General features: G+C 46.4%; 1 protein-coding gene and 1 pseudogene across 1 annotated transcript; both read right to left on the bottom strand.

Moving 5' to 3' along the window:
• Nucleotides 1-52,996: 52,996 nt before the first annotated feature.
• LOC146032651 (C-type lectin domain family 2 member B-like) lies at nucleotides 52,997-244,702 on the bottom strand. Its single transcript, XM_083158506.1, has 6 exons — nucleotides 244,519-244,702; nucleotides 200,786-200,866; nucleotides 171,202-171,255; nucleotides 110,814-110,965; nucleotides 68,049-68,155; nucleotides 52,997-53,198 (listed from the first exon to the last, which is right to left on the bottom strand). The coding sequence occupies exons 1-6, from the start codon at nucleotides 244,598-244,600 to the stop codon at nucleotides 53,093-53,095; spliced, it is 582 nt and encodes a 193-aa protein (XP_083014632.1). The 5' UTR covers nucleotides 244,601-244,702; the 3' UTR covers nucleotides 52,997-53,092.
• On the bottom strand, nucleotides 209,981-210,097 carry LOC146039877 (5S ribosomal RNA; annotated as a pseudogene).
• Nucleotides 244,703-288,358: the final 43,656 nt, after the last annotated feature.

Below are 288,358 nucleotides of genomic sequence, written 5' to 3'. Positions count from 1 at the left end.
ATGGTTCTTTTATGTTTAAAAATTCAAATTCTTTTTTAGAAATGACATTCATAGTGAGGGCTTCATTAGTAAGGTCTAATAAGTTCTTACTTATACGTATAGTGGGGTCACTTTTTAATTTTTTATAAGTGTTATCTTTGGTGAGTTGTCTAGTAATTTCTTCCAAGTAAAGTTCTTTCTTCATGACAACTACACCACCCCCCTTATCGGCGGGTTTGATTATTACCGATTTGTCCTCTTTAAGAATTTCTAAAGCTTCGAACTCCTTTTTGGTTAAATTACATTTTTTACCATACTTGGAGTCACCTTTGGTTAAAATTTTATCAATTTCATCAGTAACCACTTTATTAAAACAATCTAAAAAACTACCCCTGCAGTGCGTTGGGTAAAAAGTGGACAAAGGTTTAAAAGGTGTTGAAACACTTGATGAAGTAGCAGCATCCATATTATCTCTTGTTTCAAAGAAACGCTTAATGGTCAGCTTGCGAATAAATTTCTGAATATCAAGAAATAAATCAAAACTGTTGGGTTTGCATGTAGGGGCAAATTTCAATCCTTTTTGAAGGATTTTAATCTCCAAATCTGTCAGGTCACGACCAGACAGATTGAAGATTTTTCCTTCATGCGAGCTTTCGCTCGTTTTAGTTGTAGGGGTGTCTTTTTTCTTTTTATTCTTTTTGTTGTAATTCTTTTTAACTCCTCCCCTCTTTCCCCTTTTCCTGGGTTTATTGATTTTTGCAGTGGTGTTTGTAATTACTATCTTCTCCACTGGTTCTGTCGGCCCCTCTCTAAAAAAGGAGTGGTTTCCCCATTTGTATGTTCTTCATACCTATCAAGGGCTGAGTAACGATTGGTATCCTCTATGTTAAAGTCATCTCTAAAATCATTTCTTTGGCGATAGGTTCGCCTTGGTGTTTCCCATTGTTCGTGGTTGTTAGTGGGTCTATTTTTATACCATGTCTTGTTTGGTCTATAGTTACGTTTCACATTATATTGTGGTTTAGAGTAATTTGCATTTTTTTCCCATACAGGTAATTGCATCCTTTCCTCCAATTTAGTGTTATAATGTTTTTTTCGCCAGATTGGTGCTTTTTTGTATGGAGTGAAGGTTTTGTTAGCTCTGGGAATTTTATTGGACTCTGTAGCTGATGGTCTGGTGGGTTCCATATCTTTACTAGGGTTACTATCCCTAAGGAATTTTTTTCCTTTTCTCTCTCTTAATTCCCTGGTATTCTTCCCTATTTTATCTAAGAGGGACTCTTCATACAACCCAAAATCCTCAATCTCTTTAAAAGGTTTGACTGATTCTTGTAGGTTCACAATCTCTTCATTGAGGAGTTTTAGTGTTTTGGTCCGTTCCTTAATGATGAGATCGATAAGGGAGTATGAGCAGGTGTCTAAGATAGTGTTCCACTCATTAATGAATGATGTATCCGTAGAGTTGAAGGAAGGGGGTTTTGATATTTTTAGACCCTTGGGGATAATTTTTGAGGCCAGGTAGTGTTCAAGGGTAACTACCTCCCACCAGAGTTTATTTTCCCTCAACATTACTGATTCCAATTTAAAGAATACAGATCCCAGATTCTCATCACTTATATTTATATTAACATCCTGTGATGAGAAAGTGTTCTTGACCAATTGATTTCTAATGTCTCTGAATGAGAACATGTCTGCTGCACTTATCACACAGGTATTGAATGAAAATGACAATTAGCAAAAAAGTGTACTAGGTGATTCAGTGCGCACAACAGAAAATCCCAAAGCAGCTTAATAACAGTTTATAGGTGTCATTCAACAACACCTAAGCATAGAGTACAAGTGAAGAGGTGGAAAAACTGTTATATTAGCGCTAAAGGTGTTCCCAAAAACGAATCCTTAATGTGACAGTCACAGAGTGATGGGTTAATGTCACCAAAGTATGTCCCCTGTAGGGATTCCGGAATTATAATCCTCCAATGATTGTACTCTCCCGAGGTAGATCAACATATGAAGGAAACAGAAATAGTGGAATAGTGCATAACGTTTAAAACAGGGTAAATTTTAATACAAGTTTGCACTTACAATTGAGTAGATAAAAAAGGCATGTAACAGTTGCGCTCGAGGCACACTGTGTTGTAGGAACAGTCCAGGGTTCAGTCAAATCCCAAGCAGTCTCCGGATACTGAGAGGGGTCAGAGCCGTGGGTCCCGTCAATGCCGTCAGAGCGGTGATGTTTACAAGGTAAGACACGCCAAATGCATTTCGGACCGCCAGGTCCTTCTTCAGCAGCGTGTCTAAGTGTCTAACCTTACTTCCTTATATACGGTGGCTGTACTAGGACAAATGTCCGCCTTCCGGCGTATTACAAATGGCTGTGCGTTCCACCGTTAGCAGTTCTGTGCGTTCCATATACGCAACAAGGTTTGTTTAGTCCCACCTTACAGAGCGATCATAATGGCTGTGCGTTCCACCCTTATTAATCTGTGCGTTCCAAGAGCGTACAGATGTAAGTAGATACGGCACTGATTCATATATACTAGTTGATACAACGTATTGAGTCCTGTTCTTTAACATATAAAACGAGATAAAAAATCACTTTATGGACATAAAAACAAGTGAGAGAGATGGTCAGGGTATACCTGTCTAAAAATTGTGCAAAATAGAGCAATATAAAATAGCATACAAGTGAAGTGAATAAACCAATAAATAAATAGCAGCAATAGGGATGAATAATAGCAGCAAATAATTTGTAGCAGCAATAAAGATCCAGGTAGCAGCAATTAGGACAAAAAATGTTTTAGTTCAAACTCACCGTTTAACCCCTCGGGAACGAGGGTTTTCAAACGGTGAATCCACTTCATTTCTGACTGTGCCAATCTTTTATCTAGGTCCCTGGTGCGCCATTTAGGGGTAATGAGTTGAATTCCCCAAAAGTTTATTAGTTTACATTCATTAGATTGGTGGATTTTTAAAAAATGATCAGATAATGTGTGTGTGGTTAGGCCTTTTCGTATATTATATACGTGTTCTGCTAGTCTCACCTTCAAGGGGCGACTAGTTCGGCCCACATAGAACAGATGACATGAACATTCTAATACGTATATGATATTTTTCGAATGACATGTTATAAATTCATTTATCTTATATTTTTTGTTTTTCACTTCAAAATCGACTTTTTTCCGTTGTGTGCTTTTAACAGATTTGCACATAAGACATTCCCCACAACTATGAAAGCCTTTTGTCCTGACACTTTGTCTTGGGCCAACATCGATAGTGCTTTTGACTAGGTGGTTTCTAAGGGATGGGGCTCTTCTATAGATGAATATTGGTTTCTCTGGAATTATTTTTCCTAGAACAGGATCCTGTCTGATAAGGTGCCAATTATTTCTAAAAACGGTTTCTATTTTTGAATGAAATCTGTTGAATTGGGAGATGAAAGCCCATTGGAATTCATTGTCTGTTGTGTCAGCGGGTTCTTTCTCTTTTAACAGATCACTTCTTTCAATGGCTTCAATTTTGATTCTCGCTAAATTTAGGTTTTCAGAAGGGTAACCTTTGGCTGTTAATCTCTCGGATACCTCTTCAATTTGCTGATGGCAAATTTCTGGGTTAGAACAATTTCTCTTAATTCTTGTAAATTGGCCATACGGTATTCCCTTAAGCCAGCTATTGTGATGTTGGCTAGATATCTCAATGAATAACGTAATGACTGCCATAGGAAAGGAGTGAATTAAACATCCAAGGCTGTGTGTACACTATGGAGCATGTGACTCGGAGCCAATAGGAAAACAGGGGAGGGCAGAGTTAGCTTGGATAATAGAGGCAGGGAAGGAGGAGTCTTCCTCTTTTCCCTGTGGAATTTCTGGTGAGTGGAAGCTTTGTTTTCCCCCTCCCTGGCCCTGCTGTAGATTAGAGCCCTAGGCTTTGTTTCTAGACTTTGAACTAAAGCATTGTTAGACTGTTTAGTTAACCTTTCAGGGTAAGGGTTAAACACTGTCTTTTATCAGAGCATATTGTACAGAGCAGATTACAATAAGGATTAGTGGTATCATTGTTTGTGCTTACCTAGAACGTAGTTAAAGGTTAATTCCTTAGTTTGTTGTGCCCTCCTGCGCCCCTGCACAATGGCATCCACCCGCCCGCAGCGCATGTCCCGGCCGCCCGCACGATTTGCGGATGAGACCCAAAACCACCCACATGCCGCCATCCAGCGGCCCCCTCCTCGTACCGCTGGGATACGTGCGGTAACATCAGACACAGTAGCGGGATCGCTGCATCACCGCTCCGTGTCTCCCCCTGCGCCCGCTCCAAGTCCGGATAGGGGGAGAGCCGCAGCCGCCAGCCAGCGTCCCCCTCCTCGTGCCGCTAGAAGCCGTGCGGTTACAGCAGACACGGCAGCGGCGTCACAGCGTCACCGCTCCAGGTCTTCCCCGGCCCCCGCTCCAAGCCCGGATCGCGGGAGAGCTGGGGATAAGCACCTCGGCCGCACAGGACAAAGGAGAGTAGCTCCAAGCGTCACTACCGCTCGAGCAGCTCCGGCGGCGGCGGCAAGGGGGAGGGGGTCTTACAGAGCCAGGCGCGGCGCAGGAGCTAGGGATTTAGCGCATAACGGAGCTAGGTCAGCTCATGCGCCAGGACATGGACCCCAATCAGCACGGCAAAACGGGAGAGCGGAGGCCTGGATGCGGGGGGCAGCGGGGGGTCGGCACAATAGACAAGGCAGAGGAGAGGAGGCACAGGGTAGCCCACTAGAGGGCGCTAGGAGAACAAAGCGGTATCATACACACAGTGATGCAGAAGCACGTAGCAGGAGCAGGGAATGGAGGTCAGGGGAACAATTCAGGGCAGCCTCTTCCAGGTCTGCCAGTGACTCCGGACCAGCCTCGCCTCCCCGCACGTTCGATCCCTCCATGTTATCCACTTTCTTTAGTACAATGGCAGGGGCACTAGCACCACTCATGGAGGGGTCAAGCGTGCCGATGGACGCACGGAGGCAAAACGGGGAGAAAACTCCCCGCACAGGGCGCCCAAGCCAGGTCAGCCTGGAAGGGACAACACCACAGGGGAGGAGGTCAGTGGGCCATGCTTCCAGGTCAATACACAACAGGGGACCGGCACGCCCGCCCTCCGGGGAACACTTAATTATCTCCACAGATGGACAATCGACAGAGGACGCTGAGCAGGGTGCGCAGAGCAGCGTGGAAGAACGCGATGGGTCGGAGGACGCATGGTCTGAGCAGCTAAGCGCAGCAGGTGAGCGTTATGCAAGTTCTAAAACGTGGGCTAGTGGTAGTTCATCCACTGAGAGCCGTTCTTCATCTTCCTCATCTTCTTCCTCAGGCGGGTCCAAATCAGGTAGTACTGCCAGGGCCCGTAAACGCGCAGCAAAATACGCTAAGAGAGAAGCGAATAGGCAGGACAGGCACAAAAAACGCAAAAGGTCAGCTCTGTCACGCAGGGAGAGAAAAAGGCGTAATCAACCGGGGGTGGTCCACTGCGACTACACCGCAGTTTCACGGGGTGTGAGGGAAAGCTGCAGAATAAAAATCGAGAAAGGCGATTATGTCGACTTTTTCAGCCTTACAGAGGAATCCAAGCAAGGGCTTAAGGCAGCAAAGGCAAAAGGGGAAGAAGGGTTAGAGGCATTCAGAACCTACCAAAATTGGTTTGCTGGATATTTTGTCTTTGCGGCCTGTTATTTAGAGGACAGGCCTGAAGAACACATGAATGTCATCCGCTACGGCCACATGATACTTGACATGCTAATAAAATATGGGGGTGTGGAATGGCGCAAATATGACGAACAGTTCCGCCGTAAGCAGGACTGTCTGTATGTCATGGATCTGGGCTGTAAGGATGTCGAAATATGGATGAACTTAGCCAAGGCGCAGCAGGCGGTTTCAGACCCCCCCAGGGCGGCCGCGTTAGCAGGTACACACACAGCAGGGGCACAGCAGCGACAGTGGGGAGGTCCAGCACCTACACGCCGTGTCCCGCAAGGGGGGGGGCCATCAGGACCCGGGGGATCAGGACCCGGGTCACAAAAAGGTAAATGTTACGCCTTTAACGGGTCAACATGCCTTATGGGTCAAAGGTGTCGTTTTCGGCACGCGTGCACACACTGCAACGGCAATCACCCGGCCCACAGCTGCTTTCGGAACGGCCGCCAGCAGCCAGGAACGAAAGCAGCCGCTCCTGTCAAAAACCCAGCCCCTGGTCGGTAGAGCACACACGCCGGTACGGTTGTCAGCCATGGCCGGTTGGCTGCAGCGGTACCCTAACAGGGAGGTGGCCGGTTTTTTACAGACAGGTTTTAGCCAGGGTTTCAGCCTGCCCATACAGGGGGAGGTAAGGGGGGGCCCTTATCGAAACCTCCAGTCAGCCCACAACTTCCCCACGATACTTAGGGAAAAGGTAGAAAAGGAGATCAAGTTAGGCAGGATGGTCGGCCCTTTTTCGGAGCCACCGATGGCAAACATGGTAATTTCCCCAGTAGGGGTGGTACCGAAAAAGGACCCTGGGAAATTCAGGCTGATACAGCATTTATCTTACCCATTCGGCCTCTCCGTCAACGACGCCATCCCCATGGAACAATGCTCAGTGACATATCAGTCATTCGACGATGCAGTGTCCATGGTAAGGTCGTTCGGCGTGGGGGCTCTCATGGGTAAGATCGATGTAGAATCAGCATTCCGCCTACTTCCCCTCCACCCAGATGCTTTTAGGTGGATGGGTTTCCGCATTGGAAGCGAATACTTTATTGACAAGTGTTTGCCAATGGGATGTTCGGCATCATGTGCATACTTCGAGAAGTTTAGCACATTCTTACACTGGTGCGTGGAGGAGGCCACAGGAATGCGCGGGATCGCGCATTACCTGGATGACTTCCTCTGCGTCGGACCATCAGGCTCCAACCAATGTTCGCACCTACTGTCCAATATCCGTTCCCTCTTCCAACAATTCGGCGTGCCGATAGCAGAAGAGAAAACGGAGGGCCCTGTCACATGTTTGTCATTTCTGGGGATCCAGATCGACACAGTGAGGGGTTACTGCCGGCTGCCACCGGACAAAGTGGCCAAGCTGGGGGACAGTATAGCATTATGCCTAACATCCCATAAGATCACACTGCGTCAGGCACAGTCGCTGTTAGGACAACTAAACTTCGCATGCAGGGTCATACCAATGGGTCGCCTATTCTGCAGGAAGCTTGAGCGGGCCACAGCGGGGATTGCCAGAGCACACCACTTCGTTCGCTTGTCCGCCGAAATCCGGCGAGACCTGGCAGTATGGGCCTCCTTTCTGGAGGAGTTTAACGGCGTGCGGATCTGGCTTGCCCCCGCTGTGGACAACTCAACCCTGCAGCTCTACACAGATGCAGCTGGATCAACAGGTTTTGGTTGTTACCTGGAGGGGCAGTGGTGCGCGACCGCCTGGCCCCGTCAGTGGGGCCAAGACGGGTGGACCAGGGACATGCTACTCCTGGAGCTGTTCCCCATAATGGTTGCAATGGAAATTTGGGGGGAACAGCTGCGGGACCACAGCTTGCTATTTTGGTGTGACAATTACAGCACGGTGCACGCTATCAATAACCAGAAGGCAAAATCCATCATGGTGCTGCGCATACTGGCGCAACTATCGCTACAGTGCTTGCGTTTTAACATCCTGTTCAGGGCACGACACGTGCCAGGGGTGGAGAACGAAATTGCAGACGCACTGTCAAGGTTTCAATGGGAAAGGTTTCGCAAACTGGCACCCGAAGCTAACATTGTTGGGGTCCCTTGCCCCTCTTATGTTTGGCAGATAGTCGAGCCGGCCTGGAGGGGCTAGCGCAACTCGCAGTAGCGCCGGGTACACTCAAGACATATCGCCAAGCATGGAGAGAGTGGAAATCATTCGCGGGAAGGGCAGGGCACTCAGGTATGCGTAGAGAAAATCTTATGTTATCTTTCATTTGGCGCCTGCACAGCTCAGGTAGGTCCAGGTCGGTGGCGCAGCGCTATTTAGCAGGCATATCCTTCTTTGCGAAGCTAAAGGGGCAAGACGATGTCACTAAGGGTTTTCTGATAAGTAAAGCCATGAAGGGGTGGGCGCGGGCAACGCCAGTTAGTCAGGATGCCCGCCGCCCAATAGATTGCTCCCTCCTGCAAAGGATATTGGGGGAATTAAAGCAGTATGCAGAGTCCGCATTTGAGACGCTGCTTTTCCGCCTGGCTTTCTCTATGGCCTTCCATGGGGCATTCCGCGTGTCTGAGCTGGTCGCCCCATCCAAAACACGGAATTCCAACTTGCTGCAATCAGATGTGCGATTAGACAGCGGGTCTCTATGGTGCAGAATAAGGAGGTCCAAGACGGACCAAGAGGGGAAAGGGAAGTGGATAGCCCTGGGCCCCGCCTCATCGGGGCGTGTGTGTCCAGTAACATTAGCATACCAATACGCGACAGTCAGACCAGAGGGGGGAGGATCCTACCTACTGCACTACGGGAGTTCACCACTAACCAGGTACCAATTCAACTGGATGTTGCGGAAAACGCTGAAGGGTTTAGGCCTCTCCCCAGGGGAATTCGGAACCCACTCTTTCAGAATAGGGGCCGCTACAACAGCAGCTGGGGCAGGACGAACGCCGGAGGAAATTAGGACACTGGGCCGATGGCGTTCCACCAGTTACAAAAAATACATCCGCCCTCACCTACTGCCATGAGGGCAGTGCGCCCGCACAATTGCGCTAGCGCTGGGTAGATGTTTGTGTGTCATTTGTGCCCATCCTACTCGGGGATTAACTACGCTCTGTTGTTGGGCAGAGCGTCCGGAGTTTTCACGCTTTTTTACCTGAACTGACGGACAGAATTCTATAGTCAATTGTCCCTCAGCAGGTCCAGACGTTTTTGTCCTCCGGCCGAGTAATCCCCATTCCCCAAAACCCTTCCCCCTTTGTGTCAGAAATGGGCGTTCTATTGGTACTTTACCAAATTATATGCTACCAAAATTGGGCATCATAAAATTTTATTTTCTTTGGCAGATCCTCCTAAAATATGCTAACATATCACGGCCCTACAAACCAGTGCACAATTCTGGTACCTAGCGCAGTAGGGACGCTGCGGGTCCTGACCGGTAAGTGGTCAGTTGGCCATGGGCACAGCATGGAAGCTGGGGGCCCACGACCTGGAGTGGTCTAATGCATATTAGCACAGCAGGGAAGCTGCGGGCCCTGACCTGTAAGTGGTCAGTTGGCCATTGGGCACAGCAGGGAAGCTGTGGGCCCATGACCCTGAGTGGTCTGATGCATATTAGCGCAGCAGGGAAGCTGCGGGACCTGACCTGTAAGTGGTCAAGCCCATTGGGCACAGCATGGAAGCTGTGGGCCCATGACCTTGAGTGGTCTGATGCATGTTAGCGCAGCAGGGAAGCTGCGGGCCCTGACCTAGAAGGGGTCAGTTGGCCAAGGGCACAGCATGGAAGCTGCGGGCCCTGACCTCGAGTGGTCTGATCCACACTAGCGCAGCAGGGAAGCTGCAGGCCCTGACCTGGAGCGGTCCGGTGGCCTTTCCCGGTTGGAATCCCCCATGTAAGGAAAGGGAGGCTCATAGGGAAGGAGGATCTATTTCTAGGAGCGGCCTTAGGGTGCTCTAGTCTGGTGGCGGGGCGGGGGTGTCCTGGGACCAGGACCCCCGCTTTGGCGGGAAAGAACGGCAGATTAATTGATTTAGGCCTTCAGTAAGCGATGTTTATACATCACATCGGTTGTTCTCGGTGCGCTCACCTCCATTGACTATAGGCCTGCGCTAGATCTCCCGCTCGGGGGGCAGCGAGACCACCCAGTCGGGTGGCAGTCAATGGAGTAGGTGGAGCCATACCGCTTGTGTAGGGAATACGTCATTACATACGTCAGTCGTGGGGTGGAGCTTAGATCACTAGCCGTTCTTTCTGGGCCACCATTTAATTAAGGAATTCTAATACAAGCAATTAGCTTAAAGTGTTTTCAATAAATTCAGCTAACAATTTCTGCCAAACCCAAGTCTCCGAGTCGTTATTTCAGGTTTATATAAGTAAGTGTTGAAATACGAAAATGTATACATGCACAAGGTCACACATCAGCTGCTAGGATGTTTAGAATAACGTAATGACTGCCATAGGAAAGGAGTGAATTAAACATCCAAGGCTGTGTGTACACTATGGAGCATGTGACTCGGAGCCAATAGGAAAACAGGGGAGGGCAGAGTTAGCTTGGATAATAGAGGCAGGGAAGGAGGAGTCTTCCTCTTTTCCCTGTGGAATTTCCCACCCTACCCGCCCTATTACGATTTAGTAAGGGGGGGATAAAGGGGGGCTGTAAACGCGTTGGCTGAAAGGCGGGAAAGAACGGCAGATTAATTGATTTAGGCCTTCAGTAAGCGATGTTTATACATCACATCGGTTGTTCTCGGTGCGCTCACCTCCATTGACTATAGGCCTGCGCTAGATCTCCCGCTCGGGGGGCAGCGAGACCACCCAGTCGGGTGGCAGTCAATGGAGTAGGTGGAGCCATACCGCTTGTGTAGGGAATACGTCATTACATACGTCAGTCGTGGGGTGGAGCTTAGATCACTAGCCGTTCTTTCTGGGCCACCATTTAATTAAGGAATTCTAATACAAGCAATTAGCTTAAAGTGTTTTCAATAAATTCAGCTAACAATTTCTGCCAAACCCAAGTCTCCGAGTCGTTATTTCAGGTTTATATAAGTAAGTGTTGAAATACGAAAATGTATACATGCACAAGGTCACACATCAGCTGCTAGGATGTTTAATACCCGTTTGAGTCTGTGGGTTTCCTAAATGTTTTTGTGTTGACCTTTCCATTTTCAATATATATGGTCAGGTCTAAAAATGAAATTTCAACAGGACTGGTGTTAAAAGTCAAATTAATAGAAAACTCATTACAATTAAGATCATTACAAAAATTTAAAAGGCTCTCCTGACCATCTCTCCATACAAACAGAATGTCATCAATAAAACGCTGCCAGAGCACCAAGCCCGCCCCCAGGACGCCGCCCCTCCATATCCCATGGTATTCCCAATAGGACATGAACAGGTTGGCATAACTAGGGGCGAACCTGGTGCCCATGGCAGTCCCAACGCACTGCAGGTAAAAACTTCCATCATGATAAAAGTAATTGTTTGATAGAATAAAATCAATACTTTTTAAAATGAAGTTTTTCAAATCCGTGTTCAGTGAGGACATATTTAAAAAGAAGGAAACAGCTTGCATGCCTTGATCTTTCTTAATAATCGTGTATAATGTACTAACATCGGCACTGCAGAGAATGTCTCCTTCCTGCCACTCGTAATCAGTTAGATTTCTAAGTAGATTGCCGGTGTCCTTTAAGTATGCTTTAGTTTGGGATACAAGTGGTTGTAAAAAATAATCCACATATGCAGAGAGGTTACTTGTTAAACTATTACAGCCTGATATAATAGGCCTCCCTGGGGGATTACTAGCATCTTTATGAACCTTAGGGAGTATATAAAGGGATGGAATCGATGGTTCTTTTATGTTTAAAAATTCAAATTCTTTTTTAGAAATGACATTCATAGTGAGGGCTTCATTAGTAAGGTCTAATAAGTTCTTACTTATACGTATAGTGGGGTCACTTTTTAATTTTTTATAAGTGTTATCTTTGGTGAGTTGTCTAGTAATTTCTTCCAAGTAAAGTTCTTTCTTCATGACAACTACACCACCCCCCTTATCGGCGGGTTTGATTATTACCGATTTGGGTACTCTTTACCTAGAAGGGCGCCCGTCGCGGGCATCGCGGGTACATTTATGTATGGCCGCGACGCGACCGACGCGATGCCCGCGATTTCCCATTGAAACCAATGTTAAACATGGAAATCGTGTCGGTCGCGTCGCGGCCGGCCATAAATGTACCCGCGATGCCCGCGACGCGATGCTCACGATTTCCCATAGGAATCAATGTTAAAAGGCGCGATGGACCCGATTTTACTGTTAAATGGCTCAATCCACCCTATTTGGCCATAGGAATCAATGTTAAATGGGCCACAGAGCCCATTAACCCTTAAATGCCCCCCCCCCAATTTTTAACGCCACCCCACGATCCACGCGAACCCGAAGCGTGGCGAGCGCAGCGAGCCCGCGAGGGGCGGCGGTACGCGTCCTCCGACCTTTTCATGCCCTACTATCCACTAGGGCGTGGTGTGAGAATATAATAGTGTGGCGAGCGCCACGGACACCTGTGAAGCCCGCGAGGGGACGCGTCTACCTGTGAAGGTATCCGCGTCCCCTCGCGGGGCTCGCTGCGCTCGCCACGCTTCGGGCTAGGTGGCTCGCTGCGCTCGCCACACTATTATATTCTCACACCATGCCCTAGTGGATAGTAGGGCATGAAAAGGTCGGAGGACGCGTACCGCCGCCCCTCGCGGGCTCGCTGCGCTCGCCACGCTTCGGGTTCACGTGGATCGTGGGGTGGCGTTAAAAATTGTGGGGGACATTGAAGGGTTAATGGGCTCTGTGGCCCATTTAACATTGATTTCTATGGCCAAATCGGGTCCATTGAGGCATTTAACAGTCAAATCGCGGTCAATCAGCCTGATTTACCCGCGATGACCGCGATGACCGCGATTTTTACCCCCGATCACCGCGATAAAATCAATACTTTTTAAAATGAAGTTTTTCAAATCCGTGTTCAGTGAGGACATATTTAAAAAGAAGGAAACAGCTTGCATGCCTTGATCTTTCTTAAAAAAAAACAGGAAAAGGGGAAAGAGGGGAGGAGTTAAAAAGAATTACAACAAAAAGAATAAAAAGAAAAAAGACACCCCTACAACTAAAACGAGCGAAAGCTCGCATGAAGGAAAAATCTTCAATCTGTCTGGTCGTGATCTGACAGATTTGGAGATTAAAATCCTTCAAAAAGGATTGAAATTTGCCCCTACATGCAAACCCAACAGTTTTGATTTATTTCTTGATATTCAGAAATTTATTCGCAAGCTGACCATTAAGCGTTTCTTTGAAACAAGAGATAATATGGATGCTGCTACTTCATCAAGTGTTTCAACACCTTTTAAACCTTCGTCCACTTTTTACCCAACGCACTGTAGGGGTAGTTTTTTAGATTGTTTTAATAAAGTGGTTACTGATGAAATTGATAAAATTTTAACCAAAGGTGACTCCAAGTATGGTAAAAAATGTAATTTAACCAAAAAGGAGTTCGAAGCTTTAGAAATTCTTAAAGAGGACAAATCGGTAATAATCAAACCCGCCGATAAGGGGGGTGGTGTAGTTGTCATGAAGAAAGAACTTTACTTGGAAGAAATTACTAGACAACTCACCAAAGATAACACTTATAAAAAATTAAAAAGTGACCCCACTATACGTATAAGTAAGAACTTATTAGACCTTACTAATGAAGCCCTCACTATGAATGTCATTTCTAAAAAAGAATTTGAATTTTTAAACATAAAAGAACCATCGATTCCATCCCTTTATATACTCCCTAAGGTTCATAAAGATGCTAGTAATCCCCCAGGGAGGCCTATTATATCAGGCTGTAATAGTTTAACAAGTAACCTCTCTGCATATGTGGATTATTTTTTACAACCACTTGTATCCCAAACTAAAGCATACTTAAAGGACACCGGCAATCTACTTAGAAATCTAACTGATTACGAGTGGCAGGAAGGAGACATTCTCTGCAGTGCCGATGTTAGTACATTATACACGATTATTAAGAAAGATCAAGGCATGCAAGCTGTTTCCTTCTTTTTAAATATGTCCTCACTGAACACGGATTTGAAAAACTTCATTTTAAAAAGTATTGATTTTATTCTATCAAACAATTACTTTTATCATGATGGAAGTTTTTACCTGCAGTGCGTTGGGACTGCCATGGGCACCAGGTTCGCCCCTAGTTATGCCAACCTGTTCATGTCCTATTGGGAATACCATGGGATATGGAGGGGCGGCGTCCTGGGGGCGGGCTTGGTGCTCTGGCAGCGTTTTATTGATGACATTCTGTTTGTATGGAGAGATGGTCAGGAGAGCCTTTTAAATTTTTGTAATGATCTTAATTGTAATGAGTTTTCTATTAATTTGACTTTTAACACCAGTCCTGTTGAAATTTCATTTTTAGACCTGACCATATATATTGAAAATGGAAAGGTCAACACAAAAACATTTAGGAAACCCACAGACTCAAACGGGTATATTGAGATATCTAGCCAACATCACAATAGCTGGCTTAAGGGAATACCGTATGGCCAATTTACAAGAATTAAGAGAAATTGTTCTAACCCAGAAATTTGCCATCAGCAAATTGAAGAGGTATCCGAGAGATTAACAGCCAAAGGTTACCCTTCTGAAAACCTAAATTTAGCGAGAATCAAAATTGAAGCCATTGAAAGAAGTGATCTGTTAAAAGAGAAAGAACCCGCTGACACAACAGACAATAAATTCCAATGGGCTTTCATCTCCCAATTCAACAGATTTAATTTAAAAATAGAAACCGTTTTTAGAAATAATTGGCACCTTATCAGACAGGATCCTGTTCTAGGAAAAATAATTCCAGAGAAACCAATATTCATCTATAGAAGAGCCCCATCCCTTAGAAACCACCTAGTCAAAAGCACTATCGATGTTGGCCCAAGACAAAGTGTCAGGACAAAAGGCTTTCATCGATGTGGGGAATGTCTTATGTGCAAATCTGTTAAAAGCACACAACGGAAAAAAGTCGATTTTGAAGTGAAAAACAAAAAATATAAGATAAATGAATTTATAACATGTCATTCGAAAAATATCATATACTTATTAGAATGTTCATGTCATCTGTTCTATGTGGGCCGAACTAGTTGCCCCTTGAAGGTGAGACTAGCAGAACACGTATATAATATACGAAAAGGCCTAACCACACACACATTATCTGATCATTTTTTAAAAATCCACCAATCTAATGAATGTAAACTAATAAACTTTTGGGGAATTCAACTCATTACCCCTAAATGGCGCACCAGGGACCTAGATAAAAGATTGGCACAGTCAGAAATGAAGTGGATTCACCGTTTGAAAACCCTCGTTCCCGAGGGGTTAAACGGTGAGTTTGAACTAAAACATTTTTTGTCCTAATTGCTGCTACCTGGATCTTTATTGCTGCTACAAATTATTTGCTGCTATTATTCATCCCTATTGCTGCTATTTATTTATTGGTTTATTCACTTCACTTGTATGCTATTTTATATTGCTCTATTTTGCACAATTTTTAGACAGGTATACCCTGACCATCTCTCTCACTTGTTTTTATGTCCATAAAGTGATTTTTTATCTCGTTTTATATGTTAAAGAACGGGACTCAATACGTTGTATCAACTAGTATATATGAATCAGTGCCGTATCTACTTACATCTGTACGCTCTTGGAACGCACAGATTAATAAGGGTGGAACGCACAGCCATTATGATCGCTCTGTAAGGTGGGACTAAACAAACCTTGTTGCGTATATGGAACGCACAGAACTGCTAACGGTGGAACGCACAGCCATTTGTAATACGCCGGAAGGCGGACATTTGTCCTAGTACAGCCACCGTATATAAGGAAGTAAGGTTAGACACTTAGACACGCTGCTGAAGAAGGACCTGGCGGTCCGAAATGCATTTGGCGTGTCTTACCTTGTAAACATCACCGCTCCGACGCCATTGACGGGACCCACGGCTCTGACCCCTCTCAGTATCCGGAGACTGCTTGGGATTTGACTGAACCCTGGACTGTTCCTACAACACAGTGTGCCTCGAGCGCAACTGTTACATGCCTTTTTTATCTACTCAATTGTAAGTGCAAACTTGTATTAAAATTTACCCTGTTTTAAACGTTATGCACTATTCCACTATTTCTGTTTCCTTCATATGTTGATCTACCTCGGGAGAGTACAATCATTGGAGGATTATAATTCCGGAATCCCTACAGGGGACATACTTTGGTGACATTAACCCATCACTCTGTGACTGTCACATTAAGGATTCGTTTTTGGGAACACCTTTAGCGCTAATATAACAGTTTTTCCACCTCTTCACTTGTACTCTATGCTTAGGTGTTGTTGAATGACACCTATAAACTGTTATTAAGCTGCTTTGGGATTTTCTGTTGTGCGCACTGAATCACCTAGTACACTTTTTTGCTAATGAGCATGTAATACCACATGGCAATGAGCACGGAACCCCTAGCAAGGAGCATGGAACCCCTGGCAATGAGCATGTAGGTAACCAGCACTTATGTAGCATAATGTTTAATTGGCATTATGGTGTTTGGCATAACACATAATGGAAATTATGGTGTGTGGCTTACCATGTAATGGGCAGTATGGTGTGTGGCTTAACATGTAATGGGCATTATGGTGTAAATTTTTAATGCGCACCCTGTTTGTGAAGTATATTGTGAATTTAGTCTCAATCCGTTTGGTATACTGTGTATTTTGGCTCAGTCAGGGTGATGCTTACCCCCACTTTCCTATCTTGACCGTTCTTTGGCCACCATTTAATAAGCCTTTAATAAGTTGTCAAAAATAATTTGACATTGACATTCAAGTTTTGAAAGGCCAGCGCTTGTGTCCGTGTCGTTACCTTAGTCTTAAGTATTAATTAAGTTAGAGTTGATTTATGATTGAAGTTTATAAAGTGTTGGGCATAAGGATACCCAATGGTGAGCTCAATAAGACACTGGAAATAAATAATAACAGTGCAGACGTGTTCTGTTCTGGTTGTGTTACCGCTCCCAGGTGACCTCATATTCCGCATGCACAATGTTAGGGCCACAGGCAGGAGCCGGCCGATGGATTGCGTTACAGTCATGTGGAAAGTTGTGTGTCCATATATTCACCATTGGGACACATGAAGCCACATACTGTGACCAGGATCTAGCAGCTGGTGGCCCTGCCATGTACGTGACTATTTAGTGTCAGTATTTTATGAGATACGCCTCGCCATATTTTGGGGATCGGGCATGATCTATATGGTGTCAGAAGAGTGTCAGCGATGGGTCAAGGTGTACATTGTTTTGCCCCTGCCTGGTGCAGAGGTGATGGACAACAGCATAGACACAACCCGACCCCCTGTCCTGGCCTCCCTGTTGGATCTGCTGAGGCTGGCACGTGCCCCCTGTCCTGACCCCCTATTCTGGCCTCCCTGTGGGATCTGCGGAGGCTGGCACGTACCCCCTGCCCTGGCCTCCCTGTGGGATCTGCGGAGGCTGGCACGTGCCCCCTGTCCTGGCCTCCCTGTTGGATCTGCGGAGGCTGGCACGTGCCCCCTGTCCTGGCCTCCCTGTGGGATCTGCGGAGGCTGGCACGTGCCCCCTGTCCTGACCCCCTATTCTGGCCTCCCTGTGGGATCTGCGGAGGCTGGCACGTGCCCCCTGTCCTGGCCTCCCTGTGGGATCTGCGGAGGCTGGCACGTGCCCCCTGTCCTGGCCTCCCTGTTGGATCTGTGGAGGCTGGCACGTGCCCCCTGTCCTGGCCTCCCTGTGGGATCTGCGGAGGCTGGCACGTGCCCCCTGTCCTGGCCTCCCTGTTGGATCTGCGGAGGCTGGCACGTGCCCCCTGTCCTGGCCTCCCTGTGGGATCTGCGGAGGCTGGCACGTGCCCCCTGTCCTGACCCCCTATTCTGGCCTCCCTGTGGGATCTGCGGAGGCTGGCACGTGCCCCCTGTCCTGGCCTCCCTGTGGGATCTGCGGAGGCTGGCACGTGCCCCCTGTCCTGGCCTCCCTGTTGGATCTGTGGAGGCTGGCACGTGCCCCCTGTCCTGGCCTCCCTGTGGGATCTGCGGAGGCTGGCACGTGCCCCCTGTCCTGGCCTCCCTGTGGGATCTGCGGAGGCTGGCACGTGCCCCCTGTCCTCCCTGTGGGATCTGCGGAGGCTGGCACGTGCCCCCTGTCCTGGCCTCCCTGTTGGATCTGCAGAGGCTGGCACGTGCCCCCTGTCCTGGCCTCCCTGTGGGATCTGCGGAGGCTGGCACGTGCCCCCTGTCCTGGCCTCCCTGTGGGATCTGCGGAGGCTGGCACGTGCCCCCTGTCCTGGCCTCCCTGTGGGATCTGCTGAGGCTGGCACGTGCCCCCTGTCCTGGCCTCCCTGTTGGATCTGCAGAGGCTGGCACGTGCCCCCTGTCCTGGCCTCCCTGTGGGATCTGCGGAGGCTGGCACTTGCCCCCTGTCCTGGCATCCCTGTTGGATCTGCAGAGGCTGGCACGTGCCCCCTGTCCAGACCCCCTGTCCTGGTCTCCCTGTGGGATCTGCGGAGGCTGGCATGTGCCCTCTGTCCTGGCCTCCCTGTGGAATCTGCGGAGGCTAGAACGGGCCCCCTGTCCTGGCCTCCCTGTGGGATCTGCGGAGGCTGGCACGTGCCCCCTGTCCTGGCCTCCCTGTGGGATCTGCAGAGGCTGGCACGTGCCCCCTGTCCTGGCCTCCCTGTGGGATCTGCGGAGGCTGGCACGTGCCCCCTGTCCTGGCCTCCCTGTTGGATCTGCGGAGGCTGGCACTTGCCCCCTGTCCTGGCATCCCTGTTGGATCTGCAGAGGCTGGCACGTGCCCCCTGTCCTGGCCTCCCTGTGGGATCTGCTGAGGCTGGCACGTGCCCCCTGTCCTGGCCTCCTTGTGGGATCTGCGGAGGCTGGCACGTGCCCCCTGTCCAGACCCCCTGTCCTGGTCTCCCTGTGGGATCTGCGGAGGCTTGCACGTGCCCTCTGTCCTGGCCTCCCTGTGGGATCTGCGGAGGCTAGAACGGGCCCCCTGTCCTGGCCTCCCTGTGGGATCTGCGGAGGCTAGCACGTGCCCCCTGTCCTGGCCTCCCTGTGGGATCTGCGGAGGCTGGCACGTGCCCCCTGTCCTGGCCTCCCTGTTGGATCTGTGGAGGCTGGCACGTGCCCCCTGTTCTGGCCTCCCTGTGGGATCTGCGGATGCTGGCACGTGCCCCCTGTCCTGGCCTCCCTGTTGGATCTGCAGAGGCTGGCACGTGCCCCCTGTCCTGGTCTCCCTGTGGGATCTGCGGAGGCTGGCACTTGCCCCCTGTCCTGGCATCCCTGTGGGATCTGCGGAGGCTGGCACGTGCCCCCTGTCCTGGCCTCCCTGTGGGATCTGCGGAGGCTGGCACGTGCCCCCTGTCCTGGCCTCCCTGTTGGATCTGTGGAGGCTGGCACGTGCCCCCTGTCCTGGCCTCCCTGTGGGATCTGCGGAGGCTGGCACGTGCCCCCTGTCCTGGCCTCCCTGTGGGATCTGCGGAGGCTGGCACGTGCCCCCTGTCCTCCCTGTGGGATCTGCGGAGGCTGGCACGTGCCCCCTGTCCTGGCCTCCCTGTTGGATCTGCAGAGGCTGGCACGTGCCCCCTGTCCTGTCCTCCCTGTGGGATCTGCGGAGGCTGGCACGTGCCCCCTGTCCTGGCCTCCCTGTGGGATCTGCGGAGGCTGGCACATGCCCCCTGTCCTGGCCTCCCTGTGGGATCTGCGGAGGCTGGCACGTGCCCCCTGTCCTGGCCTCCCTGTTGGATCTGCAGAGGCTGGCACGTGCCCCCTGTCCTGGCCTCCCTGTAAGATCTGCGGAGGCTGGCACTTGCCCCCTGTCCTGGCATCCCTGTTGGATCTGCAGAGGCTGGCACGTGCCCCCTGTCCAGACCCCCTGTCCTGGTCTCCCTGTGGAATCTGCAGAGGCTGGCACATGCCCTCTGTCCTGGCCTCCCTGTGGGATCTGCGGAGGCTAGAACGGGCCCCCTGTCCTGGCCTCCCTGTGGGATCTGCGGAGGCTGGCACGTGCCCCCTGTCCTGGCCTCCCTGTTGGATCTGCAGAGGCTGGCACGTGCCCCCTGTCCTGGCCTCCCTGTGGGATCTGCGGAGGCTGGCACTTGCCCCCTGTCCTGGCATCCCTGTTGGATCTGCAGAGGCTGGCACGTGCCCCCTGTACTGGCCTCCCTGTGGGATCTGCTGAGGCTGGCACGTGCCCCCTGTCCTGGCCTCCCTGTGGGATCTGCGGAGGCTGGCACGTGCCCCCTGTCCAGACCCCCTGTCCTGGTCTCCCTGTGGGATCTGCGGAGGCTGGCACGTGCCCTCTGTCCTGGCCTCCCTGTGGGATCTGCGGAGGCTAGAACGGGCCCCCTGTCCTGGCCTCCCTGTGGGATCTGCGGAGGCTTGCACGTGCCCCCTGTCCTGGCCTCCCTGTGGGATCTGCAGAGGCTGGCATGTGCCCCCTGTCATGGCCTCCCTGTGGGATCTGCGGAGGCTGGCACGTGCCCCCTGTCCTGGCCTCCCTGTTGGATCTGCAGAGGCTGGCACGTGCCCCTGTCCTGGCCTCCCTGTGGGATCTGCAGAGGCTGGCACTTGCCCCCTGTCCTGGCCTCCCTGTGGGATCTGCGGAGGCTGGCACGTGCCCCCTGTCCTGGCCTCCCTGTGGGATCTGCGGAGGCTGGCACGTGCCCCCTGTCCTGGCCTCCCTGTTGGATCTGTGGAGGCTGGCACGTGCCCCCTGTTCTGGCCTCCCTGTGGGATCTGCGGAGGCTGGCACGTGCCCCCTGTCCTGGCCTCCCTGTTGGATCTGCAGAGGCTGGCACGTGCCCCCTGTCCTGGCCTCCCTGTGGGATCTGCGGAGGCTGGCACTTTCCCCCTGTCCTGGCATCCCTGTTGGATCTGCAGAGGCTGGCACGTGCCCCCTGTCCTGGCCTCCCTGTGAGATCTGCTGAGGCTGGCACGTGCCCCCTGTCCTGGCCTCCCTGTGGGATCTGCGGAGGCTGGCACGTGCCCCCTGTCCAGACCCCCTGTCCTGGTCTCCCTGTGGGATCTGCGGAGGCTGGCACGTGCCCTCTGTCCTGGCCTCCCTGTGGGATCTGCGGAGGCTAGAATGGGCCCCCTGTCCTTGCCTCCCTGTGGGATCTGCGGAGGCTGGCACGTGCCCCCTTTCCTGGCCTCCCTGTTGGATCTGCAGAGGCTGGCACGTGCCCCCTGTCCTGGCCTCCCTGTGGGATCTGCGGAGGCTGGCACTTGCCCCCTGTCCTGGCATCCCTGTTGGATCTGCAGAGGCTGGCACGTGCCCCCTGTCCTGGCCTCCCTGTGGGATCTGCTGAGGCTGGCACGTGCCCCCTGTCCTGGCCTCCCTGTGGGATCTGCGGAGGCTGGCACGTGCCCCCTGTCCAGACCCCCTGTCCTGGTCTCCCTGTGGGATCTGCTGAGGCTGGCACGTGCCCCCTGTCCTGGCCTCCCTGTGGGATCTGCGGAGGCTGGCACGTGCCCCCTGTCCAGACCCCCTGTCCTGGTCTCCCTGTGGGATCTGCGGAGGCTGGCACGAGCCCCCTGTCCTGGCCTCCCTGTGGGATCTGCTGAGGCTGGCACGTGCCCCCTGTCCTGGCCTCCCTGTGGGATCTGCGGAGGCTAGAACGTGCCCCCTGTCCTGGCCTCCCCGTGGGATCTGCGGAGGCTGGCACGTGCCCCCTGTCCTGGCCTCCCTGTGGGATCTGCGGAGGCTGGCACGTGCCCCCTGTCCTGGCCTCCCTGTGGGATCTGCGGAGGCTGGCACGTGCCCCCTGTCCTGATCCCCTGTCCTGGTCTCCCTGTGGGATCTGCGGAGGCTGGCACGTGCCCCCTGTCCTGGCCTCCCTGTGGGATCTGCGGAGGCTAGCACGTGCCCCCTGTCCTGGCCTCCCTGTGGGATCTGCGGAGGCTGGCACGTGCCCCCTGTCCTGGCCTCCCTGTTGGATCTGCGGAGGCTGGCACGTGCCCCCTGTCCTGGCCTCCCTGTGGGATCTGCGGAGGCTGGCACGTGCCCCCTGTCCTGGTCTCCCTGTGGGATCTGCGGAGGCTGGCACGTGCCCCCTATCCTGGCCTCCCTGTGGGATCTGCGGAGGCTGGCACGTGCCCCCTGTCCTGGCCTCCCTGTGGGATCTGCGGAGGCTGGCACGTGCCCCCTGTCCTCCCTGTTGGATCTGCAGAGGCTGGCACGTGCCCCCTGTCCTGGCCTCCCTGTGGGATCTGCGGAGGCTAGCACGGGCCCCCTGTCCTGGCCTCCCTGTGGGATCTGCGGAGGCTAGCACGTGCCCCCTGTCCTGGCCTCCCTGTGGGATCTGCGGAGGCTGGCACGTGCCCCTAGTCCTGGCCTCCCTGTGGGATCAGCGGAGACTAGCACGGGCCCCCTGTCCTGGCCTCCCTGTGGGATCTGCGGAGGCTGGCACGGGCCCCCTGTCCTGGCCTCCCTGTGGGATCTGTGGAGGCTAGCACGGGCCCCCTGTCCTGGCCTCCCTGTGGGATCTGCGGAGGCTGGCATTAATATACCTTGGTGGGCAGGGGGACCAGTAATATATACATTGCTGGTATGTGCCAGCAATGTATATATTACCGGCTAATCAATAAAGATTGTGCTGCTGCGGGCAGGGGAACCAGAACCCGGGTGGGCGGCATTTTCTCCCTGCTCCGTGAATATACAGAGCAGGGGGAGAGAGAAGGGGAGTAGGAGCTGCTGCAGGCAGCGGGAGTCGGGGAGGGAGAAGGGGACCAGGAGGTGCTGCTGCTGTGGATCGGGGTGGGCTGACGGCGGTGGCTTTTACCTCCCTGCTCTGTCCTGCAGGTTCCCCACATGCGCCCCTATCCTGCAGGTTCCCCACACGCTCCCTATTCCTCAGGATCCCGCACGCACCGCTATCCAGCAGGTTACCCGCATGCACCTCTGTCCCACAGAATCCCAGCACGCGCCCCCCTGCAGGATCCCGGGACACACCCCTTTCCCACAGGATCCCCAGACACACCCCTTTCCCACAGGATCCCCGGACACACCCCTTTCCCACAGGATCCCCAGACACACCCCTTTCCCACAGGATCCCCAAACGTGCCCCTGTCCCGCAGGTTTCTCACATGCACCGTTATCCCACAGGTTCCCCGCATCAATATCCTGCCGGTTCCCCACACACACCCCTGTCCCGCAGGTCTCCCACACGTGCCCCTATCCCATAGGTTCCCCGCAAGCTTCCTATCCCGCAGGTTCCCTGCACGCAACGCTATTTCGCAGGTCCCCCACATGCACCGATATCCCGCAGGATCCCCGCACGCACCCTATCCTGCAGGGTCACCGCACATGCAGCTATCCCGCAGGCCCCCAGCACACGTCCCTATGCCGCAGATCCCCCGCAGACACCACTATCCCGCAGGGTCACTGCACGCGCCGCTATCCCGCAGGTACCCCGCATGAACCGTTATCCCACAGGATCCCCACACGCACCCCTATCCAGCAGGTTCCCTGCACACACCAATATCCCACAGGTTCCCCGTAAGCACCGATATCCCGCAGGTTCCCCACACGCACCGCTATCCAGCAGGTTCCCTGCACACACCCCTGTCCCACAGAATACCAGCACGCACCCCTGTCCCGCAGTTTCCCCGCACGCACCCCTGTACAGCAGGAACCCCACACGTGCCCCTATCCCACAGGGGGCCTGTGCACCGCTCTCCCGCAGGTTCCTTGCATGCTCTGTCCCCCGCACGTGCCTCTATTCCGCAGGTCCCCCACATGCTCCCCTGTCCCGCAGGATCCCGAACACACCGCTATCCAGCAGGTTCCCTGCACGCACACCTGTCCCGCAGGACCCCCACACGCACCGCTCTCCCGCAGGTTCCCCGCACTCACCCCTGTCCAGCAGGAACCCCACACGCGCCCCTATCCAACAGGCCCCCCACATGCACCACTCTCCCGCAGGTTCCTTGCATTCTCTGTCCCCCGCACGTGCCTCTATTTCGCAGGTCCCCCACATGCTCCCCTGTCCCGCAGGATCCCGAACACACCGCTATCCAGCAGGTTCCCTGCACGCACACCTGTCCCGCCGGAACACAGCACGCGCCCCTGTCCCGCAGGATCCACACACGCACCCCTGCCAGGGCCGGCTCTACCATTAGGCAGCTTTAGGCAGCTGCCTAGGGCGCCAGGACCTGGGGGGCGCCACCAAGTCTGCCTATCAAAAAATGAAAGATGTCCATGAGGATCCTTGTTGTACTTAACCCCTTCCCGACATTTGACGTACATTTATGTCATGGCCGGGATGTACTTCCCGACGCATGGCATAAATGTACGTCATGGCTTTAAACTGTCACCGCGTCTATAGACGCGGTGACAGTTTAAACATGTCTGCTGTCCCTGACAGCAGACATGTCCCTGCATGCCCAGGGGGCGTGGCGATGCCTCCCCCCGTCGGCGATCGCTGTGATTGGCTGTTCAAATGTGAACAGCCAATTACAGCGTTTTCTGTGTACCGGCGAATAACGTTCGCCGGTGACACAGGGATCGGTGGTGATTGGTGCTGTAAAGTACAGCACCAATCACCACGGGGTGTAAGGGTGACACTGGTGTCACCCCACCTCACCCCACCCGCCCCAAAGGCCGTGATTGGTTCGTCGGACCGACGGGCCAATCACAGCCATGGAGGGTGATTTAAACTAACGGTGACTGCACTGCAGACGCCATTCCGGTCTGGAATTGCGTGCAGTGCGGTCACCGTGTCTATCTGCCGTGATATACTGACCTGATCCTTGCAAATACTTACCTGATCACCTGATCACTGCTTGTAGCGTGCTGGATGCTTCCTGGATCTGACTTCTTGTGACTTCCTGTGTTGTGCTGCTGCTGCTGCAGTGTGATAGAGTTATAGATAGAGAGAGATAGAGAGAGATAGAGAGAGATAGTGACAGAGAGTGCTATATTTTGTGTCTGCTGCCCCCCCCCCCCCCCCCCCCTGTTGTGCTGATCAGTATATCTGTGCTGATCAGCAACTTTTTGGGGGTGCTGTTTTTTTTTTATATATATATATATACAGCTGTGCTGCGTGTGCAACTGACTGCTGCCCCCCCTTTTGTGCTTATCAGTATAAATTAACTGATCAGCAACTTTTTGGGGGTGCAGTGCTGCTGCTGCAGTGTCATAGAGTGATAGATAGTGAGAGATAGAGAGATAGAGAGAGATAGTGACAGAGAGTGATAGAGAGTGCTATATTTTGTGTCTGCTACCCCCCCTTTTGTGCTGATCAGTATATCTGTGCTGAACAGCAACTTTTTAGGGGTGCAGGGTTTTTTTTTTATATATATAACTGTCAGTGCTGCTGCTGCAGTGTCATAGAGTGATAGATAGTGATAGATAGTGAGAGATAGAGAGAGATAGAGAGAGATAGTGACAGAGAGTGATAGAGAGTGCTATATTTTGTGTCTGCTGCCCCCCCCTTTTGTGCTGATCACTATATCTGAGGTGATCAGCAACTTTTTGGGGGTGCAGGGTTTTTTTTTTTATATATACCTGTCAGTTGCTGCCAGTTGCACTGTCAGTTGCACCAAAGGTTGTGCACCTGCTGCCCCTCACTGGTAATCAGTGTCGCATCACTGATCACCTTTTTTTTTTTTTTGAGGGTGCTGTGGGGTCTTTTTTTAATTTTTTTTTTTACACACACTGTGATTTTGTGGGTGTCCTGTGGCCACTGTGCGCTGATCAGTGACGTACATCACTGATCAGCTTTTTCGGCACAGGGTTGATCTATTTTTTTTTTTTTTTTATCAAATTCCTGTTGCCTTTGAGCGCTGTTCAGTGACGGACGTTACTGACCAACATCTGTGCTTAATTTTTGGCGCAGGACCTTTTTTTTTTTTTTTTTTCTGCACTACATACACACTACACACTACATACCCCCCGGGTTGAAATAAAGTTTGTACCCCCCCTACACTATACACGTGTTGAAACATTTCACTACCAGAAACACAAAAATAAAAATGGCATCCCAAATGTCATCCCGGTCATCCAGAAGAATGTATTCAGCGGAGGAGGCATATGCCATGCTTGCCTCTGACTCTGACACAGCCAGTGAGGCAAGCGGGGAATTTGAAGGATTCATCTTAAGCTCCTCTTCCTCCTCTTGTGATGAGGGACCCCCTCAAAGACGCCCCCGTAGAGCAGCTGAGACCCCCCCCCCAATAATTGATCTCGTATGGACCCCACCACCAGACAATTTTGAGCCCCAGGTTCCTGAGTTTTTGGCCATCCCAGGAATCCAATTTGATTCCACAGGTCTCAGAGAAATTGACTTTTTCAAATTATTTTTCTCTGATGATTTTATAAATTTAATGGTGGACCAAACTAATTTATATGCCCAGCAGTTTATTGCTCAAAACCCCACGTCATCATTTGCTAGGTGGACCCCTGTAGATGCAGTAGAGATGATGACGTTTTGGGGTCTGGTGTTTCATATGGATGTGAGGTTATCAAACTGATCGTAAGACTGTAATTATGATATTTTATTAGGTGTAGTAATTAATGTACTATTTTAGTCCGTCTGTACCCTCTTGTTCTCCATATATGTCTATATTCCCCCTATATGTGTGTGTAGTTCCAGATCATATATTATTAGGCTGTATAATCCCACCAGAAATGTAATGTCTGTATTTCCCAGGACTTTATTCATGTAAGCATTATACCATTGATACCATTTGCCCGTGCCCTTACTTGGTCATACAGGAAAAGGGTTATCATAAACTGTCCTCCCAAAAGGCAATCTCCACAGGGGGTGATCCAATTACCCTGCTATTGTGCTGCTATTTACAGGAAAGAGATAGCAGAGGAACCATCTCCACAGGGGGGTTTACAATTCTTTGTAAACCTCTGGGCAATACCAGACTTAGTGGAACCGGGCACCACAGGGGGTGATCAAATTCCCCTGCTATCAACAGGAAGGTTGTCCACAGGGGGTGACCACCACACAACGTAATCAGCTGGTTATTGTTCGTTGTATTGACACTGCTCTGCATATCGCTGACCACTTCCAGACTTTCTGGAACCGACCCAGCAGGGGGGCTGCAGCAGATGGCCAGCTGGATATTACCTGGGGGGATGTGTCTGACTCTGGGGTCCACCAATCCGAACCAAGTACCGGCCCACTGGCAGTTTAAGCCCCGTGGGAAATTGGAAGTTTTTAAAATGACTGGCACACAAGCCAGGAGAGGAAATTGATGGACGGTCCTGGACTAAGAGGTTATGCTCTGTCTAGGTATCGTGTGGATTTATATGCTATCACTGCTGTGTGGAATAAGTGATAGTTTTGTGCTTTGGACTGTGATGCTACAAGGACTTTGCTACCCGGATGTTTTTATGCTACCATCTGAATCTTTTTCCGGTCTTTATCTACTTTCGTGTGCTGTGATAAAAATAAACCATATTTTGGTTTCATCTGCTCGGTGTCTGAGTGATTGAGGAACCCCGTATCTTCACATTTGGCGGCAGCGGTGGGATCATTCAGACACCAACCATCGAGCACAGAAAGCACAGAGAACAGAGGATCAGGCCATATGTAAGGAAACGGAAAATGCAATAAGGTGATGTTCAGCAAGTGAGCAGGTGTCAGTCCTGTGAAAGGGAAAATGTTTCCAAGGAAAGAAAATCGATGCCTCAAGACCCCTGCAGCAGAGGAGCTCAGGGACGGAGGCTCTTCAGTGTATCGGCAGGCTGGGAAGCCGGATCTGTTATTTATTGTCAGAAAAATGCAGTATATCTGGGAGTACTGGGAAGAAGCTCAGCAGATGATCAGCGGGTGGAGAGTATCCAGCATACAGGACAAGTTGTGTTACCTGGGGGATGCATTCCTGCACTGTAAAGGTGAGGCCACCTCGTGGAATCTGCTGGGGGAGCCGGAGTTTGTAGAATTCACAGAGGAAGTGATTGCTACAGTTACCCAGATGCTACAAAGAGGACAATATTCTGAGGCTGAAGGACAAGTCCAGAATAAATTGATGCCCCAGATAGAACCAGAGGAAGGGTCTAGAAGGGGGCTACTGCAATCTGGGCAGACAACCGAGGGGTCTGACACAGAATTATTTGTTACCACAAGAGAAGGGCCTTTGTCAGGGGGGCCCCTAACTGCCCTTGAAGAAATGAGTATGGAGGAGCTGATAGCAGAATGTCAGCTGCGAGGTATACCCATCCAATCCTGCACTCGCGGGGAAATCCTTCAGCAGATCCTTCACGATCAGGGAGATCCTACTAATGCATTTGCTGATTATCGGGCATGTATCCTCCATTTCGGTGCACAGCTGAGTGTGTGGGAACAATTGCAGTGTCTTGAGGAGTGCTTCGTGGTGGCAGAGGAAGAGGCGATTGATCACGGGCTCCTGGATACCCCAGCATGGCAAGACCAGTGTCGCAGGGGGCGTGATGAAAGGCACCGTTTGCAACTGCTTCACCCCCATCCTAGGGAGGAAGCTGCTCAGTGTTCTCTGCAGGGGGAGGTTATCCCCAACGTGAAGGAAGTGAGGCCTCTGAGCCAGGCACCCCGGGAGGAGCTGCACTACTGCTTCCCTTTTGCTGAGGTGGGAGATGCAGAATTATTAACCTGCTGCCAGGGGATCTATGAGGACTGCGTCCAGGAGGAGATCACCGTGGTTAGAGGAGTATCTGACAACATCCAGGCCACAAGCATACCAGTCGCAGATGATGTCGTGCTTCAGGCTGCCCAGCATATTCAGCTGGGGAAGGTGGTTATCCTGGAGACTGAGGACTGCGCAGAGGAAGCGACAGGTGAGACCCAGGCTTTTGAGGGGGTAGTACTGGCCGTGGACCAGCTTGCCCTGCAGCCACCAGCGGAATTGTTCCTGATGGAGGGTTCCTTCTCCGCCCTGGGCATTCAGACCAAATACCATAGTGAAAATTGCCATGCCCCTAGTTTGGGTTTGAGGGAGGAAGGATGTGACAGAGTGGCGGAAGTGCCAGGGCCAGAGCTCCGATATTGGGCTGCCGTTTGGCAGATGTTCCTTGGGCAAGAGGGGGAAACTGCTCCCTGCCACATTGTGCCAGAGGCAAAAGTATTAGTACACCCTATAGGTGTACCCAGTGTAAAAGGTTACAATTTTGCAGAGGGGGGGTACCCAGCATCTGAAGAGGAGGAATTGCTAACTCACTTGTTAGTTAACATGCATAACTTATATTGTGATATTGCCCTTGCTGATTCTGCAAACCAGCCGCCTCTTCAAAGATGGGTTTGGTATGATGTCACTCTGTGGGACTCAGGTGGTAGATCCAAACCTCAGATTCTCTGCTCTGCATCCCACTACAGGTTGTTATTGGTTCCAGAACAACTTGGGACAGGAACTAAAATAGTAGGGGAAGGAATGTGAGGTTATCAAACTGATTGTAAGACTGTAATTATGATATTTTATTAGGTGTAGTAATTAATGTACTCTTTTAGTCCGTCTGTACCCTCTTGTTCTCCATATTCCCCCTATATGTGTGTGTAGTTCCAGATCATATATTATTAGGCTGTATAATCCCACCAGAAATGTAATGTCTGTATTTCCCAGGACTTTATTCATGTAAGCATTATACCATTGATACCATTTGCCCGTGCCCTTACTTGGTCATACAGGAAAAGGGTTATCATAAACTGTCCTCCCAAAAGGCAATCTCCACAGGGGGTGATCCAATTACCCTGCTATTGTGCTGCTATTTACAGGAAAGAGATAGCAGAGGAACCATCTCCACAGGGGGGTTTACAATTCTTTGTAAACCTCTGGGCTCTAGCAGACTTTGTGGAACCGGGCACCGCAGGGGGTGATCGAATCCCCCTACTATCAACAGGAAGGTTGTCCACAGGGGGTGATCAGCCCATAATGTAATCAGCCGATTATTGTTCCTGCTATTTACATGAGGGTGATAGCTGAAGGACAATCACCACAGGGGGTGATCAAATTCCCCTGCTATCAACAGGAAGGTTGTCCACAGGGGGTGACCACCACACAACGTAATCAGCTGGTTATTGTTCGTTGTATTGACACTGCTCTGCATATCGCTGACCACTTCCAGACTTTCTGGAACCGACCCAGCAGGGGGGCTGCAGCAGATGGCCAGCTGGATATTACCTGGGGGGATGTGTCTGACTCTGGGGTCCACCAATCCGAACCAAGTACCGGCCCACTGGCAGTTTAAGCCCCGTGGGAAATTGGAAGTTTTTAAAATGACTGGCACACAAGCCAGGAGAGGAAATTGATGGACTGTCCTGGACTAAGAGGTTATGCTCTGTCTAGGTATCGTGTGGACTTATATGCTATCACTGCTGTGTGGAATAAGTGATAGTTTTGTGCTTTGGACTGTGATGCTACAAGGACTTTGCTATTCGGATGTTTTTATGCTACCATCTGAATCTTTTTCCTGTCTTCATCTACTTTCGTGTGCTGTGATAAAAATAAACCATATTTTGGTTTCATCTGCTCGGTGTCTGAGTGATTGAGGAACCCCGTATCTTCACAATGGACATAGTAAAAAAGCCAGAAATTAGGCAATATTGGAGTACAGATGTTCTGTACAGCACCCCACTTTACCGTATGGCCATGACCCGGACTCGTTTTGAGCTAATCCTTAAATTTTTGCATTACAACGATAATGCACAGTGCCCACCCAGAGATGATCCCACCTTTGACCGGCTATTCAAAGTCAGGCCGGTCATTGATCATTTCAGTGCCAAATTTGCAGAGATGTACATCCCAGATAAATTCATTTGCATAGACGAGTCCCTTATACATTTTAAAGGAAGGGTTAAATTCCGCCAGTACCTTCCCAGTAAGAGGGCAAGGTATGGCATAAAAATGTATAAGCTGTGTGAAAGCACCTCAGGGTACACTCACAGGTTTAGGGTATATGAAGGGAAGGATTCAAGAATTGAACCGCCAGAATGCCCCCCCTCCCTCGTAGGTGTTAGTGGAAAAATTGTCTAGGATTTAGTGCACCCCTTCCTGGATAAAGGTTATCACCTCTATGTGGATAACTTTTACACTAGCATCCCCCTGTTTAAGGCCCTTGGTTCAAGAGGTACAGCAGCTTGCGGTACTGTGCGCAAGAACCAAAGAGGCCTCCCAAAAACGCACATTGCCCAAGTAATGAGAAGGGGTGAAAGCAGGGCACAATCCACTGAAAATATGTTGTTGGTCAAATATAAGGACAAGAGGGATGTCCTTATACTGACAACAATTCACGGAGACAGTACCACCTCCGTCCCTGTACGAGGTACCAGTACCCACACCTCAAAACCTAATTGTATCCTGGATTACAATAAGTACATGGGCGGAGTGGATCTTTCAGATCAGGTACTGAAGCCGTACAGTGCCCTGCGGAAAACAAAAATCTGGTACAAGAAGCTGGCCGTGTATATCATCCAGATGGCACTGTATAACGCTTACGTGCTATTCCGTTCTACCAGCCAGAGGGGGACATTTATGCACTTTCAAGAGGAAGTCATAAAGGGCCTAATATTTGGGAACCAGCAGGCAGAGGGCCCCAGTACTTCTAGTACTGGCCCCCGTATTGTACCAGGGCAGCATTTTCCTGATAAAATCCCCTCCACTGGAAAAAAGGGCAGGACACAAAAAAGGTGCAAAGTTTGCTATAAAAAGGGAATAAGAAAGCAAACTATTTTCCAGTGTGAAACTTGCCCCGACAAACCCGGCCTATGTATAAAGGAGTGTTTTAAAATATACCACACATCTATGGATTATTAGGTTCATCATTTCACCGTGCTTCGGGGGTCTTGCTAATGCCACATAGCACCCACCATTCATTCCACCAGAATCTGAGCCGCAAAATCCAAAAATCACTCCTTCCCTTCTGAGTCCTGCCATGCACCCAACTGGTATTTTTTGGTCACATGTGAGGCATTGCCGTACTCGGGAGAAATTGGGGCACAGATTTTGGGGTGCTTTTTCTCCTTCATACCTTATGAAAATGAAAAATTTTGAGCCAGAACTGCATTTTTGTGTAAAAAAATGTAATTTTTCATTTGCACAGCCCAGTTGTATCAAAATTGGTGAAACCCCTGGGGGTTTGAAATGTACACTATACCCCTAGATGAATTCCCTGAGGGGTGTAGTTTGCAAAATGGGGTCACTTGTGGTGGGGTTCCACTGTATTGGTGCTTTGGGGGCAGGGCCGGTGCAAGGTTTCTCAGCACCCTAGGCAAATATTCTGCAAGCCGCCCCCCCCCCCCCTTCAAACAACACTAATATATATATATATATATTCTGGATTGGCACCGGGTCATTACAGGCGACATCCACAGGAGTGCCGGGCATCTGGAATCACTATATATATATATATACACACACACACACAGAAATATGCAGTGTATAGTGTATGTGATTTATAGATGTGGCCATCTTTAGGCAGCCAACACCTCTGAGGCACTAGAAAGGTGCAGCTGCTGAAGAAAAAAACTTTGCAGGGACCCTCCGTGACCAAAACATATCCCACCTTCAACACATAGCTGCCCGGGACATCACCGTTGCCACCAGCAACCCTCCCATTTCTGAACACTGCCACTACAGACACTACTGTTAGCACACACCACGTTCCTACTAATGCCTCCGCAGACATCTCTACCAGCACCCCCTTCCCCCAAACACTGCTCCTGCCAATAGCACCCCCGTCTATTGGCGGTGCTGTCGGCGGTGCTGTCTGCGGTGATGTGCACTTGTCCAGGCAGGGTTGATATTGGTAGGAGCGGTGTTTAGTACAGCGTAACTAATCATTTGGATTCCCCCAGGCAAAAAGTTTCTGTCAAACATCGTTATGCCCATTACAGAATGTTACACACCTTAATGTCCGTAACACAATATGTCACACACAGTATATTGCGCCATTGCACATTATACCACACTCCACAATGCTAATTACACATTACAGTATGTCACACATGGTAATGCCCAGTATATAGTGCCTGGTGTTCATTATGCCGACGCTGGCATTCTGACTGCTGTCAGAACACTGTTAATAATACAAGAAGGGGAGGTTGGACCTGTGGATGGAGAAATAACAGGAGAGGGTAACCAGGTAACCCATGTGGGGGTCATTGGTTGCGCAGATGTGCTGTTAGGTGAGAAAGAGCATTAGAGGGCAACGCAGTGTGTGTGTAGGGGGGTATGGAGCGGTTAGGAGACAAAACATATCATGGTAGCCAGTGGGGGGAGATAGGAGTTGTGAGGGGAGAGAGAGAGAGAGAGAGAATGAGGGGGGTAGCCTGTGGTAAGGGGGGGTTGGAGCTGTGAAGGGGAGGCAGGAGAGGGTAGCCTGTGTAGGGGATGGGAGGGGGAGTTGCTGGTGCCACAAATGGGGGGGAGGGGTGGTTTGGAGAGTTGAGGGGAGAGAGAGCATGAGGGGGTAACCTGTGGGGGGCTGTGTGGGGTAGAAGGGGCGTGGGTTCAACGAATGGGGGGGTTTAGAGCTGTAAGGGGAGAGAGAACATGAGGGGGGTAGACTGTGTGGGGGAGGGGGGGGTCGTGGGTGCCGCGAATGGGGGAGGGGGGGTTGAGTTTGGGAGGAGACAGCATGAGGGGGGTAGCCTGTTTGGGGGAGAGGGTAGCTTGTGTGAGGGAGGGGGGGGTCGGGTGCCGCGAATGGGGGGAGGGGGGGTTGAGGTCGTGAGGAGAGAGAGAGAGCATGAGGGGGTAGCTTGTGTGGGGGAGGGGGGGTCGCGGGTGCCGCGAATGGGGGGAGGGGGGGTCGCGGGTGCCGCGAATGGGGGGAGGGGGGTTGAGGTAGTGAGGAGAGAGAGAGCATGAGGGGGTAGCTTGTGTGGGGGAGGGGGGGTCGCGGGTGCCGCGAATGGGGGGAGGGGGGGTCGCGGGTGCCGCGAATGGGGGGAGGGGGGGGTTGAGGTCGTGAGGAGAGAGAGAGCATGAGGGGGTAGCTTGTGTGGGGGAGGGGAGTCGCGGGTGCCGCAAATGGGGGGAGGGGGGGTCGCGGGTGCCGCGAATGGGGGGAGGGGGGCCCCATCATAGGAATAGGAAGGATCAAGGATGTATGTTAGATAGGGATGGGGGGGGTTCCTGCCAGGGCCTGGTGGCTGAATACCAGCAAGGGATGGGTGCAGCAAGTTTAAAACGGGCAGGCTAGAGCGGGGGAGGGAGGGCACAAATCACTCACCGAGTAGCTGAGTGCTAGAAGTTGGCAGCTGCAGCTTCGCTTCCTTCCTCCTACTCTCCTCTGCGTAGCTTTCCTGCTGCTGCTGCTCCTCCTGCAGCTCACTACCGCCCTCCAGTGGCCGGCGCCCTAGGCAAATGCCTAAACCTGCCTAGTGGTGGCGCCGGCCCTGTTTGGGGGTCTTTCTAATGCGACATAGCACCCACCAACATTCCACCAGAATCTGTGCTGCAAAATCCAAATATCACTCCTTCCCTTCTGAGTCCTGCCATTTTTTGGTCACACATGAAGCATTGCCGTACTCGGGAGAAATTGGGGCACAGATTTTGGGGTGCTTTGTCTCCTTCATTCCTTGTGAAAATGCAAAAATTTTGAGCCAGAACTGCATTTTTGTGTAAAAAATTTAATTTTTCATTTTCACTGCCCAGTTGTACCACAATTGGTGAAACCCCTGGGGGTTTGAAATGTACATTATACCCCTAGATGAATTCCCAGAGGGGTGTAGTTTGCAAAATGGGGTCACTTGTGGGGGGCTTCCACTGTATTGGTGCTTTGGGGGTCTTGCTAATGCGACATAGCACCCACCAAAATTCCACCAGAATCTGAGCTGCAAAATACAAAAATCACTCCTTCCCTTCTGAGTCCTGCCATGCACCCAAATGGTATTTTTTGGTCACATGTGAGGCATTGCCGTACTCGGGAGAAATTGGGGCACAGATTTTGGGGTGCTTTGTCTCCTTCATTCCTTATGAAAATGAAAAATTTTGAGCCAGAACTGCATTTTTGTGTAAAAAAATGTAATTTTTCATTTGCACAGCCCAGTTGTATCAAAATTGGTGAAACCCCTGGGGGTTTGAAATGTACACTATACCCCTAGATGAATTCCCTGAGGGGTGTAGTTTGCAAAATGGGGTCACTTGTGGGGGGCTTCCACTGTATTGGTGCTTCGGGGGTCTTGCTAATGCGACATAGCACCCACCAAAATTCCACCAGAATCTGAGCTGCAAAATACAAAAATCACTCCTTCCCTTCTGAGCACATTAGGGCCACATATAGGATATTTATGAAAACAAAAGAATTGGGGGAATCAATTTTTAGTCACATTTCTCTAGTAAAATCTACTGTGTTCCTTAGAAAAATGTATTAAAATTTCACCTACACTTTGTTTTAATTCCTGTAAAACACCTAAAGGGTTAACAAACTTCCAAAATGCTGTTTTGAATACTGTGAGGGGTGCAGTTTATGGGGGTGTCTCACATACAAGTCCCTCAAAGTCACATCAGAACTGAACTGGTCCCTAAAAAAATCAGTGTTTGAAATTTTCTTGAAAATTTGAGAATTTGCTATTCATATTTTAAGCCTCCTAGTGTCCAAAAAAATTAAAAGGAAGTTGAAATAATGATGGAAACATAAAGTAGACATATGGTCTATGTTAGTTATTAACTATTTTGAGTGGTATGATTATTTGTCTCACAAGCAGAAAATTTAACATTTTGCAAATTGCTAAATTTTCCATTTTTTTTACGACATTTTGGTATTTTTCACAAAAAAACACAGACTGTATCGACCCAAATTTACCACTAATTTGAAGTACAATGTGTCACAAGAAAACAATCTCAAAATCACTGGGATAAGTAAAAGCAAAAAAAAAGTTATCCCCTCTTAAGTGATACATGTCAGATTTGAAAAAAAGGGCTCTGTCAGGAAGGCAAAAACTGGCTGTGTCAGGAAGGGGTTAATGCAGACGGCTGCTCTGGATCTTCTAATGCTGTGTACACACAGGGGCGATAGGGGCTGAAATTGCTGGGCCAGTGATTGGAGTGTGCACCAGCGATAGATCGCCGGGTGCGCGCTCCCGTTTTCAGCCCCTGAATGGTCGCTGGTCGGAGGAACATGCTCCTCCGACCAGCGACTTCCCCGGCCTCTTCACCCAGCAGTGTTCAAATTTTCATCTGTGACCATCTCTGGACTTGCCCACAATTCTCTGGGGGCTGGGAGGACCACCTGATTTTTGGGAGCCTCCATGCCATTCTGGAATATTAGGAAAATATGCCTTAAGGGGTTATAAAGTGGGTATTGGTGTCTGTATGGGGAGGGGGAGGGGAGGGCAGTAGGTTGAAGTTTTGCCTAGGGTGCTGAGAAGCCTTACACCGGCCCTGACCCCTGTCCACAGGTTCCCTGAACGCATCCCTGTCCCACAGGAACCCCACACACGCCCCTATCCCACAGGTTCCCCACATGCTCCTCTGTCCCGCACGATCCAGTACACACCACTATCCAGCAGGTTCCCTGCATGCACCCCTGTCCCGCAGAACCCCACACGCTCCCCTATCCCGCAGGACCCCCACACGCCCCTATCCCGCAGGACCCCCACACGCCCCTATCCCGCAGGTTCCCCGCACTTTCCGTCCCCTGCACGTGTCCCTATTCCGCAGGTCCCCCACATGCTCCTCTGTCCCGCACGATCCAGTACACACCACTATCCAGCAGGTTCCCTGCATGCACCCCTGTCCCGCAGAATCCCAGCATGCACCCCTGTCCCGCAGAATCCCAGCATGCACCCCTGTCCCGCAGGTTCCCCGCACGCACCCCTGTCCAGCAGGAACCCCACACGCGCCCCTGTCCCACAGGCCCCCCACATGCACCGCTGTCCCACAGGTCCCCCACATGCTCCCCTGTCCCGCAGATTCCCTGCATGCACCCCTGTCCAGCAGGAACCCCACACGCCCCTATCCCACAGGCACCGCTCTCCCTCAGGTTCACCGCATGCTCCGTCCCCCGCACGTGCCCCTATTTCGCAGGTCCCCCACATGCTCCCCCTATCCCGCAGGATCCCGAATGCACTGCTATCCAGCAGGTTCCCCGCAGGCACCCCTGTCCCGCAGGATCCCAGCACGCACCCCTGTCCCGCAGGATCCCAGCACGCACCCCTGTCCTGCAGGATCCCCGCAAGTGCCCCTGTCCCACAGGCCCCCCACATGCACCGCTATCCCGCAGGTTCCCCGCATGCTCCTCGTCCCGCAGGATCCCAAATGCACCCCTGTTCTGCAGGATCCCCGCACGCACCCCTGTCCCACAGGTTTCTCGCACACCCCGCTATCCCGCAGAATCCCCACACGCACCGCTCTCCAGCAGGTTCAGTGGTGCATGCAGGGGGGTTTCCGAGTACTGCTGTGGAGACGTGATTAAATCATTGAAATGTCAGGGACGCGGTCCCATCCCCTTCCTCTCCTTTCCCACGAGTGGGGCGGTGCACTGCAGCAGATAGCCGGGCTGCTCTGTTTGTTAGTATGAGGAGAAGCAGAACTTCTGGCGATGGATACGTTTGTCTAGAACCGCTCTTTTGGAGAACGCAGGCATTGCTGCCAATCACCGGTAAATGTGCTGGTGGAGGAGGGATAATCGCTCACTGTGCTGGCCGGGTTGAGCTAGTAGTTTATACCCATCCACCACTGCTCTCTTGATGTCGTCTCCCCTTTTGCTGGCCAGTCTTCTGTCAAGTCCCCCCTAAGTGGCAGGTGGATCCTGGCTTTACTGTGGGCGCATAGGCAGCACATGTGTTTCCTCACTGGGGGCCTCAGGCGATCGCTACTTTGGAGCTCCTGAGGTACTTGTCCACTCCCCACTATTAGATGAAAGAGAGGGCAGGGAGTGGAGATAAGGTAAGCATCACTGCTGCTCTTAAATGGGCACAGTCTCTGGGGAGGGGGGGGGGGGGTAGTTATCACCACTACTCACCTAACGTTATTAATTGTGGATGCATACCCTCCAACTGTACCGTTTTTTTCATGGTCTGTACCGGCAAAAACCAAAGTGTACCGATGTACCGATTTTCCGTCTTCCAGCCTGGTTCCAGGCAGTGCTCCTTCTTTAAAGAACCTGCGCTATTATTTAATGTGATAATTTACCCTGCGACTGTATAGTGCTCTGCAGACTACCTGTTTGCAGTTCGCACTGCCGGGTGCCTGGAAGCGGGACATACAGTAGGCATGGAGTGCAGCGGCGGGGGGTGAGCCGGGATGGCCCCCCCACCGCAGCCTGCCAGCATCTGCAACGTAGAGGAAGCATTGCCCTGCTGTTCTCAGGTAGTGGTGGCAGACAGGCTCTGGTGACCCAATAGGAGCTGGACTGCATAGACCATTTACGTAGACTGCTATAAGCTTTGGCCACTCCCTCTTTCCCGATGACCACGCCCCCTTTTCAATTGTGTACCGGTTTCTACCCTCCAAATGTTGGAGGGTATGTGGATGTCAGTGTGGATTCGTGATCACAGACCCGGTCACCCATTTGTGTGTCCTTCTGTCACACTCACGGGGTAAACCAGAAAAGTATGCGGTACTTATGTAATATCTGGGCGCCCGATTTTTTCATCGCATACAATATAGTTCAATTCATGCGATGCGATTTTTCATTGTATAGTCACCCATGGGTGATGTCATACCCCCACTATCCAACTACGCATGGAGTTGAATTTATATAGTGTGGCGAGCGCAGCGAGGGCCTTGTTATCTACAATAGTCCAGTTACCAGAATAAACTCTACACAGAGAGGGCCGCGTTATCTACAATAGTCCAGTCACCAGAATAAACTCTACACAGAGAGGGCCGCGTTATCTACAATAGTCCAGTCACCAAAATAAACTCTACACAGAGAGGGCCGCGTTATCTACAATAGTCCAGTTACCAGAATATACTCTACACAGAGAGGGCCGCGTTATCTACAATAGTCCAGTGACCAGAATAAACTCTACACAGAGAGGGCCGCGTTATCTACTATAGTCCAGTGACCAGAATAAACTCTACACAGAGAGGGCCGCGTTATCTACAATAGTCCAGTGACCAGAATAAACTCTACACAGAGAGGGCCGCGTTATCTACAATAGTCCAGTCACCAAAATAAACTCTACACAGAGAGGGCCGCGTTATCTACAATAGTCCAGTTACCAGAATAAACTCTACACAGAGAGGGCCGCGTTATCTACAATAGTACAGTTACCAGAATAAACTCTACACAGAGAGGGCCGCGTTATCTACAATAGTACAGTTACCAGAATAAACTCTACACAGAGAGGGCCGCGTTATCTACAATAGTCCAGTTACCAGAATAAACTCTACACAGAGAGGGCCGCGTTATCTACAGTAGCCCAGTTACCAGAATATACTCTACACAGAGAGGGCCGCGTTATCTACAATAGTCCAGTCACCAAAATAAACTCTACACAGAGAGGGCCGCGTTATCTACAATAGTCCAGTTACCAGAATAAACTCTACACAGAGAGGGCCGCGTTATCTACAATAGTCCAGTTACCAGAATAAACTCTACACAGAGAGGGCCGCGTTATCTACAATAGTCCAGTTACCAGAATAAACTCTACACAGAGAGCGCCGCGTTATCTACAATAGTCCAGTTACCAGAATAAACTCTACACAGAGAGGGCCGCGTTATCTACAATAGTCCAGTTACCAGAATAAACTCTACACAGAGAGGGCCGCGTTATCTACAATAGTCCAGTCACCAGAATAAACTCTACACAGAGAGGGCCGCGTTATCTACAATAGTCCAGTCACCAAAATAAACTCTACACAGAGAGGGCCGCGTTATCTACAATAGTCCAGTTACCAGAATATACTCTACACAGAGAGGGCCGCGTTATCTACAATAGTCCAGTGACCAGAATAAACTCTACACAGAGAGGGCCGCGTTATCTACTATAGTCCAGTGACCAGAATAAACTCTACACAGAGAGGGCCGCGTTATCTACAATAGTCCAGTGACCAGAATAAACTCTACACAGAGAGGGCCGCGTTATCTACAATAGTCCAGTCACCAAAATAAACTCTACACAGAGAGGGCCGCGTTATCTACAATAGTCCAGTTACCAGAATAAACTCTACACAGAGAGGGCCGCGTTATCTACAATAGTACAGTTACCAGAATAAACTCTACACAGAGAGGGCCGCGTTATCTACAATAGTACAGTTACCAGAATAAACTCTACACAGAGAGGGCCGCGTTATCTACAATAGTCCAGTTACCAGAATAAACTCTACACAGAGAGGGCCGCGTTATCTACAGTAGCCCAGTTACCAGAATATACTCTACACAGAGAGGGCCGCGTTATCTACAATAGTCCAGTTACCAGAATAAACTCTACACAGAGAGGGCCGCGTTATCTACAATAGTCCAGTTACCAGAATAAACTCTACACAGAGAGGGCCGCGTTATCTACAATAGTCCACTTACCAAAATAAACTCTACACAGAGAGGGCCGCGTTATCTACAATAGTCCACTCACCAAAATAAACTCTACACAGAGAGGGCCGCGTTATCTACAATAGTCCAGTTACCAGAATAAACTCTACACAGAGAGGGCCGCGTTATCTACAATAGTCCAGTTACCAGAATAAACTCTACACAGAGAGGGCCGCGTTATCTACAATAGTCCACTCACCAAAATAAACTCTACACAGAGAGGGCCGCGTTATCTACAATAGTCCAGTTACCAGAATAAACTCTACACAGAGAGGGCCGCGTTATCTACAGTAGTCCAGTTACCAGAATAAACTCTACACAGAGAGGGCCGCGTTATCTACAATAGTCCAGTCACCAAAATAAACTCTACACAGAGAGGGCCGCGTTATCTACAATAGTCCAGTTACCAGAATAAACTCTACACAGAGAGGGCCGCGTTATCTACAATAGTCCAGTTACCAGAATAAACTCTACACAGAGAGGGCCGCATTATCTACAATAGTCCAGTTACCAGAATAAACTCTACACAGAGAGGGCCGCGTTATCTACAATAGTCCACTTACCAAAATAAACTCTACACAGAGAGGGCCGCGTTATCTACAATAGTCCACTCACCAAAATAAACTCTACACAGAGAGGGCCGCGTTATCTACAATAGTCCAGTTACCAGAATAAACTCTACACAGAGAGGGCCGCGTTATCTACAGTAGTCCAGTTACCAGAATAAACTCTACACAGAGAGGGCCGCGTTATCTACAATAGTCCACTCACCAAAATAAACTCTACACAGAGAGGGCCGCGTTATCTACAATAGTCCAGTTACCAGAATAAACTCTACACAGAGAGGGCCGCGTTATCTACAATAGTCCAGTTACCAGAATAAACTCTACACAGAGAGGGCCGCGTTATCTACAATAGTACAGTTACCAGAATAAACTCTACATGAGGGCCGCGTTATCTACAATAGTACAGTTACCAGAATAAACTCTACACAGAGAGGGCCGCGTTATCTACAATAGTCCAGTTACCAGAATAAACTCTACACAGAGAGGGCCGCGTTATCTACAGTAGCCCAGTGACCAGAATAAACTCTACACAGAGAGGGCCGCGTTATCTACAATAGTCCAGTGACCAGAATAAACTCTACACAGAGAGGGCCGCGTTATCTACAATAGTCCAGTGACCAGAATAAACTCTACACAGAGAGGGCCGCGTTATCTACAGTAGTCCAGTGACCAGAATAAACTCTACACAGAGAGGGCCGCGTTATCTACAGTAGTCCAGTTACCAGAATAAACTCTACACAGAGAGGGCCGCGTTATCTACAGTAGTCCAGTCATCAGAATAAACTCTACACAGAGAGGGCCGCGTTATCTACAGTAGTCCAGTTACCAGAATAAACTCTACACAGAGAGGGCCGCGTTATCTACAACAGTCCAGTTACCAGAATAAACTCTACACAGAGAGGGCCGCGTTATCTACAACAGTCCAGTTACCAGAATAAACTCTACACAGAGAGGGCCGCGTTATCTACAACAGTCCAGTTACCAGAATAAACTCTACACAGAGAGGGCTGCGTTATCTACAACAGTCCAGTTACCAGAATAAACTCTACACAGAGAGGGCTGCGTTATCTACAACAGTCCTGTTACCAGAATAAACTCTACACAGAGAGGGCCGCGTTATCTACAACAGTCCAGTTACCAGAATAAACTCTACACAGAGAGGGCCGCGTTATCAACAGTAGTCCAGTAACCAGAATAAACTCTACACAGAGAGGGCCGCGTTATCTACAACAGTCCAGTTACCAGAATAAACTCTACACAGAGAGGGCCGCGTTATCTACACTAGTCCAGTTACCAGAATAAACTCTACACAGAGAGGGCCGCGTTATCTACAATAGTCCAGTTACCAGAATAAACTCTACACAGAGAGGGCCGCGTTATCTACAGTAGTCCAGTTACCAGAATTAACTCTACACAGAGAGGGCCGCGTTATCTACAACAGTCCAGTTACCAGATTAAACTCTACACAGAGAGGGCCCGCGTTATCTACAGTAGTCCAGTTACCAGAATAAACTCTACACAGAGAGGGCCGCGTTATCTACAACAGTCCAGTTACCAGAATAAACTGTACACAGAGAGGGCCGCGTTATCTACACTAGTCCAGTTACCAGAATAAACTCTACACAGAGAGGGCCGCGTTATCTACAGTAGTCCAGTTACCAGAATAAACTCTACACAGAGAAGGCCGCGTTATCTACAGTAGTCCAGTTACCAGAATAAACTCTACACAGAGAGGGCCGCGTTATCTACAACAGTCCAGTTACCAGAATAAACTCTACACAGAGAGGGCCGCGTTATCTACAACAGTCCAGTTACCAGAATAAACTCTACACAGAGAGGGCTGCGTTATCTACAACAGTCCTGTTACCAGAATAAACTCTACACAGAGAGGGCCGCGTTATCTACAACAGTCCGGTTACCAGAATAAACTCTACACAGAGAGGGCTGCGTTATCTACAACAGTCCAGTTACCAGAATAAACTCTACACAGAGAGGGCCGCGTTATCTACAGTAGTCCAGTTACCAGAATAAACTCTACACAGAGAGGGCCGCGTTATCTACAGTAGTCCAGTTTCCTGAATAAACTCTACACAGAGAGGGCCGCGTTATCTACAGTAGTCCAGTTACCAGAATAAACTCTACACAGAGAGGGCCGCGTTATCTACAATAGTCCAGTTACCAAAATAAACTCTACACAGAGAGGGCCGCGTTATCTACAATAGTCCTGTCACCAGAATAAACTCTACACAGAGAGGGCCGCGTTATCTACAGTAGTCCAGTCACCAGAATAAACTCTACACAGAGAGGGCCGCGTTATCTACAGTAGTCCAGTCACCAGAATAAACTCTACACAGAGAGGGCCGCGTTATCTACAGTAGTCCAGTTACCAGAATAAACTCTACACAGAGAGTCCCGCATTATCTACAACAGTCCAGTTACCAGAATAAACTCTACACAGAGAGGGCCGCGATATCTACAACAGTTCAGTTACCAGAATAAACTCTACACAGAGAGGGCCGCGTTATCTACAATAGTCCAGTTACCAGAATAAACTCTACACAGAGAGGGCCGCGTTATCTACAATAGTCCAGTTACCAGAATAAACTCTACACAGAGAGGGCCGCGTTATCTACAACAGTCCAGTTACCAGAATAAACTTTACACAGAGAGGGCCGCGTTATCTACAGTAGTCCAGTTACCAGAATAAACTCTACACAGTGAGGGCCGCGTTATCTACAATAGTCCAGTTACCAGAATAAACTCACATCAGAACTGAACTGGTCCCTAAAAAAATCAGTGTTTGAAATTTTCTTGAAAATTTGAGAATTTGCTATTCATATTTTAAGCCTCCTAGTGTCCAAAAAAATTAAAAGGAAGTTGAAATAATGATGGAAACATAAAGTAGACATATGGTCTATGTTAGTTATTAACTATTTTGAGTGGTATGATTATTTGTCTCACAAGCAGAAAATTTAACATTTTGCAAATTGCTAAATTTTCCATTTTTTTTACGACATTTTGGTATTTTTCACAAAAAAACACAGACTGTATCGACCCAAATTTACCACTAATTTGAAGTACAATGTGTCACGAGAAAACAATCTCAAAATCACTGGGATAAGTAAAAGCAAAAAAAAAGTTATCCCCACTTAAGTGATACATGTCAGATTTGAAAAAAAGGGCTCTGTCAGGAAGGCAAAAACTGGCTGTGTCAGGAAGGGGTTAATGCAGACGGCTGCTCTGGATCTTCTAATGCTGTGTACACACAGGGGCGATAGGGGCTGAAATTGCTGGGCCAGTGATTGGAGTGTGCACCAGCGATAGATCGCCGGGTGCGCGCTCCCGTTTTCAGCCCCTGAATGGTCGCTGGTCGGAGGAACATGCTCCTCCGACCAGCGACTTCCCCAGCCTCTTCACCCAGCAGTGTTCAAATTTTAATCTGTGACCATCTCTGGACTTGCCCACAATTCTCTGGGGGCTGGGAGGACCACCTGATTTTTGGGAGCCTCCATGCCATTCTGGAATATTAGGAAAATATGCCTTAAGGGGTTATAAAGTGGGTATTGGTGTCTGTATGGGGAGGGGGAGGGGAGGGCAGTAGGTTGAAGTTTTGCCTAGGGTGCTGAGAAGCCTTACACCGGCCCTGACCCCTGTCCACAGGTTCCCTGAACGCATCCCTGTCCCACAGGAACCCCACACACGCCCCTATCCCGCAGGTTCCCCACATGCTCCTCTGTCCCGCACGATCCAGTACACACCACTATCCAGCAGGTTCCCTGCATGCACCCCTGTCCCGCAGAACCCCACACGCTCCCCTATCCCGCAGGACCCCCACACGCCCCTATCCCGCAGGACCCCCACACGCCCCTATCCCGCAGGTTCCCCGCACTTTCCGTCCCCTGCACGTGTCCCTATTCCGCAGGTCCCCCACATGCTCCTCTGTCCCGCACGATCCAGTACACACCACTATCCAGCAGGTTCCCTGCATGCACCCCTGTCCCGCAGAATCCCAGCATGCACCCCTGTCCCGCAGAATCCCAGCATGCACCTCTGTCCCGCAGGTTCCCCGCACGCACCCCTGTCCAGCAGGAACCCCACACGCGCCCCTGTCCCACAGGCCCCCCACATGCACCGCTGTCCCACAGGTCCCCCACATGCTCCCCTGTCCCGCAGATTCCCTGCATGCACCCCTGTCCAGCAGGAACCCCACACGCCCCTATCCCACAGGCACCGCTCTCCCTCAGGTTCACTGCATGCTCCGTCCCCCGCACGTGCCCCTATTTCGCAGGTCCCCCACATGCTCCCCTGTCCCGCAGAATCCCAGCATGCACCCCTGTCCCGCAGGTTCCCCGCATGCACCGCTGTCCAGCAGGAACCCCACACGCGCCCCTGTCCCACAGGCCCCCCACATGCACCGCTGTCCCACAGGTCCCCCACATGCTCCCCTGTCCCGCAGATTCCCTGCATGCACCCCTGTCCCGCAGATTCCCTGCATGCACCCCTGTCCAGCAGGAACCCCACACGCCCCTATCCCACAGGCACCGCTCTCCCTCAGGTTCACCGCATGCTCCGTCCCCCGCACGTGCCCCTATTTCGCAGGTCCCCCACATGCTCCCCCTATCCCGCAGGATCCCGAATGCACTGCTATCCAGCAGGTTCCCCGCAGGCACCCCTGTCCCGCAGGATCCCAGCACGCACCCCTGTCCCGCAGGATCCCAGCACGCACCCCTGTCCTGCAGGATCCCCGCAAGTGCCCCTGTCCCACAGGCCCCCCACATGCACCGCTATCCCGCAGGTTCCCCGCATGCTCCTCATCCCGCAGGATCCCAAATGCACCCCTGTTCTGCATGTGGAAGTCTAGTTACACACACGCCATTTTAGGATAGTATGGCCGCCATTTTGGTTCGCAGAGTTGCGCAAATAAAGTTTCCATACCCGAGTATGTGTGACAAAGTGGACCAGAAGAGTAGCCATACTATCACACATAAATTCATAATAACATACTTACACTAAATGAAATATAGTTAAAGGTTTAGAACGCCACACATAGCTTAGTTAGCCCTGCACGCATCTGTCTGTATCATGTTTAGTACCGTTCCGTTCCGTTCATTATGCGCAGTATTCCGGTCATTGCGAATATTTCGCAATATACACGGCCCGATAGTTATGGACATAATCCATATTCCAGAGACAGTTTCTGTTGAAAGTATGTAACAAAGGAACCTGGATGAAACTGGTTCTTATCACTGCTGACGCCGAAACCATCAAACAAAGGACTCTTAAAGTTCACTCCCCTGCACCTAGTCAAACCAGTTGTATCATCTTACCCCCAATCACAGTGGACCTGACATACGATCTCTGACCAATGGAAATGGCCTTTGACCTCCCCCTTCTGACCCTATAAGATAGGCAACCCAGAGCAGTCACAGTCACTTCGGCACATCTACCTTTCCCTGACTTTCCACCGGACTATAGTTCATCCCTGAACGATAGTGAGCTCTGACCGGACTGCGCTTCGCATATTTGATGATACGGTAACGGTTGCATTAACGGTATTTATTCATATTGTATTGTTGGCTGATTGTGTCTTGTATCTGTATTCTTTCCCCCTAGCAGAGCCTGTTTAGTATTCATTGTTAGTATATTGTATCACTTGTTATACCTGCTTATTCTTATTTTTGTAACCCCCTTTTGTCCATTAGGGACTTAAATACAACCTTTTTACGGAGTTCTTATCTCCTTATTTCTATACAGTGGTCATGTCTGTTATTCGCATAATAGCGATAAGGTATATTACGGACACTGTCCTGTAAGGTATATTCGCAGATTAGAGACAAAGTACTGCGAAGGAATCTCTGATTAAGGTATTGGTTCTTGGTGTACATAATACAATAAAAGGTACGCTACGCTGCGCTACGTTTTGTTCGCACGTAGTTAGGTATAAAGGGTACGTTGGTTGCGGACTTATTACGTAACCTGCGCTTTTCACTTATTGTCTCTCTGGTCATATTTATCGCCATTAACATGCAGGATCCCCTCACGCACCCCTGTCCCACAGGTTTCTCGCACACCCCGCTATCCCGCAGAATCCCCACACGCACCGCTCTCCAGCAGGTTCAGTGGTGCATGCAGGGGGGTTTCCGAGTACTGCTGTGGAGACGTGATTAAATCATTGAAATGTCAGGGACGCGGTCCCATCCCCTTCCTCTCCTTTCCCACGAGTGGGGCGGTGCACTGCAGCAGATAGCCGGGCTGCTCTGTTTGTTAGTATGAGGAGAAGCAGAACTTCTGGCGATGGATACGTTTGTCTAGAACCGCTCTTTTGGAGAACGCAGGCATTGCTGCCAATCACCGGTAAATGTGCTGGTGGAGGAGGGATAATCGCTGACTGTGCTGGCCGGGTTGAGCTAGTAGTTTATACCCATCCACCACTGCTCTCTTGATGTCATCTCCCCTTTTGCTGGCCAGTCTTCTGTCAAGTCCCCCCTGAGTGGCAGGTGGATCCTGGCTTTACTGTGGGCGCATAGGCAGCACATGTGTTTCCTCACTGGGGGCCTCAGGCGATCGCTACTTTGGAGCTCCTGAGGTACTTGTCCACTCCCCACTATTAGATGAAAGAGAGGGCAGGGAGTGGAGATAAGGTAAGCATCACTGCTGCTCTCAAATGGGAACAGTCTCTGGGGAGGGGGGGGGGGGGGGTAGTTATCACCACTACTCACCTAACGTTATTAATTGTGGATGCATACCCTCCAACTGTACCGTTTTTTTCATGGTCTGTACCGGCAAAAACCAAAGTGTACCGATGTACCGATTTTCCGTCTTCCAGCCTGGTTCCAGGCAGTGCTCCTTCTTTAAAGAACCTGCGCTATTATTTAATGTGATAATTTACCATGCGACTGTATAGTGCTCTGCAGACTACCTGTTTGCAGTTCGCACTGCCGGGTGCCTGGAAGCGGGACATACAGTAGGCAGGGAGTGCAGCGGCGGGGGGTGAGCCGGGATGGCCCCCCCACCGCAGCCTGCCAGCATCTGCAACGTAGAGGAAGCATTGCCCTGCTGTTCTCAGGTAGTGGTGGCAGACAGGCTCTGGTGACCCAATAGGAGCTGGACTGCATAGACCATTTACGTAGACTGCTATAAGCTTTGGCCACTCCCTCTTTCCCGATGACCACGCCCCCTTTTCAATTGTGTACCGGTTTATACCCTCCAAATGTTGGAGGGTATGTGGATGTCAGTGTGGATTCGTGATCACAGACCCGTCACCCATTTGTGTGTCCTTCTGTCACACTCACGGGGTAATCCAGAAAAGTATGCGGTACTTATGTAATATCTGGGCGCCCGATTTTTTCATCGCATACAATATAGTTCAATTCATGCGATTATAGTACAATTCATGCGATGCGATTTTTCATTGTATAGTCACCCATGGGTGATGTCATACCCCCACTATCCAACTACGCATGGAGTTGAATTTATATAGTGTGGCGAGCGCAGCGAGGGCCTTGTTATCTACAATAGTCCAGTTACCAGAATAAACTCTACACAGAGAGGGCCGCGTTATCTACAATAGTCCAGTTACCAGAATAAACTCTACACAGAGAGGGCCGCGTTATCTACAATAGTCCAGTCACCAAAATAAACTCTACACAGAGAGGGCCGCGTTATCTACAATAGTCCAGTTACCAGAATAAACTCTACACAGAGAGGGCCGCGTTATCTACAATAGTCCAGTTACCAGAATAAACTCTACACAGAGAGGGCCGCGTTATCTACAATAGTCCAGTTACCAGAATAAACTCTACACAGAGAGGGCCGCGTTATCTACAATAGTCCAGTTACCAGAATAAACTCTACACAGAGAGGGCCGCGTTATCTACAATAGTCCAGTTACCAGAATAAACTCTACACAGAGAGGGCCGCGTTATCTACAATAGTCCACTCACCAAAATAAACTCTACACAGAGAGGGCCGCGTTATCTACAGTAGTCCAGTTTCCAGAATAAACTCTACACAGAGAGGGCCGTGTTATCTACAGTAGTCCAGTTACCAGAATAAACTCTACACAGAGAGGGCAGCGTTATCTACAGTAGTCCAGTTACCAGAATAAACTCTACACAGAGAGGGCCGCGTTATCTACAATAGTCCAGTTACCAGAATAAACTCTACACAGAGAGGGCCGCGTTATCTACAATAGTCCAGTTACCAGAATAAACTCTACACAGAGAAGGCCGCGTTATCTACAATAGTCCACTCACCAAAATAAACTCTACACAGAGAGGGCCGCGTTATCTACAATAGTCCAGTTACCAGAATAAACTCTACACAGAGAGGGCCGCGTTATCTACAACAGTCCAGTTACCAGAATAAACTCTACACAGAGAGGGCCGCGTTATCTACAACAGTCCAGTTACCAGAATAAACTCTACACAGAGAGGGCCGCGTTATCTACAGTAGTCCAGTTACCAGAAAAAACTTTACACAGAGAGGGCCGCGTTATCTACAATAGTCCAGTTACCAGAATAAACTCTACACAGAGAGGGCCGCGTTATCTACAATAGTCCAGTTACCCGAATAAACTCTACACAGAGAGGGCCGCGTTATCTACAATAGTCCAGTTACCAGAATAAACTCTACACAGAGAGGGCCGCGTTATCTACAATAGTCCAGTTACCAGAATAAACTCTACACAGAGAGGGCCGCGTTATCTACAATAGTCCAGTTACCAGAATAAACTCTACACAGAGAGGGCCGCATTATCTACAATAGTCCAGTTACCAGAATAAACTCTACACAGAGAGGGCCGCGTTATCTACAATAGTCCAGTTACCAGAATAAACTCTACACAGAGAGGGCCGCGTTATCTACAATAGTCCACTCACCAAAATAAACTCTACACAGAGAGGGCCGCGTTATCTACAGTAGTCCAGTTACCAGAATAAACTCTACACAGAGAGGGCCGCGTTATCTACAATAGTCCACTCACCAAAATAAACTCTACACAGAGAGGGCCGCGTTATCTACAGTAGTCCAGTTACCAGAATAAACTCTACACAGAGAGGGCCGCGTTATCTACAACAGTCCAGTTACCAGAATAAACTCTACACAGAGAGGGCCGCGTTATCTACAACAGTCCAGTTACCAGAATAAACTCTACACAGAGAGGGCCGCGTTATCTACAACAGTCCAGTTACCAGAATAAACTCTACACAGAGAGGGCCGCGTTATCTACAGTAGTCCAGTTACCAGAATAAACTCTACACAGAGAGGGCCGCGTTATCTACAGTAGTCCAGTTACCAGAATAAACTCTACACAGAGAGGGCCGCGTTATCTACAGTAGTCCAGTTACCAGAATAAACTCTACACAGAGAGGGCCGCGTTATCTACAGTAGTCCAGTCATCAGAATAAACTCTACACAGAGAGGGCCGCGTTATCTACAATAGTCCAGTTACCAGAATAAACTCTACACAGAGAGGGCCGTGTTATCTACAATAGTCCAGTTACCAGAATAAACTCTACACAGAGAGGGCCGCGTTATCTACAATAGTCTAGTTACCAGAATAAACTCTACACAGAGAGGGCCGCGTTATCTACAATAGTCCAGTTACCAGAATAAACTCTACACAGAGAGGGCCGCGTTATCTACAATAGTCCAGTTACCAGAATAAACTCTACACAGAGAGGGCCGCGTTATCTACAATAGTCCAGTTACCAGAATAAACTCTACACAGAGAGGGCCGCGTTATCTACAATAGTCCAGTTACCAGAATAAACTCTACACAGAGAGGGCCGCGTTATCTACAATAGTCCACTCACCAAAATAAACTCTACACAGAGAGGGCCGCGTTATCTACAGTAGTCCAGTTACCAGAATAAACTCTACACAGAGAGGGCCGTGTTATCTACAGTAGTCCAGTTACCAGAATAAACTCTACACAGAGAGGGCCGCGTTATCTACAGTAGACCAGTTACCAGAATAAACTCTACACAGAGAGGGCCGCGTTATCTACAGTAGTCCAGTTACCAGAATAAACTCTACACAGAGAGGGCCGCGTTATCTACAGTAGTCCAGTTACCAGAATGAACTCTACACAGAGAGGGCCGCGTTATCTACAGTAGTCCAGTTACTAGAATAAACTCTACACAGAGAGGGCCGCGTTATCTACAGTAGTCCAGTCATCAGAATAAACTCTACACAGAGAGGGCCGCGTTATCTACAGTACTCCAGTTACCAGAATAAACTCTACACAGAGAGGGCCGCGTTATCTACAGTAGTCCAGTTACCAGAATAAACTCTACACAGAGAGGGCCGCGTTATCTACAATAGTCCAGTTACCAGAATAAACTCTACACAGAGAGGGCCGCGTTATCTACAACAGTCCAGTTACCAGAATGAACTCTACACAGAGAGGGCCGCGTTATCTACAACAGTCCAGTTACCAGAATAAACTCTACACAGAGAGGGCCGCGTTATCTACAACAGTCTAGTTACCAGAATAAACTCTACACAGAGAGGGCTGCGTTATCTACAACAGTCCTGTTACCAGAATAAACTCTACACAGAGAGGGCCGCGTTATCTACAACAGTCCAGTTACCAGAATAAACTCTACACAGAGAGGGCCGCGTTATCTACAGTAGTCCAGTAACCAGAATAAACTCTACACAGAGAGGGCCGCGTTATCTACAATAGTCCAGTTACCAGAATAAACTCTACACAGAGAGGGCCGCGTTATCTACAGTAGTCCAGTTACCAGAATGAACTCTACACAGAGAGGGCCGCGTTATCTACAACAGTCCAGTTACCAGAATGAACTCTACACAGAGAGGGCCGCGTTATCTACAACAGTCCAGTTACCAGATTAAACTCTACACAGAGAGGGCCGCGTTATCTACAGTAGTCCAGTTACCAGAATAAACTCTACACAGAGAGGGCCGCGTTATCTACAGTAGTCCAGTTACCAGAATAAACTCTACACAGAGAGGGCCGCGTTATCTACAGTAGTCCAGTTACCAGAATAAACTCTACACAGAGAGGGCCGCATTATCTACAGTAGTCCAGTCATCAGAATAAACTCTACACAGAGAGGGCCGCGTTATCTACAGTAGTCCAGTTACCAGAATAAACTCTACACAGAGAGGGCCGCGTTATCTACAACAGTCCAGTTACCAGATTAAACTCTACACAGAGAGGGCCGCGTTATCTACAGTAGTCCAGTTACCAGAATAAACTCTACACAGAGAGGGCCGCGTTATCTACAGTAGTCCAGTTACCAGAATAAACTCTACACAGAGAGGGCCGCGTTATCTACAGTAGTCCAGTTACCAGAATGAACTCTACACAGGGAGGGCCGCGTTATCTACAACAGACAGTTACCAGAATAAACTCTACACAGAGAGGGCCGCGTTATCTACAGTAGTCCAGTTACCAGAATGAACTCTACACAGAGAGGGCCGCGTTATCTACAACAGACAGTTACCAGATTAAACTCTACACAGAGAGGGCCGCGTTATCTACAGTAGTCCAGTTACCAGAATAAACTCTACACAGAGAGGGCCGCGTTATCTACAGTAGTCCAGTTACCAGAATAAACTCTACACAGAGAGGGCCGTGTTATCTTCAGTAGTCCAGTCATCAGAATAAACTCTACACAGAGAGGGCCGCGTTATCTACAGTAGTCCAGTTACCAGAATAAACTCTACACAGAGAGGGCCGCGTTATCTACAACAGTCCAGTTACCAGAATAAAATCTACACAGAGAGGGCCGCGTTATCTACAACAGTCCAGTTACCAGAATAAACTCTACACAGAGAGGGCTGCGTTATCTACAACAGTCCGGTTACCAGAATAAACTCTACACAGAGAGGGCCGCGTTATCTACAGTTGTGAGTGTTACTGTAAGGGGAGATACCCCGACTAAATTGAATTGACTATTATTTTAGTAGCGTTAACATTATATTGATAGAGTGACTGAAACATAAAAACAGGATTACAGGAGGGGAACGGCCCTCTTTCTCTCCTCTCTTGTCATTTCATATTTTCTAACAAGACAAGTACAACGAGGAATCACACCAGGACTCATCGCAAGATACAGGGGAGTACCAGCCTCTTTTTCTATTTTTGAGCGCCCTTATTCATATTTCAAAACTATTTTCCCCAAATACTGTCCATTGCAGGGAGACTAGGTGGTCTCCTTTTGTTTTGAAACGAATATAGGCAGCTTAAAGCACAGATCAATTTTAACCCGACACACAAAATACGGGATCTGGTCACCGAGCGAAAACGTTTAATATGTGGTAAGAAGCGGAAACAGGTCAGACATGATCAGTAATTATCCCCCCGGGTCCGTCCTGTGCCGCCGTCAGTCCTGAGCACAGTTACATCAGGTCTCTCTCACAGATCCAGTGCAGCTCCGTGTAACAGCTCTCCAGCGACAGGTCACGTCCTATCTTGGCGCATGTTCCCGTCCCTTTACTGACAGTCCTAAGAGAAAAATGATAATTAGGTAACAGTCCATGTTCCTCTCATTCCCTGCAGGATGTACAGGTGAGGCCGCCATCAGAGATATCCACTGCTCCTACTTATACTAACCTATATGCTTGCTGTGATGAGTGGGCGTGGCAGGTCATGTTGGGGGCATGGCCTAGGGAGAGTGATGCAGGTTAGGGGCAGAGTGCAGTCATGTCCACAACATTGTGATATCGGGCCACAGGGGCAAACGCAGGATTTTCATAAGGGGGTTTCCAGAGGGGCGGAGCAAAGCACGGAGATGGACACAGGTGACCCAGTATATGCCGGGTCAGTTAAAGTATTATAGATAGACCAAATGTATATAAATAATAATAATTTAAAAAAATAATATATATATATATTGTAGGGGCTCTGCACTCACTAAGTTAACTGATAGGCTGCAGGCTTAAATGCATTGATCAATTTCAGGTCTGAAAATCGCACGTTTGCAGGAAAGCGCAAATAAAAAATAAAAAAACGAGCGCGGGGTCCCCCGCCAGAGCATAACCAGCCCCGGGCTCATTGAGCCGGTGCTGGTGACATAAAATCACGGTCCCCGACAAATAGGGGTCTCCTTGATTTAATGAAACCAGCACCAGGCTCAAGGTCCGGCGCTGGTTCCCGAAATACGGGGGACAAAATGACTAGGGGTCCCCCGTATTTTAAGAACCAGCACCAGACCCAACCAGCCAGCAGGGTAATGCCACAGCCGGGGGACACTTATTATATAAGGTCCCGCGGCCAAAGCATTATCCCCGTGGCTGGTCAGCATGGGCAGGGGTCCTGGGGAAGTGGGGACCCCCCCAATGAAGGGGTCCCCCCCCTCCAGGACTTACCAGCCCATGCTGAAAGTCCGGGGCTGTCCCCGATGCCCCTGGGCGGTGGGCATCGGGCTGATGTAAAGTGTAAAAAAAAGATTAAAAACTATTGTTTTCTACTGTAGAACTATGAGTCCCAGTAAGCCTACCCCACATGCTGGGACTTGGAGAACCACAAGTCCCAGCATGCGGGGCATTAAAGGGCCCTCTGGCACTTGTAGTTCTACAGTACAAAAAATAGTTAAATAAAACACACTGACACCCTGAAAAATAAAAGTTTAATACATACATAACACACACATACTGATACTTACCTACCTTGAGCCCGTAGGTCGGTTCCTGGATCCTGGGTCCTGGGTCCGAGAAAGTCGGCTCCTGATTGGCCGCTAGGCGGCCAATAGAATCATCCGGAGGAAAGGCACGGAAGATGAAACATCTCTGTGCCTCTCCAGTCCGTGAGCGGGTACCAGCCGGGAGCAGCGCGTCTGCCGGAGAGGATGCCGATGTCGTCGCCGGGGACCAGGTAAGTAGGATTTCCTTCCTTAGGAACCCCTTCGGATCCTGGACCCCGGAGACATCAGCCCTGGAGCCTAGGACCCCGGACCAGCCCCGGAACCAGGACCAAGGCCCCGGAACCGGACTCTTCTGTCCTGGAGCCCCGGACCCCGGACCCAGGATCCAGGGACCGACCTACGGGCTCAAGTTAGGTAAGTATCAGTATGTGTGTATGTATTAAACTTTTATTTTTCAGGGTGTCAGTGTGTTTTATTTAACTATTTTTTGTACTGTAGAACTACAAGTGCCAGCGGGCCCTTTAATGCCCCGCATGCTGGGACTTGTGGTTCTCCAAGTCCCAGCATGCGGGGTAGGCTTGCTGGGATTTATAGTTCTACAGTAGAAAACAATAGTTTTAATCTTTTTTTTACACTTTACATCAGCCCGATGCCCACCGCCCAGGGGCATCGGGGACAGCCCCGGACTTTCAGCATGGGCTGGTAAGTCCTGGAGGGGGGGACCCCTTCATTGGGGGGGTCCCCACTTCCCCAGGACCCCTGCCCATGCTGACCAGCCTGGGGGATAATGCTTTGGCCGCGGGACCTTATATAATAAGTGTCCCCCGGCTGTGGCATTACCCTGCTGGCTGGTTGGGTCTGGTGCTGGTTCTTAAAATACGGGGGACCCCTAGTCATTTTGTCCCCCGTATTTCGGGAACCAGCGCCGGACCTTTTTTTTACACTTTGCATCAGCCCGATGCCCACCGCCCAATGGCATCGGGGACAGCCCCGGACTTTCAGCATGGGCTGGTAAGTCCTGGAGGGGGGGACCCCTTCATTGGGGGGGTCCCCACTTCCCCAGGACCCCTGCCCATGCTGAAAGTCCACAACATTGTGATATCGGGCCACAGGGGCAAACGCAGGATTTTCATAAGGGGGTTTCCAGAGGGGCGGAGCAAAGCACGGAGATGGACACAGGTGACCCAGTATATGCCGGGTCAGTTAAAGTATTATAGATAGACCAAATGTATATAAATAATAATAATTTAAAAAAATAATATATATATATATATATATATTGTAGGGGCTCTGCACTCACTAAGTTAACTGATAGGCTGCAGGCTTAAATGCATTGATCAATTTCAGGTCTGAAAATCGCACGTTTGCAGGAAATCGCAATTTAAAATAAAAAAAAAACCAGCGCGGGGTTCCCCCGCCAGAGCATAACCAGCCCCGGGCTCATTGAGCCGGTGCTGGTGACATAAAATCACGGTCCCCGACAAATAGGGGTCTCCTTGATTTAATGAAACCAGCACCAGGCTCAAGGTCCGGCGCTGGTTCCCGAAATACGGGGGACAAAATGACTAGGGGTCCCCCGTATTTTAAGAACCAGCACCAGACCCAACCAGCCAGCAGGGTAATGCCACAGCCGGGGGACACTTATTATATAAGGTCCCGCGGCCAAAGCATTATCCCCCTGGCTGGTCAGCATGGGCAGGGGTCCTGGGGAAGTGGGGACCCCCCAATGAAGGGGTCCCCCCCCTCCAGGACTTACCAGCCCATGCTGAAAGTCCGGGGCTGTCCCCGATGCCCCTGGGCGGTGGGCATCGGGCTGATGTAAAGTGTAAAAAAAAGATTAAAAACTATTGTTTTCTACTGTAGAACTATGAGTCCCAGTAAGCCTACCCCGCATGCTGGGACTTGGAGAACCACAAGTCCCAGCATGCGGGGCATTAAAGGGCCCTCTGGCACTTGTAGTTCTACAGTACAAAAAATAGTTAAATAAAACACACTGACACCCTGAAAAATAAAAGTTTAAGACATACATAACACACACATACTGATACTTACCTACCTTGAGCCCGTAGGTCGGTCCCTGGATCCTGGGTCCTGGGTCCGAGAAAGTCGGCTCCTGATTGGCCGCTAGGCGGCCAATAGAATCATCCGGAGGAAAGGCGTGGAAGATTAAACATCTCTGCGCCTCTCCAGTCCGTGAGCGGGTACCAGCCGGGAGCAGCGCGTCTGCCGGAGAGGATGCCGAGGTCGTCGCCGGGGACCAGGTGAGTAGGATTTCCTTCCTTAGGAACCCCTTTTGGACTACTTCGGATCCTGGACCCCGGAGACATCAGCCCTGGAGCCTAGGACCCCGGACCAGCCCCGGAACCAGGACCAAGGCCCCGGAACCGGACTCTTCTGTCCTGGAGCCCCGGACCCAGAATCCAGGGACCGACCTACGGGCTCAAGTTAGGTAAGTATCAGTATGTGTGTATGTATTAAACTTTTATTTTTCAGGGTGTCAGTGTGTTTTATTTAACTATTTTTTGTACTGTAGAACTACAAGTGCCAGCGGGCCCTTTAATGCCCCGCATGCTGGGACTTGTGGTTCTCCAAGTCCCAGCATGCGGGGTAGGTTTGCTGGGATTTATAGTTCTACAGTAGAAAACAATAGTTTTAATCTTTTTTTTACACTTTGCATCAGCCCGATGCCCACCGCCCAATGGCATCGGGGACAGCCCCGGACTTTCAGCATGGGCTGGTAAGTCCTGGAGGGGGGGACCCCTTCATTGGGGGGGTCCCCACTTCCCCAGGACCCCTGCCCATGCTGACCAGCCACGGGGATAATGCTTTGGCCGCGGGACCTTATATAATAAGTGTCCCCCGGCTGTGGCATTACCCTGCTGGCTGGTTGGGTCTGGTGCTGGTTCTTAAAATACGGGAGACCCCTAGTCATTTTGTCCCCCGTATTTCGGGAACCAGCACCGGACCTTGAGCCTGGTGCTGGTTTCATTAAATCAAGGGGACCCCAATTTGTCGGGGACCGTGATTTTATGTCACCAGCACCAGCTCAATGAGCCCGGGGCTGGTTATGCTCTGGCGGGGGACCCCGCGCTGTTTTTTTTTTTTTTTTCACTGTTTAACCATTTTTTTCCACCAGAACCCTGCTCAGATCGCAATGATCTATGCAGGGTTCTGGCTAATTCGCCCATCAGAACCTGGTCTGATTTTTGGGCGAATTATAGACACATTTTATACAAATAGCATACCATTAAATATGCGATTTGTATACTTTTAAATGTGAAAACATCTGGATGCGATGTGCTGCGAAAAGCAGCCATCGCATTTCCAGTGTGTCCAATTTGTTAGCCAAAATCGCACTTTTTTCACATTTTCGCAGCTCATTAAATATGCGAAAATGGAAAAACATGTGATTTCGGCCGTTTTTGTGAAAAAAATCGCAAAAAATAAAAAACCGCATATCATAAAATGTCACCCTAAGTCTCCACTATTTATTAATATCAGTTAAGTTAGTGAGTGCAGAGCCCCTACAATTTCTGTTTAAAAAAAATGTGGTCACAAGCCAAAGGGCACCCCAAAACTAGGAAAGGTGAGTGCCGATGTTTAGTGTATACATATATATACATACATACAGGGGCGTCAACAGCAGTGTAGACCCCATGGGCATAGCAATGTATTGGGGCTCCTACCGATCCTCCAGCGGTAGGGGTGGGGGAAGCTTTGATGTCCTGCGGGTGGTAGGGGGTATTGCATCAACCGCTCAGCATGTAGGGCCTGGATCAGTAATTTCCACTAATTACCCCTTTACTGCACAGATGGTGGGAGATGGGGTGGTAGAAGGGGGCATTGGGCTGAATGAAGGGGCCCTGATACATAACTTCCAGGGTGGTAGAGGATGTTTAATATGCAGAGGAGGGGTGTATAGTGGAGTGGGCTTATTATTCATAAATGTCTAGTGGGAGGACAGCTTGCTTGACTGCAGATATCTCCAGTTTCCAGAAATAGATTTCTTAGATTTTAATGGAATTAAAAACTAGAGAATCCCACCTACCAAATGGTATTGGGGACTAGGGGATCAGAATTCAGGAGACAGAGCAATCTGCCAACGAGTATATAAAACTACATACCAGGTGTGTGGAGCTGGAGCAGTAACCAGCTGCTGGAAGGCTGATGTCTCTGGTTCTGGGAACAGTAGAGACAAGCTACTAGTGTCCATCAAAGGGGGAGAGTCCCAGCTTTTGGAATATACCCTCCGAAAAACTCTTAGTCAGACAGAACCTGAAATATCTGGCTGGGAAGAGTAATTAACAGGCTTGGATGGGGACCACTGCTTTGAAGTCAGATATCTCCGGTTCCCAAGGGCCGATTTTTAAAATTCTTGTACCCATGGAAAGAGGGGACCCTCAGCTTTCATGCTCCTGGGGGGTTTCTCGGTACTCAGAAACCCCCCCTGCATGCGCTACTGGGCCATGCTGTGAATCACCATAAATTGCATCATCTCTGCACCCCCCAGGGGTGTGGCGATGATAGGACATGCTTACTGGGAGAGCCACCTGATTTTCTAGAGCCTCCCAGCCATGCCAAGACAGTAGGCAAGCATGCCCCTGCTCCTGATTGCCTGCCTATATTCAGAAGGGAACGAGAGGGATCAAGGGAGGAGGGAAGGGTGCCTGCTTACAGGCTCTGTGTGAGCCCCCTCATTTCCATCAGGGCTGTAGAATCTGGCTGATGGCTTTGCACAGGACTCTGAGAGCCTGGTGAATGCACCTTGTTCCTGGAGACATCTCTTCTGCATATATACAGGTCTCCGAGAACATGGTGGCTATGCCTTGTTCCCAGGGACATCACTCCTGCCCGTGTGCAGTGCTACAGGAACATGTCAGTTGTGAATTGTTCCTGGGGATAGCTCTACTGCACATGTGCAGAACTCTGGGAAATTGTTTCTGGGAACATCTCAATCACGTCCGGGAACATGGAAAGTTTGCCTTGTTCCCAGGAACATCTCTCCTTTGCATGAACAGGACTCTGGGAACATGGCGGCAGTGCTTGCTCCTGGGGACATCTCTCCTGCACAGGACTGCACACAGCCACCATGTTCCTGGAGACATCTCTCCTGCTCATGCACAGACAGGACTCCAAACAGCCGCCATGTTCCTGGAGACATCTCTCCTGTACATGCACAGGACTCCACACAGCCGCCATGTTCCTGGAGACATCTCTCCTGTACACAGGGCTATTTTTGTGCAGGCTCTATTCTAGTTCACTCTTTCTGACAAAATATTTCTTAGATGGACAAAACCATGTGCACTGCAGGTGAGGCAGGTGTAAAACCCCACCCAAATCTAATTCTCTCTGCACAAGTTACATCTGCCCCACCTGCAGTGCACATGTTTTTGTCCATCTAAGAAATATTTTGTCAGAAAGAGTGAACAAGAATAAGGGCCACAGTTCCTGCTGGAGCCTGCACAAAAATAGCCCTGCCTGTACATGCACAGGACTGCACACAGCCACCATGTTCCTGGAGACATCCCTCCTGCACTTGCACAGGACTGCACATAGCCACCATGTTCCTGGAAACATCCACATCTCTCCTGCTCATGCACAGAGAGAACTCCACACAGCCGCCATGTTCCTGGAGACATAGAAACATAGAATTTGACGGCAGATAAGAACTACTTGGCCCATCTAGTCTGCCCCTTTTTTAAACATGTTACCTCAAACCATATTTGATCCTTTTTTTTGTAAGGATATCTCTCCTGTACATGCACAGGACTCCACACAGCCGCCATGTTCCTGGAGACATCTCTCCTGCTCATGCACTGGACTCCACACAGCCGCCATGTTCCTGGAGACATCTCTCCTGCACATTCACACGTCTTCACATAGCTGCCATGTTCCCGGGGACATCTCTCCTGCACATGCACAGGACTCCACACAGCCGCCATGTTCCTGGAGACATCTCTCCTGTACATGCACAGGACTGCACATAGCCGCCATGTTCCTGGAGACATCTCTCCTGCTCATGCACAGGACTCCACATAGTCGCCATGTTCCTGGACACATCTCTCCTGCACATGCACAGGAGTCCACACAGCCGCCATCTTCCTGGGGAAATCTCTCCTGCACATGCACAGGACTCCACACAGCCACCATGTTCCCGGACACATCTCTCCTGCACAGGACTCCACATAGCCGCCATATTCCTGGGGACATCTCTCCTGCACAGGACTCCACATAGCTGCCATGTTCCTGCACATGCACAGGACTCCACACAGCCGCCATGTTCCTGCACATGCACAGGACTCCACACAGCCGCCATGTTCCTGGAGACATCTCTCCTGCTCATGCACAGGACTCCACACAGCCGCCATGTTCCTGCACATGCACAGGACTCCACACAGCCGCCATGTTCCTGGAGACATCTCTCCTGCTCATGCACAGGACTCCACACAGTTGCCATGTTCCCGGGGACATCTCTCCTGCACATGCGCAGGACTCCACATAGCCGCCATGTTCCTGGACACACAGGGGCGGGCTGGGCCGGGGGGCAGAGTGCCATATGCCCCCCGGGCCGCTTACCCACCCACTGGCTGCGGGCCGTGCTGCGGCTGGATCAGCTTCTCCAGCCCTCCTGCACTGGCCGCGGCTTACAGAACACGGCCGCGGCTACAGGAAAATGGCCGCCGGCCCCCTGCACTGAGGACATGTTCTCAGTGCAGGAGGCCGGTGGCCATTTTCCTGTAGCCGCGGCCGTGTTCTGGAAGCCGCGGCCAGCGCAGGAGGGCTGGAGAAGCTGATCCAGCCGCAGCACGGCCCGCAGCTACCGAGTGGGTAAGCGCTCTCCCCCCCCCCCTCCCTCACCCCAGCATATGTGTTTCTGTCACTGTGGGGGCATATCTGGCACTGTGTGGGGGCATATCTGGCACTGTGTGGGGGCATATCTGGCACTGTGTGGGGGCATATGTGTATCTGGCACTGTGGGGGGCATATCTGGCACTGTGGGGGCATATATGTATTTGGCACTGTGGGGGCATATGTGTATCTGGCACAGTGGGGCATATGTGTATTTGGCACTGTGGGGGCATATGTGTATCTGGCACTGTGGGGGCATATGTGTATTTGGCACTGTGGGGGCATATGTGTATCTGGCACTGTGGGGCATATGTGTATTTGGCACTGTGGGGGCATATCTGGCACTGTGGGGGCATATGTGTATCTGGCACTGTGGGGGCATATGTGTATCTGGCACTGTGGGGACATATGTGTATCTGGCACTGTGGGGGCATATGTGTCTGGCACTGTGGGGGCATATGTGTATTTGGCACTGTGGGGGCATATGTGTCTCTGGCACTGTGGGGGCATATGTGTCTCTGCCACTGTGGGGGCATATCTGGCACTGTGGGGGCATATGTGTCTTTGGCACTGTGGGGGAATATGTGTCTCTGGCACTGAGGGGGCATATGTGTCTCTGGCACTGTGGGGGCATATCTGGCACTGTGGGGGCATATGTGTCTTTGGCACTGTGGGGGAATATGTGTCTCTGGCACTGTGGGGGCATATGTGTCTCTGGCACTGTGGGGGCATATGTGTCTCTGGCACTGTGGGGGCATATGTGTCTCTGGCACTGTGGGGGCATATGTGTCTCTGGCACTCTGGGGGCATATGTGTCTCTGGCACTCTGGGGGCATATCTGGCACTGTGGAGGAATATGCGTATTTGGCACTGTGGCAGAATATCTGGCACTGTGGCGGCATTTGTGTCTGGCACTGTGGGGGCATATGTGTATTTGGTACTGTGGCGGAATATCTTGCACTGTGGGGGCATATCTGGCACTGTGGACATCACATTGTGCGGTGTAATGGGCATCATGGTATGGGGCGTAATGGACATTACGGTGTGGGGAGCATTGGGTAATTGCCATCACAGTATGGGGTGTAATGGGCATCAAGGTGTGCAGCATAATGTGTAATTAGCATCACAGTGTGCGGTGTATTGAGTAATTAGCATCGCAGTGTTGGGCGTAATGTGTAACTGGCATCATGGTGTTCAGCATAATGTGTAATTGGCATTACAATGTGGCTTTATGTGTAATGGGTATTACAAGGTTCGCTAAAATGTGCAATCTGCAGGTACACAATACAATCATGGTACAGGCAACGCCCCTTATGATAGGCCACGCCCCTAATTTTTCGGCGCGCCTACGGCGCGCAAAAGCATTCCTTCCGGCGGTGACTTGGCTGATTATGGGCCAGTGCTCTGGACTTGCCCCCTAGGCTAAAAGTTGCCAGCCAGCCCCTGTGGACACATCTCTCCTGCACATGCACAGGAGTCCACACAGCCACCATGTTCCCGGACACATCTCGCCTGCACAGGACTCCAAATAGCCGCCATGTTCCTGGGGACATCTCTCCTGCTCATGCACAGGACTCCACATAGCTGCCATGTTCCTGCACATGCACAGGACTCCACATAGCCGCCATGTTCCTGGAGACATCTCTCCTGCTCATGCACAGGACTGCACATAGCTGCCATGTTCCTGCACATGCACAGGACTCCACACAGCCGCCATGTTCCTGGAGACATCTCTCCTGCTCATGCACAGGACTGCACATAGCTGCCATGTTCCTGCACATGCACAGGACTCCACACAGCCGCCATGTTCCTGGAGACATCTCTCCTGCTCATGCACAGGACTCCACATAGCCACCATGTTCCCAGACAAATCTCTCCTGCACATTCACACGTCTCCACATAGCTGCCATGTTCCCGGGGACATCTCTCCTGCACATGCACAGGACTCCACATAGCCGCCATGTTCCTGGAGACATCTCTCCTGCACATGCACAGGACTCCACATAGCCGCCATGTTCCTGCACATGCACAGGACTCCACATAGCCGCCATGTTCCTGGAGACATCTCTCCTGCTCATGCATAGGACTGCACATAGCTGCCATGTTCCTGCACATGCACAGGACTCCACACAGCCGCCATGTTCCTGGAGACATCTCTCCTACTCATGCACAGGACTCCACATAGCCGCCATGTTCCTGGAGACATCTCTCCTGCTCATGCACAGGTCTGCACATAGCTGCCATGTTCCTTCACATGCACAGGACTCCACACAGCCGCCATGTTCCTGAAGACATCTCTCCTGCTCATGCACAGGACTTCACATAGCTGCCATGTTCCCGGGGACATCTCTCCTGCACATGCACAGGACTCCACATAGCCGCCATGTTCCTGGAGACATCTCTCCTGCACATGTGCAGGACTCCACATAGCCGCCATGTTCATGGACACATCTCTCCTGCACATGCACAGGAGTCCACACAGCCACCGTCTTCCTGGGGAAATCTCTCCTGCACATGCACAGGACTCCACACAGCCACCATGTTCCCGGACACATCTCTCCTGCACAGGACTTCACATAGCCGCCATGTTCCTGGGGACATCTCTCCTGCACATGCGCAGGACTCCACATAGCTGCCATGTTTCTGGGGACATCTCTCCTGCACATGACTACACAAAGCTGCCATGTTCCTGAGGACATCTCTCCTGCACAGGACTACACATAGCCGCCATGTTCCTGGGGACATCTCTCCTGCACATGCACAGGACTCAACATAGCCGCCATGTTCCTGGGGACATCTCTCCTGCACATGCGCAGGATTACACATAGCTGCCATGTTCCTGGGGACATCTCTCCTGCACAGGACTACACATAGCTGTCATGTTCCTGGGGACATCTCTCCTGCACAGGACTCCACATAGCTGCCATGTTCCTGAGGACATCTCTCCTGCACAAGCACAGGACTCCACATAGCTGCCATGTTCCTGAGGACATCTCTCCTGCACATGCACAGGACTCCACATAGCTGCCATGTTCCTGGGGACATCTCTCCTGCACAGGACTACACATAGCTGCCATGTTCCTGAGGACATCTCTCCTGCACAGGACTCCACATAGCCGCCATGTTCCTGGGGACATCTCTCCTGCACATGCACAGGGCTCAACATAGCCGCCATGTTCCTGGGGACATCTCTCCTGCACATGCACAGGACTTCACATAGCTGCCATGTTCCCGGACACATCTCTCCTGCACAGGACTCCACATAGCTGCCATGTTCCTGGGGACATCTCTCCTGCACAGGACTACACATAGCTGCCATGTTCCTGAGGACATCTCTCCTGCACAAGCGCAGGACTCCACATAGCCGCCATGTTCCTGGGGACATCTCTCCTGCACAGGACTCCACATAGCTGCCATGTTCCTGGGGACATCTCTCCTGCACAGGACTACACATAGCTGCCATGTTCCTGAGGACATCTCTCCTGCACAAGCACAGGACTCCACATAGCTGCCATGTTCCCAGTGGTGTAGCTAGGTGCCACGGTGCCCGGAGCCAGGGCATGTTTTGCGCCCCCCTCCCAATTTGTAGTAGACGGGGCTCCTGCACTGCGAAACGGGGACGCAGCCTAACATTATACCACACACCGTAATGCCCATTGCACATTTTAGCGAACTTTGTAATACCCATTACACAAAGCCACATGCAGTGGCGTAACTATATATATTGCGCCCCCCCGCCAAATTTTTTCGGCCCCCCCCCCCCTTCGGCGCGCGCCCCCCCCCGATATCCATTCCCATACCTGTCGCGCTGCTGCCCGGCCGCATCTGCGTCACTGTCCTGTCACTCGCTCCCGGCGCCGGCTCCTGCTGATAATGATAAGTGACTCTTAGAAAATGGCTGCCAAAACTGTCTGCAATACGGGGGCAGCCATTTTCTAAGTGTCACTTTTCATTATCAGCAGGAGCCGGCGCCGGGAGCGAGTGACGGGCAGTGACCACAGATGCGGCCGGGCAGCAGCGCAGCGGGTAACTATAGCACCGCAGCCCCCCAGGCGCCCATAGTTACTCTGCGCCTCCCCGCCATGGCGGGGGCTGCGGTAGCTTAGTTACGCCAGTGGCCACATGCCTTAATGCCACTTACACATAAGGCCAAACACGATGCCCATTACATACTATATAACAAACCGTAATGCCCATTACACATAAGGTCACACATTATGCCCATTACATACTATATAACAAACCATAATGCCCATTACTTACTCTATAACAAAGCGTAATGCCCATTACACATAAGGCCACACATTATGCCCATTACATACTATATAACAAAGAGTAATGCCGTAATCCCTGGCAATGAGCACATAACCCATGGCAATGAGCACGTAACCCAGGAAAATATCAAATCACGGCACCCGGAGGATAAGATGATGGAGCTGGACCTGAAAGCGGATCCGTACAGCCCCATAGCTGGCACCTCAGACTCCGGAAGCAGCAGCATGTGCCAGCCTTCAGCCCCCCCCCCCCCAGATGTGGGTGCCAGCTGGGTCATGAGTCTGCCCATCAGCACATGCCATTGCTTCTAGTATTCTTTCAACATACACAAGCACCTTCCACCACATGCCTGTACAAACCAAGGCCGGAACACCACATCAGAATGCTGCCACTACTACTCCCTGCCACGATAACACACAGAACATACTAAAACACATAATGCAGCACACTTTGCCAATGTAATTGCTTTTACAGCTTTATTTGCAATGTGCTATTATACATCTCGTGTACAGTTATAGCATTTTACTTATGTATAAACAACTAATACCTTGGGCAACTTTAATGCAATGAGTGGGGGGGGGGGGATGGGTGGAATTAGAGGGGAGAGACATGAGACAGTGGGAGATGGAGTGAAAGAAAGAAAAGGTATGGGGGGTGGAAGTAGGGTTAGAGAGGAGAATCAAGGCAAGGGAGGGGGCAAAGTTTGAAAGGGTTTTCATGCATCCCTTTGTCGCAACCTCCTCCCCCCACCCGCTATAGCAGGTATTTCTCTCACCTCCGCGGCAATGTTGGGTCTCCTGTGCCATACCCTCCAACTATACCGATTTAGCCGGTACAGTACCGGTTTTTAACGGTCTGTACCGGCTAAATAAAAGTGTACCGAATGTACCGTTTTTTTTATATCACGCTCCTGTTCGGATGCGCCTGCATCCGTCACGAAGGTAAACAGTTACAGAACAGCCGATTCCGATTCATATACACCGGCATTACTGAAGAGGTGGCGCCGGGAGAAGAGGGGCTGGCTGCAGAACTAGGCTTGCACTGCGGCCAATCACAACGCAGGGGGGCGGGAGGCGGTGCCGGCTAAGGTAACGTGAAGGTAGAGACTAGATCCCCTTCAGTTACAGTTACTGCCTTATGATATAGCACTTGTGACGTAATGTTGGTACGCCTGGAGAAAAGGAACTAGACACTACCGTAACGTGAACCGGACCAGCACACAGCTCTCTGTCTGTATAAGTAGATGGAGATCTCTGCAGCAGATGTAACTACCCCACCTTGGCATCTTACTACCAGCAGACTTTGGCAAGCAGTGAATAGTTCTTGTAGAGTGTAGGACTGCAAGTCTCAGCAAGCGGTGTGGCACAGCATGCTGGAGCATGTAGTGCAGCTGGGAAGCCTCAGCCACAGGTTGGCCCCTGCGTCCCCGACTGTATTGTCCGCATCACACAAAGGATGCAGGGAGGGGGCACGAAGGGGGAGCAGCAGCCGGAGGAGGGGGCACGAAATGCAGGAGCCCACTAACTCCCAGAAGTTGTGGTGGTCCCCGGGACCAGGGGGAGCCCCCCACCCACAGATAACCCCAACACCCCGCTGTAACTTCATCTGAGCAACCGCACCCGGTCCCTTGTGCAGTGTAGTTCTCTCCCCAGTTGGGTGTCTTCCCCCATTAGTTGAATTAAAAAAAAAAAAAAAAAAGCCTAGTACACATTCGGAAAGGGGCCACGCCCCCTTTTACATGCCCATTTGTCAATGACCACGCCCCCTTCCGAATGTGTACCGATTTCTGCCCTTCAGATGTTGGAGGGTATGCTGTGCCCCAGTGTCGGCTTCTGCTGCGGCTGGCCTCCTGTGCACGCCTTATGCAGCGGTGGATCACATGGGTCCCAGCTCCAGCAGCGGCAGCCTCCTGTGCCCTGCTTTAAGCAGCAGTGGGTCACATAGGTCTCGGCTCCTTCCTCCTGTGCCTGGCTCCAGCAGCAGCGAGTCGCATGCACCGGGGTGCCAGCGGCTGGTTTCCTTGGTCTCGCTTCCTGCCATTCAAATAAATTCCTTTCCCGGCAGCTCAACACAGCCGCACATGGCGATCAGTATGAAATCTGTTGCATTGGCGCAGCAGATGGGAGATGAACATCCGATATGTGGCAGGTGGTGGGGGGCCTGGGGGTACATATTTAATCCTACCCTGGCTGTGCACACTGCACTAATTACCGGGAGTGGGGAGCCGAGCAGTAGGGGAGCATAATGGATAGCCGAGCATGCTCTGCAGGAGGCCGGGGACACTCTGCAGAGGGCTGGGCAGCTGGGGATCTCAGTGGATGTCCGCACCACAACGGCTGCTGCCTCTGGGAGCTGGGAAGGGAGCCAGCAAGCAGGGCGGGGAAGCCGGCGGTGCACGGCTCCGGCGCCAATTGATATCTCCGCCGGCTCCGCCCTCCCTACGCCTCTGCATGTTCCTGAGGACATCTCTCCTGCACATGCACAAGACTCACCTGCTGCACCAATGTCAGTTACGCCTCTAACATGAGTTATGGGGATCTCAGGATTTGGGGTGATTAGTGTGACCTCACAGCTGTAGAAGAACTTACGCATTGCTGCCATCGGCCCATATTCCTGTCCACATCTTCCCTTGGTAATGGGTTCCTTCAGCAGTTAATCCAATCCAGAATTCCTGTGCTGTGATAGTCACCAGTTTCTGTGGTAATACACAATATAGATGCTAGCATTAGTCTGAGCGCCAAGTAGGATGAGGATACCAAATGCCTGGTCTCCGAATGAACTACAATAGCAAATTAGCTGCTACACCTGCCCTAATATCCTATATAACACAAGGCCAACACTGCTCCTCACCTTGTGGGCACCGATGGCCACTAGATTGCGCCCGATGGAACAATTCAAGTGTTGCTCCATTCGGGTGCATACAGCCCTCTGCACTATTCATTCACAGTGTGCCTTACTTACCTACCCTCCCGCAATGGCCCGGGTGGGTCCCGAAAATTGTCTCCTCCTCGTGGCCCCCCTCCCTCTGCCGATCAAATACCAGCATTTGCTGCTCTTTCAGGAGGAGGCGTGGCTAAAATGATGCAAATCACGTCATTTAGTACCACCCCTACCCGAAGAGCCACAAAAAGTGGGTTTCCTGTGATGTGGGTGGGGCTTAATGGGGTCGGGGTTAATAATGGTAAGCTGCGCCCCTGGTAAAAGCCTCTCCCGGAGAGAAGACTCAAGGTAGGCAAGTATACAGTATACTTTCCTGCATAACCTAGTCCTGAGCCTGCACCATATCCGCCTGATTACATCCTGCCATCAGGCCACCTCCCACGTGCTGCACATCATGTCATCTGTCTGTCGCCCCTTTCCCACTAGATTGTAAGCTCCTCTGCCCTCTGCTTCTCACATGTTGCTTACAGCTCTCTCACTCAGCGGCCATCTTTGCCCGCACACTCTCCTGCTGATAACGGCTCATCTCCTGCCTCTGGCCGCAAGCCACTAGTAGTACGAGGACCACTCCCTCGCTACTAACATCTAAGCTGTAGTGTGTATTGTATTGTGGTGCTTCTTGTTACTGTAATAAGTTATGTCTCCCTGTACCATTCTATCGTATGCCCTCTGTACTGCGCTGCAAAAACACTTATGGTGACATAAATAAAATGCAATAATATTATAACATGGGCAAAACTTTTTACCGGCTGGAGCTGAACGTTTCTGACTTTTAGTGACCTCTGACCTATTACATTGGGCGATGTTGTAATATTTATGATTTTTGTGGAAAAATCAGACATTCCGCAAAATCAGAACAAAATTGACTCCCATCTCATCCCGGACCAGGACTCTACATGTAATACTTAGTACGTCCTTATACTGTCATATACATGGACTGTTATACAGGTAATACTTAGTACGTCCTTATACTGTTATATACACGGACTGTTATACAGGTAATACTTAGTACGTCCTTATACTGTTATATACATGGACTGTGATACAGGTAATACTTAGTACGTCCTTATACTGTTATATACATGGACTGTTATACAGGTAATACTTAGTACGTTCTTATACTGTCATATACATGGACTGTTATACAGGTAATACTTAGTACGTCCTTATACTGTTATATACATGGACTGTTATACAGGTAATACTTAGTACGTGCTTATACTGTTATATACATGGACTGTTATACAGGTAATACTTAGTACGTCCTTATACTGTTATATACATGGACTGTTATACAGGTAATACTTAGTACGTCCTTATACTGTTATATACATGGACTGTTATACAGGTAATACTCAGTACGTCCTTATACTGTTATATACATGGACTGTTATACAGGTAATACTTAGTACGTCCTTATACTGTCATATACATGGACTGTTATACAGGTAATAGTTAGTACGTCCTTATACTGTCATATACATGGACTGTGATACAGGTAATACTTAGTACGTCCTTATACTGTGATATACATGGACTGTTATACAGGTAATACTTAGTACGTCCTTATACTGTCATATACATGGACTGTTATACAGGTAATACTTAGTACGTCCTTATACTGTTATATACATGGACTGTTATACAGGTAATACTTAGTACGTCCTTATACTGTTATATACATGGACTGTTATACAGGTAATACTTAGTACGTCCTTATACTGTCATATACATGACTGTGATACAGGTAATACTTAGTACGTCCTTATACTGTTATATACATGGACTGTGATACAGGTAATACTTAGTACGTCCTTATACTGTCATATACATGGACTGTGATACAGGTAATACTTAGTACGTCCTTATACTGTTATATACATGGACTGTTATACATGTAATACTTAGTACGTCCTTATACCGTTATATACATGGACTGTTATACAGGTAATACTTAGTACGTCCTTATACTGTTATATACATGGACTGTTATACAGGTAATACTTAGTACGTCCTTATACTGTCATATACATGACTGTGATACAGGTAATACTTAGTACGTCCTTATACTGTTATATACATGGACTGTGATACAGGTAATACTTAGTACGTCCTTATACTGTTATATACATGGACTGTTATACATGTAATACTTAGTACGTCCTTATACTGTTATATACATGGACTGTTATACATGTAATACTTAGTACGTCCTTATACCGTTATATACATGGACTGTTATACAGGTAATACTTAGTACGTCCTTATACCGTTATATACATGGACTGTTATACAGGTAATACTTAGTACGTCCTTATACTGTCATATACATGACTGTGATACAGGTAATACTTAGTACGTCCTTATACTGTTATATACATGGACTGTGATACAGGTAATACTTAGTACGTCCTTATACTGTTATATACATGGACTGTTATACATGTAATACTTAGTACGTCCTTATACCGTTATATACATGGACTGTTATACAGGTAATACTTAGTACGTCCTTATACTGTTATATACATGGACTGTTATACAGGTAATACTTAGTACGTCCTTATACTGTTATATACATGGACTGTTATACAGGTAATACTTAGTACGTCCTTATACTGTTATATACATGGACTGTTATACAGGTAATACTTAGTACGTCCTTATACTGTCATATACATGACTGTGATACAGGTAATACTTAGTACGTCCTTATACTGTTATATACATGGACTGTTATACAGGTAATACTTAGTACGTCCTTATACTGTTATATACACGGACTGTTATACAGGTAATACTTAGTACGTCCTTATACTGTTATATACATGGACTGTGATACAGGTAATACTTAGGACGTCCTTATACTGTGATATACATGGACTGTTATACAGGTAATACTTAGTACGTCCTTATACTGTCATATACATGGACTGTTATACAGGTAATACTTAGTACGTTCTTATACTGTCATATACATGGACTGTTATACAGGTAATACTTAGTACGTCCTTATACTGTCATATACATGGACTGTTATACATGTAATACTTAGTACATCCTTATACTGTTATATACATGGACTGTTATACAGGTAATACTTAGTACGTCCTTATACTGTTATATACATGGACTGTGATACAGGTAATACTTAGTACGTCCTTATACTGTTATATACATGGACTGTTATACAGGTAATACTTAGTACGTCCTTATACTGTTATATACACGGACTGTTATACAGGTAATACTTAGTACGTCCTTATACTGTTATATACATGGACTGTGATACAGGTAATACTTAGGACGTCCTTATACTGTGATATACATGGACTGTTATACAGGTAATACTTAGTACGTCCTTATACTGTTATATACATGGACTGTTATACATGTAATACTTAGTACGTCCTTATACTGTCATATACATGGACTGTTATACAGGTAATACTTAGTACGTCCTTATACTGTTATATACATGGACTGTTATACAGGTAATACTTAGTACGTCCTTATACTGTTATATACATGGACTGTTATACAGGTAATACTTAGTACGTCCTTATACTGTTATATACATGGACTGTTATACAGGTAATACTTAGTACGTCCTTATACTGTTATATACATGGACTGTTATACAGGTAATACTTAGTACGTCCTTATACTGTTATATACATGGACTGTTATACAGGTAATACTTAGTACGTCCTTATACCGTTATATACATGGACTGTTATACATGTAATACTTAGTACGTCCTTATACTGTTATATACATGGACTGTTATACAGGTAATACTTAGTACGTCCTTATACCGTTATATACATGGACTGTTATACATGTAATACTTAGTACGTCCTTATACTGTGATATACATGGACTGTGATACAGGTAATACTTAGTATGTCCTTATACTGTTATATACATGGACTGTTATACAGGTAATACTTAGTACGTCCTTATACTGTTATATACATGGACTGTTATACAGGTAATACTCAGTACGTCCTTATACTGTTATATACATGGACTGTTATACAGGTAATACTTAGTACGTCCTTATACTGTTATATACATGGACTGTTATACAGGTAATACTTAGTACGTGCTTATACTGTTATATACATGGACTGTTATACAGGTAATACTTAGTATGTCCTTATACTGTTATATACATGGACTGTTATACAGGTAATACTCAGTACGTCCTTATACTGTTATATACATGGACTGTTATACAGGTAATACTCAGTACGTCCTTATACTGTTATATACATGGACTGTGATACAGGTAATACTTAGTACGTCCTTATACTGTTATATACATGGACTGTGATACAGGTAATACTTAGTACGTCCTTATACCGTTATATACATGGACTGTTATACAGGTAATACTTAGTACGTCCTTATACTGTTATATACATGGACTGTTATACAGGTAATACTTAGTACGTCCTTATACTGTTATATACATGGACTGTTATACAGGTAATACTTAGTACGTCCTTATACTGTTATATACATGGACTGTTATACAGGTAATACTTAGTACGTCCTTATACTGTCATATACATGACTGTGATACAGGTAATACTTAGTACGTCCTTATACTGTTATATACATGGACTGTTATACAGGTAATACTTAGTACGTCCTTATACTGTTATATACACGGACTGTTATACAGGTAATACTTAGTACGTCCTTATACTGTTATATACATGGACTGTGATACAGGTAATACTTAGGACGTCCTTATACTGTGATATACATGGACTGTTATACAGGTAATACTTAGTACGTCCTTATACTGTCATATACATGGACTGTTATACAGGTAATACTTAGTACGTTCTTATACTGTCATATACATGGACTGTTATACAGGTAATACTTAGTACGTCCTTATACTGTCATATACATGGACTGTTATACATGTAATACTTAGTACATCCTTATACTGTTATATACATGGACTGTTATACAGGTAATACTTAGTACGTCCTTATACTGTTATATACATGGACTGTGATACAGGTAATACTTAGTACGTCCTTATACTGTTATATACATGGACTGTTATACAGGTAATACTTAGTACGTCCTTATACTGTTATATACACGGACTGTTATACAGGTAATACTTAGTACGTCCTTATACTGTTATATACATGGACTGTGATACAGGTAATACTTAGGACGTCCTTATACTGTGATATACATGGACTGTTATACAGGTAATACTTAGTACGTCCTTATACTGTTATATACATGGACTGTTATACATGTAATACTTAGTACGTCCTTATACTGTCATATACATGGACTGTTATACAGGTAATACTTAGTACGTCCTTATACTGTTATATACATGGACTGTTATACAGGTAATACTTAGTACGTCCTTATACTGTTATATACATGGACTGTTATACAGGTAATACTTAGTACGTCCTTATACTGTTATATACATGGACTGTTATACAGGTAATACTTAGTACGTCCTTATACTGTTATATACATGGACTGTTATACAGGTAATACTTAGTACGTCCTTATACTGTTATATACATGGACTGTTATACAGGTAATACTTAGTACGTCCTTATACCGTTATATACATGGACTGTTATACATGTAATACTTAGTACGTCCTTATACTGTTATATACATGGACTGTTATACAGGTAATACTTAGTACGTCCTTATACCGTTATATACATGGACTGTTATACATGTAATACTTAGTACGTCCTTATACTGTGATATACATGGACTGTGATACAGGTAATACTTAGTATGTCCTTATACTGTTATATACATGGACTGTTATACAGGTAATACTTAGTACGTCCTTATACTGTTATATACATGGACTGTTATACAGGTAATACTCAGTACGTCCTTATACTGTTATATACATGGACTGTTATACAGGTAATACTTAGTACGTCCTTATACTGTTATATACATGGACTGTTATACAGGTAATACTTAGTACGTGCTTATACTGTTATATACATGGACTGTTATACAGGTAATACTTAGTATGTCCTTATACTGTTATATACATGGACTGTTATACAGGTAATACTCAGTACGTCCTTATACTGTTATATACATGGACTGTTATACAGGTAATACTCAGTACGTCCTTATACTGTTATATACATGGACTGTGATACAGGTAATACTTAGTACGTCCTTATACTGTTATATACATGGACTGTGATACAGGTAATACTTAGTACGTCCTTATACTGTTATATACATGGACTGTTATACAGGTAATACTTAGTACGTCCTTATACTGTTATATACATGGACTGTTATACAGGTAATACTTAGTACGTCCTTATACTGTTATATACATGGACTGTTATACAGGTAATACTTAGTACGTCCTTATACTGTTATATACATGGACTGTTATACAGGTAATACTTAGTACGTGCTTATACTGTTATATACATGGACTGTTATACAGGTAATACTTAGTACGTCCTTATACTGTTATATACATGGACTGTTATACAGGTAATACCTAGTAAGTCCTTATACTGTTATATACATGGACTGTTATACAGGTAATACTTAGTACGTCCTTATACTGTCATATACATGGACTGTTATACAGGTAATACTTAGTACGTTCTTATACTGTCATATACATGGACTGTTATACAGGTAATACTTAGTACGTCCTTATACTGTTATATACATGGACTGTTATACAGGTAATACTTAGTACGTCGTTATACTGTGATATACATGGACTGTTATACATGTAAAACTTAGTACGTCCTTATACTGTCATATACATGGACTGTGATACAGGTAATACTTAGTACGTCCTTATACTGTTATATACATGGACTGTGATACAGGTAATACTTAGTACGTCCTTATACTGTTATATACATGGACTGTTATACAGGTAATACTTAGTACGTCCTTATACTGTTATATACATGGACTGTTATACAGGTAATACTTAGTACGTCCTTATACTGTTATATACATGGACTGTTATACAGGTAATACTTAGTACGTCCTTATACTGTTATATACATGGACTGTTATACAGGTAATACTTAGTACGTCCTTATACTGTGATATACATGACTGTGATACAGGTAATACTTAGTACGTCCTTATACTGTTATATACATGGACTGTTATACAGGTAATACTTAGTATGTCCTTATACTGTCATATACATGGACTGTTATACAGGTAATACTTAGTACGTTCTTATACTGTTATATACATGGACGGTTATACAGGTAATACTTAGTACGTCCTTATACTGTTATATACATGGACTGTTATACAGGTAATACTTAGTACGTCCTTATACTGTTATATACATGACTGTGATACAGGTAATACTTAGTACGTCCTTATACTGTTATATACATGGACTGTTATACAGGTAATACTTAGTACGTCCTTATACTGTCATATACATGGACTGTTATACAGGTAATACTTAGTACGTTCTTATACTGTTATATACATGGACGGTGATACAGGTAATACTTAGTACATCCTTATACTGTTATATACATGGACTGTTATACAGGTAATACTTAGTACGTCCTTATACTGTTATATACATGGACGGTGATACAGGTAATACTTAGTACGTCCTTATACTGTTATATACATGGACTGTTATACAGGTAATACTTAGTACGTCCTTATACTGGTATATACATGGACTGTTATACAGGTAATACTTAGTACGTCCTTATACTGTTATATAATTGGACTGTTATACAGGTAATACTTAGTACGTCCTTATACTGTTATATACATGGACGGTGATACAGGTAATACTTAGTACGTCCTTATACTGTTATATACATGGACTGTTATACAGGTAATACTTAGTACGTCCTTATACTGTTATATACATGGACTGTGATACAGGTAATACTCAGTACGTCCTTATACTGTCATATACATGGACTGTTATACAGGTAATACTTAGTACGTCCTTATACTGTTATATACATGGACTGTTATACAGGTAATACTTAGTACGTCCTTATACTGTCATATACATGGACTGTTATACAGGTAATACTTAGTACGTCCTTATACTGTCATATACTTAGACTGTTATACAGGTAATACTTAGTACGTCCTTATACTGTTATATACATGGACTGTTATACAGGTAATACTTAGTACGTCCTTGTACTGTTATATACATGGACTGTTATACAGGTAATACTTAGTACGTCCTTATACTTTTATATACATGGACTGTTATACAGGTAATACTTAGTACGTCCTTATACTGTGATATACATGGACTGTTATACAGGTTATACTTAGTACCTCCTTATACTGTTATATACATGGACTATGATACAGGTAATACTTAGTACGTCCTTATACTGTTATATACATGGACTGTTATACAGGTAATACTTAGTACGTCCTTATACTGTGATATACATCGACTGTTATACAGGTAATACTTAGTACGTCCTTATACTGTGATATACATCGACTGTTATACACGTAATACTTAGTACGTCCTTATACTGTTATATACATGGACTGTTATACAGGTAATACTTAGTACGTCCTTATACTGTTATATACATGGACTGTTATACAGGTAATACTTAGTACGTCCTTATACTGTCATATACATGGACTGTTATACAGGTAATACTAAGTACCTCCTTATACTGTTATATACCTGGACTGTTATACAGGTAATACTTAGTACGTCCTTATACTGTTATATACCTGGACTGTTATACAGGTAATACTTAGTACGTCCTTATACTGTTATATACATGGACTGTTATACAGGTAATACTTAGTACGTCCTTATACTGTCATATACATGGACTGTTATACAGGTAATACTAAGTACCTCCTTATACTGTTATATACATGGACTGTTATACAGGTAATACTTAGTACGTCCTTATACTGTCATATACATGGACTGTTATACAGGTAATACTAAGTACCTCCTTATACTGTTATATACATGGACTGTTATACAGGTAATACTTAGTACGTCCTTATACTGTCATATACATGGACTGTTATACAGGTAATACTAAGTACCTCCTTATACTGTTATATACATGGACTGTTATACAGGTAATACTTAGTACGTTCTTATACTGTCATATACATGGACTGTTATACAGGTAATACTTAGTACGTCCTTATACTGTTATATACATGGACTGTTATACAGGTAATACTTAGTACGTCCTTATACTGTGATATACATGGACTGTTATACATGTAATACTTAGTACGTCCTTATACTGTTATATACATGGACTGTTATACAGGTAATACTTAGTACGTCCTTATACTGTTATATACATGGACTGTTATACAGGTAATACTTAGTACGTCCTTATACTGTTATATACATGGACTGTTATACAGGTAATACTTAGTACGTCCTTATACTGTTATATACATGGACTGTTATACAGGTAATACTTAGTACGTCCTTATACTGTTATATACATGGACTGTTATACAGGTAATACTCAGTACGTCCTTATACTGTTATATACATGGACTGTGATACAGGTAATACTTAGTACGTCCTTATACTGTTATATACATGGACTGTTATACAGGTAATACTTAGTACCTCCTTATACTGTTATATACATGGACTGTGATACAGGTAATACTTAGTACGTCCTTATACTGTGATATACATGGACTGTTATATAGGTAATACTTAGTACGTCCTTATACTGTCATATACATGGACTGTGATACAGGTAATACTTAGTACGTCCTTATACTGTCATATACATGGACTGTTATACAGGTAATACTTAGTAGTCCTTATACTGTTATATACATGGACTGTTATACAGGTAATACTTAGTACGTCCTTATACTGTTATATACATGGACTGTTATACAGGTAATACTTAGTACGTCCTTATACTGTTATATACATAGACGGTGATACAGGTAATACTTAGTACGTCCTTATACTGTTATATACATGGACTGTTATACAGGTAATACTTAGTACGTCCTTATACTGTTATATACATGGACGGTGATACAGGTAATACTTAGTACGTCCTTATACTGTTATATACATGGACTGTTATACAGGTAATACTTAGTACGTCCTTATACTGTTATATACATGGACTGTGATACAGGTAATACTCAGTACGTCCTTATACTGTCATATACATGGACTGTTATACAGGTAATACTTAGTACGTCCTTATACTGTTATATACATGGACTGTTATACAGGTAATACTTAGTACGTCCTTATACTGTCATATACATGGACTATTATACAGGTAATACTTAGTACGTCCTTATACTGTCATATACATAGACTGTTATACAGGTAATACTTAGTACGTCCTTATACTGTTATATACATGGACTGTTATACAGGTAATACTTAGTACGTCCTTATACTGTCATATACATAGACTGTTATACAGGTAATACTTAGTACGTCCTTATACTGTTATATACATGGACTGTTATACAGGTAATACTTAGTACGTCCTTATACTGGTATATACATGGACTGTTATACAGGTAATACTTAGTACGTCCTTATACTGTCATATACATGGACTGTTATACAGGTAATACTTAGTACGTCCTTATACTGTTATATACATGGACTGTTATACATGTAATACTTAGTACGTCCTTATACTGTTATATACATGGACTGTTATACAGGTAATACTTAGTACGTCTTTATACTGTTATATACATGGACTGTTATACAGGTAATACTTAGTATGTCCTTATACTGTTATATACATGGACTGTTATACAGGTAATACTAAGTACCTCCTTATACTGTTATATACATGGACTGTTATACAGGTAATACTTAGTACGTCCTTATACTGTCATATACATGGACTGTTATACAGGTAATACTTAGTACGTCCTTATACTGTCATATACATGGACTGTTATACAGGTAATACTTAGTACGTCCTTATACTGGTATATACATGGACTGTTATACAGGTAATACTTAGTACGTCCTTATACTGGTATATACATGGACTGTTATACAGGTAATACTTAGTACGTCCTTATACTGTCATATACATGGACTGTTATACAGGTAATACTTAGTACGTCCTTATACTGTTATATACATGGACTGTTATACATGTAATACTTAGTACGTCCTTATACTGTTATATACATGGACTGTTATACAGGTAATACTTAGTACGTCCTTATACTGTTATATACATGGACTGTTATACAGGTAATACTTAGTATGTCCTTATACTGTTATATACATGGACTGTTATACAGGTAATACTAAGTACCTCCTTATACTGTTATATACATGGACTGTTATACAGGTAATACTTAGTACGTCCTTATACTGTCATATACATGGACTGTTATACAGGTAATACTTAGTACGTCCTTATACTGTTATATACATGGACTGTTATACATGTAATACTTAGTACGTCCTTATACTGTTATATACATGGACTGTTATACAGGTAATACTTAGTACGTCCTTATACTGTTATATACATGGACTGTTATACAGGTAATACTTAGTACGTCCTTATACTGTTATATACATGGACTGTTATACAGGTAATACTTAGTATGTCCTTATACTGTCATATACATGGACTGTTATACAGGTAATACTTAGTACGTCATTATACTGTTATATACATGGACTGTTATACAGGTAATACTTAGGGCCTTATACTGTTATATACATGGACTGTTATACAGGTAATACTTAGTACGTCCTTATACTGTTATATACATGGACTGTTATACATGTAATACTTAGTACGTCCTTATACTGTTATATACATGGACTGTTATACAGGTAATACTTAGTACGTCCTTATACTGTTATATCCATGGACTGTTATACAGGTAATACTTAGTACGTCCTTATACTGTTATATACATGGACTGTTATACAGGTAATACTCAGTACGTCCTTATACTGTTATATACATGGACTGTTATACAGGTAATACTTAGTACGTCCTTATACTGTTATATACATGGACTGTTATACAGGTAATACGTAGTACGTCCTTATACTGTTATATACATGGACTGTTATACAGGTAATACTTAGTACGTCCTTATAGTGTTATATACATGGACTGTTATACAGGTAATACTTAGTACGTCCTTATAGTGTTATATACATGGACTGTTATACAGGTAATACTTAGTACGTCCTTATACTGTTATATACATGGACTGTTATACAGGTAATACTTAGTACCTCCTTATACTGTTATATACATGGACTGTTATACAGGTAATACTTAGTACGTCCTTATACTGTTATATCCATGGACTGTTATACAGGTAATACTTAGTACGTCCTTATACTGTTATATACATGGACTGTTATACAGGTAATACTTAGTACGTCCTTATACTGTTATATACATGGACTGTTATACAGGTAATACGTAGTACGTCCTTATACTGTTATATACATGGACTGTTATACAGGTAATACTTAGTACGTCCTTATACTGGTATATACATGGACTGTTATACAGGTAATACTTAGTACGTCCTTATACTGTTATATACATGGACGGTGATACAGGTAATACTTAGTACGTCCTTATACTGTTATATACATGGACTGTTATACAGGTAATACTTAGTACGTCCTTATACTGGTATATACATGGACTGTTATACAGGTAATACTTAGTACGTCCTTATACTGTTATATAATTGGACTGTTATACAGGTAATACTTAGTACGTCCTTATACTGTTATATACATGGACGGTGATACAGGTAATACTTAGTACGTCCTTATACTGTTATATACATGGACTGTTATACAGGTAATACTTAGCACGTCCTTATACTGTTATATACATGGACGGTGATACAGGTAATACTTAGTACGTCCTTATACTGTTATATACATGGACTGTTATACAGGTAATACTTAGTACGTCCTTATACTGTTATATACATGGACTGTGATACAGGTAATACTCAGTACGTCCTTATACTGTCATATACATGGACTGTTATACAGGTAATACTTAGTACGTCCTTATACTGTTATATACATGGACTGTTATACAGGTAATACTTAGTACGTCCTTATACTGTCATATACATGGACTGTTATACAGGTAATACTTAGTACGTCCTTATACTGTCATATACATAGACTGTTATACAGGTAATACTTAGTACGTCCTTATACTGTTATATACATGGACTGTTATACAGGTAATACTTAGTACGTCCTTGTACTGTTATATACATGGACTGTTATACAGGTAATACTTAGTACGTCCTTATACTTTTATATACATGGACTGTTATACAGGTAATACTTAGTACGTCCTTATACTGTGATATACATGGACTGTGATACAGGTAATACTTAGTACGTCCTTATACTGTTATATACATGGACTGTTATACAGGTAATACTTAGTACGTCCTTATACTGTTATATACATGGGCTGTTATACAGGTAATACTTAGTACGTCCTTATACTGTTATATACATGGACTGTTATACAGGTAATACTAAGTACCTCCTTATACTGTTATATACATGGACTGTGATACAGGTAATACTTAGTACGTCCTTATACTGTTATATACATGGACTGTTATACAGGTAATACTTAGTACGTCCTTATACTGTTATATACATGGACTGTTATACAGGTAATACTTAGTACGTCCTTATACTGTTATATACATGGACTGTTATACAGGTAATACTAAGTACCTCCTTATACTGTTATATACATGGACTGTTATACAGGTAATACTTAGTACGTCCTTATACTGTTATATACATGGACTGTTATACAGGTAATACTTAGTACGTCCTTATACTGTTATATACATGGACTGTTATACAGGTAATACTTAGTACGTCCTTATACTGTCATATACATGGACTGTGATACAGGTAATACTTAGTACGTCCTTATACTGTTATATACATGGACTGTTATACAGGTAATACTTAGTACAACCTTATACTGTTATATACATGGACTGTTATACAGGTAATACTTAGTACGTCCTTATACTGTTATATACATGGACTGTTATACAGGTAATACTTAGTACGTCCTTATACTGTCATATACATGGACTGTGATACAGGTAATACTTAGTACGTCCTTATACTGTTATATACATGGACTGTTATACAGGTAATACTTAGTACGTCCTTATACTGTCATATACATGGACTGTGATACAGGTAATACTTAGTACGTCCTTATACTGTTATATACATGGACTGTTATACAGGTAATACTTAGTACAACCTTATACTGTTATATACATGGACTGTTATACAGGTAATACTTAGTACGTCCTTATACTGTTATATACATGGACTGTGATACAGGTAATAATTAGTACGTCCTTATACTGTGATATACATGGACTGTTATACAGGTTATACTTAGTACCTCCTTATACTGTTATATACATGGACTATGATACAGGTAATACTTAGTACGTCCTTATACTGTTATATACATGGACTGTTATACAGGTAATACTTAGTACGTCCTTATACTGTGATATACATCGACTGTTATACAGGTAATACTTAGTACCTCCTTATACTGTTATATACATGGACTGTTATACAGGTAATACTTAGTACCTCCTTATACTGTGATATACATGGACTGTTATACATGTAATACTTAGTACGTCCTTATACTGTGATATACATCGACTGTTATCTACGTAATACTTAGTACGTCCTTATACTGTTATATACATGGACTGTTATACAGGTAATACTTAGTACGTCCTTATACTGTTATATACATGGACTGTTATACAGGTAATACTTAGTACCTCCTTATACTGTGATATACATGGACTGTTATACAGGTAATACTTAGTACGTCCTTATACTGTGATATACATCGACTGTTATCTACGTAATACTTAGTACGTCCTTATACTGTTATATACATGGACTGTTATACAGGTAATACTTAGTACGTCCTTATACTGTTATATACATGGACTGTTATACAGGTAATACTTAGTACGTCCTTATACTGTCATATACATGGACTGTTATACAGGTAATACTAAGTACCTCCTTATACTGTTATATACCTGGACTGTTATACAGGTAATACTTAGTACGTCCTTATACTGTTATATACCTGGACTGTTATACAGGTAATACTTAGTACGTCCTTATACTGTTATATACATGGACTGTTATACAGGTAATACTTAGTACGTCCTTATACTGTCATATACATGGACTGTTATACAGGTAATACTAAGTACCTCCTTATACTGTTATATACATGGACTGTTATACAGGTAATACTTAGTACGTCCTTATACTGTCATATACATGGACTGTTATACAGGTAATACTAAGTACCTCCTTATACTGTTATATACATGGACTGTTATACAGGTAATACTTAGTACGTTCTTATACTGTCATATACATGGACTGTTATACAGGTAATACTTAGTACGTCCTTATACTGTTATATACATGGACTGTTATACAGGTAATACTTAGTACGTCCTTATACTGTGATATACATGGACTGTTATACATGTAATACTTAGTACGTCCTTATACTGTTATATACATGGACTGTTATACAGGTAATACTTAGTACGTCCTTATACTGTTATATACATGGACTGTTATACAGGTAATACTTAGTACGTCCTTATACTGTTATATACATGGACTGTTATACAGGTAATACTTAGTACGTCCTTATACTGTTATATACATGGACTGTTATACAGGTAATACTTAGTACGTCCTTATACTGTTATATACATGGACTGTTATACAGGTAATACTTAGTACCTCCTTATACTGTTATATACATGGACTGTGATACAGGTAATACTTAGTACGTCCTTATACTGTGATATACATGGACTGTTATATAGGTAATACTTAGTACGTCCTTATACTGTCATATACATGGACTGTGATACAGGTAATACTTAGTACCTCCTTATACTGTTATATACATGGACTGTGATACAGGTAATACTTAGTACGTCCTTATACTGTGATATACATGGACTGTTATATAGGTAATACTTAGTACGTCCTTATACTGTCATATACATGGACTGTGATACAGGTAATACTTAGTACGTCCTTATACTGTCATATACATGGACTGTTATACAGGTAATACTTAGTAGTCCTTATACTGTTATATACATGGACTGTTATACAGGTAATACTTAGTACGTCCTTATACTGTTATATACATGGACTGTTATACAGCTAATACTTAGTACGTCCTTATACTGTTATATACATGGACGGTGATACAGGTAATACTTAGTACGTCTTTATACTGTTATATACATGGACTGTTATACAGGTAATACTTAGTACGTCCTTATACTGTTATATACATGGACGGTGATACAGGTAATACTTAGTACGTCCTTATACTGTTATATACATGGACTGTTATACAGGTAATACTTAGTACGTCCTTATACTGTTATATACATGGACTGTGATACAGGTAATACTCAGTACGTCCTTATACTGTCATAAACATGGACTGTTATACAGGTAATACTTAGTACGTCCTTATACTGTTATATACATGGACTGTTATACAGGTAATACTTAGTACGTCCTTATACTGTCATATACATGGACTGTTATACAGGTAATACTTAGTACGTCCTTATACTGTCATATACATGGACTGTTATACAGGTAATACTTAGTACGTCCTTATACTGTTATATACATGGACTGTTATACAGGTAATACTTAGTACGTCCTTATACTGTCATATACATAGACTGTTATACAGGTAATACTTAGTACGTCCTTATACTGTCATATACATGGACTGTTATACAGGTAATACTTAGTACGTCCTTATACTGTTATATACATGGACTGTTATACAGGTAATACTTAGTACGTCCTTATACTGTTATATACATGGACTGTTATACAGGTAATACTTAGTACGTCCTTATACTGTTATATACATGGACTGTTATACAGGTAATACTTAGTACGTCCTTATACTGTTATATACATGGACTGTGATACAGGTAATACTTAGTACGTCCTTATACTGGTATATACATGGACTGTTATACAGGTAATACTTAGTACGTCCTTATACTGTCATATACATGGACTGTTATACAGGTAATACTTAGTTCGTCCTTATACTGTTATATACATGGACTGTTATACATGTAATACTTAGTACGTCCTTATACTGTTATATACATGGACTGTTATACAGGTAATACTTAGTACGTCCTTATACTGTTATATACATGGACTGTTATACAGGTAATGCTTAGTACGTCCTTATACTGTTATATACATGGACTGTTATACAGGTAATACTTAGTACGTCCTTATACTGTTATATACACTGACTGTTATACAGGTAATACTTAGTACGTCCTTATACTGTCATATACATGGACTGTTATACAGGTAATACTTAGTACGTCCTTATACTGTGATATACATGGACTGTTATACAGGTAATACTTAGTAAGTCCTTATACTGTGATATACATGGACTGTTATACAGGTAATACTTAGTACGTCCTTATACTGTTATATACATGGACTGTTATACAGGTAATACTTAGTACGTCCTTATACTGTGATATACATGGACTGTTATACAGGTAATACTTAGTAAGTCCTTATACTGTTATATACATGGACTGTTATACAGGTAATACTTAGTACGTCCTTATACTGTTATATACATGGACTGTGATACAGGTAATACTTAGTACCTCCTTATACTGTTATATACATGGACTGTGATACAGGTAATACTTAGTACCTCCTTATACTGTTATATACATGGACTGTTATACAGGTAATACTTAGTATGTCCTTATACTGTTATATACATGGACTGTTATACAGGTAATACTAAGTACCTCCTTATACTGTTATATACATGGACTGTTATACAGGTAATACTTAGTACGTCCTTATACTGTCATATACATGGACTGTTATACAGGTAATACTTAGTACGTCCTTATACTGTCATATACATGGACTGTTATACAGGTAATACTTAGTACGTCCTTATACTGTTATATACATGGACTGTTATACAGGTAATACTTAGTACCTCCTTATACTGTTATATACATGGACTGTTATACAGGTAATACTTAGTAGTCCTTATACTGTTATATACATGGACTGTTATACAGGTAATACTTAGTACGTCCATATACTGTGATATACATGGACTGTTATACAGGTTATACTTAGTACCTCTTTATACTGTTATATACATGGACTGTGATACAGGTAATACTTAGTACGTCCTTATACTGTTATATACATGGACTGTTATACAGGTAATACTTAGTACGTCCTTATACTGTGATATACATCGACTGTTATACAGGTAATACTTAGTACGTCCTTATACTGTGATATACATCGACTGTTATACAGGTAATACTTAGTACGTCCTTATACTGTTATATACATGGACTGTTATACAGGTAATACTTAGTACGTCCTTATATTGTTATATACATGGACTGTTATACAGGTAATACTTAGTACGTCCTTATACTGTCATATACATGGACTGTTATACAGGTAATACTAAGTACCTCCTTATACTGTTATATACCTGGACTGTTATACAGGTAATACTTAGTACGTCCTTATACTGTTATATACCTGGACTGTTATACAGGTAATACTTAGTACGTCCTTATACTGTTATATACATGGACTGTTATACAGGTAATACTTAGTACGTCCTTATACTGTCATATACATGGACTGTTATACAGGTAATACTAAGTACCTCCTTATACTGTTATATACATGGACTGTTATACAGGTAATACTTAGTACGTCCTTATACTGTCATATACATGGACTGTTATACAGGTAATACTAAGTACCTCCTTATACTGTTATATACATGGACTGTTATACAGGTAATACTTAGTACGTTCTTATACTGTCATATACATGGACTGTTATACAGGTAATACTTAGTACGTCCTTATACTGTTATATACATGGACTGTTATACAGGTAATACTTAGTACGTCCTTATACTGTGATATACATGGACTGTTATACATGTAATACTTAGTACGTCCTTATACTGTTATATACATGGACTGTTATACAGGTAATACTTAGTACGTCCTTATACTGTTATATACATGGACTGTTATACAGGTAATACTTAGTACGTCCTTATACTGTTATATACATGGACTGTTATACAGGTAATACTTAGTACGTCCTTATACTGTTATATACATGGACTGTTATACAGGTAATACTTAGTACGTCCTTATACTGTTATATACATGGACTGTTATACAGGTAATACTTAGTATGTCCTTATACTGTCATATACATGGACTGTTATACAGGTAATACTTAGTACGTCATTATACTGTTATATACATGGACTGTTATACAGGTAATACTTAGGGCCTTATACTGTTATATACATGGACTGTTATACAGGTAATACTTAGTACGTCCTTATACTGTTATATACATGGACTGTTATACATATAATACTTAGTACGTCCTTATACTGTTATATACATGGACTGTTATACAGGTAATACTTAGTACGTCCTTATACTGTTATATCCATGGACTGTTATACAGGTAATACTCAGTACGTCCTTATACTGTTATATACATGGACTGTTATACAGGTAATACTCAGTACGTCCTTATACTGTTATATACATGGACTGTTATACAGGTAATACTTAGTACGTCCTTATACTGTTATATACATGGACTGTTATACAGGTAATACGTAGTACGTCCTTATACTGTTATATACATGGACTGTTATACAGGTAATACTTAGTACGTCCTTATACTGTTATATACATGGACTGTTATACAGGTAATACTTAGTACGTCCTTATAGTGTTATATACATGGACTGTTATACAGGTAATACTTAGTACGTCCTTATACTGTTATATACATGGACTGTTATGCAGGTAATACTTAGTACCTCCTTATACTGTTATATACATGGACTGTTATGCAGGTAATACTTAGTACGTCCTTATACTGTTATATCCATGGACTGTTATACAGGTAATACTTAGTACGTCCTTATACTGTTATATACATGGACTGTTATACAGGTAATACTCAGTACGTCCTTATACTGTTATATACATGGACTGTTATACAGGTAATACTTAGTACGTCCTTATACTGTTATATACATGGACTGTTATACAGGTAATACGTAGTACGTCCTTATACTGTTATATACATGGACTGTTATACAGGTAATACTTAGTACGTCCTTATACTGTTATATACATAGACTGTTATACAGGTAATACTTAGTACGTCCTTATACTGTGATATACATGGACTGTGATACAGGTAATACTTAGTACGTCCTTATACTGTTATATACATGGACTGTTATACAGGTAATACTTAGTACGTCCTTATACTGTTATATACATGGACTGTTATACAGGTAATACTTAGTACGTCCTTATACTGTTATATACATGGACTGTGATACAGGTAATACTTAGTACGTCCTTATAGTGTTATATACATGGAATGTTATACAGGTAATACTTAGTACGTCCTTATACTGTTATATACATGGACTGTTATACAGGTAATACTTAGTACGTCCTTATACTGTTATAGACATGGACTGTTATACAGGTAATACTTAGTACGTCCTTATACTGTCATATACATGGACTGTTATACAGGTAATACTTAGTACATCCTTATACTGTTATATACATGGACTGTTATACATGTAATACTTAGTACGTCCTTATACCGTTATATACATGGACTGTTATACAGGTAATACTTAGTACGTCCTTATACTGTTATATACATGGACTGTTATACAGGTAATACTTAGTACGTCCTTATACTGTTATATACATGGACTGTTATACAGGTAATACTTAGTACGTCCTTATACTGTTATATACATGGACTGTTATACAGGTAATACTTAGTACGTCCTTATACTGTCATATACATGACTGTGATACAGGTAATACTTAGTACGTCCTTATACTGTTATATACATGGACTGTTATACAGGTAATACTTAGTACGTCCTTATACTGTTATATACATGGACTGTTATACAGGTAATACTTAGTACGTCCTTATACTGTTATATACATGGACTGTGATACAGGTAATACTTAGTACGTCCTTATAGTGTTATATACATGGAATGTTATACAGGTAATACTTAGTACGTCCTTATACTGTTATATACATGGACTGTTATACAGGTAATACTTAGTACGTCCTTATACTGTTATAGACATGGACTGTTATACAGGTAATACTTAGTACGTCCTTATACTGTCATATACATGGACTGTTATACAGGTAATACTTAGTACGTCCTTATACTGTTATATACATGGACTGTTATACATGTAATACTTAGTACGTCCTTATACCGTTATATACATGGACTGTTATACAGGTAATACTTAGTACGTCCTTATACTGTTATATACATGGACTGTTATACAGGTAATACTTAGTACGTCCTTATACTGTTATATACATGGACTGTTATACAGGTAATACTTAGTACGTCCTTATACTGTTATATACATGGACTGTTATACAGGTAATACTTAGTACGTCCTTATACTGTCATATACATGACTGTGATACAGGTAATACTTAGTACGTCCTTATACTGTTATATACATGGACTGTTATACAGGTAATACTTAGTACGTCCTTATACTGTTATATACACGGACTGTTATACAGGTAATACTTAGTACGTCCTTATACTGTTATATACATGGACTGTGATACAGGTAATACTTAGGACGTCCTTATACTGTGATATACATGGACTGTTATACAGGTAATACTTAGTACGTCCTTATACTGTCATATACATGGACTGTTATACAGGTAATACTTAGTACGTTCTTATACTGTCATATACATGGACTGTTATACAGGTAATACTTAGTACGTTCTTATACTGTCATATACATGGACTGTTATACAGGTAATACTTAGTACGTCCTTATACTGTCATATACATGGACTGTTATACATGTAATACTTAGTACATCCTTATACTGTTATATACATGGACTGTTATACAGGTAATACTTAGTACGTCCTTATACTGTTATATACATGGACTGTGATACAGGTAATACTTAGTACGTCCTTATACTGTTATATACATGGACTGTTATACAGGTAATACTTAGTACGTCCTTATACTGTTATATACACGGACTGTTATACAGGTAATACTTAGTACGTCCTTATACTGTTATATACATGGACTGTTATACAGGTAATACTTAGTACGTGCTTATACTGTTATATACATGGACTGTTATACAGGTAATACTTAGTACGTCCTTATACTGTTATATACATGGACTGTTATACAGGTAATACTCAGTACGTCCTTATACTGTTATATACATGGACTGTTATACAGGTAATACTTAGTACGTCCTTATACTGTTATATACATGGACTGTTATACAGGTAATACTTAGTACCTCCTTATACTGTTATATACATGGACTGTTATACAGGTAATACTTAGTAGTCCTTATACTGTTATATACATGGACTGTTATACAGGTAATACTTAGTACGTCCATATACTGTGATATACATGGACTGTTATACAGGTTATACTTAGTACCTCTTTATACTGTTATATACATGGACTGTGATACAGGTAATACTTAGTACGTCCTTATACTGTTATATACATGGACTGTTATACAGGTAATACTTAGTACGTCCTTATACTGTGATATACATCGACTGTTATACAGGTAATACTTAGTACGTCCTTATACTGTGATATACATCGACTGTTATACAGGTAATACTTAGTACGTCCTTATACTGTTATATACATGGACTGTTATACAGGTAATACTTAGTACGTCCTTATATTGTTATATACATGGACTGTTATACAGGTAATACTTAGTACGTCCTTATACTGTCATATACATGGACTGTTATACAGGTAATACTAAGTACCTCCTTATACTGTTATATACCTGGACTGTTATACAGGTAATACTTAGTACGTCCTTATACTGTTATATACCTGGACTGTTATACAGGTAATACTTAGTACGTCCTTATACTGTTATATACATGGACTGTTATACAGGTAATACTTAGTACGTCCTTATACTGTCATATACATGGACTGTTATACAGGTAATACTAAGTACCTCCTTATACTGTTATATACATGGACTGTTATACAGGTAATACTTAGTACGTCCTTATACTGTCATATACATGGACTGTTATACAGGTAATACTAAGTACCTCCTTATACTGTTATATACATGGACTGTTATACAGGTAATACTTAGTACGTTCTTATACTGTCATATACATGGACTGTTATACAGGTAATACTTAGTACGTCCTTATACTGTTATATACATGGACTGTTATACAGGTAATACTTAGTACGTCCTTATACTGTGATATACATGGACTGTTATACATGTAATACTTAGTACGTCCTTATACTGTTATATACATGGACTGTTATACAGGTAATACTTAGTACGTCCTTATACTGTTATATACATGGACTGTTATACAGGTAATACTTAGTACGTCCTTATACTGTTATATACATGGACTGTTATACAGGTAATACTTAGTACGTCCTTATACTGTTATATACATGGACTGTTATACAGGTAATACTTAGTACGTCCTTATACTGTTATATACATGGACTGTTATACAGGTAATACTTAGTATGTCCTTATACTGTCATATACATGGACTGTTATACAGGTAATACTTAGTACGTCATTATACTGTTATATACATGGACTGTTATACAGGTAATACTTAGGGCCTTATACTGTTATATACATGGACTGTTATACAGGTAATACTTAGTACGTCCTTATACTGTTATATACATGGACTGTTATACATATAATACTTAGTACGTCCTTATACTGTTATATACATGGACTGTTATACAGGTAATACTTAGTACGTCCTTATACTGTTATATCCATGGACTGTTATACAGGTAATACTCAGTACGTCCTTATACTGTTATATACATGGACTGTTATACAGGTAATACTCAGTACGTCCTTATACTGTTATATACATGGACTGTTATACAGGTAATACTTAGTACGTCCTTATACTGTTATATACATGGACTGTTATACAGGTAATACGTAGTACGTCCTTATACTGTTATATACATGGACTGTTATACAGGTAATACTTAGTACGTCCTTATACTGTTATATACATGGACTGTTATACAGGTAATACTTAGTACGTCCTTATAGTGTTATATACATGGACTGTTATACAGGTAATACTTAGTACGTCCTTATACTGTTATATACATGGACTGTTATGCAGGTAATACTTAGTACCTCCTTATACTGTTATATACATGGACTGTTATGCAGGTAATACTTAGTACGTCCTTATACTGTTATATCCATGGACTGTTATACAGGTAATACTTAGTACGTCCTTATACTGTTATATACATGGACTGTTATACAGGTAATACTCAGTACGTCCTTATACTGTTATATACATGGACTGTTATACAGGTAATACTTAGTACGTCCTTATACTGTTATATACATGGACTGTTATACAGGTAATACGTAGTACGTCCTTATACTGTTATATACATGGACTGTTATACAGGTAATACTTAGTACGTCCTTATACTGTTATATACATAGACTGTTATACAGGTAATACTTAGTACGTCCTTATACTGTGATATACATGGACTGTGATACAGGTAATACTTAGTACGTCCTTATACTGTTATATACATGGACTGTTATACAGGTAATACTTAGTACGTCCTTATACTGTTATATACATGGACTGTTATACAGGTAATACTTAGTACGTCCTTATACTGTTATATACATGGACTGTGATACAGGTAATACTTAGTACGTCCTTATAGTGTTATATACATGGAATGTTATACAGGTAATACTTAGTACGTCCTTATACTGTTATATACATGGACTGTTATACAGGTAATACTTAGTACGTCCTTATACTGTTATAGACATGGACTGTTATACAGGTAATACTTAGTACGTCCTTATACTGTCATATACATGGACTGTTATACAGGTAATACTTAGTACATCCTTATACTGTTATATACATGGACTGTTATACATGTAATACTTAGTACGTCCTTATACCGTTATATACATGGACTGTTATACAGGTAATACTTAGTACGTCCTTATACTGTTATATACATGGACTGTTATACAGGTAATACTTAGTACGTCCTTATACTGTTATATACATGGACTGTTATACAGGTAATACTTAGTACGTCCTTATACTGTTATATACATGGACTGTTATACAGGTAATACTTAGTACGTCCTTATACTGTCATAAAAATGACTGTGATACAGGTAATACTTAGTACGTCCTTATACTGTTATATACATGGACTGTTATACAGGTAATACTTAGTACGTCCTTATACTGTTATATACATGGACTGTTATACAGGTAATACTTAGTACGTCCTTATACTGTTATATACATGGACTGTGATACAGGTAATACTTAGTACGTCCTTATAGTGTTATATACATGGAATGTTATACAGGTAATACTTAGTACGTCCTTATACTGTTATATACATGGACTGTTATACAGGTAATACTTAGTACGTCCTTATACTGTTATAGACATGGACTGTTATACAGGTAATACTTAGTACGTCCTTATACTGTCATATACATGGACTGTTATACAGGTAATACTTAGTACGTCCTTATACTGTTATATACATGGACTGTTATACATGTAATACTTAGTACGTCCTTATACCGTTATATACATGGACTGTTATACAGGTAATACTTAGTACGTCCTTATACTGTTATATACATGGACTGTTATACAGGTAATACTTAGTACGTCCTTATACTGTTATATACATGGACTGTTATACAGGTAATACTTAGTACGTCCTTATACTGTTATATACATGGACTGTTATACAGGTAATACTTAGTACGTCCTTATACTGTCATATACATGACTGTGATACAGGTAATACTTAGTACGTCCTTATACTGTTATATACATGGACTGTTATACAGGTAATACTTAGTACGTCCTTATACTGTTATATACACGGACTGTTATACAGGTAATACTTAGTACGTCCTTATACTGTTATATACATGGACTGTGATACAGGTAATACTTAGGACGTCCTTATACTGTGATATACATGGACTGTTATACAGGTAATACTTAGTACGTCCTTATACTGTCATATACATGGACTGTTATACAGGTAATACTTAGTACGTTCTTATACTGTCATATACATGGACTGTTATACAGGTAATACTTAGTACGTTCTTATACTGTCATATACATGGACTGTTATACAGGTAATACTTAGTACGTCCTTATACTGTCATATACATGGACTGTTATACATGTAATACTTAGTACATCCTTATACTGTTATATACATGGACTGTTATACAGGTAATACTTAGTACGTCCTTATACTGTTATATACATGGACTGTGATACAGGTAATACTTAGTACGTCCTTATACTGTTATATACATGGACTGTTATACAGGTAATACTTAGTACGTCCTTATACTGTTATATACACGGACTGTTATACAGGTAATACTTAGTACGTCCTTATACTGTTATATACATGGACTGTTATACAGGTAATACTTAGTACGTGCTTATACTGTTATATACATGGACTGTTATACAGGTAATACTTAGTACGTCCTTATACTGTTATATACATGGACTGTTATACAGGTAATACTCAGTACGTCCTTATACTGTTATATACATGGACTGTTATACAGGTAATACTCAGTACGTCCTTATACTGTTATATACATGGACTGTGATACAGGTAATACTTAGTACGTCCTTATACTGTTATATACATGGACTGTGATACAGGTAATACTTAGTACGTCCTTATACTGTTATATACATGGACTGTTATACAGGTAATACTTAGTACGTCCTTATACTGTTATATACATGGACTGTTATACAGGTAATACTTAGTACGTCCTTATACTGTTATATACATGGACTGTTATACAGGTAATACTTAGTACGTCCTTATACTGTTATATACATGGACTGTTACACAGGTAATACTTAGTACGTCCTTATACTGTTATATACATGGACTGTTATACAGGTAATACTTAGTACGTGCTTATACTGTTATATACATGGACTGTTATACAGGTAATACTTAGTACGTCCTTATACTGTTATATACATGGACTGTTATACAGGTAATACCTAGTAAGTCCTTATACTGTTATATACATGGACTGTTATACAGGTAATACTTAGTACGTCCTTATACTGTCATATACATGGACTGTTATACAGGTAATACTTAGTACGTTCTTATACTGTCATATACATGGACTGTTATACAGGTAATACTTAGTACGTCGTTATACTGTGATATACATGGACTGTTATACATGTAAAACTTAGTACGTCCTTATACTGTCATATACATGGACTGTGATACAGGTAATACTTAGTACGTCCTTATACTGTTATATACATGGACTGTGATACAGGTAATACTTAGTACGTCCTTATACTGTTATATACATGGACTGTTATACAGGTAATACTTAGTACGTCCTTATACTGTTATATACATGACTGTGATACAGGTAATACTTAGTACGTCCTTATACTGTTATATACATGGACTGTTATACAGGTAATACTTAGTATGTCCTTATACTGTCATATACATGGACTGTTATACAGGTAATACTTAGTACGTTCTTATACTGTTATATACATGGACGGTTATACAGGTAATACTTAGTACGTCCTTATACTGTTATATACATGGACTGTTATACAGGTAATACTTAGTACGTCCTTATACTGTTATATACATGACTGTGATACAGGTAATACTTAGTACGTCCTTATACTGTTATATACATGGACTGTTATACAGGTAATACTTAGTACGTCCTTATACTGTCATATACATGGACTGTTATACAGGTAATACTTAGTACGTCCTTATACTGTTATATACATGGACTGTTATACAGGTAATACTTAGTACGTCCTTATACTGTTATATACATGGACTGTGATACAGGTAATACTTAGTACGTCCTATACTGTTATATACATGGACTGTGATACAGGTAATACTTAGTACGTCCTTATACTGTTATATACATGGACTGTGATACAGGTAATACTTAGTACGTCCTATACTGTTATATACATGGACTGTGATACAGGTAATACTTAGTACGTCCTTATACTGTTATATACATGGACTGTGATACAGGTAATACTTAGTACGTCCTTATACTGTTATATACATGAACTGTTATACAGGTAATACTTAGTACGTCCTTATACTGTTATATACATGGACTGTTATACAGGTAATACTCAGTACGTCCTTATACTGTTATATACATGGACTGTGATACAGGTAATACTTAGTACGTCCTTATACTGTTATATACATGGACTGTTATACAGGTAATACTTAGTACCTCCTTATACTGTTATATACATGGACTGTGATACAGGTAATACTTAGTACGTCCTTATACTGTGATATACATGGACTGTTATATAGGTAATACTTAGTACGTCCTTATACTGTCATATACATGGACTGTGATACAGGTAATACTTAGTACGTCCTTATACTGTCATATACATGGACTGTTATACAGGTAATACTTAGTAGTCCTTATACTGTTATATACATGGACTGTTATACAGGTAATACTTAGTACGTCCTTATACTGTTATATACATGGACTGTTATACAGGTAATACTTAGTACGTCCTTATACTGTTATATACATAGACGGTGATACAGGTAATACTTAGTACGTCCTTATACTGTTATATACATGGACTGTTATACAGGTAATACTTAGTACGTCCTTATACTGTTATATACATGGACGGTGATACAGGTAATACTTAGTACGTCCTTATACTGTTATATACATGGACTGTTATACAGGTAATACTTAGTACGTCCTTATACTGTTATATACATGGACTGTGATACAGGTAATACTCAGTACGTCCTTATACTGTCATATACATGGACTGTTATACAGGTAATACTTAGTACGTCCTTATACTGTTATATACATGGACTGTTATACAGGTAATACTTAGTACGTCCTTATACTGTCATATACATGGACTGTTATACAGGTAATACTTAGTACGTCCTTATACTGTCATATACATAGACTGTTATACAGGTAATACTTAGTACGTCCTTATACTGTTATATACATGGACTGTTATACAGGTAATACTTAGTACGTCCTTATACTGTCATATACATAGACTGTTATACAGGTAATACTTAGTACGTCCTTATACTGTTATATACATGGACTGTTATACAGGTAATACTTAGTACGTCCTTATACTGTTATATACATGGACTGTTATACAGGTAATACTTAGTACGTCCTTATACTGTTATATACATGGACTGTTATACAGGTAATACTTAGTACGTCCTTATACTGGTATATACATGGACTGTTATACAGGTAATACTTAGTACGTCCTTATACTGTCATATACATGGACTGTTATACAGGTAATACTTAGTACGTCCTTATACTGTTATATACATGGACTGTTATACATGTAATACTTAGTACGTCCTTATACTGTTATATACATGGACTGTTATACAGGTAATACTTAGTACGTCCTTATACTGTTATATACATGGACTGTTATACAGGTAATACTTAGTATGTCCTTATACTGTTATATACATGGACTGTTATACAGGTAATACTAAGTACCTCCTTATACTGTTATATACATGGACTGTTATACAGGTAATACTTAGTACGTCCTTATACTGTCATATACATGGACTGTTATACAGGTAATACTTAGTACGTCCTTATACTGTCATATACATGGACTGTTATACAGGTAATACTTAGTACGTCCTTATACTGGTATATACATGGACTGTTATACAGGTAATACTTAGTACGTCCTTATACTGGTATATACATGGACTGTTATACAGGTAATACTTAGTACGTCCTTATACTGTCATATACATGGACTGTTATACAGGTAATACTTAGTACGTCCTTATACTGTTATATACATGGACTGTTATACATGTAATACTTAGTACGTCCTTATACTGTTATATACATGGACTGTTATACAGGTAATACTTAGTACGTCCTTATACTGTTATATACATGGACTGTTATACAGGTAATACTTAGTATGTCCTTATACTGTTATATACATGGACTGTTATACAGGTAATACTAAGTACCTCCTTATACTGTTATATACATGGACTGTTATACAGGTAATACTTAGTACGTCCTTATACTGTCATATACATGGACTGTTATACAGGTAATACTTAGTACGTCCTTATACTGTTATATACATGGACTGTTATACATGTAATACTTAGTACGTCCTTATACTGTTATATACATGGACTGTTATACAGGTAATACTTAGTACGTCCTTATACTGTTATATACATGGACTGTTATACAGGTAATACTTAGTACGTCCTTATACTGTTATATACATGGACTGTTATACAGGTAATACTTAGTATGTCCTTATACTGTCATATACATGGACTGTTATACAGGTAATACTTAGTACGTCATTATACTGTTATATACATGGACTGTTATACAGGTAATACTTAGGGCCTTATACTGTTATATACATGGACTGTTATACAGGTAATACTTAGTACGTCCTTATACTGTTATATACATGGACTGTTATACATGTAATACTTAGTACGTCCTTATACTGTTATATACATGGACTGTTATACAGGTAATACTTAGTACGTCCTTATACTGTTATATCCATGGACTGTTATACAGGTAATACTTAGTACGTCCTTATACTGTTATATACATGGACTGTTATACAGGTAATACTCAGTACGTCCTTATACTGTTATATACATGGACTGTTATACAGGTAATACTTAGTACGTCCTTATACTGTTATATACATGGACTGTTATACAGGTAATACGTAGTACGTCCTTATACTGTTATATACATGGACTGTTATACAGGTAATACTTAGTACGTCCTTATAGTGTTATATACATGGACTGTTATACAGGTAATACTTAGTACGTCCTTATAGTGTTATATACATGGACTGTTATACAGGTAATACTTAGTACGTCCTTATACTGTTATATACATGGACTGTAATACAGGTAATACTTAGTACCTCCTTATACTGTTATATACATGGACTGTTATACAGGTAATACTTAGTACGTCCTTATACTGTTATATCCATGGACTGTTATACAGGTAATACTTAGTACGTCCTTATACTGTTATATACATGGACTGTTATACAGGTAATACTTAGTACGTCCTTATACTGTTATATACATGGACTGTTATACAGGTAATACGTAGTACGTCCTTATACTGTTATATACATGGACTGTTATACAGGTAATACTTAGTACGTCCTTATACTGTTATATACATGGACTGTTATACAGGTAATACTTAGTACGTCCTTATACTGGTATATACATGGACTGTTATACAGGTAATACTTAGTACGTCCTTATACTGTTATATACATGGACGGTGATACAGGTAATACTTAGTACGTCCTTATACTGTTATATACATGGACTGTTATACAGGTAATACTTAGTACGTCCTTATACTGGTATATACATGGACTGTTATACAGGTAATACTTAGTACGTCCTTATACTGTTATATAATTGGACTGTTATACAGGTAATACTTAGTACGTCCTTATACTGTTATATACATGGACGGTGATACAGGTAATACTTAGTACGTCCTTATACTGTTATATACATGGACTGTTATACAGGTAATACTTAGCACGTCCTTATACTGTTATATACATGGACGGTGATACAGGTAATACTTAGTACGTCCTTATACTGTTATATACATGGACTGTTATACAGGTAATACTTAGTACGTCCTTATACTGTTATATACATGGACTGTGATACAGGTAATACTCAGTACGTCCTTATACTGTCATATACATGGACTGTTATACAGGTAATACTTAGTACGTCCTTATACTGTTATATACATGGACTGTTATACAGGTAATACTAAGTACGTCCTTATACTGTCATATACATGGACTGTTATACAGGTAATACTTAGTACGTCCTTATACTGTCATATACATAGACTGTTATACAGGTAATACTTAGTACGTCCTTATACTGTTATATACATGGACTGTTATACAGGTAATACTTAGTACGTCCTTGTACTGTTATATACATGGACTGTTATACAGGTAATACTTAGTACGTCCTTATACTTTTATATACATGGACTGTTATACAGGTAATACTTAGTACGTCCTTATACTGTGATATACATGGACTGTGATACAGGTAATACTTAGTACGTCCTTATACTGTTATATACATGGGCTGTTATACAGGTAATACTTAGTACGTCCTTATACTGTTATATACATGGACTGTTATACAGGTAATACTAAGTACCTCCTTATACTGTTATATACATGGACTGTGATACAGGTAATACTTAGTACGTCCTTATACTGTTATATACATGGACTGTTATACAGGTAATACTTAGTACGTCCTTATACTGTTATATACATGGACTGTTATACAGGTAATACTTAGTACGTCCTTATACTGTTATATACATGGACTGTTATACAGGTAATACTAAGTACCTCCTTATACTGTTATATACATGGACTGTTATACAGGTAATACTTAGTACGTCCTTATACTGTCATATACATGGACTGTGATACAGGTAATACTTAGTATGTCCTTATACTGTTATATACATGGACTGTTATACAGGTAATACTTAGTACGTCCTTATACTGTCATATACATGGACTGTGATACAGGTAATACTTAGTACGTCCTTATACTGTTATATACATGGACTGTTATACAGGTAATACTTAGTACAACCTTATACTGTTATATACATGGACTGTTATACAGGTAATACTTAGTACGTCCTTATACTGTTATATACATGGACTGTGATACAGGTAATAATTAGTACGTCCTTATACTGTGATATACATGGACTGTTATACAGGTTATACTTAGTACCTCCTTATACTGTTATATACATGGACTATGATACAGGTAATACTTAGTACGTCCTTATACTGTTATATACATGGACTGTTATACAGGTAATACTTAGTACGTCCTTATACTGTGATATACATCGACTGTTATACAGGTAATACTTAGTACGTCCTTATACTGTGATATACATCGACTGTTATCTACGTAATACTTAGTACGTCCTTATACTGTTATATACATGGACTGTTATACAGGTAATACTTAGTACGTCCTTATACTGTTATATACATGGACTGTTATACAGGTAATACTTAGTACGTCCTTATACTGTCATATACATGGACTGTTATACAGGTAATACTAAGTACCTCCTTATACTGTTATATACCTGGACTGTTATACAGGTAATACTTAGTACGTCCTTATACTGTTATATACCTGGACTGTTATACAGGTAATACTTAGTACGTCCTTATACTGTTATATACATGGACTGTTATACAGGTAATACTTAGTACGTCCTTATACTGTCATATACATGGACTGTTATACAGGTAATACTAAGTACCTCCTTATACTTTTATATACATGGACTGTTATACAGGTAATACTTAGTACGTCCTTATACTGTCATATACATGGACTGTTATACAGGTAATACTAAGTACCTCCTTATACTGTTATATACATGGACTGTTATACAGGTAATACTTAGTACGTTCTTATACTGTCATATACATGGACTGTTATACAGGTAATACTTAGTACGTCCTTATACTGTTATATACATGGACTGTTATACAGGTAATACTTAGTACGTCCTTATACTGTGATATACATGGACTGTTATACATGTAATACTTAGTACGTCCTTATACTGTTATATACATGGACTGTTATACAGGTAATACTTAGTACGTCCTTATACTGTTATATACATGGACTGTTATACAGGTAATACTTAGTACGTCCTTATACTGTTATATACATGGACTGTTATACAGGTAATACTTAGTACGTCCCTATACTGTTATATACATGGACTGTTATACAGGTAATACTTAGTACGTCCTTATACTGTTATATACATGGACTGTTATACAGGTAATACTCAGTACGTCCTTATACTGTTATATACATGGACTGTGATACAGGTAATACTTAGTACGTCCTTATACTGTTATATACATGGACTGTTATACAGGTAATACTTAGTACCTCCTTATACTGTTATATACATGGACTGTGATACAGGTAATACTTAGTACGTCCTTATACTGTGATATACATGGACTGTTATATAGGTAATACTTAGTACGTCCTTATACTGTCATATACATGGACTGTGATACAGGTAATACTTAGTACGTCCTTATACTGTCATATACATGGACTGTTATACAGGTAATACTTAGTAGTCCTTATACTGTTATATACATGGACTGTTATACAGGTAATACTTAGTACGTCCTTATACTGTTATATACATGGACTGTTATACAGGTAATACTTAGTACGTCCTTATACTGTTATATACATGGACGGTGATACAGGTAATACTTAGTACGTCTTTATACTGTTATATACATGGACTGTTATACAGGTAATACTTAGTACGTCCTTATACTGTTATATACATGGACGGTGATACAGGTAATACTTAGTACGTCCTTATACTGTTATATACATGGACTGTTATACAGGTAATACTTAGTACGTCCTTATACTGTTATATACATGAACTGTGATACAGGTAATACTCAGTACGTCCTTATACTGTCATATACATGGACTGTTATACAGGTAATACTTAGTACGTCCTTATACTGTTATATACATGGACTGTTATACAGGTAATACTTAGTACGTCCTTATACTGTCATATACATGGACTGTTATACAGGTAATACTTAGTACGTCCTTATACTGTCATATACATAGACTGTTATACAGGTAATACTTAGTACGTCCTTATACTGTTATATACATGGACTGTTATACAGGTAATACTTAGTACGTCCTTATACTGTCATATACATAGACTGTTATACAGGTAATACTTAGTACGTCCTTATACTGTCATATACATGGACTGTTATACAGGTAATACTTAGTACGTCCTTATACTGTTATATACATGGACTGTTATACAGGTAATACTTAGTACGTCCTTATACTGTTATATACATGGACTGTTATACAGGTAATACTTAGTACGTCCTTATACTGGTATATACATGGACTGTTATACAGGTAATACTTAGTACGTCCTTATACTGTCATATACATGGACTGTTATACAGGTAATACTTAGTACGTCCTTATACTGTTATATACATGGACTGTTATACATGTAATACTTAGTACGTCCTTATACTGTTATATACATGGACTGTTACACAGGTAATACTTAGTACGTCCTTATACTGTTATATACATGGACTGTTATACAGGTAATACTTAGTATGTCCTTATACTGTTATATACATGGACTGTTATACAGGTAATACTAAGTACCTCCTTATACTGTTATATACATGGACTGTTATACAGGTAATACTTAGTACGTCCTTATACTGTCATATACATGGACTGTTATACAGGTAATACTTAGTACGTCCTTATACTGTCATATACATGGACTGTTATACAGGTAATACTTAGTACGTCCTTATACTGTTATATACATGGACTGTTATACAGGTAATACTTAGTACCTCCTTATACTGTTATATACATGGACTGTTATACAGGTAATACTTAGTAGTCCTTATACTGTTATATACATGGACTGTTATACAGGTAATACTTAGTACGTCCATATACTGTGATATACATGGACTGTTATACAGGTTATACTTAGTACCTCCTTATACTGTTATATACATGGACTGTGATACAGGTAATACTTAGTACGTCCTTATACTGTTATATACATGGACTGTTATACAGGTAATACTTAGTACGTCCTTATACTGTGATATACATCGACTGTTATACAGGTAATACTTAGTACGTCCTTATACTGTGATATACATCGACTGTTATACAGGTAATACTTAGTACGTCCTTATACTGTTATATACATGGACTGTTATACAGGTAATACTTAGTACGTCCTTATATTGTTATATACATGGACTGTTATACAGGTAATACTTAGTACGTCCTTATACTGTCATATACATGGACTGTTATACAGGTAATACTAAGTACCTCCTTATACTGTTATATACCTGGACTGTTATACAGGTAATACTTAGTACGTCCTTATACTGTTATATACCTGGACTGTTATACAGGTAATACTTAGTACGTCCTTATACTGTTATATACATGGACTGTTATACAGGTAATACTTAGTACGTCCTTATACTGTCATATACATGGACTGTTATACAGGTAATACTAAGTACCTCCTTATACTGTTATATACATGGACTGTTATACAGGTAATACTTAGTACGTCCTTATACTGTCATATACATGGACTGTTATACAGGTAATACTAAGTACCTCCTTATACTGTTATATACATGGACTGTTATACAGGTAATACTTAGTACGTTCTTATACTGTCATATACATGGACTGTTATACAGGTAATACTTAGTACGTCCTTATACTGTTATATACATGGACTGTTATACAGGTAATACTTAGTACGTCCTTATACTGTGATATACATGGACTGTTATACATGTAATACTTAGTACGTCCTTATACTGTTATATACATGGACTGTTATACAGGTAATACTTAGTACGTCCTTATACTGTTATATACATGGACTGTTATACAGGTAATACTTAGTACGTCCTTATACTGTTATATACATGGACTGTTATACAGGTAATACTTAGTACGTCCTTATACTGTTATATACATGGACTGTTATACAGGTAATACTTAGTACGTCCTTATACTGTTATATACATGGACGGTTATACAGGTAATACTTAGTATGTCCTTATACTGTCATATACATGGACTGTTATACAGGTAATACTTAGTACGTCATTATACTGTTATATACATGGACTGTTATACAGGTAATACTTAGGGCCTTATACTGTTATATACATGGACTGTTATACAGGTAATACTTAGTACGTCCTTATACTGTTATATACATGGACTGTTATACATGTAATACTTAGTACGTCCTTATACTGTTATATACATGGACTGTTATACAGGTAATACTTAGTACGTCCTTATACTGTTATATCCATGGACTGTTATACAGGTAATACTTAGTACGTCCTTATACTGTTATATACATGGACTGTTATACAGGTAATACTCAGTACGTCCTTATACTGTTATATACATGGACTGTTATACATGTAATACTTAGTACGTCCTTATACTGTTATATACATGGACTGTTATACAGGTAATACGTAGTACGTCCTTATACTGTTATATACATGGACTGTTATACAGGTAATACTTAGTCCGTCCTTATACTGTTATATACATGGACTGTTATACAGGTAATACTTAGTACGTCCTTATAGTGTTATATACATGGACTGTTATACAGGTAATACTTAGTACGTCCTTATACTGTTATATACATGGACTGTTATACAGGTAATACTTAGTACCTCCTTATACTGTTATATACATGGACTGTTATACAGGTAATACTTAGTACGTCCTTATACTGTTATATCCATGGACTGTTATACAGGTAATACTCAGTACGTCCTTATACTGTTATATACATGGACTGTTATACAGGTAATACTCAGTACGTCCTTATACTGTTATATACATGGACTGTTATACAGGTAATACTTAGTACGTCCTTATACTGTTATATACATGGACTGTTATACAGGTAATACGTAGTACGTCCTTATACTGTTATATACATGGACTGTTATACAGGTAATACTTAGTACGTCCTTATACTGTTATATACATGGACTGTTATACAGGTAATACTTAGTACGTCCTTATACTGTGATATACATGGACTGTGATACAGGTAATACTTAGTACGTCCTTATACTGTTATATACATGGACTGTTATACAGGTAATACTTAGTACGTCCTTATACTGTTATATACATGGACTGTTATACAGGTAATACTTAGTACGTCCTTATACTGTTATATACATGGACTGTGATACAGGTAATACTTAGTACGTCCTTATAGTGTTATATACATGGAATGTTATACAGGTAATACTTAGTACGTCCTTATACTGTTATATACATGGACTGTTATACAGGTAATACTTAGTACGTCCTTATACTGTTATAGACATGGACTGTTATACAGGTAATACTTAGTACGTCCTTATACTGTTATATACATGGACTGTTATACAGGTAATACTTAGTACGTCCTTATACTGTTATATACATGACTGTGATACAGGTAATACTTAGTACGTCCTTATACTGTTATATACATGGACTGTTATACAGGTAATACTTAGTACGTCCTTATACTGTTATATACATGGACTGTTATACAGGTAATACTTAGTACGTCCTTATACTGTTATATACATGGACTGTTATACAGGTAATACTTAGTACGTCCTTATACTGTTATATACATGGACTGTTATACAGGTAATACTCAGTACGTCCTTATACTGTTATATACATGGACTGTTATACATGTAATACTTAGTACGTCCTTATACTGTTATATACATGGACTGTTATACAGGTAATACGTAGTACGTCCTTATACTGTTATATACATGGACTGTTATACAGGTAATACTTAGTCCGTCCTTATACTGTTATATACATGGACTGTTATACAGGTAATACTTAGTACGTCCTTATAGTGTTATATACATGGACTGTTATACAGGTAATACTTAGTACGTCCTTATACTGTTATATACATGGACTGTTATACAGGTAATACTTAGTACCTCCTTATACTGTTATATACATGGACTGTTATACAGGTAATACTTAGTACGTCCTTATACTGTTATATCCATGGACTGTTATACAGGTAATACTCAGTACGTCCTTATACTGTTATATACATGGACTGTTATACAGGTAATACTCAGTACGTCCTTATACTGTTATATACATGGACTGTTATACAGGTAATACTTAGTACGTCCTTATACTGTTATATACATGGACTGTTATACAGGTAATACGTAGTACGTCCTTATACTGTTATATACATGGACTGTTATACAGGTAATACTTAGTACGTCCTTATACTGTTATATACATGGACTGTTATACAGGTAATACTTAGTACGTCCTTATACTGTGATATACATGGACTGTGATACAGGTAATACTTAGTACGTCCTTATACTGTTATATACATGGACTGTTATACAGGTAATACTTAGTACGTCCTTATACTGTTATATACATGGACTGTTATACAGGTAATACTTAGTACGTCCTTATACTGTTATATACATGGACTGTGATACAGGTAATACTTAGTACGTCCTTATAGTGTTATATACATGGAATGTTATACAGGTAATACTTAGTACGTCCTTATACTGTTATATACATGGACTGTTATACAGGTAATACTTAGTACGTCCTTATACTGTTATAGACATGGACTGTTATACAGGTAATACTTAGTACGTCCTTATACTGTTATATACATGGACTGTTATACAGGTAATACTTAGTACGTCCTTATACTGTTATATACATGACTGTGATACAGGTAATACTTAGTACGTCCTTATACTGTTATATACATGGACTGTTATACAGGTAATACTTAGTACGTCCTTATACTGTTATATACATGGACTGTTATACAGGTAATACTTAGTACGTCCTTATACTGTTATATACATGGACTGTGATACAGGTAATACTTAGTACGTCCTTATACTGTTATATACATGGACTGTTATACAGGTAATACTTAGTACGTCCTTATACTGTTATATACATGGACTGTTATACAGGTAATACTTAGTACGTGCTTATACTGTTATATACATGGACTGTTATACAGGTAATACTCAGTACGTCCTTATACTGTTATATACATGGACTGTTATACAGGTAATACTTAGTACGTCCTTATACTGTTATATACATGGACTGTTATACAGGTAATACTTAGTACGTCCTTATACTGTTATATACATGGACTGTTATACAGGTAATACTTAGTACGTCCTTATACTGTTATATACATGGACTGTGATACAGGTAATACTTAGTACGTCCTTATACTGTTATATACATGGACTGTTATACAGGTAATACTTAGTACGTCCTTATACTGTTATATACATGGACTGTTATACAGGTAATACTTAGTACGTCCTTATACGGTTATATACATGGACTGTTATACAGGTAATACTTAGTACGTCCTTATACTGTTATATACCTGGACTGTTATACAGGTAATACTTAGTACGTCCTTATACTGTTATATACATGGACTGTGATACAGGTAATACTTAGTACGTCCTTATACTGTTATATACACGGACTGTGATACAGGTAATACTTAGTACGTCCTTATACTGTTATATACACGGACTGTTATACAGGTAATACTTAGTACGTCCTTATACCGTTATATACATGGACTGTTATACAGGTAATACTTAGTACGTCCTTATACTGTTATATACATGGACTGTTATACAGGTAATACTTAGTACGTCCTTATACTGTGATATACATGGACTGTTATACAGGTAATACTTAGTACGTCCTTATACTGTTATATACATGGACTGTGATACAGGTAATACTTAGTACGTCCTTATACTGTTATATACATGGACTGTTATACAGGTAATACTTAGTACGTCCTTATACCGTTATATACATGGACTGTTATACAGGTAATACTTAGTACGTCCTTATACTGTTATATACATGGACTGTTATACAGGTAATACTTAGTACGTCCTTATACTGTGATATACATGGACTGTTATACAGGTAATACTTAGTACGTCCTTATACTGTTATATACATGGACTGTGATACAGGTAATACTTAGTACGTCCTTATACTGTTATATACATGGACTGTTATACAGGTAATACTTAGTACGTCCTTATACTGTTATATACATGGACTGTGATACAGGTAATACTTAGTACGTCCTTATACTGTTATATACATGGACTGTTATACAGGTAATACTTAGTACGTCCTTATACTGTTATAGACATGGACTGTTATACAGGTAATACTTAGTACGTCCTTATACTGTCATATACCTGGACTGTTATACAGGTAATACTTAGTACGTCCTTATACTGTTATATACATGGACTGTTATACAGGTAATACTAAGTACGTCCTTATACTGTTATATACATGGACTGTTATACAGGTAATACTTAGTACGTCCTTATACTGGTATATACATGGACTGTTATACAGGTAATACTTAGTACGTCCTTATACTGTTATATACATGGACTGTTATACAGGTTATACTTAGTACGTCCTTATACTGTTATATACATGGACTGTTATACAGGTAATACTTAGTACGTCCTTATACTGTTATATACATGGACTGTTATACAGGTAATACTTAGTACGTCCTTATACTGTTATATACATGGACTGTTATACAGGTAATAGTTAGTACGTCCTTATACTGTCATATACATGGACTGTGATACAGGTAATACTTAGTACGTCCTTATACTGTGATATACATGGACTGTTATACAGGTAATACTTAGTACGTCCTTATACTGTCATATACATGGACTGTTATACAGGTAATACTTAGTACGTCCTTATACTGTTATATACATGGACTGTTATACAGGTAATAGTTAGTACGTCCTTATACTGTCATATACATGGACTGTGATACAGGTAATACTTAGTACCTCCTTATACTGTTATATACATTGACTGTGATACAGGTACTGAGGTACTGTACAGTATAATTCATAAACTGGAAAGTTTTGGCACAGTCTCTTTATATTACAAATCCCCTTGGATGGCGCAATGTGAGAATAGACGTTACATAGCAGTGCTCTGCCCCCCGATGTCAGACCCCAGTGACCCCAGACTCACCAGTATGACCCCCTCCTTCACCATGGCCAGCCGGGATCTGCCCTCCGTACAGTTTCTCTCGCTGTCCTTGTGGTTTTTCTTGTTTTCGGAGAAGAAATAACATTTCTTATCAACAAGGATCCAGTTATCCGGACATGGGGAAAAGCCGCCTCCTGTAACATAGTACATAGGAGATGATCACTACAGTCACACAGATATAACAGGGTACATGTAAGATCCCCCGAATGTACGCATGTTTGGGGTTTGCCCCAGTCTGTACCAGGAATTCATCCGATCTCTGCTCGTGGTGTCGCGTCTGAGCCACGTTAAGAGCGCACTTCTGTGATTGTTGTAACTCCTCTCTGGGAGGACTTGCTGGAAGGATCCTGAAAATTGGGCATCTGGAAAGGTGGGCATGTGCCCCGCACCCCCTAGGATTCATGCTGATTTGTGTTATTGTGGCCACACCCCCACTGTACAATGCCTGTAATACTGGAGATGGGCAGTGTGGCGTGGCCCCTGATGTGCAGTCACATGTGATATCCCCACTGCACCACCTTCTTATGTTACTCTTACTATGGATTTTAATGTTTCAAAATCCAGGTTAAACCTTTCACCCACACATATTAATCACAATACTGTGGATAGTGTGAGCGGATCACCCCTCCCCCCCCCCCCCCCCCGGAAAACAGGGGTATTTCCCCATATGGTGTAGAGCATCATTACAGAGTTTCTCCAGACACCATCAGAAAACCCAGCAGCAGCTTATTTATTTATTTTACTCACTAGGCCGCTGGAACCATCAGGGTCGGAATCGTCCGTGGCATTTTAAGCAGACAGGTCCAATTGCTTGTGATGTCCATTTATAATATTGTGGCACACTTATGGGGCAGTGTAGGAACTGGCGAATCTAGAAATATGGTAATGGGGGGTCCCAGATCTAACTACTGCAGCAGGCAGGACCCTTGCGTGGCAAGGCCGCATGTTGAAAAAAGGGGGTGTGGCCTCATGGAAAGGAAGTGTGGCATCAAAAAGGAGGCCTTACCCATTACACATTAGGGAACACACCGTAATGAGATACACACAGTAATACCCATTACTTGTAAGGCTACACAATCTGTTATGCCCATTACACATGGTGGCACACAACAAGGGCCCTTATTCTGGTTGGTGCGGTCGAGCCGCATATGCGGCTCCGACCGCACCAGACGAATCCCCGCCCACCCTACGGATCGCCACGGCCGTCCGTACACGGACGGCTGGCGATCCGCATAAAAATGGTGGAGGCTACGCCTCCACCATGGTGGGAGCTGCCCCCTGCATTCGATGGTCGTCGACCATCGAAGGCAGGTCCGCACGCCACGGCAGCTCCCGCAAGCTGAGACCACACGGACAATCGTCCGTGTGGTAGCTTGTATGGGGGCTGAAAGCTGACATCCGGCGACGTCAGCTTTCCGCCCCCATGAGTTGCGTCATGCCCTCATTAGCATGCGTACGCCCCGCGTTTGCATGGGAACGCCCATGAAACGCGGGGCGTATACATAGGGAAATGAGGGCATGAAGCCCCTCACTCCCCTATACGCCCCCTTTGCGGCGTAGTAAATTTATGTGCGGCGAATTCGCCTGCACATGCGCAGATTGACCTCTGCGCATGTGCAGACGGAAAACATCGGCGGTACGGCCGCACGCGGGCCGTACCGCTCGAATCTGAATAAGGGCCATAGTTATTTAAAAGTTGGTTTCAATGTTGTTGGTAGCCTATGGGTTGAGCATAGGGGCGTAAGCTCAGGAGAGGGGTATATAGGCAGGTACTGACAGAAAGTACTTCCTTTTGCAGAAGTTATTTTAGCTCCCTGGCAGACTCAGTGGCTCCAGACTAAGTGCATCATCTGTATCCCCTCACCACCAATTGCTGTGCATATACACTTGCCACCTGCCTTGAATAATGTCCTATCCCCGCCGTTCTGCTCGCCCCCGCCATCTTATGGATGGCTACTCCCCTCTCTTTTATATCTGATGGATGCCCCCAGCCCCTGGTGTGCCCCCTCCATTGCCCCCCTCTGCCCCCATGCCGCCAGCCCCTCCTGCGGCTGCCCAGGTGGGCGTACTGTCACTCCGCTCTCTCCTGGCTCCCCCGTCGATGTCCGTGGCCCCTCCCCTGTATCCGAGGAGAAAAACTAGAGTCAGTAAGAAATGGGCTGGGTGGCTTTAGTGCGGCATTATGCCCTTACATTCTATTAACACTTTTTCCACACTAACACTATCTCTCTCATTTTAATTACATTTCATTTTTTATTTTATCTCTCTCTCTCTCTCTCTATATATATATATATATATATATATATATATATATATATATATATATATATATATGTACTAGGTGATTCATCGCGCCCTACAGGCGCTCTTCACACCGTCGTAAGGGGCTGCGTCCCCTTAATTTGTGAACTTTTGTATTGTGAGAAATATGGTTAGAATTGTATGAAAGATGCCCTGTATTGCAACTTGAGTTATAGGTGAAATGTGTTAAATAGAGAGCATATGATGTGGAAGGGGTGTGTATTGTTTTGTTTAATTAAAAAGCGGTTACAGAGTAAAATGTACATTGCTAGTGTGGAGGGTACAGTGACATTTGTGGGTTGTGGGGGGGGGGGGGCTGTGTGTGCATGTTGTTTAGGTGTGTGTGTGCAATAGTGTCACGGACCCACCGGTCGCCTGCTCCGATACGTCAATCTGAGCAGCTCCGGCCGTGACTGGGGTTCACTTAGGACACTCGGGTCCTTTCCTTGAGGTACACTGCCACAGCCAAACCTGCTTTTAGCGCTTGAAACTGCGCAAGGGGCAGCTTGGCTCGCACCTGACCGCACAATACAATATACAAATGGTAACATGCTGGAGCGTTCTCTTCTGAGGCTAATGAGTCTTAAGAACACAGAACGAGGACTGAGAATATGTATTATTTATTCCTAGAAATACTACAGAGCTTTAGAAAATAGTTACAAGATTTTACAATGATTTTAAAAGTACACACACAATTAAATGCAATTTCAGAAATAAAATAAAAAGAGAAATGACAGAACGGTATCTTACACCTAAGTACCAATCCTGACGTGGGGGGGTTCTCCACAAGAAATCTCTGGTCGCTTACAGCCTGTTTGCTAGACCCCCAGGTAGTGACAATGACTATCCCAAGGTACAGAGGTTTTATCTGCAGCCTCCCTCATCCCTCCCACCCTTGGGATTTTTAACCATTCCCTTGCTGAGCCTAGTGAAAGTCCCTAGATATAGGATCTTTCCCAGGAAGAATTTGTCCCTGCTTTGAAGTAGATTTTATACATTCCTCAAGTGATAAGAGGTAATTTAGTGGAGGACCAGAGCAATTTTGGCCTGTTGGCTGGACACTATTGCTCTCCCCCCCAATCTGGTTTATGAGGGGAAAGAGGGTTTTGTGGGGGGGGTGACCAGTCGCACAGAAATTATCCAAAATTTATTTCAGAATGGCCCCCTAATGTGTATGGGTGATTATTTTATCATATAATGGTAAGGGGTGTGCTACCACTGGACATGAAAATGTTGCAAAGAAGAAAAGGAGAAAGAATGTCTCGGTGTGGTGCACCTTATGGCTAACAGATAAAATGTAACTTTTAATTATAGATTATTGGGGGGGCGTGGCCAAGCCGGAGACCAGGTCGGACGCACCTAGCCTGGGCTCCAGCAAATCCCTCCGGTAAGGTGGTCTTACCTCCTCCCCTGCCTCTCCCTGCCGCAACGATCAGCAGCAGGGAGCCTCTCAGGTCCGCTGCTGCAGCCCGCTCACCTCGCTGCGGCGTCCGCCGGCCGGGGCCTACATCGCGGCCGGAGCCGCGGCCTCAATTTCTGGCCGTCGCGGCCGTGCACGACCTCCTGCGTCCGCCCAGCCAGTCCTGGCCGGAGAGCCGGGTGCTCTGCTCCCCCCCCCGGACACCTGCTGAGCCGCATATCGCAGCCCGCAGAGCAGCAGGTCTCTCTGTGGGCTACATACAATCGCGGCCTGACACTAGGCCGAAGCCGTGGCCTGGAGTGGGGCCCGGACCCCGGCCCTGTGGCACAGGCGGCGCGGAGCCCTACACTACCAGTACCCCATTTGGAGGGGAACCCCGGACAAGGACCCCAGGGAGTGTCTGAAACACTCCAGACGCCCAAAAGCCTTCTCCTGCCCCCGGGTGAGCCTGAGCACAGTACCTGCAGGGAGAGAATCCCTCCCTGCCTGGATCAGAAGCCATCTTGGGATCCCTATGCTGCCTGAGTAAGGTAACACTGCTATACACAGTGACTTTGCAAACTTTGCCTGTACCTTCCCCTGATTCATGCTCTCACTGGGGCCTGGAGAGTTTGCCCTTGCTGACATAAAGACCCTGTAGCCTCCAAAATGCTGCTTTAATCTATATCCCTTTAACTCCCCACCACCACAGCTGATACACATCAACCCGCTCCATCATTTCTCTCCTTGCTCATCTCTGCTCCCGACGGTGCTCCCTGCTACCCTGATGCCTCCGAAACGGCCTAAAACCCCGGCGGCAGTGCCGCCAGTAAGCCTGTTCAAGACTGCATCCAAATCTCCCAGCATGGCAGGCCGCCCTGGACAACCCCCTCAGCCGCATCCTAGTACCCCAGTCACTGCCGGGACCCCTTCCACACCCTCGGCCGACACTTCCCTAGATGAGCCCATCACTGTCCGCAAGATGTTGCAACTACTAGGCGACCTTAAGAAGGACATTACTGCTGACATAACGTCATCTATACGGGAACTGAAAGAGGATGTACATGAGCTAGGCGACCGCACAGACCACCTTGAGGCGAAGATGGGAGAGATGGTGACCTCCCATAACGACCTGATATCCGCCCACGATGCGACTCAATCAGAACTAGCCATGCTCCGTGATAAGCTGGCGGATATCGAAGACAGGGACAGGCGTAATAACATAAAGATCCGTGGGATCCCAGAAAGGATCCGCCCATCTGAGCTTGAGAACTTCGCCAGGGACCTGTTCCAAAGATTACTCCCGGACCTTCCGTCCTCCCAACTTCTAATCGATCGCATACATCGTCTGCCCAAACCACGCAACGCCCCGGATGACTCCCCGAGAGACACCATCTTAAGGCTTCACTACTTTCAGACCAAAGAACGCCTTCTAAGAGCCTCACGGGACCCCGATCTTCTCTCCTCGGTCCTGGACCCACTGCAGCTATATGGAGACCTCTCCGCAACTACCCTGCAAAAACGCAGATCTTTCTCGGCCCTCACTACAGCCCTACGCCAAGCTTCCATCCCATACAAGTGGGGCTTCCCTTTTAAGCTAATAGTCACCAAAGATGGATCGACGGCTGTGCTACGCTCTCTAGATGAAGGCCTGAAAATGCTAGATCTATGGCAAATCCCGTATTCTTCTGACCCTCCGAAGTCTGCATCTTCGCTCAGACAAGATTGGTCCAAAACCCCTAAACAATGACCCTCTAGAAACGTCAAGGTTACATCTAGACCCGACAGCTACCAGTGGTTTTACAGTGGTTCACCCACTCTGCCGCCCAGCTGCTGACACTCGCCGTCTGTGTTGAATTGAGACCACGTAACTATGTTTTTCTTTTCACTATTACTCAGTATGGGTGTGTTGACATTCCTTTTTTCAATTTTTCCTTTTTTTGCAAATGCTATGTTTTCATAATAACTTTCATGCTCAGGACAGCTACCCCATTATTCTGCACTACTGAGTGACTTATGACACCCCCGTCCCCCCTGGGCGGTATGCCATATTGCACTTGTTGTCACATGGGCATTCCTATACTGACGTTCCATTGGGCATATACTTATACTTTTTATTGTGTTTTTTTCTTGACATGTGTATCTTTGTTAAAGTTTAATTTTTTTTTTTTTCTTCTTTTTTCAATGTTCCCGGTGGTGGGGAACAATGCCGCTACCCCCACAATTTTCGCCACACTGTTTTGTGGCCTACATGACTCTCAGGCTAGAGTCATTTCCGTTTGTTTTTTTTCTTTTTTTCCCTCCCCCATGCCTCCCAGTTCCCTCCTCTCCCACACAGGGTATTTACCTTATCTTTGCTTAAATGTCAATGATGTTTGGTCACACTTGCACCAATTCCCCCCTATTACTTAATCATGCCGCAGTTTATGTCTATTAATGCTAAAGGATTGAACTCCCCCCAAAAAAGGAGGACTGCCCTTCGCTATTTTCATTCCCACAGAGTTGATATAGTAGCATTCCAGGAGACCCACTTTGCCTCTTCATCCCCCCCATCCCTGGCCGATCACCATTATCCGACAGGTTTCTTTGCTAATGGCCCTACTAAGAAAGGAGGTGTTGCTATCCTTATAAACCGTCACTGTGACTTTATCTCCTCCTCCCAAACTGCTGACCCTCTAAGAAGATATATTACACTGACTGGAACACTAGATGGCAAGTCGGTCACTATAGCTTCTGTATATGCACCAAACACAGGCCAGCTTCGCTTTCTCAGGAAATTCCTCAACGCTGTCCAAAAAACAGCTGCAGGCCAGGTAATCATCCTCGGTGACTGCAACTTAGTACTAGACCCCAAAATGGACAGAACCGACCCTGTCGGTCAAGCCCACTCTTCACACTCACTACACACCTCTAAGGCCTTTGGGCTCCTATTATTGGAATTCGGTATGTTTGACGCCTGGCGAGCCTTACACCCCACGACGAGAGATTACACTTTCCACTCCCGGGTCCACCACTCATACTCCAGAATAGATTATATGTTTTTAGACAAATGGTCCTTACAACAAATTCGCAAAGCCAATATCCTCCCTATAACTTGGTCAGATCACGCCCCCCTTGTTGCAACATGGGACCTTACCCATAAAATCCCAGCCACTAGACCCTGGAGATTTAATAATTTCCTATTGTCTTCAGTGGCAGCTACACAAACAATTCAAGACTCTTTGACTGACTTCCTCAAACATAACGACCCTGATGATACCTCCCCTATTAACTTTTGGTGTGCCCTTAAGGCAGTAATACGTGGGACTGTCATTCAAATATCCTCCAGACTTAAGCGTCAGGAAAGGACGACTCAGAAATCCTTGGAGGATCAAATTCTTACATTAGAAGGTAGACATAAATTAGATCCCAATAACTCCTCCCTTTTCCAAGATTTAGTGAAGCTCAGAACTGAATTGGAGGTCTACACGCTACGCAAGGTTAACGCAAATATTGCCAGACTGAACCAAAGATTTTATGTAGAAGGAAACAGGGCATCCCGACTTCTAGCTAGGAAACTGAAAGGCAAACAAATAAGGGCTTCAACTAAAACTCTATATAACACTGCCGGTGCCAAACTTAATAATCCACTGGATATTTCCAACGCCTTCGCAGAGTACTATGCCCGTCTCTACAATCTAGTTGAGGATGACAGTGTCCCCCAGCCCTCCCCAGAGTCCATATTGGCCTTCCTCTCTAATATATCCCTCCCTACTCTCTCAGCCCAATCCCTCGACTCTCTAAATGCCCCCTGGACGGAGGAAGAAGTTCGTACCGCTATTAAATCACTAAAAAAAGACAAAGCTCCCGGCCCAGACGGCTTCTCAAATAATTACTACACTGCTTTTCAATCTACCCTTGCCCCAGTGCTCTTGCGTGTCTTCGAGTCTGGGACTTCACTAGGTGCGTTCCCCTCAGAAATGCTTGAGGCCCGTATTATCACCATATTAAAACCAAATAAAGACCCTTCATATCCCCAAAATTACCGGCCCATAGCTCTGCTGAACACCGATATTAAACTATACGCCAAACTTATTGTAAACAGATTGAACCCTCTGCTCCCTAGCTTAATTCACACAGACCAAGTTGGTTTTGTTCCAGGCCGTCAAGGACCAGATAATGCACGGAGAGCTTTGGCTGTGTTAGAACATTATATCCGCTCTGGTTCCTCCCTGGTAACACTCTCCCTAGACGCCGAGAAAGCCTTTGATAGGATCCATTGGGGCTACATGAAGGCAGTCTTACTTAAGTATGGTTTCTCAGGCCGTTTTCTCCACGCTATTTTATCTCTCTACTCATCCCCCAGTGCCCGAGTCTCTAGTAATGGTTTCCTATCCTCCCCATTCCGAATTAGCAACGGCACCAGACAAGGTTGTCCCCTCTCCCCCTTAGTGTTTGTTTTAGCGACAGAACCCCTTGCTGAACATATCCGTACCTCCCCTCTCCTTACTGGCCCAATCATTAATGGTTCACACCATAGAATTTGTCTGTTCGCGGACGATGTCCTACTCTTTCTGACAGACCCGGTGTCATCCCTCCCAGAGTTGCACAACATTCTCCGGAACTACTCATCGGCCTCGCTTTATAAATTAAACACTACTAAAACTGAAGTCCTACCACTGAACATTCCACCTAATTATAGATTATTAAAAGGCTGCGAAATATAAAAACAAAAAGTACATAAATGACACGGACAGTGCAATTAAAAAGGAAATAATCCTCACACCGTGAGGCTCCCAGAGTCTATGTCCCTTCTTTTTAATCAGAATTCAATGTAGTGCTTTGATACATATATTGCAGTGTTGTATGTTTAGAACCACAAGTAACAAAAGTGTTTATACATTGCAACAGTATCCAGATGTCCCACAATTAGAGGAGAATTCTCCTGTCAATTCAGTGAGGCCAATAAGTATACTGGACAGTCTGGTATTACTGTCTCGGTGCCCGACAGCTCCTATACGTGTAGGCAGTAAGGTAGCCGTCTACACTGGGCGCATAAGCGGCATGTGTATGCCCCGTCCTCCCTATGGCTGTGGGAACAGCGCGTGGGGTAGGGTCGGCGGTTAGCAGCAGCCGCGGCTAACTGTGGTGGAGTGACAGCGGTATTGTGTAGCCGCTTCACTCCTAGTAAGTCGTCTGCCTGCAAGTGATCACCGCGCGGTGTTCAGTATGAGACACCGCGTCTCAGGCTAGCAGGGAGAGCCGGCACCGGGAACGCAACACTAAGCTAATACAGATCAAAAATCACATTTCACATTTCAAAGGGAGAGGGAAGGCTGGGAGCACACACGAGGTGTGACAGGTCTGCGTACGCTTCGCAGAAAGCTTCAAAGGACCAACCAGGTTAACATCCGGAGGCTCCTTAAATACCTATATCTAATGCATATTCATGGTATGTAAATTTGGAGGAGGTGGCTCTGGCCGTCAGCCTATGTTGGGGCTGAGAGTAGGTGTGACAGTTTTTCAGATGCCAATATGCATTGTATAGAAGAATCAGGTATAGGGCTGCCACATTTAACGATGATGTTAATAGCAGTGGTTAGATAATTGATGTTTTAATCATAAGTGTCAGCTATTGTGTGCTCCCAGCCTTCCCTCTCCCTTTGAAATGTGATTTTTGATTTGTATTAGCTTAGTGTTGCGTTCCCGGTGCCGGCTCTCCCTGCTAGCCTGAGACGCGGTGTCTCATACTGAACACCGCGCGGTGATCACTTGCAGGCAGACGGCTTACTAGGAGTGAAGCGGCTACACAATACCGCTGTCACTCCACCACAGTTAGCCGCGGCTGCTGCTAACCGCCGACCCTACCCCACGCGCTGTTCCCACAGCCATAGGGAGGACGGGGCATACACATGCCGCTTATGCGCCCAGTGTAGACGGCTACCTTACTGCCTACACGTATAGGAGCTGTCGGGCACCGAGACAGTAATACCAGACTGTCCAGTATACTTATTGGCCTCACTGAATTGACAGGAGAATTCTCCTCTAATTGTGGGACATCTGGATACTGTTGCAATGTATAAACACTTTTGTTACTTGTGGTTCTAAACATACAACACTGCAATATATGTATCAAAGCACTACATTGAATTCTGATTAAAAAGAAGGGACATAGACTCTGGGAGCCTCACGGTGTGAGGATTATTTCCTTTTTAATTGCACTGTCCGTGTCATTTATGTACTTTTTGTTTTTATATTTCGCAGCCTTTTAATAATCTATAATTAAAAGTTACATTTTATCTTTTAGCCATAAGGTGCACCACACCGAGACATTCTTTCTCCTTTTCTTGGTTTATGAGGGGTCTCAGATCTTATCTTACATCCTAACTCCAGAGGAGTCCACAGATGTCAACCAGAGGGAATACATGCCTCAAACTCAAACCAGGGTCACCTACAGTTTACCCACATAATAAAAGACATGTCCTGATTCCAATACTCACAGGAGACATAACTTTACAACAATATCAGACATACATTGATCGATCAGATAATCATAACAGGAGGCATACGTTAATTTGATCGATCACCTGATCTGATCGTTACAAATAGTATAGTAGGGTGTTTTTGAGTCAGCGGCTCCCCACTGGCGGAGGTCACGCCACAGGAAAACAGGAGGCTGGGTAGTGATAGGGGTGTGTGGGCATAAGGGGGACTAAAGAGGACGGTTGGGGGACAGAGTGCAGCTTCTGCCAGTGGGTGAGAGTCCAGCGTGGCAGTACAGGAGTACAGGACGGTGGCCCTGAGTCAGTGTCTCCTCCTACTCCAACACTCAGTGACCATCTTTGTCCGAATACTCATCTCCATCATTGGCATCTAGCCTCTAGTTGTATGTTGATTGAGTCCTCACTACTTATATCCAAGCTGTAATGTGTATTGAACTGTGGTGCTCTTTATTTGTACTGTATTTTTGTTATTTATTCAATGTTATGCCAAGCTTTGTCTCCATGTATTGTTCCTTTGTACGGCGCTGCGAAACACTTGTGGCGCCTTATAAATAAAATTATAATAAATTATAATAATACTGGGTGGGAGTTAGGGTGCATGAGAGCAGGAGGCTGGGCTATGAGGCATGATAGGGGTATGTGCGCAACACAGCGTCAGCGACTCCCCAGTGGTGGAAGTTATGGTTCAGGAGAGCAGGAAGCTGGGTAGTGATAGGGGTGTGTGGGCATACGGGGGACTAAAGAGGGGAGCAGGGGTGCCGTGAATTGTGGGAGGGGCGCGGGGGGTGCCGTGAATCGAGGGAGGGGGCAGAATTGCGGGAGGGGGGGCGCAGGTGTCAGTGAATCTCAGGAGGGGGTCCGCAAAGCGCAGGAGTGGGGCGTGAATCGCGCAAGGGGGGGTTGCGAATTGCGGGAGGGGGGTGGCGGGGGTGCCGTGAATTGCAGGAGGGGGGGTCGCGGGGGTTGGGGGTTGCGTGCCGCAAATCACGGGATGGGGGGAGCGGGGGATTGCAGCGAATTGCAGGAGGGGGGTCGCGGGGGCAGGGGGGTTGCCGCGAATCGCAGGAGGGAGGGCGCGGGGGTTGCCGCGAATCGCGGGAGGGGTGGGTCGCGGGGTTGCCGCGAATCGTGGGAGGGGGGGTTGGCGGCGAATCGTGGGAGGGGGGGTCACATGGTGGGGTGGTGCCGCGAATCACGGGAGGGGGTGGTCGCAGGGGGGGTGCCGTGAATCGCGGGAGGGGTCGCGCGGGGGGGGGGGGTGCCGCGAATTGCCACAAGAAAAAATCAACACAGAAAGGTCAACACATGTAAGTGTTGACATAAGTGTTGCATTTCATTGGTGTCCATGTCGACACATGAGAATGAATATGAGAACATTAAAAAAATGGGGGGGGGTTGCCACGAATCGCGGGAGGGGGGGTCGCGGGGGGGTGTGTGTTTTGCCGAGAATCGCGGGAGGGGGGGTCGCCGCGAATCGTGAGAGGGGGTGCAAAACGTGGGTGGGGCGGCGGGGGGCGCTCACCTGGTGCAGTGTCTTTGCTGGGCAACATGGGGAGGCAGAGGATGTCTGGCACTGTGGGCTCACTGGGCTGGTTCTCTGTCATGTGAGTCAGTCACATACCTCCCAACATGCCCCTCTCCAGGAGGGACACATTGCTCTGTTTCTGGACTTCCCTCATAATGTATGATTGCCATCACCTGTTTCACACATGGTATTAATTGATTAGAAAGGTGCTTCAACACAGGTGCTGGCAATCATTAATTAATTAAGGGAGAAGTCCAGAAAAAGAGCAATGTGTCCCTCCTGTTATACACACACTCACACACTTTGAGTGATAGATGTAGCCAAATATATAAGAGATATATATATAGCTTTGGCTTCCTATCACTAATTTTTATTAACACTATAGTATCTCACTAGCTTATGATAGTTTTTGGGGTGCCACACCCTGCACCTAGATATAGCGCTAGGGACCCCAATATACAGAGAAGCCTTGACATGGCTTGGGGGCAGGGCCGGTGCAAGGTTACTTGGCACCCTAGGCAAAAATTCTGCCTACTTTTCCCCCTCCCCCCCAATGCCACCCTAACAAAAGTGTAAGAGGTAAATATATCTAGGAATAGAAGGAGATTGCGGCACTCAGGGCTTGAAATAAATACAATATACAGCCAGTATATGTTGACGTTTCAACCCTTTTATTAGGGCTTTTTTCAAAACAGCTTGCAAAAAGCCCTAATAAAAGGGCTGAAATGTCAACATATAACATATACTGGCTGTAAATTGTATTTGTTTCAAGTCCCGCGATCTCCTGCTATCCTGTATTGGTCCATTGGCGCTGGACATCGTTGAGGGCACATGGCATATTGGCAGCACACACACACTTAAAAATTAATATATCAAAAATGCCACTGACCATATTAAGTGTGTGTTGGGGGAGTTTGCTCAGAAGACCAGCTGGGGGGGCGCCACCCGACGGTCAGATCCACGGGCGGGCAGGCTCCGGGGAAGGGGGAGGGAGGGTGCATGTGCTGATTGCCGCTGATGACCAGCAAGGGGGGGGTGTCGCTGAGCAGCATGGATTGTGCGGGCGCCTCCCGCCAATCAGATCCACGGGCGGGTGAGCGGCGGGTTGCTGACAAGGGCGAGGGAGTACGGGCTGGCTCACCTACTAGGATGAATGGCTGCTGTGCTGGTACTTGTCAGCCTCCGACTCCAACTGGTGGCTGTAGCTCAGTACTGCCCTCCAGTGGCCGGCGCCCTAGGCAAATGCCTAATGCTGCCTAGTGGTGGCGCCGGCCCTGCTTGGGGGCATAATATACACCTGTGCAGGTATATGTAAAAAATATCTCTGAATTCTATTATCATGTAGTGTTCAAGATTGGTTACTAATACCATTCAGTGTGCCGGGGGAACCAATGTCTTGTTTTACTTACTAAGTATTAACCCCTCCCTTGCATGCACCTGAATGGTATTACTGAACTAATTTGAGCATCTACCACTATCTGTCAGTAAGAAATCAGTAGCGCATCAAGACCACTACCAAACCTTAACAGAAGAAAATAAAAATAAGCGTAAACTGAAATGCTTGCTGGCTAATGCAAGAAGCTTACCAGGAAAAATCGGGGAACTGGAAACTGTGGCCACAAGGGACAATTATGATATAATTGGTATTACAGAAACATGGTGTAATGAGTCGCACAATTGGGCATTAAACATGGAGGGATATACTCTCTTCAAAAAAGACAGAGAAAATAGAAGGGGCAAGGGTGTGTGCCTATATGTAAAAAATAACTTAACACCGTGTGAGAAGGAAAGGAGATCAGGTATAGAGGAAGATAACATGGAGGCCGTGTGGGCAAAGATAACTGATAATAACATAAAACCTGATAATAAAATTTTAATAGGGGTATGCTACAGACCACCTGTCACAACCACCATGGCAGTTACCTTCGCTCCCAGTGCTGTTCCTGACCTACAGTGCCCTGGCGCTATGTCCTCCACCTTGGCGCTCACCTCCGCTCCTGGTCCCGGCCCGCTCTGTCATCCACCATGGCGCCTGTTCCTTCTCTGGGTGTCAGTTCTGGCCTGCAGTGTCCTGTCGTCCTGGCTCCGGGCGGCGTTTGGCGGGATCCGCCGGGATGGCGTCCACGTCCTCCTAGGCCTCAGGTTAGGAAGCACCGGCGCCTCCGCGTTGTATTCCTCGCCGGCTGAATAGTGTCGCCCTACAGGCGGCGGCCATCTTGTTGGTTCCTGGAACCTATGCCTAGCAGCACTAGCCGTGATGTCACTCTCCCGGCCAATCATTTCACAGCTCAGCTCTTAAATACTGACAAGCCGGGCCAGACCGGCAGTCAGTACAATGTTGTCCTACAGAAAGCAGCTCGCTGCGCTTCTCCTGACAATTCCTGCAGCTACTCCCAGCTACAGCCTGACTCCCAGTCTTTCGTGTGAAGCCGTCCTACCTTGCTACTCTTGCTGGTCGTCCACTGCATATTTTCCAAGTACTACCATGGACTCTCCATTGCCGCCTATACTGATTAGTATGGACATTAAGGCTAACACCCCAAAGGTGTGATCCTGATTCGTCACGTCCCGACGGTTATCATCCGTGGCCCAGTATCCCTGGTTCTCTGCAGCCACGAGCTCACTCAGCAATACCTCCATTCTCACTGGCTTCATCATCTTCAGTTCCTTCATCCTTATCTTCAATCATATCATCATTGTTTCATCACCATCATTATTGTGTGTCAGAATCTTTCCATTAAAAGTTTTAACTTTAATCATTGGTCTCATCCTGATCCATGCACCAGCCCTACATCAAAGCACCCAGCCTCCACTACACTCCGGCTGGTCCTTCACCAGATTCACGGAACGTGACAGTTTGTACTGACTCAATGGATCCAGCATCAGTACAGGAGTGAGGGTCTGCTCCGGTTCAACAACTAGCGGCCCATTTGGATCAACAGGGGGTCGCCCAGGAGCAAGTCATCCGTGCCCTGCAAGAACTGTCAAAATGGCTGGATACAATTCAAACCACCATGCAGAAGGGCCAAGCATCACCAGTCGCACCGGTGCAGCCAGCAAGGCCAGTGTCTCCGACGACCGCTAATACAGCTCATCTTCAACTCACCACTCCAGCTAAATTAGATGGCAATCCAAAAAATTGTAGAGGTTTCATTAATCAGTGCAAAATCCATTTAGAACTCCAATCCTCATACTTTCCTACTGATCGCACGAAAGTGGCATACGTGATATCCCTTCTCTCCGGTCCCGCTCTAAATTGGGCATCTCCGTTGTGGGAAAAAATAGATCCACTCTTGATTGATTATCAATGCTTCATTTCCACCTTCAAAATAATTTTCGATGAAACCGGCTGGGTAGGCTCTGCTGCGACTGAGATCCTTCACCTACATCAAGGAAGTAGAACGGTGGGACAGTATTTAGTTCAATTCAAGATTCTGGCGGCCGAATTGGCTTGGAACGAGGAATCCTTCCTCAAGGCCTTCATGAACGGGCTTCCTGATAAAATCAAAGACGAGTTTGCGGCTAGAGATCTATCTTCTAGACTAGAAGACTTGATATCCCTCTGTAATAAAATTGGCTTACGGCTCCGAGAGAGGGCTCAGGAGAAGGGTCGAGCTACTACCAGTCCTTCTTTTAGTGCTCCCAAACCACCACCTCCACCATCGGAGGAACCCATGCAAGTTGACTCTCGATGAACACAAGCGTCGACGTATCAAGCATCTCTGCCTCTACTGTGCTGATCCTAACCATAGTGTCGGTTCTTGTCCCAAGAAGCCGGGAAACGCCAGAACCTAACCTGTGATGGAGAGGGCAGGTTAGGGGTTGTAGTCACCTCTCCAAACAATAAAGACTGTATCCTCCAGGTGTCTCTGCAAGTCAAACATCAGTTCAGACAACTGCCTGCTCTCCTAGATTCTGGGGCGGCAGAAAGCTTCATCACTACCGCTGTTGTCAAGCGTTGGCACCTCCCCACTGTTCCTCTCCATCACCCTGTCTACCTCACAGCTGTCGACGGTAGCCTTATTCTGGGAGAGACAGTTACCCTCTAGACTCAGCCATTGATCCTTCAGATTGGACTTCTGCATTCTGAGAAAATTCAGCTCTTTGTTATTCCCAAATCCTCCTACCCAATAGTACTTGGCCTCCCTTGGCTACAAGCCCATAATCCCAGAATCGATTGGGTAACTTCCCAGATCCAAGCCTGGGGTGCAACGTGCACCAAGTCATGCCTCAAGTCAGTGGCACCGACACGCCAGCTTTACCTTCAAGTTCTTGAGGGGCTACCCCCTCAGTATAGAATAAGTTTGGTTCAGTGCTGCGCTCTGCCCTTTATTATGGTTGAAATATAGGAATAAATAAAGAATAAATTGTGGGTGTTATTTAAATAAAAATAAGCTTTACTGATAGTAATACAAATAATTAGTGTTTGTGAACACTGCTAATGATCAATATAATGAGTTAATTAATCAATCAATCAGGGATCAGAACAAAAATAAATAAATAAACAAACCAAACCAAAAAACCAAAACCTAAATAAAGTAAATAAATGAAATAAAAATCAAAAACTCTGTATTTATACGGAATCCACTTTCTGTGGTGTCCTGTTTGTAAAACTCTGTGTGTTCTCCGCACAAACTCGGCAACACAGAACAAGAAAACTGAACAAAAATAAACCAAAACAAAAAACAAAACCAAAGTCCTCAATACTGATGTGCATGCACGATAACAGTGGCTAGAGTGAGCCTGGTTGCTCCTGGCCCGACTCTGCTTATATCAATAATGTCTCACAAGTCTCAGTGTGTCAAAAAACGGCGTCCCGTTAGATGACAATATATGGGGGGGTGTGCGCACAGTCCTTAACGGTGATTCTTCAGGTACCTCTTTAGCATTGGTGGTCAGTGGCGCCCGGTTTTCGGGGGAAAGTAGTCGCTTGCTGGTGCAGGTTGCCCGGACTTCTGGAGACTCTTACAGTGGGACCCCGAGCCCCGAGTGCAAGCGATCCCACTGTAAGAGTCTCCAGAAGTCCGGGCAACCTGCACCAGCAGGCGACTACTTTCCCCCGAAAACCGGGCGCCACTGACCACCAATGCTAAAGAGGTACCTGAAGAATCACCGTTAAGGACTGTGCGCACACCCCCCCATATATTGTCATCTAACGGGACGCCGTTTTTTGACACACTGAGACTTGTGAGACATTATTGATATAAGCAGAGTCGGGCCAGGAGCAACCAGGCTCACTCTAGCCACTGTTATCGTGCATGCACATCAGTATTGAGGACTTTGGTTTTGTTTTTTGTTTTGGTTTATTTTTGTTCAGTTTTCTTGTTCTGTGTTGCCGAGTTTGTGCGGAGAACACACAGAGTTTTACAAACAGGACACCACAGAAAGTGGATTCCGTATAAATACAGAGTTTTTGATTTTTATTTCATTTATTTACTTTATTTTGGTTTTGGTTTTTTGGTTTGGTTTGTTTATTTATTTATTTTTGTTCTGATCCCTGATTGATTGATTAATTAACTCATTATATTGATCATTAGCAGTGTTCACAAACACTAATTATTTGTATTACTATCAGTAAAGCTTATTTTTATTTAAATAACACCCACGATTTATTCTTTATTTATTCCTATATTTCAACCATAATAAAGGGCAGAGCGCAGCACTGAACCAAACTTATTCTATATTCAAACCCAGCGGACTAGTCATCCGTAAGTGCGGCAGCTAGCCCTAATATTCAGTGCGCAGGTACAACCCCCTCAGTATGAAGAATTCTCTGATGTCTTCTGCAAAATTGCTACAGAAAAGCTGCCTCCACATCGTCCTTGGGATTGTCCTATTGAATTAATTCATGGAAAAACTTCCCCTCGGGGACGTACCTATCCATTGTCTTTACCTGAAACACAGGCCATGTCCGAATATATACAAGAAAACTTATCGTTATGGCCCTGCATCGATTATCGAGGACTGAATGAGATCACTGTCAAAAATCGTTATCCGCTGCTTCTCATCACAGAACTTTTTGACCGAATCAAAGGTGCTACCATTTTTTCCAAACTAGACCTCCGGGGCGCCTACAACCTCATTCGTATTCGTAAAGGAGATGAGTGGAAGACCGCTTTTAATACCAGAGATGGACACTACGAATATCTCGTCATGCCATTCGGCCTGAGTAGTAGTAGTAGTAGTACGTTTATTTATAAGGCGCCGCAAAGTGTCCGCAGCGCCGTACATAGCAAACAAAAAAACAAATTACAAGGTAACGTACAGGGTGTGTTGAAAGATACAGTATAAATAGGGGTATAGCTGGTAGAACTAAAATCAGCATCAGTTCAGAAGTAGGTGTCAAAATTGTCAAGGAGACTGAAGATGAAGTAGAGGAAGGGAAGAACAGGAGCACAGGTGAGGTAATGAGGTAGGGTGAGTACGTGAGGAAGGAGGGCCCTGCTCATAAGAGTTAACATACTAAAAATAGGTGGGTGGACGAACGAAATACAATAGGATAAGTAGGAACGGAGGGGAACGGAGGCAGGATAGGAGGATCAAAAGAGGTTAGGAGGAGGGATAGGCTAGTCGAAAAAAGTGGGTTTTGAGGGAGCGCTTGAAGGAGGTAAGGGAATCAGATAGCCTGATGGGTGGCGGGAGGTTGTTCCAGTGCAGGGGGGCAGCGCGAGAGAAATCTTGGACACGGGAGTGGGAGGAGGTGATTAGGTGAGAGGTCAGTCGGCGGTCAGCGATGGAGCGAAGAGGACGGGAGGGAGTGTGGATAGAGATCAGTGAAGAGAGGTAGGGAGCTGTGGAGGAGGAGAGAGCCTTGTAGGTGGTGGTGAGGAGTTTAAAGAGAACTCGGAAAGGAATGGGGAGCCAGTGAAGAGATAAACAGAGGGGGGAGGCGGAGGTAGAGCGGCGGGAGAGGAAGATGAGCCTAGCAGCAGCGTTAAGAATGGATTGGAGAGGTGCGAGGCGGGTGAGAGGTAGCCCAGAGAGAAGGATGTTGCAGTAGTCAAGGCGGGAGATGACAAGAGAGTGAATGAGAATTTTGGTCGCGTCAGTGGAGAGGAATGGTCTGATGCGTGAGATGTTGCGTAGGTGAAAGCGGCAAGACTGTGAGAGAGCACGAATGTGGGGGGTGAAAGAGAGGGAGGAGTCAATGATGACACCGAGGCAGCGCGTTTGGTCGGTGGACGTGATCTCGGTTTCACCAATGCTGATGGAGATAGTGGGAGAAGAGGGGATGTTCGGGGGATGGAAGATTAGAAGTTCAGTTTTAGCCATGTTTAGTTTCAGGAAGTGTTGGGTCATCCAGGCTGAGATGGCCGTGAGGCATTCGGAGACCTTGGACAGGAGTGATGGGGATAAGTCGGGGGAGGAGAGATAGATTAGGGTATCATCAGCATAAAGGTGGTAATGAAAACCATAGGAGCTGATGAGGGTGCCCAGAGAGGTGGTGTGGAGGGAGAAGAGGAGAGGGCCAAGGACTGACCCTTGGGGAACACCGACTGGCTGGGGGGTAGTAGGAGAGGAGGAGCTCGGAGTGGAGACGGAGAAGGAGCGATCGGAGAGGTATGAGGTGAACCAGGAGAAGACCGTGCCAGTGATGCCAAAGGAGCGGAGGGTGTTGAGCAGGAGAGGGTGGTCAACAGTGTCAAAGGCAGCCGACAGATCAAGCTGGATGAGGATAGAGAAGAGGCCTTTGGATTTAGCCGATAGTAGATCGTTAGTGACTTTGGTCAGGGCAGTTTCAGTGGAATGTAAAGGGCGGAACCCGGATTGGAGGGGGTCTAGAATGGAGTTAGCAGTAAGGTGGCTTACGAGACGATTATAGGTCAGACGTTCTAGGAGTTTGGAGGCAAAAGGGAGGAGGGAGATGGGCCTGTAGTTGGATGGAGAGTTGGGGTCCAGATTTGTTTTTTTGAGAATTGGGGAGACAAGAGCGTGTTTGAAGGAGGAAGGGAAGATCCCAGAGGATAGGGAAAGATTAAAGAGGTGAGCCAGGTGAGAGCAGACTGATGGACTGAGACGACGGATAATATTGGAGGGGACAGGATCGAGCGGGGAGGTGGAGGGAGAAGCGGATTGGAGGATAGAGTGGACTTCAGCAGCAGTGGTGGGGTAAAATGAGGACAGGGTTGAAAGGAGGGGAGTGGAGATGTAGGAGGGGAGGAGGGAGAGGGTGAGGTCATGGCAGCAGTGATGGCAGTCCTGAGAGAGGAGATTTTGGTTGAAAAGTAGGTAGCAAAATCAGCGGCTACGATGGAGGACGGAAGAGCTGGAGGAGGGGGGGAGAGCAAGGAGTTGAAGGTGGCGAAGAGCCTGCGGGGATTGGATGATTGGGAAAGGATGAGGGACTTAAAGTAGGATTCCTTGGCCAGAGCAAGGGCAGAGCTGAAGGAGGAAAGAATGAATTTGAAATGGAGATAATCCGCAAGGGAGCGTGATTTCTTCCAGAAGCGCTCAGCAGTGCGAGAGCACTTTTTAAGGAATCGGGTGATAGGTGAGTGCCACGGTTGGGGGTTGGAGCATCGAAGAGGGATAGAGGAGGGAGGGCAGGCAGAGTCCAATGCCGAAGATAGGGTGTCATTATAGAGGGAGGCAGCGAGGTTCGGGCAGGACATGAGGGCGATTGGGGCGAGAAGAGGACACAGCGGTGTTCCAGTCGTACATGAACAAACTCTTTTGTGATCTCCTATATCAACATGTCGTTGTTTACCTCGATGATATCCTGATCTATGCCAATAATCTACAGAAACATCGAGAGATCGTCAAAGAGGTGCTCACTCGTCTCAGGGAAAATCTTCTCTTCTGCAAGCTGGAAAAGTGCATCTTTGAAGTCACATCTATACCCTTTCTGGGTTATATTGTATCAGGCTCCGGTCTTGAGATGGATCCAGCCAAAGTTGAAGCAATCCAGACATGGCCTCTTCCACAGACTCTCCGAGGGGGTCCAAAGATTCCTCGGATTTGTTAATTACTATAGAAAATTCATCAAGGGATTCTCCGCTATTGTGGCGCCCATAACTGCTGTCACTCGCAAGGGTGCCAAACCCTCTAATCGGCCTCCAGCGGCCATCGAAGCCTTTCATCTCCTCAAGAAGAGATTCACCTCAGTGCCAGTCTTAGCCCAACCTGATGTCAGTCTACCCTTCACCTTGGAAGTTGACGCCTCCACTGTCGGCGTGGGGGCAGTACTCTCCCAGATGAGCTCCGACGGACACCCGCATCCATGCAGGCTCTTTTCCAAAAGATTTTCCCCAGCTGCACAAAATGATGCCATTGGGGATCAGGAGCTGCTGGCGATCAAGATGGCTCTGGAAGAGTGGCGTTATTTACTCGAGGGGGCAGTCCACGTTATAAACATCATCACTCTTCATAAAAATTTGCTATATTTAAAGAATGCCCAGTGTCTCAATCCTCGACAGGCCAGGTGGGGCTTGTTCTTTTCAAGGCTTAATTTCAAATTGACTTTCTGTCCAGGAGCAAAGAACCGCAAGGAGGATGCCCTATCCAGATCACGGGAGACAGGAGGAATCCAAGTCTTATTATCAATCCTCTCGCTTTTGCTACAACAGCCCTGCAAGCCTCAATTCCTCCGGGTAAAACCTTTGTCAAACCAGGTTTGAGAAGAGGGATATTACATTGGGCCCATGACTCCAAGTTCTCCGGCCATCCGGGGATCCAGAAGACCTACGAACTCCTTTCCGGACATACTGGTGGCCTTCTTTAAAGAAAGATGTTAAAGAGTATATTTCCTCCTGTCCTTGTTGTGCTCAGCACAAGTCCTTCCATTTAGCTCCGGTGGGTCCATTGATGCCACTCTCCATTCCTCAGGGTCCTCTGACCCATATATACATGGACTTCATCACCGATCTCCCACCATCAGACGGCCACAACACCACCATTTGTGGTTGTGGACCGATTTTCGAAAATGGCCCACTTCATACCTCTCCGTGGGTTACCATCAGCTCCCAAACTGGCAAGCCTATTCATCAAAGAGATCTTCAGAACCCACAGGCTTCCCAAAGAGATAGTCTCGGATCGGGGGGTACAGTTTGTCGCAAAATTCTTGCGAGCTCTGTGCAAGGTTTTGAAAATCCAACTTAACTTCAGTACAGCCTACCACCCTCAATCTAACGGCCAAACAGAGAGGGTGCTGTCACAACCATCATGGCAGTTACCAAAGGAGTGGGTGCTGTCACAACCATCATGGCAGTTACCTTCACTCCCAGTGCTGTTCCTGACCTACAGTGCCCTGGCGCTATGTCCTCCACCTTGGCGCTCACCTCCGCTCCTGGTTTCGGTCCTGGCATCCTGGCTCCGGGTGGAGTGTGGCGGGATCCGCCATGATGGCGTCCGCATCCTCCTAGGTCTCAGGTTAGGAAGCATCGGCTGCAGCGCCTCCGCGTAGTATTCCTCGCCGGCTGAATAGTGTCGCCCTACAGGCGGCCATCTTGTTGGTTCCTGGAACCTATGACTCGCAGCACTAGCCATGATGTCACTGTCCCGGCCAATCATTTCACAGCTCAGTGCATAAATACTGACAAGCCGGGCCAGACCGGCAGTCAGTACAATGTTGTCCAACAGATAGCAGCTCCCTGTGCATCTCCTGACAATTCTGTAGCTACTCCCAGCTACAGCCTGACTCCCCGTTCTTTGTGTGAAGCCGCTCTACCTCGCTACTCTTGCTGGTCGTCCACTGCATATTCTCCAAGTACTACCACAGACTCTCCATTGCCGCCTATAGGGATTAGTTTGGACATTAAGGCTACCACCCCAAAGGTGTGATCCTGTTTCGTCACGTCCCGATGGTTATCATCCGTGGCCCAGTATCCCTGGTCCTCTGCAGCCACGACCTCACTCAGCAATGCCTCCATTCTCATTGGCTTCATCATCTTCAGTTCCTTCATCCTTATCTTCAATCATATCATCATTGTTTTATCACCATCATTATTGTGTGTCAGACTTTTCCATTAAAAGTTTTAACTTTAATCATTGGTCTCATCCTGATCTGTTGTCCATGCAACAGCCCTACATCAAAGCACCCAGCCTCCGCTACACTCCGGCTGGTCCTTCACCAGATTCACGAAACGTGACACCGCCGAACGTGAATGATAGGGATGAGTCTCTGCTTTTAAACCAAATAAAAAAATGGTCAGATCAGGGGCAGGTACTAATTATGGGGGATTTTAACTTTCCAGACATTGATTGGATAAATGAGACATGTAAGTCAGCAAGAAGCAGTGGGTTCCTAAGCTTACTCAAAGATCAGTCTATCACACAAATGGTAGAAGCTCCAACTCGTAATGAGGCACTATTGGATTTAGTATTAACAAATGTGAAGATACGAGGTTCCTCAATCACTCAGACACCGAGCAGATCAAACCAAAATACGGTTTATTTTTTTCACAGCACACACAAGTAGATAAAGACAGGAACACGAGGCAAAATGTGGCATATAAACATCCAGGTAGCAGTCCAAGTTCTTTTAGCATCACGGTTCCAAATCACAAAACTATCACTTATTTCACACAGCAGTGATAGCAGAAACCTGTATAAGTCCACACAGCACCGGACGCTCCACACCAAAGCGTAGTAGGATGCCCACCCCAGGCACACGACATGTTCCACAAGATCCAGTGGCAGAGTATTACCTCTTAGCCAGGATTGCGACTAACATCTGGAGCTGGCATGTGTACAAGTCATTTTAAAACCTTCTAATTTCCCACGGTGCTTGAAATATCAGTGGGTTTGCTCAAGGTCAGGATTGGTGGATTTAAGAATCAGGTATATCCCCCCTTCAAGCTGCAGCTGTCCGTCTGCTGCTGCCCCCCTGCTGGGTCCAGTTCCACAGTGGCTACTAGAGTCCAGAGATGTACAAAGAAGTGCAAATAAGGAGGAACAATCACAAGGTAATTTGGTTATGTCCTGATTACCCCCTGTGGACATAACCTTCCTGTAAATAGCAGGGTAATTGGATCACCCCCTGTGGACACAACCCCCTGGTTAAATCATACACTTTTCTTTACTGGGCATTTCCTGTCAGACCATATATGGGCAACAGCATCTGATCTACAGTCTAATACTATGGTTCTGGAAATACACACAGATAGGGGAATAGAAATATCTATGGAGAACAACAGGGTACAGACGGACTAAAAAGTACATTAATCACTACACATATTAAAATATAATAATTACAGTCTTACTGTGAGTCTGATAACCTCACATTCCTTCCCCTACTATTTAGTCCCTGTACCCAGTTGTTCAGGAACCATAAACAACCTGGGGCAGTGGGATTCACAGCAGAGAATCTGGGGTATGGATGTACCACCTGAGTCCCACAGAGTGACATCATACCAAACCCATCTTGTAAAAGGCGGCTGGTTTGCAGAACCAGCGAGGGCAATATTACAATATAAGTTATACATTTTAACTAACAATGGATTTAGCAATTCCCCTTTTTCATATGCTGGGTACATTGTAAACTTTACACCGGGCACAACTATAGGGTGTACTAATACTTTTGCCTCTGGCACAATGGGGCAGGGAGCACTTTCCACCTCCCCCTCTTGCACAAGGAACAGCTGCCAAATGGCAGGCCAATCTCAGGGTTCTTGCCCTGGCACTTCCGTCACTGTCACATCCTTCCTCCCTCAAACCCAAACTAGGGGCATGGCAAATTTCACTACAGCATTTGGTCTCAATGCCCAGGGCTGAGGAGGGACCCTCCATCAGGAACAATTCAGCGGGTGGCTGCAGGACAGGCCGTGCCAGCTCTGTCCCCTTAAAAGCCAGTCGCTCACCTGCAGCTACTTCTGCGCACACCTCCTTCTCCTGGACAACCTCCTTCTCCAGCTGAATATGCTGGGCAGCCCGAAACAAGACGTCATCTGTGACTGGTATTCTTGTGGCCTGGATGTTGGCGAATACTCCTCTAACCACAGTGATCTCCTCTTGGACGCAGTCCTCATAGATCCCCTGGCAGCAGGTTAATAGCTCTTCATCTTCCACCTCAGCAAAAGGGAAGCTGTAGTGCAGCTCCTCCTGGGGTGCCTGGCTAACAGGCCCCACTTCCTTCACTTTGGGGATAACTTCCCTCAGTATAGAGCACTGAGCAGCTTCATCCTTAGGCTGTGGGAGAAGCTGTTGCAGGCGGTGCTTTTCATCAGCCACCCTGCGACACTGGTCTCGCCATGCTGGGGTATCCAGGAGCCCGTGATCAATTGCCTCTTCCTCTGCCACCACGAAGCACTCCTCCAGACACTGCAATTGTTCCCACACACTCAACTGTGCACCGAAATGGAGGATCCATGCCCGATAATCAGCAAATGCATTTGTAGGATCCCCCTGATCTTGAAGGATCTGCTGGAGGATTTCCCTACGTGTGCAGTATTGGACGGGTATACCTCGCAGCTGACATTCTGCTATCAGCTCCTCCATAGTCATTTCTTCAAGGGCAGTTAGGGCCCCCCCTGCCTACGACCTTTCTCTCGTGGTACCAGATAAGTCTGTGGCGGACCCCTCTGTTGTCTGATTTGGTTATGTCCTGATTACCCCCTGTGGACATAACCTTCCTGTAAATAGCAGGGTAATTGGATCACCCCCTGTGGACACAACCCCCTAGTGAAATCATACAGTTTTCTTTTCTGGGCATTTCCCGTCAGACCATACATGGGCAACAGCATCTGATCTACAGTCTAATACTATGGTTCTGGAAATACACACAGATATGGGGAATCTATGGAGAACAACAGGGTACAGACAGACTAAAAAGTACATTAATCACTACACATAATAAAATATAATAATTACAGTCCTACTGTGAGTCTGATAACCTCACAACAAATAACAAAGATTAGGTTTCAAATACCAAAGTAATAGAACATCTAGGGAACAGTGACCACAACAGGGTTTTACTGGAAATCAACTTCTGTAAACTGCAACATACAATATTTAATTTCAGAAAAGCTAACTTTGAATTATTCAGGGAATCTCTAAAATAAATTGAGTGGGAAATGGTATTTGAGGGGAAGAATGCAGAGTAAATGTGGGATACACTAAAAATGTGCTTGAATCATTAACTATTAAATACATACCAAAAGCCAATAAGGGTAAATTCAATAAAAAAAAGCCATCATGGTTGGACAAAAAGGTAAGGTCAGCAATCAGCAAAAAAATAAGAGCATTTAAATTTTATAAGGATAACGTAAATGAGGAGGTGTTCAGCAAGTACAAAGAATTAAACAAAATTTGTAAAGGGGTAATCAAAGTAGCTAAAAGCGAAAATGAAGAGTGCATAGCCAATGAGAGCAAAACCAATCCCAAGAAGTTTTTCAAGTACATCAATAGTAAACAAATGATTAAAGAGAACATAGGCCCATTAACCAATAAGGATGGTAAAAGCTTTACAGAGGATAAGGAAAAGCAGAACTGTTGAATTAGTTCTTTTCATCAATGTTTCCTAGAGGAGAGCAGATAGTGGAACGCACATGTACCACAAATGGGACAAACAAGCCAGATCTTAATATTGCTTTCACGACTGATGAGATAATATTCAGGCTCAGAAAACTCAAAACAAACAAACCACCAGGGCCAGATGGGGTACTAATAGAATTAAGGGAGGGATTAGCGAACCCTCTGTATTACATTTTTTGATACAGTAACTCACATTCTTCAGGTAAGGTACCAAAAGACTAGAGAATTGCAGAGGTAGTGCCAATATTCAAAAAAGGTAAAAGGGATGATCCAGCTAATTACAGGCCTGTGAGCTGAACATCAATAGTGGGTAAAATATTTGAAGGATTTTTAAGGGATGGTATCCAGGAATATTTAGATCTCCATAACTTAATTAGTATTAACCAACATCGGTTTGTAAAAAAATAGATCATGGCAAACAAATTTATTAGGCTTCTATGAGGATGTCAGCAAAAACCTTGATAATGGAAATGCTGTAGACGTGGTCTTCCTAGATACAGTGCCGCACAAGAGGTTGATAAACAAAATGGAGGAACTGGGACTAAGAGTAAGAATCTGCAGATGGGTAGGGAACTGGCTGTGTAATAGAGAACAAAGAGTGGTCGTGAACAGTGCCGTATCAAATATGATACCAATACTAAGGCCTGGTACACACCAGAACGATCCTGATTGTTAGTAGATCGTTAGCAGATTGTGTGATGCTCGCACGATCTGTTGGAGCCACACAATCTGCTAACGATCTGCATCCAATCTGATCCCAATCCGATCTGAGTCTGTATCCAGTTGAATGGATCTTTTACAGATCCTCACTGCAGCAGGTAGGATCTGTAAAACGACCAAACGACAGCGGGGACGCGCATCGGATTGGAATCGGATCGGAATTGGACCTAAACATGCCCAATCTACATACAATCTGCATCCAATCGGTCGGAATTGGATCCAGATTGATGGAATTGAGCCCTAATCGTTCTGGTGTGTACCCCCCCTATGTGGAGTGCCACAAGGATCGGTACTAGGGCCCATTTTATTTAACATGTTTATTAATGATATTGGGGTGGGATTACTCAGCAATGTTTCTATCTTTGCTGATGACACAAAACTGAGCAGAGTTATTAGGTCAACCGAGGATGTCTTCGTGCTTCAGAATGATCTTAATAAACTTGATAAGTGGGCAAAAAAGTGGAAGATTATTATTATTATTATTATAAATTTATTTATAAGGCGCCACAAGTGTACAGGGAGACCAAACTTGGCATTACATTGAATAAATAACAAAAGTAGAGTACAAATAAAGAGCGCCACAGTTCAATACACATTACAGCTTGGATATAAGTAGTGAGGACTCAATCAACATACAACTAGAGGCTTGAGGCCAATGATGGAGATAAGTATGCAGACGAAGATGGTCACTGAGTGTTGGAGTATAGGAGAGCTGTGAGTGACATGTGAAGAGAAGTGGACTTTGACAACAGGAGGGAAGAGGGCCCTGCTCGGAGGAGCTTACAATCTAGTAGGAAGGGGAGACAGACAGATTACAAGAGGTGCACGCGAGTGGGTGGTGGCTAGATAGCAGGATGTAAACAGACAAGGGGTCGGAGAACCAGCTGGTTTATGCAGGACTAGTTTATACAGTGGAAAGGTACGTTCAATGCAGTGGAAGATGAGGTTCAATGTGGATAAATGCGAGGTTATGCACCTTGGGAGACATAACCAGTGTGCTAGTTATAACCTAAGCGGGGATGAATTGGGTAAATCAGTACTCGAAAATCTAGGAGTCCAAATAGATAACACACTGGGGTGTAGTGTTCAATGTCACATAGCAACAAATATGTCCAACATAATTCTAGCATGTATAAAAAGGGGCATGGAAACTAGGGACTCAAAAGTAATTATGCCCCTGTACCAATCATTGGTTAGACCGCACCTCGAATACGGAGTACAATTCTGGGCCCCACACTATAAAAAGGACATCATAGAACTGGAAAACAAAAACAAAGAAGAGCAACAAAGCTTATTAGGGGAATGGAGACTTTAAGCTACGAGGATGGATTGAGCAAACTGTGACTGTTTACACTAGAGAAGAGACGTTTAAGGGGGGACAAATATACCAATATAAGGTACTGTCAAGCACCCTTTTTACTACAAGGAAGGATTCTAGGACATGTGGGCACAAATTTAGATTAGAAGAAAGAAGATTTCATTTCATTAGAAGGAAACATTTCTTCTAAAATTGTCAAAAAAAAACGGTCAGGGCAGCCAGACTATGGAACTTCCTGGTGAGGTGGTGTCGGCAGACACAATAAATACATTTAAAATAAGGTTGGACAAACATTTATTGGTTAAAAACATCCAGGGGTACAAATAAGAATCATAAAATGTCTTTAAAAATATCAGAATACACTACATATAACAAGGCATAAGCTAATAAAACCTAGGTTGAACTAGATGGACGCAGCCTTATCTACTATGTAATAGAGATGTGCAGGTGCTGATTTACTCTGATTTACTCTGATTTCAAAGCACGATCTTATTGGCTATCCCAAATCACATGACAGTTGTTGACAGTTGATAACCAATAAAATCTCTTTATTTGAAATCAGAGTAAATCAGAGTAAATCAGAGTAAATCAGAGTAAATCAGAGTAAATCAGAGCCTGCACATCTCTACTATGTAACTATGAGTTCTCTCCCCCCCACCGCGGTCTCTGCCTCACCGGATCAGGTTCACCACCACCCAATGCCCCGGCCTCCTCCTTGTTTCTGGCGCCGGGCTATGACGTGGCCCCTAGCGCCTTTGCCAACAGCATTGGACACCTACATAACCCGGTTGGGCCGTCTGCCCTGCCTGAGGCCTACTGCCCGGCTCCCCCGGTGCATGGCTATGACACACTGCTGGGTGCTCCTTTGGCCCACCTTCCCCTTCCAGGACACACAAGAGGTTTTTTGGTACTTATGTAGTATCTGGGCTGCCGATTTCTAAATCGGGTACATCGCATCGCATCGCATGCGACCATCGGATGCGATGCGATGCGATGCGATGACCCGATTTTTCCATAGGAATCAATGTTAAAATGGACTGAGTCCATTTTAACATGGAATTCAATGGGAAAAAGGGGTCCTTTTCATACCCCTACTATCCAAGTGGGCATGGAGTTGGATATAAACCTGTGGCGAGCGTAGCGAGCCACCGAGCCCGAAGCGTGGCGAGCGTAGCGAGCCCCGCGAGGGGACACAGAATACCGTCCCCTCGCGGGGCTCGCTTCGCTCGCCACGCTTCGGGCTCGGTGGCTCGCTTCGCTCGCCACGCTTCGGGCTCGGTGGCTCGCTGCGCTCGCCACGCTTCGGGCTCGGTGGCTCGCTGCGCTCGCCACGCTTCGGGCTCAGTGGCTCGCTGCGCTCGCCACAGGTTTATATCCAACTCCATGCCCACTTGGATAGTAGGGGTATGAAAAGGACCCCTTTTTCCCATTGAATTCCATGTTAAAATGGACTCAGTCCATTTTAACATTGATTCCTATGTAAAAATCGGGTCATCGCATCCGATGGTCGCATGCGATGCGATGCGATATCGCATCGCATCGCATCTGATTGTATGCCTTAACTTAAGGCATACAATCAAAAAATCGGCAGCCCAGATACTACATAAGTACCGTTTTTTTTATAAAGTTTTCAACTTCACTTGGGTCCATTGTACTAACTTAACTATACTAATACTTGTAGCTGTATTATGTTTTCCTGATTATTAGGTCCCCTTTGTTTCAGCTCATTTGTTTTTTGGGCTGAACGGCACCCTTTTGCTAAGAGGGCTTTTGAGTTGTCCGGTGGACGTATGGTTAGGTGGTTCAGAGTCAGGGGTCTTAGGTGGTCCGGTATGCTGGCCCTTCTGATCAGACAAGAGAGGGGATGGGGACGCCCTGCAGTAGTGTGGTGATCCATTTAGGGGGGGATGATCTGTGCCAGATGAAGGGCATTGCTGTGATTTTGGCAATCAAGGCGGACCTGCTTGAGGTTTTGTGCCATGGGTCCATTTAGTCTGGTACGATATCGTTCACCATACGTTTTTTTTTTTTTTTTGGGGGGGGGGGGGGGGGGGTCCCTTGATGTCTCTGTGCTCAATAAGGCCAGGAAGAAGGTTAACTTTGATGTGTCTAAGTTCATTTTGGCTAACGAGGGCCAAACGGGGGTTCGGCCATTCATCACCCTTTCCTGGTGCGGGCCAGCCCACAGTGTTTTGCTAGTGATGGTCTCCACTTTTCTAACTTGGGTTTAGGGGTATTATTGGGGGATTTTTTTGTGTATGTAGCTTAGTTTGGTGGACAATTAGATTCAACTTAATTGGGTTGCATGCGGAGCCTCTCAAGGTTGTCTCTTAGAATATGGTGGTACGGAGTCACGGTCCAGCGGTCACTTGTGGCATAAGTGGGCATTGGGAGGCACTGCCCCTGTAAAAGATGGCGGGTGTGTCCTGCCTTTGCAGGGGGACAATTTGGGCACTCCTTCACGGGAGTGTCCACATCGACCAGATAAGGGGTGGTGAGACTTCCCAGCATTAGGTTGTGCCGTAGTCAGATAGGATGTCTCAGTTCTCACCATGTTAGTATTTGATAGTTGGGTCGTTTAAGTCGCCGCCATTTTGATGTGACTAGAGCTGGACATTACGTGGCACCTAATTGCCAGCCCTTTACAAAAAGGGGTCATACCACGTAATAAATAAATAGATAATTAATAATCCTACTTGTTCCGGTACACTCAATGGCCCTTATTCAGATCTGATCGCAGTACAAATTTGTGTGGAAAATGGGCAGAACCATGTGCGCTGCAGGTGAGGCAGATGTAGCATGTGACGCGCGCACATCCCCTTACACAGAGCTCCCCACCACCTCGCCGTCGGTCCCCGTTGATCGCCCCAACCTCCCCGCTCCCCCCTAACCCTTTCCAACTCCCTGAAGCAGAGACGGGCAGGGTCCACTTCCCCCGCCACCCAGAAACTGGGACTTGTGTGCGTGTGGGACGCTTGCGCATCCCAGTCAGATGGAGCACCATTTCATCAGTGGGGGCATTCTGGCAAGCGCCGGCACTGGCTGAGCGGCGCACCCTCTGTATGACTGCCCCATTGTCATTTGCTAGGGCCCTCTCTTGCCTTAAGTACCCTGGGCCCCATGGTGCTTTAATCCGGCTCTGGCAGCAGGTGCAACACTTAACAAAAATGCCAAACAGAGATTAGGCACAAAACACAGGCAATGTCATGGGAGACACAATGCAGTGATAACAAGGTGCCGTTACACACCATACAATATTCACCACCATACAATACCTTACAGGCACCCTCCAAACACTTGCCATGGTCTAGCTTTAATGGGCTGCTTATGGCACACCTAGGGGCCAAGCACCCATCCAAAAGGTACCCAGGCCGATTTTGTGCATCCATTTTTTCAGGGCTTACAGTACCAGTGCCGCCTCCTGTGCTGAGCGCTGGTCAGCCACGTCATTTGCATATTGACATCATGATGTCATGACACGACCACCACACATCTATTCCCCCCCTGCAGTCTCGGCAGCGCATGTGGGGGGAGCTGAGGGGCCGGCCACGAGACCACAGGTTTAATTTCCTGTGGGTGGGAGAAGGTGGCGCAGAGCCATTTGCAGTCATCACATGGATGGTGGATGCCTGCTGCGAGAGTGCTGGTTTCCTGCGCAGCGCTCCTTTTGTCCTGAGTGAGTCCAACTGCAGGAGTTTCTGTCTGGGTCTCGGCTCCCAGAACACATGATGATGAGGGAGGTGTTATAGAAGCTTCCTAAGTCTCTAACTCTCCCCTGCACTTTTTGAACACAAAGAAGCCTCTCTCCCTCTCCTCACCCCTTCTCTCCCAGCCCCCAGCCGACTGAGACGTCCTAGCTATTAAGTGGGAGCTCATGGATTAGAAGTGAAATATGAGTTTAGTAGCTTTGCAAAAGTAGCCAACACGCAGGGTTGACGAGAGTATGACGATGCATCCCATAGTGCTATAGAAATACTGTAGGAAGAAGTGTGTTAAAGTGTACACATGTGGGTGTGTGACGACACGCCATTAGGAGCTGCCCCTATCGTAAGTATGCCTTTTTGCTTTAGCGAATCAAGTTGTATCTCTTGAGTAGGGTAAAGAAGCTAAAGCAGAACCCAGGGATCTGCCTAGCTTCTCGGATACCGGTTTTGTAGAATACAAAAAAATATTTTTTTTTGTATTCTGCAAAATTTGGCCACACGATTGTGAGACGTGGCTAAAGAATGCCGAAAAAGAGGCATTAGCCAGACACAGTACGTCATTGAGTAAATATGGCTCCCTCATAGTGTATGGCTTCATGCTTAGTTGTCGGAAAAGTGGTGCCTACGGGTGAAATCACCCACCAATCTCTGCTAGTGGTGAAAGACATTCTCTTTATATAGTTACATAGTAGATAAGGCTGAAAAAAGACTTGCGTCCATCTACAGTAGTTCAACCTTGGTTTATTAGCTTAACCCTTGTTTTATGTAGTGAATACTGATATTTTATTTTGAAGACCGATTATGATTCTTATTTGTACCCCAGGATGTTTTTAACCAATAAATGTTTGTCCAACCTTATTGTAAACGTAGTTATTGTGTCTGACGACACTTTTGGATTCTTTCTAGTTCTATGACCTTGATGGCTAACCTTGACACCCCAGCTGTTGTTAAACTACACATCCCAGCATGCTCTGTTACAGTTTTGCTATTTGGCCATGCTAAAACTGATGCTTGGCATGCTGGGATATGTAGTTCAACAACAGCTGTTAAGGTTAGCCATCAAGGTTCTATGATGTCATTTTTTTAGTGCGGGGCCCAGAATTGTACTCCGTATTCAAGATGTGGTCTAACCAATGATTTGTATTATTTATTAACAGTTTCTTATGTAGCGCACACAGATTCCGCAGCACTGTACAGAGCATAGTTATGAGCAAAAACACATAACAAATTACAGTACAAGACAGTTTAGGACAAGTAGATGGTTAATATGGATAGTTGCATCAGGGGACAGGACACTGAAGCAATCATCAGGGTGGCAGAGGTTTATATATTCTAAGAGTAAGGCACATAAAGAGAGAGGGCCCTGCTCGTGAGAGCTTACATTCTAAAGGGGAGGGTTAGATAGACACAGAAGGGGTAGAATTGGGCTAAAACAGGTTAGTACGAGAGATGGTCAGGTTTTATGCAGGAGGGTCGGAAGAGGTCGGCTTAGTCTTTGATATTTTAAGTCTAAAAAAACGCTGAGTCATCCATTAGTAGACAGCAGAGAGAGAGTTGGAGATATGAGTGAGGATAGAGGGAGAGAGATCAGGAAAGGAGCGGTAGATATCAGTATTATCAGCATAGAGGTGATTGTGGAAGTCAAGTGAGCAAAAAAGCTCACCCAGAGAGGACATGTAGAGATAGAGAAGAAGAGGGCCAAGAATAAAATGTTGGGGGACACCTACTATCAATGGAAAAGCAGGAGAGAGAGCAGGAGAGATGAAGTCTTTAGAGGTACAGCTGTACATTTTCAAAAAAGACAGTGCAAATACAAGCATAGTGATATTCAAAGCAGTTGTAGAAATGGTGACATTACGGATGAATAGATTTGGACAGTGGCATAATTACCCTTGAGTCCCTAGTTTCCATGCCCCTTTTTATACATGCCAGTATTCTGTTTGCCTTGTTAGTTGCTATATGACATTGAGCACTACATCCTAATTTGTTGTCTATTTGGACTCCTAGATCAAGTTCTGAATGACCCAATGCCTCCCCACTTAGGTTATAACTAGCACATTGCTTATGTCTCCCTGGTGCATAACCTTGCATTTGTCTACATTGGACCTTATTTTCCACTTGTTTGCCCCCTCATCTAGTTTATTAAGATCATTCTGAAGCATGGAGACATCTAATTACTCAATTTTGTGTTGTCAGCAAGGATGGAAACTTCGCTGAGTATTCCCACCCCTATATCGTTAAATGGGCCCTAGTACCGACTCTTGTGGCACTCCACTTAGTACTGGTATCATATTTTATATTGCACCATTAACAACCACTCTCTGTTATCTATTACACAGCCAGTTCCCTACCCATCTACAAATTCTTACCCCTAGTCCCAGTTCCTCCATTTTGTTTATCAACATCTTGTGCGGCACTGTATCAGAGACATAAGAAAAATCTAATAAGACCATGTCTACAGCGTGTCCATTATGAAGATTTTTGCTGACATCCTCATAGAAGCCTATAGTAAATTTGTTTGGCATGAACGATTTTTCACAAACCCATGTTGGTTGATACTAATTAAACTATGAAGATCTAAATATTCCTGGATACCAAACCTTAAAAATCCCACAAATAATTTACAGATGTTAAGCTCACAGGTCTGTAATTAGCTGGGTCGTCCCTTTTTCCTTTTTTGAATATTGGCACTACCTCAGTTAATCTCCAGTCTTTTGGGGCGAGATGTATCAAATGGAAAATGTATCAAAAATCCTCCTGGACCCTGGAAGGCAAACCCCTCCTCCCCCTAGTGAAGCAGCCGGACATCCTTTCCGGCTGCAGGGGGGAGGAGGAGGAGGTGCCGGGGACAGCCTGCTTAGCTGTCCCCGGTGTGAGGGGAGAGCCAGGTGGCAGGGAGATGACGGAGACCCCCCCGCACACCAGAGTACAGGTATCGCGGGGGGGGGGGGGGGGCTCTGTCACCGCACCGCGATGGCAGCCGCATATGTTAGTACATATGCGCTGGCATCGCGGCGGGGGACCCTTGAAGGGCGGCGATGTATTTTAATACATCTCGCCCTTGGTACCTTACCCGATGTAAGTGAGTTATCAAAAATGTAATACATTAACTAAAGATCGCCGAAAGTGGCAATAGTTGGACAATGGGAAATAGAATTTCACACAGGGAGGTCGTGCTACCTAGGGACCAGGAACCAAGCCAACCCAAAGTATTGACTGCGTTCATAATGAGAATGAAACATGGTGAGTTAGCTGTGACTCACATGGAGAAATGGATAAAAATGACAAAGGGCAGCAAAAAGTAGAATCTCCCAGTGTTGGCAGTTTTGATCCAGAAGTCTTATCTGCAGTTAGAGATAAGATATGTCTGCTTTCATCACTCAAGGCGAGAGTTAAACAAAATGTATGTCTAAACTTGTGGCAAAATGAAGGTCAAACTCTAAGGGAAGATGGGTGTTTGGCAATTGTAAGTACAGTCAGCTCCAGAAATGCAACTGCACCACCCCCTCCATATGTACCAGAGGGGGCAGTTACCATCAAAAGGGAAATAGGAAAAAATGTAAAGATGACTAACCTGTAACCTGTTGTAACTCCCTATAAGGAAAATGTTGGTGATGACGAAGTGTTCCTGACGCCAGCCGTATCCTACGTGATTAACATGAATGAGGGAAAACCTGAGACAGCCAAAGCTGCTGCTGCTGCTCTGGCAGTGGGAACGGATGATGTTGGCAACACAACCAGAGACACAGGTAAGAGAACACTACACAGCACAGAGACAATTGTCCCCAAAGCAGTGTCTAATGACGTAGAAGTGGTACAAACCACTGCGCACGCTGGAGGTTCCTTATGGAAAGGCAGATAGAGATGGAGTGATACCTACAAGGAAAATTAATATGCAGAACCCTTGGACATGATTGGATCTGCGGTCTATCATCTCAGATTTTCCTGATCCTAGAAAAGATCTGGCACTTTGTCAGAAATTTATAAAGGAAACAACTTACACAGAAAAAATAGTGTGACTGGCGCTTAACCCAATACATTGCACTCATATGACGTAAATTGAAACAAGCATATCAACACGCGATTGATGATAAAAACAGATCACATAATGACAATTCTGGTCTCACCACCCGGCTCCCTCTGATCACTTCCAGGAGTTTCCGGAACCTCCAAATGAAAAAGGTAATAAAGTGCAAAAGCGGGATGGCTTTCTTCCAAACAAAGTGCGTCTGTGCGGCATCAACTTCTCCTTCTGCCAGGGATTCGTCAGCTTAGTGCATTTCTGACTTAGGAGTCCCTCATCAGAGGCTTGACGAGTCCCTGTGCAGGAGCTATTTATATAGGGCAGAGAAAAAAGAGAAAAGCGTGGGATTTACCGCATTTGTTGGAACTTCCGGTCACGGCTGTGGCCGGAAACGGATGGTGAACCTGCATGCCACCTGCGTTCCACTCGTCCTGGTACCCAGAAATGATGCGCCCATTCTTCATGCCAGAAACTAAGTGGCTGGTGAACTTGCGTATCACCTGCGTTCCACTTGTTCCGATACACGGAAGTCATACGTCCGTATATCTGTATACATACATTTCTTTAGGATATATACAGCTCATTATATTTCAAAAGAAAAACACATAGGATATATCGTGTAAGACTTTGTTGCTTTTCTTGTTTCCATCGTTTTCTTTTCCTTTACGAAAAGGGTCCATATAGCGTCCATTAAAAGTCCATATTAAAAGTCCATTTTACATACAAAGAAAAGAAAGAGAGTATCAACATATGATACTATACAGCTGGAATAACAGTAAAACAAAAGAAGTGTACAAGAATTTAAAATGTTATTAAAAAACATTATAAAAAGCACTTCAATTCAAATTCCCCATTAAGACCTTTGGGTACTAATGTTTGTAGTTTAAAAATCCACTTAATTTCTGTTTGTGTTAGTTTTGTTTCGGAATTCTTATTCCGCCATGTTGATGTTACCAGATCTATACCGCAGAAAGATTTGATGTCACATTCTTTGCAATTATGGGTACTTTTAAAGGGGGACGAGACTGTGTGGGTTTGCAAACCCTTTCGTATATTGTATATGTGTTCTGATAGTCTCGTTTTAAGATTTTGTTTTGTCTTCCCCATATAAAAAAGTCCACACTTGCATTCTAAAAGGTATATTACATTTTTTGAATTGCATGTTATAAAATTGTTAATTTTGAAACATTGTCCATTGACAGTAAAATCCTTCACTTTGCTCGTTCAATTTATGGTTCTGCACATCAGGCACATTCCACATCTGCAGAAGCCTTTTGTGTGGATACTAGCTCTCACTGTTGTTTCTAGTGAGCTTCTCACAAGTTTGTCTTTCAGAGACGGTGCACGTCGGAAAATACATTTCAGATGGTCTGGAATCAGACTTCCTATGACAGGGTCATTTTTTAAAAGACCCCAATTCTTATTAAAAATACTTTAAATTTTTCTAAAACCTGGATTAAAATCGCTAATAAACAACCACTCATTTTTATTTTTTTGTATGTTTTCTTCCTGTTTTCTCTTTTAGGATATCCTCTTTCCTAATTAGATCGGTTTTACTTTTCGCTTTAACCAGATCCTCTTCCTCATATCCCTTGACTTAAAACCTATTGGACATTGCTTTCACCTGTTGTTCATATACATTTTTCTCAGTACATTTCCGTTTTGCTCTTAAGAACTGGCTATTGACTTCCGGTTCCGGCTTGATGGAGTGAGGAGCTCCGTCTTGAGGCTCCGTCTCCCGCCCCACTTACCGGCACCGTTACTCGGCTCCTGGAGCCTCTTTGCACACCCCACCCCTCCTCGACATCCCCCTCACCCGCTGCAAGTGATGGAGCGATCTCCCAGCCAGCCGGGGACGCCGGCGCACCACGGGTCTCAGCAAGCCCAGCAGCCGCGTGCTGAACGCCGCAGGACAGCGGAAGACATGCTGCCAGCTGATAATGGGGACAGGGATCTCCCAGCACAAAAGAAGGCTGCCGGAGGGGAACATCAACCTAGGAGACACGTGAGTCAGGGCCAGGACGCCCCTGTAACATATAATGATGTGGTGGAAGCCATTAACGCAGCTATGGCGCCATTACTTAATAAGGCAGTCTATGACATAACTCAACAACTGCAACAGCTCTCCCACAGAGTGTCCATAAATGAAAAGCAGCTTAGTACTATCACACATGAGGTCTAAGATATTCAAAGGGACATCAAAAGGCTAAATACAGAGAATTATCAGTTGTGGAACCGGGTTGAGGACCTGGAGAACAGGTCGCGCAGACATAACATCAGATTGGTGGGCCTGCCCGAATCCATTAAGGGCCCGGCTTTAGCACAATTCATACGCAATACTTTGCCCTCTCTGTTAAAGATTGAAGAAACATGCCGCGACATGGTCGTGGAGAGAGTACACAGAGTAGGCCCACCCCCCACCCCCTCCAGACCAAGACCTAGGGTCACCTTGTTTAAGTGTATGAACTACCTCCACAAAGTTGAAATTTGGACGGCCTCGAGGAAGATCAAAGACCTGACCTGGGAAGGGCACAAACTGCATGTCTTTCAAGATTACTCTGCAGAGTTATCAAAAATGAGAAAAGCCTTCTCACCTATATGCACAAAACTGGCCAATGAAGGACGCAGATTTAGACTCATGTACCCTGCAAAGCTGCGCATTTATGATGGATCCACGTACAAAGACTTTTCTACCCCTAAGGACGCCGAAGCATATCTCCGAGAATTGGCTCATGCTGCTTCCTCCACGGATATCACAGACACAGCTTCCTGAACCCTCTTCAACTCCCACAGGAAAATGATCTCCTGAAATTTCTCAGCATAAGTACCACAACCACCCCCCCTCACCCCCCCCCTTTTTTTTCTGTTCTGGACTATGGCTGGTGAATTACACACTACAGTAAACCCCCCGCCCCTTCCCCTCCCCCCTCCCCCCGCACGATATTACTCCTTTGTGGCCACATTCTGCTGCCCTAGAACTGTCGAATTTAGCTCGGGCACATACGAGACTTACCCCCCCGGAGGCAGTCAACTGCTAACCCCACTTTTGGGACACATGGCTAACAAGACAGGACATATAGCTCAAGTTAAAGGAAGTTGCCTGCTTTATTGCTGAAATAATATACTCCTGATGCTCCACCTTATTACATTAGAAGGATTGGTGAACCTCACCCCCTCCCCCCTACCCCCACTTACCCCATTTCCCCCCCCTCCCCCTCCCCTTAGTAAGATTACGTGGGGTGGTGAGATGGAGCTGGCTGCCGGTCACAGGCTCCATTTGACTGTTAGTTGGTTAAAGTATTTACGGAAGTGCGGTCCTGAGGCAATTGCCCCAGGACATGATAAGTTTGCTACTAGCAATGTTGTTTAGTTCTCTGATAAGTTTTCTTCTGTATTCCTCTGTCTCTGTCCCTATCTCTATCTCTACTTCTACATTCTCTTCACTCCCTCCCCCCTCTTCCCCACTCCCTCCCTATATGTCATGTATATTCAAAGGATGATTGGGTATGCTTATGGTAACCGAGTTAACTCCTACTGCTGGGATGGCAGAGGCCTAAGATTCCTTTTTACACTCTGTGGTGAGCCATGCCTGACTTGACCATATGTTCGTGGAATGTGGGAGGTATCAACTCCCCAATTAAGCGTAGAAAACTGTTACTCTATCTAAACAAAAATAATATTGACCTAGCTCTTTTACAGGAAACACACCTGACAGCTCCTGAGACCGTGAAACTACAGATGCTGGGTTGGTCCGTAGTGGCGTCATCCCCTTATACCTCGAAAGCACGCGGAGTGGTGATACTGGCCAGACGTACACTAACGCTGGAGATATTGGAGACTAAGACAGATGACAAGGGAAGGTACGTGGTGGCATCTGTCTGCATAGCCGGTAAACAATACACTTTAGCAAATGTTTACGCTCCCACACCGTACTCTAAACACTTTTTCCGTTCCATAATAGCCATACTCACTCCATACACAGACAAAAACCTTATACTAGGAGGTGATTTTAACATTGTCATGTCCAACACTCTAGACAGGTCCTCCCAAAGACGCACACCTACTCACACACCAAGAGTGGGCCTTGCCCTACTCCAAGAATCATTACAGGTGGTCGATGTCTGGAGGGCTCATCACCCCCTAGACAGAGACTATACCTGCCTCTCATCGGCTCACGGCACCCTCTCTCGTATCGATTATATATTCTTATCCTTAACTATTTTTCCTCTCTCAACAAAATCGTTGATAGCACCAATAGTTCTCTCAGATCATGCCATGGTAACAACATATCTCCACATCCCTGATGAATCTGGCACTGGCAAAGTATGGAGATTCCCCTCCAGATTTTGTAAATCACAAAAATTAAAAAATATGCTGGAAGCAGAAATTCAAAATTACTGCATAGACAATGCGGAGATGGCAGTCTCAAATCCCTCCCTTTTCTGGATGGCCCTAAAACCAGTATTACGGGGATCTGTGATATCATACACGGCAGCAGCCAATAAAACATACGCAAAAAAATACTTAGACTTACAGACAACACTTACCACAGCCTTCCAAGCATACACGGCCTCCCCCACCCCAGGACTCAAACAAACGTATCTTTTAGCAAAAACACACCTAGATGAATATCTGGCAGAAATGGGCGACAGGTACCTCTTCAATGTACATTACAAATTCCACCGCTTTGGAAACAAGGTAGGAGCCCTATTATCGAATCTTCTCAAGGGAACATACAAGCCCGCAGTGGTACACCCCTTACGTAGATCAGATGGGTCACTGACCAACTCCAATGCTCAGATAGCACAAATAATGCATCAATTCTATGAACGCTTATATTCCACCTCCATTCCAGTGGGAACTCACCCACCTTCCCCGACCGACCACACCCCCCAACCCCCTCCCAACAGCGAATGGGACTCCATTCTATACCCGACCCTGACAGAAGAAATGTCCACCTCTCTATCAAAGGCTATTACAGAGGAAGAAGTCACACTTGCTATAAAAGCCCTCAAAGCAGGAAAGGCCCCTGGCCCAGATGGATATTGCGGAGAATTTTACCAACTTCTCGCCCCCACTCTCACTCCCATACTCACAAAAGCCCTTAATGACATGCTAAAAGGTCACAATCCCCCACTACACTTCAACTCTGCCACGCTGAAAATCCTCCCAAAACCAGGTAGAGATCTGACACATCCAGGATCCTACCGCCCTATATCTTTATTAAACTTAGATTACAAGTTGATGGCCAAAATAATAGCAACCCGACTAAAAGGCATTATGCCACATATAATCCACCAGGACCAAACAGGGTTCATAGCGGGAAGGCACTCGGTGGTGAATACAAGGAAGGTCTTGGCAGCCCTGGTGGCCTCAAAATCTCCCCCCCCCCCTCATGTCCATACTGCAATTTTGTCTCTTGATGCCGAAAAGGCTTTCGATCTCATAGAATGGCCACACCTTTACAACACCTTAGTCAAATTCGGATTCCCAGTACAATTCATCAAAATCATTCAACTACTATACAATAACCCCCAAACCCGCATTGCATGCAACGGATTCCTGTCAGACTCCTTTATTATTGAAAAGGGCACGAGACAAGGATGCCCCCTCTCACCCTTGCTATTCGCTATAGCGCTGGAACCGCTAGCAATGATGTTGAGGTCCTCGGACACATACAGAGGTATAAGGGTGGGAGAGGCAGAGCTGAAGGTCGCGCTATTTGCCGACGACATGCTCCTGTTTATCTCTGACCCCTTAGTCTCTATCCCTGAAATTTTAAGGCTCATATCCCTATTTGGAAATAGGGCGGGATACAAAATTAACATTAGCAAATCTGAGCTGTTACCACTCAACATCCCACAACATGATATTTCGACCCTAACCACGCAAACCCAATTAAAAATCACCCAGTCCCACTTTAAGTATCTTGGAATACTGGTTCCAAAATCTCCCTCAGATATATACCATCTGAATTTTACAACAGTTATAAATAGCATCATAACCAAACTAGACGGATGGCACAACCTCCCAGTCTCTCTGATGGGACGCATAGCAATAATAAAAAATATTACCTTCCCCAAAATTCTCTATGTAATGCAACTTCTACCTTACACAATAGCCAGGGGGGATGATCAAAAATTTAAGAAAGCCATTACAAGGTTTATCTGGCAGGGGAAAAAACCCAAAATCACCTTTTCTAAACTGGCTATGACTAAAGAGGAGAGAGGCTCAGGTATACCAGACTTACCCGCTTATTCCTTATTCCCTATCCATACTTATGAGGTACGCGGCGCACTGGTTACTAGGCCAAAGCAACTATACAGATCTTACACTGGATGCACAAATCTTTCACCCATACTCACCAAATGCGCTACTCTACACCAAGAAGAACCTGGTCCCCCCCGGAAATCTTAGGCCACCCGCTTTTCCATGACACATATATGAGCTGGGTAACACTCAACAAGAAGCTCAAGACACGCCATGAAGCTACTCCTTATGTTCACCTTTGGGGAAATCCCTCTTTCGTTCCCTCACTACACAATGCCACTTACCTCCAGTGGAGGGAGAGTGGACTGTCTTCCGCAAACCAAATTTTTGATCCAGGGGGTGTGGTCCTTCCGTTTCACGATCTGAGAGAACGCTTCCTCATACCCAATTCTAATTTTTTTATGTATCTACAGTCAAGGCACTACATACAATCCTTACAACTTACTAACAACACACAGCCGCCTCTAACAGGGATTTTGGGAGTGCTGAGGAGATGGGAGACTCAGCCATATAAATTGAAGCAGATATACACACTCATAGTTAATGCTCCCTCCACTGCACTCATGACAAAGATGTGAAAAATATTAAGATAGCAGCAGACCTTACTAGTAACTATATATCCACAATGAAAATTTTACATTCAGCCTATTTGCAAGAAGTACATTTTAGGACCCTTCACAGGGCCTATATGCCACCGAGCGTCAGGGCACACTTTGTACCTGACGAGGAGGGACGCTGCCCAAAGTGCGACATGCTGTCAGCATCTCTGATTCACTGTTTTTGGGATTTTTATAAGATCAAAAAATACTGGAATAAAGTTTTTGAATTTATAAATCTAAAGCTGCACATTAAAATTTCACCTAACCCGGCAGCCTGTATATGCGCTAATTTCACGGGGTGGGCGGACATGGCTCAATACAGAGAAGCTATCCCATTACTCATAGTCATGTTCACAATATCTAAGAAATTGATATTAAAACACTGGACAACCAAGGCTAGCCCGAGGTTGGGAGATCTACACAGAATGGTGGTCCAACAGATGTATTATGACCGGAAGCACCTGACTGAATCACCCCACGCCAGTGCCTCCCGTTTCCAAAGAAAATGGGGAAGATATGTTCACACGCTAGACCCAGACACCCAATCAAAGATCTACAGGTATGCAGAGTTTCAGTCATGGTCTATGGGCAGACAGACCATGGTAGTAGGTACAGATCAGAATGTCTCAACAAATAATCCCAACAATGAGGTCTAACCTAAGCATCAAATCAGTATACGATTTACCCGACCACTATCCACGACTGCGATAGATATGGCTTCCTTTAGAGCCTCCCACGAACCCTGAGGCACTTAAAAGGGCCCGAACCAACCCAGGTTCTAGAAAATGTTGAAAGAAAGAAAACCCAGCAATCAAAGTGTATTTCCCTCCCCCCCTTCTCCCTCCCCCCTCTCTCCTCCTTATTTCTGCTTTCTTTCTAATTTCTCAATATAATGTAGATGCCGTCGATAATATATGATAAGTTTTAAGAGTAAGTGGGACAACACACCTATATACCAGGAAGAGCCGTTTATATTGCCAAGGCTCATTGACCTACCCGGGCCAAATTTCGGGACTGGAAGCTTGAGTAGTAAGCTCTTTATTCAAACTAGCTGAATAAGAAGACACCCGTGACCCGTGGTTTGGGAATGTCCGAAACCTTTGTATACTCTGTACCCCCCCCCCCCTGGACTCTGCTCCATCTGATAACACAAGTTGTCCCTCTTGAAGCATAGGAGGCATCAGATATTGTTTATTGTTTATTGAAATGATTATTGTTAATGCATATCTGTGAATATGTACTCATTGAAATAATAAAATGTTTACCAAAAAAAAAGAACTGGCTATAAGGTATTCCTCTAGCCTATGGTGTTGACTGTTTCTTTCAATATAGCTGTTGGAATCTGTGCTTTTTATATGTTTTTTTGTACATATATCACCATTTTTAATGTATATGCTTAAATCTAAAAACACAATCTCTTCCTTACTCCAGGTGAAGGTTAAATTTAAGTTAAAATCATTAAAATTCAAGGTATTAAAAAATTGGTGCAATGAAACTTCATCCCCATTCCACAAGAATAAAACATTGTCGATGTATCGGTGCCAGGAGACCAGATCTACCCCCAGCTTTGGCCATATTGCAATGTTCTCCCAATATGCCATATACATATTGGCATAGCTGGGGGCAAATCTGGTCCCCATAGCAGTCCCGATCATCTGCAGATAAAAGTGACCATTAAAAAAGAAAAAAATATTCTTTAAAATAAACAATATACTTTCCAAGATAAAACTATTCTTATTTTCACTTAAATTTTCATTTGACACATCACCACTGACAAGAAAATATTCTGATTTCCAATTCACATTTCTCAGCTTATTTAGAATGTCCTTAGTGTCTTTTAGGTACACCCTTGTATTCTTAACCAGAGTTTGAAGATAGTAGTGTTATGCTTGCAGCTAGACTCTGGGGAACAGTTACAGGGAACAGGGAATAGGAGGTCAGACGTGAGCCCGTAGCCGGGACCGCCGGTTGGGACGGCCACAGCGAATCCTACGCTGACTCTGTTGAGTACCCCGGGCAGATGACAAACCCCTGCAGGTACTAGGCTTCACCTGTGGCCGCCGTGTTCGAAGGAGCGAGTTAGGCCCGCTCCAACCCCGATGCAGCTAGGTCTATGAGGGGACAAGGGGTAAGCAATTGTCAGGGGTAACTCAAAAGGATGTACTAACTACCGGGCCTAACTGTAACAAAACCCTTGTCTGCCGGCACCGGGCCAAATCCGGGAATGCGACCCAGTCGCAGGCACAAGAGACGGGGAATCTCCACATAGAAAAACAATAACAAGAAGACTGGTAGCAAATCCCCAAAACATGGACTGGGACAGGAGAAGGGGAGGCCCTGCCTATCCAAGGAGAAACAAAAGGCAAGCAAGGGAATCAGGGTACCAGATAAACAATGGATATAAAAGTGTGGGCCAAGCCCACAGAGGGGCAAGGTCCAAAAAACCCCACAAAGATAACCAAACAAATGGCTGGACAGCCTAAAGGCAAAAGAGCTAGGCAGCTCCAAAAAGAAACGAACCAGGCTCCACAGGAGCACTTACGTGACCAAAAGAGAGATCACCAGGGTGGCTGAGCTGGGAGACAGGAGCAGGATGGTGACACTCCGATTCCCACCAGCAGACACAGGCAAGAGCTCAAACTACAGGACCAGGAACGAGTCCGGGAGGCTGGAGACAGAGACTGCGCCAGGGACCGGGGAGCAGCTTGAAAAGCTATAACCGGCGTCTGTGCCCAGCAGACGCCGGCTTTTTATTTGAAACTTTGCTGCGCCGCCTAGATGACGTCAGCTGGCGACGCGGGGAGCCGCCGGGCAGAAGTTCGGGGTCGTTGCCTAGCAACGCCCCGACGCCCGAGTCCAGAGCGAGGCGTGAGACGCTGCCGGGGACCGCCCCCAGCGCTCACGTGCCTCGTGATGTCCGCCGACTGTCCGGGCGCGGGAGATCCCGGACAGCGGCGTTTAACAGTACCCCCCCCTTGAGGAAGGGTCAACAACCCCTTTCCACCGGGCTTATCCGGGAATTCTCGGAAGAAGGAACCTTTTAAGATTGGGTGCATGAAGGTCCTTGTCAGGAACCCATGACCTCTCCTCAGGACCAAAGCCCCTCCAATGCTCAAGAAACTGCAATGAACGCAAAACTCCTGTTGTCCCCGTACCATCACTGGGGAAGACTCAGGCTTGAGAAGAGAGGCGTGAAAGGTATTGGCGATCCTGAGGGACTTGGGTAGAGACAAGCAAAATGCTACCGTATTCACCCTCTTAATGATCTGAAAAGGACCAATAAATCGAGGTCCCAGCCTGGCTGAAGGTTGATGTTACGGGTCGAGAGCCAGACCCAGTCACCGACCTTAAAGCGACAAGGACGCCTAGACCTGTCTACAGACACCTTCTCTCTCAATGCAGCCTCCTTAAGAGCAATGTGAACACTCCTCCAGATGAGTCGAGAGGCCGAGGACGACGAAGCCGACCCAGAAGCTTCAGGTCCCAAGGAGTTGGCTCGCGGATGGAACCCATATACTGCAAAGAACGGAGAGGTCCTAGAGGCTGAATGATGTGCGTTTTTATACGCAAATTCAGCAACTGGTAAAAAGCTTGCCCAATCATTCTGCAATTTGGACACAAAGCATCTCAAGTATTGTTTGAGGGACTGGTTCAACCGCTCTGTTTGTCCATTGGACTAGGGGTGAAAGGCCGACGTCAAACTGGTCTTGATTTTTAATGCAGAACAGAACAGTCTCCAAAACTGTGCAACAAATTGCGGCCCGCGATCAGACATGATATCTGTGGGTAAACCGTGCAATCTAAAGATGTGTTGCAGAAACAGAGCAACCAACTCCTTGGCCGATGTTAATTGTCTCAAGGCCACAAAGTACGCCATTTTTGAAAACCTGTCGATCACGACCCAAACCACTTGACAGTGAGTGGATACAGGTAATCCTACAATAAAATCCATCGCCAAGTGTGACCAGGATCTGACAGGAATGGACAGGGGAATCAATTCCCCCACGGGCCGAGACCTCAGAACCTTATGCCGCGCACAACCATGACAGGATAATACAAACTCCCTGGTATCACGTAACATGCCAGGCCACCAAACAACACGAGAAAGCAGTTTCAAAGTTTTGAAGACTCCTGGATGGCCAGCCAGTTTGGAATCATGAGACTCCGACAGGACCCTACGTCTAAGAGACGTGGGAACATACAACTTGTTGGTAGGGGTTTGGGCCAGAGCCTGACTCTGAGCTTGGCGGATGAGGGCTTCTAGAGTCTGCTGGGCTCCTGCATGAATGCAAGATGCAGGCAAAATGGGACTCTTGCTGTCTTTGTCTTCGTGTCGGGGAAGAAAACACAGAGACAGCGCATCAGCTCTGATGTTTTTTGAGCCCGGTCTATAGGAGATAAAAAATTGAAGCGCATGAAAAACAATGCCCACCGAGCCTGCCGGGCATTGAGCCTCTTAGCTGTTTCGATGTATTGCAGATTCTTGTGGCATCCACCTCCACAATAAAGGGAAGGTCAGGATTAGGATGTTTAAGAACCGGAGCTGAGAAAAAGGCTTGTTTCAAAGATTCAAATGCCTGTTCTACCTGAGGGGACCACTGTGACGGATCGGCCCCTTTCTTGGTTAACGCCACCAACGGAGCAACACTAGAGGAAAAAGAGTGAATAAATCGCCTATAATAGTTGGCAAATCCCAGAAAGCATTGTATTGCCTTCAAACTGGTAGGACGGGCCCAGTCTACCACAGCTTGAAGCTTCTTTGGGTCCATTTGGAAACCCTGAAAAGAAATAATGTAACCCAAAAAAGAAACCTCTGTAACTTCGAACTCACATTTTTCAAGTTTGGCAAATAATTGGTTCTCTCTCAATTTTTGCAGGATTTGACGCACCTGAATTCTGTGGGAATGTAAATCCTGCGAAAAAATCAAGATGTCGTCTAAATAGACGACTACAAACTGGCGTAAAAAATCACGAAGGACATCGTTGATGAAGTCCTGAAACACCGCGGGGGCATTAGAGAGGCCAAATGGCATCACCAGGTACTCATAATGCCCCGTCTGAGTACTAAAAGCCGTCTTCCATTCATCGCCTTCCTTGACTCTAATGAGATTATAGGCGCCTCTGAGGTCGATCTTGGAAAATATAGTTGCGGACCGTAAATTAATCAAAAAGTACCGCAATTAATGGAAGAGGATAGGTGTTTTTCACCGTGATTTTGTTTAGGGCACGAAAATCAATACAAGGCCTTAAGGAACCATCCTTCTTGGCCACAAAAAAAACCCCTGCACTGAGGGGGGACTTTGACGGGTGGATGAACCCTTTTTTGAGACTCTCCTGTACATAATCATCCATCGCCTTCGTCTCCGGAATGGATAAGGCATACAATCTACCCTTGGGCAAGGGAGCGTTGGGGACCAATTTGATGGCGCAATCATATGGGCGATGGGGCGGAAGCCTGTCCGCCTTCCCCTTAGAAAACACATCCGCAAAGTCTTGATAAGGGGGAGGTATCCCGGAGAGGGAGACAGACGCCACCAAGGCCGAGGTCTAAGACAATGCTGAGTACAGAAGGGACTCCAACGAGCAATCTGTGCCGAACTCCAGTCAATTATGGGGTTATGTTTGACTAACCAAGGATATCCCAACACTATGGGAACAAGAAGACAAGAGGTTAACAAAAAGGAAATCTCCGTATGAAATAAACCGATAGTCATCAAGACTGAGGGAGTCTGAAAAGAAATTGCCCCATTGGACAAGATATTCCCACCCAAACCCCGAAGAGTAACAAAACCTTGGAGTTTCAGATGAGGAATACCCAATGTCTGGGCTAAACTGATATCCAGGAAATTTCCGGCCGCACCACTATCTATGAATGCTGTACCGGAAAAGTTATTTTCCTGAAAACAAATACCACATGGAACTAATAAAGAATCGTGAGAGGAAAACAATTGCAGGCCTAAGTGAACCCTCTCCACGTTCACCTGGCCAAGGCTTTTACTGGCCTGTTTGTTCCCACAGTATAAACAAAGGCCCAAACTAAACCTACGGGCTCTCTCCTCTAGAGATATGCGAGTCGCCCCAATCTGCATGGGCTCATCGATCTCCTCTGGAACTAAGGGACCATAGGGAAGTGACCGTGCTTATATACCCCACTCAAATCTCCGCTCACGGAGACGGCGGTCAATTTTTATTGCCAGTTCCATTAATTTATCCAGAGAGCTGGGTACAGGGTACTGGATTAAGCTGTCCTTGATGATATCGGACAGACCACAGCGGAACTGACTCCGTAAAGCAGGGTCATTCCATCCGCAATCATTTGACCACCAACGGAATTCTGTACAATAGACCTCTGTGGGGTCTTTCCCCTGTTTAAGGGCTCGGAGATGAGTCTCCGCGGAGGCCTCTCTATCTGGGTCGTCATACAACAAACCTAACGAAGTGAAGAAGCTGTCAACCGAAGACAAGGCCGGACTGTCGGGAGGTAGCCCGAATGCCCATGTCTGAGGGTCCCGCTGTAATAAAGACATCACCATGCCTACTCGTTGAGACTTTGAACCGGATGACCGGTGACGGAGCCGGAAATACAACTTGCAACTTTCCCTAAAGTTGAAAAACGCCCTGCGATCCCCAGAGAATTGGTCGGGCAAATTCACTTTCAGTTCCAACACCCCTGGATCTGGAGGATGCATCCTCTGTTCTTGGGAGGCTACCTTTTTAAGACAGATCCCGGACCATTTGGGTTAGCCCCTGGAGTTGATCCGAGAAAGTCTGAGGAGTAGGATTTATTGAACCAAAATGGCAAAAACAAACAAAAAATTGTTATATAAATCCCCTTTATATAACCTGTATGGCCGGTTATAATGTTATGCTTGCAGCTAGACTCTGGGGAACAGTTACGGGGAACAGGGAATAGGAGGTCAGGCGTGAGCCCATAGCCGGGACCGCCGGTTGGGACGGCCACAGCGAATCCTACGCTGACTCTGTTGAGTACCCCGGGCAGATGACAAACCCCTGCAGGCAGAGCCGGCCCTAGGCATAGGCCAACTAGGCAACTGCCTAGGGCATTTGGAATGCCTAGGGGCATCAGCAGCTTCTGCTGATTAAAATGATATGCAGCATGCCTATATTCTGTGTGTGAGTGAGGCTGTATCTGCATATGAAATAGTGTATTCATGGAAATCACTGTAACATAGCATTCCGTATGCAGGTACAGCCACAGTCACACATAGAATATAGGCATGCTGCATATCATTTTACTCATCAGAAGCTCCTTGTGTGTGCTGGTCATAACATTGCAGATAAGATGAATTTTCAGCTAAAAAGGCACCGAATGGGTGCGCTGGTTCTATTTAAAATATTGCGGGTAGGGACACCAAAATGATGACTGCTATGATGAGGGTTGATGGTGCTGGGAAAGGGGAGCAGGGTCAGAGACGGAACTAGTGGCGGTGCTAGGGGGCAACAGTCAAAATCTTGCCTAGGGCGTAATTTAGGCTAGGGCCGGCTCTGCCTGCAGGTACTAGGGTTCACGCTCCAACCCCGATGCAGCTAGGTCTATGAGGGGTCAAGGGGTAAGCAATCATCAGGGGTAACTCAAAAGGATGTACTAACTACCGGGCCTAACTGTAACAAAACCCCTGTCTGCCGGCACCGGGCCAAATCCAAGAATGCGACCCAGTCGCAGGCACAAGAGACGGGGAATCTCCACATAGAAAAACAATAACAAGAAGACTGGTAGCGAATCCCCAAAACATGGACTGGGACAGGAGAAGGGGAGGCCCTGCCTATCCGAGGAGAAACAAAAGGCAAGCAAGGGAATCAGGGTACCAGATAAACAATGGATATAAAAGTGTGGGCCAAGCCCACAGAGGGGCAAGGTCCAAAAAAACCCCACAAAGATAAACAAACAAATGGCTGGACAGCCTAAAGGCAAAAGAGCTAGGCAGCTCCAAAAAGAAAGGAACCAGGCTCCACAGGAGCACTTACGTGACCAAAAGAGAGATCACCAGGGTGGCTGGGCTGGGAGACAGGCGCAGGATGGTGACACTCCGATTCCCACCAGCAGACACAGGCAAGAGCTCAAACTACAGGACCAGGAACGAGTCCGGGAGGCTGGATACAGAGACTGCGCCAGGAACCGGGGAGCAGCTTGAAAAGCTATAACCGGCGTCTGTGCCCAGCAGACGCCGGCTTTTTATTTGAAACTTTGCGCCGCCTAGCTGACGTCAGCTGGCGACGCGGGGAGCCGCCGGGCGGAAGTTCGGGGTCATTACCTAGCAACGCCCCGACGTCCGAGTCCAGAGCGAGGCGTGAGACGCTGCCGGGGACCGCCCCCAGCGGGCGCAGGAGATCCCGGACAGCGGCGTTTAACAAGTAGTCCACCACGGCAGACAGATTTGATGTTAAACTGTTTGTACCAGCAACCATCGGTCTGCCAGGTGGATTTACTGGATTCTTGTGTACCTTCGGTAAAACGTATATAGTTGGCACTGAAGGTTCCTTTATGTTAATAAAGTCAAACTGTGATTGGGTAATAGCTTCGGCTAGTAATGCTCTAGCTAACAAATCATCAAAATCTTTCTGAATCCTCCCAGATGGGTCAGATTTAAATTTTTTATATGTGGATCCACTTGTCAATTGGTGATTAATTTCAGTCACATAATTCTCTTTATTAAGCAGGACCCCCCGTTGTCCACAGGCTTAATGATTGTTTCCTTGTCATCTCTTAAGGATTTTATTGCTTTCATTTCTTTAGATGTTAAATTTAAATTTCTATTTTCTTCTTTGCTACTGTTTGTATTTTATCTGCAACTATTCTATTAAAGCTTTCTATGAAGCAGCCCATTACATCTTCCAGAAAAAAGGATGGACCTATATAGAAACATAGGGTGACATTCTATGGGTTGAGATTTGTGTTATTTTGCGTTAATTAGTAAAAAAAATGGCGATATAGCATTTTTCCTTCAAATCGCATATTTAATAGGATGCGCTAAGGGACAGAAATCGCATATTATGTGCGTTAATACATGCTGACCAAAAGTGCGAGATTAATTTGCATTTTTATCGCATCCAGATGTTTTTGTACAGAACAGTATACAACTCGCTTATTTAATGCAATGCGCATTTGCAAATCGCACTTTTTAGGTGCCTAATTATCGCACTTATTTCAGACCAGGGTCTGTTTGGCGAATTAGCCAGAACCCTGCACAGATCGCAATGTTCTGTGCAGGGTTCTGGTGTAAAAAAACAAAAAACGGTTAAAAAATAAAACAAAGGGTTAAAATAAAAAAAAAAACGAGCGCGGGGTCCCCCCGCCAGAGCATAACCAGCCCCGGGCTCATTGAGCCGGTGCTCGTGACATGAAATCAGGGTCCCCGACAAATAGGGGTCCCCTTGATTTAATGAAACCAGCACCAGGCTCAAGGTCCGGCGCTGGTTCCCAAAATACGGGGGACAAAATGACTAGGGGTCCCCCGTATTTTAAGAACCAGCACCGGACCCAACCAGCCAGCAGGGTAATGCCACAGCCGGGGGACACTTACAGATGGGGCACTTCCCATCCTGGCTGGCGGATCGCCAGAACTTCCCCGCTGGCGACCCGCCAGCAGCCTCGCCAGCGAATATACTGAGACGCGCGTGCGTCTCACGCGCACGCTCGTCTCAGTCTCCGTCTCCAGCGCGACGGAAACCCTGTCCGTCTCCGCCTCAGGGAGACGGACAGGGTTAGGGGGGTTAGGGGGGGATTCGGGCAGGCGGCGGGGACCCCGGGTTACCGCCGGCAAGCCGGCGGGGACCCGGGGGAACGGATGGAAGCGCAGTCGGAAGGGGACGCGCGCGCCTCTCGTGCGTGCGCGTCCCCTTCTCACCATCGCCATGGCGCTGGCGGGGGATGGCGGCTGGCAACGCCAGCGCCATCCCCTGCCAAGATGGGACCTGCCCCATCTGTATTATATAAGGTCCCGCGGCCAAAGCATTAACCCCCTGGCTGGTCAGCATGGGCAGGGGTCCTGGGGAAGCGGGGACCCCCCCAATGAAGGGGTCCCCCCCCTCCAGGACTTACCAGCCCATGCTGATAGTCCGGGGCTGTCCCCGATGCCCCTAGGCGGTGGGCATCGGGCAGATGGATTGTGTAAAAAAAAGAAGAAAATCCATTGTTTTCTACTGTGGAACTATGAGTCCCAGCAAGCCTACCCCGCATGCTGGGACTTGGAGAACCACAAGTCCCAGCATGCGGGGCATTAAAGGGCCCGCTGGCACTTGTAGTTCTACAGTACAAAAAATAGTTAAAGAAAACACACTGACACACTGAAAAATAAAAGTTTAATACACACATAACACACACACACTGATACTTACCTACCTTGAGCCCGTAGGTCGGTCCCTGGATCCTGGGTCCGGGCTCCGGGGCTCCAGGGCAGAAGAGTCCGGTTCCGGGGCCATGGTCCTGGTTCCGGACTGGTCCTGGGGTTCCGGGGCTGAAGAATCCGGGGTCCAGGATCCGAGGTAGTCCCCAGGGGTACCTAAGGAAGGAAATCCTACTCACCTGGTCCCCGGCGACGACCTCGGCATCCTCTCCGGCAGAAGCGCTGCTCCCATCTGGTACCCGGCTCGCAGGACTTTCACAGGCGCAGAGATGTTTCTTCCTCGGCGTCTGTATTCAGAATGATTTCTGGCCAATCAGGAGCCGACTTTCTCGACTCCTGATTGGCCAGAAATCATTCTGTGTCGAGACGCCGAGGAGGAAACATCTCTGCGCCTGTCAAAGTCCTGCGAGCCGGGTACCAGATGGGAGCAGCGCTGTCACCGGAGAGGATGGCGAGGTCGTCGCCGGGGACCAGGTGAGTTGGATTTCCTTCCTTAGGTACCCCTGGGGACTACCTCGGATCCCGGACCCCGGATTCTGCAGCCCAGGAGCCCCGGAACCCCAGGACCAATGCCCCGGAACCGGACTCTTCTGCCCTGGAGCCCCGGAGCCCGGACCCAGGGACCGACCTACGGGCTCAAGGTAGGTAAGTATCAGTGTGTGTGTGTGTTTTGTGTGTATTAAACTTTTATTTTACAGTGTGTCAGTGTGTTTTTGTTAACTATTTTTTGTACTGCAGAACTACAAGTGCCAGCGGGCCCTTTAATGCCCCGCATGCTGGGACTTGTGGTTCTCCAAGTCCCAGCATGCGGGGTAGGCTTGCTGGGACTCATAGTTCGCCAGTACAAAACAATAGTTTTTATTCTTTTTTTTACACAAGCCATCAGCCCGATGCCCACCGCCCAGGGGCATCGGGGACAGCCCCGGACTATCAGCATGGGCTGGTAAGTCCTGGAGGGGGGGAAACCCTTCATTTGGGGGGGTCCCCACTTCCCCAGGACCCCTGCTGACCAGCCAGGGGGTTAATACTTTGGCCGCGGGAGCTTATATAATAAGTTTCCCCCGGCTGTGGCATTACCCTGCTGGCTGGTTATGTCCGGTGCTGGTTCTTAAAATACGGGGGACCCCTAGTCATTTTGTCCCCCGTATTTTGGGAACCAGCGCCGGACCTTGAGCCTGGTGCTGGTTTCATGAAATCAAGGGGACCCCTATTTGTCGGGGACCCTGATTTTATGTCACCAGCACCGGCTCAGTGAGCCCGGGGCTGGTTATACTCTGGCGGGGGACCCCGCGCTCGTTTTTTTATTATTTTAACCCTTTGTTTTATTTTTTACAGCAGAACCCTGCACAGAACATTGCGATCTGTGTAGGGTTCTGGCTAATTCGCCAAACAGACCCTGGTCTGAAATAAGTGCGATAATTAGGCACCTAAAAAGTGCGATGTGCAAATGCGCATTGCATTAAATAAGCGATTTGTATACTTTTCTGTACGAAAACATCTGGATGCGATAAAAATGCGAATTAATCTCGCACTTTTACTCAGCATACCTTAACGCACATAAGATGCGATTTCAGTCCCTTGGCGCATCCCATTGAATTGGCGATTTAATGGAAAAATGCGATATCGCCATTTTGTGGTCTAATTAACGCCAATAAACGAAAATCGTATCCCATAGAATGTCACCCATCTATTCTTAAATACATCTGGAAGAAGAAGCCCCCTAGAATAGCATATCAGCGACTGACTAGGTGTAGGAGGTTGGGTGGGTTGGCGGTACCAGATCTCAGGAAATACCAATTGGCAAGCTTAGTAGCCCAGACCTGCGACTGGTCGTTACCAGCAGATACAAAACCCTGGGTAGACTTAGAGAAACAAATGTACCCCCGACTCCCCGAACTTGATTTATTGTGGATCCCGTCACAACAGAGACCTCCAGCACATGACTTCCCTTGTGCACTCAAACACTCATTAAAAGCATGGGATGAGATCCTGGCCGCATCAAAGAAGTTCTCCTTACCCACTCGCTCCCTATCGCTTCAGGCCCTCTCTATTATAATCCCAGATTTAGCACTTGGCGGATGGGTTTCTAGGGGCATAGTCAACATAACAGACCTCAGAGAAGGTTGTATAATTACCCCTTTTGCTACATTGCAAACTCAATTTAACCTACCCCATACAGAACTATTCTCCTATACCCGCATTATTCACTGGTTAAAAAGCTCACTTCGAACCTCAGGTCCAGTGCTTCTCCCTCCCCCTGAGATCATGGCCAAGATCTCGGCTGGAAACTCTAGGGGCTGTATTATTATTTGGTACATGCTGACACATAGAGATGATCTGGTCGCTAAGCCATCTTCACAGATGAATTGGGAGTCCGACTTGAACCTGTCATTCACACAGAAACAGTGGGAACTAATATGTATGTCGTCTCACTCTATGTCGAAATGTAGCAATCATATAGCGATGCATTTTAAATTTATACACAGTCTCTACTTTACACCTGCCAAGCTGCACAAGATATGGCCGTCAGTCTCCAAGTACTTCTGCGCAGAGGTGGGAGATGGCTTCCATATATTCTGGTCATGCCCCAAAATCCGTCAGCTGTGGAGCGAAGTATTGGCATTTGCCTCTAAGGTCCTACAGATATCTATTCCTACGTCGCCATCACTAGCCCTACTCTACGTCTACCCGGAGGCCATCCCTACTTCGGCCCGCTATGTCCTTGGACATATACCAATAGCTACTAGAGCAGTGATAGCTCAAAGCTGGAAATGCCCAGATCCCCCACCCTAGGGATGCCAATCCCGAGGCATTTTTTCAATCCCGGGAATCGGGATTGAAAAATGCTCAATCCCGGGATTGGCATCCCTAATAAGAAAACCACCCCACTCTCCCCCCACAGTGTCTTACTTTGAGCGGCGCAGGCAGCAGTGGAATGCACGGAGGCTGCTGGTGTGACACACTGGACTGTGCAGCCGGGAGAAGTTGGGCGGCGAGCGGGTTCAGTGCTGCGGCCTGCGCAGCGTGACCCATAGGTGTCGCAACTCGCTCGCCGCCTGACCTCCCCCGGCCGCACACAGTCACGGCTGGTCACAGTGTCAGGCAGCAGGAGGCGAGATCTGGAGCTCCGGGACCGGTAATACAGAGCGGAGGTGCGGGGGCGTATTCAGTTGGCTGCACAGTGTGACGCGCAGTGTGACCTCTGACCACGCTGCGCGTCTGAGCTGCACAGCCAGGACGGGAGTAGCTGGGCAGCGTCTGAGCGAGTGCTCAGACGCTGCCCAGCATTAGACTTTTTTAATCCCGAAATCCCGGGATTGGAAGCTCCAATCCCGGGATTCAAATCCCGGCAATTTTGGGGCCAAATCCCGGGATCCCGCCGATCCCGATCCCGGGATTGGCCACCCTACCCCACCCCTTGCGAAGATTATCCGAAAAATGCACTTTGCATACCAAATGGAATCTGAAGGTGTACCTCCCCCTACCAGCCTTAGATCACCCACATCTAAATGGATTAGCTGGCATCAATACTCAACCTCTGGCGAAGTCCTTGACACTATGCTTTAGATCAGACAGAGGCAGTTGGCTTTCTTGATCGTATATATAAATATCACTGTGGTACGACAAGATTCAGCTACTTGTGTTGTGCAGGTACATGTTTGGCAAAATTGTATAAATTGTGTACTATTATTCTGTATATTATGATTGGACTCCCCCCCCCCCCCCCCCCCCCCACCCCACCCCCTCCTTCCCATTTTATTTTCTGTACCCTTTCCCCTTCCGTGGTTAACGGAACAAAATTTCCAATAAAAACTATTGATGGAAAAAAATATATAATTAAACAGAACCAGCTGTATGCTCTGTATTTGTTACACTAGAGGAATTTTTGCATATAAAGTTGCTGGAGGTGCCCCTAGAGATCAAATATACCTACATATACTCTAAGAAATAAATGGGTAAGTGTAAGAGGACAAACAACCATTTAGAAAAGGGGATTTCTCCTTTTTTGGGGCACACTTTTGTAGCTTGTAGTAAAGATTAATGATATAAAAATGTTACTTTTTTTTTTATTTTTTTGACCTCCCCTCTTACTTCTCTTGGTTTTAGATCTTTTTACTCTTGGTACCTCCCTTTCATTTTCCTGCCTCTCTCCAAAAAAGGCGTTCTCGGGGTTTCCTCAATGTTTAGTCTTTCATACCTATTTTTGGTACTCTTTACCTAGCACGGCGCCCGCGATTACAATCGCGGGCGTCGGGGGTAAAAAATCGCGGGCATCGCGGGTAAATCAAAAACGGGTGCGACGCGATGCCCGCGATGCCCGCGATTTTCCCATAGGGATCAATGTTAAAAGTCAAATTGGTCGCGATTTTAGCGTTAATTGGCTCAATGCCCGCGATTTTGACATAGGAAACAATGTTAAATGGGCCACAGAGCCCTAATAGTCCCCCTGAAGTGTTAAATGGCCCCCACAATTTTTAACGCCACCCCACGATCAACGTGAACCCGAAGCGTGGCGAGCGCAGCGAGCCCGCGAGGGGCGGCGGTACGCGTCCTCCGACCTTTTCATACCCCCACTATCCACGTCGGCGTGGAGTTGAGAATAGAATAGTGTGGCGAGCGCAGCGAGCCACCGAGCCCGAAGCGTGGCGAGCGCAGCGAGCCCCGTGAGGGGACGCGGATACCTTCACAGTTATACGCGTCCCCTCGCGGGCTTCACAGGTGTCCGTGGCGACGCGGACACCTGTGAAGCCCGCGAGGGGACGCGTTTACCTGTGAAGGTATCCGCGTGCGCTCGCCACGCTTCGGGCTCGGTGGCTCGCTGCGCTCGCCACACTATTCTATTCTCAACTCCACGCCGACGTGGATAGTGGGGGTATGAAAAGGTCGGAGGACGCGTACCGCCGCCCCTCGCGGGCTCGCTGCGCTCGCCACGCTTCGGGTTCACGTTGATCGTGGGGTGGCGTTAAAAATTGTGGGGGCCATTTAACACTTCAGGGGGACTATTAGGGCTCTGTGGCCCATTTAACATTGTTTCCTATGTAAAAATCGCGACCAATCTGACTTTTAACACTAAAATCGCGACCAATCTGATTTTTAACATTGGTCCCTATGGGAAATCGCGGCCATCGCGGGCATCGCATCGCACCCGTTTTTTAGTGCATGCGATGGTCGCGATGGGCGCCGTGCTAGGTAAAGAGTACCCTATTTTTTGTGGTATAGTTGGAATATTGATTATGATCAAAATGATCATGTTGATCCCTTCCTGTGTACCTATCTCTTTCATTCCACCTTCTTTTCCTTTTGAAAGGGATAATGTATGGTCTCTCTGAGTTTATCTGAGGGTTCTGAGGTCTTTCTCTAGGTTTTTTCCATTTTGGGGTCTCAGGTTTATTCTGAATTTTTTGTATTTGTTTTTGAGTATTATCTGCAGCAGGTTGAAGACGGTTAATGCTTTGGCAGCCATAACTGACACAATCTAATAAGTGGTGACACAATGCTGACTGACTACACTAAATGCATAACGCTGACTGACTATGTAACTATATAAGCTCCGGCTAGCCGCAAATGGGAGGGAACACAATGCTGATACTGACAGGGACGTCTGATTATGATAGCTACGTAAGCTCTCGCTAGCAGTGAACGTACTGACTACGCTGGCTGTGGGAACACAACGCTGATACAGACTGGATGCTGACTACGCTGACTATGCTGGCTGTGGGAACACGATGCTGCTATTAACAGGGACACTGACTATGTTGACTACACTAACTACGATGGCAGCGGGAACACTGTGCTGATTCTGACAGGGACACTACGCTGACTACGTAACTGCCCCTGTGAAACTACACAAGTACACTATTTTCCCCTTCCTCTGTCTCTGATACTGTCACTCTCTTTTGCTGATGCTCTCCCTGATGCTGTCACTCTCCCTGATGCTGTCACTCTCCCTGATGCTGTCACTCTCCCTGATGCTGTCACTCTCCCTGATGCTGTCACTCTCCCTGATGCTGTCACAACCACTCCCCCCCCCTCCCTCTCCCCCTGACTCTTTATCTCATGGAAACTGTCACTCTCTCTCCCTGACACTCTCCCTCCCTCTCTGTACTCTCTTTCCCTCTCTCTCTCTGATGCTCTCTCTCCTGATGGTTTACTTCCCACTTTCTTTCATATGTTGTCACTCTCCCTGTTGGTCTCACACCCACTCTCTACTCCTACATCTCTTGCTGACTCTCTCTCTTGCCATCTCTCTCCCTGTTACTATCACTCTCTCTCCCTGATACTCTTTCTCCTTGACATCCTCGCTGTCTATCACTCTGGACATTTTATTTTCTCTATAGAGGGGGGGGGGGGGGGGGGTATGCAAGGTTTTGCATTGGGGTTACACAAATTCTTGTCACACCTCTGAACACTGCCCCTTGTATTTATTGTTGTTCTCCTTTAATTGAACCCCACATGCACTCTTGGGGTGGAGGGGAGCTGTGGCACACACACACACACACACACACACACACACACGTACTCTGGGTGGTGGGGCAGCACACTGCACCTCTGATCTTGTCATTAATACATAGAGGATGATACTATAGGTAATAACATGATAAAATCTTTCTGCACCTAGTCAACAGCTCTCTTCTTACTGATAGTGTGAAACTACCCCAATTTCCCTAATGCCCCATAGAGCCCCCATCATTCTCCCCATCCCTCTGGCTCTCACACCTTAGTACTGATGTCTATGTCCCTTCTCTCCGTATAACACAGGTTATGTAACATAAATACCTCCCTACATATTTTCTCCTGGTCAGCATCTGGAAAAGGGGCGTGACTCTGCAGTGATCTCTGCGATTGTGAAGCCGCACCCCTGTTTTGTGGGTGTTGCTGTGAGCTGCTAGCCCCTCCCCTGTGAATAGATGCTGTGCACATCCCTGCAGAGAGCAGAGCAGTGACGGGCAGGTGTGTGTGTTATCCCAACAGACCCCCCTCCCCCACCTAATGCCAGGCTACTGATGGGCCAAGCTGGGACATGGGACTCTCTTTAAAAATAACTTGGCTATCCCACAAAAATCAGGACAGTTAGGAGGTCTGTATATACCTGGGGGTAATGGAGGTATTACAATTCAGGCGGGAAATGGGTCACTTCAGCACATGGCTCTTAGCATGTACATGTCACATGGCTGTTCACACACATACATGTTACCTGCAGATTGACATGCTTCTGATCCATTACAGGGCGCTTCCACTTTGCTTCTGCCTGGAGAGGAATACAAGGTGAGAACAGATACTTACTGTACATTTACTAAGATGGGATGTTGCTATAGGCAACCAGATTATCTATCTATTATCTTATAGAAGGTGCTAAATAAATAAGAAGTCACAACTGATTGGTTGCTATTGACAACATCCCATCTTCAAAATAATTCCTATCTTAGTAAGTAGCCCCTAAATCCCACTACAGTATGTATGTATGTATGTATATATATATATATATATATATATATATATATATATATATATATATATATATATATATATATATATATATATATATATATATACACTAGGTGATTCATCGCGCCCTCCGGGCGCTCTTCACACCGTCGTGAGGGGCTTCGCCCCATTAGAAGTAGAAATATATGTGAGTGTGAGATGTAGTGTAATATGGTGAATAATGTGGGTAAAGTTAATTTGAGTGAGAGCATAAATGTTTACAAAAGAAAGTGCATATAATTGCAAAGGGGGTGTAGTGTGTGATAGTGTTATGATGAATTTTTTATGTTTAAATGTTACCTAATCTAGATGTCGGAAATATGTCTTTGAATATAAATATTTTATAGGAGTTTGAAAAGAGGTTGAACATTGTGATGCTTTTATCGTAAACATTGTAAAAAGTTAGGAAAGTGCTTTGATATAAATAAGATTAGTAAAGTCACATATTGGAGGCAAGGATGTGTGTGTGTGTGGTTGTGAGTATTGGAGGCATGGATGGATGTGTGTGTAGTTGTGAGCATTGGAGGCATGGATGGATGTGTGTGTGTGTGTGTGTGTGTGTGTGTGTGTGTGTAGTTGTGAGTATTGTAGGCATGGATGTGTGTGTGTTGTTGTGAGTATTGAAAGCATGGATGTGAGTGTGTACTTGTGGGTATTGGAGGCATAGATGTGTGTGTGTGTGTGTGTGTGTGTGTGTATTACAGGCATTGTTTGTATAGATGTGTGTGTGTGTGTGTGTGTGTGTGGGGTATGGCTGGGTGTGTGTATTACAGGCATTGTTTGTGTGTGTGTACTTGTGAGTATTTTAGGAATGGATGTGTGTGTGTATGTGCGCGCGTATCTGTAGTTGTGAGTATTGGAGACATGTGTGTGTAGTTGTGAGTATTTGAGGCATGGATGGTATTTGTGTAGTTATGAGTATTGCAGGTAAGGAGGGGTGTTTGTAGTTGTGAGTATGGGAGGCAAGGATGTGTGTGTGTGGTAGTGAGTATTGGAGGCATGCATGGGTGTGTGTAGTTGTGAGTATTGGAGGAATGCATGTGTGTGTGTGTGTGTGTGTGTACTTGTGAGTATTGGAGGCATGGGTGTGTGTGTAGTTGTGAGTATTGAAAGCATGGATGTGTGTACTTGTAAGTATTGGAGGCATAAATGTGTGTGTGTGCAATGGGTGGTTGTGTGTGTATTACAGGTATGGATGTGTGTGTATGTGTGTGTAGTTGCGAGTATTGTCGGCATGGATATGTGTGTGTGTGCGTGTGTGTAGTTGTGAGTATTGGAGTCATGGATATGTGTGTGTGTGTTTGTGTGTGTATTTGTGAGTATTGGAGGCATGGATGGTGTTTGTGTAGTTGTGAGTCCTGCAGGTAAGGAGGTGTGTGTGTGGTTGTGAGTATGGTAGGCAAGGATGTGTGTGTGTGTAGTTGTGATGCTGGGATGGTTGGCTGGGTGTGTGTACTTGGATGTTTGTGTGTGGTTGTGAGTATTAGAGCTATGGATGGGTGTGTGTTTGTGTGGGTGTGTTTAGTTGTGAGTATTGGAGGGATGGATGGTTGTGTGTGTGTGTAGTTGTAAGTATTGGAGGCATGGATGTGTGTGTGTGTGTGTGTGTGTGTAGTTGTCATGATTGGAATGGAGTGGTGTGTTTGTTTAGTGTGAGTATTGGAAGTATGGATGTGTGTGTGTGTTTGACAATGACGTTGGTGTGTTAGTGGGCAAACATAGTAAAGTGTACAGTGGCACACCGTGATGTTTGAAGGGACCTTAAAGTGAAAGGAAAAATTATAATAGATAAAATTAAGTGTGCTTAAGTCCTAAACCCTGCATCTACGGCCGTGAGAAGCATGGATGGGTGTGTGTGTATGTGTCGTTGTGAGTATAGGAGGCATGGATGGGTGTGTGTGTAGTTGTGAGTATAGGAGGCATAGATGGGTGTGTGTAGTTGTGAGCATTGGAGGCATGGATGGATGTGTGTGTGTGTAGTTGTGAGTATTGTAGGCATGGATGTGTGTGTGTGTAGTTGTGAGTATTGAAAGCATGGATGTGAGTGTGTACTTGTGGGTATTGGAGGCATAGATGTGTGTGTGTGTGTGTGTGTGTGGTATGGCTGGGTGTGTGTATTACAGGCATTGTTTGTGTGTGTGTACTTGTGAGTATTTTAGGGATGGATGTGTTTGTGTATGTGCGCGCGCATCTGTAGTTGTGAGTATTAGAGGCGTGTGTGTGTGTGTGTGTAGTTGTGAGTATTTGAGGCATGGATGGTATTTGTGTAGTTGTGAGTATTGCAGGTAAGGAGGTGTGTGTGTAGCTGTGAGTATGGGAGGCAAGGATGTGTGTGTGGTTGTGAGTATTGGAGGCATGGATGGGTGTGTGTGTAGTTGTGAGTATAGGAGGCATGCATGGGTGTGTGTAGTTGTTAGCATTGGAGGAATGGATGTGTGTGTGTACTTGTGAGTATTGGAGGCATGGATGGATGGGTGTGTGTGTTTGTGTAGTTGTGAGTATTGAAAGCATGGATGTGTGTACTTGTAAGTATTGGAGGCATAGATGTGTGTGTGTGTGTGTGTGTGTGTGTGTGTGTGCAATGGGTGGTTGTGTGTGTATTACAGGCATGTATGTGTGTGTTGTGAGTATTGTCGGCATGGATATGTGTGTGTGTGTAGTTGTGAGTATAGGAGGCATGGATGGGTGTGTGTAGTTGTTGGAGGCATGGATGTGTGTGTGTGGTGTTGTATGTAATAAAACCTAAAATGTAGTGTGTAAAAGTTGTAAAGGCGTTAGCTTGTGACTTGAGATGGAAAGGCACACAATATAGTGTGAGACTAAATGTTGAAGGGAGGAGAGGCGTTGGTGGTTTTGTGGTATGGGCTGTTGTGGGTTATAAGACATATAATGAGGTGTGCTAAAGTTGAATGAGGTGTGCTGAAGTCCAAAATGTAGCAGGTACCGACCTGAGATGGGAAGGTACACAAAATAGTGTGTTAGAAGAGGTGTTGGTAGTGTAGTGGTATGGGGTCGTTGTGAGTATTGGAGTCATGGATAGGTGTGTGTGTGTGTCTGTGTGTGTGTATTATTATTGTAGCCATGGCTGTGTGTGTGTTTTGTTGTGATTATGGGAAGCATGGATGGGTGTGTGTGTAGTTGTGAGCATTGGAGGCATGGATGGATGTGTGTGTGTGTAGTTGTGAGTATTGTAGGCATGGATGTGTGTGTGTGTGTAGTTGTGAGTATTGGAGGCATAGATGTGTGTGTGTGTGTGTGTGTGTGGTATGGCTGGGTGTGTGTATTACAGGCATTGTTTGTGTGTACTTGTGAGTATTTTAGGGATGGATGTGTTTGTGTATGTGCGTGCGCATCTGTAGTTGTGAGAGGCATGTGTGTTTGTGTGTGTAGTTGTGAGTATTTGAGGCATGGATGGTATTTGTGTAGTTGTGAGTATTGCAGGTAAGGAGGTGTGTGTGTAGTTGTGAGTATGGGAGGCAAGGATGTGTGTGTGGTTGTGAGTATTGGAGGCATGGATGGGTGTGTGTAGTTGTGAGTATAGGAGGCATGCATGGGTGTGTGTAGTTGTTAGCATTGGAGGAATGGATGTGTGTGTGTGTGTACTTGTGAGTATTGGAGGCATGGATATGTGTGTGCGTGTGTATTTGTGAGTATTGGTGGCATGGATGGATGGGTGTGTGTGTTTGTGTAGTTGTGAGTATTGAAAGCATGGATGTGTGTACTTGTAAGTATTGGAGGCATAGATGTGTGTGTGTGTGTGTGTGCAATGTGTGATTGTGTGTGTATTACAGGCATGGATGTGTGTGTGTATGTGTGTGTAGTTGCGAGTATTGTCGGCATGGATATGTGTGTGTGTGTGTGTGTGTAGTTGTGAGCATTGGAGGCATGGATGGATGTGTGTGTGTGTGTGTGTGTAGTTGTGAGTATTGTAGGCATGGATGTGTGTGTGTTGTTGTGAGTATTGAAAGCATGGATGTGAGTGTGTACTTGTGGGTATTGGAGGCATAGATGTGTGTGTGTGTGTGTATTACAGGCATTGTTTGTATAGATGTGTGTGTGTGTGTGTGTGTGTGTGTGTGTGGGGTATGGCTGGGTGTGTGTATTACAGGCATTGTTTGTGTGTGTGTACTTGTGAGTATTTTAGGAATGGATGTGTGTGTGTATGTGCGCGCGTATCTGTAGTTGTGAGTATTGGAGACATGTGTGTGTAGTTGTGAGTATTTGAGGCATGGATGGTATTTGTGTAGTTATGAGTATTGCAGGTAAGGAGGGGTGTTTGTAGTTGTGAGTATGGGAGGCAAGGATGTGTGTGTGTGGTAGTGAGTATTGGAGGCATGCATGGGTGTGTGTAGTTGTGAGTATTGGAGGAATGCATGTGTGTGTGTGTGTGTGTGTGTGTACTTGTGAGTATTGGAGGCATGGGTGTGTGTGTAGTTGTGAGTATTGAAAGCATGGATGTGTGTACTTGTAAGTATTGGAGGCATAAATGTGTGTGTGTGCAATGGGTGGTTGTGTGTGTATTACAGGTATGGATGTGTGTGTATGTGTGTGTAGTTGCGAGTATTGTCGGCATGGATATGTGTGTGTGTGCGTGTGTGTAGTTGTGAGTATTGGAGTCATGGATATGTGTGTGTGTGTTTGTGTGTGTATTTGTGAGTATTGGAGGCATGGATGGTGTTTGTGTAGTTGTGAGTCCTGCAGGTAAGGAGGTGTGTGTGTGGTTGTGAGTATGGTAGGCAAGGATGTGTGTGTGTGTAGTTGTGATGCTGGGATGGTTGGCTGGGTGTGTGTACTTGGATGTTTGTGTGTGGTTGTGAGTATTAGAGCTATGGATGGGTGTGTGTTTGTGTGGGTGTGTTTAGTTGTGAGTATTGGAGGGATGGGTGGTTGTGTGTGTGTGTAGTTGTAAGTATTGGAGGCATGGATGTGTGTGTGTGTGTGTGTGTGTGTAGTTGTCATGATTGGAATGGAGTGGTGTGTTTGTTTAGTGTGAGTATTGGAAGTATGGATGTGTGTGTGTGTTTGACAATGACGTTGGTGTGTTAGTGGGCAAACATAGTAAAGTGTACAGTGGCACACCGTGATGTTTGAAGGGACCTTAAAGTGAAAGGAAAAATTATAATAGATAAAATTAAGTGTGCTTAAGTCCTAAACCCTGCATCTACGGCCGTGAGAAGCATGGATGGGTGTGTGTGTATGTGTCGTTGTGAGTATAGGAGGCATGGATGGGTGTGTGTGTAGTTGTGAGTATAGGAGGCATAGATGGGTGTGTGTAGTTGTGAGCATTGGAGGCATGGATGGATGTGTGTGTGTGTAGTTGTGAGTATTGTAGGCATGGATGTGTGTGTGTGTAGTTGTGAGTATTGAAAGCATGGATGTGAGTGTGTACTTGTGGGTATTGGAGGCATAGATGTGTGTGTGTGTGTGTGTGTGTGTGTGGTATGGCTGGGTGTGTGTATTACAGGCATTGTTTGTGTGTGTGTACTTGTGAGTATTTTAGGGATGGATGTGTTTGTGTATGTGCGCGCGCATCTGTAGTTGTGAGTATTAGAGGCGTGTGTGTGTGTGTGTGTAGTTGTGAGTATTTGAGGCATGGATGGTATTTGTGTAGTTGTGAGTATTGCAGGTAAGGAGGTGTGTGTGTAGCTGTGAGTATGGGAGGCAAGGATGTGTGTGTGGTTGTGAGTATTGGAGGCATGGATGGGTGTGTGTGTAGTTGTGAGTATAGGAGGCATGCATGGGTGTGTGTAGTTGTTAGCATTGGAGGAATGGATGTGTGTGTGTACTTGTGAGTATTGGAGGCATGGATGGATGGGTGTGTGTGTTTGTGTAGTTGTGAGTATTGAAAGCATGGATGTGTGTACTTGTAAGTATTGGAGGCATAGATGTGTGTGTGTGTGTGTGTGTGTGTGTGTGTGTGCAATGGGTGGTTGTGTGTGTATTACAGGCATGTATGTGTGTGTTGTGAGTATTGTCGGCATGGATATGTGTGTGTGTGTAGTTGTGAGTATTGGAGTCATGGATATGTGTGTGTGTATTTGTGAGTATTGGAGGCATGGATGGTGTTTGTGTAGTTGTGAGTATTGCAGGTAAGGAGGTGTGTGTGTGTGGTTGTGAGTATGGTAGGCAAGGATGTGTGTGTAGTTGTGAGTATAGGAGGCATGGATGGGTGTGTGTAGTTGTTGGAGGCATGGATGTGTGTGTGTGGTGTTGTATGTAATAAAACCTAAAATGTAGTGTGTAAAAGTTGTAAAGGCGTTAGCTTGTGACTTGAGATGGAAAGGCACACAATATAGTGTGAGACTAAATGTTGAAGGGAGGAGAGGCGTTGGTGGTTTTGTGGTATGGGCTGTTGTGGGTTATAAGACATATAGGGCCTTATTTTGGTTCATTCTTTCTGACAAAATCCTTCTTAGATGGGCAAAACCATGTGCACTGCAGGTGGGCAGATGTAACATGTGCAGAGAGAATTAGATTTGGGTGGGGTTTTACTTTAAAGTGAGATCTATATTGCAGTGTAAAAATAAAGCAGTCAGTATTTTCCCTGCACAGAAACAAAATTACTCACCCAAATCTAATTCTCTCTGCACATGTTACATCTGCCCACCCTGCAGTGCACATGGTTTTGTCCATCTAAGAAGGATTTTGTCAGAAAGAATGAACCAAAATAAGGCCCATAATGAGGTGTGCTAAAGTTGAATGAGGTGTGCTGAAGTCCAAAATGTAGCAGGTACCGACCTGAGATGGGAAGGTACACAAAATAGTGTGTTAGAAGAGGTGTTGGTAGTGTAGTGGTATGGGGTCGTTGTGAGTATTGGAGTCATGGATAGGTGTGTGTGGGTGTGTGTCTGTGTGTGTGTATTATTATTGTAGCCATGGCTGTGTGTGTGTGTGTTTTGTTGTGATTATGGGAAGCATGGATGGGTGTGTGTGTAGTTGTGAGCATTGGAGGCATGGATGGATGTGTGTGTGTGTAGTTGTGAGTATTGTAGGCATGGATGTGTGTGTGTGTGTGTGTGTGTAGTTGTGAGTATTGGAGGCATAGATGTGTGTGTGTGTGTGTGTGTGTGGTATGGCTGGGTGTGTGTATTACAGGCATTGTTTGTGTGTACTTGTGAGTATTTTAGGGATGGATGTGTTTGTGTATGTGCGTGCGCATCTGTAGTTGTGAGAGGCATGTGTGTTTGTGTGTGTAGTTGTGAGTATTTGAGGCATGGATGGTATTTGTGTAGTTGTGAGTATTGCAGGTAAGGAGGTGTGTGTGTAGTTGTGAGTATGGGAGGCAAGGATGTGTGTGTGGTTGTGAGTATTGGAGGCATGGATGGGTGTGTGTAGTTGTGAGTATAGGAGGCATGCATGGGTGTGTGTAGTTGTTAGCATTGGAGGAATGGATGTGTGTGTGTGTGTACTTGTGAGTATTGGAGGCATGGATATGTGTGTGCGTGTGTATTTGTGAGTATTGGTGGCATGGATGGATGGGTGTGTGTGTTTGTGTAGTTGTGAGTATTGAAAGCATGGATGTGTGTACTTGTAAGTATTGGAGGCATAGATGTGTGTGTGTGTGTGTGTGCAATGTGTGATTGTGTGTGTATTACAGGCATGGATGTGTGTGTGTATGTGTGTGTAGTTGCGAGTATTGTCGGCATGGATATGTGTGTGTGTGTGTGTGTGTAGTTGTGAGTATTGGAGTCATGGATATGTGTGTGTGTGTGTGTGTGTATTTGTGAGTATTGGAGGCATGGATATGTGTGTGCGTGTGTATTTGTGAGTATTGGAGGCATGGATGGATGGGTGTGTGTGTTTGTGTAGTTGTGAGTATTGAAAGTATGGATGTGTGTCATTCTAGGGGTGCTGCTAAGTGTGATGTGTCTCATTCTAGGGGTGCTGCTAAGTGTGTCGTGTCTCATTCTAGGGGTGCTGCTAAGTGTGTCGTGTCTCATTCTAGGGGTGCTGCTAAGTGTGTCGTGTCTCATTCTAGGGGTGCTGCTAAGTGTGACGTGTCTCATTCTAGGGGTGCTGCTAAGTGTGTCGTGTCTCATTCTAGGGGTGCTGCTAAGTGTGATGTGTCTCATTCTAGGGGTGCTGCTAAGTGTGTCGTGTCTCATTCTAGGGGTGCTGCTAAGTGTGTCGTGTCTCATTCTAGGGGTGCTGCTAAGTGTGTCGTGTCTCATTCTAGGGGTGCTGCTATGTGTGTCGTGTCTCATTCTAGGGGTGCTGCTAAGTGTGTTGTGTCTCATTCTAGGGGTGCTGCTAAGTGTGTCGTGTCTCATTCTAGGGGTGCTGCTAAGTGTGATGTGTCTCATTCTAGGGGTGCTGCTAAGTGTGTCGTGTCTCATTCTAGGGGTGCTGCTAAGTGTGTCGTGTCTCATTCTAGGGGTGCTGCTAAGTGTGTCGTGTCTCATTCTAGGGGTGCTGCTAAGTGTGTCGTGTCTCATTCTAGGGGTGCTGCTAAGTGTGACGTGTCTCATTCTAGGGGTGCTGCTAAGTGTGTCATGTCTCATTCTAGAGGTGCTGCTAAGTGTGATGTGTCTCATTCTAGGGGTGCTGCTAAGTGTGTCGTGTCTCATTCTAGGGGTGCTGCTAAGTGTGTCGTGTCTCATTCTAGGGGTGCTGCTAAGTGTGTCGTGTCTCATTCTAGGGGTGCTGCTAAGTGTGTCGTGTCTCATTCTAGGGGTGCTGCTAAGTGTGTCGTGTCTCATTCTAGGGGTGCTGCTAAGTGTGTCGTGTCTCATTCTAGGGGTGCTGCTAAGTGTGTCGTGTCTCATTCTAGGGGTGCTGCTAAGTGTGTCGTGTCTCATTCTAGGGGTGCTGCTAAGTGTGTCGTGTCTCATTCTAGGGGTGCTGCTAAGTGTGTCATGTCTCATTCTAGGGGTGCTGCTAAGTGTGACGTGTCTCATTCTAGGGGTGCTGCTAAGTGTGACGTGTCTCATTCTAGGGGTGCTGCTAAGTGTGTCGTGTCTCATTCTAGGGGTGCTGCTAAGTGTGTCGTGTCTCATTCTAGGGGTGCTGCTAAGTGTGTCGTGTCTCATTCTAGGGGTGCTGCTAAGTGTGTCATATCATTTACATCATTAATGCCGACATTCTCAATCCCCAGTTTTCTCTCTATTTTCTGTTTTTTTGCGCCCTTCTATTTGCATTTATTCCCAAAACATCTAACTTTGTGAGACTGTAATTTGTTCTCATTGTTCCAGTAACATATGTTGGAATTACTTAAATATAAGTTACAAGACCACAATTGCTGCAGACATCCCATAACCCCCTGTGTATGTGTGTGTGTGTGTGTGTGTGTGTGTGCGGTGTAGTGTGTGTGTGCGATGCGGTGTGTGTGTGATGCGGGTGTGTGTGCACTGAGTATGTGTGATTCAGGTGTATGTGTCATACTAATCAGGGAGAGGAGGAGAACGCTTCTATGTCAGGGAGTCTCCTGCAGAATGCAGGAGGGGAGGTAACTATGATGTAACAGTGTAATGTGAGCTAGGTGACATGTGGGAGATTGCTAGACTAGTGAGGGAGAGAGGGAGATTGCTGCTATGTCAGGGAGTCTCCTGCAGAATGCAGGAGGGGAGGTAACTATGATGTAACATTGTAATGTGGGCTAGGTGACATGAGGGAGATTGCTAGACTAATGAGGGAGAGAGGGAGATTGCTGCTATGTCAGGGAGACTCCTGCAGAATGCAGGAGGGGAGGTAACTATGATGTAACAGTGTAATGTTGGCTAGGTGACATGAGGGAGATTGCTAGACTAATGAGGGAGAGAGGGAGATTGCTGCTATGTCAGGGAGTCTCCTGCAGAATGCAGGAGGGGAGGTAACTATGATGTAACAGTGTAACGTGGGCTAGGTGACATGAGGGAGAGTGCTAGACTAATGAGGGATAGAGGGAGATTGCTGCTATATCAGGGAGTCTCCTGCAGAATGCAGGAGGGGAGGTAACTATGATGTAACAGTGTAATGTGGGCTAGGTGACATGAGGGAGATTGCTAGACTAATGAGGGAGAGAGGGAGATTGCTTCTATGTCAGGGAGTCTCCTGCAGAATGCAGGAGGGGAGGTAACTATGATGTAACAGTGTAATGTGAGCTAGGTGACATGAGGGAGATTGCTAGACTAATCAGGGAGAGGAGGAGAACGCTTCTATGTCAGGGAGTCTCCTGCAGAATGCAGGAGGGGAGGTAACTATGATGTAACAGTGTAATGTGGTCTAGGTGACATGAGGGAGATTGCTAGACCAATGAGGGAGAGCGGGATATTGCTGCTATTGCAGGGAGTCTCCTGCAGAATGCAGGAGGGGAGATAACTATGATGTAAAAGTGTAATGTGGGCTAGGTGACATGAGGGAGATTGCTAGACTAATGAGGGAGAGAGGGATATTGCTGCTATGTCAGGGAGTCTCCTGCAGAATGCAGGAGAGGAGGCAACTATGATGTAACAGTGTAATGTGGGCAACATAACATGAGGGAGATTGCTAGGCTAATGAGGGAGAGAGGGAGATAGCTGCTATTTCAGGGAGTCTCCTGCAGAATGCAGGAGGGGAGGTAACTATACTGTAACAGTGTAATGTGGGCTAGGTGACATGAGGGAGATTGCTAGAATAATGAGGGAGAGAGAGAGATTGCTGCTATGTCAGGGAGTCTCCTGCAGAATGCAGGAGGGGAGGTAACTATGATGTAACAGTGTAATGTGGGCTAGGTGACATGAGGGAGATTGCTAGACTAATGAAGGAGAGAGGTAGATTTCTGTTATGTCATTGCATCTCGTGCAGAATGCAGGAGGCGAGGTAACTATGGTGTAACAGTGTAATGTGGGCTACGTAACATGAGGGAGATTGCTAGACTAATGAGAGAGAGATGGAGACTGCTGATAGATTAGGGAGTCTCCTGCAGAATGCAGTAGGGGAGGCAACAATGATGTAACCGTGTAATGTGGGCTAGGTAACATGAGGGAGATTGCTGGACTAATGAGGGAGAAAGGGAGATTGCTGCTATGTCATGGAGTCTCCTGCAGAATGCAGGAGGGGAGGTAATTATGATGTTACAGTGTAATGTGGGCTAGGTGACATGAGGGAGATTGCTAGACTAATGAGGGAGAGAGGGAGATTGCTGCTATGTCAGGGAGTCTCCTGCAGAATGCAGGAGGGGAGGTAACTATGATGTAACGGTGTAATGTGGGCTAGGTAACATGAGGGAGATTGCTGGACTAGTGAGGGAGAGAGGGAGATTGCTGCTATGTCAGGGAGTTTCCTGCAGAATGCAGAAGGGGAGGTAACTATGTTGTACCAGTGTAATGTGGGCTAGGTGACATAAAGATTGCTAGACTAATGAGGGAGAGAGGGAGATTGCTGCCATGTCAGGGATTCTCCAGCAGAATGCAGGAGGGTAGTCAATAATGACGTAACAGTGAAAGGTGGGCTAGATTACATGAGGGAGATTGCTAGACTAATGAGAGAAAGAGGAAGAATGCTGCTATGTCAGGGAGGCCCCTACAGAATGCAGGAGGGGAGGTAAGAATGATGTAACAGTGTAATGTGGGCTAGGTGACATGAGGGAGATTGCTAGACTAATGAGGGAGAGAGGGAGATTGCTGGTATGTTAGGGAGTCTCCTGCAGAATGCCGCAGGGGAGGTAACTATGATGTAACAGTGTAATGTGGAATAGGTGACATGAGGGAGATTGCTAGTCTAATGAGGGAGAGAGGGAGATTGCTGCTACTGTATGTCAGGGAGTTGCCTGCAGAATGCAGGAGGGGAGGTAACTATGATGTAACAGTGTAATGTGGGCTAGGTGACATGAGGGAGATTGCTAGACTAATGAGGGAGAGAGGGAGATTGCTGCTATGTCAGGGAGTCTCCTGCAGAATGCAGGAGGGGAGGTAACTATGATGTAACAGTGTAATGTGGGCTAGGTGACATGAGGGAGATTGCTAGACTAGTGAGGGAGAGAGGGAGATTGTTGTTATGTCAGGGAGTCTCCTGCAGAATGCAGGAGGGGAGGTAACTATGATGTAACAGTGTAATGTGGGCTAGGTGACATGAGGGAGATTGCTAGACTAATGAGGGAGAGAGGGAGATTGCTGCTATGTCAGGGAGACTCCTGCAGAATGCAGGAGGGGAGGTAACTATGATGTAACAGTGTAATGTTGGCTAGGTGACATGAGGGAGATTGCTAGACTAATGAGGGAGAGAGGGAGATTGCTGCTATGTCAGGGAGTCTCCTGCAGAATGCAGGAGGGGAGGTAACTATGATGTAACAGTGTAACGTGGGCTAGGTGACATGAGGGAGAGTGCTAGACTAATGAGGGAGAGAGGGAGATTGCTTCTATGTCAGGGAGTCTCCTGCAGAATGCAGGAGGGGAGGTAACTATGATGTAACAGTGTAATGTGAGCTAGGTGACATGAGGGAGATTGCTAGACTAATCAGGGAGAGGAGGAGAACGCTTCTATGTCAGGGAGTCTCCTGCAGAATGCAGGAGGGGAGGTAACTATGATGTAACAGTGTAATGTGGTCTAGGTGACATGAGGGAGATTGCTAGACCAATGAGGGAGAGCGGGATATTGCTGCTATTGCAGGGAGTCTCCTGCAGAATGCAGGAGGGGAGATAACTATGATGTAAAAGTGTAATGTGGGCTAGGTGACATGAGGGAGATTGCTAGACTAATGAGGGAGAGAGGGATATTGCTGCTATGTCAGGGAGTCTCCTGCAGAATGCAGGAGAGGAGGCAACTATGATGTAACAGTGTAATGTGGGCAACATAACATGAGGGAGATTGCTAGGCTAATGAGGGAGAGAGGGAGATAGCTGCTATTTCAGGGAGTCTCCTGCAGAATGCAGGAGGGGAGGTAACTATACTGTAACAGTGTAATGTGGGCTAGGTGACATGAGGGAGATTGCTAGAATAATGAGGGAGAGAGAGAGATTGCTGCTATGTCAGGGAGTCTCCTGCAGAATGCAGGAGGGGAGGTAACTATGATGTAACAGTGTAATGTGGGCTAGGTGACATGAGGGAGATTGCTAGACTAATGAAGGAGAGAGGTAGATTTCTGTTATGTCATTGCATCTCGTGCAGAATGCAGGAGGCGAGGTAACTATGGTGTAACAGTGTAATGTGGGCTACGTAACATGAGGGAGATTGCTAGACTAATGAGAGAGAGATGGAGACTGCTGATAGATTAGGGAGTCTCCTGCAGAATGCAGGAGGGGCGGCAACAATGATGTAACCGTGTAATGTGGGCTAGGTAACATGAGGGAGATTGCTGGACTAATGAGGGAGAAAGGGAGATTGCTGCTATGTCATGGAGTCTCCTGCAGAATGCAGGAGGGGAGGTAATTATGATGTTACAGTGTAATGTGGGCTAGGTGACATGAGGGAGATTGCTAGACTAATGAGGGAGAGAGGGAGATTGCTGCTATGTCAGGGAGTCTCCTGCAGAATGCAGGAGGGGAGGTAACTATGATGTAACGGTGTAATGTGGGCTAGGTAACATGAGGGAGATTGCTGGACTAGTGAGGGAGAGAGGGAGATTGCTGCTATGTCAGGGAGTTTCCTGCAGAATGCAGAAGGGGAGGTAACTATGTTGTACCAGTGTAATGTGGGCTAGGTGACATAAAGATTGCTAGACTAATGAGGGAGAGAGGGAGATTGCTGCCATGTCAGGGATTCTCCAGCAGAATGCAGGAGGGTAGTCAATAATGACGTAACAGTGAAAGGTGGGCTAGATTACATGAGGGAGATTGCTAGACTAATGAGAGAAAGAGGAAGAATGCTGCTATGTCAGGGAGGCCCCTACAGAATGCAGGAGGGGAGGTAAGAATGATGTAACAGTGTAATGTGGGCTAGGTGACATGAGGGAGATTGCTAGACTAATGAGGGAGAGAGGGAGATTGCTGGTATGTTAGGGAGTCTCCTGCAGAATGCCGCAGGGGAGGTAACTATGATGTAACAGTGTAATGTGGAATAGGTGACATGAGGGAGATTGCTAGTCTAATGAGGGAGAGAGGGAGATTGCTGCTACTGTATGTCAGGGAGTTGCCTGCAGAATGCAGGAGGGGAGGTAACTATGATGTAACAGTGTAATGTGGGCTCGGTGACATGAGGGAGATTGCTAGTCTAATGAGGGAGAGAGGGAGATTGCTGCTACTGTATGTCAGGGAGTTGCCTGCAGAATGCAGGAGGGGAGGTAACTATGATGTAACAGTGTAATGTGGGCTAGGTGACATGAGGGAGATTGCTAGACTAATGAGGGAGAGAGGGAGATTGCTGGTATGTTAGGGAGTCTCCTGCAGAATGCCGCAGGGGAGGTAACTATGATGTAACAGTGTAATGTGGAATAGGTGACATGAGGGAGATTGCTAGTCTAATGAGGGAGAGAGGGAGATTGCTGCTACTGTATGTCAGGGAGTTGCCTGCAGAATGCAGGAGGGGAGGTAACTATGATGTAACAGTGTAATGTGGGCTAGGTGACATGAGGGAGATTGCTAGACTAATGAGGGAGAGAGGGAGATTGCTAGTATGTTAGGGAGTCTCCTGCAGAATGCCGCAGGGGAGGTAACTATGATGTAACAGTGTAATGTGGACTAGGTGACATGAGGGAGATTGCTAGACTATTGAGGGAGAGAGGGAGATTGCTGCTATGTCAGGGAGACTCCTGCAGGAGGGGAGGTAATTATGATGTAACAGTGTAATGTGGGCTAGGTGACATGAGGAAGATTGCTAGACTAATCAGGGAGAGAGGGAGATTGCTGCTATGTCAGGGAGTCTCCTGCAGAATGCAGGAGGGGATGTAACTATGATGTAACAGTGTAATGTGGGCTAGGTGACATGAGGGAGATTGCTAGACTAGTGAGGGAGAGAGGGAGATTGTTGTTATGTCAGGGAGTCTCCTGCAGAATGCAGGAGGGGAGGTAACTATGATGTAACAGTGTAATGTGGGCTAGGTGACATGAGGGAGATTGCTAGACTAATGAGGGAGAGAGGGAGATTGCTGCTATGTCAGGGAGACTCCTGCAGAATGCAGGAGGGGAGGTAACTATGATGTAACAGTGTAACGTTGGCTAGGTGACATGAGGGAGATTGCTAGACTAATGAGGGAGAGAGGGAGATTGCTGCTATGTCAGGGAGTCTCCTGCAGAATGCAGGAGGGGAGGTAACTATGATGTAACAGTGTAATGTGGGCTAGGTGACATGAGGGAGATTGCTAGACTAATGAGGGAGAGAGGGAGATTGCTTCTATGTCAGGGAGTCTCCTGCAGAATGCAGGAGGGGAGGTAACTATGATGTAACAGTGTAATGTGAGCTAGGTGACATGAGGGAGATTGCTAGACTAATCAGGGAGAGGAGGAGAACGCTTCTATGTCAGGGAGTCTCCTGCAGAATGCAGGAGGGGAGGTAACTATGATGTAACAGTGTAATGTGGTCTAGGTGACATGAGGGAGATTGCTAGACCAATGAGGGAGAGCGGGATATTGCTGCTATTGCAGGGAGTCTCCTGCAGAATGCAGGAGGGGAGATAACTATGATGTAAAAGTGTAATGTGGGCTAGGTGACATGAGGGAGATTGCTAGACTAATGAGGGAGAGAGGGATATTGCTGCTATGTCAGGGAGTCTCCTGCAGAATGCAGGAGAGGAGGCAACTATGATGTAACAGTGTAATGTGGGCAACATAACATGAGGGAGATTGCTAGGCTAATGAGGGAGAGAGGGAGATAGCTGCTATTTCAGGGAGTCTCCTGCAAAATGCAGGAGGGGAGGTAACTATACTGTAACAGTGTAATGTGGGCTAGGTGACATGAGGGAGATTGCTAGAATAATGAGGGAGAGAGAGAGATTGCTGCTATGTCAGGGAGTCTCCTGCAGAATGCAGGAGGGGAGGTAACTATGATGTAACAGTGTAATGTGGGCTAGGTGACATGAGGGAGATTGCTAGACTAATGAAGGAGAGAGGTAGATTTCTGTTATGTCATTGCATCTCGTGCAGAATGCAGGAGGCGAGGTAACTATGGTGTAACAGTGTAATGTGGGCTACGTAACATGAGGGAGATTGCTAGACTAATGAGAGAGAGATGGAGACTGCTGATAGATTAGGGAGTCTCCTGCAGAATGCAGTAGGGGAGGCAACAATGATGTAACCGTGTAATGTGGGCTAGGTAACATGAGGGAGATTGCTGGACTAATGAGGGAGAAAGGAAGATTGCTGCTATGTCATGGAGTCTCCTGCAGAATGCAGGAGGGGAGGTAATTATGATGTTACAGTGTAATGTGGGCTAGGTGACATGAGGGAGATTGCTAGACTAATGAGGGAGAGAGGGAGATTGCTGCTATGTCAGGGAGTCTCCTGCAGAATGCAGGAGGGGAGGTAACTATGATGTAACGGTGTAATGTGGGCTAGGTAACATGAGGGAGATTGCTGGACTAGTGAGGGAGAGAGGGAGATTGCTGCTATGTCAGGGAGTTTCCTGCAGAATGCAGAAGGGGAGGTAACTATGTTGTACCAGTGTAATGTGGGCTAGGTGACATAAAGATTGCTAGACTAATGAGGGAGAGAGGGAGATTGCTGCCATGTCAGGGATTCTCCAGCAGAATGCAGGAGGGTAGTCAATAATGACGTAACAGTGAAAGGTGGGCTAGATTACATGAGGGAGATTGCTAGACTAATGAGAGAAAGAGGAAGAATGCTGCTATGTCAGGGAGGCCCCTACAGAATGCAGGAGGGGAGGTAAGAATGATGTAACAGTGTAATGTGGGCTAGGTGACATGAGGGAGATTGCTAGACTAATGAGGGAGAGAGGGAGATTGCTGGTATGTTAGGGAGTCTCCTGCAGAATGCCGCAGGGGAGGTAACTATGATGTAACAGTGTAATGTGGAATAGGTGACATGAGGGAGATTGCTTGTCTAATGAGGGAGAGAGGGAGATTGCTGCTACTGTATGTCAGGGAGTTGCCTGCAGAATGCAGGAGGGGAGGTAACTATGATGTAACAGTGTAATGTGGGCTCGGTGACATGAGGGAGATTGCTAGTCTAATGAGGGAGAGAGGGAGATTGCTGCTACTGTATGTCAGGGAGTTGCCTGCAGAATGCAGGAGGGGAGGTAACTATGATGTAACAGTGTAATGTGGGCTAGGTGACATGAGGGAGATTGCTAGACTAATGAGGGAGAGAGGGAGATTGCTGGTATGTTAGGGAGTCTCCTGCAGAATGCCGCAGGGGAGGTAACTATGATGTAACAGTGTAATGTGGAATAGGTGACATGAGGGAGATTGCTAGTCTAATGAGGGAGAGAGGGAGATTGCTGCTACTGTATGTCAGGGAGTTGCCTGCAGAATGCAGGAGGGGAGGTAACTATGATGTAACAGTGTAATGTGGGCTAGGTGACATGAGGGAGATTGCTAGACTAATGAGGGAGAGAGGGAGATTGCTGGTATGTTAGGGAGTCTCCTGCAGAATGCCGCAGGGGAGGTAACTATGATGTAACAGTGTAATGTGGACTAGGTGACATGAGGGAGATTGCTAGACTATTGAGGGAGAGAGGGAGATTGCTGCTATGTCAGGGAGACTCCTGCAGGAGGAGAGGTAACTATGATGTAACAGTGTAATGTGGGCTAGGTGACATGAGGGAGATTGCTAGACTAATGAGGGAGAGAGGGAGATTGCTGCTATGTCAGGGAGTCTCCTGCAGAATGCAGGAGGGGAGGTAACTATGATGTAACAGTGTAATGTGGGCTAGGTGACATGAGGGAGATTGCTAGACTAGTGAGGGAGAGAGGGAGATTGTTGTTATGTCAGGGAGTCTCCTGCAGAATGCAGGAGGGGAGGTAACTATGATGTAACAGTGTAATGTGGGCTAGGTGACATGAGGGAGATTGCTAGACTAATGAGGGAGAGAGGGAGATTGCTGCTATGTCAGGGAGACTCCTGCAGAATGCAGGAGGGGAGGTAACTATGATGTAACAGTGTAATGTTGGCTAGGTGACATGAGGGAGATTGCTAGACTAATGAGGGAGAGAGGGAGATTGCTGCTATGTCAGGGAGTCTCCTGCAGAATGCAGGAGGGGAGGTAACTATGATGTAACAGTGTAACGTGGGCTAGGTGACATGAGGGAGAGTGCTAGACTAATGAGGGAGAGAGGGAGATTGCTTCTATGTCAGGGAGTCTCCTGCAGAATGCAGGAGGGGAGGTAACTATGATGTAACAGTGTAATGTGAGCTAGGTGACATGAGGGAGATTGCTAGACTAATCAGGGAGAGGAGGAGAATGCTTCTATGTCAGGGAGTCTCCTGCAGAATGCAGGAGGGGAGGTAACTATGATGTAACAGTGTAATGTGGTCTAGGTGACATGAGGGAGATTGCTAGACCAATGAGGGAGAGCGGGATATTGCTGCTATTGCAGGGAGTCTCCTGCAGAATGCAGGAGGGGAGGTAACTATGGTGTAACAGTGTAATGTGGGCAACATAACATGAGGGAGATTGCTAGGCTAATGAGTGAGAGAGGGAGATTGCGGCTATGTCAGGGAGTCTCCTGCAGAATGCAGGAGGGGAGATAACTATGATGTAAAAGTGTAATGTGGGCTAGGTGACATGAGGGAGATTGCTAGACTAATGAGGGAGAGAGGGATATTGCTGCTATGTCAGGGAGTCTCCTGCAGAATGCAGGAGAGGAGGCAACTATGATGTAACAGTGTAATGTGGGCAACATAACATGAGGGAGATTGCTAGGCTAATGAGGGAGAGAGGGAGATAGCTGCTATTTCAGGGAGTCTCCTGCAGAATGCAGGAGGGGAGGTAACTATACTGTAACAGTGTAATGTGGGCTAGGTGACATGAGGGAGATTGCTAGAATAATGAGGGAGAGAGAGAGATTGCTGCTATGTCAGGGAGTCTCCTGCAGAATGCAGGAGGGGAGGTAACTATGATGTAACAGTGTAATGTGGGCTAGGTGACATGAGGGAGATTGCTAGACTAATGAAGGAGAGAGGTAGATTTCTGTTATGTCATTGCATCTCGTGCAGAATGCAGGAGGCGAGGTAACTATGGTGTAACAGTGTAATGTGGGCTACGTAACATGAGGGAGATTGCTAGACTAATGAGAGAGAGATGGAGACTGCTGATAGATTAGGGAGTCTCCTGCAGAATGCAGGAGGGGCGGCAACAATGATGTAACCGTGTAATGTGGGCTAGGTAACATGAGGGAGATTGCTGGACTAATGAGGGAGAAAGGGAGATTGCTGCTATGTCATGGAGTCTCCTGCAGAATGCAGGAGGGGAGGTAATTATGATGTTACAGTGTAATGTGGGCTAGGTGACATGAGGGAGATTGCTAGACTAATGAGGGAGAGAGGGAGATTGCTGCTATGTCAGGGAGTCTCCTGCAGAATGCAGGAGGGGAGGTAACTATGATGTAACGGTGTAATGTGGGCTAGGTAACATGAGGGAGATTGCTGGACTAGTGAGGGAGAGAGGGAGATTGCTGCTATGTCAGGGAGTTTCCTGCAGAATGCAGAAGGGGAGGTAACTATGTTGTACCAGTGTAATGTGGGCTAGGTGACATAAAGATTGCTAGACTAATGAGGGAGAGAGGGAGATTGCTGCCATGTCAGGGATTCTCCAGCAGAATGCAGGAGGGTAGTCAATAATGACGTAACAGTGAAAGGTGGGCTAGATTACATGAGGGAGATTGCTAGACTAATGAGAGAAAGAGGAAGAATGCTGCTATGTCAGGGAGGCCCCTACAGAATGCAGGAGGGGAGGTAAGAATGATGTAACAGTGTAATGTGGGCTAGGTGACATGAGGGAGATTGCTAGACTAATGAGGGAGAGAGGGAGATTGCTGGTATGTTAGGGAGTCTCCTGCAGAATGCCGCAGGGGAGGTAACTATGATGTAACAGTGTAATGTGGAATAGGTGACATGAGGGAGATTGCTAGTCTAATGAGGGAGAGAGGGAGATTGCTGCTACTGTATGTCAGGGAGTTGCCTGCAGAATGCAGGAGGGGAGGTAACTATGATGTAACAGTGTAATGTGGGCTCGGTGACATGAGGGAGATTGCTAGTCTAATGAGGGAGAGAGGGAGATTGCTGCTACTGTATGTCAGGGAGTTGCCTGCAGAATGCAGGAGGGGAGGTAACTATGATGTAACAGTGTAATGTGGGCTAGGTGACATGAGGGAGATTGCTAGACTAATGAGGGAGAGAGGGAGATTGCTGGTATGTTAGGGAGTCTCCTGCAGAATGCCGCAGGGGAGGTAACTATGATGTAACAGTGTAATGTGGAATAGGTGACATGAGGGAGATTGCTAGTCTAATAAGGGAGAGAGGGAGATTGCTGCTACTGTATGTCAGGGAGTTGCCTGCAGAATGCAGGAGGGGAGGTAACTATGATGTAACAGTGTAATGTGGGCTAGGTGACATGAGGGAGATTGCTAGACTAATGAGGGAGAGAGGGAGATTGCTGGTATGTTAGGGAGTCTCCTGCAGAATGCCGCAGGGGAGGTAACTATGATGTAACAGTGTAATGTGGACTAGGTGACATGAGGGAGATTGCTAGACTATTGAGGGAGAGAGGGAGATTGCTGCTATGTCAGGGAGACTCCTGCAGGAGGGGAGGTAACTATGATGTAACAGTGTAATGTGGGCTAGGTGACATGAGGGAGATTGCTAGACTAATGAGGGAGAGAGGGAGATTGCTGCTATGTCAGGGAGTCTCCTGCAGAATGCAGGAGGGGATGTAACTATGATGTAACAGTGTAATGTGGGCTAGGTGACATGAGGGAGATTGCTAGACTAGTGAGGGAGAGAGGGAGATTGTTGTTATGTCAGGGAGTCTCCTGCAGAATGCAGGAGGGGAGGTAACTATGATGTAACAGTGTAATGTGGGCTAGGTGACATGAGGGAGATTGCTAGACTAATGAGGGAGAGAGGGAGATTGCTGCTATGTCAGGGAGACTCCTGCAGAATGCAGGAGGGGAGGTAACTATGATGTAACAGTGTAATGTTGGCTAGGTGACATGAGGGAGATTGCTAGACTAATGAGGGAGAGAGGGAGATTGCTGCTATGTCAGGGAGTCTCCTGCAGAATGCAGGAGGGGAGGTAACTATGATGTAACAGTGTAACGTGGGCTAGGTGACATGAGGGAGAGTGCTAGACTAATGAGGGAGAGAGGGAGATTGCTTCTATGTCAGGGAGTCTCCTGCAGAATGCAGGAGGGGAGGTAACTATGATGTAACAGTGTAATGTGAGCTAGGTGACATGAGGGAGATTGCTAGACTAATCAGGGAGAGGAGGAGAACGCTTCTATGTCAGGGAGTCTCCTGCAGAATGCAGGAGGGGAGGTAACTATGATGTAACAGTGTAATGTGGTCTAGGTGACATGAGGGAGATTGCTAGACCAATGAGGGAGAGCGGGATATTGCTGCTATTGCAGGGAGTCTCCTGCAGAATGCAGGAGGGGAGATAACTATGATGTAAAAGTGTAATGTGGGCTAGGTGACATGAGGGAGATTGCTAGACTAATGAGGGAGAGAGGGATATTGCTGCTATGTCAGGGAGTCTCCTGCAGAATGCAGGAGAGGAGGCAACTATGATGTAACAGTGTAATGTGGGCAACATAACATGAGGGAGATTGCTAGGCTAATGAGGGAGAGAGGGAGATAGCTGCTATTTCAGGGAGTCTCCTGCAGAATGCAGGAGGGGAGGTAACTATACTGTAACAGTGTAATGTGGGCTAGGTGACATGAGGGAGATTGCTAGAATAATGAGGGAGAGAGAGAGATTGCTGCTATGTCAGGGAGTCTCCTGCAGAATGCAGGAGGGGAGGTAACTATGATGTAACAGTGTAATGTGGGCTAGGTGACATGAGGGAGATTGCTAGACTAATGAAGGAGAGAGGTAGATTTCTGTTATGTCATTGCATCTCGTGCAGAATGCAGGAGGCGAGGTAACTATGGTGTAACAGTGTAATGTGGGCTACGTAACATGAGGGAGATTGCTAGACTAATGAGAGAGAGATGGAGACTGCTGATAGATTAGGGAGTCTCCTGCAGAATGCAGGAGGGGCGGCAACAATGATGTAACCGTGTAATGTGGGCTAGGTAACATGAGGGAGATTGCTGGACTAATGAGGGAGAAAGGGAGATTGCTGCTATGTCATGGAGTCTCCTGCAGAATGCAGGAGGGGAGGTAATTATGATGTTACAGTGTAATGTGGGCTAGGTGACATGAGGGAGATTGCTAGACTAATGAGGGAGAGAGGGAGATTGCTGCTATGTCAGGGAGTCTCCTGCAGAATGCAGGAGGGGAGGTAACTATGATGTAACGGTGTAATGTGGGCTAGGTAACATGAGGGAGATTGCTGGACTAGTGAGGGAGAGAGGGAGATTGCTGCTATGTCAGGGAGTTTCCTGCAGAATGCAGAAGGGGAGGTAACTATGTTGTACCAGTGTAATGTGGGCTAGGTGACATAAAGATTGCTAGACTAATGAGGGAGAGAGGGAGATTGCTGCCATGTCAGGGATTCTCCAGCAGAATGCAGGAGGGTAGTCAATAATGACGTAACAGTGAAAGGTGGGCTAGATTACATGAGGGAGATTGCTAGACTAATGAGAGAAATAGGAAGAATGCTGCTATGTCAGGGAGGCCCCTACAGAATGCAGGAGGGGAGGTAAGAATGATGTAACAGTGTAATGTGGGCTAGGTGACATGAGGGAGATTGCTAGACTAATGAGGGAGAGAGGGAGATTGCTGGTATGTTAGGGAGTCTCCTGCAGAATGCCGCAGGGGAGGTAACTATGATGTAACAGTGTAATGTGGAATAGGTGACATGAGGGAGATTGCTAGTCTAATGAGGGAGAGAGGGAGATTGCTGCTACTGTATGTCAGGGAGTTGCCTGCAGAATGCAGGAGGGGAGGTAACTATGATGTAACAGTGTAATGTGGGCTAGGTGACATGAGGGAGATTGCTAGACTAATGAGGGAGAGAGGGAGATTGCTGGTATGTTAGGGAGTCTCCTGCAGAATGCCGCAGGGGAGGTAACTATGATGTAACAGTGTAATGTGGAATAGGTGACATGAGGGAGATTGCTAGTCTAATGAGGGAGAGAGGGAGATTGCTGCTACTGTATGTCAGGGAGTTGCCTGCAGAATGCAGAAGGGGAGGTAACTATGATGTAACAGTGTAATGTGGGCTAGGTGACATGAGGGAGATTGCTAGACTAACGAGGGAGAGAGGGAGATTGCTGCTATCTCAGGGAGTCTCCTGCAGAATGCAGGAGGGGAGGTAACTATGATGTAACAGTGTAATGTGGGCTAGGTGACATGAGGGAGATTGCTAGACTAATGAGGGAGAGAGGGAGATTGCTGGTATGTTAGGGAGTCTCCTGCAGAATGCAGGAGGGGAGGTAACTATGATGTAACAGTGTAATGTGGACTAGGTGACATGAGGGAGATTGCTAGACTATTGAGGGAGAGAGGGAGATTGCTGCTATGTCAGGGAGACTCCTGCAGGAGGGGAGGTAACTATGATGTAACAGTGTAATGTGGGCTAGGTGACATGAGGGAGATTGCTAGACTAATGAGGGAGAGAGGGAGATTGCTGCTATGTCAGGGAGTCTCCTGCAGAATGCAGGAGGGGAGGTAACTATGATGTACTGTAACAGTGTAATGTGGGCTAGGTGACATGTGGGAGATTGCTAGACTAATGAGGGAGAGAGGGAGATTGCTGCTATGTCAGGGAGTCTCCTGCAGAATGCAGGATGGGAGGTAACTATGATGTAACAGTGTAATGTGGGCTAGGTGACATGAGGGAGATTGCTAGACTAATGACGGAGAGAGGGAGATTGCTGCTATGTCAGGGAGTCTCCTGCAGAATGCAGGAGGGGAGGTAACTATGATGTAACAGTGTAATGTGGGCTAGGTGACATGAGGGAGATTGCTAGACTAATCAGGGAGAGGAGGAGAACGCTTCTATGTCAGGGAGTCTCCTGCAGAATGCAGGAGGGGAGGTTACTATGATGTAACAGTGTAATGTGGGCTAGGTGACATGAGGGAGATTGCTAGACTAATGACGGAGAGAGGGAGATTGCTGCTATGTCAGGGAGTCTCCTGTAGAATGCAGGAGGGGAGGTTACTATGATGTAACAGTGTAATGTGGGCTAGGTGACATGAGGGAGATTGCTAGACTAATGAGGAGAGAGGGAGATGGCTGCTATGTCAGGGAGTCTCCTGCAGAATGCAGGAGGGGAGGTGACTGTGATGTAACAGTGTAATGTGGGCTAGGTGACATGAGGGAGATTGCTAGACTAATGAGGGAGAGAGGGAGATTGCTTCTATGTCAGGGAGACTCCTGCAGGAGGCAGCTATGATCAGTGCAGCCGAGATTAGGCCATGCCCACAAATTGTTTGGGTGTGTGTGAAAGAACACTCTAAAGCATGGGTCTTCAACCTGTGGCCCTCCATATGTTGTGGAACTACATGTCCCAGCATGCCCTGAGGATTTTTGGCATGCTCTTATAGGAAAAAATATGGCAATGCATGTTGGGACATGTAGTTCCACAACATCTGGAGGGCCACAGGTTGAAGACCTGTGCTCTAAAGTCTAGGGGGGAGTGTTATTGTCCCCAGGGCCGGCGCTAGTCGCTCAGCGGAGCCTGCAAGGCAGGGAGGCACCCGGCTGGAGTCAGCTGCCCACCTGGTCATCATACTGGGCTCACGCAAAGCTCAGGCACCTGAGAGTGCCTTTCTTTTGCTTGTATGCACCAAATCATTGGATGGTCGGTGATGGTCGGTGACCATCGAATGATTTGGTCCACCCCCTAAAGCAGGGGTCGGGAACCAATGGCTCGCGAGCCAGGTGTGGCTCTTTTGATGATTTCATATGGCTCGCCCATTATTTTAATTGGGCGGAGGCGTGGCCTGGCTGGCGCTCGGACCGGACGCGGCTGAGAGGAGCTCCCGTCCTAGACCCTGGTAATCAGCCCTGAACCTGCCCTGATACCCACCCTTCTCGACCTCCCAAGGCCACCTACCACCATCCCGAATCCACCGACCCGAGCCGCGGAGCCGGAGTGCACTTTTAAGTGCGCTTGCAGGTTGTGGCCTGGTCCGGTGGTGGAAGCCGGGAGCTCAATTAGGAGAGGAGCCCGGCGGCATCTGTGTCCCCGCCCGGCGGTTCTACCGCCGGAAGATTCTCAACGGCCTCACTCTCTGTGCCCTCACCTCCACCTTGTGGCCCCAAGAGACGCGGGGGAACCCGGCGGGGACCCGGAGTTGGTTTGCTGTGGCGTGGCTGACGCGCTGCGGACCGTTGGTGTGCTGGTGAGAAGGGGACTGGCGGGGACCCTGATAGGCAGCCAGTTCACTGGAGCTCCCTATACCCCTTTATCCAAGCCCCTCCTGACTCCTTGCTGCTGTCAGATAGGGACAACAGACAGACTCCCTAAGGGGGTAGCTGCAGCAGCTAATGCCCAGGAGGAGACTCGAGTAGCCTCACCTCAAACCTACACTGGGATATGCCCTCTCTTATTTAAGATTTTGGGCCCGGCTTAATCAATCAGAGGAGACCCCTTTCTCTTCAGGTCCTGCGGTTGAAGAAAGCCTGGGTAGGGGCAACCATCCACAGCACCACCCCCCTACACTCTCAGCAGTTATAATCTACCACCGCTCACAGGGCCGCCCACAAGATGGCGAAAAGAAAAAAAGATGACGAGTATCGTACATTTCAGGACGAATGGACCGAAGAATTTGCCTTTGTGGACAGAGCAGGTTCTGCGGTGTGTCTAATTTGCAATGACAAAATTGCATTGATGAAACGGTCAAATGTAAAGCGGCACTTCGACACGCGCCATGCTACCTTTGCATCAAAATACCCTGCGGGAGACAGCAGAAAGAAAGCGTGCCAAGAGCTACTGAGCAGGGTGCAAGCTAGCCAGCAGCAACTCCGCGTATGGTCCCGGCAAGGTGACTATAATTCCGCTAGCTTTGCTGGATCTTTAGCAATAGTGAGGAACGGAAAACCATTCACAGATGGCGAGTATGCTAAAAAGTTCATGCTGGATGTAGCCAATGAACTTTTTGATGATCTTCCGAACAAAAACAAGATAATCAAACGGATACAAGACATGCCTCTGTCGGCAAGAACTGTTCATGATCGTACCATCATGATGGCAAACAAAGTGGAGGAAACGCAAGTGAAGGACATAAATGCAGCGCCGTTCTTTTCCCTGGCTTTGGATGAGTCAACAGATGTGAGCCATTTGTCGCAGTTCAGCGTGATTGCAAGATATGCTGTTGGTGACACACTGCGCGAAGAAAGTCTTGCTGTTCTGGCAATAAAAGGGTCCACAAGAGGTGAGGATTTATTCAAGTCTTTCATGGAGTTTGCTCAAGAAAAAAATCTACCTATGGATAGACTTCTCTCAGTGTGTACTGATGGTGCTCCGTGTATGGTGGGGAAAAACAAAGGATTTGTGGCGCTTCTTCGTGAACATGAAAATAGACCCATCCTAAGTTTCCATTGCATTCTACACCAGGAGGCACTTTGTGCTCAGATGTGTGACGGGCAGTTTGGCGAAGTGATGTCGCTGGTCATTCGTGTGATCAACTTTATTGTTGCCCGAGCCTTAAATGATCGCCAGTTTAAAACACTGCTGGATGAAGTTGGAAATAACTATCCTGGTCTGCTTTTGCACAGCAATGTGCGTTGGTTGTCAAGAGGGAAGGTGCTTAGCCGTTTTGCGGCTTGCCTGAACGAAATCCAGACTTTCCTTCAAATGAAAGGCATCGAGCATCCTGAGCTAGCCGATACTGAGTGGCTCCTCAAGTTTTACTATCTCGTAGATATGACTGAACATCTGAACCAGCTCAACGTGAAAATGCAAGGCATTGGAAATACAGTGTTATCCCTTCAACAAGCTGTGTTTGCTTTTGAAAACAAGCTAGAGCTCTTCATTATGGATCTTGAAACAGGTCGTTTACTACATTTTGAAAAACTGAGCCAGTTTAAAGATGCATGCACAGCAAGTGATCCCATTCAAAACTTGGATCTCCACCAGCTAGCTGGCTTCACATCCAGTCTCCTACAGTCCTTCAAAGCGCGCTTTGGAGAATTTCGTGAGCACGCTCGTCTTTTTAAGTTCATCACCCATCCAACCGAGTGTTCACTAAACACAGCCGAGCTGAGTTACATTGCTGGTGTCTCCATCAGAGATTTTGAAGCAGAAGTGGCTGACCTGAAGGCCTCAGACATGTGGGTGAACAAGTTCAAGTCACTGAATGAAGATTTGGAAAGAATCACACGACAGAAAGCGGAGTTGGCGAGCAAGCACATGTGGACAGAAATGAAAAAACTTCAACCCGAAGACCAGCTGATTCTCAAAACTTGGAACGCGCTTCCTGTCACATACCACACACTGCAGCGTGTGAGTAATGCTGTGTTGACCATGTTTGGATCTACGTATGCATGTGAGCAGTCATTCTCACATCTTAAAAACATCAAGTCCAATCTACGATCACGTTTAACGGATGAAAGTCTCAACGCTTGCATGAAGCTTAACCTCACCAAGTACCAACCAGACTACAAAGACATCAGCAAATCCATGCAGCACCAGAAGTCGCATTAATGGTGAGTATTATAACAACATTATTTAAATTTTAATGTCAGTATAAAACGCCTCTGAATTTATTCTTTTAAATTTTAAAAGAATAAATTCAGAGGCGTTTTATACTGACATTTAGTTGAATTCACTTTTAAAATATATTATATGGCTCTCACTGAAATAAATTTCCAAATATTTTGCTTTCATGGCTCTCTTAGTCAAAAAGGTTCCTGACCCCTGCCCTATAGGCTGCGAATGTATGTTTATAAATGTATGTTTATAAATGGATACTATTATGTGGCCATGCTGCTTCATGTAAGATCAAGTTCTTTTTTTTTTTTGCAAGGGTGCAAATTTATATTTCGCAGGAGAGCGCCAAGCACCCTAGCCCCGGCCCTGATTGTCCCTCTTCTACAGAAGCAGCAGCAGCACACAGCTGTAGGGGTGTGCTGCTGCTGCCCGAGAGGGACGGAGGGGGAAGGGGGTGTCAGACCAGGGTCCACAACAGGCCCCTCCAGCAAGCCCGGGCACAGGTGATTAGTACCCCCCCCCCCCCCCCCCCTCGGCAGCCCTGGCTATGAGTTGTAAAAGTGCTTGGTCCAGGGTTGGTTCAGACTGTGAGCGTATCTCTGCATACCCCACAAGCTCCTTTGTTCCAGCTGCTTGTAGGAAATGCATCAGAGACCCCAATTATTTGCACCTCCTCACTCTTACACAGTCTGAATGAGCCCCGATCCCAGCACTTTTATATCCATTACCTATAAGAGAAGTGCACCTTGGCAACCAATACCTGCAGATTGAGGATACTGTCTACCAGAATACAGACCTCCCAGTGGTACTGGTATTATTTCCATCACACTAGGAATACTACACCACAGTATGGGAGGTTGAGACCCGTTGGATATGACATCCTCTGACTATTTACAGTAACACTTCCTGTTCCAACAACACTGCTAGCAGGTGGTCCAAGGCCTGTTATATGAACAGACTATTCTATTGCCCAAGAGAGGAGATGTAAAGTGCAATTGGGTACTTATGTAATATCTGGGCTCCTGTTTTTCTTATGAGACCGCGTCCCCTCGCGGGGCTCGCTGCGCTCCCATGATTCGGGCACGGTGGCTCGCTGCGCTCGCCACACTATATAAAATCAACTCCATGCGTAGTTGGATAGTAGGGGTATGATAAAATGGGGTGCATTTAACATGGGAGCCCAGATAATACATAAGTACCGATAATCCCATCGTATCATTCATTTGATTTAACGCTGATTACTTTTGTTTGGCAGTTTGTAGAAAAATGTCAACACCATTATTCTGATGGGACAATGCCGACATGGTTGTAACACTGATTAAAGCATTTTAATTAAGTCAACATTATAACTTTAAATGATTGTGATGCACAATGTCTAAGGTTATATTGTGAAAGACTAAAATGCATTACACAACATTACATCTGTGTCGCCAATGTCTCATTTTAATTAAGCGTCTACATTTAGAATTGTCAGCATTAATGTCAACATTTTTTCTGGTATTTGCGTCCTTTTATTTGCTTTTACACCCAAATGATCTGATTTTGTGTTACTGCAATTTGCTCTCATGTATGTTCCAGTGACGGAATTAATTCATTATACTTATTTTTTGTGTGATGCAGGTGTGTGTAAGTGTGTATCTGTGTGATGTGATGTGGGTGTATGTGTGCGATGCGGTGTGTACTCACAGATGGAGCTCCGGGCAAAAATGAAAATGAAGAGGATAACGACCGTCACGGTGGGGATGAGGAACAGATACCGTCTTATACCTGCAGACATAGAACCACCAGTTACTGTCATTACAGAGGATGTACACTGGAAAGCAGCCACTGACTACATGTCACAGGATTGAACTACACACTGTTATTATTATTTTATTTATAAGGCGCCACAAGTGTTTCACAGCGCCATACAAAGGAACAGTACAGGAAACAAAATGGAACATTACAATAAGTAAATAACAAATATAATATACAGGTAAAAAGAGTGCCACAATTCAATACACATTACAGCTTAGATGTGAGTTGTGAGGATTCGATCAGCGTACTACTAGGGGCTGGTAGTCAGAGATGGAGATGAGTATGTGGACGAAGATGGTCACTGAGTGTTTGAGGTACAAGCAAGTGGGTGGTGGCTAGATAGCAGGATGTAAGCAGGCAGATATGGTCAACGCCAGGGCCGGATTTGTGCCTAGGCCCGTGAGGCACCGGCCTCAGAGCGGCACCAATTAAGGGCGGCAGGCAGGCTGACATTCTGTTAAATAGCAGCATGGCACAGCAGGAGGGCAGCGGCAAGTGATGAGAGACGCTGCCGAGACATGAATTATCATATGTCACCCGCCACTGCCCACCCACTCTGCCATGCACTTTACATCACCGCTTAGTGGCTGGGTCCGACGGTCCCCCTGCTGCCCCCTGCTGCCGGCGCCCGCCCATTGGCTACTCTACACACACACACAGTCTATTGCCTGCTGTGTATCCAGCTGAGCTGAGCGGCGCGCAGATCCTCCCTGCGGCTGAGGCTCAGTTTGTCACAGTGTGAGAGACTGATGGAGACACTGTACTAATCACTGTACTAATAAGTGCCTCCCTCCCTCCGGGTCCTCCGTACAGTGAGCAGTCCAGAGAGAGACTGACGGAGACACTGTGCTAATCACTGTACTAATAAGTGCCGCCCTCCCTCCGGGTCCTCCGTACAGTGAGCAGTCCAGAGAGAGACTGACGGAGACACTGTGCTAATCACTGTACTAATAAGTGCCGCCCTCCCTCCGGGTCCACCATACAGTGAGCAGTCCAGAGAGAGACTGACGGAGACACTGTGCTAATCACTGTACTAATAAGTGCCTCCCTCCCTCCGGGTCCTCCGTGCAGTGAGCAGTCCAGAGAGAGACTGACGGAGACACTGTGCTAATCACTGTACTAATAAGTGCCTCCCTCCCTCCGGGTCCTCTGTACAGTGAGCAGTCCAGAGAGAGACTGACGGAGACACTGTGCTGCTAATCACTGTACTAATAAGTGCCTCCCTCCCTCCGGGTCCTCCGTACAGTGAGCAGTCCAGAGAGAGACTGACGGAGACACTGTGCTAATCACTGTACTAATAAGTGCCTCCCTCCCTCCGGTTCCTCCGTACAGTGAGCAGTCCAGAGAGAGACTGACGGAGACACTGTACTAATCACTGTACTAATAAGTGCCTCCCTCCCTGCGGGTCCTCCGTACAGTGAGCAGTCCAGAGAGAGACTGACGGAGACACTGTGCTAATCACTGTACTAATAAGTGCCTCCCTCCCTCCGGGTCCTCTATACAGTGAGCAGTCCAGAGAGAGACTGACGGAGACACTGTGCTAATCACTGTACTAATAAGTGCCTCCCTCCCTCTGGGTCCTCCGTACAGTGAGCAGTCCAGAGAGAGACTGACGGAGACACTGTGCTAATCACTGTACTAATAAGTGCCTCCCTCCGGGTCCTCCATACAGTGAGCAGTCCAGAGAGAGACTGACGGAGACACTGTGCTAATCCCTGTACTAATAAGTGCCTTCCTCCCTCCGGGTCCTCCGTACAGTGAGCAGTCCAGAGAGAGACTGACGGAGACACTGTGCTAATCACTGTACTAATAAGTGCCTCCCTCCCTCCGGGTCCTCCGTACAGTGAGCAGTCCAGAGAGAGACTGACGGAGACACTGTGCTAATCACTGTACTAATAAGTGCCTCCCTCCCTCCGGGTCCTCCGTACAGTGAGCAGTCCAGAGAGAGACTGACGGAGACACTGTGCTAATCACTGTACTAATAAGTGCCTCCCTCCCTCCGGGTCCTCCGTACAGTGAGCAGTCCAGAGAGAGACTGACGGAGACACTGTACTAATCACTGTACTAATCAGTGCCTCCCTCCCTGCGGGTCCTCCGTACAGTGAGCAGTCCAGAGAGAGACTGACGGAGACACTGTGCTAATCACTGTACTACTAAGTGCCTCCCTCCCTCCGGGTCCTCCGTACAGTGAGCAGTCCAGACAGAGACTGACGGAGACACTGTACTAATCACTGTACTAATCAGTGCCTCCATCCCTCCGGGTCCTCCGTACAGTGAGCAGTCCAGAGAGAGACTGACGGAGACACTGTGCTAATCACTGTACTAATAAGTGCCTCCCTCCGGGTCCCCCGTACAGTGAGCAGTCCAGAGAGAGACTGACGGAGACACTGTACTAATAAGTGCCTCCCTCCCTCTGGGTCCTCCGTACAGTGAGCAGTCCAGAGAGAGACTGACGGAGACACTGTGCTAATCACTGTACTAATAAGTGCCTCCCTCCCTCCGGGTCCTCCGTACAGTGAGCAGTCCAGAGAGAGACTGACGGATACACTGTGCTAATCACTGTACTAATAAGTGCCGCCCTCCCTCCGGGTCCTCCGTACAGTGAGCAGTCCAGAGAGAGATTGACGGAGACACTGTGCTAATCACTGTACTAATAAGTGCCTCTCTCCCTCCGGGTCCTCCGTACAGTGAGCAGTCCAGAGAGAGACTGACAGATACACTGTGCTAATCACTGTACTAATAAGTGCCTCTCTCCCTCCGGGTCCCCCGTACAGTGAGCAGTCCAGAGAGAGACTGATGGAGACACTGTGCTAATCACTGTACTAATAAGTGCCTCCCTCCGGGTCCTCCGTACAGTGAGCAGTCCAGAGAGAGACTGACGGAGACACTGTGCTAATCACTGTACTAATAAGTGGCTCCCTCCCTCCGGGTCCTCCGTACAGTGAGCAGTCCAGAGAGAGACTGACAGATACACTGTGCTAATCACTGTACTAATAAGTGCCTCTCTCCCTCCGGGTCCCCCGTACAGTGAGCAGTCCAGACAGGGCCGGTGCAAGGCACCGGAGCGCCCCAGGCGAGTCGGGCTGGGGGCGCCCCGGTGCCGGGGGGGGGGGGGGGTACCTGTCGTTCGGCGCTGTCTATTTAAATCTGGCGGCGGAGGCAGCGGGGGTCCCTGCAGTCCATTAAAAATCACGAACGCTATCCGCCGGGCTATGCGGAAGCGCTTCTAGTGTGAAAACACTGGCAGCACGCTGATTGGCTGAGATCAGCGTGCGCCGTGCTGCCAGAGTTTTCACACTAGAAGCGCTTCCGCATAGCCCGGGGGATAGCGCTCGTGATTTTTAATGGACTGCAGGGACCCCCGCTGCCTCCGCCGCCAGATTTAAATAGACAGCGCCGTAGGACAGGTACCCGGGCGGCACAAAATGCCGCCCTCCAGTGGCCGGCGCCCTAGGCAAATGCCTAGATTTGCCTAGTGGTGGCGCCGGCCCTGAGTCCAGAGAGAGACTGACGGAGACACTGTGCTAATCACTGTACTAATAAGTGCCTCCCTCCCTCCGAGTCCTCCGTACAGTGAGCAGTCCAGAGAGAGACTGACGGAGACACTGTGCTAATCACTGTACTAATAAGTGTCTCCCTTCCTCCGGGTCCTCCGTACAGTGAGCAGTCCAGAGAGAGACTAACGGAGACACTGTACTAATCACTGTACTAATAAGTGCCTCCCTCCCTCCGGGTCCCCCGTACAGTGAGCAGTCCAGAGAGAGACTGACGGAGACACTGTGCTAATCACTGTACTAATAAGTGCCTCCCTCCCTCCGGGTCCTCCGTACAGTGAGCAGTCCAGAGAGAGACTGACGGAGACACTGTGCTAATCACTGTACTAATAAGTGTCTCCCTCCCTCCGGGTCCTCCGTACAGTGAGCAGTCCAGAGAGAGACTGACGGAGACACTGTACTAATCACTGTACTAATAAGTGCCTCCCTCCCTCCGGGTCCTCCGTACAGTGAGCAGTCCAGAGAGAGACTGACGGAGACACTGTGCTAATCACTGTACTAATAAGTGCCTCCCTCCCTCCGGGTCCTCCGTGCAGTGAGCAGTCCAGAGAGAGACTGACGGAGACACTGTGCTAATCACTGTACTAATAAGTGCCTCCGGGTCCTCCGTACAGTGAGCAGACCAGAGAGAGACTGGTGGAGACACTGTGCTAATAAGTGCCTCCATCCCTCCGGGTCCTCCGTACAGTGCGCAGTCCAGAGAGAGACTGACGGAGACACTGTGCTAATCACTGTACTAATAAGTGCCTCTCTCCCTCCGGGTCCTCCGTACAGTGAGCAGCCCAGAGAGAGACTGACGGAGACACTGTGCTGCTAATCACTGTACTAATAAGTGCCTCCCTCCCTCCGGGTCCTCCGTACAGTGAGCAGTCCAGAGAGAGACTGACGGAGACACTGTGCTAATCACTGTACTAATAAGTGCCTCTCTCCCTCCGGGTCCTCCGTACAGTGAGCAGTCCAGACAGAGACTGACGGAGACACTGTGCTAATCACCTTACTAATAAGTGTGTCCCTCCCTCCGGGTCCTCCGTGCAGTGAGCAGTCCAGAGAGAGACTGACGGAGACACTGTGCTAATCACTGTACTAATAAGTGCCTCCCTCCCCCCGGGTCCTCCGTACAGCGAGCAGTCCAGAGAGAGACTGACGGAGACACTGTGCTAATCACTGTACTAATAAGTGCCTCCCTCCCTCCCGGTCCTCCGTACAGTGAGCAGTCCAGAGAGAGACTGACGGAGACACTGTGCTAATCACTGCACTAATAAGTGCCTCCCTCCCCCAGGTCCTCCGTACAGTGAGCAGTCCAGAGAGAGACTGATGGAGACACTGTGCTAATCACTGTACTAATAAGTGCCTCCCTCCCCCCGGGTCCTCCGTACAGCGAGCAGTCCAGAGAGAGACTGACGGAGACACTGTGCTAATCACTGTACTAATAAGTGCCTCCCTCCCTCCGGGTCCTCCGTACAGTGAGCAGTCCAGAGAGAGACTGACGGTGACACTGTGCTAATCACTGTACTAATAAGTGCCGCCCTCCCTCCGGGTCCTCCGTACAGTGAGCAGACCAGAGAGAGACTGATGGAGACACTGTGCTAATCACTGTACTAATAAGTGCCTCCCTCCCTCCGGGTCCTCCGTACAGTGAGCAGTCCAGAGAGAGACTGACGGAGACACTGTGCTAATCACTGTACTAATAAGTGCCTCCCTCCCCCAGGTCCTCCGTACAGTGAGCAGTCCAGAGAGAGACTGACGGAGACACTGTGCTGCTAATCACTGTACTAATAAGTGCCGCCCTCCCTCCCGGTCCTCCGTACAGCGAGCAGTCCAGAGAGAGACTGACGAAGACACTGTGCTAATCACTGTACTAATAAGTGCCTCCCTCCCTCCGGGTCCTCCGTACAGCGAGCAGTCCAGAGAGAGACTGACGGAGACACTGTGCTAATCACTGTACTAATAAGTGCCTCCCTCCCTCCGGGTCCTCCGTACAGTGAGCAGTCCAGAGAGAGACTGACAGAGACACTGTGCTAATCACTGTACTAATAAGTGCCTCCCTCCCTCCGGGTCCTCCGTACAGTGAGCAGTCCAGAGAGAGACTGACGGAGACACTGTGCTAATCACTGTACTAATAAGTGCCTCCCTCCCCCCGGGTCCTCCGTACAGCGAGCAGTCCAGAGAGAGACTGACGGAGACACTGTGCTAATCACTGTACTAATAAGTGCCTCCCTCCCTCCCGGTCCTCCGTACAGTGAGCAGTCCAGAGAGAGACTGACGGAGACACTGTGCTAATCACTGCACTAATAAGTGCCTCCCTCCCCCAGGTCCTCCGTACAGTGAGCAGTCCAGAGAGAGACTGATGGAGACACTGTGCTAATCACTGTACTAATAAGTGCCTCCCTCCCCCCGGGTCCTCCGTACAGCGAGCAGTCCAGAGAGAGACTGACGGAGACACTGTGCTAATCACTGTACTAATAAGTGCCTCCCTCCCTCCCGGTCCTCCGTACAGTGAGCAGTCCAGAGAGAGACTGACGGAGACACTGTGCTAATCACTGCACTAATAAGTGCCTCCCTCCCCCAGGTCCTCCGTACAGTGAGCAGTCCAGAGAGAGACTGACGGAGACACTGTGCTAATCACTGTACTAATAAGTGCCTACCTCCCTCCGGGTCCTCCATACAGTGAGCAGTCCAGAGAGAGACTGACGGAGACACTGTGCTAATCACTGTACTAATAAGTGCCTCCCTCCCTCCGGGTCCTCCGTACAGTGAGCAGTCCAGAGTGCTTAAAAAAATATTGAGGTGGGCTACACTCTGTTAAATTCTAATGAAATATATAAATAACAATGTATATACATATATGATTACATTAAAATAGGGGGGGGGGGTGGGGGCGGACACAAAAATGTTGTGCCTAGGGGCGGCCTGACCCCTAAATTCGCCCCTGGTCAACGCATGTGTCAGGGGTCAGAGGACAAACCTCAGGACTATGTTATGCATTGGATAAGTGGGCATGTGGAGCCAGGGGCAAACGCAGGATTTTCAGAAGGTGGTTTCCAGAGGGGCGGAGCAAAGCACGGAGATGGACACTTAGGTGACCCAGTATATGCCGGGCCAGTTAAAGCTACTCCGATAGGACTCCCCTGTTAGTGGGAGTCAAACAAGAGATTTAGGAAAAAAGGGGGGGTTCTATCGGAGAGCGCTGAATGGTGTACCACCTAGTTACTTCAATGCAATATACAACACTGATACAATTTGTGTAATGACAGTTGATATTTGTCCCTTTCCCGAATGAGACGTGCCAATCTGTTCAAGGCATAAAAAAGTTCTTTATTGAAACCCTAGAACCCCCCCTTTTTTCCTATATATATATATATATATATATATATATATATATATATATATATATATATATATATATATATATATACACACACACACATATATATCCTGGATAGGGCTGGCACACACAGTTACAGAAACATCAGTGATACCTTTTTGATAAGGACACAAACACAGTCCAATAGTAATAATGGCACTCACCAGGGCTTCAATCTTTCCAGTAAGAGGTTTTTAATCCATACAGCAGGGAAAGCTTTTTACAGGCACATAGTCAGGTCGACGTTTCGGCCACAGAACGTGGCCTTAATCATGACCGCCTCGTTCAAAGACACACAGGTAAATCCCTAACAGCATGTGTCAATATTTAAGGGAACACCAGTCCCGCCCACCAAGGAGCTACCAATCAGGGAAATATGCCCTTAAATATATTGCAGAGTAGTATAAGCATATTAACATACAGCCGATAACGCATATAATAACTTACTTACTCAGCTTAATGTTCCTGTTACCGCCGCGCCTCATGCTACAGCCGCGATCCAGCACAGCCATTCCGGCATGCGTTCCACTGTGGCGGAAGTAGCTCTGTCCTGCGTGTCATCCAGGACCAGGAGCTTCTGCTCTACATCAGCTGACCTGCGTTCCACCCATTAACACAGGTGGAACGCACGGCCATATTTATCTCCAGCCAAATACTCCAATTCCAACATTATAGCTCTGTATATGTTCTGCCTAAGCCACATCTCAAACTACATATTAAATTCACTATGAACCCAATAACCAGGGTAATCTGGGCCCTCTTTAATATTTAGCACATGCTACCACATTTATTTAAAAATAATATGACAAACTTACAACTCACATACAAATAACATATAACAATCGATGGTGCATCGATATTCATAAAGATACACCATCGTGTCCCATAATCCAATACATAGACACAATGTGGGCCTCCAAATCCTAATATTATCCTTATCCATATATTGCATATTAGATAAGCATATCAATTAAGGCAGAAAAAATCATGAAAAACCAAAAAAATATGAAAAACCTAAAAAATCACGAAAAATCGCAAAAAAAATCCAAAAAATCCTCTTTTTGACATAGATCCTATTGCAGAAAGATTCCAAGATGATTTTATTAATTAAGCCCTTTTGGGGCCACAGTGTCCAGGTCATGTATCCACCGACACTCTCTCTTCAGTAAGAGCAAGTCCCTGTCACCACCCCGGCGTAGCGGAGGGACCCAGTCAATAATCATATATTTCAGCATTGACATTTGATGTCCCTTCTGTACAAAATGTGCAGCCACTGGTTTGTCAGTGTTACCCCTTTTGTACGCCAGGCGTATATCAGAACGATGCTGCGTCATTCTTTCACGAAAGGTCCTTTTTGTCTTTCCGACAAAAACCAGGCTGCATGGGCACTGAAGGATATATATCACGAAGTCAAGTTGGCAGTGTAGCTTATGCCGTAGGTAAATCCTTCTCCCTTGTTAGTAACTAGGTGAAGTGTCACAAGCAGAGTTTATTTAGAGAAAATTATTATAAGAAAAGAATTGAATTAGTGAAGACCAACATTCGACCTAATATTAGACAAATTGGTATGTGGTACTAGGTTGGCGGTGCTCCCAAAGAAAGTTCAGCGAAATGACTGAATAGGCTGGGTGTCTAAAGATAGACGCAGGGAGAACAAAACGGGTTTTTGGGGCACACTTTAAATAATAGATACGTGAAAGAATTGTGAAGAAATGGGTGAAATAAAATCTAACCTTTATTCACTGATACTTAAAATGCATACATATATGCACACGTCAATTTTAATGCAATAAACAAATTTTATAAGCACAATAGCAAATGCATTAGGGGTGTAAAAATAAATTATATAATAGTAATGCAGGATGTAACGGGGGTTGTTACACAATAACCGTCAAGTGGGCGAAAATGATTTTATGGGGTTTAGCCAGATAAGAATCCAATTGGGAGCAAGACAGCAAGGGTGATAATCACATACATAACTTGTGTACCAATGCCGTTGATTAATTTGATTAGGTCTTGCTACGGACCCTCAATGGATAACATACATACAATAACCCCTCTATAATCTTGTGGGTCACAGGTTAAGTTGTTTGTAATGGAGTTTGTGGATAGAGAAAAGGGAGAGAATGCTCTTCATATGCACTCGCTGCTTCTGCTGTCTGGATGTTAATACAGCACTGGATATTCCCTGGTGGTCTCCCAAGAGGTACTGATCCAGCCAGTCACTGCTTAGCTGCTGAGTTCGGATGGGATCAGGCGGCACAGCGATGTATGGCAGTATATATCGTCAGATGAGAGAGCCTCAAATGTTACTGGGAGCCAGATGTCACTTCTGCTTTCCACCTGGTGTGACCCAGGTGAATGAGAGAGTGAGCGAGTCCAGGTGAGAGATGATAATAAGGTGGAAATAGGCAGAGGAGGAGAAATAGGATGCACAGATACACTAAATATATGAATAGATGGTTATATGTGCCCACTGCTAGAGTTTTCCGGGTTTTGTAGTTACTGTACCAGTAATGGGAGATACTGTGCACTGCACCACAAGCAGGGGTGAGTAAGGTTTTTATGAACCATGGGTTAATGTATGTGCACACTGGTCAAATAGTCATTAGTTGCAACATACATAGTAGGATGTCACATTTACTTGTATCGGCAAAGGATGACTGATAATAAATAACAAAATATAAATTGAAACAAATGGAAAACAAATATCGACAGTTGGTCCCCTATTAAGAGCAGGAAAATTTGCACTGTAGAGATGATCTAAATATCCATTATGGGTTGTAAGAGTGGTGCTAGGACCCACTATTATATAGCTGGTCGATGCTGTGCGCAAGGTAATAGAGTTAGATTAGATGAATTTCAATTTAGATGTTAATTATGGTGATCCCTGGCAGCAGGTACTAATGCCTGTGGGTCAAGTAATTATGCTCCAGACGAATGAGACTGGTGCCAGTATAATTGATACAAGCCACCGTACGACTGCCGTCCATAGGTTGGGGTCAGAGCCCCAGGATCAGCAGGTACTGGTGCCTGTGGGTCAATTGGTTATGCTCTGGAAAATAAGACCAGTGTCAATATAATAGATGCAAGCCGTCGGACGGCTGGTGTCCTAGGGTTAGGGTCAGAGCCTCAGAATCATAGGATACCGCTAAACAGTAAAACAGTGTTTAACCTGTGAGAGGGGTGTATGTTTAAAAATAGGTGATTCTCAGACCATAACCACCGTGAGCTGTTCGTTAAGGTGACAGTCGGGTGTAGTGTGAGCGTCCGGCTCAAATGGGAAATGGCGGTAGCTTCGGAGTCACGTAGCAGACATCCAGTCTGTCCGTGAACATAGAGATATATACACATAGATATAATACCAGGGTTTAAATACCTTCAAGCTAACCAGCGGGGTTCAGTCACAGACATGCAGTCTGTCCATGTACCGCTTCCCACTGTCGGAGCCGCTACCGCAATTGCCGGATAGAGAATGGAGGAGGGTTCCGTGTGGCTGGGGAAGCCCTGACGTCGGAAAGACACGTGTTTCGCCCCGATTGGGCTTGTTCACAATGATGTCTTGGGAGACCACCAGGGAATATCCAGTGCTGTATTAACATCCAGACAGCAGAAGCAGCGAGTGCATATGAAGAGCATTCTCTTTTCCCTTTTCTCTATCCACAAACTCCACTACAAACAACTTAACCTGTGACCCACAAGATTATAGAGGGGTTATTGTATGTATGTTATCCATTGAGGGTCCGTAGCAAGACCTAATCAAATTAATCAACCGCATTGGTACACAAGTCCAACCCCCGATATGTATGTGATTATCACCTTTGCTGTCTTGTTCCAAATTGGATTCTTATCTGGCTAAACCCCTGAAAATCATTTTCGCCCACTTGACGGTTATTATGTAACAACCCCCGTTACATCCTGCATTACTATTATATAATTTATTTTTACACCCCTAATGCATTTGCTATTGTGCTTATAAAATTTGTCTATTGCATTAAAATTGACGTGTGCATATATGTATGTATTTTAAGTATCAGTGAATAAAGGTTAGATTTTATTTCCCCCATTTCTTCACAATTCTTTCACGTATCTATTATTTAAAGTGTGCCCCAAAAACCCGTTTTGTTCTCCCTGCGTCTATCTTTAGACACCCATCCTATTAAATCCTTCTCCCTGTCTGGGGATGTAAGAAGGAGCTACCCACCATCAGTGACCGGCACGTCGTGCACCCAAGGCACCGATAACATCCATTTTTACGTGTCAGCCAGGTCTTGCTACTGCCTTCCTTGAGGTCATCCGAATTGGCATTAGTACGGTAGAGCAGATCTTTTAGGTTCGACCCTCTCCTTATGCCCAACAAGGTCGGTCCATTTCGGGCCTTAATGAGGTCTGGGTCAGTTTTTACAATCTCCCACTTTTTCTTAACAGCACGCTGTACCGAATGCAGTCTTGTGTCACATTTAACACTGAAGAGCAGCCTGTCAGTATTTTTCTGCTTCTCCCTTACTGTCTCTTTACAGAATAGAGACTGTGCCCTGGTGAGGCTCTTGTTGATTGAGTTCATACCATAACCCCGTTCACGAAATCTTTGTTTTGTCTCCTCTATCTGAACAGCTGCCAAGTCTTCCTCAGAATTATTGAGCAGCACTCGCATAAATTGCGAGACTGACAAGCTGTTTTTGAGGGCGTCAGGGTGGTGACTCGTTGCTGACAGCAACGTATTCCTGTCAGTCATTTTTCTAAACAGTGTATGGGCAAGCGTCCTATCCTTTTTGAATATCAGCACATCCAGGAAACTCATTTGTTGGTAATCAATCATAGCTGTAAATTTCACCGGGGTATTCAGGGAGTTAAGGCTCTCAACCATTGCCAAAAATGACTGTTCACTGCTTTGCCAAACAATAAAAATATCGTCAATGAATCTCCGGTAATAACGGATATGGGACCCGAACACTGGCACAATGTGGTTCCGCTCATACTCATCCATGTAAATATACGTGTACCCCGGTGCCAGGTTCGAGCCCATAGCCGTCCCGGACAACTGAAAAAAGAAATCTTTGTCATACATGAAATGGTTTTTTTCTAATACAATTTTTAGTAATGACAGGGCAAATTCAATTGGTGGTCCTGAATATGGACCCTTGCACAGACATTTTCTAACCGACTTCCACACCATGTGGGATGACGGTGTAGATGGAGCTGACGTCCATAGTTGCCAAAAAACATTCATCTGGTATCTCTCCCAGGGCCTTCAGACCCTCCAGAAAGTGACCAGTGTCACGCACATAGCTGTCTATCCTGCTAACACAATCCTGTAGATAAAAATCCAACGGTTGCAGCACTGAGTCCCGGGCCGAGATTATCGGCCTACCCTGTGGCTCAATACAGGATTTATGGACCTTGGGCAGCGTATAAAGGATGGGACAGCCTGGGTGCTCTACAGACAAAAAGCCTGCCAGCACTTTGTCAATCCATCCACTGCCCAAGGCCATTGAGATTAGACTTTCAATTTATTTTTTAACCCTTAACATAGGATTGTATGACAGCTTCTCATACGTGACACTGTCACTCAACTGCCTTCGGATCTTTTTGTCATAATTGGCCAAATCTTGGAGGACCACAGCCCCTCCTTTATCTGCCTTCCTTATAACAATACTATAATCAGACCTCAATGCCTTCAAAGCCTCCCTCTCAGCTTTTGTGAAGTTGTCAAATGGTATCTTATCAGCACAGGTTGATACCTCCTCATTGACCAGCCTCAGAAATGCTTTAATGTTAGGATTATTTGACATGGGATCAAAGGTACTTGGAGTTTTAAACTTCACCACTTCTTTATCTATAGGTACACTATTGATTCTATCCCTGTCCTTATCCTTTGAAAAATACTCATTGATACACATATGTGGCACCCCAACCCAAAGCAGCAGGGACGGTGCTCACAGAGTTGCTAAGCAACCGCAGTCCCAGTTCAATCCCCGAAACCAGATCCCAGGGGTTAAAATAGTGAGGCAATGGAGGGCGCGAAGAACAGTCCCCAGGCTGATTGCCAGCCAGAGCGAGGGGGAGGAGGTACCTTCGGGGGTCAGAGGTCTCAGCACGAGGAGAGGAGCTCGGGTGAGGAAGGAGAAGAGAGTGTGACCCGGAAGCGCAGCAGCGAGAGGATGCAGACTGTGGAATCTGCAGAGAAGTGAAGAGACCAGCGCCACTAGAGAGGGAGGACGAGAGATGCAGCCGACAGGGACGAAGACTGTCTGGCCACACGCCAAATAGAGAGAGAGGGCCTGCCACGAGGGAAAGAGAGAAGAAGAGCCTGCACCCAGCAGCCGGTGGACCGAGGAGACGACTGAGTGCGGCAACACTGCGGCGCCCGCACTAGTGTGCCCTCCGGCAGAAGAAGACACTCGACCAGGAGTGCAGGGGATCTGGCACCACATCACCTACAGACCGGTCATCGGGGGTTGGACTTGTGACGCAGGAGCCTGCAACTAGATCCAGCATACAGGTACACACTGCCCATCCGTCACCCCAGACTAACACCCCACTGGCCAGGCAGCACACATGTGCAGTCCTCCAAAGGGTTACTGACCCAGGCCCCATTTTTGTGATATGGAGCACCCACCATTTTCCTCCCCTCTGAGTGTCCCGTGGACAAATGGCATCCAGCCCCACTAAAGAGTGAAACCCTGCATGGCCCCAAATACCAGGGACATTGACAGTCACAAAAGGAGCCACCCAGGGCCAGTGTTGTCCTTGAAGAAACCTGTACTAACACTCCAAGTGATTGGAGGTTACTTTATCCAGCTCAGTTAATCCACATGGGAATTCATTTTACTGTTTGCTGAGAGCTGCTGCTGCCCCCATGCAGAGAGGAATAGCACCATCTTGTGGTCCAAATTGATATTGCCGGGCTTCAGTCTAATACAGTGTTAAAATCCTTGCACCTATCTTATTGTCTGGAATACTCCCTCGGAGGGTTACAAGTCCTTGTGCACAAGGGGGGACTATTTCAAGGACCATTAGCTAATAGAAGACGTCTTCAGGTTATGTTTGATGTTGATTTGGTCTGTACTTATATTTTATGCGTTGCTTTTTGTATATGGTAATTGTATTGCGGTAAGTGGCTAGTGCCACAAGTGGTCACTGGTGCTGTCGAGCGAGAGTGTTATATCCTCAAACACCCGTTACACCCCGCGGGATCAACCCCCTCACTTTCAGCAGCACAAGGACTAAGTTGTACTAAGTTGTATTAAGAGTTACTTAAATCTGTTGGTATTCCGCTAGGCGGAGTTGAATAAGTATAAGTAATTGATACTTAAGGGCAGTGGTGTTCTGTTACAACGTCATTAACTGTGTTGTGGTTGCATGCCCATTATTGCTTGCTGCTATTAGTCACTGAATAAAACTTTAAGCAATTATAACTAAACAAATGCCTTGCTTTGATTCATACGGAGGTGTGATCTTCCCAACCGGCGTGCTGCACAAGGAGAAGTCATCCAGCAACAAGATAAGGTAACCCTACCCACCCTACAACGTGACCTTCACACTTGGCGTCACGAACAGGATCCAGGTCAGGTTAGGAAGACAACCGAACAGGAAAAATGCAGCAACCACCCGCGCAACCAGCAATACCAGCACCAGGCAGAGAAGCGGCAACGGACAGCAAGACCAAGCCACCGCAGCACTGACTACACCAATCACACGCCCATACTATTTTGAGGCGTCATGGCTACCCAGCTACAGTGGAGACACGAACAAGCCACCAAGTACCACATTCAAGGAATTCAAGAATAGAATAGAGTCGACGTTCCTGCTATACACCCTGCATGATCAACAAAAAGTGCAAATTCCTGATAGGATAGCTGACCGGATCCGCTCTCTCAGAAGTTATATCATGGCCACACGAGCACAAAAAAGAAGTTACACAGATATTAAAGAAACTGTCAACCATATTTGAGACAAAAAGCCTCCCAGAGCTGAAACTAAAACTCTACGGGAGGAAACAGCACACCGGAGAGACATTACAGGATTATGCCCTCCTCCTGCAGGAGATGCGGAAGGCAATCCAAGTAATCGACCCAGAAGAAATGAAAAATGTGGACGAAACACTGATAGTACAACTAACCGAAGGGAGAGCGTATGTGCACAATTGAGATTGTTACAAAGACAAATGCCGGGTGCCACACATACATATTGTGAGGTTATCAGACTCACTGTAAGACTGTAATTATTATATTTTATTAGGTGTAGTAATTAATGTACTATTTTAGTCCGTCTGTACCCTCTTATTCTCCATAGATGTTTCTATCCCCCAAATCTGTGTGTATTTCCAGATCATATAGTATTAGGCTGTAGAACTCCACAGTAATTAATGTACATTTTAGGTCTCTTGTTCTCTGCAGATGTTTATATTCCCCATATCTGTGTGTACCATAGTATTAGATGCTGTTAAGCAAATATGGTCGGACAGGAAATACCCAGGAAAGAATTCACCAAAAGGTTATGTCCAATTACCATACTTTTGTTCCTGCTATCACAGGAGGGTGGTAGCTGAGGGACAATCTTCACAGGGGGTGATCCAATTCCCCTGCTATCAACAGGAAATGTTCACAGGGGGTAATCAGGACATAATGTAATCAGACTGTGTTTTGTATCTTGTGTTGACACTTCTCTGCATATCTCTGGTCACTAGCAGACTTACTGGAACCGACCCCAGCAGGGGGGGGGGGGCATCAGCAGTAGCTGGGAGGGGGTGATACCTGACTCTTGAATCCACCAATCAAGATCCACTGCAAGCCCACTTTTGGTTTGTGCACTGTGGGAATTGAGAAGTTTTTAAAATGACTTGCACACAAGCCAGGAGGGAGATTTTGATGGACTGTCCTGGACTAAGAGGTTATGCTCTGTCTAGGTATCGTGTGGACTTATCTGCTATCACTGCTGTGTGGAATAAGTGATAGTTTCGTTATTTGGACTGTGATGCTACAAAGACTTTGCTACCTGGATGTTTTTATGCTACCATTTGAATCTTGTTCCTGTCTTTGTCTACCTGTGTGTGCTGTGATAAAAATAAACCATATTTTGGTTTCATCTGCTCGGTGTCTGAGTGATTGAAGAACCCGTATCTTCACATTTGGCGGCAGCGACAGTGGGATCATTCAGACACCAACCATCGAGCACAGAAAGCACAGAGAACAGAGGATCAGACCATATGTAAGGAAACGGAAAATGCAATAAGGTGATGTTCAGCAAGTGAGCAGGTGTCAGTCCTGTGAAAGGGAAAATGTTTCCAAGGAAAGAAAATCGATGCCTCAAGACCCCTGGAGCAGAGGAGCTCAGGGATGGAGGTTCTTCAGTGTATCGGCAGGCTGGGAAGCCGGATCTGTTATTTATTGTCAGAAAAATGCAGTATATCTGGGAGTACTGGGAAGAAGCTCAGCGGATGATCAGCGGGTGGAGAGTATCCAGCATACAGGACAAGTTGTGTTACCTGGGGGATGCATTCCTGCACTGTAAAGGTGAGGCCACCTCGTGGAATCTGCTGGGGGAGCCAGAGTTTGTAGAATTTACAGAGGAAGTGATTGCTACAGTTACCCAGATGCTACAAAGAGGACAATATTCTGAGGCTGAAGGACAAGTCCAGAATAAATTGATGCCCCAGATAGAACCAGAGGAAAGGTCTAGAAGGGGGCTACTGCAATCTGGGCAGACAACCGAGGGGTTTGCCACAGAATTAATTGTTACCGCAAGAGAAGGGTCGTTGTCAGGGGGGCCCCTAACTGCCCTTGAAGAAATGAGTATGGAGGAGCTGATAGCAGAATGTCAGCTGCGAGGTATACCCATCCAATCCTGCACTCGCGGGGAAATCCTTCAGCAGATCCTTCAAGATCAGGGAGATCCTACAAATGCATTTGCTGATTATCGGGCATGGATCCTCCATTTCGGTGCACAGTTGAGTGTGTGGGAACAAATGCAGTGTCTGGAGGAGTGCTTCGTGGTGGCAGAGGAAGAGGCGATTGATCGCGGGCTCCTGGACACCCCAGCATGGCGAGACCAGTGTCGCAGGGTGGCTGATGAAAGGCACCGCCTGCAACAGCTTCTCCCACAGCCTAGGGAAGAAGCTGCTCCGTGTTCTATACAGGGGGAGGTTATCCCCAAAGTGAAGGAGGTTATCCAGGAGGAGCTGCACTACAGCTTCCCTTTTGCTGAGATGGAAGATGAAGAGCTATTATCCTGCTGCCAGGGGATCTATGAGGACTGCGTCCAAGAAGAGATCGCCGTGGTTAGAGGAGTGTTCGCCAACATCCAGGCCACAGGAATGCCAATCACAGATGACGTCTTGTTTCAGGCTGCCCAGCATATTCAGCTGGGGAAGGAGGTTATCCTGGAGACTGAGGACTGCGCAGAGGAAGCGGCAGGTGAGACCCAGGCTTTTGAGGGGGTAGGACTGGCCTTGGACCAGCCTGCCCTGCAGCCACCAGCGGAATTGTTCCTGATGGAGGGTCCCTTCTCAGCCCTGGGCATTGAGACCAAATGCTGTACTGAAATTTGCCATGCCCCTAGTTTGGGTTTGAGGGAGGAAGGACTTGACAGAGTGGCGGAAGTGCCAGGGCCAGAGCTCCGATATTGGGCTGCAGTTTGGCAGATGTTCCTTGGGCAAGAGGGGGAGGTGGAAACTGCTCCCTGCCCCATTGTGCCAGATGCAAAAGTATTAGCACACCCTATAGGTGTGCCCGGTGTGAAAGTTTACGATGTTGCAGAGGGGGGGTACCCAACATTTGAGGACGGGGGATTGCTAACTCACTTGTTAGTTAACATGCATAACTTATATTGTGATATTGCCCTTACTGATTCTGCAAACCAGCCGCCTCTTCCAAGATGGGTTTGGTATGATGTCACTCTGTGGGACTCAGGTGGTCCATCCAAACCTCAGATTCTCTGCTCTGCATCCCACTACAGGTTGTTATTGGTTCCTGAACAACTTGGTACCGGGACTAAAATAGTAGGGGAAGGAATGTGAGGTTATCAGACTCACTGTAAGACTGTAATTATTATATTTTATTAGGTGTAGTAATTAATGTACTATTTTAGTCTGTCTGTACCCTTTTATTCTCCATAGATGTTTCTATCCCCCATATCTGTGTGTACCATAGTATTAGATGCTGTTAAGCAAATATGGTCAGACAGGAAATACCCAGGAAAGAATTCACCAAAAGGTTATGTCCAATTACCATACTTTTGTTCCTGCTATCACAGGAGGGTGGTAGCTGAGGGACAATCTTCACAGGGGGTGATCCAATTCCCCTGCTATCAACAGGAAATGTTCACAGGGGGTAATCAGGACATAATGTAATCAGACTGTGTTTTGTATCTTGTGTTGACACTTCTCTGCATATCTCTGGTCACTAGCAGACTTACTGGAACCGACCCCAGCAGGGGGGGGGGCAGCAGCAGTAGCTGGGAGGGTGTGATACCTGACTCTTGAATCCACCAATCAAGATCCACTGCAAGCCCACTTTTGGTTTGTGCACCGTGGGAATTGAGAAGTTTTTAAAATGACTTGCACACAAGCCAGGAGGGAGATTTTGATGGACTGTCCTGGACTAAGAGGTTATGCTCTGTCTAGGTATCGTGTGGACTTATCTGCTATCACTGCTGTGTGGAATAAGTGATAGTTTCGTTATTTGGACTGTGATGCTACAAGGACTTTGCTACCTGGATGTTTTTATGCTACCATTTGAATCTTGTTCCTGTCTTTGTCTACCTGTGTGTGCTGTGATAAAAATAAACCATATTTTGGTTTCATCTGCTCGGTGTCTGAGTGATTGAAGAACCCGTATCTTTACACACATATATACATACATACAGGGGCGTCAACAGCAGTGTAGACCCCTGGGCATAGCAATGTATTGGGGCCTCTACCAATCCTACAGCGCTAGGGGTGAAGGAAGCTTTGATGTCCCGCGGGTGGTAGGGGGTATTATATCAACTGCTCAGCATGTAGGGCCTGGATCAGTAATTTCCACTAATTACCCCTTTACTGCACAAATGGTGGAAGATGGGGTGGGAGAAGGGGGCATTGGGCTGAAAGAAGGGGCCCTGATACATAACTTCCAGGGTGGTAGAGGATGTTTAATATGCAGAGGAGGGGTGTATAGTGGAGTGGGCTTATTATTCATAATTTTCTGGTGGGAGGACAGCTTGCTTGACTGCAGATATCTCCAGTTCCCAGAAATAGATTTCTTAGATTTAATGGAATTAAAAACTAGAGAATCCCACCTACCAAATGGTACTGGGCACTAGGGGATCAGAGTTCAGGAGGCAGAGTAATCTGCCAACGAGTATATAAAACTTCATACCTGGTGTGTGGAGCTAGAGCAGTAACCATCTGCTGGAAGGCTGAAATCTCTGGTTCTGGGAAAAGTAGAGACAAGCTACTATAGTCCTTCAAAGGGGGAGAGTCCCAGCTTTTGGAATATACCCTCAGAAAAACTCTAAGTCAGACAGAATCTGAAATATCTAACTGGGAAGATCAATTAACAGGCTTGGAAGGGGTCCACTGCTTTAAAGTCAGATAATTCCGGTTCCCAAGGGCTGCTTTTCAAAATTGTTGTACCCATGGAAATAAGGGACCCTCAGCTTTCAGGGAGGAGCTGTTAGACTCCTGGGGGGATTCTGGGTACTCAGAAACCCCCTTGCGTGCGCCACTGAGACCTGTAACTGGGAATGTGGGAGATATAGAGCTGTATGTGAGCATGTGGGAGATATAGAGCTGTATGTGCGCATGTGGGAGATATAGAGCTGAATGTGCGCATGTGGGAGATATAGAGCTGTATGTGAGCATGTGGGAGATATAGAGCTGTATGTGCGCATGTGGGAGACATAGAGCTGTATGTGCCCATGTGGGAGATATAGAGCTGTATGTGCGCATGTGGGAGATGTAGAGCTGTACGTGCGCATGTGGGAGATATAGAGCTGTACGTGCGCATGTGGGAGATATAGAGCTGTACGTGCGCATGTGGGAGATATAGAGCTGTATGTGCGCATGTGGGAGACATAGAGCTGTATGTGCGCATGTGGGAGATGTAGAGCTGTACGTGCGCATGTGGGAGATATAGAGCTGTACGTGCGCATGTGGGAGATATAGAGCTGTACGTGCGCATGTGGGAGATATAGAGCTGTACGTGCCCATGTGGGCAGAGCCAGATTAAGGTCTAAATGGGCCTGGAGCTGAAAATTATCAATGGGCTATTATGCACAATAATAGGGGTTGTGGCCAGCACCTAATAATGTGGGGGGGTGTGTCCTGTGTTCTGATTGGGTGGTCTGCTCATGGGTGTGTCTGTATTTGTGTAAATACTTTCAACTAATTATATATGCCTGGAAAAGGCAGGGGCTGGCATAAGAAAAATGCAGGGAGATATATTGGCGGGTGCCCTCCAAAGGTGCACATGCAGGATACCGATGTTCTAAGATACTTGCAGGGCGAGGCAGCATTCCAGTCATAAAAAAAATACTGAAAGCCGAAACTTGGTAGACAACATTTCAGCACCTTTTATGTGGCTACCTAAATTTACCACACCATATACCACTTATACAAATTATGCAACACAATAGTAACCCCCTTATACTGTACTTGCCTCTTACACATTGTGCCACATGGAATGAGCCAAAATTCACACTGACTGAGCCAAAATTCACATTATTATACCAAACAGATTGAGCAATAATGCACAATATGCTTCATAAATAGGGGCATTGCCCGCTGAAGGCGCACATTAAAAATTTACACCATAATGCCCATTACATGTTAAGCCAAACACCATATTCTCCATTACGTATTATGCCAAACACCATAATGCCTATGAAAAATGATGCTACTTAAGTGTTGCTTACCAACATGTTCATTGCCAGGGGTTCCATGCTTATAGCCAGGGGTTCCATGCTCATTGCCATGTGGGATTACATGCTCATTGCCAAGGGGGAATACATGCTTGCGGTAACTGGGGGAAAGCCGCCGCCAGGCAGAAATGACAGCCATTGACAGCTGGGCAGAGAGCAGGGGGCTGCCTGGCTGTATTCAGAGCACTGCATGTCCCGGCTATTTGAATAATACCCCTTTCACACCAGAAAATGCAGGGATTTACCCGGGAATATGGCCCCAAGATCATGCAAGGACATTCCCGGACTGGACCATTTTTACAACAGCCTAGTCCCTGCATTTTTTTGTGTGAGGGGGAGAGAAAACAACCCCCGCCCCCCTTTAAACAACCAGCTACATCTTCGGAACCAACTGACCGATTTACATGTAGGCTTCAAATGATTTTGGTCCTGTGAAACTGGGCCATTTGGTTCCAGAGAAATCTGTCAAACAACATGAACAGCCATGAAATTACATTTCAGAAATGAAAAAAAAATTGGTTTACCCGCAATATCTCTAGAATCAATGAACCCATATGGACCAGGTATCAGATTGAAGGACCAGCGATTTGGGTTCGACTGAGATCAACCTCAAGCTTCTGTGATGCCGGAGGGGGAACTGGCAGCCGTTGGAACCGGGTGGAGGTCGGAATTAGCGGGTCCCATGTTATCCTATGGGGAAAACATTCCAGGTTTGCCTGTCGGTATCTCCGGTTCCCGAGGGGCTACCGACACGGGGCTGGGCTCGTTGGAAAGCTCTGGCCCTCAGCTACAGAATGGGCATATTTGGAGAATGGGCCTGGAGCTGTAGCTCCGTCAGCCCCATTGTTAATCCGGCCCTGCATGTGGGAGATATAGAGCTGTACGTGCGCATGTGGGAGATGTAGAGCTGTACGTGCCCATGTGGGAGATATAGAGCTGTATGTAGGAGATATAGAGCTGTATGTGCCCATGTGGGAGATATAGAGCTGTACGTGCCCATGTGGGAGATATAGAGCTGTACGTGCGCATGTGGGTGATATAGAGCTGTACGTGCGCATGTGGGAGATATAGAGCTGTATGTGCCCATGTGGGAGATATAGAGCTGTATGTGCCCATGTGGGAGATATAGAGCTGTACGTGCGCATGTGGGAGATATAGAGCTGTACGTGCGCATGTGGGAGATATAGATCTGTATGTGCGCATGTGGGAGATATAGAGCTGTATGTGCGCATGTGGGAGATATAGAGCTGTACGTGCGCATGTGGGAGATATAGAGCTTTACGTGCGCATGTGGGAGATATAGAGCTGTACGTGCGCATGTGGGAGATGTAGAGCTGTATGTGGGGATGTGGGGGATATAGAGCTGTATGTGCCCATGTGGGAGATATAGAGCTGTACGTGCGCATGTGGGAGATATAGAGCTGTATGTGCGCATGTGGGAGATATAGAGCTGTACGTGTGCATGTGGGAGATATAGAGCTGTACGTGCGCATGTGGGAGATATAGAGCTTTACGTGGGCATGTGGGAGATATAGAGCTGTATGTGCGCATGTGGGGGATATAGAGCTGTACGTGCGCATGTGGGAGATATAGAGCTGTACGCGTGCATGTGGGAGATATAGAGCTGTATGTGCGCATGTGGGAGATATAGAGCTGTATGTGGGCATGTGGGAGATATAGAGCTGTACGTGTGCATGTGGGAGATATGGAGCTGTATGTGCACATGTGGGAGATATAGAGCTGTATGTGGGCATGTGGGAGATATAGAGCTGTATGTGGGCATGTGGGAGATATAGAGCTGTATGTGGGCATGTGGGAGATATAGAGCTGTGCGTGTGCATGTGGGAGATATAGAGCTGTATGTGCGCATGTGGGAGATATAGAGCTGTATATGCCCATGTTGGAGATATAGAGCTGTACGTGCGCATGTGGGAGATATAGAGCTGTATGTGTGCATTTGGGAGCTGTATGTGCCCATGTTGGTGATATAGAGCTGTATGTGCGCATGTGGGAGATATAGAGCTGTACGTGTGCATGTGGGAGATATAGAGCTGTACGTGCGCATGTGGGAGATATAGAGCTGTATGTGCGCATGTGGGAGATATAGAGCTGTACGTGCGCATGTGGGAGATATAGAGCTGTACGTGCGCATGTGGGAGATATAGAGCTGTACGTGCGCATGTGGGAGATATAGAGCTTTACGTGGGCATGTGGGAGATATAGAGCTGTACGTGCGCATGTGGGGGATATAGAGCTGTACGTGCGCATGTGGGAGATATAGAGCTGTACGCGTGCATGTGGGAGATATAGAGCTGTATGTGCGCATGTGGGAGATATAGAGCTGTATGTGGGCATGTGGGAGATATAGAGCTGTACGTGTGCATGTGGGAGATATGGAGCTGTATGTGCACATGTGGGAGATATAGAGCTGTATGTGGGCATGTGGGAGATATAGAGCTGTATGTGGGCATGTGGGAGATATAGAGCTGTATGTGGGCATGTGGGAGATATAGAGCTGTGCGTGTGCATGTGGGAGATATAGAGCTGTATGTGCGCATGTGGGAGATATAGAGCTGTATATGCCCATGTTGGAGATATAGAGCTGTACGTGCGCATGTGGGAGATATAGAGCTGTATGTGTGCATTTGGGAGCTGTATGTGCCCATGTTGGTGATATAGAGCTGTATGTGCGCATGTGGGAGATATAGAGCTGTATGTGCCCATGTGGGAGATATAGAGCTGTACGTGTGCATGTGGGAGATATAGAGCTGTACGTGAGCATGTGGGAGATATAGAGCTGTACGTGGGCATGTGGGAGATATAGAGCTGTATGTGCGCATGTGGGAGATATAGAGCTGTACGTGCGCATGTGGGAGATATAGAGCTGTATGTGCGCATGTGGGAGATATAGAGCTGTACGTGCCCATGTGGGAGATATAGAGCTGTACGTGGCCATGTGGGAGATATAGAGCTGTACGTGGCCATGTGGGAGATATAGAGCTGTATGTGCGCATGGGGGAGATATAGAGCTGTACGTGGCCATGTGGGAGATATAGAGCTGTACGTGGCCATGTGGGAGATATAGAGCTGTATGTGCCCATGTGGGAGATATAGAGCTGTATGTGCGCATGTGGGAGATATAGAGCTGTATGTGCGCATGTGGGAGATATAGAGCTGTACGTGGCCATGTGGGAGATATAGAGCTGTATGTGCCCATGTGGGAGATATAGAGCTGTACGTGCGCATGTGGAAGATATAGAGCTGTACGTGCGCATGTGGGAGATATAGAGCTGTACGTGCGCATGTGGAAGATATAGAGCTGTACGTGCGCATGTGGGAGATATAGAGCTGTATGTGCGCATGTGGGAGATATAGAGCTGTATGTGTGCATTTGGGAGCTGTATGTGCCCATGTGGGAGATATAGAGCTGTACGTGCGCATGTGGAAGATATAGAGCTGTACGTGCGCAAGTGGGAGATATAGAGCTGTACGTGCGCATGTGGAAGATATAGAGCTGTATGTGCCCATGTGGGAGATATAGAGCTGTACGTGCGCATGTGGAAGATATAGAGCTGTACGTGCGCATGTGGGAGATATAGAGCTGTACGTGCGCATGTGGAAGATATAGAGCTGTATGTGCCCATGTGGGAGATATAGAGCTGTACGTGCGCATGTGGAAGATATAGAGCTGTACGTGCGCATGTGGGAGATATAGAGCTGTACGTGCGCATGTGGAAGATATAGAGCTGTATGTGCCCATGTGGGAGATATAGAGCTGTACGTGCGCATGTGGAAGATATAGAGCTGTACGTGCGCATGTGGGAGATATAGAGCTGTACGTGCGCATGTGGAAGATATAGAGCTGTATGTGCCCATGTGGGAGATATAGAGCTGTACGTGCGCATGTGGAAGATATAGAGCTGTATGTGCCCATGTGGAAGATATAGAGCTGTACGTGCGCATGTGGGAGATATAGAGCTGTACGTGCGCATGTGGAAGATATAGGCCCTTATTCTAAATCGGACGGTACGGCCCGCGTGCGGCCGTACCGCCGATGTTTTTATTCTGCACATGCGCAGAGGTCAATCTGCGCATGTGCAGCCCCCTTCGCCGCAGACGGATTTCGTCCGCCGCAAAGGGGGCGTATAGGGGCGTGAGGGGCTTCATACCCTCATTTCCCTATGTGTACGCCCCGCGTTTCATGGGCGTTCCCATGCAAACGCGGGGCGTATGCATGGTAATGAGGGTATGACGCAACTCATGGGGGCGGAAAGCTGACGTCGCCGGATGTCAGCTCTCAGCCCCCATGCAAGCTATCACACGGACGATTGTCCGTGTGGTCTCAGCTTCCGGGAGCTGCTGGGGCGTGCGGACCTGCCTTCGATGGTCGACGACCATCGAATGCAGGGGGCAGCTCCCACCATGGTGGAGGCGTACGCCTCCACCATTTTTATGCGGATCGCCAGCCGTCCGTGTACGGACGGCCGTGGCGATCCGTCTCGTGGGCGGGGATTGGTTTGTGCGGCCGGAGCACCGTGTGCGGCTCCGGCCGCACCAACCAGAATAAGGGCCATAGAGCTGTACGTGCCCATGTGGGAGATATAGAGCTGTACGTGCCCATGTGGGAGATATAGAGCTGTACGTGCGCATGTGGAAGATATAGAGCTGTACGTGCGCATGTGGGAGATATAGAGCTGTACGTGCGCATGTGGAAGATATAGAGCTGTATGTGCCCATGTGGGAGATATAGAGCTGTACGTGCGCATGTGGAAGATATAGAGCTGTACGTGCGCATGTGGGAGATATAGAGCTGTACGTGCGCATGTGGAAGATATAGAGCTGTACGTGCGCATGTGGGAGATATAGAGCTGTACGTGCGCATGTGGAAGATATAGAGCTGTACGTGCCCATGTGGGAGATATAGAGCTGTACGTGCGCATGTGGGAGATATAGAGCTGTACGTGCGCATGTGGAAGATATAGAGCTGTACGTGCGCATGTGGGAGATATAGAGCTGTATGTGCGTATGTGTTAGATATAGAGCTGTATGTGCGTATGTGTTAGATATAGAGCTGTACGTGCACATGTAGGAGATATAGAGCTGGATATGCGCATGTGGGAGATATAGAGCTGTATGTGCCCATGTGGGAGATATAGAGCTGTACGTGTGCATGTGGGAGATATAGAGCTTTACGTGTGCTCCTGCAATCAGTGCAGTGCCCTGCTGTCAGTACAGTGCTTCTGTGATCAGTGCAGTGCCATGCAGTCAGTGCGGTGCTCCTGCGGTCAGTACAGTGCTCCTGTGATCAGTGCGGTGCTCCTGCGGTCAGTGCGGTGCTTCTGCTGTCAGTACAGTGCTTCTGTGATCAGTGCAGTGCCATGCAGTCAGTGCGGTGCTCCTGCGGTCAGTACAGTGCTTCTGTGATCAGTGCAGTGCCATGCAGTCAGTGCGGTGCTCCTGCTGTCAGTACAGTGCTTCTGTGATCAGTGCAGTGCCATGCAGTCAGTGCGGTGCTCCTGCTGTCAGTACAGTGCTTCTGTGATCAGTGCAGTGCCATGCAGTCAGTGCGGTGCTCCTGCGGTCAGTGCGGTGTCAAAAGAACAATCCGGGATGACAATATGAAAAATCTCAGAAATGCCTAAAACTAACAGCTAGTTCCTAACCCAAAACTCCACCACCCAAACCTCCCCCCCCCACCTCCATGCTGCATAACCTTAAGTCCCCTCACTAGTGTCCAAATCTATCCCCCTCTCCGGCCTAACCCTAACCCGCCGTGCAGGTTACGGATGGGATGTCAGCTCCCTTATTCATTTGAAGTTCTGTTCTGGCAGTTGGGATGCCATCATCTGTATACTGAATGCCAGCATCCTGTACAGGAATCGTTCAGAGGATATTTAAGACATACAGGAAAGTGGGGAAGAGGTACAAAATCAGTACATCTCTTATATATGTGGCTACATCTGTCACTCAAAGTGTGTGAGTGTGTGTATAACAGAAGGGACACATTGCTCTGTTTCTGGACTTCTCCCTTAAGTAATGATTGCCAGCACCTGTGTTGAAGCACCTTTCTAATCAATTAATAACATGTGTGAAACAGGTGATGGCAATCATACATTATGAGGGAAGTCCAGAAACAGAGCAATGTGTCCTCCTGGAGAGGGTCATGTTGGGAGGTATGTGACTGACTCACATGACAGAGAACCAGCCCAGTGAGCCCACAGTGCCAGACATCCTCTGCCTCCCCATGTTGCCCAGCAAAGACTCTGCACCAGGTGAGTGCCCCCCGCCGCCCCACCCACGATTCGTGCCCCCCCCCCCCTGTGACCCCCCTCCTTTGATTCCAGGCCCAGCAGTGATGTCAGCGGCGTGGAGCGCCGAGTCCCCGAGCCTGCAGCTGCGTCCTGACATCAGGTACCCACTCCCCAGCCAGCCTGCCAGCAGCCAGCCCCAGCGTCGCTACCCTCACTGACGCCCAGCCAACCCTAATGCTGCTTTCCCCCACTTGCAGCCACTTAGTCCCAGTGCCGCCCAGTTCCCATTGTGGGACTCCCTCATTTGTGTCTGCACCACTCACTGGCACCCTCTCGGGACCACTATAGGAAGGGGACCACTATCCTAAAAGGGGACCCTGTATCTGAAGCCCCAACAAACTTATTGGGGACTGACAGCACTGGGAGAGAAATCCCAGTCACCCTGGTTCTGTTTGTGGAGTTATCAATTCTAGCTGAGTTACACAGTGCCCAGCATAGTGGTTAGTGTCCAGCCTCATTAGTGAAGAGACATCGCCATCTTGTGGCCGCCCTAAGGAATTACGCCCTCTGTATCAAAGGAGATACCTTTTCAGGACCCTGCTGTGACACTGACATTCAGACCGCAGCCCAACACACAGAGCGGACAACCGACGTGTCTTACAGGTCACTCTATCCCAGTGACCCCTTGGGGAACCGTATTGTTATAGTAATGCTACCAGTGTTATAAGTCGTGATAAAGGTTTAATGTTATGTGGTGAAGCTTAGTATGTGGAGTGAGGTACACAGAGAACTTCTGCGTTAACAGTACCGGTGTGGTGTAGCGGTCCCGTGGTAACAATAAAGCGGGGGTGTTTGTCCCGTAGCGCACCGTCCGGTACTTGTAACAGGAGAAGAGTCCGTAGCCAGTTCAGAATTGCGGGAGTGAACATACCCCGATCCATTATTGGTTTAAACACTGCGGTCCAGGTTGGAGTTAGTAAACTCCCCGGGTGAAATGTAATAGGATGAGAGATTCAGAAAGTGAGAGATTTGGTAAGAAATCTCCAGTTTTTTTAAAGCAGCAACCACTTACAATTCAATATCAAACTGGCTTTGCAGTGTAAATGATTGCCGCTTTAAAAAAACTGGAGATTTCTTACCAAATCTCTCACTTTCTGAATCTCTCATCCTATTACATTTCACCCCAGGTGTTAGTCTATCAGGGTGATGTGGTAAGGTAGCCCTTGAATTTGCTTAATCTCTAGTGATAACATTGAATTGATTGATTGTTGCCGTGTTATTATTGTGCCTTGTTCTTGCACTATTGTTCAGCCGAGGGGGTCGGTGGTCAGTGGTGACGTTCCTTCCAACAATAAACCTAAATCATTTTATCCGTCAGTGTCCCTTTCATTGAAGAGTGATCTCCTGTCTACCGGAGAACGGGAAACCTGACGAACCTAAAGTGCCCAGAAGACACAAGGTAAGAGGGGAATCCTTGGTTCACTCCCCGGTCACCACACACTGACTCAGGGCCACCGTCCTGTACTCCTGTGCTGCCACGCTGGACCCTCACCCACTGGCAGAAGCTGCACAGTATCTCCCACCCTCCTCTTTAGTCCTCCTTATGCCCACACACCCCTATCACTACCCAGCTTCCTGCTCTCCTGAACCGTAACTTCCACCACTGGGGAGTCGCTGACGCTGTTTTGCCCACATGCCCCTATCATGCCTCATAGCCCAGCCTCCTGCTATCATGCACCCGAACTCCCACCCAGTAGGAGGAGACACTGACTAAGGGCCACCATCCTGTACTCCTGTACTGCCACGCTGGACCTTCACCCACTGGCAGAAGCTGCACAGTATCTCCCACCCTCCTCTTTAGTCCCCCTTATGCCCACACACCCCTATCACTACCCAGCCTCCTGTTTTCCTGTGTCGTGACCTCCGCCAGTGGGGAGCCGCTGACTCAGAAACACCCTACTATACTATTGCACACACACACCTAAACAACATGCACACACAGCCCCCCCCACACCCACAAATGTCACTGTACCATCCACACTATCAATGTACATCTTACTCTGTAACCGCTTTTTAATTAAACAAAACAATACACACCCCCTACCAAATCATATGCTCTCTATGTAACACATTTCACCTATAACTGAAGCTGCAATACAGGGCATCTTTCATACAATTCTAAACATCTTTCTCATATACAAATGTTCACAAATTAAGGGGGCGCAGCCCCTTACGACGGTGTGAAGAGCGCCCGTAGGGCGCAATGAATCACCTAGTGTTTGATATTTCCGTTAATTCTCTCCCTATTTGGTCTCGCACATGCGCTCTATGATCCACGTGCCTGTGCAGTCTTTTTATAATGGAATGGAGTGTTATTTCATACAACAGCAACCAGCTCTGAATATCCCCCAATGTGTACCGTCTCTCTATCTATCTATCTATATATATATATATATATATATATATATATATATGTATATATATATATATATATATATATATATATAACACAACACTCCACGACGCGCTTAGCAAACAGAAGAACTTTCTTTTAACAATATATACTGAGGCTGCTATACCACAATGTTACCCGAGGGCCGGGTAACTTACATACAACATACAGTTCCCAAATGTGGTTCAGCGCCCTTTACTCAATTCATAGTCTATACGTAATTTCTCCAAGATAACAATTTATTAAAATCTTCAAAGTTTGATTGACCGTCTGGCCGTACAACAGAATTCCAACGCGTTTCGTCCTAAGACTTCATCAGGGGATTGTATACAGTCTACAATAAACAATATTTAAAAACATAAGTATGACATATGGATATGTGATCTAATGATTAAAAATACTTGTAGAAGAGAAAACAGAGAAAAACGGGAAGTGGTGACGGTGGTTTGAAAGAAACGAAGAAGATGAATTCGCCCATAGTGGGTTGTCCTTAATTAAAAAGAATATTCAGTGATTGAAAGGATAAACAACATACCCAAATATTAAATTTCTTATTGAAACGATTAGGAGATGCGATGTCGGTGAACAATTATTACACCTATACAAAAACATATACATATTGATCTCAATATTCTGTGAAGATAAAGCGAGGGCTGCCTAAGCCAGAGCGTACTTAAGAGGCTTACATTTTTTGGGTTGGCAGGAAAGAGTTAATGACTGCTAGTGGGCTAAAGTTAGTTTCAGTTTTGTGGTCAGACTATGGGAGAGCTTAGGGGCGTGAGCTTAGGAGAGGGGTATATAGGCAGGTCCTTACAGGAAATACTTCCTCTTGCAAAAGTTTCTTCAGCCAGCAACATGCAGTCACAGCCCAGCAGCATGCAGTCACAGCCCAGCAGCATGCAGACACAGCCCAGCAGCCTGCAGTCTCAGCCCAGCAGCCTGCAGACACAGCCCAGCAGCCTGCAGTCTCAGCCCAGCAGCATGCAGACACAGCCCAGCAGCATGCAGTCACAGCCCAGCAGCCTGCAGTCTCAGCCCAGCAGCCTGCAGACACAGCCCAGCAGCCTGCAGACACAGCCCAGCAGCCTGCAGTCTCAGCCCAGCAGCCTGCAGACACAGCCCAGCAGCCTGCAGTCTCAGCCCAGCAGCATGCAGACACAGCCCAGCAGCTTCTCCTCAAAGCTAAGTGCCTGCCTGTGCATTTTATATGCTATCACCTTGGCTAGTTGGTACAGTTAGCCAACATGTCCTGTCTCCCCCTCCCCACTGTTGGCTTTATAACAACCTTCCCCTCTAGTTAGACAGTGCACCTCCTTCCAGGGCCCCCCCACCCCTCACAGCATTATCCTCCCCCCCCCCCAAACCCCTACCTCCACCCGCCCCGGGACCCACAGTACCCTGTCCCACTCCCCCATTGCAGGTTTCTCTCCCTGCACGGTACCACCAGGGTACGCGCCATTATCCGGCCCGCCCACCTCTGCGTCGGCGCCGGCTCCCCCTCCCTTTTCTCCCCCGGGCTCTCTACCTTACCGCCCGTCGCCGTCCTTACAGGTTCCCCCACAGGTTCCCCGGCTGGCATGCGGCTGCCGCGTGGGTCCGGTGCTCCTGTACAGCGGGCAGCGCGGGCCATGACGCATCGGGCGGCACTTCCGCCCACACGTTAAGCCCGATCCGGCGTATCCGGGACGAGCTCTCCCCCCCCCCGTAACCCCATACCCCCCGCAGTCTGCCCTTCTCCCACCCTGTTCCAGGGCAGGAGGGCGCCGGGTCCAGGGCCGCCATGCAAGATGGCGCCCCCCAGCGCTGGGTGCATGGTCACCCGCGGGCCCCCCGCAACAGGCCCCGCCCTCACCCCTATCACCCCGCCCATCAAATAAGGGTCCTTATTCCACCCTCCACTGGGACTGGAACTGGTTTCCTGGCCAGCCACCCAGCACCCCCTCCCCCCCATGTGGGACTTCCTGCTGTACAGGCCCCTCCCGGGCCTGGGGTCGGGTACCCCTACCCGTTCTTCCCACAAGGGGACCACTTACGTCACCTGCCCTCCCCCTGCAGGGCAGGGTTATGGGTGCAAGTGACTGTTGCCACCACCGCCCACGGAGTTCAGGGGGGCCGGACTTTGTGACCCCGCACCCTGGCCCCCTGCCAGGCAACCGTGGTGCCTGCCCCCGCTCCACACCAGTTCCCAGTGGTCTCGGGCGGGATACCCCTGGATCGTTCCGGCCGGCGTCCACCCAGTCTCAGTGCCCGCCAAATTTGACACATCCTCGGGCCTTCCCTGGCCCAGGGATACGGGCAAGGGTACTGGTCCCACCCCAGCGTGTCCACCTAGCAGCCTTACCCCTACCAGCAGCATACTGTGGCCAGGACACCTCTTTCGCCCGTCCCATTTCCCGCACTTACCCACTCCCCACTACGATTGTCCCCATCCCACCTGGTCATTCAATTCCCACCTGTGTACCACGCTATAAAAAGGGCAGGGTTGGCCACCGTTGCCCTTGCCACCATGGGCGACTGTCAACCGACCACCGATGGTGCATAACCATGCAAGGGATGACAGTCGATGGGTTACATATCGATGGTCGTCCATTGCCTACGTGGACAGAATACAGAGCGGGGCTTCTCGGGTGCTGGGACGGAGCTTCGCTCAGCAGCCAAGGCAAAGGGAGGTACAATAACTATTATTTTATGCTTGACATCGATGGGGGGGGAAGCCATCTGGCTCTTACACATCGGTGTCAACACTAGTTGACATCGGCCATAAACCATCCATGTTTTCCAAACTTCAATGACCATCCATGTTTAGGCCCCACCAGGCCTTGGCAACATCCAATATATTGGGGACAGCCCTTTCGGCCGGCCTATACCGCTGTCCTGGAAGTAGCTCAGATGGAGAGCGCATTAGCTTAGCAGGCCAGGTAGTGGGGCCGTTGCTTGCATTTTCGATATGGTTCTTGCTTGGGCCTCAGCGCCAGTGGGTTCCTCCCCTTTTTGTAAGTGTATGGTGTTGTTGGCCAGCTGCGCCACGCATACATTACCGTGACAACACCCCCCCCCCATTAACCGCGCGCAACCCCGGTTTGTGCGGGCCTTGTTCGTTACTTTAGCGGATGGTCAGGGTTAACATTTTTCTTTTGTTTTCTCCGAGATGTTCCCCTGGATCCAGTGGAGTCTTCTGGATCCCTGCCGTCAGCCGGGTTGGATGCAGTCCTGACGCCCCCCCACCACGTGATGTCAAGAGATAAACTGGTTTCCGTACAGGCTTCCCTCACGCATCGGCCGGCGGGAAGCGGAATTCCTCCCCTAGGTATTCAGACAGTACCAGCTTTTCGAAAAGGCCCTGGATATTATCCTGGGTTTTTTGGTGCTGATCCACTTTTGGCGTCGCCGCCGCAGGCCTTGCGGCGGCTGCAATATTTAGTGCTGAAATTGCCTGTGCGGGCAGCTACCTTCGCAGCGGCCAGCAGGCTTCCTGACTCTTCCGTTCAGGCAATGGGGACGATGGAAGTCCGCTGCAATTAGGATTTATATAAGGTAGATAAGATTTGGATGTAGTGCGCCTGTGGCGCTGACCCAAAAACACTGTTTACTCGCTGGTTTTGGAACAGCTAGTGTTCCGGAATCAGGGGTGTGAAGGACTTTCTTGCATTTTTTACCTCCGTGGGTCCTTATTAATTTCAATTCGGCCCACCTCCCCCTTCCGGGACACACGAGAGGTTTTTATCAAGTTTTCGACTTCACTTGGGTCCATTGTACTAACTTACCTTGCCGTACTAATCAATGCAATGTATAATTTCTAACGGTTAGGAACATTTTCTTTCAGGAACTTTTTCTTTCAGCCTCCCCTTCAATTAGGTTAGGGGGTTTTGTTGAGGTATAGTTCAGATTTAGTTTAGGATAGCGGACACTTAGGTAGGTCTTCGTGGGTGGCATGCGGCGGCTCTTAGAGCTCATCTAGTTAATCTCTTAAGAGCCTGGCGGTGGCGGTAGGGCGTCACGGTCCAGCGGTCACTTGTGGCATGAGAGGGCGCTGGGAGGCACTACCCCCGGGAAAGACGGCGGGGTGTCCTGCCTTTGCGGGGGGGGGCGCTGTGGGCACTTCGTCAGCGGAGTGTCCACACCAGCCAGAGAAGGGGTGGTGAGACTTCCCAGCGTTAGGTTGTGCCTTAGTCGGATGGGGCCGTCTCAGTCGTCCCCATGTTAATATCAGTCAGTTGGGGCGTTTAAGTCGCCGCCATTTTTTATGTGACTAGAGCTGGGCAGCCGTGACGCCTTATTGCCAGCCCTTTACGAAGAAGGGTCATACCACTTAATAAATATCCTATGACCTTTAAATCTAATTGCTTTGGTGTCCGTGTCTTTATTGTGTCAGCGTGAGTTTATTCTTTAGTTAAGCTAGCTTAAAGTGAATGTTAAGGTTCAAGCCAAATAAATGTATAGACGCCTTATATATTTAAATAATTTTTGAGTTCTATATAAAGAAAAGAGACCCACTGACGGACCGTACATACCAAAAAGAATATATGATAGGTCTCTGGGGAGAATATATATATGAATTTAAAAAGAATATATGATAGGTCTTTACATCTGGGGTTCCACCCTCAGACCGGGACTTACGCCCGCCCACCAGCCAATGATGGTCTGGGAAAACCCCCATGCCGGACCATCATTGGCATGGGGCTTTTCTGGACCATTATTGTGCTACAGTGGGACTAGTCCAAGCGGGCCCTTTATTGCCCCACATGCTGGGACTTGTGGTTCTCCAAGTCCTTGCATGTGGTGCAGGCTTGCTGGGACTCGTAGTTCCACAGCAGTATACAATAGTTTTTGTTTCTTTTTACACCATTTATCAGCTCGATGCCCACCACCCAGGGGCATCGGGGACAGCACCGGGCTTCAGCATGGGCAGGTAAGTTCTGGAGGGGGGGGGGGGACCTCTCTCCCAGGACCCCTGCTGACCGGTCAGGGGGATGAATGCTGAGGCCGGGGGGACTTGAATAAAAAGTCTCCCCCCGGCTGTGGCATTACCCTGCTGGCTGGTTGGGCCCGGTGCTGGTTCTTGAAATACGGGGGACCCCTACACATTTTGTCCCCCCGTATTTTGGGAACCAGGACCGGCCCTTGAGCCTGGTGCTGGTTTTATAAAATCCAGGGGAACCCCGACTTGGTTGTTCCTGGTTATACTCAGGAGGGGGGACCCCACGCCGTTTTTTTCCCGTTTTTTTTTCCCCACAAATTTTAAACAATCGCATGTTTTAAAATGCGCACATTTTATGAATAAAAATCGCCCAAAATCGCACCATATCGCACTTTTTTTGCCGCAAATTCGCATCTCATTACATATGTGAATTCGCGGCAAAAATTGCGATTTTTGCACATGCGATTTCGGACAGTTTTTGGACATGTCCAAAAATCGCCCCCTATTACATTTCGCCCTCTAATCTGTATGGTGGTAGAATGGGCTGACTCGCTGAGATGACTAGCGAGCTTCAGCGAGAGGAGATGGAGGAGGCAGTGCGGCTGATAATGTCCGTCGTAGTCACTGTAACCGAGGTGAAACGCGCATCATCTGACAGCACGGTCGTGGAGACCAGCATCTAGCCACCGCACTGGGAACACACAGCTACAGTTATCCTGCGGCTCTTTCAATAGCAAACGGCAACTGGCGATCCTGCAATGTACTAACAGGTGACCTGTTGCTGACACATGCTAAAAGCAGAAGCCACCTCGCAGCACTTGTTTGGCCACTCTCATCCTGAATCCGCTGCCGTGACATGACTCAGAGACAGCAGAGGGTCTAGTAAAGTTACTACTACCGCATGCAAGCCCAGGGCATCAGACTACCAGCTTGTGAAGTTACTGGACCTAAGGTTTAAAAAAAATCAACTGTCTAATCACTTGTACTGTTCTTTCCAAACACTCTCTCATTGACGAGACCGGAACTGTGATATCCTGCAATGTGACTATAGAAACAGGTTTCAAGGTTTACCGCACTGCACAGCAGAAGTGTTTAACTACGCTTCAAACTCTGACCACAGTACACCAGAGCCCCCTCATCTTGAGCTCGCTGCAGAATTTTGCATGACTCAGAGACAGCAGGAAATCTGTTGCGAATACTGGTTGTACATCACTCCACACACATCCTGACCCTGCAATCTATTTTTGCTGAGGCAATTAAGAGGCGACCCACTACCTGTATTTGTAATCCCACCAATAAGTAGTTTTTGGGATTTGTCCCGTTTACCTAAACACTAAGGCCGGTTTCACACACTCCGGCTCCTGCCGGACGGTGAAATCCCGCACGGCCAGGGAGCCGTGCCGCACACATTAGTTGTGAATGGACACTATTGTGTCCATTCAAACGGGACGGCCACAGCCCGGCCGCACGGCTGCAGCCAGATCCCGCCACTGCCGGGCTGTGGCCATCCCCTCCATGATAAACTACTATGTGCGGCACGGCTCCCTGGTAATTTGATAAAGGCTAATACAAATATAAAGTATCCCAAGATTATTTTCAAATCGTAGCTAAAAGATATTGTTAATTCTCTTATATACTGAACACAATTTTGCTACTTCCGTGCACTGGAGGAATTTCCCTCTCAGTTGTACTATCCTAGATTCAGGTATTGAGCAGAATTGTTAAAAGCTCAAGCCCTATACAAAAGCAGGAACGAAAAACACATTGTGTTAAATATATGTTCTCTTTCTGGAAACTGTACACCAGAGGTTCCCAAACTTTTTTGCATCACGGCAACCTAGATTATCAGAATATTTGTCACAGCACCCCTAGACGCACAGTTTGGGAACCACTGCTGTACATTATACATCCAACTTTATTTGTCTTCTTGAAAAATCAGAAAGCACCACACATTGTATAAGCGTATCACCACCCCACATTTCCCAAAAGTTATATTTTAAAGTAAACAAATTTTCAAAGAGTGCCCTAAAAAAAGAGTCTACTATTCTCGTCTCCACTGGACTCAGGGGACCACGACAACCAGGTAGAAGGATGGATTAGGTCAATCGCACAAGATAGATAAGTAAGAGTGGTGGACCCCTAATGTGGATAATCTGTATATGTATATTATAAGACCATAGGGGTGTGCTACCTTGGGACAGAAAGGTTTAGGACAATATTTACGAGAAAGAAAAGAATGTCCTTGATAAGGTGCACCTCAGGAAATTTATTAAAATATAACCTTTATTTTGCTTACTTAAAAGGCTGCGAAAATTTTATTAAAAAGACACTAAACATACATGGGTAGGGTTCACACAATAAAAGACTGGGGTGGCAGGCAGATGTGGCTGTAATGTAAATGTTTCACACTGATAAGATTGTGTGTAGGCTGTTTGGATCTTATGCAGACCCTGCGAATGCAGAATGAATCGCAGTGGCTGCTTCCAGATCTTCACATACAATGTACTGGGTGGGAGTGGGTTAATTCACTTCTCCACTAATGCCTCTTAACTGAGATCTAGTGCCTATCCCTCCCTGGGCTGAGATCCCCTGATGTATTAACACAGTGGGACACCCATATATATGCAGGAGGCTCTGACAGTGCACTGGTACATATTTTCTCACCAGCACGTCATATATAGGATTATATCTATGCTCTATTAGAGGTGTGTGGATACATAGGAGTTCTATGAGGTTATTATACCCACTCCCAAAGAGGCTATTACCCGTAGCAATTTCTGTAGTACGGATGAGCCCTTGTACTAGATCTCAGTTAAGAGGCATTAGTGGAGAAGTGAATTAACCCACTCCCACCCAGTACATTGTATGTGAAGATCTGGAAGCAGCCACTGCGATTCATTCTGCATTCGCAGGGTCTGCATAAGATCCAAACAGCCTACACACAATCTTATCAGTGTGAAACATTTACATTACAGCCACATCTGCCTGCCACCCCAGTCTTTTATTGTGTGAACCCTACCCATGTATGTTTAGTGTCTTTTTAATAAAATTTTCGCAGCCTTTTAAGTAAGCAAAATAAAGGTTATATTTTAATAAATTTCCTGAGGTGCACCTTATCAAGGACATTCTTTTCTTTCTCGTAAATATTGTCCACGACAACCAGTCACCAGACCCTGAAGAGGGGCATCATTTCCTGTTATAGTTGGTTCAGGCTACTACCCTCCCCCCCCCAACCTAGTGTGGAATTAGAAACAACTGTATCTTCTAATCTATAATACTGTCATATATCAATAAAAATAGTGCGGTTTCGTAGAATATTCTGAACAGTCCCCTACAAAGTAATTCCGATGTGTGGAGACGATTCTGATGTATTTGGTCCCCTGCGCGTTTGCACGGGGGAGTGATGTTTAGTGACTGAGTATGTGCATAAGCATTTATGAAAGCGGGCGCGGCAGATTACTCATTCTCCATCCTGCTTGCACCTAGCACTGCTTGCAAGGGACTGGGGTGGCATCAACAGGCTGTGCCCATTGGAACGCCCAGCATTTCATTGGTGTTTCCATGAAAAACACTGGGCATTCCAATGGCAATTCGGCGATGACACAGTCGTTGGGTGCGGGCAGCTGATGTCACCGGATGGCAGTTGCCAGCTCTCTTCCCGTACAGGGAGCCCGCAGATCTAATAGTGAGTGTCTTAGGTTTGCGTGCACCTTAGAAATCATTCAATGGTCTGTGACCCTCAAATTATTTCCTCCCCGGACGCAAGCTGAAAATGGATGTTCAGGCTAAACATCCATTGGCTTGCGTGCAGGGGAACTCTAATTTTGCAGCTTTGTGTGTGAACCTGAATAAGGCCCTATATCCTTAATGCAGCAATAATGTAGATATCCTGCACTCCTATTTGCTAAAGCTCCAATTGGGAGCAAAACTCATCAATTCCGTTTTGTGGACCCCAAAATGGTTTTATATCCCTGTGGACGAGACCCAGAATAAAACGCCGGCGGTAGAAACATAGACAGTTATACATAGATTCGGCGGATGAAACTCACCACAGCCTCTAAATCCAGCCACACATCATTGTGGATCCCAGCAGCAGCGGTTCTCCGCAAAGGAATAAGTTCATCCCAGTCACCCAGAGGCACGTTGGAATTTGGTGTTCCTTCCCCTTAATAAGTGGTGTGACAACGGCCGGTGGGTTGTGACCAAACCCAGCACTCAGCTGTGGGTCCCATCTTATGGTCTAGCAGCAGTGGATTCCCTGTTTCTTGCTGTAGTGCAGGCTGAGCGACACCAGGCAGGAGCAGTCCTACCCCTATTGCATATGTTCTCAGGGCTCCTGGGACAGAGCTGATTGACTACACAGCAGTGGGAGCACCTAGGACCTTATTCTGGTTCACTCACAGAGGTAAATTCCTTCTCAAATAAACAAAACCATGTGCACTGCAGGTGGGGCAGATGTAACTTGTGCAGAGAGAATTAGATTTGGGTGGGGTTTCACTTCAAAGTGAGATCTATAATGAAATGTAAAAATCATGCAGTCAGTATTTACCCTGCACAGAAACAAAATAACTCACCCAAATCTAACTCTCTCTGCACCTGTTACATCTGCCCCCCTGCAGTGCACATGGTTTTTCCCATTTGAGAAGGAATTTGCATATGCGAGTGAACCAGAACAAGGGCCTTAGATTCCCTTGTGAACCACACAAGTGCTGCAGTAGGGTGCCCCTTCTGGGCTTGGAGCCCAGAGGCAGGTGACTCGATTGCCTCTGGGCGTTACACCCCTGATATGATAATATAATCTATCTCCAAGCTGCCCTGAACACTAAACTGAAAGTAGTGTGGGCTATCGACATTATTGCTGCATTAAGGATATAAAACTTAAGGCACTTGTTTCCTAGCAGGGCGCCCAGATTTATTACGTACTGAAACGTACTGAAATCGCATCACGTACAGTAGTAGCATTCGATGTCCCGTTCCCGCCCCCTGTCAGATCCTCTCAGAAATCTGAGGTGATATTCTGTCGTGACAAGATGTGTACCTCAGAGCTGGTGGGGATTTCTGGTGATTATTTGGTATTGATAGATTCCTAGTGGCATGTGCCCTGGACATAATGGTACAGCCCCAGCGGAGGATTAGTGGCCCTGGGCACATCGTAGAAGAGGATGAGACACTTTTTGTGAAGAGGAAGAACAATGCTGGCCGCATTCTTCCACAGCAGTGGATATTCGGAGGGATCTGCCGGGAGACAGAGCAGTGCTTCCTGGAAATGGTGGCCAGGCGTGATGAGACAACGTTAATGGACTACATCCAGCAGAGTATAGAGCCGGGCACGGCGACATATACAGACTGCTGGAGGGCATATTCTACCGCCCAACTTGAATTTGGATACTGTCATTTCACGGTTAACCACCGGTTCAATTTTATTGATCCGGCAACAGGGGTCCACGACCAAAATGTGGAAAGACTTTGGGGCGCATGCAAGTGGCGGAATAAGCAGCAAAGAGGCAGTCCGCGTCATGTGCTCCAGTCATACTTAACAGAGTTCATATGGCACAAAACTTTGGGAGCTGAGGACCCTTCCTCCGTATCATTGAGGCCCTGAAGCTCCTCCCAAAAGATTAATAATCATGTTGTCATTTATTATTCTTGTTCTTTTGCTTCTTTTGGTTTTTTAATAATTTCTGTTACTGATTTTAAACTTGTTATATTTTAATTGTTCTTAATTATTTATGCTCATTAATCCAATTAGTTCAGTAAATTAGTTTACATTTATTTATTTATTAGGTTACTTATATAGTGCACACATATTCCACAGCGCTTTACAGAGAATATTTACATTCACATCAGTCCCTGCCCCAGTGGAGCTTACAATCTATATTCCCTACCACATGTACACGCACACACAGACATTCTAGGGTTATTTTTTTGCTGGAAGCCAATTAACCTATCTGTATATTTTTGGATTGTGGGAGGAAACCGGAGTACCCGGTGTAAACCCACACAAGCTCGGGGAGAATATACAAACTCCGCACAGTTAGAGCCATGGTGGGGATAGAACCCATGACCTCAGCACTGTGAGGCAGTAATACTAACCATTACACCGTCCGTACTGCCCCGTATATATAACACATGGTGGGGATAGAACCCATGACCTCAGTGCTGTGAGGCAGTAATGTAACCATTACACCGTCCGTACTGCCCCGTGTATATAACACATGGTGGGGATAGATCCCATGACCTCAGCGCTGTGAGGCAGTAATGTAACCATTACACTGTCCGTACTGCCCTGTATATATAACACATGGTGGGAATAGAACCCATGACCTCAGTGCTGTGAGGCCGCAATGCTATAACCATTACACCATCCGTACTGCCCCGTATATATAACACATGGTGGGGATAGAACCCATGACCTCAGTGCTGTGAGGCAGTAATGTAACCATTACACCGTCCGTACTGCCCCGTATATATAACACATGGTGTGAATAGAACTCATGACCTCAGTGCTGCGAGGCAGTAATGCTAACCATTACACCATCCGTACTGCCCCGTATATATAACACATGGTGGGGATAGAACCCATGACCTCAGCGCTGTGAGGCAGTAATGTAACCATTACACCATCCGTACTGCCCCGTATAAATAACACATGGTGGGAATAGAACTCATGACCTCAGTGCTGCGAGGCAGTAATGCTAACCATTACACCATCCGTACTGCCCCGTATATATAACACATGGTGGGGATAGAACCCATGACCTCAGCACTGTGAGGCAGTAATATAACCATTACACCATCCGTACTGCCCCGTATATATAACACATGGTGTGGATAGAACCCATGACCTCAGCACTGTGAGGCAGTAATACTAACCATTACACCGTCCGTACTGCCCCGTATATATAACACATGGTGGGGATAGAACCCATGACCTCAGCGCTGTGCGGCAGTAATGTAACCATTACACTGTCCGTACTGCCCCGTGTATATAACACATGGTGGGGATAGAACCCATGACCTCAGCGCTGTGAGGCAGTAATGTAACCATTACACCATCCCTACTGCCCCGTATATATAACACATGGTGGGGATATAACTCATGACCTCAGTGCTGTGAGGCAGTAATGTAACCATTACACCATCCGTACTTCCCTTAGTTAATAGTTAACACAAGTCATCATCACTGTGTCAGCTGTATGAATTTGCAGGTGTGAATGTGTTCCTAAAACACCAGCACTATCCACGGCACCCCAAAGCGTGGCGAGCGCATCGAGGCCTACGAGGGGAGGCGGAACGCGTCCTCCAACCTTTTGATACCCCCACTATCCATGTCAGCGTGGAGTTGATTTTATAAAGTAAGGCAAGCACAGCGAGCCACCGAGCCTGAAGCGTGGCGAGCGGACGCGGATAACTTTACATGTATTCACTTCGGCCTTGGTGGCTCGCTGCGATCGCCACACTATATAAAATCCACGCCGACGTGGATAGTGGGGGTATGAAAAGGTCAGAGGACACGGTCCGCCGCCGCTCGCCACGCTTCGGGGTGGTGTGGATACTGGGGGTTATGCAAAACAATGCCATAGGTGCTTACAATTTTAAGCACCCATCACATGCAATACTATGTAATACTATGCACAAATTACATTTCATTGCATCACATGACATAGTAAGCACCTATCACATTTCATTGCATCACATGACATACAGTAGTAAGCACCTATCACATTTCATTGCATCACATGACATACAGATGGGTCAGGTCCCATCTTTGCAGGGGATGGCGCTGGTGTCGCCAGCCGCCATCCCCCGTCAGCGCCATGGCGATGGTGAGAAGGGGACGCGCGCGCACGAGTGGCGCGCGCGTCCCCTTCCGACGGCGCTTCCATCCGTTCCCCAGGTCCCCGCCGGCTTGCCGGCGGTAACCCGGGGTCCCCGCGGCCTGCCCGCACCCCCCCCTAACCCCCCCTAACCCTGTCCGTCTCCCTGAGGCGGAGACGGACAGGGTTTCCGTCGCGCTTGCGACGGAGACTGATACGCGCGTGCGCGTGAGACGCACGCGCGTCTCAGTCTCCTTGCTGGCGTGGCTGCTGGCGGGTCGCCAGCGCGTACGTTCTGGCGACCCGCCAGCAAGGATGGCAACCATAACATACTGCAGTAAGCACCTATCACATCTCATGGCATGGGTGCTTATACAATGAAATATCGCATCGCATCGCACAGCACTATACCCGGTACGCGATGCGATGCAATTTTCTTACACCGAATAGCCCGCTATTTGCTTAGTGGGCGCCGTGCTACGAAACAAGTACCGAACTTAATTACTTCATCTGGGACTGTTCATTATATTTTACAGAATGAAACAAATATTTTTTATTATGATATGATGATGTAGTTTACTCAAGAATATTTAACAATTGATCCACCTTATACACGACTTATAATTTTATAATTTCTTCACAAGTGTCACCACCTACATAGGATATATCACCATGGACTTAGGATATACCACCATGGGCATTGGGTATGCCACCACGGGCATTGCAAGTTGGGATGATGATATCTCAGCACATCCGCATCCTCAGATGTAGAAGGTGATAAATAGGATCCTAAGGGTGATATTCCATTGTTTCATTTTCACCAGCATTTCAGCTTGCTATCCCCGAGGATGGTGAGCTGAAAGGCCAGAATGTGTGGCTAATCCTGGCCATAATGAGCACGATATGTGCAAAAAAATAGATCAATTGAATATCTCCCGTCTCTTTAGATGAGAGATCGGCCGCGATATAACCATTAAATACCACCTTAAGGGGGGATTCAGGTTGGTTTGCAAAAGCAAACTCCTTCTTTAATGCACAAAACCATGTGCACTGCAGGTGGGGCAGATGTAACATGTGCAGAGAGAATTAGATTTGGGTGAGTTATTTTGTTTCTGTGCAGAGTAAATACTGGGTGCTTTATTTTTACAATGAAATATACTGTAGATCTCACTTTGAAGTTCAAACCCCACCCAAATCTGCACAAGTAACATCTACCCCACCTGCAGTGCACAAGATTTTGCCCATTAGAGACAGATATTGGTTTTGCCTGCCCACCTGAATTAGTCTCTAAGTGTGTATTGCTCTTTACACTATTGTCATATACAGTACACACAGTTCTAATAAAATGTCTGTAGTATAATTCTCACCGTGTGGAACCACGGAGCTGGGATTATCTGGTGACTTCCCTCTCCTGGTGAAGCTTCTTTCGGCATAGGCAATGTCAGCCATGGAGTCACCTTCTCTGTGATCTGCTGAGGTCGGACTCTGGGGAGAAGTGAGACACCCGAAAGGGAAATGGTCTGTTATAGAGGTGTCTACTACATATACGGATCTGTACCCTGGTTCTCACACCTCACAGTGACTGCACTGCAGGTAATATGAGAGAGGGGGGGTGGGGGGGGGGGCTAGAGAGTGAGAGAGAGAGAGAGGGGGTAGAAGTGAGACAGGAGAAAGGGAAATGGTCTGTTATAGAGGTGTCTACATATACGGGTCTGTACCCTGGTTCTCACACCTCACAGTGACTGCACTGTAGGTGATATGAGAGGGGGGGGGGGGGGGTGGGAGAGTGAGAGAGGGAGAGAGAGAGAGAGAGGGGGGAGAAGTGAGACAGGAGCAAGGGTCTGTTATAGAGGTGTCTACATATACGGGTCTGTACCCTGGCTTCAGTGACTGCTCTCTAGATTATACACAAGCTGACAATGCTCTTTACAATGACAGGTGGCTAATAGACGCACTGACATAAAAACATACATATAAACACTGTGTGCATGTACATAGCTTCCAACTGTCCTGATTTTCATGGTACAGTCCGTTTTTTGGGGACAACAGGAGCATGGGGCAGGCAGTTTCCAGCAGTGGGAAAGGGGGGTTTGGGATTATCCCTTTCCTGGTGCTGCTCTGCGGTGAATCTTTTCCCAGACACAGAGGGGTTGGGGGCATGGCCAGCAGTGAATATGGGGTGTGGCCTTGTGGGAGTATTGGCCATGCCCCATTGCCGCTAGGCCATGTCCCCAAAATCTTGGGCGCACACCTTTGATGCATACAGGGTCCAGCTCCCCATCCCTCAAATGTTGAGAGGTATGCATGTATACTGTATATTATGTGAGAGAGAGAGAGCGAGGAAGGACAGAGGTAGAGAGAAAGGTGGGACAGAGGTAGAGAGAGGGAGAGGAAGGGAAAGAGAGAGCGGTGTAAGTAGGGTTGCCACCTCACTCTTCATTGATTGGTAGAGATCCCCCTTCCTCACCCTAATGCACGCGCTGAAGGTGCGCGCTCGCTCCCAAAGTGGGTGTGGCCTCGTAAAGTGGGTGAGGCCTATTTAGCAAAGTGGGCATGTCCTCTGAATTTGGACAGCTAGCAGGTATATATATATATATATATATATGTAAGGTTTCTGGGAGTATCCCCGGCAGCCTAACTCCGTTGTCTCTGACTGGAATCGACGGACGTGTGCGGTGCTAGGCTTCACCTGGGCCCGTCTCGGCTGAAGGGCGAATTAGGTCCGCCCCACTCCGCTACAGGCAGGTCTTAGGAAAAGACAACACGTCCGCCGAGGCCAGGAGAGAGCAAGGGGACAACCTAACTAAACCCCTGAACCGGGGAACTCCCAGAACCCCAGGGAAGCAATAAGGCTGAGCAGGTGACACTGACTGGCAACAATGCAAGAGAGATGTTATATAAAGAAATGGCAACAATGCTTATTGAGATGTTATATAATGAAATGGCAACAATGCTAGTGAGATGTTATATAAAGAAATGGCAACAATGCTAATAAAGATCTTGTAAAGAGAAATGGTAATGATACTGAGGAAGATGTCCAGTAACAAAGAATGCCAAACTGCGTAAGGAGAAACACAGGGTAACCCCTGACTTATCTGTGAAGATGACGGAGTCCCAGACAAGCACTTGCAGATCTCTTAAGGTGAAGAGTGTAACAGCGGGGCACACTAGCTGAATCCCAGGCAAGGCAGGACAACACCAGGCAGGGCAGAACAGGCGGGGAACAACAGGAGGGCTTCCGACAGAAACCAGGACCAGGAACACGATCTGACACAGGCGGAAAGAACGCTATAACCGGCGTCTGTCTGAGAGAGACGCCGGCTTATATTTTGAATCTGCCGCCCCTTGAGTGACGTCACATCCGGTCCGTCCTGCAGAGTCTTCCCCCTGCAGAGACGGCCGCGGCGGAAGTTCGGGGCGTTGCCTAGCAACGTCCCCGAAGTCTCCCAGTGACGCGTCCCAGGAAGATGGCCGCCGTCCTAGCAGCGCAGACGCTGCTGAAGGATTAGGACGGCGGCGACGCCCGGGACGGCGTCTAACAGTACCCCCCCCTTGAGGAGGGGTCAAGGGACCCCCAACCCTGGGTTTATGGGGAAATTCTTCAAAAAACCTCCTCTTGAGAGAAGGAGCGTGGAGCTCGTGGTCCGGGATCCAGGATCTCTCCTCCGGCCCATATCCCTTCCAATGAACCAAAAATTTGAGCTGAGTGCGAGTCACTTTAGAATCAAGAATCCTTTCGATAACAAATTCCTTGTGACCTTGGACAAGGATGGGTGCGGGTCCTTTGCGCCTGGGCTGAGAAGCCTGCTTGAAAAGAGAGCAATGAAAAGTATTGTGAATTTTCATGGTCCGGGACAGTTGGAGCTTAAAAGCCACTGGGTTGATTTGACTGATAATTTTAAAAGGACCAATAAAGCGGGGCCCAAGTTTCTGAGAGACCTGGCGAATCTTAATGTTCCGGGTAGAAAGAAAAACCCAGTCTCCCACTCTAAAAGAGCAAGGCCTCCTGATACGATCAGAGAACCGTTTGGCAGAAGCCGAAGAAGCAAGAAGGGCCTTATGAACTTTGCTCCAAATGACCCTCCTCTGAGATAACCAAGAACCACCCCCGGAAGATCCGGAATCAAAAGAATTGGCTCTGGGATGTTGACCAGAGACACAGAAAAAAGGAGACATCTTCGAAGCTGAATGCCATGCATTATTATATGCAAACTCTGCGAAAGGCAGATGCTCCGACCAATTGTTCTGACACTTGGAAACATAACATCTTAAAAATTGCTCAAGGTTTTGATTAACTCTTTCAGTCTGTCCATTTGACTGGGGATGATACCCAGAAGATGGACTGAGGTTAATGCCTAACGCTGCACAGAGGAACTTCCAAAACCTGGCGACAAACTGCACCCCCCTATCCGAGACAATATCTGTGGGAAGACCATGGAGGCGAAAGATATGCATCAAAAATAATGCAGCTAGTTTTTGAGCGGAGGGAAGACCGACCAGGGGAACAAAATGCGCCATTTTGCTAAAGCGGTCCACAACCACCCAGATCGTATCATGACCAGAGGAAGAAGGCAAATCAACAATAAAATCCATGGAGATATGGGTCCATGGTCTCTCCGGACAAGATAAAGGAAGAAGCTGACCCGTGGGAGGGGTGCGGAGGGACTTGTTCCTGGCACAAACCTCGCAAGACTTGACGAAAGATTCCACATCCCCTCTCATTGATGGCCACCATACAGAACGAGAAATTAAATCCAATGTTTTAGTACAACCAGGGTGGCCTGCAGTCTTGGTCGTATGAAACTCAGCAAGAACCCTCCCTCGGAGTCTGAAGGGGACAAACAGTCTCCCTGAGGGGGTGAGGTCGGGTGCTTCTGTTTGTGCCCGTAGGACTTTATCCAAAAGTGTCTGCGTGATACCAACATAAATCCTAGAAGAAGGAATAATGGTCTCAAGCGCCGATTCCCTGTCCTGAAGACCTAAAATACTCCTAGACAAGGCGTCCGCCTTGACATTTCGGGAACCCGGCCTAAAGGTGATACGAAAATTAAATCGAGCAAAGAATAACGCCCACCTTGCCTGACGGGCATTTAGTCTCTTGGCATCCTGAAGATAAGAGAGGTTTTTATGATCAGTGAAAATGGTCACCTGAAATTTGGCTCCCTCCAGCCAGTGCCTCCATTCTTCCAGAGCGCACTTTATGGCCAGAAGTTCCCTGTTCCCCACATCGTAATTACGCTCTGCGGGAGAGAATTTACGAGAATGGAAGGAACAGGGATGTAAAAGACCATCCTTGGAATCTACCTGCGACAACACAGCCCCTATGCCAATTTCGGAGGCATCTACCTCTAAAATAAATGGGCGGTCAGGATCTGGATGACGTAAGATCCGGGCAGAAACAAAAGCCTCTTTAAGAAGACGAAAAGAATTGTGGACTTCTGTAGACCAGAGAGCGGGATCTGCACCCTTCTTGGTGAGTGCAACGATGGGTGCGTCTATATCTGAGAACGCAGGAATAAACCTGCGATAGTAGTTCGCGAACCCCAGAAACCTCTGGACTGCTTTCAGAGTAGTGGGCTGCACCCAATCCAAGATAGCCTGAACCTTGGCAGGATCCATATAGAAGCCCTCCGGGGAAATAACATAGCCAGGGAAGGAAATACTATGGACCTCAAACTCACACTTTTCGAGTTTGGCATAAAGACAGTTTTCTCTGAGTCTCTGTAAAACCCTCTTAACATGTACTCTATGTTGCTCTAAAGAAGAAGAAAAAATCAAAATATCGTCCAGATAAACGACCACAAAAATCCCCCAAAAATCCCGAAGGACGTCATTAATGAAGTCTTGAAAGACTGCAGGGGCATTGGCCAGCCCAAAGGGCATCACAAGGTATTCATAATGACCAGTGTGAGTATTAAAAGCGGTCTTCCACTCATCCCCTGCTTTGATTCTGATCAAATTATACGCACCTCGGAGATCTATCTTTGAAAAAACAGTGGCAGAGCGTAATTGATCAAATAAGACGGAAATCAGTTAAGCTGTCTGTAATCAATACACGGACGTAAGGTACCATCTTTCTTACCGACAAAGAAAAACCCCGCCCCCACAGGAGATTTTGAGGGACGAATAAAACCCTTTTTCAAGTTGTCGGCAATATACTCCTCCATTGCCTTAGCTTCGGGTAAGGACAATGCGTACAAACGACCCTTGGGTAACTTAGCCTGAGGAAGGAGACTGATGGCACAGTCGTAAGGTCGATGGGGAGGTAAGGTCTCTGCCTCTTTCTTGGAAAAGACATCAGAAAAAGAAACATACGGAGCAGGTAGCAGAGGATTGGCGAAACTTGAGACCCTGACAGGGAGGTGCAGACATGAGTCAGCGCATGAGTCACCCCACCGCAGTAGTTCCCCAGTCCGCCAATCGAAATGAGGATTATGTAATCTTAACCAAGGTAAACCAAGCACCACAGGAGCTAAGGGACTGTGAATAACAAGAAATTCTAAACTCTCAGAGTGGGTGGAACCTATGCTGAGGTCTAAGGGCACGGTGCGATGTGAAATAAGACCCTTGGGAAGGAGACTACCATCCAAGCCAAAAACAGACAACTCAGAGGGAAGAAAGACTAATGGAATGGCAAGATCCTGAACCAGGCGAGAATCGATGAAATTCCCGGCTGCCCAACTATCCACAAAGGCCTGGGATTCCCACCGTTGAACCGCTAGACCCAAACAAACACATAACAAAAGATAATTATTGGGAGACAGGCGGGACTGGCCTAAAAGGATTCCTCCCCTAACCCCTAGCGTTTCCCGGACGCTCTGGACATGTGCCCACAAGGTGCCCTTTACCCCCACAATACAAACATAAACCTAGGGAGCGACGACGTGCCTTCTCCTGGTTCGATAGGCGAGATGCACCAATTTGCATTGGTTCTTCAGACCCGCCCACCAGCTCACCTCCTGTCTCGGCAAGAGGATAGGAAGGTAACTCTCGCTCGGAACGCCTCTCTCTGATGCGTCTATCAATGCGGACCACCAACTGCATCAAGTCATCAAGAGAGGCTGCCGCCGGACACTGTACCAGAAAATCTTTTACCTGATCTGCTAGGCCAAGACGGAATTGGCTCCGCAGTGCAGGATCATTCCAAGTGGTATCCCCAGCGTAGCGTCGGAATTCGGAGCAGTAGGCCTCTGCAGTATGGCGACCTTGTTTCAAGGCCCGAATGTGAGCCTCAGCAGAGGCTGCTTTATCAGGATCATCATAAAGCACCCCCATAGCTGTGAAAAATGCATCCACAGAACTGAGCTCAGGACTATCTGCCCCTAAACCAAAGGCCCATGTTTGTGGATCCCCTTGGAGTAGGGAGACTACCAACCCGACCTTCTGAATTTCAGAGCCTGAGGAAACGGGCCGGAGACGGAAATATAGTTTACAGCTCTCCCTAAAATTGAAAAACAACTTCCGGTCGCCCGAAAAGCGATCAGGAAGATTCATCTTAGGTTCTTTGACAGGTTGAGAACTACCAGGGACTACTCTTCTAACCTCCTCCTGTGTCTCTACTCGCAGGGACAACTCCACCATCTGCTGCGTGAGGAGACGAACCTGATCCGAGAGTACTTGAGCTGGACCCCCTGCAGAGGGATCCATGATGGGTGTAAAAACACAAGACACCTGGACACAACAACTGAGTACAGGAAGATCCTCCAGAACAGCTGGGGGATCGTAGTATGGCCGGTTAGAATGTAAGGTTTCTGGGAGTATCCCCGGCAGCCTAACTCCGTTGTCTCTGACTGGAATCGACGGACGTGTGCGGTGCTAGGCTTCACCTGGGCCCGTCTCGGCTGAAGGGCGAATTAGGTCCGCCCCACTCCGCTACAGGCAGGTCTTAGGAAAAGACAACACGTCCGCCGAGGCCAGGAGAGAGCAAGGGGACAACCTAACTAAACCCCTGAACCGGGGAACTCCCAGAACCCGAGGGAAGCAATAAGGCTGAGCAGGTGACACTGACTGGCAACAATGCAAGAGAGATGTTATATAAAGAAATGGCAACAATGCTTATTGAGATGTTATATAATGAAATGGCAACAATGCGAGTGAGATGTTATATAAAGATATGGTAATGATACTGAGGAAGATGCCCAGTAACAAAGAATGCCAAACTGCGTAAGGAGAAACACAGGGTAACCCCTGACTTATCTGGGAAGATGACGGAGTCCCAGACAAGCACTTGCAGATCTCTTAAGGTGAAGAGTGTAACAGCGGGGCACACTAGCTGAATCCCAGGCAAGGCAGGACAACACCAGGCAGGGCAGAACAGGCGGGGAACAACAGGAGGGCTTCCGACAGAAACCAGGACCAGGAACACGATCTGACACAGGCGGAAAGAACGCTATAACCGGCGTCTGTCTGAGAGAGACGCCGGCTTATATTTTGAATCTGCCGCCCCCTTGAGTGACGTCACATCCGGTCCGTCCTGCAGAGTCTTCCCCCTGCAGAGACGGCCGCGGTGGAAGTTCGGGGCGTTGCCTAGCAACGTCCCCGAAGCCTCCCAGTGACGCGTCCCAGGAAGATGGCCGCCGTCCTAGCAGCGCAGACGCTGCTGAAGTATTAGGACGGCGGCGACACCCGGGACGGCGTCTAACAATATATATATATGTATATATATTTCCATCTAAAACAAATAGAGGGGGCGCTTCATAGTGTAATACCGTTTATTTTAAACAGGTGGACAATGCTAACAGCAAATCTCCTATTAGGAAGGTAGAACCCGTGCCGAGGTGTTCCTCCGGTGTGGGCTGGCTACCACAAGATATATATCAAATAACCACTGGCACAAACTGCAGGCACATGTAGCTCACTCACGGGACCTCTCACTGATCCAGGAGCACAATGTCAATTCCGGAACCCAGCGCCTCAGCGTCTTTGAGCAAGAGCAGCCACACAGCTCAATCTCCAGCGGCACACAATGCGTCACACAGGCCACGCCCCTACGCGTTTCGTCAAAGGACTTCGTCAGTGGGGAAGTCCTATGACGAGATTGACTTCGTGCTCCTGGAGCAGTGAGAGGTCCCGTGAGTGAGCTACAAGTGCCTGCAGTTTGTGCAAGTGGTTATTTGATATATATCTTGTGGTAGCCAGCCCACACCGGAGGAACACCTCGGTACGGGTTCTACCTTCTTAATAGGAGATTTGCTGTTAGCATTGTCCACCTGTTTAAAATAAACGGTATTACACTATGAAGCGCCCCCCCCTATTTGTTTTAGATGGAAATGTTTTGGTTTTTTTTGCTCCTACGCTATATTAACCTCAATAACATTAATTTCCACTCATTTCCAGTCTATTTTGAACACCTCGCACCTCACAATATTGTTTTTAGGGCAAAAGGTTGCACCGAGGTAGCTGGATAACTATGCTAAGCCACACAAGAGTGTGGCACAAACACGTGGCTCATGTAAGAGTAGCACTGCAGCGGCAGACAGGATGGCAGTTTAAAAAACTAGGCCCCAAAAAGACCCCTATCTGGGTAGATACGGCAGTATTACGCAGTGAGCCCCAAAACAGACGGTAGATACGGCAGTATTAGGCAGTGAGTGCCAGACCAGACAGGTAGATACGGCAGTATTAGGCAGTGAGTGCCAGACCAGACAGGTAGATACGGCAGTATTACGCAGTGAGCCCCAAAACAGACGGTAGATACGGCAGTATTAGGCAGTGAGTGCCAGACCAGACAGGTAGATACGGCAGTATTAGGCAGTGAGTGCCAGACCAGACAGGTAGATACGGCAGTACTAGGCAGTAAGCCCCAGACCATACAGGTAGATACGGCAGTACTAGGCAGTAAGCCCCAGACCATACAGGTAGATACGGCAGTATTAGGCAGTGAGCCCCAAAACAGATGGTAAATACGGCAGTATTAGGCAGTAAGCCCCAAAACAGATGGTAGATACGGCAGTATTAGGCTATGAGTGCCAGAACAGACAGGTAGATACGGCAGTATTAGGCAGTGAGCCCCAGACCAGACAGTAGATACGTGAACAGTAAAGTGACTGAGTACAAAAAGTGCGCAAATATAACTTTTAAGGCAGCAGGTAACAATCTAGAGGTGTTATTCTAATACCACCTCAAAGGATAAATGGATGAATGTACAATAAGAACACTGCGCTCGAAAAGGTCCTCCTTATAGTCACCATGCAAAAACAGGCTCCCAATTGGAATAAATGCTGGTTGATTCTTCCAGACCATTTACATTTTCAAAAACGTTATGCACTATTTGTGTACCTTTTTCTTTTACATGTCTGGAGGAGCTTAACAGCATCATTTATTCCTATTGGGATTCTGATTTATATGGTCTGGAAGAATCAACCAGCATTTATTCCAATTGGGAGCCTGTTTTTGCATGGTGACTATAAGGAGGACCTTTTCGAGCGCAGTGTGACTTTCTTATTGTACATTCATCCAGACGGTAGATACGCCAGTATTAGGCAGTGAGCCCCAAAACAGACGTTAGATACGGCAGTATTAGGCAGTGACCAGACAGGCAGATACGGCAGTATTAGGCAGAGGGCCCCAGACCAGACAGGTAGATACGGCAGTATTAGGCAGTGAGCGCCAGACCAGACAGGCAGATACGGCAGTATTAGGCAGAGGGCCCCAAACCAGACAGGCAGATACGGCAGTATTAGGCAGAGAGCGCCAGACCAGACAGGTAGATACGGCAGTATTCGTCAGTGGGGAAGTCCTATGACGAGATTGACTTCGTGCTCCTGGAGCAGTGAGAGGTCCCGTGAGTGAGCTACAAGTGCCTGCAGTTTGTGCAAGTGGTTATTTGATATATATCTTGTGGTAGCCAGCCCACACTGGAGGAACAACTCGGTACGGGTTCTACCTTCTTAATAGGAGATTTGCTGTTAGCATTGTCCACCTGTTTAAAATAAACGGTATTACACTATGAAGCGCCCCCCCCTATTTGTTTTAGATGGAAATGTTTTTTTTTTTTTTGCTCCTACGCTATATTAACCTCAATAACATTAATTTCCACTCATTTCCAGTCTATTTTGAACACCTCGCACCTCACAATATTGTTTTTAGGGCAAAAGGTTGCACCGAGGTAGCTGGATAACTATGCTAAGCCACACAAGAGTGTGGCACAAACACGTGGCTCATGTAAGAGTAGCACTGCAGCGGCAGACAGGATGGCAGTTTAAAAAACTAGGCCCCAAAAAGACCCCTATCTGGGTAGATACGGCAGTATTACGCAGTGAGCCCCAAAACAGACGGTAGATACGGCAGTATTAGGCAGTGAGTGCCAGACCAGACAGGTAGATACGGCAGTATTAGGCAGTGAGTGCCAGACCAGACAGGTAGATACGGCAGTATTACGCAGTGAGCCCCAAAACAGACGATAGTTACGGCAGTATTAGGCAGTGAGTGCTAGACCAGACAGGTAGATACGGCAGTATTAGGCAGTGAGTGCCAGACCAGACAGGTAGATACGGCAGTACTAGGCAGTAAGCCCCAGACCATACAGGTAGATACGGCAGTACTAGGCAGTAAGCCCCAGACCATACAGGTAGATACGGCAGTATTAGGCAGTGAGCCCCAAAACAGATGGTAGATACGGCAGTATTAGGCAGTAAGCCCCAAAACAGATGGTAGATACGGCAGTATTAGGCTATGAGTGCCAGAACAGACAGGTAGATACGGCAGTATTAGGCAGTGAGCCCCAGACCAGACAGTAGATACGTGAACAGTAAAGTGACTGAGTACAAAAAGTGCGCAAATATAACTTTTAAGGCAGCAGGTAACAATCTAGAGGTGTTATTCTAATACCACCTCAAAGGATAAATGGATGAATGTACAATAAGAACACTGCGCTCGAAAAGGTCCTCCTTATAGTCACCATGCAAAAACAGGCTCCCAATTGGAATAAATGCTGGTTGATTCTTCCAGACCATTTACATTTTCAAAAACGTTATGCACTATTTGTGTACCTTTTTCTTTTACATGTCTGGAGGAGCTTAACAGCATCATTTATTCCTATTGGGATTCTGATTTATATGGTCTGGAAGAATCAACCAGCATTTATTCCAATTGGGAGCCGGTTTTTGCATGGTGACTATAAGGAGGACCTTTTCGAGCGCAGTGTGACTTTCTTATTGTACATTCATCCAGACGGTAGATACGCCAGTATTAGGCAGTGAGCCCCAAAACAGACGTTAGATACGGCAGTATTAGGCAGTGACCAGACAGGCAGATACGGCAGTATTAGGCAGAGGGCCCCAGACCAGACAGGTAGATACGGCAGTATTAGGCAGTGAGCGCCAGACCAGACAGGCAGATACGGCAGTATTAGGCAGAGGGCCCCAAACCAGACAGGCAGATACGGCAGTATTAGGCAGAGAGCGCCAGACCAGACAGGTAGATACGGCAGTATTCGTCAGTGGGGAAGTCCTATGACGAGATTGACTTCGTGCTCCTGGAGCAGTGAGAGGTCCCGTGAGTGAGCTACAAGTGCCTGCAGTTTGTGCAAGTGGTTATTTGATATATATCTTGTGGTAGCCAGCCCACACTGGAGGAACAACTCGGTACGGGTTCTACCTTCTTAATAGGAGATTTGCTGTTAGCATTGTCCACCTGTTTAAAATAAACGGTATTACACTATGAAGCGCCCCCCCCTATTTGTTTTAGATGGAAATGTTTTTTTTTTTTTTGCTCCTACGCTATATTAACCTCAATAACATTAATTTCCACTCATTTCCAGTCTATTTTGAACACCTCGCACCTCACAATATTGTTTTTAGGGCAAAAGGTTGCACCGAGGTAGCTGGATAACTATGCTAAGCCACACAAGAGTGTGGCACAAACACGTGGCTCATGTAAGAGTAGCACTGCAGCGGCAGACAGGATGGCAGTTTAAAAAACTAGGCCCCAAAAAGACCCCTATCTGGGTAGATACGGCAGTATTACGCAGTGAGCCCCAAAACAGACGGTAGATACGGCAGTATTAGGCAGTGAGTGCCAGACCAGACAGGTAGATACGGCAGTATTAGGCAGTGAGTGCCAGACCAGACAGGTAGATACGGCAGTATTACGCAGTGAGCCCCAAAACAGACGATAGTTACGGCAGTATTAGGCAGTGAGTGCCAGACCAGACAGGTAGATACGGCAGTATTAGGCAGTGAGTGCCAGACCAGACAGGTAGATACGGCAGTACTAGGCAGTAAGCCCCAGACCATACAGGTAGATACGGCAGTACTAGGCAGTAAGCCCCAGACCATACAGGTAGATACGGCAGTATTAGGCAGTGAGCCCCAAAACAGATGGTAGATACGGCAGTATTAGGCAGTAAGCCCCAAAACAGATGGTAGATACGGCAGTATTAGGCTATGAGTGCCAGAACAGACAGGTAGATACGGCAGTATTAGGCAGTGAGCCCCAGACCAGACAGTAGATACGTGAACAGTAAAGTGACTGAGTACAAAAAGTGCGCAAATATAACTTTTAAGGCAGCAGGTAACAATCTAGAGGTGTTATTCTAATACCACCTCAAAGGATAAATGGATGAATGTACAATAAGAACACTGCGCTCGAAAAGGTCCTCCTTATAGTCACCATGCAAAAACAGGCTCCCAATTGGAATAAATGCTGGTTGATTCTTCCAGACCATTTACATTTTCAAAAACGTTATGCACTATTTGTGTACCTTTTTCTTTTACATGTCTGGAGGAGCTTAACAGCATCATTTATTCCTATTGGGATTCTGATTTATATGGTCTGGAAGAATCAACCAGCATTTATTCCAATTGGGAGCCTGTTTTTGCATGGTGACTATAAGGAGGACCTTTTCGAGCGCAGTGTGACTTTCTTATTGTACATTCATCCAGACGGTAGATACGCCAGTATTAGGCAGTGAGCCCCAAAACAGACGTTAGATACGGCAGTATTAGGCAGTGACCAGACAGGCAGATACGGCAGTATTAGGCAGAGGGCCCCAGACCAGACAGGTAGATACGGCAGTATTAGGCAGAGAGCGCCAGACCAGACAGGCAGATACGGCAGTATTAGGCAGAGGGCCCCAAACCAGACAGGCAGATACGGCAGTATTAGGCAGAGAGCGCCAGACCAGACAGGTAGATACGGCAGTATTAGGCAGTGAGCCCCAAAACAGACGGTAGATACGGCAGTATTAGGCAGTGGGACCCAGACCAGAGTGGACAGGTAGATACAGCAGTATTAGGCAGTGAGCCCCAGACCAGACAGGTAGATACGCCAGTATTAGGCAGTGAGCCCCAGACCAGACGGTAGATATGGCAGTACTAGGCACCAGACAGGTAGATAAGACAGTACTAGGCACAAGACAGGTAGATACGTCAGCAATACTAGTATTGTGCACCAGCAGAATTTATAAGAATTAATTTTATTATTAGGTACTGCTTGGCAGTGGCACACATCAGTGCACAAGCAGCATGGAATTATTTTTTACAGTCCCACACATCACAAGTATTATTTTTTTATTAAATTAGATATAGCAGCCTAGTATGTAGTTGTACTACTAGGTAGGTACACTTAGGCAGTAACACTGCCAGGGGCAACAGTGGACTGAGTAAATAATACTGGCAACCTCTATTCACAGTATTCAGTGCAGGCAGCACCAGTGGACTATATATAATTCAGTTAATTAAGTATTAATAATATAGCAGCCTAGTAGGTAGAGAAAATAAACTACTAGGTAGGTAGGCAGGCAGGCAGTAGCACTGCCAGTGGTCACCACAAAAGGTAGTTATTATATTACACACCACCTGCTTTATGCAGTGCACCAGCAGAATTTATAATAATTAATTTTATTATTAGGACGGTACTGCTTGGCAGTGGCACACATCAGTGCACCAGCAGCATGGAATTAATTTTTACAGTTCCACACAGCACAAGTATTATTTTTTAATTAAATTAGATATAGCAGCCTAGTATGTACTAGGTAGGTACACTAGGTAGGCAGTAGCACTGCCAGTGGCAACAGTGGACTGAGTAACTAAATAATACTGGCAGATTCAGTGCAGGCAGCACCAGTGGACTATATATAATATAATTAATTATTCATATAATGTATATTACAGCACAGCACCAGAGGTAGGCCCCAGCACAGAGGAGACAGTAGTACTACAGGTACACAGTTAGACTGTTCTCCTAAGCAGAGAGGAGAACAGAGTACACAGCAGCACTGAGGGAGACAGCCCGAGCGAATAAAATAATTACAGCACAGCACACCAGAGGTAGACCGCACAGAGGAGACAGTAGTACTACAAGTACACAGTTAGACTACACAGCAGCACTGAGAGACAGCCCCAGCGAATAAAAAATATTGTGTTCAAGGTCAAGCTCAAGTTTAAGCCCCAGCAGCAGCACCAACACACCCTCTCCCAACCCACTACTAGACTGGAGTGAAGATGGCGGGCGCAGCAGCCGCTATTTAAAGCCTTGCGAAATCCGGCGCTGGGAGATGACGTACTGACCACGCGGACTGACCCGAGTCAGACGGGAATCTCCGAGCGCTGCTCGGAACCGGGCTCGGAATGATGACGTCGGTGGGGGCTCAGATATGCGTGGCCAATGTATTTTTCCAAATAGACAGATGGCACTCGGACGCTCGCAATCAAGTAAAAAAAATCAATGGTGCTTTTTAATCCATCTTAGTGCGACGTTTCGGGGACTGCGTCCCCTTCATCAGGATACAATGCAAGTGAAATACAGACAGCTTAAATACTAACACTACCAGTCGGCGTCTTCCATTCTCCCGCCCGTTGTACACGTCTCCTGTCCGTGGTCCCTGCACTTCCGGCATCTCAGACCTTCCAGCCGGCGGAAGTCACATCTTCCCGGACGTCGGGTCCTCCACTGTGATGCGAGGGAGAATCGCCATGGCAACCTGCGTGATTACAAACAAACACGTAGTGAACAACATTTACATGGTGTAAGAGGGCTGTTCTACCCATATCAATTATTTCAGTGACACATATATAGCGTAATACAAATTCCTTCATATGATGGCACTTCTATTCATTACCACTGATCCAGACCTTAAATCTTTAAGAGACAAAAGAATAATGTCTAGCTTTACACGGAGTAAGAGCATTAAGGATCTGGTAGTAAAAACAGATATTGGCAATTTTAAGAAAATACAGGAAGGTCTGAGATGCCGGAAGTGCGGGGACCGCGGACGGGCGGCGTAATCCACGGACGGGAGAATGGAAGACGCCGATTGGTAAGTGTTAGTATTTAAGCTCAAGAAAAAGAGAAAGAATGTCCTGTTAAAGTGGGTGCACCTATTTATATTAAAATATAACTTTTAATGAGTATTCATAAAATGCTGCAAAATGTTTTAAAATAAATGAAGAGGAGACAAACAACAATCATAGTAGGAAATTACAAATATTAAAAATGAAGGTGGCAAGCAGATCGCGCTCTCATATACACTTAGGTAGTCTGGATTGGTAAGTGTGTTGCACGTTATCGGGCAGGTTTGTGTTTATCACAACAGTAATGAGTAATTTGTTTAATACTGGTAATGCCCACACATCAGGTATAAACAATGTTGCTGCTAGCGGTGCGCAAGCAGATACAGCTCTCTCTCACTTTATTATTTTTCTTACTAGGATGTATTTGTGTGTGTGCATCTGTCGTTATCCCACAGCCCTTATAAGGGTAGTGGATTTCATCGGGTATTAGTACCGACATCTCCCACCTCTGCTGTGCCCAGCCATTGAGCTTCATTAACAGGCACAGACGCAGGAAGGGTGGCCGGTCAATAAGGGCTGTCAGGGGTGCCGGCACAGATACGTCGTAGTCAGTTATGATCTCAGTAGCCTGAAGATCCTGACAGTGATAGAACGAGCCGTTCACCATATTAAACTGACACTTAGACTGACGTACACACCGCTGATGCAATTACAAGCACAAGCGGTGAGCGACGGACAGCCGGCTCTGTGTAGGCTAAGGCAAGATCGCCACATGCGGGCCCGCAGTGTATGACTGCCAGCCACGTCATATGGTACCTAGTGCTGACCCAAGTATACATCCCAGCCGATTCCTGGGTAAACGGGCTACAAGCCAAGTACCTGACTCTGATACCGTATGCAGCAACATTGTTTGTACCTGATGTGTGGGCATTACCAGTATTAAACAAATTACTCATTACTGTTGTGATAAACACAAACCTGCCCGATAACGTGCAACACACTTACCAATCCAGACTACCTAAGTGTATATGAGAGATTGATCTGCTTGCCACCTTCATTTTTAATATTTGTAATTTCCTACTATGATTGTTGTTTGTCCCCTCTTCATTTCTTTTTCGCAGCATTTTATGAATACTCATTAAAAGTTATATTTTAATATAATTAGGTGCACCCACTTTAACAGGACATTCTTTCTCTTTTTCTTGTGATATCTCCTATTGTCCTGGGGTAGCACACCTCCGTCTCTATTACAATTAATAAAACTGTTTGATATGTGGGGGTCCTAAAACATACATTACATGGTCTTGTGTGACCGACTTCCTCTGCCTTGGTTTTAGTATTTAAGCTGTCTGTATGTCACTTGCATTGTATCCTGATGAAGGGGATGCAGTCCCCGAAACATCGCACTAAGATGGATTAAAAAAGCACCATTGATTTTTTTTACTTGATTGAGAGCCTCCGAGTGCCATCTGTCTTTTTAAAAAAAAAAAAAAAAAAAAAAAAAAAAAAAAAAAATATATATATATATATATATATATATATATATATATATATATATATATATATATATATATATATATATATATATATATATATATATATATATATATATATATATATATATATATATATATATATATATATATATATATATATATATATATATATATATATATATATATATATATATATATATACACCAATCCAGAAAGACAGGCACCCTCCTGCAGCTTCAAACATCTACCGCGGTGCTCCAGCCCAATAAATATATAGCATAGTCCAATGGCGAGCACCCATGGATTCTTCAATGGAATAACTTACTCCAACACCATGAAGATTACAAGCTTTCGGGCTTTATTATGCCCTTCATCAGGCAGCAATTGACAAACAAACAAATGGAGTGCTCACCTTTATACACATGCAATTACAAAGACAACGTGAGAACAGGTGACGCACGGCGGGAGCTCAGGCGTGCGTTCCAGCAAGGACTTCCGGGTATTACCTTCCCAGCATCCTATGTTGCTTAGAGCGCGTCAGCCGTTGCCCTAGCAATGCGGCCACACACCAATATACATCAATCAAAAATAAGAAGTACAATGTTGCAGTAAATATCCACAATATAAGATTAAATGTAATACATTATATACAATTACAAACATTATCAGGAACAGGAACCATTACGTAGCTAGACAGAACAAATATATTAGAATCCACATGAGGAGGCGGCATACAGCAAATCTATCAATTCAAAAATATGTTTAGATTTAAATGATCATTTAACCCTTTGGGTCTCACCGTATCTAAAATATGGATCCACTTAGACTCCAATCTTAATAAACTTTTATGCCAGTCACCTCTTCTTGGATTCTCAGGGATATGATCTATAATAGTATGTTTAAAATTTGCTAAGCTATGATTTTTTTCAGCAAAATGTCTTGCTAGGGGTTGATTCGACTGCTTACCAGCTAATGCCGAACGGATGGACGTGCGGTGCATCGCCATTCGCTCCTTAAAGGGGCGAATGGTTTTGCCAATATAACAGAGCCCGCAAGGGCACTTGACCATGTAGACGACGTAAGGGGTGCTGCATGTAACTGCATGTCTTATACATATTTCTTTCCAGAGTGTGTATGGAAGAATACCTTGGTTGCTAGCATGTGTCGCAACGTCTCACAACCGACACATTTAAAGCAACCTGGTTCTCTCTTACGTATGCGTGAGTCTACACTAGTGTGTTCACTAATGTCAGTGTGAACAAGCCAGTCACGAATACTCTTACCTCTTTTAAAGCTAGGCATGATTTTTGTATGTTTAAAACATTTTAAATCCGTGTCATTCTGTACCACAGGCCATAATTTCCTAGACCAAAAATGTATATCTTTTTGGGCCCTGGAGTAATTTTGGACCCAATGGATGCATTCATTACACTTGACTCCACTATTTTTAGATGATCTAACAAGTGATTCTTGTCTAGTAACCTTAGAGAGTTTATCCCGTGCTGTATTAAGGGTTACATCAGAGTATCCTCTCTGTTTAAATTTAACTGTCATCTCATCCAAAGTAGTCTAACAAATTGGGATTGCTGGTGATGCGTTTGGCACGCAGATACTGCGAATATGGTAGGCCACGAATTGTGGCAGGAGGGTGGAAGCTTTCAGCACGGAGGACACTATTCCTATCTGTGCTCTTAACAAATAGCCTAGTTTCAATGCGATTCTCATTTGAAGAGATATTCACATCCAGATAAGCAATTTGTTCTACACTCATTTGAAACGTAAATTTGATAGGACAATCCTGCTGGTTGACAAAATTCATCAATTCCACAAAGTCATCAGCACGTCCATGCCAAAATAGCAGGACGTCATCGATGTACCTCCGATAAAATAACACATTCTCTCTTACCTCCCGGTTAAAGAAAAATTTGCGTTCGATGTTGACCATATAAGTGTTGGCATAAGCGGGGGCCACAGGAGACCCCATGGCACACCCGCTTACCTGTAAATAATATTTCTTGTTGAAATAGAAATAATTCCGTGTCAACACCAAACGCAAAAGTGTTAAGAAAAATTCCAAATCAGGACCAGTATATAACGGGTTTTCATGCAACAATTTCTCAACTGCCAACAGCCCCCCATCGTGGGGTATGTTGGTGTACAGACTGGTGATGTCCATCGTGCACAACCAAGTGCCAGATGGAACATCACCTAGTCTGTCCAATTCAACAAGCAGATCAGTAGTGACCTTGAGGTAGGTATCCCCATTCTGTACACACGGCTGTAAAAATGCATCCAAGTATTCAGCAATGTTACTAAATAAAGAACCCCTGGCAGATATGATGGGCCGGCCAGGGGGATCAACCAATCGTTTGTGAATCTTGGGCAGTGTGTACAGGATGGGCACCCTAGGTGGCTGTATTTTCAAGAACTCTCCAACTTCCTTGGTAATCACACTATTACATACAGCTTGATCAATAATACTAAACACTTCCTTTTTGTACATGTCAGTAGGATCATACATAAGCCGCAAGTATACATTAAGGCAGGGGTGGCCAAACCTGTCCTCAAGATCTACCAATGGTGCATGTTTTCCAGGCAACCTGTGGATCTATAGTAGGAATGAATGCAGCATGTTTTAAAATGTGACAGTTAGAAAATGACTACAGCTGTGCACCAGCTAGGTAACCTGGAAAACGTGGACCGTTGGTAGATCTCGAGGACCGGTTTGGCCACCCCTGCATTAAGATCTGCAAGTTGCATGTCAATCTCCTTACAATATTGTCCAACATCCTGAATTACCACCCCACCCCCCTTATCTGCAGATCGAATGACTATATCTCTATAGCCATTCAAATCTTTAAGTGCTTGCCACTCATCTCTATCCATGTTATTTCTAACAGATGAAGTATCCTTCTGGGAAGTTGACACCTGAGCGTCCAAAGTTTAATGTACCCCGCTATTGCCGTGTTATGGGAAACAGGGTCGAAAGTAGACTTATTGCGAAATTTTCGGTTTGGGGTATCCAGTGTCAGCGTCTCTGTGTCGACTCTCTAGTTGAAAAAAACTCTCTCAATTTGAGTTGGCGATTAAGATATTGCAAGTCAATTTTCCAATTTAATGAGTTAAATGCATTGGTTGGCACATAACTAAGTCCTTTATTGAGAACTCTCAGCTTTGGTTCTGTCAGTTCTCTGCTGGAAAGATTAAATATTTGACTTATTTATTTTGCGCCTTGTTTCTCTTTTGCTTTGCGGTGCCGCTTGCCCCCACGCCTGGGTCGTTTGGGGGACTTCACTGGCATTAGTACACACTGATATCCCTTTTAGCTTGTGGAGGAGCCTTGGAGACAGAGAGCGGCACTCACGGATTTGTAGAAATAGATTTTATATCATATTGGTGCAGTACATCATAGTCTCAATCTAGCGACGTTTCAAGGCAGGATGCCTTTTCATCAGGAGAGACCTAAAGTGCTGGTAGTGCTGGTGGGGGATGTAGGGAAGACAAGAAAGTGCACTTTCTTGTCTTCCCTACATCCCCCACCAGCACTACCAGCACTTTAGGTCTCTCCTGATGAAAAGGCATCCTGCCTTGAAACGTCGCTAGATTGAGACTATGATGTACTGCACCAATATGATATAAAATCTATTTCTACAAATCCGTGAGTGCCGCTCTCTGTCTCCAAGGCTCCTCCACAAGCTAAAAGGGATATCAGTGTGTACTAATGCCAGTGAAGGCACCACGGTAATATTCATCTGTTTGTCCGGAGTGCCGAGCGTATGCCACTATATTTATATATATATATATATATATATATATATATATATATATATATACAGGGGCGGATTGGCCATTAAAATGACCGGGAAGTTTCCCGGGAGGCCGATTGCTTTGAGGCCGAATTGTGGCCGGGACCCTCATTACACTTGGCAGACGGCAGCCCCCTAACCGGTGTTCCCAGGCGGCCCCGCCTCCTCTGATTGCATAGAGCAGGGGTGGCCAACCTGCGTCTCTCTACTTAATGAGCCGCAGGTTGTCCACCCCTGCTCTATCCAATCAGAAGAGGCGGGGCCGCCCGGCTCTATGCAGCCGCCCCCTCCCCCTCATCGCAGAAGCTGTGGACACACTCAGGGGCAGGGCCGGCTTTGCATCCACGATGATGTGTGGTGTAGTGTGCCCGTTATACTGCTCTCATGGCAGGCAGCATAATCTGTGTGGCTCCCCTTTCCTCCTCCCTGCTGCTCCTGTCAGAATAGATGACAGGCAGCAGCGCAGCCATCCGCGCTCTCTCCCTCCCCACTGGACCTGAAATCCCGGCAAACTACTGCACGCGGGGACACCGCTAAGCTGCCACTGTTCCTATACCCCCACACACCCTGAGAAGACATATGGGTGTCACATCCAGAGACCAGGGATGAACTTCCAGAATTGCGGTGAGGCACACTATTACTCACAGGAGAGGTCAAGCATAAAGATCACTGCTTATGAACAGTGGAACGTACTTTTTGCCCAACTGTTGAGCAGAGTCTGTCTCTCTCTCTCTCTCTCTCTCTCTCTCTCTCTCTCTCTCTCTCTCTCTCTCTCTCTCTCTCTCTCTCTCTCTCTCTCTCTCTCTCTCTCTCTCTCTCTCTCTCATTATTAGAACACACATTACAAATATTTAGCTCCCTTCTATTAGTTCTATATGTTATGCTGAATTAGTAAATCACATTACTGATTTTTTGTTTTTACTGTTCTAGCAGGGCACATTTTTACCCTTTAAACATCAGTCAGGATGTGGCGTCCTGCTAAAACAGCCTAGCATGAACACGAACACACCCTCCAACTGTACCGAATTTGCCGGTACAGTACCGTTTTTTAATGGTCTGTACCGGCAAATTAAATCTGTACCGAATTTCTGGATCACTCCAGGTGTCCTCATGGCTCCAGGCTGTGTCACTGTGCTGACAGTGAGCTCCCCGTGCCAAGCACCTGTTCCCAAGGGTGCATTGCGGGTCCTGGGCCAGCGTGCGATGCATCATGACGTCTAGGGTTACCACCTTTCCCCTTTAATTCCGGACACATATTAATTACACAGGTTCTGTGGCTGGCTGACTTCAAGACTCCATATCACCTGGTTTTAAACTTCCACAGAACCTGTGTAATTAATATGTGTCCGGAATTAAAGGGGAAAGGTGGTAACCCTAATGACGTCACACGCCGGTACCATGGACCCGGCACCAGGACTATGTCTGTTGTAGCCACAGCGCACTAGCGCTGCACAGCAGAGAGGAGGCAATGACTGTCTTCTACGGCCCTCAGGAGATGGTGGAGGAATCGGGATGTTGGAGCTTCACATAGACGATGTGAGTGGGGAAATAGTGGAAATGTGTCACTGTCCAAGGACAGTCTGGGGCGGGAGCTGGTCTTTACGTGAGCAGCACTATTTGCATTTTTTAGGTTACTGGATGACAGATTGTGTCTCTTCAGCAGGTATGGCTTTGCCAACAGCTGTGTGTTTTATATAGTGCACTACAGACAACCATAAAAAGGGAAATAAATTACCAGTACATAATCGGAAAGAGGGTGTTGTCACACTCTTTCCATGTGACCATGCCCCCTTTCCGAATGTGTACCGATTTCTGCCCTTCAGATGTTGGAGGATATGCACTAATGTAGTGTGTACAGGGTAGCGGCAGTAGTGTAGTGTGTTTGGGAAGCGAAGTGCAGAGTAGCAGCGATAGGGGGTTATTCAGACCTGATCGCTGTGTGAATTCACAAGCCGATCGAGTACTGAATGACTACGCATGCGTACGGATCATAGTGCGCATGTGCAAGGTCAAACAAGAAAAACTGATTACTTTTTCGCAATCCCTTCACAACTTGACTAACAGAAAGCCGGTGTTTGTTAGTGGTAACCAGACGTTTTCTGTGAGTTTCAGATGGTTTGCGATCAGTGATTAATTCGCAGACTTGCACAGGGCGGGCCTTTACTCTGGTGGGGCGGCGGCTATCTGATCACAGCAGCGATCAGTTCTAAATCAGTTCCATAATGTAGTTTTTGTAGGGTGCTGGACGCGGTCCCGATAGTCGGGATCCCAAAAGGCATTTACCCGACATGTGGGGATCCATGACCCCCATAGAGGGAGAATAGAATAGGTGGCGAGCGTAGCGAGCCATTGTGCCCGCAGCGTGGTGAGTGCAGCAAGCCTGCAAGGGGCTTTGTTGCACTCACCGTGCTGTCTGAGTCCTATACCACACCCATTTTTGTGTGGGGAGGGCGCCAATTTTATAGTTTGCAGGAGGGCACCGTCCCCTGGGTACACTGATCGGCTGCTTAACAGGCTGGCCGCGGTCTGCGGAGCACCTCCCCCGTCTCCATATTTGGAGGACGCCTGGCTCCCAGCGTGCAGTAAACTACTCAGTAAGTTACCCGGGGACGGTACGGTGGCCTTGTTTGGGGGCAACCAGGGATTGTGTTAGGGGGGGGGGATTTTAAACATCTATGTAGCGGCAGGAAAGCTGAATCGGCGGGTGGGATGCATATCTATGTAGCTGCATTATGTTGTGTTGGTGGAGGCAGTGGATGAATGTATATGAGAGAGACAGTGTATGTATGGATATATGTATGCATGCATGCATGTATGAAGGAGGCAGTGTATGGATGGTTATATGTATGTATGCATGGATGGATGGATGAGAGTGGTGGGTTAAGTACTTAATGTATGACGATGGTAGCGTATAAATGTATGTATGTATGATGGTGGCGGTGTATAAATGTATTTATGTATGAGGGAGGAGGTGTATAAATGCATGTATGAGGGTGCTGTAAATGTATGCATGTATGGTCGTGATGGTGTATAAATGTATGTATGAGGGTGACGGTGTATAAATGTATGCATGTACAGTATGATGGTGGTGGTGTATGAGGGTGGCGTTAATGTATGCATGTATAATGGTGGCAGTGTATAAATGTATGTATGTATGAGGGAGGCGGTGTATAAATGTATGCATGTATAATAGTGGCGGTGTATGAGGGTGGCGGTGTATCAATGTATGCATGTATGATGGTGGCGGGGTATAAATGTTTGCATGTATGAGGGTGGTGGTGTATAAATGTATGCATGTATGAGGGTTGCGGTGTATAAATGTATGCATGTATGAGGGTTGCGGTGTATAAATGTATGCATGTATGAGGGTGGTGGTGTATAAATGTATGCATGTATGGTGGTGGTGTATAAATGTATGCATGTATGAGGGTTGCGGTGTATAAATGTATGCATGTATGAGGGTGGTGGTGTATAAATGTATGCATGTATGAGGGTGGTGGTGTATAAATGTATGCATGTATGAGGGTGGTGGTGTATAAATGTATGCATGTATGAGGGTGGTGGTGTATAAATGTATGCATGTATGAGGGTGGTGGTGTATAAATGTATGTATGTATGATGGTTGCGGTGTATAAATGTATGTATGAGGGTGGTGAGTATATATGAGGGTGGCGGCGTATAAATGTACAGTATGTATGAGGGTGGTGGTGTATAAATGTATGTATGAGGGTGGTGGCGTATAAATGTATGGATCCACATGATGTTGGCTCTTAGGCGTCCCTAAGCATATTTCTCTGTGTCTGATTTGTTCTGCCATGTGTGCTGTATAATTCCACTGGCGTCGTCATGTGTGCCGTATCAGTCCAGGGGAGCTGGCTTTTTTTTTTATTAAAAGAAAAAATATGTATATATTTTGTTTTCCTACTGCAAGGGTGCTGTTAAGTGTGCCAAATCAGTCAAGGGATGCTGTCATGTATGCTGTATAGTTCCAGACACTATTGATGCTTTAGTCTTGCCTATCACCGATGTCTCTAATGCTGCCTACTGTTATGCTGGGTCCAGCTATTATTGATTTGTTAACGCCTACATGAGGCCACTTCCAGGAAATTTCCAGGGCCACTTTTAGTCCCCAATCCGCCCCTGTATATATATATATATATATATATATATATATATATATATAAATATATATATATATATATATTCTTGCATTTTGCCGGCACTCCATGTAGTGATGAAGTTTCAACTTGGTGGGTGCACACTTTCAGATATAATACAACTTCTCCAGAAGAAAGGCACTCCACACTGTGCCCTGTGTCAAGTGGTTAGACAGCATTATACTATAAACTGCAATACCGTGGCAACAGGTTGTAATATCAGAGTCTCGTGTATGAAATACCACCAATAGCAAAACTCATTCCTTTTTTCATTCAGGGCCACATAGAATGGACATTTCTCTGGGTCAGACATCTGTGTGAATTTTAAAACACAATCATTCTCTTTCTTTGAACACACTATATGTATCTGTGTATGTATTGTATGTGATTTTAACTTCTTCAAAATTTCAGCTGTTTATGTAAGTTCCCCTACTCTGATATAGGGCTCTCTGACAGGCAGCCACTCCCCCAGACTCTCTGACAGGCAGCCACTCCCCCAGACTCTCTGACAGGCAGCCACTCGCCCAGACTCTCTGACAGGCAGCCACTCGCCCAGACTCTCTGACAGGCAGCCACTCCCCCAGACTCTCTGACAGGCAGCCACTCCCCCAGACTCTCTGACAGGCAGCCACTCCCCCAGACACTCTGACAGGCAGCCACTCCCCCAGACTCTCTGACAGGCAGCCACTCCCTCAGACTCTCTGACAGGCAGCCACTCCCCCAGACTCTCTGACAGGCAGCCACTCCCCCAGACTCTCTGACAGGCAGCCACTCCCTCAGACTCTCTGACAGGCAGCCACTCCCCCAGACTCTCTGACAGGCAGCCACTCCCCCAGACTCTCTGACAGGCAGCCACTCCCCCAGACTCTCTGACAGGCAGCCACTCCCCCAGACTCTCTGACAGGCAGCCATTCCCAGACTCTCTGACAGGCAGCCATTCCCAGACTCTCTGACAGGCAGCCACTCCCTCAGACTCTCTGACAGGCAGCCACTCCCCCAGACTCTCTGATAGGCAGCCACTCCCCCAGACTCTCTGACAGGCAGCCACTCCCCCAGACTCTCTGACAGGCAGCCACTCCCCAAGACACTCTGACAGGCAGCCACTCCCCCAGACACTCTGACAGGCAGCCACTCCCCCAGACTCTCTGACAGGAAGCCACTCCCCCAGACTCTCTGAGAGGCAGCCACTCCCTCAGACTCTCTGACAGGCAGCCACTCCCCCAGACTCTCTGACAGGCAGCCACTCCCCCAGACTCTCTGACAGGCAGCCACTCCCCCAGACTCTCTGACAGGCAGCCACTCCCCAAGACTCTCTGACAGGCAGCCACTCCCCCAGACACTCTGACAGGCAGCCACTCCCCCAGACTCTCTGACAGGCAGCCACTCCCCCAGACACTCTGACAGGCAGCCACTCCCCCAGACTCTCTGACAGGCAGCCACTCCCCCAGACTCTCTGACAGGCAGCCACTCCCCCAGACTCTCTGAGAGGCAGCCACTCCCCCAGACTCTCTGAGAGGCAGCCACTCCCCCAGACTCTGACAGGCAGCCACTCCCCCAGACTCTGACAGGCAGCCACTCCCCCAGACTCTGACAGGCAGCCATTCCCAGACCCTCTGACAGGCAGCCACTCCCCCAGACTCTCTGACAGGCAGCCATTCCCAGACCCTCTGACAGGCAGCCACTCCCCCAGACTCTCTGACAGGCAGCCACTCCCCCAGACTCTCTGACAGGCAGCCACTCCCCCAGACTCTGACAGGCAGCCACTCCCCCAGACTCTCTGACAGGAAGCCACTCGCCCAGACTCTCTGACAGGCAGCCACTCCCCCAGACTCTCTGACAGGCAGCCACTCCCCCATACTCTCTGACAGGCAGCCACTCCCTCAGACTCTCTGACAGGCAGCCACTCCCCCAGACTCTCTGACAGGCAGCCACTCCCCCAGACTCTCTGACAGGCAGCCATTCCCAGACTCTCTGACAGGCAGCCACTCCCTCAGACTCTCTGACAGGCAGCCACTCCCCCAGACTCTCTGACAGGCAGCCACTCCCCCAGACTCTCTGACAGGCAGCCACTCCCCCAGACTCTCTGACAGGCAGCCACTCCCCAAGACACTCTGACAGGCAGCCACTCCCCCAGACACTCTGACAGGCAGCCACTCCCCCAGACTCTCTGACAGGAAGCCACTCCCCCAGACTCTCTGAGAGGCAGCCACTCCCTCAGACTCTCTGACAGGCAGCCACTCCCCCAGACTCTCTGACAGGCAGCCACTCCCCCAGACTCTCTGACAGGCAGCCACTCCCCCAGACTCTCTGACAGGCAGCCACTCCCCAAGACTCTCTGACAGGCAGCCACTCCCCCAGACACTCTGACAGGCAGCCACTCCCCCAGACACTCTGACAGGCAGCCACTCCCCCAGACTCTCTGACAGGCAGCCACTCCCCCAGACTCTCTGACAGGCAGCCACTCCCCCAGACTCTCTGAGAGGCAGCCACTCCCCCAGACTCTCTGAGAGGCAGCCACTCCCCCAGACTCTCTGAGAGGCAGCCACTCCCCCAGACTCTGACAGGCAGCCACTCCCCCAGACTCTGACAGGCAGCCACTCCCCCAGACTCTGACAGGCAGCCATTCCCAGACCCTCTGACAGGCAGCCACTCCCCCAGACTCTCTGACAGGCAGCCATTCCCAGACCCTCTGACAGGCAGCCACTCCCCCAGACTCTCTGACAGGCAGCCACTCCCCCAGACTCTCTGACAGGCAGCCACTCCCCCAGACTCTCTGACAGGCAGCCACTCCCCCAGACTCTCTGACAGGCAGCCACTCCCCCAGACTCTGACAGGCAGCCACTCCCCCAGACTCTCTGACAGGAAGCCACTCGCCCAGACTCTCTGACAGGCAGCCACTCCCCCAGACTCTCTGACAGGCAGCCACTCGCCCAGACTCTCTGAGAGGCAGCCACTCCCCCAGACTCTCTAACAGGCAGCCACTCCCCCAGACTCTGACAGGCAGCCACTCCCCCAGACTCTCTGACAGGCTGCTGTTGTGGCTATTCCTTACTGTACTAGGCTCCGCAGCACAATCCACTCCTGCTGTAAGGGCTTTCAGTAAGTCTATATTAATAACACTGTGCTCAGTTGTGAAGTACACATATATGTAGGGGTGATGTGTCCTGAACTCTATCACACCCCAGCAGGCTCACCACTCCAGACGATTCCTCCCCTCCTGGGGTTATCTCTGTCCTGCTCCTCTGTCACTTTGGGCGGTATTTAATTTGAATACCGGCGACGTGCAGCGAATCCTGTGCTCGCTGCGTTCCGGAGCCTCGCCGGCTCCGGTATTCAACGAGTCAGGGGCTCGCTGCCCCTGACTGGCGAATTTGAGCTCCTGCGGCGGACGCCGCAGGGAGCCTGAGGACGGTGGCAGGCAGAGAGATGGAAGTCTCCCTGCCTGCCCCAGAACGTTTGTGGGGGGGAGGTGGGCTCCCCGGGTGCCAGGCAGCACAGGCTGCCCCCCAGGGGTGCCAGCAGGGGACCGGGTATTCACTACACCCGATCATGCATATGTAATGATCGGGTGAAGTGAACATATGAACAGGGGCTGGCTGGCAACTTTTAGCCTAGGGGGCAAGTCCAGAGCACTGGCCCATAATCAGCTAAGTCACCGTCGGAAGGAATGCTTTTGCGCGCCGTAGGCGCGCCGAAAAATTAGGGGCGTGGCCTATCATAAGGGGCGTTGCCTGTACCATGATTGTATTGTGTACCTGCAGATTGCACATTTTAGCGAACCTTGTAATACCCATTACACATAAAGCCACATGCTGTAATGCCAATTACACATTATGCTGAACACCATGATGCCAGTTACACATTACGCCCAACACTGCGATGCTAATTACTCAATACACCGCACACTGTGATGCTAATTACACATTATGCTGCACACCTTGATGCCCATTACACCCCATACTGTGATGGCAATTACCCAATGCTCCCCACACCGTAATGTCCATTACGCCCCATACCATGATGCCCATTACACCGCACAATGTGATGTCCACAGTGCCAGATATGCCCCCACAGTGCAAGATATTCCGCCACAGTACCAAATACACATATGCCCCCACAGTGCCAGACACAAATGCCGCCACAGTGCCAGATATTCTGCCACAGTGCCAAATACGCATATTCCTCCACAGTGCCAGATATGCCCCCAGAGTGCCAGAGACACATATGCCCCCACAGTGCCAGAGACACATATGCCCCCACAGTGCCAGAGACACATATTCCCCCACAGTGCCAAAGACACATATGCCCCCACAGTGCCAGATATGCCCCCACAGTGCCAGAGACACATATGCCCCCACAGTGCCAGAGACACATATGCCCCCTCAGTGCCAGAGACACATATTCCCCCACAGTGCCAAAGACACATATTCCCCCACAGTGCCAAAGACACATATGCCCCCACAGTGCCAGATATGCCCCCACAGTGCCAGAGACACATATGCCCCCACAGTGCCAGAGACACATATGCCCCCACAGTGCCAAATACACATATGCCCCCACAGTGCCAGACACATATGCCCCCACAGTGCCAGATACACATATGTCCCCACAGTGCCAGATACACATATGCCCCCACAGTGCCAGATACACATATGCCCCCACAGTGCCAGATATGCCCCCACAGTGCCAAATACACATATGCCCCACAGTGCCAGATACACATATGCCCCCACAGTGCCAAATACACATATGCCCCCACAGTGCCAGATACACATATGCCCCCACAGTGCCAAATACACATATGCCCCACTGTGCCAGATACACATATGCCCCCACAGTGCCAAATACATATATGCCCCCACAGTGCCAGATATGCCCCCCACAGTGCCAGATACACATATGCCCCCACAGTGCCAGATACACATATGCCCCCACAGTGCCAGATATGCCCCCACAGTGCCAAATACACATATGCCCCCACAGTGCCAAATACACATATGCCCCCACAGTGCCAAATACACATATGCCCCCACAGTGCCAGATACACATATGCCCCCACAGTGCCAAATACACATATGCCCCACTGTGCCAGATACACATATGCCCCCACAGTGCCAAATACATATATGCCCCCACAGTGCCAGATATGCCCCCCACAGTGCCAGATACACATATGCCCCCACACAGTGCCAGATATGCCCCCACACAGTGCCAGATATGCCCCCACAGTGACAGAAACACATATGCTGGGGTGAGGGAGGGGGGGGGGGGGGAGAGCGCTTACCCACTCGCTAGCTGCGGGCCGTGCTGCGGCTGGATCAGCTTCTCCAGCCCTCCTGCGCTGGCCGCGGCTTACAGAACACGGCCGCGGCTACAGGAAAATGGCCGCCGGCCCCCTGCACTGAGGACATGTTCTCAGTGCAGGGGGCCGGCGGCCATTTTCCTGTAGCCGCGGCCGTGTTCTGTAAGCCGCGGCCAGTGCAGGAGGGCTGGAGAAGCTGATCCAGCCGCAGCACGGCCCGCAGCCAGTGGGTGGGTAAGCGGCCCGGGGGGCATATGGCACTCTGCCCCCCGGCCCAGCCCGCCCCTGCATATGAATATGTAATGAGCGGCTCGGCTCCGGCCCCCTGCTGGCTGGTCTGTGTAAAATATATATATATATATATATATATATATATATATATATATATATATTTTTTTTTTTTTTTATTAAATATATATTCATGTGCTTACAGCACATGAATAAAAATAGCATGCCCCTCCTCAGAATAAAATTCCAGATTTTTTGACATCAAATGTAAAAAACAAAACACTTTATTTTAAAAGTTCACCTTCCACTTCTCCATAAAAAGATAGCGATTGCTACTCGGTGAATCATGGCGAAAAAAACCTTGAAATGTATTCGCCATCTGCTCATTGAATAGGGTGATTCACAGTTTTAGTCAGAAATTCACCTTACAGCACAAAATCGCCATAAAAACCTGGCGAATCAGCCTCATTGAATACCGCCCTTTATCTCCTCCTACCTCAGGCCTGACCCTCACTGCTGAATCATGAACAGGCCTCTACGATCACTATGGCAACTGCTCCTGCTCCCCCTTCTGAAAGCTGGCTCACCAAGACACTGCCAGCAGATCAGGAGGATCTCTCCATTCACCTGCTCCTTCACTCCCACTGTCCCCCGCCGCTGCTGCTGTGTTTACAGCCAGCTACTTTGCAAGCAGCAGTGGGGACAGACAAGGGGCACAACACTGGCCAGGGGATCAGCAGTCTCCCAGACTCTCTGTCAGCTGCTCTATTTATACCCCTCTCCTCAGCTGGCCACACCCACACCTCTTTCCCGCCTTCTGCCTCCCTCTCACTGCAGCTGACTGGATGAGTGACAGCCTCACAGTCAGCTGTGCACATGAAGTATCTAGTACTGTCTCTATATATATACTGTCTATATATCAGAATCATCTTTATTGGCCAGGTATACTTGCGTATGCTTGGAATTTTTTGTGGTAACAGTGCAGCATCAATCAGGGAACACAAGGGGGTGGGAAGAGAGGCATAAACATACATCACATACATTTCACATATATCTAGAACAGTTCGAGTTAGTATTTAGTATTTGGTACGTTCAATACGGTTTAGTTGGTGGACAGCTATTGGGAAGAAGCCTTTTGTAGTTCTTGTCGTCTTTGCTGGGATGGACCTGAAACGTCTATATACATATTAGCCAATATATGTTCATAAATATAAATATACATGAAATACATACTGTTAATTCATATATTTACACATGGATTTATTATTTAACCCCTTCATTGGGTTACAGTTCTGCTCATGTCAATTTAACCCTTTATCGGGGTTACATTTTGCAGACAGCAGGTCATTGGTGACTTTCACTAGGGCAGTCTCAGTGGAATGAAGTGGGCGAAAGCCAGATTGAAGGGGATCTAGGATGGAGTGGTCAGGGAGGTAGCTGGTGAGATGCCTGTAAACCAGCCGTTCTAGTATTTTAGAGGCAAATGGGAGAAGAGAGATAGGGCGGTAGCTTGTGGGAGATAAAGGGTCCAGGTTAGGTTTTTTAAGAATAGGTGAGACCAGAGCGTGTTTAAAGGGTGATGGAAAGATGCCAGTAGAAAGAGATAGGTTAAAGAGGTGAGCAAGGTGGGAGCAGCCAGTGGGGGAGAGGGAACTGAGGAGACGGGAGGGGAGAGGGTCCAAGGGACAGGTAGAGGGGGGAGAGGATGAGATAAGGGAGCGGACTTCCTCAGCTGTAGTAGGGCAGAAGGATGACAGAGTGGGGTAGTTGGTAGGGGAGGATGATTGGGGTGGGCAGCAGAGGGGGTATGGGATATCTAAGAAGAGAGCTGTTTTGTATAACAGATGGATGCGGGATGCTTGCACGATGGACCTCATGGCGCAGCCACAGCGCAGTATCGGCGGTCCAGGCCACATCGTGGAGGTCGATGAAAGTTTATTCATGATAAGGAAGAGCAATGTCGGCCGTCTGTTACCACAGCAGTGGATTTTTTGGGGAATGTGTAGGGAAACTGCACAGTGTTTCCTCACCATGGTGCAAAGACGTGATGCCAGCACTTTGATGGTGGCTATTATTGATAATATAGAGCCAGGCACCACGATTTACAGTGACTGCTGGAGGGCGTACAGCACTGAGCAGCTGGAACATGCAGGTTATCAGCACGCCCAAGTCAATCACTGTTACAGTTTTATAGACCCGTCCACAGGGGTACATACCCAGAATGTGGGGCGCATGCAAATGGCGAAATAAGCGCCAAAGAGGCACGGCACGCCACATGCTCCAATCCTATCTCCAGGAGTTTATGTGGAGAAAGACATTGGGTGGGGATAACCCATTTCATCGCACTTACCCTCCTTCCTAGGGATGATTAACTGATATTTGACTAATTAATATTTTACTGTTTTAACTTGATTCATTGTTCTTATTATCAATGTGCTTCTTAATTATGTCAGTAAATTACAGTTCTTAGTTATCACATGTCGTCATTTCTGTGTCAGCTGTATGATTTTGCAGGTGTGAATGTGTTCCTAAAAAACACCACCACTATCCACGCCACCCCGAAGCGTGGCGAGCAGCGGTGGAACACGTCCTCCGACCTTTTCATACCCCCACTATTCACGTCAGCGTATAGTTGACTTCATAAAGTGTGGCGAGCCCCGCGAGGGGACGCGGAGTACATGTAAAGTATTCCGCGTCCCATCGCCACGCTGTGCTCGCCACACTTTATAAAATTAATTCCACGCCGACATGGATAGAGGGGGTATGAAAAGGTCAGAGGACGCGTCCGCCACCCCTCACGGGGCTCGCCACGCTTCGGGGTGGCGTGGATAGTGGGGGGGTTCCTCAATCTCATAGCATCTCATATAAGTGTAAAGTACATGGCATCGCACCCTATAAAATCGCATGCAATCGCATTTTGCGGTGCTATGCGATCGCATGTGATGCGATGCGATCATCGCACCGCCCGGGGGAAAAAATAGCAGTGAATAAATTACATAGGAAAATCACATCGCATCACATCGCACGCATAAACCGCATGCAATGCGATGCGATTTTCTTATGCAGAATCGCCCGCTAAGCAATTTGCTTAGTGGGCGCCCTGCTAGGAAACAAGTACACAAGGTTTTTATGCAAAAGTGACCAATGATTACTTCCTAAAACCTTGCTACCTACAATATTGGTATCAATCAGGAGTAATGAGCATCATCACACTGTTACCTTGACAACAAAACCTCTCCTTAGCCTTCACAGGAATAATAGGCCTCTGATTATTATTTAACATATTTCTATGGCGCTTTTTTGTAATTTTATAACAGGACAAGGATGTCATTTATAACCAATTTTAAGGTATACCTAATAAAAATGAAATTTGAAATACTGCATTTAGATGCAAACACCAGTTTGTGATTCAGGGGTGCCCCCACTAAGAGTAAACTTTTTCCTCTCTTTTCCTCACTTGGAAACCAAAAAAATGAAATTGGAGTAATGACAGGTCAGGATTTGTGCCAGTACCAAAGCCCAGAGGTTAAGCCAAAGGCTCTGCCTCCCATGGTATACTTTGAATGTGGCAAGCTGAGTCATGCATCGCAGGACTGCCCAAAACAGGGAGAGCTGATGGATTGCAGTGCAGGAAAAGCGGTTCCGCCAGTGATGATCATGGCGTCTGGAAATATGACCCAAACAGAGTCCACCCTGTTCTGTGTCAAGGAACAGATGAAAGGTCAGCAAATCTGGGCAATGGTGGACACTGGAAGTTGACAAGGTCCTGCCTCCAATGCAGGAGACTCCCTGACATAGCAGCAATCTCCCTCTATCCCTCATTAGTCTAGCAATCTCCCTCATGTCACCTAGCCCACATTACACTGTTACATCATAGTTACCTCCCCTCCTGCATTCTGCAGGAGACTCCCTGACATAGCAGCAATCTCCCTCTCTCCCTCATTAGTCTAGCAATCTCCCCCATGTCACCTAGCCCACATTGCACTGTTACATCCTAGTTACCTCCCCTCCTGCTTTCTGCAGGAGACTCCCTGATATAGCAGCAATCTCCCTCTATCCCTCATTAATCTAGCAATCTCCCTCATGTCACCTAGCCCACATTACACTGTTACATCATAGTTACCACCCCTCCTGCATTCTGCAGGAGACTCCCTGATATAGCAGCAATCTCCCTCTCTCCCTCATTAGCCTAGCAATCTCCCTCTTGTCACCTAGCCCACATTACACTGTTATATCATAGTTACCTCCCCTCATGCATTCTGCAGGAGACTCCCTGACATAACAGCAATCTCCTTCTCTCCCTCATTAGCCTAGCAATCTCCCTCATGTCACCTAGCCCACATTACACTGTTACACCATAGTTACCTCCCCTCCTGCATTCTGCAGGAGACTCCCTGACATAGCAGCAATCTCCCTCTCTCCCTCATTAGTCTAGCAATCTCCCTCATGTCACCCAGCCCACATTACACTGTTACATTATAGTTACCTCCCCTCCTGCATTCTGCAGGAGACTCCCTGACATAGCAGCAATCTCCCTCTCTCCCTCATTAGTCTAGCAATCACCCTCATGTCACCTAGCCCACATTACACTGTTACATCATAGTTACCTCCCCTCCTGCATTCTGCAGGAGACTCCCTGACATAGCAGCAATCTCCCTCCTTAGTCTAGCAATCTCCCTCATGTCACCTAGCCCACATTACACTGTTACATCATAGTTACCCCCCCCCCCTCCTGCATTCTGCAGGAGACTCCCTGACATAGCAGCAATCTCCCTTTCTCCCTCATTAGTCTAGCAAACTCCCTCATGTCACCTAGCCCACATTACACTGTTACATCATAGTTACCTCCCCTCCTGCATTCTGCAGGAGACTCCCTGACATAGCAGAAATCTACCTCTCTCCCTCATTAGTCTAGCAATCTCCCTCCTGTCACCTAGCCCACATTACACTGTTACATCATAGTTACCTCCCCTCCTGCATTCTGCAGGAGACTCCCTGACATAGCAGCAATCTCCCCTCCCTCATTAGTCTAGCAATCTCCCTCATGTCACCTAGCCCACAGTACACTGTTACATCATAGTTACCTCCCCTCCTGCATTCTGCAGGAGACTCCCTGACATAACAGCAATCTCCTTCTCTCCCTCATTAGCCTAGCAATCTCCCTCATGTCACCTAGCCCACATTACACTGTTACACCATAGTTACCTCCCCTCCTGCATTCTGCAGGAGACTCCCTGACATAGCAGCAATCTCCCTCTCTCCCTCATTAGTCTAGCAATCTCCCTCATGTCACCCAGCCCACATTACACTGTTACATTATAGTTACCTCCCCTCCTGCATTCTGCAGGAGACTCCCTGACATAGCAGCAATCTCCCTCTCTCCCTCATTAGTCTAGCAATCACCCTCATGTCACCTAGCCCACATTACACTGTTACATCATAGTTACCTCCCCTCCTGCATTCTGCAGGAGACTCCCTGACATAGCAGCAATCTCCCTCCTTAGTCTAGCAATCTCCCTCATGTCACCTAGCCCACATTACACTGTTACATCATAGTTACCCCCCCCCCCCCCTCCTGCATTCTGCAGGAGACTCCCTGACATAGCAGCAATCTCCCTTTCTCCCTCATTAGTCTAGCAAACTCCCTCATGTCACCTAGCCCACATTACACTGTTACATCATAGTTACCTCCCCTCCTGCATTCTGCAGGAGACTCCCTGACATAGCAGAAATCTACCTCTCTCCCTCATTAGTCTAGCAATCTCCCTCCTGTCACCTAGCCCACATTACACTGTTACATCATAGTTACCTCCCCTCCTGCATTCTGCAGGAGACTCCCTGACATAGCAGCAATCTCCCCTCCCTCATTAGTCTAGCAATCTCCCTCATGTCACCTAGCCCACAGTACACTGTTACATCATAGTTACCTCCCCTCATGCATTCTGCAGGAGACTCGCTGACATAACAGCAATCTCCTTCTATCCCTCATTAATCTAGCAATCTCCCTCATGTCACCTAGCCCACATTACACTGTTACATCATAGTTACCACCCCTCCTGCATTCTGCAGGAGACTCCCTGATATAGCAGCAATCTCCCTCTCTCCCTCATTAGCCTAGCAATCTCCCTCTTGTCACCTAGCCCACATTACACTGTTATATCATAGTTACCTCCCCTCATGCATTCTGCAGGAGACTCCCTGACATAACAGCAATCTCCTTCTCTCCCTCATTAGCCTAGCAATCTCCCTCATGTCACCTAGCCCACATTACACTGTTACACCATAGTTACCTCCCCTCCTGCATTCTGCAGGAGACTCCCTGACATAGCAGCAATCTCCCTCTCTCCCTCATTAGTCTAGCAATCTCCCTCATGTCACCCAGCCCACATTACACTGTTACATTATAGTTACCTCCCCTCCTGCATTCTGCAGGAGACTCCCTGACATAGCAGCAATCTCCCTCTCTCCCTCATTAGTCTAGCAATCACCCTCATGTCACCTAGCCCACATTACACTGTTACATCATAGTTACCTCCCCTCCTGCATTCTGCAGGAGACTCCCTGACATAGCAGCAATCTCCCTCCTTAGTCTAGCAATCTCCCTCATGTCACCTAGCCCACATTACACTGTTACATCATAGTTACCCCCCCCCCCTCCTGCATTCTGCAGGAGACTCCCTGACATAGCAGCAATCTCCCTTTCTCCCTCATTAGTCTAGCAAACTCCCTCATGTCACCTAGCCCACATTACACTGTTACATCATAGTTACCTCCCCTCCTGCATTCTGCAGGAGACTCCCTGACATAGCAGAAATCTACCTCTCTCCCTCATTAGTCTAGCAATCTCCCTCCTGTCACCTAGCCCACATTACACTGTTACATCATAGTTACCTCCCCTCCTGCATTCTGCAGGAGACTCCCTGACATAGCAGCAATCTCCCCTCCCTCATTAGTCTAGCAATCTCCCTCATGTCACCTAGCCCACAGTACACTGTTACATCATAGTTACCTCCCCTCCTGCATTCTGCAGGAGACTCCCTGACATAGCAGCAATCTCCCCTCCCTCATTAGTCTAGCAATCTCCCTCATGTCACCTAGCCCACATTACACTGTTACATCATAGTTACCGCCCCTCCTGCATTCTGCAGGAGACTCCCTGAAATAGCAGCAATCTCCCCTCCCTCATTAGTCTAGCAATCTCCCTCATGTCACCTAGCCCACATTACACTGTTACATCATAGTTACCTCCCCTCCTGGATTCTGCAGGAGACTCCCTGACATAGCAGCAATCTCCCTCTCTCCCTCATTAGCCTAGCAATCTCCCTCATGTCACCTAGCCCACATTACACTGTTACATCATAGTTACCTCCCCTCCTGCATTCTGCAGGAGACTCCCTGACATAGCAGCAATCTCCCCTCCCTCATTAGTCTAGCAATCTCCCTCATGTCACCTAGCCCACATTACACTGTTACATCATAGTTACCGCCCCTCCTGCATTCTGCAGGAGACTCCCTGAAATAGCAGCAATCTCCCCTCCCTCATTAGTCTAGCAATCTCCCTCATGTCACCTAGCCCACATTACACTGTTACATCATAGTTACCTCCCCTCCTGGATTCTGCAGGAGACTCCCTGACATAGCAGCAATCTCCCTCTCTCCCTCATTAGCCTAGCAATCTCCCTCATGTCACCTAGCCCACATTACACTGTTACATCATAGTTACCTCCCCTCCCCTCATAGTTACCATATATGGAACGACACGCCCTTTGGGTGCAGCATGACATGCCCCCTCAATGGGACGCTGTGCAAAATTCTATTACCTACTATATTCTCCCTGAAACTAGTTTTCAAACGTAGGCAAGTATGAGAAATACAGACATAGAGCATTTTGTCCCTAGATCAGCTCCGGCGGCTCCTGCAGCCGCTAGGTTCCCACTGTGCTTGGTGCGTCCAGCAGAAGATCGCATGTTGGGCGCCTTTTTGTAACCAATGACCTTCCACCAGACAAGACTCTGACATGGTTGCAGGGAAATGCAGTCCATTTACCTCCACAGCACAAGAAACATGTCTTCTCTGCAGCAAACTTACCAGACACCGGTCCACAAACATCATACACTGTTAAACAATCTCAGGCTCCCTGTCACCTGGCCACTTGCTGAAATTAGTAGCCCTGAGACCTTGCACTAACGAGCTTTAAGAAAGTGTGACACATGTGTGCCTGAGCGCTGGAAGTGCTTGCTCCAACACCTGGACTGGATCTGCATGGATGGGACCTCACGTATGAAATTGCAGACTCTTTCTCTTAAGCTGTATACACATGGAGGCAATATTAGTACATATCGCTGGTAATATGGCCGCTCAGCATGCTCCTGCAACCAGCGACTTCCCCCAGCAGTGTGTCATCATCATTGACCATCTCTGGTCGCTGATGGAAATGGGACACTGAGCAATAAATCACCCTCCTGTGTACACAGCTTTACTCCTAAACCCAGGTGGTTCCGGCCTGGGGCACCTGAACAACTGTTCCCTGTTCTGCAAACACCCGGGGTGGCATCCGGACTGGACTGCCACAATATATCTATGCTGCACAGTGTTAATTCATATTTCCCTACCATTTGTGTATTATGGGCACTGTTCAGGTCCGTTTGCAGATTGCCTGCATTTGCCCGGGTTCCAATGGCTGCGCTGGGCGCATGCGCATTTCCACACGCATGGTGCACACAGCCAACACAGCGGGCGTGGGGAGTAGAGTGGCGTGGGACACCGGGCAGCCCCACTAGCATATAGGAACACCCAGCATTTCATGTTCTCATGCTAAAGAGGCGATGACGCGGGTGTGGGGGGCGGGAACCTGACATCACCTGTCAGCTGTCACCCATTACCTCCCCAATGTGCACGCACATGTAAGGTTACATACAGTATGCGTGCACCTCCCACATCTTTCGAAATTTGGGAGGTTCCCCCTGCCCGTTGGATGGATGTTACTGTATAATATCCATTCACAAGCCCCTGCGAGTGAGTCACCCTTTGGCGGTCAACCAACCATTCGCAAGGTGGGGTTTGGTTGATTTGCAAGGGTGCATATTCCTAAACCAGAATAACCCCCTATATATATATGCATATACATGTATCTTTGACCTTATGACCAGTCGACCTTCCTCATGTCGACCTTTATGCAAATTCGACCTTAAGTCAGGTCGACCTTCCTGCCAGTCGACCTAGTGGGGTCGACCTAATGACTGTAGACCTAAGTTCATTCTGACAGATGTCCCGATTCCTTTGATATATATCTTGTGGTAGCCAGCCCACACCGGAGGAACACCTCGGTACGGGTTCTACTTTCCTAATAGGAGATTTGCTGTTAGCATTGTCCTTCTGTTTTAAATAAACGGTATTACACTATGAAGCGCCCCCTCTATTTGTTTTAGATGGAAATATATATATATATATATATATATATATTAATATATATATATATATATATATATATACGCAGCATCCAGCTGATTGGAGTGCCGATACCTCCCTATTGCTTATATATATATATATATATATATATATATATATATGTGTGTGAAAGAAAGGCTGGCACTCTGGGGTCTTAATAAAAACGTACTGTATTCAAAAGCAAAACAACCAACGTTTCGGGGGTGGACCCCCTTTGTCAAGGTGCGTATATTCTAAAACAAACAGAAAAGAGAGGGGCGCCTCATAGTGCAGATAACAGCGTTTTAGAACATAGCAAGTTCCCGACATAAAAAGACAATTGCTCGTACCATATGTAAAAGCACTGTGGACAGATTACCACATGATACAGTATGTAACAATACCCGGGGCAGGATGCTCCTCTCAAACCAAGTATGTCCTCGGGAACCGGAGATGACCACAGGCACTGGATTGCACCGCAGAGTCTCGTGCACCAAGGGGCAGAAGGGCATCAAGCAGGAGAGACGCCGGGACACAGACGGAGCAGGTATCACAAGCCACGCCCTAACACGTTTCGGCAGAGACTTCATCAGAGGATTAAAAATCCTTGAAGAAGCCGCCGCATAAGTAGGCGGGGAAACGCGTCGATCTACAAACCATTCTCTGCCCGCAAGGATAGCAGGCCGGCCCCTTGTCCGAACCTCAAACAGCATCCCTAACTGAAATTTGGCTGAAGTACAGCAGCCTGGAAAAAAGGTTTGGAGGTTTCTATTGGGGACATTCGCTTACCAGTATACTACCGAGGAGTTGACAACTATAAAGCCTGCCCCTAAACATTCCCACACCAAGACTGCCGAACAGTTACTTACTAAACCTACTAACAGATTGGGTGCATGTTTATTAATTGTCCTCCAAATTATTTGGATAACTAAGAAAGGACTCACTTCAAGTTGACATCAACCCTGATCAATTTGGATTTACTAACAAAAACTTTTTATATCTACTAATTTTATTCTAGTCTATTTTTGGGTGGTATCGGCCGGTACCTGATGGGTATTAATACTATATATGTATATTGTTGTATTATTTTTTAATTGTCTGTTAATATTTTTTTATGTCTATGCACATTGCATGTTTTTTATTAGCTAAACTGGCTACTGTTTTTGCCTGAGAACCAGAGCGCTTTCTTTCTTTTCCTTAGCTCTGTCTTCTCCTTAGGGAGTGGTATCCTCTATTAGTTAGCAGCTGGGTCAAATAGGCAAATTAATTAATTAATTAATTTTATTTCTCAAAAATTACTTTGTCATTAGCGCTACTTTTTTCCTTCTTTTTCTTTACTTCATCAGAGGGCGTGGTCAAGTAATAAAGGAAAGAACAACCAATAGACAGATCCATCGGGTACATGCCATCACCACATTGAACCAGCGCCTTAGCGCTGTGACAGCCGCAGTGTTTGGCTGATTGCCAGTAGGCAATATAAATAAAGTAAATATATTGTAAGAATTCACACTACCGGATAAATGACAATGAATGCGGAAAATACACCAAAATAGAACTTTCTTAAATTGGTCACATAAATACATCTACACAGTGCGAACTATATTGCAACACATTAGAAACAATTAAAAATATCTCTACACACCGATTAAGAGATTATGGATTGTCCAAGACTACATAATCATACTATCCACGACCTCTTTATCTCCCACTTTTTTAACCTTCTTGCCATCACTGAAACCTGGCTGTCCGCATCTGACACTACCTCCCCTGCTGCCCTCTCTTATGGAGGCCTCTCCTTCTCACACTCGGTCAGACCGGATGGCCGCCAGGGTGGAGGAGTGGGCATCCTCCTCTCCCCCAACTGCACCTTCCGCGCCATCCCACCTGAGCCCTCCCTCACATTCTCCACCTTTGAGGTACACACTATCCGCCTCTTCTACCCTATTCACCTCCTTGTGGCTGTAATCTACCGCCCCCCTGGCCCCTGCTCCCCTTTCCTTGATAACTTTGCTGCGTGGCTTCCACACTTTCTTGCCTCTGACCTCCCCTCTATCATCCTCGGTGACTTTAACATTCCTATTGACATCAATAATGCTGCCTCCTCTAACCTTCTTGACCTTACCACCTCCTTTGGACTTTCTCAATGGACCTCCACCCCCACTCATAATCTCGGACACTCCCTTGACCTAGTCTTCACCCACCATTGTAATCTTTCTGATTTCTCTAATTCTTCCTTCCCACTCTCTGACCACAATTTGCTCTCTTTCACCCTCTCATCCTCCCCTCTCCCCTCATTGCCCAGACCCACAGTCACCAGACGTAACCTCGGATCTCTTGACCCCACTGTCCTGTCTTCCCTGGAGACTTTCCTCTCTCCTCTCTCAACCATGACTTGCCCCAACCAGGCTGCCTCTTTCTATTACTCTTCTCTCACCTCTGCTCTCGACTCTGTAGCCCCCCTCCACACTGTTCCCCTTCAACGCTCTAAACCACAACCCTGGCACAACAAAATAACTAGATTCTTGCAAAAATGTGCACGCTCTGCTGAACGCCTCTGGAGGAAATCTCACTCTCTGAAAGACTTTCTCCATTTCAAGTTTATTCTCTCCTCCTACAGCGCTGCTCTCTCCTATACCAAACAATCTTTCTTCAAATCTCTCATCTCTTCCCATTCCTCCAATCCCCGACGTCTCTTTGATACTTTCAACACTCTACTTCGCCCTGCACCACCCCTCCTCCCTTCATCCCTCACTGCCACTGACTTTGCCTCCTTCTTCCTCTCTAAAATTGAGGTAAGCCGACATGATATCTCCTTCCATACCCCCTCTGCTGCCCACCCACCCCAATTATCCTCCCCTACCAACTACCCCACTCTGTCATCCTTCTTCCCTACTACAGCTGAGGAAGTCCGCTCCCTCATCTCATCCTCTCCCCCCTCTACCTGTCCCTTGGACCCTCTCCCCTCCCGTCTCCTCAGTTCCCTCTCCCCCACTGGCTGCTCCCACCTTGCTCACCTCTTTAACCGATCTCTTTCTACTGGCATCTTTCCCTCACCCTTCAAACACGCTCTGGTCTCGCCTATTCTTAAAAAAACCTAACCTGGACCCTTTATCTCCCACAAGCTACCGCCCTATCTCTCTTCTCCCATTTGCCTCTAAAATACTAGAACGGCTGGTTTACAGGCGTCTCACCAGCTACCTGTCTGACCACTCCATCCTAGATCCCCTTCAATCTGGCTTTCGCCCACTTCATTCCACTGAGACTGCCCTAGTGAAAGTCACCAATGACCTGCTGTCAGCCAAATCCAAGGGTCACTTCTCCCTGCTTATCCTTTTGGACCTATCTGCTGCCTTTGACACTGTGGATCACCCTCTCCTCCTCCACACACTCCAAAACATTGGCCTCTCTGGCACAGTCTTCAACTGGTTTTCCTCTTACCTCTTCAACCGTTCCTTCTCAGTCTCTGCCTCTGGCTCTACCTCACCACCTTCTATCCATCCTGTCGGGGTCCCTCAGGGTTCCGTCCTTGGCCCCATTCTGTTCTCTCTGTACACCTCCTCTCTGGGTGCACTCATTAACTCCTTTGGCTTCCAATATCACCTCTATGCAGATGACACCCAAATCTACCTCTCCTCTCCTGATCTGTCCCCCACTGTTTTCTCTCAAGTTTCCAACTGCCTCGCTGCCATCTCTACCTGGATGTCTGAGCGATTTCTGAAGCTGAATATGGACAAAACCGAACTTATTATCTTTCCCCCACCCAGAGCTATGCCCCCTACTAATATCTCTATCACTGTTAACAACACCATCATCTCCCCTGTTCCCCAACTCTGCTGCCTGGGTGTCACTCTTGACTCCTCCCTCACCTTTGCACCCCACATCCAAACGCTGGCCCATTCTTGCCGGTTCCAGTTACGCAACATTGCTCGCATCAGGCCCTTTCTCTCACAGAGTGCAACTAAGCTGATCATCCACTCATTGGTCATCTCACGGCTTGACTACTGTAATGCTCTTCTCACCGGCCTTGCTCAATCCCAACTAGCTCCTCTTCAATCTGTCCTCAATGCTGCAGCCAGGCTTATCTTCCTCTCCCGCCGCTCTAATTCTGCTACTCCCCTTCAACAAAATCTGCACTGGCTTCCATTCCCCTACAGAATCCTCTTCAAACACCTCACACTCACATACAGGGCCATCTATAATTCCATTGTTCCATATATCTCTAACCTCATCTCCATTCATACACCCTCCCGCCCTCTACGGTCAGCTGAGGACTGTCGTCTCTCCTCCACCCTGATCACTGCTTCCCATGCTAGAGTACAGGACTTTGCCCGTGCTGCACCCCTTCAGTGGAACGCACTCCCTCGCTCCATTAGACTCTCCCCGACCTTGCAAAGCTTCAAACGGGCACTGAAAACTCACCTATTCATCAAAGCGTACCCTTCCACTGCATAAACCAGCTGGTTCTCCGACCCCTTGCCTGTTTCCTGTTTACATCCTGCTATCTAACCACCACCCCCTCGCTTGCACCTCTTGTAATCTGTCTGTCTCCCCTTCCTACTA

This window comes from Crinia signifera, chromosome 1, assembly GCF_055691185.1.
Source record: "Crinia signifera chromosome 1, ASM5569118v1, whole genome shotgun sequence".
NCBI classification, from domain to species: Eukaryota; Metazoa; Chordata; class Amphibia; order Anura; family Myobatrachidae; genus Crinia; species Crinia signifera.
This window is presented reverse-complemented; position numbering and strand designations above follow the sequence as displayed.

Bases quoted from the DNA above. Each gene is read 5' to 3' on its own strand.
- LOC146032651 (XM_083158506.1), bottom strand. From the start codon at position 244,600: ATGGCTGACATTGCCTATGCCGAAAGAAGCTTCACCAGGAGAGGGAAG. The intron at 171,256-200,785 runs GTGAGTACACAC...ATTCCTCTCCAG, and splicing joins TTTTGCCCGGAGCTCCATCT to GCAGAAGCAAAGTGGAAGCG. The intron at 53,199-68,048 runs GTAAGTTCTTCT...TTTTTCTCTTAG, and splicing joins TGGGCCGATGGCAGCAATGC to GACTGTCAGTAAAGGGACGG.